Genomic DNA, 288,358 nt, shown 5'->3' on the forward strand with positions numbered 1-288,358 from the left:
TCTCTGGTGAAGGTAGTGGTAGTAGAGTGAATAATCAGAGTTTATATCTAGAATAAAAGACATTTCGCTCTAATGCCTGAATTTCAAATCATCCCAAATAATTCTTGCGTTTGGTAGTATATGCACATTGAGCGGCAGCGCTTCTTGATGCTTGCTTCTTGCTGACATCATTCTTATGCTGCATAATTCACCTGTTTAAATTCCCTATTCCTCCCGTTCAAGCAAATTTACATTCATCATAACAAACCTTGTAGATGAGTTCCAGAAACTTGCTGATGAGATTAGAGGTCGGCATGCACCCCAGGCTTAGATATGCATTCAAGAGCCTCATACCTTGCAAATGTTAAAAATACTCCTGCTAAGCAAGTTCTTGGTGTCATACAAGGTTATTTGGGAATACGAATTTGCCTAAATTGGGAAAACAGTCATTCTAAAACATGTCAAGCGATATCGCTGACAATACACACACATTCCAACTGAAGTAAATACAAATAAAAATAACACCAAATGTAGAATCATTGGCATGATGCCATTCTTTCAGTGGAGTAATATTGTCCTGCGTTGTAAAACTGGAATCCTTTATAATCCAGGCTACTAAATACCTCATGAGGGTTGTGACGTGAAATACGCATGTATTTATTCCTCGTTTTTTTTTTTTAATTTAAGACCCGATAATGCATAAACAGCAGTAAAAGAACTGAGATCACAGTACTTAATATTTTATATTGCGCCAAAAGTCTGTTTCTCTGCCGATCGCAGCACTTGACACTAACAATTTTGTGACAGAAAATGTGAGACAGAAGGCACATAACACTTAGGGTGGTGCTATTCACTTTGATTGTTTGGGAACGAAACCCGTACTGTACATGTTACGGCCCTACGTGTCGTTACCTTTGAACAACAAAAATGTAGGTGGTTTGCGTTTTGCAAAACTGCATGCAGGTTTTTACTGTGTGCAATAAAATTAGAAACCTTCACAGCTGATGCTAAATGCATTCTCCACAGCTTTAGGTTATACAGGTGCTCGACTTTACACAGAACACACTCTTTTACCTCGTCACTGCCCACACTCTTAGGCAAAGTTACACCCTTTGGAGTGCCCCTTCTGCCACAAAGCGATAATCGTCATCTGCCTTGATGCGTTTCCTTTAACGCTGCGAGCCCTGTACTTTCCAGTAACGAACGGCATGCGCGTTATTCAGCATGATAGCATTCCCGACAGGAAAGTAGCGGGCGTGGCGTTTTCAAGAAAGGAAATGCATCAAGGCAGATAACGATTGTTGTTGTGTCGCAGAAGGGGCCCTCCAAAGGGTGTAACTTGCCTAAGAGTGCAGGTGGTGATTCAGATTCTTCAAAGGTGTTTCATTCTATGGGATGGCAGATCGCGATTCCCTTATTTGCAGAATATTGCATTCCAATGCCGTCATATGAGATAAATCCATTAGTAAACTAGTATCGCTAGTAAACTCGCAGCAGCTTCTAGTGCTTGTGGAAAAACAATTGTAACTGCCATATTATATGTAACTGCTAGTGCAGAGGCATCGGCAGCAGCAATGGGTAGGGTACACTTGTTTCTTCTATTCTAGAGTATGCATCCTGCACCAGAAAATAGTTTTTTTCGTCTTCCTCTTCTACCAATTTGGAATGTGAAATGGGGTGCAATTTGTAGGGAATACTCTTGCATAAACTTCATGAGCATTTCTTCCTGTCTGTGCCACAGATCATTGTTGCTACTACTGTAAAAGCAGGGTGCCTGTTTACAGCACCCGTAGGGAACAATCTGTGAATCTTTAACAAAGAGTAAGGATAATGAGTAATCGAATAATTTTTGTAATATTCAAGAAATTTAGTGCTCTGCTTTACACTGTGGTGTTTTTCAAACTCTAAAGATTGCACAAGGTTTGACTGCAGGATGTCATTTTGTGTGAAAGAGTGCACTTGTGCGCATAGCACCTCATCGGCAACATTCTGCTGCACAGAATGTCATTAGCTTTCGTATGCATTGGTCACTATCTCACAAACCGGCTGCTCCTTTGTTAGTTGGAATGTAGCAATAATGTAAAGCACATTTGATGTCATAACAAAAAGAATTGTGCCCTCTTATCCCCTAATTCTCCTCACTTGATGCCTAGTGTTATAATAGCATGGTTGACAACATGAAAGTCAGTGTGGTGTATAATTATGTCTATTTCATTTCATTTATTGAAGCCTTAAAGGCCCGGAGGCATTACATAAGACGGGGGCAAACAAAGTATGAGGAACTCGTCACGCTAAAGAGGGAAAAGAGGAAGAAAAGATAGACGAAGAATAGAAAAGGAAATAACGCTCAGGAGGGAACCGAGCAAGCAGTAGTATCATCAAAATCACTGTAAAGAAACCGTAATATACAACAAAATATATAGTACGTAAATACTATTATTAGGTGGTTTGGGGGGTGTACAATCTCTTAAGAAACTTTTCCAGACGACTTGAATCAGTATTGTGGAATGCTGTTTTTTTTTTCACTCACTGTTACCAAGTTTCACCTTGGCTATGGCAACAAGTATAATGTAGATCGCTAGCGCTCCTGCCAACACACATAATGTGTGTGTTGTGCTGAAAATCTGTGTTGAAAAAAAGACCAGCTAATGGTTGCCAGGAGCTAAGGTCCATTTAGATCATTAAGTTTTGAGCTTACACCAGTGGAAATTACTGGTGATGAAAGCACAACCAGGAAAACTGTCCATATTTTCGTTTATTGTAATAATGCTGAAGCTTTCAACCGCATTTGAACTGACTTGTTTAAAAAATGACCCATTTCCTTGTTCAAGTAAGACAAAGGTTCCACAGGAAGACAGAAACTCGAAGCCATCAACAGCAGCATGAACATAAACAGCGCTCGGCGTTTTGCAATCTTGCACCTGGTTATCATATTGTCCATCCCATTTTTTTATACAGGCTGTTCTTTGCTGTTTTATGGTCATGCCCAGTTTCTCTTTAATGTCCCTATTTTTTATTATTTCTTTCATATATCTTTTCTTCATCGGCTTTCAACAAAATATATATCCATAATGTGCCTTCATTTACCATTTACAGTGATCTTAACCAGATGCATCTTGATACAAAATTTATTTTCCTTAGTTCTTCGTTTCCCTTTTCCAAAAGTGCAAGCTGTTTATCTTGATATCTATTTTCTCTTCTCGGAAGATTAGGTCTACTGAATTAATGACTGCTTACATGTGTACATCGTTTTCTGTTTTGGTCACCCCTACTCGTAGCAAGTACTGACAGCAGTGCTCATACCCACTCCATCACAATCGCCACTGTTAAGAACACCCTTCCTTCCTTTATTTTAACACTTTGGCTTGTCTTCACCTGTTATATACACCAATTTATTCTCCCCCAATGAGGCTAGGGGCCAGTGAGCTATGCACAATCCAAAACAACACACCCAAGGAAAACATTTGCTACCCTAGTGACAAGCACCTATGTCGAAATGTTGGCTACAGCACCATCCCTTGTTCCAACAATGTTGGTCTATTTACATGTTTTTCTAACACAGAAGTTACTGCTTTGTCGTGTTCTGTGATTATACTTTTTTGCCGCTTTCTTTAGGATGGATATTCACGAATACTATTTGTTTCTTCTAACAGCAGCAAGTTTATCCTTGCAAACATTTGGGGAAAGAACGACTTTCAACAGAAATAAGTGCAAGACGAGTGATTGAAGAAAATAAAGTTGCTTCTGTTATCTAAGAACTTGAGGACTGAAATGTTGTACATTTTTGTATATATGCTATGCAGTGCATTCATATCACAAAGTGCAAAGTGTTTTATCTCTGCAGCCATGTCAGTATGTTTGACAAGACAATTTTCTCAATGGTGACCTACTGCTTTGGCTATGAGCTGCCTTCATTACATTTGCATTAAAGGAGATGTACTATCGTGCACAAAAGTACCCTGGAAGTGCGAGCGTTGACCAAATTGCAGTTCTGTTCAAGACCACTGAAAACAGTGGCTCACGTATACACATTCGGAACGCAGATGGTAGCATGGCTGATCCCACCAAATAGTACACCATAAATTTCGGTCGACTCTCCCACGTCCTAGGCAATTTTGTCCTCGATGGCACTTTCTCCGAACAATAGATACGCTATGCAAGAGGAAATACGCGAAGCACCTGTACTTTAACGGATATAGTACAGATTTAGCATACGGAGTCTTTCGTTTTCTGAATACGGCAAGCACCTGTATTTTAACGGTTATAGAACAAATTCAGCATACATTGTGTTCCGTTTTCTGAATACGAGAAGCACCGTGCTTTAACGGTTATAGTAACGATTCAGAATACAGAGTCTTCCGTTTTCTAGATACAGAAGCACTCGTATCTTGTATTACGGTCTCTCTTTTACAGTTGTCCGTTCTACGGAAATGCCCGTTCTTAATTTACGGAAGAGTGTTCTGTCACAAATTACCAGCAAATTTTCTGTAAAGTAAGGCAAATGTTTTTTACAGTGTGTATTTGCGTATAATAAAACTTCTTGCGGGGCCTCGTAACGTTTTCGAGCACTTTCGCCACGTTTACCACCTCATTCTGCCAACTTTTCCTTGCTGAGGGTCCGTTTTAGCGTCATTCTTAAGCTTCCGTTGCATGCCGCCGCGATTTTCGACCAGCCACCGCGAGCTAAGTAAGGGAAAGCTGACGAATCGCAAGACGCCGGCACCACCTTCTTCATCCGGTGATCAATTTTCAGTGCACAGGCTCGGCCCCATCAAATCCCTCTCCACTTAAGCGTTCTCCCCGCCTCTTGTCAGCCAATTAGATACGACAACCGCTCAGTGTAGACAATGTCAATCGTTTTTCAAGCAAACAAAAGTGACCTCCTATGAACGAGGTGAGTGTTTGATTGGTGTGTTTGGACAACCCCGTGAGTGAGCGCCCGGTGTTTGCGTCGGTGGTGACTCAAAGTTGACGTCAGGAGATTGGAATAGAAACATATTGGAATAGCTTTACATTATAGGGCCCTAGGAGCGGATTGTTAGGCGGCATTCTGACGCTGCTGCCGTGCTCACTGCCGAGCGACGCGTTGAAGGCCAGCTTTATACCAGGCACAAGTGTTGACGCTAGTGGCGCAGTCAGGACTTCCGGGGGGAGGGCTGAGGCAGTTCCAGCGCCACCAGCGATGATTTCCAAGGCCAATAAGTTGATGGTCGATTGACGAGTTGCACCGTCAGTATCGAGAAGCCATATCTGCTGTGCATCTGTGGTCGATGGGGCTTCCGTTGGTGCCGTTGGTTCAAGCAGCAGAATCAGGAGCGTCTGGATACAAAATAGGAGCGGATTATTAAGCGGCATTCTGACGCTGCTTCCGTGGCCAATCTGCTGCCGTGCCCACAGTTCAGTGGTGCTTCTCTTAACAGATTTGACATGCGAAAATCTTCCATTGCACCTTGGAACATAGCTGGACATGGTAAAGATAGGTGTACATTTTCTTACTTTATGGATCACGCCAAAATGCGCAGTGCACTGCAAGATGGGAAGAAGTGACTTACGAACTATTTAGCGCTTTTGTGCGAATAATATTAGACAAATAATAACTCGTTCTATGTAGCTAATTTTGTATTCGTTATATTGGCGCCTTACTATATCAGACAGAGATATAACGCAATCAGTATGTAGGGTGCCCTAGCCAACGTTATTCAAGCTGTTAAATGAAAAAAAACGTTCAGCAATCATGGTGCAAGCTAGGCATTTAGGCACTTACGGCCTTTGTTCATTAGACCTCCTACATCAGACACCAAAGGTCTTGAAACTGTATATTTTTACCGCGATATCTCAATATTTTCTTTGATTCAACAGCTTGAATAAAATGGTGAACACTAAGGTTTGTAATATTTGGAGTCACTTTCAAAGCACGTTTGAAATATGTATGTTTTTATTATGTGGTTAAGACTAACCCTGCTGACCAGGTTTCGCACCTACAACTGCTTTGTGCGCATTGTTTAATTTCGATGATTCTTCTTTTTTTTGCATTACACATAGGTTCTACATTGAAAGATAGCGGCGGGACCGCGTTTTAAAATCTTTCTTTGTTTACACATTATTATGAGGCCTAAAGAATATTGATTTTTCAACATGTAATTTTTGCTTAACTGATGGAAGATACGAAGTGTTGCAGAGTTTCAACGTTCACGTGACATCCTCATGTGCAGTGTGGACTTTCTGGAAATATTCGCAAACAAATAATTTATGCGCGCTTGAGCGTCCCGTAGACATCCTAAGATAATCCGCCGGCTATTTTGAATGTCCCATCCGCGACACTAATGGTTCAATTTTAAGGTGTGATTCATCGCTTTGGCTAGCAAAAGTGGTTCTTCGTAAGGGATAATAAAATGCACATGAGAAAAGTATAAAAAATTACGAGGAAGGCAGCATCAGCCACTACATCGCATAGATATATGCGCACTACATATATCATAGATAGCACCACTTGCACCTGAGGGGTTACATAGCTGAGTGGGGATAGAGCTTCTGCAACACTTAAGAATTAAAAAAGTCGCAGCATTGCCCGAAAGGCGAAGCACTCAGCGACAGCAAATATTAAGCAACCAAGTCAAATCGGGTACGCGGTTCGTCAATTTATTTGGTGTATACTTTTCACTTAATATTCTCTCGCGAATTAACGTAACACGCAGGGTGTCAAGGGCACATAAGCCAAAAGAAAAAATACCTAAATCGATAACCGTGAAAGTTTACTGTTACAGCACTGAGGAGATCTGGAGCGCTGGCAAAGGGGAACGAACGCTTCCTATCATTTCAACGCGTTTCCAAAACTTTAGGTTACGCGACCTCCAAATGTAAGGTAACGGGAAGACAGCACACAGAAGGGCACCAGCCATGTGGCTCACCCACATTACCGCCGAGATCGGGCGCGTAAGCACTGCATACCCTAAGCCGCCCGGACAGTCATTGCAGCCGCGGCTGGACTAAACGAGGACACACGCCCTCACGTGACCCCTCGCCCCTTGTGGATGCTAGATTACGTTTTGGTGTGCTCGCGTCCCCTCTCCCTTAAGCACGCGCATAATAACGATCCCTCCAACTTTGGGTCGCGAGAGGACGACATGCATCAAGGTCCCATTCTCTGCTCAGCCACGCACGCTGTCGCTCGCAGGCACAACCCACGGCCAGCTGGGCGCGATGGGGTTTTAACGCAGTGTGGCGTTATACAGAATATATTGGTCTCGGCGTCAGTGAACGCTCAATTAAAGTGCCGTTACGAGTGAGATACAATAAAAATACAAACTAGAAAATGCAATCACTATATGTTCTGCTACAAGTAAAGAATGAACAGATAACAGAAATGCCAAATGTTTTATTCAAGGTGCCTTCGAACAGCGACGAGTCTTGTTATCAGTGAGAGCGAGTAGCTTGCATTTTGCGTTTAGGTGGTGCACATTGGCGTGTGTAGATAGGAAACTCTCTTACACAATATTTTTTATATGCCAACTGGCACGCGGGCACACTTTGTTGAACGTGATGCTCCCAAACTAGCATCTCGCACTCAGGCTTACCTAAAAGGTAAAAGAAGATATTTAGGAGAGCAATACGAATAGTCGGAAAAACAGAAACGAAACATTACAATAGAGTGTGTAAAAGTATCATACCGGAAGTGTCCTGGAAAATTTATTCGTTCCAGCCATATGTAAGCAGCTTCTTCATTTGACAACTTATTCGTCAGACCAAAATGTAGCCGAATACATGGCTCTACTCATGGCTCATACAGCATATCAAGAGCCAGTTCGTAATCTAATAAACACTCTAACAATTGGTGATTATGTAAGACGAACGAGTTAACGGCATTTGTACTATGAATAAAAATAACTATTTCGTAATATGTCAGAAGAAACGTACCTCGAATAATAGGAGAGGACCTACGCTAACCTTACGCTGTCTATCTAAACTTTCACAATCTGATACAATTTGAAATGAAACATCTGGCCATTTCCATTTGATCTGCTGTTTCCGAAGAACATATTCGAAACATTGCAGCTCTAACTGGAACAGACAATTCAACGTGTTGGTAAAGGTTCATTTCTTCGAAACGACGCCACACAAGAACGCGAACACGGAACGACACTAAGAACCCATATGTTAGCGTCCTTGCTGTCATTCCGTTTTTTGTGTTTTGTGGTGGCGTTTCGAAGAAATGCAGATATAGCCAACGTTACACATATTTCATGTGAAATATTTCAGTGCTGGTTACATGCGTTCAGTAGAATGTGTTATCGAAAACGCACATCTATGCAAAAACGCTAACGCTGAAAGCACGCTCGAGCCGTGTAGGTGTCGTACACAGCTTGAAACAGGTAAGTTTAGTAAGAATAATTCATTTGAGTTAGAATTCATCGCCTAAATTTTTATTGTTGTCGGCTTCAACTTTTTTAGTGTAGAAGGAAAGGAAGCTGCAGGAACTTCATCCTCTTAGAGATCCAAATAAATTGACGCCCTCACCGTGGACATTAAGGGGTCTAATAAGCAGGTAAAATATTTTTATGGAGTTATCCTGCGATCTTTTTGCGCGGAGCGTTGTCCCAAACGTGTAGCGCAGGAAATTACGGACCTCCACAGGTTTTTCTGCGCCACTTGCCTTGTAGCAGGTTGTAAATACAAATAGAATGGCTTTAGGACCATTACCACACGCATAATATTACGCAGCAGCTTGAGTAGGAATGTGCAAGTTCTAATGCATTGAATCAGTGACATTTATTTTATGCTTGAAGAAGAACATCTTTTGCCGTATGAACAGAGTACAGTTAGATATACATAGTAGCGGCCATAACTAGTTGTGCGGGTCACGCTTTGCTCGACTAAGCCATTAAATTACTATAACAAGCGCAGCTTCACAAATACCCGTTTTAATAAAACAATATTTACTCAAGACATTTACATTTTTTTGCTAGCCGAGTACAATACGCCGTTTTCCGAAGTCATAACCGCATATACTATAGATTCTGAGGTACTTCATTATTACGGAAGATTCCGCACCATGACGACAAAGAAGTCGTGGCTCTTATGGTGATATGTACAGTTGGGGAAGATGACATGCGAATAATTTGCGTACACAAATTTCCCCCTCTATGCGGAAGCAGCCAGCCTTGCCAAAGAAGTGTGCTATGAAATGCGCTGTACATAGGAATTCTAACGAGGCACGCACACAATCTCTGTCCCGCGATAGTGACAGTAAGAGGGATCATGGTTGAAGAAAATGGCTGCGAAATTGCCGCACAAACTGGAGTCCAGGTGACCAGAGTAATACTTCATAGCCAGGCAAGAAAATCACACTGCGGTGAGTGGGGTCATAGCGGTGCTTGCGAGCGTCTTGGGAGATGTCGGTGTTAATTCGGGTGAGATGGCGGCACTGGGCGAGGCGGGAAAGAAATTGTTCGAAAAAAAAAGCACTGCTGATCAGACAGCAGCTGAGAAGAAAGATGCATCAAGGCCGAAAGTTGGTGAGATCCCGTTGAAAAGCAAGAATGGGGAAAAGCTGGCGGTACGTTGAGGTGCAGTATTGTAAGCGAAACTCACAAACGGATTCATTGCATCCCAATTTTCGTGGGCCGGGCGGTTGTACATTGATATCATGTCGGGGAATGTGCGATGCGAATGCTCAGGCAAGCCAATAGCCTGTGGATGGTAGCTATGATTTGTCTTAGGAAGAGTGCTGGTAGTTCGTAGAACTTCGGGAAAAATGCAACAGCGGAAGGTCTTGCCGCGGTCGCTAAGAAAACGCGTGGTGCTCTATGGCGTGAAAAGATGCCTCGAAGGAAAACTCCGCAACTTCAGAAGCTGTACCAGAATGCAGAGAAGCTGCCTCAGCATAGTAAGTGAGGTGATCAACAGCTATCACAAACCAGTATTGTTGGTGATCAGCGGAATATACGCCTACAAGTCTATTGCAACGAGCTCAAAGGAAAAGGCAGGACAAGGGAGGGGATACAAGGGCCCAGCTGGATTAGGTGTTGGGCGCTTGTGGCGTTGACAAGGTACGCAAGAGGTGATATATTGGAAATGGCGCAGGAGAGCCCAGACAAAGAGAACGGGTTTCGGATCCTGTCATCCGCGTTGTGATATCCAAGATAACCTGCCATTCGGTCGTCAAGAAAAGCTTGTAGAATATCGCTTTGCAGAGAACGGGAACTGACGGGAAACCATTTGCTACCATCGGGGTGATAAATGTACCACCTCGCTGTTATGATAATGATGATAAATGTACTGCCTCGCTGTGCAACTTGAATTGGTCATTTTGTCGACACATACGGGAGTCTGCTGGCGAGGATAGTCTGACAGTAGGGTCTGCATGCTCGTGCGCAATAAGGACGTGATGGCTATTAGTTCCTGGCCTGTCCAGCGTTGCTATTTGTAAAGAAGATGAAGATGGCTCGCGCGGCAGGCTTTCGTCGGGCAGCTCGGACGGCCTCTGACTGGAAACATGCAAGCGAAAAATGTGAATTTCCTACTCTTTGACGCTGCTCCCCGCAGCGTTTAGCGCCTTTTGCTTTATTCTGCTGCGTTGCGTTCTTTGACGAATTCCTGTCTCCACCACGCCGAATTTCTTAGCACGCTTTCTGGTGCTGATTTCTGACCCTTCCGCTCGCGTATTGAGTTGACCAGTACTCATATCAACGGTCACGATTGCAATCTCAACCACACAGTCTGGATGATGTGCTGGTAAATCATTCCTATCATAGATACCTCGATTGGCGGAGTACTTCAAACATTTCGGGACAATGGAGATTTTTTTTTAATTTGCACAACGTTCCTCGCATACCTAGGATCTGTCGACAACTGCAGTGCCCTGCCTACATTGGGCTCTAGTGCACTTTCCCCACAGACTGAACTCCGCCCTGGTACTCTTGTTTAATGAGCTGGGCTCAACTAGGACTTCTGCAAGAGCTAGCTTCGCTACGTACTCCCTTGATAACTGTACAAAATCGTTCACAGCTGTCCTCGCCACTTCCTTAGCATTCTATAGACACATTACTTCGCCGCCCTCAATAAGATTCTCATAACCGGGATCTGCCATCAGCTACACACGTACAGTTACGCTCATAAATATAGGCCTCCCTTTCTATCACCGGTAATGCTGATTTCCTTGAAACCCTTGTTCCAATCTTTGAATGTTCTGATACCGGTTTACTTTTGTCCTCCCTAATTTTGTTTTGTTCCTGCCTTTCGAGTTCTTCATGCTCCTCCTTTTTTGTTGATTTAGAATTGAGGTGCGGAAGTACTTAAAGTGTCCCTGAGCACTGTTGCCTTCTAAGGGTGAGCTAGAAATTTCGGCTTCTAAACTGTTATCATCTACTCTTCGTCAAGCTCTTCAAACGATCGCAACAAGCTAGCCTTCGTCAAATTCATTAGGTCCATGCTCGCTACTTTAGGCTTTGGCTCAGCTGTTCCCACAGAAATTGCTGCAAAACCCTACATATTCCAACGTAAGAACTACCAGCTGTTCAATTCTCTTTTCACAAGAGAATTTGAGGCCTTGCAAAAACATAGCAGGAGCCAAACGTTTATCCACAGAAGTAGCACCAAGTCTCCAAGTTTTTCTGCACCATATCGAAGGAATTGCAAGAATATGTAAGTCCTGAGTCGGCTTCTAATTGATTGAAATTCCGGTATGTCTCTAAGCCTTAATTCCAACCACACAAGTATGAGGTCTGGCTTAGGTAGCTGGTTCAGTTCTATGCTGAAAGGTGCTTTCTGCTGAGACTGGCAACAACCATAGTGCCACAATAGACAGCTGTGTGCGCTCTATTGGTTTTAGTTACGTCTAGGCTAAAAAGTTGATATGACTCCCAAGCGCAATAAACGGGCACGCACCGTGTACTGTGCAATCATGATGCACTGCGTTCATGAAGCTGTTCGCGAACCAGTTGTTGGCGATTGGCGTTGCCTACAAGCTCCATTTGACGCCGTCAGCCAATCGCTTGCGAACCACTTGCCGCCGACTGGCGTAGCTACAAGTTACATCCTACCGCTGTAAAGTGTTGCGCCTTGGGGTCGCATGTAGGCCAGCAGTCCTCCAGGCATAGGGATGAGAGCACCGGGGACATGGAGTGATATGTTTATTTACACATTGAAAAAACTAGTCACATTCTAGTCAAAGCTCTCTCAGTCCCAATCAAGATATTCTTTTTAAGCGGTTCTTCAGCCAGTCAGAGGTGTCGTAATGTTAGCAGAACTCCTTTGATGTGCAGCCTTCCAAGCAAGGACCAGACAGTCACGAAGCACAGGCTCACACCCCTTCTGCGGAAGTCGTCGACCTGGTTCCCTGCTCTCCTAGGCGATAACCTTGTCAAGGTAAGAAAACTGGTCTTCGCGCTCGTTACCGCTTCAACGGAGTGTGGCTGTTGTTATCTTTGCTATGTGGGTTTCCTCATTTGTTCTTCACTATGGTGGTGGGCCCCGTCGCCAGGTATATGGGCGCTGATGAAACGGGCTACCTCGGGAATGCTCATCGCTCGTTTTCAGAGGTAAAGAGGCCTACCAGCGCGGCAGCAACACTTCCACGATGCTCGAGCCGAATCGGTCGATGGTGCAGTTCGTGGTGAGCGAAGGCAGGGAACCAAGCCTTGCGTCACATGACAGGAACTATCAGCTTTCATATGTGGAAATTTATTGGACATCACGAAAGCGGCCGTTCTTGTGGCTGGAGCAGCGATTACGTTAATTCGTTGAGAGAACAAGGGCGCTATAACGTAAAGCTAATCCAAACTTTTCTATTCCAATTCTGAAATCAGCCCTCCGCAATTGGTCACAAACTTTTTTGGACCACCAACACTTCACCTTTCTGTCACGCGGCGTCACCAAAACCGCGATACCTCTCCATATGATATGACGTGTAAACACTTATTACGCATGATTGCACCGAACAAAAGAAAAATAGTTATTTTTGATTCGACGTTTTTTCGCCGTTAGACCTCGACTATTGGTCAAGAGTTTTAGGGCTGCACCCACTTCATCTGCCTGTCACGCGACTTCAGAAAACCGCGAAAACTCACCACGTCAACGTGACGTGTATGCGTTAAAGATGCATTTATATGCCGAACAAAAGGGAATATTTCTCTGAATAGCCGCACGCTGCCCTGTTCTGAAAGGAATAAAAGATGGCTACCGCCGATCGCTCAGGCACTGGCTACTCGCCCCTGCCGGAGAGCATGGGTTTATTTACGTGTAATAAAACATTCTGCGTGGCCGTGTAACGTTTTCGAGAACTTACGGCACGTTTACGACCTCATTCTGCCAACTCTTCTTTGCTGAGGATCCGTTTTAGCGTCATTCTTAAGCTTCCGTTTCATGCCGCCGCGATTGTCGACGAGCCACCGCAAGCTGAGCAAAAGAAAGCGAACCAATCGCAGACGCAGGCACCACCCTCTTCATCCGGTTATCGATATTTAGTGCAGTGGCTCGGCCCCATCGAATCCCTCTCCCCTTGAGCATGCTCCTCGCCTCTTGTGAGCCAATTAGATAAGTCAAATCACTCAGTGCAGGCAGTGTTATTCGTTTTTCAAGCAAACAAAAGTGACCTCCTATGAATGAGGGAAGCATTTGATTGGTTTGTTCAGACAATCCTGCGAGTGACTGCCCGATGCTAGCGTCGGCGGTTACGCAGATTTGGCGTGCGATCCTGTACGCGTTCCAAAATAGAACGGAGGCGGTCCGTTCCACCGAGCCGCACACGGTTGGTCAGTTTGAATGGTGACGAATGCCATGACGTCAATTGTGAAGTGATATCTGCTGTCAGTCACTCCGTGTCGTCTGCTATCGGACAAACGCAACGGAACGGACCGCCGATTTCGCGACGGAAAGAACGGACCGCCTCCGTTCGATTTTGGAACGCGTACAAGATCGCACCCTTGACGTCAGGAGATTGGAATAAAAACATATTGGAATAGTTTTACGTTATACGGCCTCATATGATGAGCAGGGCTATATCATGTCTACTCCCGAAGTAGTTCGCAAAGAAAGGTTTGCTTAAAAATTACGACACCTCTTTGTTGATTTTCACAGTTGTTGTCACTATGGTAGATTATATGTGATGGGCAATAACCGAGATTCTTGAGGGGAGTGTGAATCACTACGGTGTCTTTCACAACACAGCCTTGCTTATGCCTACGTTCCACTGTGAAGTTCCGGTTCCATTGTCGGCCGTTCTCTTAAACCCTATCATCAGTGTAATTTTCATGTTTCCGACTATATCGAAGTCGAAGGATGTCGTCAGTCAGTGCTTTCCAGGCGTGTTCATGATGCATGTAACCGGTTGTTTTACAGAAGGTATCGACGAAGAAACTCCAGAAAGAACAGATAGGAAATAAGAAAGTTATGCTCGATAAAAACAAAGATGGCAAGACGGCTGGCAAGAAACTCCTAAAATAATTTCTCAGTGGTTGTAGCGGCTAGTATATACAGCGGATACGAATGTTCAGTGTTGCCTTACAGTGGCTTTTTATCAAGACTGTCTCATCGTGCGGTAAAGGCAAGAAAGTAGTCGTCACAACATTTCCACAGTAACCTATCTGGACCTGGTACATCGCACAATAAAAGGAGCAAATCAAGAAATTAGCCATTCGGGGCGTAAATCTAACAAGGAACGACAGCTGGCACAAGTGCGAAAAATATTGTTTTGCAGTACAAAAGGAAAATTGTGCCCGATACGCCAAGGCCCATCTTAACAACTAAGTCTCTCGACGGGAAGTACATGCAAGAAAATATTGAAATTTAGTAAGCATCATAGGCTTACTCACCTTGAAGGTAAAAACTAAATACGGCACACCGTTCCACAGGAGACGAGAACCGCAAGGTGTAATCATATGGGTGTCTTCCTAAGAAAAGCGCAAAAAATATTTGTGCTCATGAAAGCCATTATGGAAGGCTCTGTCTCTATATTGTGAACAGAGTTGGGTATCAGAATTTAAGTTTGATTTTTTCTAAGAATAGAATTGAAGGTGGACATGAATGCAGCATGTCAGGAGGAGCCTTACCTTTGAGGCGTGAGGAAAGCATTAAAGCCAGGCTTATAAAGCTCTTGCCAACACAATGAATACATTTCACAAGGATACTAGCAGTAATATGTTGAGGTGGTGTTGATCAAAGGTAAAGCAGCACATTCTCATTCGATGGTAGCAAGTTGAAGGCTTTGCTTTGGCCACTAAAATGTTAAAACTTAGAATAATTCCTAACGCTGGCAAAAGATTTGCCGATGGCCATTGGAGCCTTTGCATTTGAGTCAACTCATGACAATATATGCCAATATGCATCGCAATATACAGTCTTCCCGGCAACGCCCATTTATGCGGCTGTTTTGCGCCCATTTTGTGTTGACCGAGATAAGGAGTTCACCGTCCTTGTACACTGAGGTAGCACGGCCTTCTGTATTATCGGAAGACAGCGACAGGTATGAATGCGTACAGGGAGGATTTGGGCAAACTGCTCACTGGGCTCGAGTGTGGAGTTAGTTCCGGTTGCAGTATGAAGTGCGCTGAAGTACGAAGTATGAAAATCGCGATTATTGCGTTTACATTTTTAAGTTACTTCCCCGAAATTATGGGGGCTATTTGTATATTTATGCATGCTACTACGTTACCATTTGTAGAATACTACGCACGCTCTCCGCACGCCAACTACCAAAGTTCTTGTATATATTGTTACGGGGATGTTGGAAGTAGATAAAAACTATATTTGCAATATATATATATATATGTATATATATATATATATATATATATATATATATATATATATATATATATATATATATATATATATATATATATATCTTCCAACATCCCCGTAACAATATATACAAGAACTTTGGTAGTTGGCGTGCGGAGAGCGTGCGTAGTATTCTACAAATGGTAACGTAGTAGCATGCATAAATATACAAATAGCCCCCATAATTTGGGGGAAGTAACTTCAAAATGTAAACGAAATAATCACGATTTTCATACTTCGTATATATATATATATATATATATATATATATATATATATATATATATATATATATATATATATATGCAGGATGAGTCAGAATAGCTAAGATGGCTGGCCATCAAAAACATACAGCAGCCAGCGTCTCTGATCTTCTTCCGCTCTCTTCACTCATCCTTCCATGACACGAACCGGGTGGCGAATCACCGTCTCGGCGCACGGTAGGCGAAGAATTGCGAGCGAAGTATGGCTTCTGCCATAAAATGTGCACGACGTCGACAGGCGTCTGACTTGAGGATGCATCAAAATGTACCGGCGAAATCTCGTAATGGACGTCGTTAACTGTGCGTATGACTTCATGAGGGCCTGTGTAGCGAGAGAGAAGCTCCTGGGAAGGGCCAATCCGAAGATATGGTGACCACAGGAGCACCCAAGCACCTGGTGCGAACTTAACATACGATGGCAGTGGTTGTTACGCTCTTTCTGTATATGCTGTGTGGATGACAAACGAGAGTGGGCGACTTGACGTGCCATGCGAGCGCGATCGATGACCTCACGAGCGTACTCAGTTGCAACACGTGGCACAGAAGGGAGGATGGTGTCAAAGTGCAATGTGGGGTCGCGGCCATACAAGAGATAAAAGGATGATTATCCTGCGGTGTCATGTCGGTACTTGTTATACGCAAGCGTCACGTAAGCCGCCGTGGTGTCCCAGCCGCGGTGATCTTTGCAGATGTACTTCGACAGCATCTCTCTGAGTGTTCGGTTGAGACGTTCCGTAAAACCGTTAGTTTGTGGACGGTAGGCGGTGGACAGCTTGTCCTCAGGGGCAAAAGACCGGAGGAGGTCGTCCACAACACGAGACAATAACGAGTGGCTGCAATCTGTAAGTAACTGTCGAGGTGCACCGTGCTGGAGAATGACGTCGTGAAGGAGAAATTTGGCGACGTCTGTTGCACAACTACTCGGCAACACCTTCGTTATCACGTGGCATGTCACGTAATCAGTAGCGACGGCGATCTACTTATTCCGCCTAGTCGTCCTCGCAAAAGGACCAAGCAGGTCAACGCCTATACGACAGAACGGTTAAGAGGGAACTTCACTTGGATGGAATCATCCGACAGGTGGCAGCGGAGGTTTCTTCCGGCGCTGACACAATTCGCAAGTTGCGACATAAAGACGTACGGAGCGGTAGAGATGTGGCCAGAAGAACCGGCGTCGTACGCGGTCGTATGTACAGCAAAACACCAAGGTGCCCCGCCATCGGTGCATAGGGAAGTTATTCGAGAACGACGGGTCGCAAATGACGAGGAAGGACAAGCAGTAACTTAGGGCCATCAGGGTTGATATTACGGTGGTAAAGGATGCGGTCAGGCAGCACGAACATGCGGCATGTGCCGTCGGTGCTGCCAGATTGCACTCCAGCGATGATGGACTGTAAGGATGCGTAGCTTCGTTGTTCAGCGTTCATGTCGGTCACGCAGGTCTATCACGTCACAGGTCCACGATGCATCACGAAGTCACCGGATCATGCGGAACATGATCGGGAAGATCCACGGGGGGACGCGAGAGGCAGTCAGCGTCCTTGTGGAGGCGTTCAGTCTTGTAATGGACACTAAATGAAAATTCCTGGAGCCGCAAAGCCCAGCAACCAAGCCGTTCAGTCGGGTCCCGTAGGGAAGACAGCCAGCAAGTGCGTGGTGGTCTGTGACGACCGAAAACGTGCAGCCGTAGAAATATAGCCGGAACTTGGCGATAGCCCATACTAAAGCCAAGCACTCCTCCTTGGTGATCGAATAATTTCTATTTCTCTCGACAGGTGACAGCAGGCGGCTGGTGTAAGCTATCATGCACTCGGTACCATTCTGTTGTTGGGCGAGAACAGTGCCGATGTCGTAGCCGCTTGCGTCAGTGTGGAGTTTGGTTGGCGCAGACGTATTAAAGTGGGCAGCTATGGAAGGGGTAGTCAGAAACCCGATGAGAACGGTGAACGCCTGAGCCTGCTCCGGGTCCTATGAGAATGGCTAGTTCTTCTTTAGAAGATCTGTCAAAGGCCGAGCATTGTCGGCGAAGTTTTTGAGGAAACGGCGAAAGTAAGAAGACAGGCCGATGAAGCAGCGCACGTCAGAGGCAGAACGTGGCACAGGGAAACTGCGTACGGCGCGACCATTTTGCGGACCGGTTTGGACGCCGGATGCGCCAACGAGGTGTCCCAACACGCTGATCTTAAGGCGCCCGAATTGACACTCCGTGGAGTTAAGTTGAAAGCCGGCTTTTCCGCAGACCGCAAGAAGAGGAGCGAGTCGGGTAAGGTGACTGCCGAACGTTGGGAAAAAACAATAACGTCGACAAGGTAACCATCACATGTGCAAACATGTGACGGTAATCCATCACATGTGCAAACGTCGCAGGAGCATTCCATAGGCCAAAGGGCATGACTTTGAACTGATGTAAGACATCCGGCGTTATGAAAGCCATCTTCTCGCGGTCCATTTCATCAACTGAAATCTGCCTCTAGCCGGATCGAAGATTGATGGACGAGAAGTATTTAGCTCCGTACAAGCATTCCAAGGTGTCGTCGATGCGTGGTAGTGGGTAGACGTCCTTTGGCGAGTTCTTGCTTAAGTAGCGTTAATCGTGCAAAAACAACATATTTCTATCACAAGGACGACATCATCGAGCTGATGGCTCAATGACACCTTCGCGGAGCATTTTGTCCACTTGTAATTGCATGACTCAACGTTCAGCATGCGATACACCATAGGTACTCCGAGAATTGGATTAGTATCTGCAGTGTTTATACGGTGGTGAAAAACAGATGTTCGGCCTAAAGGCCTGTCACCGAATTCAAAGATGTCACTGTACGATTCAAGCGGAAGTCTTATGTCCGTGGCCTGTGCAGAGGTGAGGTCAGGTGCAATCATTTTCGTGAAGTCATTGTGATGTGTGTCGTGCGCGACATGGTGCGGTGGTCAGAACGGACAGAAGCAGACGACAAGGAGTACGCGCGCCGTGGCGAATTCCGTGCTGGAGAGAAAACGACAACGCCGCAGAACATCCGGTAGGTGAACTCGTGGTGCGACAAGAAAAAACAAGAAGAAAATGCCGACCAATTCGGAGAAACCACCAAGCATCCAACAGCCAATCAGAAAAGGACTAATCTGCCAGAGCGAAAGGAAAAGCTTGGCGCGCTGGCAGAAGGGGGGAGACGCCGGGAGAGTTCCGGGAAGCGACGCCAGGAGAAGGTCGGCCACCGGACCGGGAGTCGAAGCCAGGCCGTCGGGTTCCGGACCCGAGCCACTAGGACTTCACCCGACCGGGGCCTCCTGCCAACCCGTTCCTGTGCGTCGCCATTCTACGAGAGCGCGCCGCCAGCTGCCCAAGGCCGGTGAGCTTCTGTGTCCGTGGGCAGGACGAGAACAGTCGGGCTACGGGCCCGAGTTCTACGCCCAGCTGCCCGGCCAGAACGCCCCGCTATCTACTCGTGCAGCCTACTGCCCGAGGCCGGCGTTCGAGATTCTGTGCCCGTGGGCAGGACGAGAGCAGTCGCTATGGGCTCGAGCTCTACTCCCATCTGCCCGGTCAGAACGCCACCGCCGTCTGCTCGTGCCGCCAAGCCGCCTGCCTTCTATCTCCAAGCCAGAGCAAGGGCGCTCCGGTCGCCCGGTCAACCATCCTACACCCCAACCTTTGGTGAGACCGGCGCCACTCCTTTCCTCAACTTGTCGCCGCGTCTCCACGTCGAGACTGTTATGCGTCCCTTGCGCCGTGGCAAGCCCGGACACGCGTATTGTTAACGTCATACTAGCCCCAAGTGTATTCCCTACCGTAATGTCTTTTTGAGTATTTATTTTATGCTTTCTATTTATTTCTATCTCTATTTAGTTTTAATAAAAGTTTGTGTGTGTGTTTTTGAAACCAATGACTTCGTCCCCAATTGTGCATCGCAAATTGACGTCCGCGTCAGGACAAAGCCATTTGTTTGGATTGTTTTTATCCTAACGGCTAGGAACAATATCTAGTACTCGAGACCTCTTAGCTTTAGCTGAACGTATGGGCCTGGAAGGAGCGGAGTTAAAGGCACGGTTAGACGAGCAGGAAGCGCGGACGCGAAAAGAGCGGGCAGCGGAATGCGAGCCTAGAAAGGAGCAGCTTGCGTTTGAGCAGAGGAATTTACAGTTACGTCTTAAAGTCGTGGAAGCTGACGGCAATCGTGGCGAGACAAGCCAACGGCAGCAAGAATTGGAGGAGAGAACGCTTCAGTTGCGCCTTCAAATGGCGGCAGCGGATGCTGCAATAACAGCAGACCGAGGGCCTGGATGGAGTGCACCATTCAGCGTGAATCCTCACAGTTTGGTACCGGGATCCATTGGAAGCCTGGACGCCTTGGATGCCTATTTAAAAAGGTTCGAAAGTGTCACCACCGGACAAGAATGGCCTCGAGACAAATCAGCCACAGCCCTAAGTTTACGCTTGAGCGGAGATGCTCTGAAGGTTTTTCGACGTCTGTCTCCTTAAGACTCCATCGACTACGATAAAGCCAAGTTGGCGTTCCTCCGGCGTTTTCGTTTTACGGCGGAAGGCTGCCGGGAGAAGCTCCGACAGAGCAAAGCCCAAGATGGCGAAACTGGAAAGCAATACGCAACTAGACTACTGAGTTTCTTTGGTCGATTGGTGGAAATGTCCAAAACCGAAAAGGAGTATTTACCACTTCGAAACCTAGTGGTGGCGGAGCAGTTTCTGAACAACGGTCATCATCGGTTAGCACTCTTCCTGCACGAGAAATGGTACCGCCAGCTAGATGACATGGCCGAAGCTTCCGATTTTTTCTTAGAGGCTCAGAGACAGCCTTATTTGTTAGTGTTCCGGCACAAATTGGAAGGCAATAACCCTACGGAGAAAAACGGACGCTCATCCGACAGAGTTCCAATGCGATGCTTCGTATGTGGAAAACTGGGTCACGGGGCATCGGACTGCCGATCTAAGCTGAGGCAACCGTACTGTGGATATTGCGGTAAGCCCGGGCATGATGTCAAAGCCTGCCCCAAGAAAAACGGTCCACGAAAGAAGACGCCTTGCCTATTGTCGCCAGAAGAGCAGGTGGAAGATGCGAACACACCAGTTGGTAAACATGAGATGGCTAGCGCGGTGAAGACCCGCACAGAGGCTGTAGCACGCAAGATACTAGTGCTAAAGGGCATAATCTTTGGACAGACCGCGTCAGCCTTGCGAGATACGAGAAGCAATACGCTGGTCGTGCGTCGTTCCCTCGTACCAGACAAGGCTCTGACAGGTACCACCGCTAAACTTGTCCTGGCGGATGGCAGCATCATTGAAGTTCCCTAGGCTAAGGTGGGAGTTCATTAAACTTATTTTTCTGGTACGTCGATTGTCAATTGTATGACAGCTCCATTATATGACGTTATTACCGGAAATATACCAGGATTACGATAATCTCTTGATCCAGACAAAACCTGGAGAGAAAGGCTGAAGAAGAAGCCCAAAGGAGTTGAAAGTTAAATTTGAACCTTATGAACTCATGAACTCACACTATATCCAGATTAGCGGAACTTCTATGGGTACTAGGGCAGATTCATACCATCCTAATATAGTGATGGACATATTAGTAGATAGGTGTTTAAGAATTCAGCTTTAAGCCCATCCTCTTATAAGCGTTTCATGGACAACTTCATGCATTCGCCATATTGCAAGCCAAATAATGAAAGTTACATTAACAAATTTATCGATGCTTATACGTTCATTACCTATTCTCATCATTGCTCTTTGGCAACTAATAACTTCCTTGACTTTACTTTCACAGCCTGTCAAAGACGGCTATCCAGTTAGCATTGCCACAAACCAATGGCGAGGCACCAACTCCGAGATTTTCATAGCACTTGTGTCCAACATTGCAAGACGGGAATACCTTATAGCGAGTGGCATCAGTTTAATAGAATATGCTCCAACCGTGATGAGCTCCTTTCAAACTCGCAAGGACTGATGGATTCTCTCATTCAACGCAATTTACCACCGGGAATGCATGATGATGCCATAAAGCGCGCAAGGCAACTAAACCGGGTCGGCCTGTTCAGGGCCAATCCCATGTCTCCCAACACGTCCCTGACTAATCTCGTTTTCACTTAGTCTGCATCCACACCAAAAGCAGCTGGTATATCGAAACAACACCACAACATTCTAACAAGGAAGGCCTATAAATATGTTTTTGCAGAACCACTGAGGCCCGTCTACAGACGGTCAAGAAACCTCCGCGATGTCTCTTAATCTTCAAAGCTCGTGGTGTGTAAGCACAATATCCGCGTTCATTTGGAGAAATAGGCGTGGAAGGTGTGCGCACACATGGTAACGACAAAAATTGTGAATAGCTCATCCACTGGTTTTCATGTAAACATACGGGGCAACTTTAGCTGTGACAGTCCCAACGTAGTATGCATGCTTGAATGCGATACATATAACACCCAATGTATTGGCCGAAGAGAAACATCACTTATAAAGCTATTTAATAGCCATAACTCTAATGCCAAAGAAATTCCGAAATTGCCCCTATCAAAACATCTCACGTCGCCTGGTCCCTCCTTTGACAAAATCAGGGCAACGGTTCAGGAATCCAGTTTTGCTCGCACTATCAGCGGTGAATTCGCGATTCTTTTCTTATGACAAGTTTGACACTCTAAGGTCGGGCATAAACGAAGACACAGGTGCGCTGAGTAGTCTGCCCGCCACTGCTTAACGTGATTTTATTGCATCTCATCCACTGTCTTTCTGATGTCGTTACACCAGGCATCGTACCCATTTTTGAATATTTCTGTTTTTCTGTTGGTGCCAGTCCTACGTCTTAGCTCATTCGTAGTTTTTTGCCATGTGCGCATAATGTCGTTGCATTGGGTAACTCACATTCTGCCTAACTTATATCACAACTCCGCTTTACACAGATTGGGGATATTATAGTGATTCAAGGTGGACGACGTGTGCATTGTTGTGCTGGTATTGTGCATAATTGCCACTTGGGCATCTTCTATGTTTAACCGTGTCAATTTACTGCCGAATAAGCCACCGCATCTGTAGAGACAATTTTAAAAATATTTCAGAAGGCTGCCGATGCCTCGTTACATGACACTTACGAATGTTGGCCCACCAGCCGAAAAGTTTGGCAGTAAAAAGAAACATGTTTCGACGTACGTCCTATTTATCCTTGTCTGATATATATATTCAATGCGGAGGACAACCCTCTATACTGTTCGAAACCTCCTCTACAATACACATAAATATATTGTAGAAGAGGATTGGAATGGTATAGTGGCTTGTCCTCTCGATCCTTTTCTAGTGGGTTGGTCCCAAGCGGCGGTGACGAATAAAGGCCTTTGCAAGTGGTGGAGGGAGCTTTGGCCTACAACATTCATCCCGGAACTTCGATCACATGTCTTACGCTCAACCCTGCCTGAAGACGCTATCCCGATTGTCAGCGCCGCAAATCTTCGCCCGCCTCTTGCCAGATACTTTGCAACCTTTACCTTGCCCTTGCCGGCCTTTTGGGCGCGTCGGCATCGACTTGTACGGGCCCCTTCCCCTGACATCGGCTGGAAACCTCTGGGCCATTGCGGTAATCGACCTCCTCATGTGATACGCCGAAACTGCTGCCCTCCTCCCAGCTACAGCACGCGTTGCTGCCTCATTCCTGCTTCGTCAATTCATCCTGCATCATGGGTCACCTCAGGAACTGCTCAGTGATCACGAGCCTGTCTTCCTGTTCAATGTAGTTGAAACCATTCTTAAAGACTGCTACGTTGTTCATCGTACAACTACGGCGTACCATCCTCAAACCAATGGCATTGTGGAACGCTCCAAGCGTAAGCTCCGCGATATCCTTGCCATGTACATCGCCTCCAACCAAACTTATTGGGACGTCATTCTGCCCTTCATGACTTACGCGTACAACACCGCTACTCAAAGCACCACCGGCTTTTCAACCTTTTTCTTACTGTATGGTCGGCGCCCGTCGCACACCATCGACACAATTTTACCATACCGGCCAGATACATCTGAACATGCTCCCTTTTCTAGCAGGGCAAGGCATGCTGAAGAGTGCCACAATCTCGCTAGAGCTTTTACCTCCAATGACCAAGAGCACCAGAAAAGCACCGCACCACTAACCACCGTGAGTGATGCGGTGGCACCACTCATGGTGACCCACCTTTCTTCCTGGAGCGCTTGTGCGGCTCCCTGTTCCTTCCGCTGCACGTTGTATCTCTTCAAAACTACTACTCAAATATGGAGGGCCCTACCGCGTTGTCATCCGCGCACATCCACAGTCAACTACGTGTTCGAACCCATGGAGCCGTTTACGGACATGAGCCATCTCCGACGATGCATTGTCAACGTCGACTGCCTGAAGACCTGCTATGACCCACTCATAGTGAAAAGCTGGTAGTTTGCCTGGTGGCTCCTTTTTTGTTCCCAGGGGTAATTGTAGCGCAAGATTGGAATGGTAGAGTCAGTTGTCCTCTCCAGCGCTTTCTAGTGAGTGGTTCTGTTCGGCGCTCTTGCGCGGGAGACGCTGGTAACTAATGGACGCCTTTACACAGACACATACACAATATACATGTACACACACACACACACACACACACACACACACACATATATATATATATATATATAAAAGGAAAAGTGAATGTCTCGCCGGCTGCCACCGGTGACACCATACTTCTCCGTCCATTTTCCTTTTTTTTTCCTTTTCTCTATTGTTCCTAGACGTACATTGCAACCTCAGCTAATTTTCCCGACGCTTCCCTTCGTACGATTGTCTGTGAGCTTTATATTGCCGTGATGTGCATATGGTCATAAAAGAGAATGCCGCGTTTAGACGAAAAAACGAGTGGGAAACAAAAAAAAACTATGATGACTTCACAACACAATTTCGATAAGAGTACTGTAAAAATAATGTATATTACTTAAATAATAGGTCACTCGACAGAATGCTTTTAAAATGTGGCGTAATAATGTTGATATGGGCTTTACGGTGTCATTTTTAAAAGTGAGAATGCGCTTCGAACCATGTAACGTGTAACCTACAAACATAGCTTACCTTTTTTCATCTTTATCCGGAGTACAGGTTCCCTAGATTGGTTTTCTATTGCTTCTGCGTCAAACAGCTGGCTAACCCTGAAAATAGCGTTTCCATAAAATAACATCCAGCAATGATGCCATGATAAAATTGATTATATTTAGGGTGACCAGCCTACCATGTGTCATACGCCATAAGAAATAACTGGGCTATGTACGCGTCACCCAGAAGTATTCGTAACTGAGAAATACGAATGTCAAGAAAATTTTACAGTGATCAATTTTTCTTAATTAAAAGGCGACTACCTTCTCCACACGAGGGTAGGCAGGCATACCTCATCAATTTCTCGTGCCAGAGTAACTCCTTTTATATTGCTCAATTATTCTTCACTTCAATCACGTGGTTTGTGATATCAGTACTGCATGAATGAAGTAGAAAACTAACCTCTGAGGTCCTATCAGTGCAGAGAACAGAAAATAGAGTCATCGAAGCTTAAGTGCAGTTTTCTAAAAAAAGTATGAAAAGCAAGCACAAGAAATTTTCTCCGAAAACGTTTTTTACGTTCCAGTAAAAGAATTTCCTGAACAGAGTGCTGCGTGCTTACCTAAAGATATTTGAATCTCTTCCTACATTTATTAACTCACTAGTTTATAGCGCTGCACGTCCCAGCCTGCGTAAACTTATAATGGTTTAAAAATTCGTCTTTTCTTCAGTAAAGCATACTCAAAATTAAATAATTTGATTTATGATCAATTTAAAACTATCCACCGTGAATATTTCCAGTATTAAGATTCCGTATGTTATGCGCAAGATAGTGTGAAGAGACTGCCAATATAATATTCAGTTGACTACGCATATATGTTTAAGCACATCTTCTAGCGTGAACCGAACATAAAGAGAGCCATTCCAACAAGAACCGGAAAAATGCTTTAGAAGAAAATCAACTGAACCAACAGAATGCACGAAAACCACGAAGTGTAGCTGCATGGTTTCCGACTAAAGTGCCTGCGTCGCTTTCTACTAAAACATTGTTTGAAATTTAGTTGTTCCTTTCGAGGGATGAAAATGATGTTTCATCAAGTACAGAAAAGATTCCTCATAAATTTTCCTAGACTGCGTATCTCTGTGCAAGCCGCCATTAGTGCAACCACACGGTGGTGGCATCAAGTGAAAGCGGTAAAACATAGTTCCATGCAACTATGTTTGATCAATTATATAACTGTGCATGACGTTGTTTTCTTCACATAGAACAAATGTGCGTTCTTTTTAGCTTCCGTCACCGTGCTTCCAAGCCTGAGGTTGTCGTATTCCGTCATCAAATATACAGACACTGCATCATATACTTGATGCTTCATGGACCCCGCACCAAGCAGTAAAATAATTAGCACTATGTGATTTCCGTTCCGAATCTGTGGACGCTGAGCGCTAGTGAAGCAATGAAAGTTTCAGAAATATGTTTGCAGTCGTATGGCATTGAAATGTGCATTTCTCTCGCTAAGATAAGTAGAGTTTAACAGCATGAACCTGAAGGCCAGAAAATATTTATTTGTACCAAAAACTGTATATTAACTGTACACAGGCCCGACTAACGCAGACGATACATAGGCGGGTGCGCCAGAGTTTCTGGCCCCCTAAAAGCTTTACCACTTATGTGGGGCGTGTACAGGCACATGCGGCATTACCCTGCCAGCAAAGACACGTGCCAGTCACTTTTCATCAATTTCAGGTTTCAAAAGCGACGTTCTTGGGTATATTAAATATTTAATAGCGGGAGAAGATTTATTATTACAGGCATAAAGCGCATGTAAAGCTTGGATAAGCCTTTGGCATGCACATACCTATACATTTACGAAGCCCCACTACGACGCTTACGGAACGGTAAAAATTTGCTTTGAGTGTCTGTTGTCACCCTCTTCTTGGAGCAGAGAGCGGCACTCCGATCATTGCCTCATTGGAAGTGCGCCAATAGGAAGCCATTGCTGCCCTGATAGTGCGCGATCAGCTGTCGGAAATGTAACTGGGTGTTCGCTAACAGACTGAGCTCCATTCACGCTGCAAAATGTGCAACGTCATACCGAAGATGAGCAACGTAGTTAGCTGCAAAAAAAGTGACTGGCATAAGGATTTAAATGAACGTGTGTGGCCACTGCTGCATAACCCTTGTGAAAATGGATTTAGAGTTCCTTTGGAACACCTAATGAGTTCATATGGAGTCAAAAGGGACTCTATAGGAACTCGCGATCTATAGAGTCGTCTGCATAGAATGTCTATGAGAAGTCTATAGAAACCTGTCTATAGAAATAGGTCATTTCACCCACAATAGATGTGCAATAGAGGGTGTATTGACGTCCTATGTACTGAATCCTATAAAGTAATTTTTATAGAATGTCTTTAAAACTTCTAACGCGACCTGTCTATAGAATGGCTCTCCATTCGCTCTCTATAAATGCTCTATAGAGAGTGTATTGATATCATATGTACTAAATTCTATAAAATAATGTGTATAGAAAGTTTTTAACACTTCTAATGCGGCTTCTCTATAAACTGACTCTCCATTCACCCTCTATAAGCTGTCTACAGAAGGTTTATCGTCACCAATTGTAAAATATTCTATAAAATAATGTCTGTAGAAAGTTTTCAACACTTCTAATGCGGCTTGTCTATAGACTGACTCTCTATTCACCCTCCATAAATGTTCTATAGAGGTGGTATTGACATCTTATGTACCAAATTCAATAGAAAAATGTTTATAGAACCTGTTCAGAACTTCTAATATGGCCTGTCTATAGTATAGCTCTACGTCCACCTTCCATAAAAGTTCCCTAGAGGTTGTATTGACATCTTATGTACCAAATTCTGTAGAAAATGTTTATAGAACGTTTTCTGAATTTCTAATGCGGCCTGTCTCTAGACTGGCTCACCATTCCTGTTCTAAAGTTGTGCCATCATATGACATACGTACTGAGTTCTATAAAGGAATGTTTATAGGACATCAAAAAGGTAAAGTGCGGTCTGTTTAAGCACGGCTCTATATTTTTTTCACTCTATGAACAGTACCGAGTGCATCGCCGGATTATGGGTCCAGTGCGGCGAGCTGCATGCAGTGGCGTAGCCCGAAATTTCGTTCGGGGGGGGGGGGGGGGGGGGCTCACATTGCAACTCGGCCTCCTCCTAAAAGGAATCACTAGGTCGGATGCTCCTAACTACATACATGTAGAAGGAGAATTAGTTTTTCTCGGCAACCACTGCACCAAATTTGATGACGTTTGTTGCATTTAAAGAAAACTTAAATTCTATTGACTGTTTCTTTCGAATTTTCGATTTAGGTCGCCAATATTTTATTCAAAAGTGGCAAAAATCGAAAATTATCCGAAAACAAAACATTGAAGTTTACAACTCTGTATATCAGCAATGAAAATTGTTACCACAATTCTGTGAATTGCACATAATAGTACATATACAGTAGACAAAATTGATATGTTACTCATGAGTCTGAAAAAATTAAGTATTATGAAAATACCACTCTTGCAGAACCCTTGTACAAAACATAACCTATTCACGTAATATACACATAGACACAACGAATTCATCCGTTTCGAATGGCGTAATGGATGTCGTTTACAGAACCGCGATATCTGTTCTTGATGCAGAGCTATTAATTTGTAAACTTCGTTCTTCTATTTTTTTTTCGAAGTTTCTAATTTTTCGAAACATTTTAAACAATGTTCCGGCCCTAAATCGAAATTCCACTTCCAACAGACGCTTGAATTTTACTTACTCCCTCAAATGCAACAAATTTTATTAAAAGTGATTCAGGAGTTATCTCAGAAGAGCGTTTCTGCGTTTCACATGCATCTGAATAGGCCGTGTCGGAGTTGGGCCCAAGCTAAAGCTTCCTCTTAAACAATTTACCAAGGGATCAAGTACATGAATAATAAATGCATTGCCATTGCCAAAGATGCTGAAAACAAATTCTTGAACAGTACGCACTGTCAATGCTAGTAAAATATGTATTTTTTTTTCATAATATATTATACTCCTATGTGCCAAAAATTGTGCCCAACGTAACTGATGCCAATGGTTCCATGTTTTTTGTCTATTTAATAAGTAAAGAAAATATCACACGAACTTTAGAACTACGTCAGTTCTAAACCAGCAAAGCAGTGCATGCCGCTGACATGAAAAATGTAAAGGCCATGAAATGAACAAGTTGAGGATAAATATGGTAATGAAACTTTGTCATTCAAGATCCTAGTTTACATTCTTAAACATATGAAACGGCCAGTGGAAAATCTCAATGACGCTGTCATTTGTTCCAATGTATTACGCAGGAGCAGCTGTCACCGGTCGTGTATCGCGAGTAATAGCGCCGAAATTATAGTCGTAGCAGAGAGCACGTATGTATAAAAAGCAAGAGTTCTGCACAATATACGAGGGTAAGTTAAATGAAAGTGAGCCAATGGGAATATATGACAAACGGGGTAGTTTATTTAAAGGTAGCCTCCATAGTAGCGTAATTCCCGTCTCAAAAAGCTCCTTGGGTTGCTGCTTCATAACGTCTGCAACTGACTTTCACGTCATCGTTCGAAACAAATCTGGTTCCCTTGAGCTATTTTTTCGGTTGCCCCAAAATGTGGAAGTCGCAAGGCGACAGATCTGAGCTGTATGGCGGATATTGCAGCGTTTCCCACTTGTACTTCGCAAGTTTTATATTAACATCTTGTTCCATTGTCGTGGAACAAGATGATCCCATCTGTCAATCTTTCAAGTAGTTTGTTCTTGATTGCGACACGCAGCCGATCCGGCGTTTCACAATATCGGAAGCAATTGATAGTCTCTCAAGATTTAGCAAATTATATCAGTTATGGCCCCTGACGATCGAAAAATAAAAGTCAGCAACACCTTTCCGGCGGAAATGATGGCTTTTGCTTTCTTTGGGGGTATTGAGTTTGAATGTTCCCATTGTAAGCTTTGCCATCGTGTTTCAGGCTCGTAGTAGTGGCACCATGGTTCGTCTACGATCACACTTGCAGACAGGAAATCATCACCTTTATTGCGATACTGGATGAGATGAGTAAAGACAGCGCCGAACTTCTCCGTGTTCTGGCGGTGGTTGAAAATCTTGGGCATTCATTGCGCACACAAAGCCGATAAACGAGATGTTCATGAAATATGGCGCGAACGGTGACGGTGAACCGAACTGTGACTGATGTTCACACTCTCTGCCAGTTCATCGATGCTTATCATCCGTTCTTGTGTCATCACTCATCAACCTTTGAAATTTTGTTAGGGGTGATTGCACGATGGCTTTGGCCCGGTATGGGATCGTCTTTGCAACTTTCACATCCTTCTGTGAACCGTTTGTTCTAACGCTTCACAGTGGCCAATGAAATGCAATGTTAAATGTACAGGGCAGTCATACAGTGACTAATTTCTTTTTGCGAAACACCTACAGCTGTCAGAAACCTCACGGCACCATGCTGCTCGACTTCTGGAGCGTCCATTACGTCACGCAACTATGTTCAACCCAATGTATGCGCGCATTAAAGAACATTTATCCTCACACCTGCGTGCCACTTTTGTAAATGAGAGACGCCTGCGTGCTACGCGCAGGCCTTGCAGATAATGAACATAACCATAATTGCGCTGGCTGGGTAGGTTCACTTTCACTTGACTCGCCCTCGTACATTACAAATGCGAAGATACAATAGAATATACAAATGCGAAGATACAGCTTGATAAAGGGCAAAAAATTGCCACTGGAAACAAAGTTCGCTGCACGTATACACAAAACCTCGCAACAAGATATCTAAACATACGTATAAGTCTGTAATAAATCTACGTATCTAAGAAAAAGTCACGGTATATAATGGGTCAAACAAGACAAATGAACATGTAGCGCAATCAGAGATTCACAGAATCCTAGATCCCGCCCCAATTCCATCCACTCCCACCGATGTACCGCACGCGACGGAAGGCGGCGCGCTTGCTCCCCGCTTTTCTCCTTTGTGCACACAAGACGGAGCGAATATCGTCGGCTCACGCATTCCCTCCCCCCCCCACACACACACAATTTCACTCGCACATACAGCATCCGGCGTGCGATCACGATATGATCGCTTATGGATTTTATGCCGAACATGAGGGTGACGGCGACGGCGGGAATGCACCTAGAGTCTCCATATAATTGATCGCAACAATATAATAAGAGTATCCGGCAGCTGAAGCGTCCATGGCCCATTACTTTCCGCAAAAGAAGTAACAAAATAGAACTTTCACCTTGCGACGATTCGCTGCGCCACAACGTTTTTTTTTTCCTTTTGTGGGGCGGGGGAACCGCAATGAGTTAGTGAGTGAGTGAGTGAGTGAGTGAGTGAGTGAGTGAGTGAGTGAGTGAGTGAGTGAGTGAGTGAGTGAGTGAGTGAAGATACCTTGTTAAGGATGCCTGCAGAATGGTTAGCCTTCCCCTGTTAGGGAGGCGTCACCGTGACGCGGCCGTGACGTCTTCGTGGCATGTGGCACCTCTACTTCGGCCGCGGCTGCACTACTTCCTTTGGTCGACGGCGCCAGCCCCTCTTTTGGGGTGGCAGCCTCCCTCCGGTTTCGCTCGGTCGTTGCCTTTCGAGGGCCGACGAGATCTGTTGGACAGCCTGGGCTTGGACATCCTGATTATAGCACCTTGTTGCGGCATCGAGCCGCGGCGGGATCGTTGCTATTGCTGCAGCTTCGTGCGGAGTTTTAGCACAGTCTCAAAGGATGTCAGCTGCAGTGGCTCTTTCCTTTGGGCACACACAACAAAGGTCACTTATATAAACACTTCGACACACTTGCCTCATCAGCACCGGGGTGAATAACGACCCTGTTTGAAGTTGTCGATATCGAACCCCTTCCTTACGGGTGAAACCCGGATGTGGTGGCGGCATAGTCCTTCGCTCTGATCTGTACCACTTCACAACCTCGTTGTATGAAGGTAAAAAAAATGCAAAAGAAAGTATGTTGGTCGCAATCGAATACCTACTTTGGGCAACTAATGTGGCTATTATAGGAATATCGAAGAAAACACGGGACGCTTGGTCCACCAAGAACCATGCGCATACTGCTGGGTATCCTACACCGGCGAATCGAGACTTTCTGGAGAAGTTGTGCTCAAGCGAACGCGGTGCAATCCGTCGAGTCCCTACAGTAATGGCGGCGAGTGACCATTGTTTCTTTTTCTCGTCTGCTAGCTAGAAAGCGTCCAAAACTCTGCCAGGCGAAAATGCACTCGGCCAAAGAAAACCGAAAGCGTACCGCAGTGCGCAGCGCGGTGGTCGGGGCAACAAGAGAAAAACGCATGCGCTCTGGCGGCCTCTCGCAGCCCCCGGGTAGGGGAGCGACAAAAAAAATTGAAGAGGCTCAATGTGTCCTCGCGATTAAAAGTCAAAGTAGAAAAAATAAATAAGAACGTAGCAAGCTGGGTGATCTCCTTTGCACATAGGACAATGTGGTGAAGAGGTACAGTTGTCAGATTGGTGATCACTGGAGGTCCATTTAGCACAGGTTGTTTGGCCTCGGCATGCATGTGAAGCATGTCCGAACCTTTGGCACTTGAAACATCGTCTGGGGTTCAGGACATATAGTCTGACATTCACTTTAACATAACCAGTATCGAACGAAATAGGCATTACTCTTGTTTCGAAGGTGAGTACAACATGTTTGGTGGGGATCTCGTGGTCGTTTGTGCCGATTACTATTCTTTGGACTTTAGTACCATATTGTTCCTGGAAACCTTCCAGCAGTTGCTCATCACTCAAGCCAATAAAGTCTTCTTCAGATATTACACCCCTGCTCGTATTAAGTGTTCTGTGGGCTGAAACTATCACCGTGGCGTCGATAGTACTGGTAAGTTCAGAGAGCTTCTGTGCTTGTTGTTAATCATTTAGTTCTAGGATGAGGTCCCTCCTTGACATTTGGAGGCTTTGTATGTCGGCCCTATTTTGTCTTTCAGGCATTTGACAACCAGGAATGGAGAGAGCTTTCTTACTGGCTTGTTGCTTTAGCTGTGGACTACATAGTACTTGGGGAAAGATGGAGCGTTGCTCCGAAAGGAGAATTGGAACGGTGCTTCGGTGCGGTATCTTTTCAGACGCCGATCATAGACAACAGAGGCTTGCGCTGCCATAAGAAAATGTGTATGTTCTGCAACAGCGCCGACCGCCCACCACGGAGCCCAACGGGGGACGTGGCAGAGCTTGTATACAATCCAGCACGACGCCAGCCGTACGCCGTCACTATAACGAAATATGGTGTACCCAAGGTAGGATAGCCACACAAGGTTAACCCTTGCCGCCACGGAGAAAGGAAGTGCATAGAAGGGAGAAGAAGGCAGGAAAGGCCACAAAGTGAGAGAAAAGGACGAAGATTCGAGGAGGGAGAGACAGCAAGAGGCAACTGCCGATTTCCCCCAGGTGGGTCAGTCCGGGGGTGCCGTCTACGCGAAGCAGAGGCCAAAGAAGTGCGTTGCCTCCACCGGGTTGCCTTAAAGATCCGAACACTCGGCATCGACTCAGCCCCTTGGATCCCCCTGTCCTCGGACACGGCTAAGCCGTTCACGGCCACACGCGGGGGGTCCAACCCTCATGTGCTCTTGTGCGTGGTGTCCCAAAACACCAAACGCCTGCTGACGCAGACGCCCCTGGGGAGCACAAGGAAGAAGTGGATGGCGACCAAAGAAGTGGCCGAAAGGTGAGAAACCTGTGATATTATGACGTCACGAATTGTACTCAAGTGTCACGTAGGGCAAAGTGCTGTCCCAATCGCGATGGTCTGCTGAAACGTACGTAGACCACATCTTTGTAAGGGTGCGATTTAGTCGTTCCGCCAGTCCATTCGTTTGTGGGCCATATGCTGTTGCGAGCTTGTTTGGTGGAGCAGGAACGAAGTATGTCTTCGACAACTTGGGTAAAGAAGTAGCAGCCACGATCTGTCAGTGGCTACCTTGGCGCACCATGTGGAAGAATCACGTCTTAAAGTAAAAAGTCTGCTGCATCTGTAGCGCAGCAGGAGGGCAGTGCACGTGTCTGTGTCACACAGTTTGTGGCAACGGCTATGCGCTTTTTCATATTATGGATGTGGGGAAATGCCAAGAAGGACCATGCCGACACGGAAGAAAGCTCCATGGGATTATAGATTGAAGGTCGCCAACAAGTTGCGCACATGGCCTCTTTTGACGCTGGCAGGTGTCGCGAGCCGTAACCTAGCGTCGCACACAGCTATAAAGGCTTGGGCTGAAGAATGGACGTCGAACTCTGTCGTATCTGCGGGACGTGCCAAGGTGTCCGGCATGGGTGCGTCGTGGTGCTCCGCAAGAACAATAGAATGGAGGTGATGAGGGCTCTCATCAGAGCTGATGTTGCATCGATATACAATGTCGTCGTGGAGCACAAACATTGTTTTCGAGCAACCTGATTGCCCTGATGCCAACGATTCAATGATTGACCGGAGAGAGTCGTCATTTTGCTGCTCAGTAACGATGTCGTGACAGTCAGACATGACCAGAAGGCAAGTGTCGGCAACATGTTCGTTGTTGTCGGGAGGATCACCGGGATGACAAGACAAGCAGCAGGCGCCGAGATGTAAGCGGTGGGACTTGGACACCACTACGAAGGAACATTCCTGAAGTATGAGTGCCCAGCGACCAATGCGGCCAGTCGGTTGTTTTAGCAACGGTAGCGGCTCGAGACTTGGTGGTCCGTGATGACAGAAAATGGACTGCAAAGCAAGTAAGGGCGAAATTTAGCCACTGCCCACACCAAAGCGACGCACTCGCGCTCAGTGATAGAAAAAACGCGCTCTGAAGGGGACAAGAGGGGAGTGGCGTAGGAAGTGGCGCATTTGATTCCATTTTGCTGTTGGGCGAGGACAGAACCTATGCCATGGCCACTGGCGTCTGCGCGAACTTGAGTTGGTGCAGATGGACCAAAGTGGCCTAATATCGAGGCGTTGTTAACAAGCGTACGAAGGCGTCCATCGCATCGACTTGTTCGCGGTACCAAAAGAAAGGCCGTTTCCTTCATGAGAAGGTAAGTAAGTGGGTGGGCTACATCCGCAAGATTTTTCACAAACAGACAGAGCATAAGAGCATAAGCCCACGAAGCGGCCCACATGTTTTGCTGAGCAGGGCAGGCGAAAGTTTTTGACAGTGTGAATCTTATCAGGATCAAGATGTATAGAGGCAGCAATGACAAAATGGCCAAGAACTTTGACTTCGCGGTGTCCGAAATGACACTTAGAAGAGTTAAGGAACTGAAGGCTAGCCTCCCAAAAACTTCAGAAATAGAGGCCAAGCAATTGAGGTGACTGTCAGGCGTAGGGGAAGATACAATGACATCGCCCACATAACATTACCATGCGAACAACTTCATCAAGTCCATCATTCTTTCGAAAGTTGCTTGGGCATTAAAAAGTCCGAAAGGCATAACCTTGAAATGGTAAGCGCCGTGCGGTGTAACAGTTGCGGTCTTCTGACGGTAGAGTTCATCAACCGAAATCGGCACATAACCAAATTGTATGTCGCTGGAAGCGAAGTATGTGGATCCGTGAAGGCAGCTCAGAGCGTCAAAAATGCACGGAAGTGGCCACACATCATTTTACGTGACCTGGATCAGTTGAAAGTAGTCGACACAACATCGCCAGCTGCCATCTTTCTTTTTGACCAATACAACCTGCGATGCCCAATCACTGAAGGAGGGTTAAATTAAACTTTTGGTTAGCATCTTATTTACCTCAGCTTCCATAACTTGGTGTTTTGCGCGAGACACGCACTAAGGTCGTGGGCAGTTAGGAGTAGCATCACCGGTGTCAATCTTATGAGGTCACAGCGGAAGACTGTCCCAGCGGCCGTTCCTCAGTCAAAGAAATCACGGTAAGACACCAGGATGAGACAAAGATCCTCAGCCTGTTCCGGAAGCTGGCCTTGAGCGATTATCCTAGAAAATATACTGGGATTCGACGTTGCGGAACTGATCGAACAGCAGGTGGCTGCAGACGAACATGGAATACCTAATAAGGAAATGACGGAATCTTTAATGGAGAAGCGTTGCCGAGCGACATGCATTTCGGCAAAACTTCCGCACCTAAGCCGAAATTGAAAACAGGAAAAAATACGACGTTATTGGCGATAGTCACAGTGGTATGAGGAACGGCAACACGTTTGTAGCAGGAGAACATTGACATTAGGAATCAGCAAATAGTCACCATCACCAACAGATGGGAATCACGTCAAAGGCATATACATCGAAGTTCGAGGCGGCAACCATACGAAGTCTACAGAACATAAACGAGGTTCAGTTCATTGTAGAGCACAACACTCAATATGCAGCTCGAGTTGGAGGAGGCCAGCAGTGCAGTCAATCAGACCGATAAGTTGTCCAATAAAAAGTTGAGGTTGAGGATCCAATCATGGGAACAGCGTTCCAGAAAAGGAAATAATACGGAAGTGTTGAAACCAGCTACAGTTATTAAGGCAGTGCACATGTCAAGGATAATGGGTGTTGCTCCATCAGTGACCCAAATAGCACGAGATGCGGCAGGTGTAAGGACTTTCTCCAAGCGGCGACGAAGACGGTTGCTCATCACCAGACTTGGGCTCCAATATCAACAAGCGCTGGGGCAAATATACCATCAACTTCCGCATCGACTATATTGCGTCTGGTCGGCAGCGTGAGAGTCTTTGGTGGAGTCGCTGACAATGCAGCGTTCCTCGGAAAGCTTCATCTTTTAGTTTTCCGAAGGTATGAGCCTAGGTCGGAATGACGGCGACAGGCGATAGGACTGGGGTTGCCTGGACCGCGGGGGATGACTTTTCAGCGAACGGGACCGGTGACTGCTCCGTGACGGAGATCTACGGCGCGATGCGGTCGTACCTTCCCTGGAGTGCAGGTTCGGCTTGGCTTACGGCTGGATATAGAGAATACCACTGTCTGGGCGAGGGCTGCTCGAGAAGGCATCGAAGACCAGTGGTCGCAACAGTATCGGGTGACATGACCAATGCGGCGACAACTGAAGCCAATAGGTCCGTCCAAAGGTGTTCGCCTCTCTGCTATGTTGCGAGAACTTCGAGGAGTCCGTTGGTTTTGTGTAAGCACGAGCCAAGGACGTTAGGTTTGCCGGGAACTGGCCACAGCGCTAACTGACTGCAAGCCGACATTGGCGAGATCTTGGTGCACAATAGCCTGAAGAAAGGGAGCCATAGGAGCGCATGTATCGTTGACAGGTGGGTACAGAGCCGCCGGACACGTGGCTTCTAGCTCACGTTGCGTGACCTTCGTCAGCTGCTCTAAAGGCAGCTGCTACCGTGACGGAGAGTCCTCTCGATCTTCACAAGACGATGTTGCAGCCGTATTGGGGAAATTGCACGAATGACTGATGAATACGATGGCTCGTCACCTGGTCAAAACACTGGCATCCCATGGTAATGTCATTAACCGAAGTACAGTTCTTAGAAACGAGTGAATTGAAGGCGTCAAAGGCGTTACTTATTAACACATACCCGGCTTCTTTAGACTCAGGCATTTCAGCGTCAGCCTTGCGGCAGTGTGTCAGCATGCCTTGTATATAGGTGACGTAGCCTTCTGTGGATGTCTGAACTCGTAATGCCAGTTCTTTTTCGGCGACAACCTTCTAGCCGACTGGTCTCCCGAAGAGATGTCGCAGCTTCTCCTTGCAGGTACCCCAGTCACTGATTTCTTCTTCGTGATTTTGAAACCACACTCGAGCAGTTGTCGGCATATAAACAAAGAATGTTCGTCTACATCACTGTAGGATCCCATTTAGCATGGCTGCTCGACCACTCACCCATCTTCAGTCAGTCGTCGACGTCGGGGTCATCGGTGGCGCAGACGGTTCCGGAACCTCATCGGTGCCGCAGACGGTTCCGGGACCTCATCGGTGCCGCAGACGGTTCCGGGACCGCACGAGAGTCGATACATGACGACGTCGACGCATTCGTTGCCGAACTAGGCAGCATATATATATATATATATATATATATATATATATATATATATATATATATATATATATAGGGGTTTTCTTCAAAGTTCAGCACGCAGGACCCGACGTAGCATACGCAGGAAAGAGACGACTAACTTTTTGGAAGACTTCTTTTACTTAACGTTTTCGGCTGGTGGACCAGCCTTCGTCAGAGTACAGTAGACTGTAGACTGTAGTAGACTGTAGTAGACTGTACTCTGACGAAGGCTGGTCCACCAGCCGAAAACGTTAAGTAAAAGAAGTCTTCCAAAAAGTTCGTCGTCTCTTTCCTGCGTATATATATATATATATTAGTCATATAATGAGAAGCCAACAAACACTGACACCAAGTGCAACATAGGGGAAATTGCATGTGCTTAATAAATGAAATAAAGTAATGATTGATTAATGGAAATTAAAGTGGATGAAAAAACAACTCCCACTCCCAGGGTTCTACTAGTACACATAAATACCCAAGAAAGTGGATGGGGAAACGCCGCCGCGGTAGCTCAATTGGTAGAGCATCGCACGCGACATGCGAAGGTTGTGGGTTCGGTTCCCACCTGCGGCAAGTTGTTTTTTCATCCACTTTAATTTCCATTATACAATCATTACTTTATTTCATTTATTAAGCACATGCAATTTCCCCTATGTTGCACTTGGTGTCAGTGTTTGTTGGCTTCTCATTATATGACTAATAAATATCGGGTCCCTCGGTTAACCCCCTTTCTTCTCGTCTATTACATAACGAGGGTCTCGAATCCGGCAACATTGATGCCTTCAGGTAGCATATGTGGGTTTATTGACCAGTTGCCTTCACCCGAAAAGATCACGTTCTCGTGACGCCTGCGGCAAAAAAGACGTTCCACGTCCGCCGCCAAGGTCTGTGAGTGGGGGCGCTGGCTAACACTCCCAGGGTTCTACTAGTACACATAAATACCCAAGAAAGTGGATGGGGAAACGCCGCCGCGGTAGCTCAATTGGTAGAGCATCGCACGCGACATGCGAAGGTTGTGGGTTCGGTTCCCACCTGCGGCAAGTTGTTTTTTCATCCACTTTAATTTCCATTAATCAATCATTACTTTATTTCATTTATTAAGCACATGCAATTTCCCCTATGTTGCACTTGGTGTCAGTGTTTGTTGGCTTCTCATTATATGACTAATAAATATCGGGTCCCTCGGTTAACCCCCTTTCTTCTCGTCTATTACATAACGAGGGTCTCGAATCCGGCAACATTGATGCCTTCAGGTAGCATATGTGGGTTTATTGACCAGTTGCCTTCACCCGAAAAGATCACGTTCTCGTGACGCCTGCGGCAAAAAAGACGTTCCAGGTCCGCCGCCAAGGTCTGTGAGTGGGGGCGCTGGCTAACACTCCCAGGGGTCTACTAGTACACATAAATACCCAAGAAAGTGGATGGGGAAACGCCGCCGCGGTAGCTCAATTGGTAGAGCATCGTACGCGACATGCGGAGGTTGTGGGTTCAGTTCCCACCTGCGGCAAGTTGTTTTTTCATCCACTTTAATTTCCATTATTCAATCATTACTTTATTTCATTTATTAAGCACATGCAATTTCCCCTATGTTGCACTTGGTGTCAGTGTTTGTTGGCTTCTCATTATATGACTAATAAATATCGGGTCCCTCGGTTAACCCCCTTTTTCTCGTCTATTACATAACGAGGGTCTCGAATCCGGCAACATTGATGCCTTCAGGTAGCATATGTGGGTTTATTGACCAGTTGCCTTCACCCGAAAAGATCACGTTCTCGTGACGCCTGCGGCAAAAAAGACGTTCCACGTCCGCCGCCAAGGTCTGTGAGTGGGGGCGCTGGCTAACACTCCCAGGGTTCTACTAGTACACATAAATACCCAAGAAAGTGGATGGGGAAACGCCGCCGAGGTAGCTCAATTGGTAGAGCATCGCACGCGACATGCGAAGGTTGTGGGTTCGGTTCCCACCTGCGGCAAGTTGTTTTTTCATCCACTTAAATTCCATTAATCAATCATTGCTTTATTTCATTTATTAAGCACATGCAATTTCCCCTATGTTGCACTTGGTGTCAGTGTTTGTTGGCTTCTCATTATATGACTAATAAATATCGGGTCCCTCGGTTAACCCCCTTTCTTCTCGTCTATATATATATATATATATATATATATATATTATAGGCTTTTACGCAACGGAACCTCGAGCTGATTATGAGGCACGCAGTACTGGAGGACTCCGGAATAAATTTTACTACCTGGGGTCCCTTAACTTGTACCTTAATTTAGGTACACGCGTGTTTTTGGATTTCGACCCTATTGAGATGGGGCCGCCGTGGCCGGGATGCGTATTTTGCTTTCCGCGAATGATTCCACACGCGAGAGCGAAAAAAAGGACGCCGAGGAGGACGGCGCAACTCCCGCCGGGCGCCCTTGCGCCCTATTGGCTCTCGCCATGAGGTCATGTGTTGCCTGCCCGGCTCTTCCCATGACTGCCGGCAACCCCCTACTGAGCCTACGCAGTTCGTTCTTTATTATACGCTGGCGCGCGCACGTGGTTCTCGCCGACGTGGTCCCGACTGGCATGGCGGGCACCAAAACGTTCACGTGCGAGCTGGACGCCAGTTCGAACTGCCCAGCGAGTGTTGTATGGCTCCGTGTTGACCTCTGCACTGCCGAGGACGCGTACGAGTGGATCGCCAGCTACAGTCGGACTACCAATACGACATGGATTGTCGACTGGGAAGTCCGAAATCCAAAGAGGCAAGTTTGCAGGGGAAGCCCTTGGTTATTGTCTGTTTCTTCTACAGGTGGTGCAGAGGCAAATATGCTGCATGAAAGTGATCGTGGCGCCAATTAGGTACGAGGAACGACGTCGACGAAAAGTGCGTGCTATCCTGACGGTAATAAATTTGTGCTGGCCGCAAGATAGAACAAATCTCAAATTTCAGAAGGTACTATGTGCTGCGCGCTTTGCTTTGCAATAAAGAGCTCGTTCATGTTGCTGCCACACAGCCTTTGCAGCCAGTGCAGCTATTATAATATATTGCTCGTCGCTTCGAAAGATAATAACTAGAAGCGAATGCTTTCGCGCGGCTGGCGACATTGGGCAGCCATCACACTAGCACGCAAGCTCGACGTCGTTCCCGCCGTTTCGAATAAAGAACCAACAACCCGTTACGCAGGCTACCGCGCTTTTCAACCACATCGGCTTATTTTCGTACAGGGTGTATTTCGCTAGGAGGACAAACACGCTGCATGCGCCTTGATCATGTCGTAAGGCGCGACGCTGTGCTTGTGATTGAATGGTGCCGTTATCGTGCACTGCAACCGTAGGTGTGGCGTGGAAATGGTATCGGTGCTACTGAAGTTCGCTCACAGACTGCCCATTACTAGTACGAATAGCATATTTGAAACGTTGTTCTTTAACTGAAACCAAGAGCCCTGTGTTCACAGTAAATTTCTCGTGATACTGTGCGACTATTCTTTATGTTTGGAAAGTGGTGGCTGAAGTAGCCCGTGTCCATCGAACATAGCTTACTGTAGAAGATTGTATTGTTCCTAGCTTCTGCTATTTGTGGCACTGCCGCGCACTTGACTCGGCCAGGAGCTTGACGAGTGGCGGAACACGGCACTTTTCGTACCTCGTCTATTTTGAGCCTAAAGAAGTAGGGAACATAAAATTAATGTATTAATTATCAGGAGCATGCCGTGCTAAATATTGTAAAGTCCCACCTGCTGCGCAAGCGACTTGTTGCTGCTTTCATTTTCTGATCAACTCTGAATTTTGAGAGCTTTAGGTCTATATAAGCGTCATGTCTAAGCGTAAATTGTATGATGCCCTTACTCATATCGAAGGCATCAGGCTGTTGTCTTGTGTGCATGCAAGTATTCATAAACCATTGCAGTACTGGCACAAGCAAGAATGCTGCTGGTTACCTATGTGTATAATTTATTTATTTTATTTTCAATACTGCCAGTCCCATCAGGGACTATAGCAGGTGGACATACAGAAATGAAAGACATGGTAATAAACATGCACATACAAATTGCGTGTTGATAAGCCAAACAAGGAACGTAAAGAAACAGGGTAAGAATACATAAAAAAAAATAGATATCACATTTCTAGGAGACCTGCGCAGCAATACAGAAACAATGAGTACAGATCTAAGCGAGGCATTTAACTGCAAAATTCAGAACCGTGCCGAGCTACCTAACGAGGCAGACATATATTTGAAAAAGAATGCAGCACTTTACAAAACCAGAAAAGTCCTCGATGACTAAACTACTGTTCTCTGTTTCTTTAAAGGATGGTGTTTCACAAGAAATGGAGATGCCAGCACAGTAACCTCAACAAGACCGCTGGCCTGAAGTCCACGAACTGTTCAGCATTTGTCGACATCAAGATCAAGGCTGTGACAAAGCAAACACAAAGAAACGATTCATTTCTGAAGAGGGAGCATCCTTTGTGCGCCATCGTTAAGCTAAAGGAGGACCACAACCATGAGCTGAGCTGTGCTGATGGACTGCGCCTTCTACGAAGCTCTGCTGACACACGGGCCACTTTCCACAGCTATTTTAAAGATGGCCTTGCACCTGCAGAGTCTCTTCAGCTTCACCAGCAGAAACTTGCTGTCGAAGATGATGGTGTCCAGCAACTGGCAAATGGTGCACTCAATCCATCTGCTAACACTGTGTACCACTGGTTTAGGATGTGGCGCAAAGATAACTATGGTGATGAACTGGATCCACTCAGCAAGCTGGAGGAAAAGGCGCCATTGTATCATCAAAATGGTGCATTGATGCTGCTTGTAAAATGTGCTTTTCTTTTAAGTGTCTAGAATTCCTGATAAGGCTGTAGCAAAAATAGTTGTCATCACTTGCTGTTCTAGTCATCCTGTGTGTGACACCTAACCGAGATGCAAAGCCGAATCAACCTTGTGGGTTAACTTTTGATAATTGCCAAACGAGAGCTTAGTTTAAAAAAAAAAGCCATTATAAGTTCCCAATAATCCCATTTTGCTTCCTGCAGCAGGCTGAAGACATTGAGATAAGGCCTTTCCATTAAGATTTCCTTCTTTATCATTTTGTTGCTCTTTGGGTTCAGAAAGAAGTGCAGTGCAATTTTCAGTTCACTGAATATGAAAAGAAAGCTTCTGGTTCTTCTATCCTACAAAGGAATTTTTTGAACGTTTGGTGCCTGTGCGATGGCTTTACTGAATTTTGTACACAAGGCCTGAAGTGACCATGTGTATGCATGATCTTGGTGCAGCTGCATCACCTGTCTAGCGTCAATGCTCGAAACATAAGTGCTAATGTGTGAACAGTTTAATTAGTGGCTAGCTTACTAGTGCTTGAGAGAAAGTGAAAAAGAAAGCCCTACTGTCAATGACTCAAGAGTCCCAAATTCATCATCACAACTTAACAAATGATGTACAAATTGTAGTGAGCTATTGAAAAGCACTTGACATGCAGCTATAAAAACACATTTTTAGGAGAAAGATAAGTGCATGATCAAATTGAATTTGGTGGTACTTAGTTTGTATTACATTTTTGTTACTGAATTTATGTACAAGAGATGCTATCTATTTTCCACCAGTAACTTCCAGGGCAATTTACAGTTGAATAGCTGACAGAAAAGACATGTATGGTGAAGTTTAGCATACCACTCTGTATATATAAATGGCAGTATTCGAATGCAATACAAAACAATTGTTCATATGTAACATATTCTGGAGTGAAATTTTTATTGTTATCTATAATTAAAGCTGACAGCAACCTTTCATATTGATATAGGGATATATATGAGTATTTTGTGGCTCAAGCAGACCTTTGCAAAGGACAGCAGGCACAACGATCGAAGCCCTATTACTATTGAACATGCAAGTGAAAAAGGCGAGTTAAAACTTGTGCATCATGCTTCAGGTGCATTTTAATTTGCCTAGGTGGTATTATTCGAACCTTTACAACTCCTGTTGTGCATTTCATGTAAGGTCTGGCATGCTTGTTCAGCTGCGCTGACAAGAAGCTCATATGCCAGAAGAAGCATGCCAGACTTTACGTCAAATTCATGATTGGCACAACATGTGAAATACTGCTGTTCAGTGGAAATATAATGTAGAACAAACTGTATCCTTAGTCAACGACAGCATGGGAGCATGAGCTATCGTTAAACGACGGAAGTAGTGTGCACTTTCCTGCACAGTGTATTGCATGCCCATATGAGCCACTTCGTGAGATTAAGGTACTTGGCAGAAGTAGTGCCACGTTCACATGGGAGTTGGAGGCATTTTATATCAAGAGGCACGCACTGCATTATCGGCACTTCTGTTTATCTGTTTGGGAATGACAAGCAGCTGTTTGACATGTTTCTAGACTTCTTGAAGTAACCATTGCACACATGCTCATTTGGTGTACTTTTTTACACTGCTCTCAATAAAGCAGTTGAAGTTTGGTGCACCACTCAGTTTCTTTCCACTACTTTCAGAGTTTCTCTGCTTGCACTAATATGCATTTCTTAGCTTGAAGGGTAAAATTGTACTGCCATACTATCGTGCTGAAAGTGGCTTTGGTTCCGTCAGGCTAAAAGATGCTGATAAGGCAATGCAATGTTTTAGAAGTGACAAAATAAATGTTCAAACACTGCTCTTTTTAACTTCTTATCTGTGACCTCTTGCAGGGGTCAATGTTAGCACGACCAAGTCAAAGGATGGCAACTGCTGGGCAGTGTTGGTTGTTACAAGGATCATGCAGCGGACACAAGGCTTGGAAGCTGCAAGCGAGATCATCTTTTTGGACTCAACAGCTTCCTGTGACGAGTCACAGGCTACCGTTACAGTAGTGCTCACAGCTACTCCAGTCGGTGCTATACCGATCGCTGTGCTTATGCACAATTCCCAGACAACGGAAAGCTACAAGACAGCATTTGGCCTCTTGAAACAGAAATATCCATTCTGTTTTGGTGGCTTACATGTAAGTAAGCTATACTTTTAAAGTACAACTGGGCTGATGTAAAAGTCTGAATTACTAAAATGATTAGAGTGGGTTGTAAATGAAAAGAAAATACATCAAATTTCTTCTGAGCACGACATCTGACATTGTGCAATAATCAGGTTCTGTAATATGCTTGCAAAAGAGCACCTGTAATTCGCACTCGTTATTCAATGGCAGAAGTTTAATTGAAGTATGTCTTTTGATACAGTTAAGTCAGATAATTTCAGAACTGACAAAACTAAATAATAGTGAAGCATGTATACATAATAGTAAAGCAAAATAGAGGGGTTTACAATCATACCTGCCAATCAGTCTGTGAGGCGCTGAGACTAACAGCCTTTGTACACACCACTGGTGCAGTGAAATTTGCTTGGAGGGGGTACATCCTAATCCAAGGTCAAATCGGTTTTTTTATCTGTCAACCAAAAATGAATCACATTTACAAAATAACCTTGATAGTATAAAGGAGTTTACTGCTTTTCAATTAGAAAAAAAAGTGCCAACATGTTCAATTATATCTTCCAGACCCCACAGTCATTCATGACTGACAATTCATCGGCAGAAAAAGCAGCTCTGAAAGCAACATGGTCTGAAGCAACTCAACTTCTCTGCCATTTCCACGTGGCCCAGGCGGAATGGCGGTGGCTGCATGCATCAAGCAGCAGCATCACTCGTGACGAGAGACGGGAACTGATGACAGCATTCCAGAAGGTGCGTAAAAGTGATGCGCAATGCTATGATGTGGATTATCTCAACTTTGCTTGCGACACTGCTTCAGTGGCTACCATACTGCACAAAAGGTTGTGTATTTGAACCCAAAATTGCAGCCCCTTGATAGGAGCAAAATGTAAAAACACTCCTGCAAGTGATAACCTTTTAGCACTCATTACAAGGCTCTAGGTGGTCAAAAGTTATCCGGGATTTTCCACTATGTTGTCCGTCATTGCACCCCTGTACAGCTTTCGCATATCATATGGAGTAACAACTACCCAGAACGTGTCATGACATGTAGGTGGAAATGAAAAGACCATTATTTATAGTGATAGAATCAGGCATGATGTTTGCGATTGAATTAGGCATAATTTTACAGTGGCATGAACTTGCTTTGTGCCAGATTGCTCTCACTTGTTCCACTGCTGAGGTGCAGGTTCAGGCGGAAATAGGGTGAGAAGCATACATCACTTCCACTCGCTGTTGGAAGGCGACTATAGTAGCCATGTAGACAGACAGAGCTGAAGTCTGTTTGTGTGACATGTGAGCACAGAATTGTCGTATGATCCACCGCGGAGCACTCTTGCTCTCCGCTGGCAGAATCGGGGTGGTGAAATCCGAGCACTCACTCCAGGATTGCAGTGGCTGCTCCAGATCGACCGGTGAAAAACTCGACACTGGTCACACTGTTATGAAGCAAGAACCTACAACTTCCAATGACCAAAATATTAGCAGGCACATAACGGGACAGCCAGCATTAAACCATATTTGGCTTTACCTACTTCAATAAAGCAGTGTTAAGCAATCTAATTGGAGAATGGCCTTGAAGCAGAAATGACTTCAAAGAATTACCACTATAACGCTCCCTTTGATGAACTGTAAAGCTGAAAGTGTAAGGGCTCGAGTGCCAAGTTGTGCATTGCATGTAGAAGAGTAGCCAAATTTAATTGAATAAAAATATTTTGTTCAAGCACAACTGCACTGATGTGCAGCACCATGGATGTTAAAGTAAGTTATCGCAACAGGCAGAGCAGTTCATGTGAATGCCAGTGTAGTGATTTGCTGTGCCATCAGCTTCTGTGTTTTTCGACTACATGAATGGCCCGAGACCCAGAAGAATTTCATTTAGTTTACAGCACACGCCCAAAATAGAATTTTCATTTCGAGTGCCTATATTGTTCAATGCGGGTGCTTGTAAAAAGCTTGCACAAGAAGCCAGCATGTTACTTATAGAAACTGCTGACATCAGGACGACTGTAATAGCAACACGAACAAAAGGGAAATGGGTTTAAGTCAGCCTCCTAAATTGATTATTTATGTATATATGCAAAGTTGAGTGGCGATTCTTCTTGTGTTAAAAATGTCATACAGCTGCTTTTTTTATGGAACCGTATATAGCGTTGAGTGTTAAAAGTGTGAACTTCATTTGTGATAATTCAAGGAAGGCATTTTCAGAGTGCAAATGTGAAACATTCTGATGACTATTTTTGTCGCTGTAAAATTATCTAATTCAGTAACCTATCTCCCTGTGCCTTCTGTAAGCTTGAATGTTATCTAACAGGTTACAGCGCCAGCAAAACATTTTGAGCCTGCTTATGTAAATCAGCCATTTATGGTGTTCACTGCTTCCACCCGTTCTACACCATTCAGGCATAAGAAATTCCATGCTCATGTTCTTGATTATCGATGAATGCTCAAAAACATTGTCGCATTGGTGACAGTAGAGCCTGATGCCAAAGTTGATGAAGTTGCTGCTCTGTTGTTCGTCTATAACATCTGTTGGCATACGACATTTTTAGCACGAGAACAATTGACACTCAACTTATATATATAATCAATTTTGTTGTGATTACTTTTGCATCGCTCTTGCAACAATATGAAGTGCCACATTATTCACAAAAATATTATTTTAATAGCAGAAGTTGTGTTCAGAATGCACTTGTTTCGTAATTAATTTATATTTAATTTAGCATGCCTGGTTACATGCTCACCTATTCAGACTTACGGTACACCGCGGACGCCTGAATTTTGTGTTACATATGGGAAGTGCTCTGAAACAAGTAATTGGCAATAAGCTGTGAACTTTACCAAAGCCCTATGTGTGCTTATTCTCACTATATTGTGTCTAGTCATGTGAGATAAACAACTGAAATGTGGCTTTAAGCATACCAGCCATTTATTCTGTCCCCTGCAGGTGATGTATGCGTCTTCAGCGGAAGAGCTAGCTGCTGCCACTGAAGAGTTGCTCCGGAAGCCTCACCGTGCATATGTGACACGAGTACGTGCATTCCTTGAACGGAAGGAAGAGTGGGTGCTCTTTTTTCGGTTGAGCCTTATGACGAGAGGCCACAACACAAACAATTATGCTGAAGCGACTATTCGTGTACTGAAGGATGTGGTGCTTGGCAGGCAAAAGGCATATAATGTAGTTGCCCTTGTGGACCTTGTGGCAACAGTCTGGGAGGACTACTTTTCGAGAAGACTGCTTAATCATGCATACAACCGTGTGCCAGCTCACCAAATCTTCTATAGCAAGCTTGTGCACAGGATGCCTGAAAGTGTTGCACAGTCGGTGTGTGCTCTTGGTGATAGCCTGTACCAGGTGCCCAGTGGGCAGGAAGATGGTAAGATTTATCACGTTTGGCAAGACGTCGGCACTTGCACTTGTAGAAATGGCCAACAAGGGGCATTCTGCAAGCATCAAGCATTGGTTCATAGCATCTATGGGGGAGGATTTCCAAATGCCCCAATACTGAAACCCGATGACCGGCATAAGTTAGGTATCCTTGCCCTGGGTGACAAGTGCCCTGACAAAAGTTTCTTTGGAAGCTTCCGTGAGGTGCTGCCAGAGCTCCCGTCCACCAGCACTGCTCAGGAAGTACGCAGCCAACATGCACCTGAGCCTCAGGATGAGCCAATAGAGCTTGACCAACATCACTTGGAGTGCTCCAATTCCAACGAACGTCGCCAGGTGTGTGTCGCACTGTCTTATAGGGGCTTTCATAGAAGCTTTAAGTGTGGGCCAATGTGAATGCTGTCTCCTAAATTCTCATGTCATTGTTTGTACAAAAAGCTTCTCCAGGTATTTAACTAGGAAACTGCTTGCTTTTAAGGTATGTTGTATGAACTTTGCATTCAGAAATTTGCCAAAGTTTAATCCCCACATTCCCACAAGTATTGCAATCTAGGTAGTTGGTATGATTGCACAGCTTTCGTTAGTACAGGAATACTCTCAAACGTGTGTTGCCTGCAATTTTTCTTGTCTTGCTGCTTCTGCATGCATAATATAACTAAAATTAGGTCGTTGATATTACCAGGCAAGAGTGAATCTGGTTCAACTTCTGGTTATGAAGCAGTAAGTTAAGTTGCTTTAACATTGATTTACCATGCCATCACTTATTTTTTTTATAATAATAATAATGATCTTTATTACATCCAGTCGTGTCATGGTTACAAATCCAGCCCGCATAAGCAACATTACTTGTGTGCGAGGCTAAGTAGTCGGCTGGTAGTACTGATATGTGTACAAATAAATAAGAAAGAAACAAATATAGGAAGAAATAGCATTGCAAAAAGATGATATTGCAAACAAAAGATAATGTTGCATCAACAGGAAAAAAGACATTGACATTAAAGATGACTTCACAATCGGGTTCGCATGCTTCAAATCACGAAGAAAAGTTTAAAAATTACGGGCATTACGTATCACACATGACCTTAAATGTTCCTGCGATATCATTCTCGTTCAATTTATTGAAATTAGCCGGCACGTAGAAAGCGCGAGTCCTCTTGCCGTAGTTTGTGTACACACGAGGTACCACATATTTTTCTGTCTGACGTGAGCTGCGAGATTTTCTGTTCGTTTTTGAATTTAGTAGAAAAACAACTCTTACACATGGCGTCGAACAAAACTTGTTGCTCGACAAACAACATGTCTGACTGGTACATGCTAGGCAAGACGTCTTCCCCATGGCCAAGTGTGCTATACGAGAGGCTGTAGGCAATTCTACTAGAAGAAGCAAAGCCATAAATTCTTATTTCGTACCTTATGATCGATTCACCAAGTGCTTTATAAACCATTTTACGAACATTTACATCGCAGAAAGATTTTGGGGCATGCAACTGAGCGCACACAGCACGTAAGCGCCTTTCGAGCTCTTCAATGCGGACATTCCATGACAACGTGTCGTCAATGTGTAGCCCGAGGTATTTTGTGTTATTTACCAGTGTTACCGGAGGACATGAGCATGCAAGTCAGTCGCTGATGGGGAGATAAACGGGGGAAATATCTGTGACCGCTTTATATGGGCTGTGAAAACATATCAGATTGGTCTTCGATTTATTAATAAACATTTTGTTTTTAATGAACCAATCAAGTAGTTTACAGACATCATACTGTAATACTCTAGTGGCTTCGTTCAAAAGTTTGTTCGATACAACTAAAGCAGTGTCATCAGCATAAAAATAAATTGATTTTAGTGGTACGCAAGCAAGATCATTCATGTAAATGTTAAACAAAAGCGGTCCCGATATGGACCCTTGCGGTACCCCTGATTTAACACACAACAAAGAACTATAGGACTCCGCCACACGGACACACTGCTGTCTGCCTGTTAAATAATTTTTTTAAAATGAGTAATACGGGCCTCTCAAACCACATCTGCTTAGTTTTGATAGTAACCGTTCATGCTCTAATGTGTCAACAAAAAGAGTCAAAACAACATTATTTTTATCGATTTTGTTATAGATATAGTCATTAAAATCTTCCAACAGGCCCACAGTACTCTGCCCCGAGCGAAGGCCAATTTGTGCTGGGTTAATAAGGCAAAACTTTTCACAGAATGAGGCCATATTAACATAAGACTATCTTTTCCGATATGCTTGCCAAAGACGAAAGAATTAAAATTGGTCGGTAATTCTCATAAAGTTTTCGAGATCCTTTCTTATAAAGAGGTCTCGCAATGCTAACTTTCATGTTTTCATGTATCTGACCGGTTTTTAATGTTTCATTTAAGATGTAAAGAAGTATTGATTTGAGCACATCAAAATTCGCAGCTTATCCTAATTTTATAAAAACCTGGAGATATTGTTAAGCTCATGGATCGTATTATATCCCACAATTCTGCTTCATCAACAGTAGGCAGAAAAGCAGTATGAATGTTAGAGAACGTAACATTGTTTTGGAGATTTGCTGGTATGCACCCATTTGTGATGATGTTTACTGACTTGATAAAGTGTTTGTTAATATAATTCGCTATCTGGACAGCAGGTCACTCGAGAAAGGTGTCCGCAAGAGTATTATCAATATACTCTTTCTTTCAGGTCTCCCTATTAGAAGGTTAACCAAGTTCCATGTTTCACCGGTATTACGACTGCAGGCTGCAAACTTGCCTGTGTGGTAGCGCTTCTTAGCTAGTCCAATTTTTGCGTTTACTTTGTTTCTCATCTGCCTAAATTCTTCTCTTGCAAGAGCGTCGCCGGGTTTATCTTGGCATTTTCTGAGGAGTTTGCTTTTAATGCTGCAAAGCTCCATTATTTCGTTATCAATCCACAAGCTCTTTTTTATTTCTTTTCTTAAGCTTTATTTTCTTTTCGGAGCAAAGGTACATCTCTGTAACGGCCTCTACAAATAGTTCGTAAGCCTTTAGGTGGCTGTGCCGCCTTAGGGAGTCCCAGTTAAATGTTCTCACACGTTTATCTACGTCATTAGAATTCAAAACATATTTCTCGACAATCTTTGTTTCGGTTAAAGCAACAGCATCTCCTGAAACTGCTTTAGCAATAAAGTAGTGGTCCGATTTTTTTCCCTTAATAACACAGCCAAATGAACTATGTTTGCACATTTTTGTGCTGATATGGTCTATACACGATCTTTTTAAACGTTGAAAAGCTCAGTATTCTGTCAGTGATAATAATTTCAGCAGTGCTGTTAATGAGCTGCAGTACATTATTTTTCTGCAAAGCCAAGTATTTTCGTATTATTCCTCTGGACCCTATGTTGGTGAACTGCAGCAGTTTTAGTTAGCCTCATCGCATTACATACAGTACTACTTGTGATTTTTTTCATCCTAGAGAAGCCTGCTAAACTTGGTGTCAGCATATACTAGTGCAGCAAGAATTGAAAGAGTGGGAAAATATATTTGAATTGTTCCGCATGATTGTCATGAACAGTTGGTTATAAATGTCAGGGGTGTTAGTAATGAGGATGACTGTGTAGTCCTGGGGACATGAAGTATGTGCAGTGAAACGCACGCCAGAGTACGAGTGGCTTGTCCTGTGGTGAAGTGCTCTAATTCTTCCTACTAGCAGGTCATGATGGGCTCAGTGCTCACACTGTGTGAGTGTGTGTAGAATCTTTACAGCTTGCGCGTGAGTTCAGACTTAACTTTAAATATCTGGTCACCATACATCAACTCAGCAGCAAGCATAGGGAAGATTCTACATGGGGGAGGCTTATGTAGCATAAATGAGGATGGAAAGGGTATTATAATTTAGCAAACAGTGGGACAGTGTATTTAATTTTTGTGTTTTGTTTTATTTATTTTTTTGCCCAGGATGCTGCCGAGGTGCTCAAACAAATCCAGGAGGAGGAGTGGCGCTACTACTCCTTGGCTGCTGACAACACCTATTATCTCACTGTACTTGAACAGGTGCTGGCAGAAATGAAGAAAGTGCACAAGGAGCCCCAAGTGATTGCCTCTTATCTTGCCCAGAAGGCTGCTTTTACAAGTGCTAGAAGGCGTGGCCGCACCATCAAAGTTCAGCCGACTGGAATAGCTAGACGTCGGCCTGGTGTGGGTAGAGGCTCTGGCAGACTGCGAGAGGGTCGCCCCTCCAAACATCAAAAGGCCAAGCGTGCACATGCACTGCACTTAAGCGTGAAGTGTGGTGTGCCCCATGCGAAGTCCCATGGAACTAGGCACTGAGCACAAGAGTAGGCAGCATTCATGAATGTTTGAAGAGGCAGCGCCCAGGGCCTGTGGAGGGCATACAAACTACTCTTGCTGTGCTGCAGCCATACCAAGTGTTAGTCGTGCAACAGCACATTGCATAGTCGTTTAACTTGAATTGTCACTTCGGTTAAGGATACTGAGCCGTGTTTCACGAATAGTAAAGTGCATGGAATTAGCTAAGCATTACCAGAAAATGATAATAGCATTGGTGGGTCATGCCATTATGCACTGTCTTTTGGGGATGCTTCGAATAATCAAACCCTCTAGGATGTGGCAGTGCTTGCTTGTGATTTTCACTCCGAACAAGTCATATCGTTTGCCCTAGCCCTCCCAATTGAATAGCCTTATCAAATGCCTCAACTACATTGTTAATTGTTCTTTGCCTTTAGTGTCCCTTTAAGGATTCCATTATCCTGCTTGAACATCTTAAGTAAAGCTCAGATAAAACATGGATGGCAGAAAGAATGAGGACATACATACAGAGTGCTGCGCGGTGTAGAAGAAATGTACTGAACTAGCGCCTGTTGAACGGTTAGTGCTAGTCGTAAGCAGTTGACCAACTTGTCCTTCTTGACAGTGCTTTCTGGCAGACAGGCCACTTTGTGCCGACCATGAAGTTTCACTTTTATTTGGCAAAACTGGTTCTGCTTTGATAGCCATGAAATATCCCAAGGTGCTGTCAAAAGAATTTGTGCTTCTGCTTCCTGTTTTGGCTTGTGGAGGAGGTATGCAGCATCTTTCAAAAATGGGACGTAGTTCAAAGTCAAATGTGTGGAACGAGTCACGATTTATCGTCGCTGCTCTGTCTGCCTCCATGGCAACCCTTGCATTGCCTATCACAGACCCTCGTCCTGACCTCATTCCTTTGAATTTCACTTGGGTAAGGATTATGAGGGGAGTTCACCAGAGAACCAACCAGCGTTATAAGTGACGAATACTGTTTAAAATGGTGTTACGCTGGCTGGTCACCGATATCCATGGGGCCTAAAGGAGGTTACATTTGAAAAGGGGCACACACTGGCCTGATGCGTGCTTACTCTCAGATGTCTGTTTACTATGTCAAAGGAATTGTTGGTTTTTGATGAAAGGTTACCATCGGTCACTTTCATGTCACTTGAAGCAATAAACTAGGGCGGAGGAGGAGGTGCACATTTTGTATTTTTAGGGGCGCTCTTGCTTGGTAGAGCGGATGAAGCCTCCTGCTATTGTTAATGACCTGAGAAGTGTCTATGAGAGCAATAAATAAATGAAAAATGTCGTGGCAGTGTTGCTTCAGTACTTCTAACATTTTCCTGTGATGCCCTGAAATCGAGCATCATGAAATGCCCCAACGAAAGAACTTTTTCAGCTGACCTGCCTTCTGATTTACAGAGGCCGCACTCCCTCGTGCGCAGCGTCTACAATCAGTTAGGGTCTGGTGTTGTCTGACAATTTGCATTTATAGAAAATTTTGGCAATAAATAAATAAGATACCCCGAAAATTTTTTTTGCAACTTAAACAATTATGTGCTTTGGTATTTCAAATGCATAGCATGAGCGAGATGCTCTGCTGTTTATGTTGGTTTTGTACACTAAATGCAAACTACCTGGAAAGGAGCAGAAGCTTTTTTTTTATGAAATTACTACTGCAAAACACCTCAAGCAACAGAACAGAAAGGACTAGCCACTGTTAGTTTCTTGAGCACCATTCTTTTTTCCCACCATTTTCAATAAGATTAATAGATTCGTCAAAGTGGAATCAATGGTCCAAAATGTACACATCTCGTGAATAGTGCTGTGTGTGGCTACTGGTTGTATAAATTATGTACAATAGGTGAATGTTGAAATTTCTGTTGGAACAGATTTCCAACAATGGGGGATTGTTTAAACTTTCATGAAGAACAGGACGAGAGGTTGTTCAGGAAGAGAATAGCGTTGATACACACCTTTCCTTCATGTAGGAGACCAGTCTTGCATGAAAATAAATGGCTTGTGTGCGCTATAATTTGTCAGCATGACTTTGCTCCCTAACTTGTGGTAATGCCCCAAATATTCATTTTGAAAGACAATACGTGTTAGTGGCAGTCCATACTTCATATGTTGAAGTGCGCTTTATCAGTGGCAAATGCCTGTAAAAATGGGTGTACTATTTGTACGGATCTACTTTATAAATTTTACTGCATTCACAACAGCTGGTCCACTGCAGAAGCCAATATTTTTTCATAGGTATCCTTGTGAACAGCCATCTGGTTGTTGCCCGCAGTATAGCCTTGACAGCCAGCCTTCCTGACCAGTGAACTTGAGATTTTAGATTACTGAATGCTATATCTGCCATCTGTGACTGGTTTCCTATTCAGCATAGCTGCTATGGCAGAGAAGCTCATACTTCCGACTAGATTTGCCTCAAACTCTGTGCTCCAATGTAGGCCTACTGTATGTACCTTGTCGTTAAGAAATAATTTGCTCTGCTTCCCTGCCATTCCTTGGCAGCTGTCGATGCAAACTGCTACTGATAGCTTGGTAAGTTTGGTTTGTGCTACAGAAACCACACAACAATAAGCATGGCAAACTCATACCTGGCTGAGATTTAGAGAGACTGTCCATACGAAGTATATCTGCTATATACGACTTCAATAGACAACAGCCATGTCAGATAAGTGCTTTATTTGGGGTGTTCTAAATTCACTATGTACAATTGAAGAGGAGAAACACATGCTTGTACTTCAAATACATATGATTCGCCATTGCAAATTTTTTTTGGCTTTGGATTGAAATATAATTGATGTTCCTGTTTGCCTTACCATATCACAAATTTTGCTTTACGCTGGCTATATCACTACATGAAAAATAATGCGATTGTATGCAGGGCAGAGCAATAAAGCCTTTAGAGAGTTAGGGGCAATTTCTTGTGCAATGTACTGGATGGCTAAAACCAAAGTCAAACCAGTGCAATCAAAATGAAGGAGCTATTTTTGTATAACGGAGCAATACAATACTTCAGATGTTCTCTTATGAAGGGGCTACACAATATTTGCTACGCCATACGTCACATTGTCTGACATTATCAGCGATGGTGAGTTGCTCAGTAGTTAAAATCCTGAAAACCTTACGGCAATAAATTCACAGCTGGCACTCGGAGCTGCGCGAAGGGCAGCGTTGAAGTACCTGAAAACCGGCGCATTACATTCGCGGCTAACACTCGGACTGGCGCGAAGGACACGTTTGAATAGTTGCATTCATCACACGCTAGAGGTAGTGAAAAGAGCTTCCGTAAATGAAAATTTATGCTGCTGCTATCGCGACTTCTTGCCTGAAAGGCGCCATCGAAAGAAACCCGAGTAAGGAATTAAAACATTCACTTTCATTCAGCCTATTCTTCCCAGTCGACAATCCATGTCGTATTGGTAGTGTGACTGTAGCTGGAGATGCACTCGTACGCGTCTTCGGCCGTGCAGAGGTCAACACGGAGGCACTTGACGCTCGCTGGGCAGTTCGAACTGGCGTCTAGCTCGCACGAGGATGTCCAGGAGCCCGCCATGCCACTCGGAACCGCGTTGGTTATAGAGACGAATAGATTTCTAATGCTTTTGCCACTGAAAACACAAACAACGTGGAAGGCACTCCGTTCAGCCAGTCTGATCCACTAGCAGCGCGTAAGAACAGGTGGCGCCGAAACAGGGCACCCAGCATCCGCACTGGCACTCTCAAGCAAAACGCGCGCGCGTGAAGCCGTCGGCGAAAGCCGCGTGCGCGCGTCAGCTGTTTTGTAGGGGGTTGCCGGCAGTCATGGGAAGAGCCTAGCAGGCAACACATGACCTCATGGCGAGAGCCAAGCGTGCGCAAGGGCGCCCGGCGGGAGTTGCGCCGTCCTCCTCGCCGTCCTTTTTTTCGCTCTCGCGTGTGGAATCATTCGCGGAAAGCAAAATACGCGGCCGGGATCCTTCTCTAATATTATTCTGAAAGAATATACGGAACACTAACCACTTTCCAGTAAAACGAAGAGACATAAAGCATAATTTATTATACGCAGTAGCTGAACTATAAAATAGCACATACCAATTAGATCCGACTTCGTAGTGCTGTGCATAGAGGTAGTGACCTAGTTCAGTTCTCCTTATTTCAGCATATATACACTTATTTCTCTGTGTCGTCGTTCCCACATGAAAACTTCGATAGCGGGTCCATATCTTCCCGTACGTATTCAGAAACTAGATGAAAACATATCGATACTGGTTTAATATAACACATTTGGCTAAATGGGTCAGCGGAATTAAAACATAGAAGGTATTACCGACCGCGACACAGACGTAAAGATGGGGGGGCATCAGACAACGCTTAGCATCACCAAACGTTCATTTCGGAGATTGCAACGAAAACACCAGCTATTTACAAAAAGCAAAACAAGAAAGAAATAAAGAAGGGAATCGCAAGAACGCAATAATCGACTATCAAATTAGCTTTAGTGGCATGTAGTGTAAAATGATGTGGACTGTAATTTTACCTCAGCCCATATTAATTAACACATCTGTGGAACAAAAATAATGTTAGGCTATAGCGAGAGATTTGATTTAAAATATGGTGAAGCCTTCGGGTTGAAATATCTACTTCGGAATGAAGATACAGTTTTTGAATTGCCTGCTTGAGACTAACAACCTTGGGCCCATCGGCTTACCATATTTTCGGGCATTGTATATAGGGAGCCTCTCGACTGTAGCAGCTTTAATGCCTTCATGTAGCATTCAACCTGCCTATTCCTAAAGACCACCGTAGACCTTATACCGTAACTATATACTAGGATATGCAAGGGGGGACAAGGAGGTGCTTCATGAGCTGTCACAGCTAAGAATGGTTCTGAAGAACGCTTCATTGGTTACATCTTTCGCACAGAAGCTAATAGTCAAGAATGGGCAAACGGGAACAGCCATAGTAGTAGCTCAGTTGCTACTTTATCCACTTGTATTTACATTTGAAGCTTAAATGACACTTGTATTTATCCACTTGTATTTACATTTGAAGCTTAATTTACACGTTTAAGAGAAAACAGTAAAGCACACTCGTGTTTTTATTGATTAGTTGTTGGTTCTGTAGGAACCGTCCATTCACTTCATTGTCGCTGCCATAGGGGTCATTGCCCCCTGCTGCTTCTTGGAATTGAGGTGCCTGTCCGACTGGGGCGCCACTACGACACCCTGGAAACCTGCTTTTACCCTTGAATACAATCAGTGCATTCTACGTTCTAAACCTGTCAAGGCGTGTATTCCTTGCCTCCGATAAGTCGAGCTCCCATCGAGTGGTGACCCAGGGCATTCGCGTTTTTTTTTCGAATGGTAGCCATGGATCACGCTACTCCTACTCATGCTGGCAGAGATGACGCCAAGACTACGTCTACTGTCATCGCTTCAGAGCTCCAGCTTCCCAGATTTTGTCGCCCAGATTCTAAGTTTGGCTTATGGAAGTAGAGGCCCGTTTTCAGTCCGCCGCATCACTTCACAGAGGGTAAAGTTCCTGCACGTTGTCACCGCATTGACATCCGACATCGCCCATTCCATAGACGCTAGCAGGTAGGCCTTTGGCCATAGCATACGACGACCTGAAATGCACGGTCCTGCAGCACATCGAGCCATCTCGACACAGAAGGCTCCAACAGCTTTTCTGTGAGGAACTGGGCACAATTCCTACACCGGTCGTGTTCTTTATTGGAGAGCACTCCGTAAACGAGACCATGCTTCCAATCTTGCGCGAGCTGTTCTTGCAACGCCTCGCATAGTGCGTAGGCATGGTACTTGCAGGTTCCGACGAGATGAGCGCCGATTGGCTAGCTGCACTCTCTGAATGTATTTGCGACTGCTCGTCTTCGGCGCAGCTATTATTCCTGCGAGAATCTCAAAGTCAAGAGGCGGACTCTCGCAACTAGACAAAACAGTCAACCACCTTACCCGTACACTGGACAAGCTGACAACGGGTGGCAACAGTAGTGATCAGCTTCGGCGCCGCCATTGGCCTTCGCAGTCTCGCAGCGCATCAAGAAACTCGCCGTGGCAGATGTGCTAGTGCCATCGTCGCTTTCGCGAACAAGCAAGTCGTTGCACCCAGCCTTGCTCGCGGACGGGAAACTAACCGCTCTTTCGCTATTGGCGGCATGTGACATTGGCGCTCGCGAAAGCCGACTATTCTTCGTAGTCGAGCACATGACTGGCACCCGCGTCCTCCTCGACACCGGAGCCGAGCTGTCTATAGTTCCCACCACGGGCAGAGGTCGCCCACACGGTAAGTCTGCACCCACACTCGGCGCAGTGAAAAACACTGTCATAGTGTCTCATGGGCTCTAGTCAATAGCACTAGACATCGGACTCTCGCGTGGCACAGATGGGTAATGGGCACGCCGACGTCAGCTTTGCCATACTGGGAGCGGACTTCCTCAATCATTTTAACGTAGATGTGAGTTCTCACAAGCGGCGCCTAAAGGATAATGCCACATCCTTGGACGCGCTTGGGCTTCAGTCCAACCTCACTTCATCTGGTATCCATAGGTTTTGGCCGGTCTCAACGTACGACAAGATACTTGCTTACTACCAGCAACTCACGAAGCCCCATACGATGCTCTGCCCGTGAAACACAAGGTGGCGCATTAGGTCACCATCACCAGCACACCTGCCGACGCCCGACCACGGAGGCACGCTGGACAGAGATTGGAAATCGCTCACCGTTAGTTCGAACGCATGCTTCAGCTCGGCGTTGTTTGTCATTCCTCCAGCAATTCGTCCTCATCTCTTAATCTGGTTCCGCAGAACGACAGTGGTGACTGGCGGCTTTGTGGTGACTTCCGTGCTTTGAATGCCTCCACTACTCCAGATCAATATCCCCTGCTCCACATACGTGACTTCGGCGCTCGTCTCACAGGAACCAAAATATAGAGCAAGATCTATTTGATGATCGCGTACCACCAAATTCCTGTCGAAACCAGCGAGACACCGAAGACAGCAATCACCACTCCATTTGGCCTATTTGAGTGTGTCTGTATGCCTTGCGGTTTGAAGAATGCGGTGCCAACTTTTCAAAAGTGCATAGACGAAGTTACGCACGTACTCCCGTCTGTCTACCTTGACGACATTTTCGACAGACGAAGAACACAGAACGCACCTTCGCCTTCTATTTGAGCGACTGGATGAAAACCGGCTGGTCCTGAAGCAGTAGCAATGTATTTTCGGGGTTGAAGCCCTGAATTTTCTGGACCATCGCATTTCTCTCCCAGGCGTAAAACCACTGGAATAATGGGTACAGGCTATTGAGGACTTCCCCCTTTCAACCTACTTCCGAATGTATTGCAAGTTGCTGGGGCTCATACATCTTCACAGGCGCTTAATACCATCATGTGCGCAAGTTCTTCAGGCGCTTACCAACCTGCTGCGTCGCGACTCTAACGAACTCCTACCTTCCAATAATCCACCGAGCACGAACACTTCATCCTGGAAGCCAAGGTTGGTGGCTGCGGTATTGCCGATTCATCCCTTGCCCTACGCACCAACTTGCCTTATGGCAGACGCGTCGACCCCGGCAGTGGGTGCAATATTGCAGCAGCACAATGACACTGACTGGAGGCCGCTGGGCTACTTCTCGAAGCACCTCGACCCTAAAAAAGCTCGCTACAGCCCCTTTGCGAGGGAGACGTTGGCCATCTATTGCACTGTCAAGCACTTCAGTTTATTTTTTCTCGAAGGCTGTAGCTTTTACATTCTCAAGGACGACAAGCCGTCAACCTTCGTTTTCGAGAACAGCATTTCATTCCACTCAGAACGTGAGCTCTGGCAACTTTCCTTTGTGTCAAAATTTCCTAGCAACGACTGCCTTATCCCTGGGAGCGAAAAGGAGGCAGCTAATACACTGTGGCGGATCGCCACTGTGCCTGCTGGTTCTGAGGATTTCCATGATCTAGCCTTCGCCCAGCCAAACTCCGAGCTGCGCCATCAGAGGTAAGAGGGCTTGTCGCTGTACCTACCAGAGCTACCGCTTCCATACAATACATTGGTAGGCGCGACACATTGCAGGCAGCTCCTCACCTGTTCGGGCCCAATCAGTTTCGGCGGCTAATATTAGATTCACTGTACCGGCTAAGCCATCCCGGTCAGAGCGACACAGAGGCCTATTACAGACCGCTTCGTCTCACTAGGGATCACGAAAAATGCTAGAAGTAGGAAAAAAAGCTTCCAAGCCTGTCAAGCCATAAGAGTGTCCTGACGCACCCGTTCTGTGGTGCAGTACTTTTGGAGACGTTTCCATCATCTCCATTCAGACTTGGTGGGACCCCTTCCACCCTGACAAGCTTGTGTGTGTCTGTCGACCGGTACTCAAGGTGACCTCACGTGACACCTCTACATCACGGCCGAAACGGTGGCGAAAGCGTTTGTTGCTACGTAAGTGCCCCTTTACGGCTGCCCTTCGCGCATAGCCACTCAGTGATGCCGGCATTTCGAAAGCTTGTTTTTTCTGCGCTGGGAGAATTCTCGGCACGCTCCTTCCTAACACCACGGCTTACCACCCACACAGCAACAGCATAGTCGAGCGTCTCCACCGACAAATGAAGGCCTCAGTGACCGTTACTTTCGACAGAGAGCACAGGGTGGAAAAGCTACCCCTAGTTCTACTTTGGCTCCGAACAATAATCAAGGATGACCTAGGAGTCAGTGCAGCCACGATGCTCTATGGGCAAGCAATCCTCGTTCCAGTCCAGCAAGACCTCCGTTCCAGCAAGACCTGTTTAACCCTCGCAAAGTGCTGCGTGGCATGCGGGCACGTAGCGCATAGAGAGGCTACATTCCTGGATCGAATTGCTTTGCCCTGCACTCTCCCCCCCCCCCCTTATCACCCACGGGCAGCCTTTGTTTACTTTCCTGATGATGGACACAACCGCGCACGTCTTTCTGCGATGCCACCCTATTAAGCCACCATTCGCTCCTTCCTATGAAGGCAAAACCCTTTTTGTACTTTCGCGTTCAGAAGAAACCTTGCAGATTGATGTCCGTGGCAAAGAAGCGACAGTGTCGCGTGACCGCGTGAAACCAGTCTATCTTGAGCATTACTTATTCATTCTTTCCGCCATTCACACCCGAACGTCCGGCATTTTATTGGGAGAGCCCTTGTAGCGACCATCCGTCACCTCGTTGTCGCTGCGGTCGGGGGTCCTTGCACCTTGCTCTTTTTTGGAAGCGAGGTGGCTGCCCGACTGGGGCGCCACCTCGCTTCTCGTACTGCTTCTCGTCAAGTCTGCTTTTACTCTTGAGTGAAGCCAGTTGACTTTGTGTTGTCAAGCTGTAAAGATGTATATATGTTGCCTCAGCTAAACCGAGGTTCCAACGCATTCATATGAGTGTCACGAGCAAAAAATTGGGCTCCTTGGTCACATGTGTGGTCTACAATCGCATAATGTGTCTTGCAACCTAGTCGTGCGCTTACGTTGTACACACATACACACACACACGCAAACATAAATGTATCTGGCTCAACCCACTTGTTATATGAAAAAAATATCAATGAATTCTTGGATCTTACATGACTCAACAATAATTTCATGATGAGGGACGCCGTAGCGGAGATCCAGTATTTTTTATCGCCGGGGCTTCTTTAACGCGTGGCTAATGCACGGTACACCAGCATTAGCATCAGACCAGTCAACTCGAACTCAGCCGAGAAACACTATACTCACAGGGCTAAGAGGGGTGGTTTGGGCTTCCTTATGAACATGAACTGTGTTAGAAAACGTCCGTAGCTGTACATTTTCGCTCATTAGAATTCTCACTTGGTAAGCCATACAGAAATCGTAATACGGGCTCTGATTACCTTTACAGCCACCGCGAGCAAGTACGCAGCAGAGTTCGCTAAATATATAAATGCCTGAGTTTTGGGAGCAAAGAGCACAATATGCTTAAGAGGTTCGCCGTAGTGGGGGGATGTAAAATAATTTCGTCCAGCTCGGTTACTTTAACCTGCACTCAATACATGATGCACCGACATTTTTCTCATTCCACCCCCATTGAAATACGGACACCGCGGACAGAATTGTATCCCGTGCACTCGGACACACACACACACACACACACACACACACACACACACACACACACACACACACGCACACACACACACACACACACACACACACACACACACACACACACACACACACACACACACACACACACACACACACCAAGGTCACTAAGCAGCCACAGTGGATCACAGTGCTCATCTTCACCGTACTGAACGTTACGTGAGCAAGTCGCGACAGTGGTCAAGCGCACTTTTTCAATTCACTTGGGGCTGATGACCCTGCAACTTGAACTAGACTAAGGCAAAACAACCTCCATGTGCTTCAGTGAACTTCATTTAACACGCAGCAAATTGAAAGATGGATACAAGCCACCGTTCGGCCGGCCGTCTGGCTCTGCGGGGGTGTGTTGCTTGGCAGAAGTTCGTTCAGACAGCCACACTTGCTGTGGAAAAACCAAGACATGCACTACGCCAAGACTATTCAAAAAAGAATGTGGCGGCCTCAAACCGCTACAATCACAATAGATGGGCGTTCTTGCAAGGGTATGGAACACGTGCAGCTTCTGAGCGTAGCACAGGCTAGGCACACGGCGGTAGTACACAGGCGGTAGCACGCGTCTGCCTCCCAAAGCAGTGGCGGATGTTTCGCCATTTCACCAAAGCTGTGGTGGGACAATGGGCGCCCAGAGACCATCGCAAATCACAACTGAGAGCAGAACCCCGATAGATAAAATTAGAGCCCATATGAATAACCGAAGGCCTAGTTGCCCGACATCTCTGCCCATTATAAAACTCCGGCGCGTTTTCAGCGGCACCTGGATTCTAGCCTAGTTCTTCCCGCATACGAGACGGGTGCTCTACGATTCCAGCACCGCTTCAGACAGGAATGAAATCTAAAATTCAACTATGAAATAACATTGACGCGCCGTGGGGACGTAGTACTTTTTGGCCCGCACTATTTAGCCTGATGTTGCGGGATCGAATCCCGCCCGCTGCGGCCACACACACTGATGAATTTTCAAGCAGCGTACGCCATCAGACTGCAGTTAAGTTTGGTTGCCGAAGAAAGGACACGCCCCGGCGTTGATTGCTATCTAATAGTACTATACGCAACACGATAGACCCATACGGTTGCGACGGAGTTGACGTACAGATGCTCTTGTCGCTGTAGTCGCTGCACTCGACTGTGAGGTGCAGGCAGCGCGCACAAAACCACAATAAGTAAAGAAGAAAATTAACCAGAAGAACGTAGAGATAGCATGACACAGAAGACTAGACGTTTGGCTTCATTTAACAAGTATCATTGATGGTGCTTAATGTTCGTCTCGTCCACCTAGCTTTACCATATCTTGCCGCTCGTAGAGGTTTAGTACCTCTGGTGCCGCGCTGCTGAACACGAACTATCCGTTTCTATCCATGGTCGCCGTACCAATATTCAGGCAAAATAATATATAATCGAATGCGGTACAATGCACTTTGTTCGTTAATGAACCAATGTGGCGCCCTTCAAAGGCGTGTCCCGTAATCCAAAGAGATGTTTCAGGACATGAATGCAATATTCGAATGAAATTTTTCATTCACTTTCCTCTCAGCTTTAGGTCGAGATAGTGTATCTTTCTGGAAATAAACTCTACTGCTAATAAAAATTTGACGATTACCGTGAGCCAACTAGCTACACCTTGATAGAGGATTATTATGATAGCGAGATTTGGTGAAGCGTGATATCTTAATGAATTCCATCGGAAGCAAAGCGCTGTACGTGCGCAATACAATAGTAGAGGGGCTGGGGAGTGTAAAGACACAATTATTCTACGATTTCAATTGACTGGCAGAACTGCTTACTTGTAATGAACATTTGCTGTGAAAGAGTACGCATAAAAAACAAGTCGACAGTTAGGCCAACTGAGAAATAGTATTGACGTAATAAACCACTGGACTATTTATCGTGACCCAGAAAAACCACTACTCCCTGATTGCGCAAGAGAAACAGAAAGTGAAGAATACATGAAACCATTAAAAGGCTCAAACGTATTTGCCTACATAATATGCTTACGTTGTTAAGGTCTTGAAGAGTAGCGCCGTTAGCCACAAGAGCCAAACTTATCAAGCCCACAAGCTTCACAATACACATTGCCATTGAGCATATAACCTGGAACTTCCACAGAAACCTTTAAAGTGTGCCTGTATTTTTCTGTGAACATCGTGTGTTTCCTGAAATTTTTAAACAACACTTAACTTGTCCTATAATATATGCGATTTATTATTTGAAGGTGCCATTCTTGCTCTAAAAATAAATCGCATAAAGCATTCGTTTCCAACTTCTGATCTACGTCAGAAAGCACGAAATGCATACAGGTGCGCATATGCAAGGTCAAAGCTATAGAACTGAGATATCGGAGAGAGAACTTGTAGCCGTGGAAAAACACTTCCATGAAAAATACCAGCTGTATATCCAAGAATTGCACAGCTTGTTTCTTATGAAACGGTGCCGCTATATTTAGAGAGAGTCATGATTCAAACTTCAGAGAACAGTGGTCCCTGTTGTACAACGTCTCTCTCTTACCGTATCATTCGTTCGTTTCCTCGGAAAGCCCTGCATATACCAACTGATGTTTTTTATATTCATCTCAATATTATTGCGGTTAAGGAATAGCACCGTTTTCAACGTGTGCTCACCCCTACAACACTGCGACCTGTGGAGTGCTGCGCATATTTTCTTGCTTCGCTGAGAAGCTCTAAACCTAAGAAACACTAACACCCTTAACTCCGAGTAGCGGGTAGAATAAGGCATTCATGCAAGTCGTATAGGGTAATGTTTGGTTAACAGAAGCGCGAATGAAACATCAAACATCTGGTTGAACAACTGGCGCGTTTGTTCTGAAGTTTAGCGTGGATAAGGTAGTTTGCTTATTTATTTATTTATTTCTCTATTTTTACATTTTTTATTTATTTAGTGGTTAATTATTTATTGTAGTTTACGTGTCTAGCAATGAGTAAATTTAATAAGGTAACGTGTAGTAACATAAGTACCGGGACTGCGATCTCGGGTAACATATGGATACAAGACACCGTGCAAGTAAATACACAGGCGATGTGAATGCAAAAGTATTTACATGGTCTATCACGTAGAAATGGAACAAACACAAAAAAGGATCCCCCGGAGAGATTATGGTCCAGAAACAATAAAATGACAAACCAGTGACACATCATTGTATAATGGTTAACGGTACGACGTGTGTATTTTGCCACTCAAACCATTGTCGTTAGATAAGGAAGCAACCGGTTACATCAAATCACTCACCGTGGTAACACCGCTAGACGAAGAATAAATACAGGCACTCATATTCGCAAGAACGGGTGCTATAGTAGTTCTATTGAGAAGATGTTGTCACATCCATTCGGGTGACTCAAGTCATAGCAGATGTGACGTAAGCCACTTTACAAGCACTGATGGAGAAAATACAACTGGACGGAAAGGCCTTACAGGGCGGAAAAAAATGGTAGAACTCAGCCTCGACTACCAATCTATGTAGCAAGAAGTGCCAGAGAAAAGCAGACTTCATACATGCGCCAAACGCAAAAACAAACAACAACGTTATAGCTCTGCCACCACTTTTACACAATGTGAGCGCACTGTTCTTTCACTGTGAAAAAGTAGGTTAGGAGTAGAAAAAGAAAACAAATTGTAAATGAAAACACTGTTGGAATAGCAAGAAAAGGAAAACTATAAAAAAGAAGCCAAACAATAAACAAAAGATGGTGTTATAATAACTGACCTCAACTAACAAAAGCAACGGACACTAAGAAAAAAAGAATAGAAAGCTGTGTGTTAGCAGCGTGACAACTGCAGCCACAAAAGTTGGGGAAAAGTACAAAGACTTGAACTCTAAAACGAAATGCAGGCGCAGGAAACCACTGCAGGTTGTCCCGAACATGAAGAAAAAATATTCAAGCGTCAAAAAAGTACCTGGCGCACGCCAAGTTACGGCTGCTTGCAAGCTGGGATGAATATGTTCATATTCACTAACCAAAAGACAGGAGAATGCGCCAATAGGCCAGCGAAAAGTGCAATGATGATTATGACGATGATGATGATGATGATGATGCCTTATTTAATGGCGCAAGCCGACTGTGGGTGATATGCCACCCAGCGAGTGGTGATATGATGAAAAAAATAAAACATTGGAAAAGGAAGGGTTAAGCGAATATGAGAGAGGGACCGATAGTAAATAACTGAAATAGGGAATAGTGAGGTATTCAGCGTAGCACAGATAGGGAAAGTAATATCCACTTATTGTTAAGTAAACCTAAAGTGAAGGGTAGACATAAATAATGAATAATTTCAATCCAATGACAGTGCTACGTGTTATTCCAAGATTATGGTGTCGACATTGCGATTTAGTGGAACGCACACATAAGCAGCCACTGCCTGAGATGGTGTTGACGACGTGCCTTGCGCGATGTTGTATGGCTACCATGTTGATTAGTGCTTGCTACCCTTGAAACTGCACACTATCAATAGTATCCATACTCTGCTTACACCTAATATTATTTGGTGGAGGTGCAGGGTACTTCTAATGAAGACGGCGCTTCGCAGCGGATGCCTCCTCGAATCGACCGCCATGCCGCCAGCTGAGGATACGTGGTCGTCAGCTACCCCTGCGACTACGACCACTGCCCAGTTTATGGTGCCTACTTAAGAGAAATAAATGAGCACGTGCAATCGTCTCCTAGACACGCCTCTGTGCGCATGTTCGCTCATAAAGATAGTACCTTATATCGGCGTAACTTGTACTCTAACGGCCCTGATTTTTAGCTCGTTATACCATAACACCTGCGCTCCACAGTTCTTTGTCACTTTCATGACGCCCCAACTGCTAGCCACCTTTGTGTTAGTCCCCCAAATGACCGTGTGCGCCGTCGCTTTTGTTGGCCTGGCGTAGCCTGCTCAATGTGGCGTTACGTCGGTACGTGCGAGCACTGCCAATGCCGAGAGGAACCGTCTACGCATCCTGTTTGGAATCTTCAGCTCATCGACGTCGCACATGAGTTCTTCCGTGTCGATTCGAAAATTCTCGGACCTTTTCCTATATCCGCTGCAGGAAACAAATGGGCTGTCATCGATGTTCTACAGCCGTAACGGACTTTCTCCTCGCTGACGTAATTTGCCTACACGGAGCCCCACGCCACATGCTGACTGACCAAGACCAAACTTTCCTGTCTGAGGTCATCGACGATATCCTGCACAGTACATGTACGTGTAGGCTTACTGCCGTGATTGGGACTTGCACATCCAAACGTGGCCTTCGCATGTAATGCATCCCGCCATGACACTGCTTGATATTATGCCTTTTATCTTTTGTCCTGACGCGAACCAACTTTACCGTTGGACACATTGCTGATTTCCCCTGCACCTTCGACTAGTTAATATGCAGGCGACGCCATTACCTGGGCTGATTCCGCAGGGCAGATAGCCCGTAGTAGACTTGCTGCTTCCCAAGGAAATCAGAAGCAGCTTTACAACCTAAGACCGATTGTTTTGCACCGTGTGCCCTCGTGCTACTTGGTCCCCCTCCCGATATGTGCGCCTTTCTGAGAAGGTCCTTCCTCGCCACACTGGCCCACAGGGTGGGTCCTTGGACAAGTGACTGATATCACACACCGTATTGCCACTTGGTGTTTTGAGCCAGCAAACGGTCAGCATTGCGAGTAAAAGATCCCGCGCCAGCTGGAGAAAGGACCCTTCGTGTTTGGCATTTTTCGTGTCTGGCTGCTGCTACTGTTGCTTACGCTTGCCTTAGCGCGGGACAAACTGGTGGAGTTGCGGGGTAATATAATCTATGCACCAAACCCCTCCAAGCAGCAGGAGCTCCAGCCCCGTACCGGTGGTTACGCGTGTACAAGGCGTCAGCAGAGAGATCCGTGGACAAGCCCCGGAGTTTGGACTCCTCCCAGAGAAAATGGCAGCTCCAAACGCCCCAACCGGTATGAAAGGCACAGCGCCGATTCATTGTATGCTACTCAATCCGCGAACGCCGAATCCTTTCCACAGCGCCATACATGAGGCTGTTTAAGAACGTGTTGCCGCGTTCAACAAGTGGGATGACGCAGACAAAATGAAAAACGTATATTTTTCCGCCTTAACGATGGCGCACGTGTTTGGTATGAGAACCGTGCAGATGCCCTAACTTAATGGGCAGAATTCGAATTCCGGATTTCTGAGACGTATGCGAGCCCTATTCGCCGAGCGCGAGCTAAGCGTGATCTCCAGTCCCGTATACAAATGCCGAAGGAAGGTGTCGCAGTGCATGTCGAGGACATGCCGTGTCTCTTTGGACGAACCAACCCCAGCATGTAGGCACAAAACAAGGTGCGGTACCTGATGCGCGGAGCGAGAGACCAGCTGTTCGGTGGTCTCGTGCGCAGTCGTCTCAAGACTGGGTGAGAATTTCTTTCCGAGGCCGTCTCCATGGAACAGACTCTTCGGCAGCGGGCACCATCATACGAACGCCACTTGAACGCTGCCTCCCCTACGGACTACTTCAGAGCTCTTTGGGGCCACGTTGATTTATTTCGAGAGCGCATTTGTACCGTAATCCGCGAAGAACTCCAGAAACTCTCGGTGCCCTGACAGCCGACGCAAAGCTCCTTGTCCAGCGTTCTCCGTGACGAAGTCCAGCATGAGCTAAGGGAGCCACCCTTCAACAGAGAAGCTCAACCGCGAAGCACTGACGGCCCCCGTATGCCATATTCGCAAGCTTTGAGGCAACCTACCTCAGCTCCCTCTCCACTTCGCACAGCGTGCCAGGCCATGCTACAGCCCGTCCAAGCGGCCTCGTACTACCAGGCCCACCGACAGACCCCAAGAAAATGATACGTGTGGCGGGCGCCCGATTGCCGTCGCATTTGCTTTCACTGTGGCGAAGCTGGACATGTCTACCGACAGTGCGCCTATCGAGAGCTCTGACTGTGCGTATTCTTAGCAAACTCGCCTAGACCTCGGCTCGGCCAGCGTCCTCCTGAAATTGAAGGATACGTTGCCCAGCAGCGCGGATCCCCATCAGTTCGACACCAGTCTCGCTCCCCTTCGCTGCGGCGGTTTTCTCCGCCTCGCCGTACGTATTCGAGCGTGGTGTAAGGTCGGTCGCCCAGCCCTTCGCAGGGAGAGCTAAACACAGCGGCCTTCGGGGGCGAGACCGCTCAGTCTGGACGTCCTCAAGAATACCTACTGACGCGTACGTGGACCGACGGTACATCGATGACGACAGTACCTGCTGATTACGGAGGAAGAATTTCCTTGGACATTCCTGCGCTGCTCGACGGTCATGCATTGACTGCTTTAGTGGACACTGGATGGGATTATTCTATAATGAGGGAAAAAAGTGCCACCCTTCTGAAGAAAGTGAAGAACGCCTTGGAATCAAACTCCAGTTCGCAAAGATAGGAGGCACATCGCCACACCACTTCGCATGTGCACGGCAAGAATACAGATTCGCGGCTCTACGTTTCCTGCCATCATGAGGATTCTCCCTCAGTGTTCTCTAGACCTAATCATCGGCATAGACTTTCTCAGGGAGCACCAAGCTATCATCTACATTCGACAACGCCTCATCACTTTCTCGACAAAGAGCGCCGCAGGTACGACCAACTCTATCCACCCTCCAGTATCTCTTCGTGTCATCGACGACGCTGTCACGTTATGGCCGCGTGCAAGTGTCGTGGTTGAAGTGGCACATGACACTCTTACATGCGGTCCGTCGGGTTTCTGGACTGACGAAGGGCGTATGGTCTGCGATGAGGCCTGTCCGCGGACACCAAGGTGGCGAATGTTCATGGCGCAGAAAGCAGAGAAGAGGTCGATGTTCTCAAATTCCTGGCGAACAACGGCTTGCATCAATAAAAGAGCCGGCGTTGAGCTGTCAGATACCATGGGTCACAGAAGCGGTCGCAGAAAGCAATCGCTCTCTCCTGCTTTCTCAAGGTGCTTGCGTAGAAAGAAGCCTTACTGATCTCCATGATGGTCACTGTGAGGCTGTTGTCCCGAACTTCAGCTACGAACACCGGCACCTTTTCCCCGGTACTGCCAACGCCTACGCCAACCCAATCGCCGATGTCACTGAGTGTTTTATTTCCGAGGCAATCGGCACTGCTGGAGCACCTCTACGCCGCTTTGACATGAGGCCAACGCTTCCTGAAGAACACAAACAACCTCTGCACGAGTTGTTGCTCGAGTTGCAATCTTGCTTTGCACGGCCGTCGAAGATACGTAAAACATCGATCACAAAACACCATGTCATCACCTATGACGACGTGCCCCCCATACGGCAACAGCCTTATTGTGTTTCCCCCAACGAAAGACGTGCGATTCAAACGCAGGTGAAGGAAATGCTTCAAGACGGCGTAATACAGCCTTCATGCAGTGCTTGGTCATCGCCAGTCGTTCTTGTTAACCGAAGAGATGGCACGCTTCCGTTTTATGTTGACTACCGGAAGATAAGCAACGTCACAAACAAAGACGTGTACCCGTTGCATCACGTTTACGATTCTCTGGAGAGGCTGAGGCGCACGAAGTATTTCTCCTCTATCGATCTTAAATGTGGCCGCTGGTAAATTGAAGTAGATGAGCGGTACGGCGAGAAAACTGGTTTTGCGACTTCGGACGGCCTTTACGATTTCAGAGTACTCCCTTGCGGCCTCTGTTCCGATCCAGCCACATTCGAGCGAATGATGGATACCGTTTTCGCTGACCTCAATTGGAAAAGCTGCCTCGTTTGGCACCAATTTATGTTATGAGCCCCAGTTGGGCGTAAATGCCGTGGCCGCAGCCATGACCCGACCCCACCAGTTCTTCCAGAACTAGGTCAGAGGTGGTCGGGTCGCTTAAGTCGAGGTACTAGGGTTTTCAATGACCGCATTGGGCAGTCGTAGAAGTCGCGCTTTGGAGGGAGTCAAAGGCAGAGATGACAGACCAGAGCGCTGAATAGCAACTGTACAGTTTTTACATGTGGTGGCCAACTACATGGTTGGGCTCACGAGGATCTGGACAGGAATTTAGGGCGCAGGCTCCTTTCCCAATGATAATACTGCTAAAGGAAGCCGAATGCTTGGGTACAGTTGTGCCCGTTCGACAACCGGTGGGTGCCCGGCGGCACAGGGAATCCAACCCACAACCTTCCGCCGCCAAAGCGCTCGCTCTACAACTAAGCCACGGTTAATTTATCGGAATGCACAATTGACGACTTTCAAGTGTTTGTATCAAATTGAACCGCCATTTTTAACCTGCTCACCTGTCGAGCTCCTATAGTTCTGTGTAATTTAGTGTGTACAATTTCATATCAATACCTGCGCCGTTATTTTTGTTGTTTTTATCTTCGCATTTACTCTACGAACAGTGTACCGATGTGGAGGTCGTGCGACCCACACTTGTTCTCGGGGGGGGGGGGGGCACAGACAAGCTCGCAAAGAGAGGGGATCATGCCCTATTGTCCTATTTGCTCGATCCACGTCTTGTTAGGCTGGCTCTTTTTTTATTCTGTCATGTATTCTCTTGTCTGATTCCCGTCTTGCTAAGCTGATTCTTTCTTTCTCTTATGCATTTTTGCCCTTTTACCGCTGCTGCCTAATACCTTCTGTGAAGGCTGGCAGTAATTGCGAAATAAATAATAATATGCGCGAATAATCTAGTCCAGAAGAAAATGACATGCATCCACTTGAGCTGTCAAGGTAAGACAATTATTTCCAGAGCAAACATGTACAGGGTTCTCTGACGTCGGTGTGACCACGCTTGTGGATAGGAAACAAGTCAAACTGTTGACGTGTGTCTTCTTATTATTACATATTGAAAATGCCTGTATGGCTACTTTTGAGCGATCGTGTCGGTTGCCTGTGCCTTCGTCCCGTTTAAAAAATAACAGATTTCTTTCATCACTGACCTATGTACAAAAGAGAACAATTTCACACATTGTAGAAATTTACACATTTTACACAAAAACACAAATTACAGAATTTACACAATTTGCACATTCGCACAATAGAAGCACATTGTAGAATTACTTGTAAGATACACGCAGGCGCGAGGGCCGATTTTGGCGCCACTACAGTACTTACGTGTATTGTAATGTAGGCGACAGTGACGACGCAGTATTTCATCGATTCGGAAAGTGTATTTTACAGTATTTGTGAACGCTGTGATAGTTAGCTCGAAACATGATTAATTCTTGTTTGCCCTCACGAAAAAGAAGCAATTGCGTGATGTAATAAAATATCCTCTACTAGGAAAAAAAAGGTGGCTTTCTGGAAGGTTTTTTTTTGTTTGCTAGATTGGTGCTGTCTTAAGAATGTCGCCAAATACTCTTATTTTTATCTGGAAAACTGGCACGCGCAAATAATTTGTTCTCGCGCTTTAAGTAGCGCTCCACTTTTGAATGCATTAAGCATTATTTGCACTATTATGTCGTCGAAGTGATGATTCGTTGCGATATTGCCTATAGTGTTAACACCACTCACCTGACGAGACCATTTGTAGCCTCCCACTTACCTAACATAAACAGCTCGCAATAACGATATATTTCCTACTGATCAAGATACGAATACGATACGAAGTAACCCAAATACACGCATCGTTCATACGCATGTTTTTCATGTAATATCGGTCGCTAATAATTCACTGTTATTTGTAGCCCCAATGTCCCAGGAGTATCATCAGACACTTCGATAAAGCATGAATAAATTAAAAAATCTGAGAACGCCTAATCATTGCATCTTATGACTTGTCAAGGCGAAAGCATTAATTTCCAGTTCAACGTCGTTGAACGGCCCTTCAAGATATGAAATCCTCGCGGGTAAGCGACTGCGTTGAGACGCTCGGCCAAAGCTTCCGAGATAGCACAAGGCCGGTGGACTTTGATTCGAGATATAAGGCTACCTTGGCCGACTGCCGTGGAAAGAAATGGGAAAGCTCCCGAGTAAGCCAATGTAATGTTGACGTCATCGCTTTGGTCACGCACGACTTGACAATGGGAATTTTGGTCCAAGTAGCATGGTGTCATAAAGCAGAGTGCACTCACCTGCTTTCTAGGAAGCGCTTGTTTAGCCTAGTTGGTAAGACACTTGACTTCTGAGCTATGTTGATTCGAAACTCACAACGGCCAACGTGTTTTGTTTCTATATAGTTTATTTGGCGTTTCTGTACATTAATTTCTCTATAGCGATTGCCGATGTGAAGAACGCAGAGGAGAGCAAGGAATGCGCGGATAACAGAGGCTTCCCAGAGCAAAGGTGACATTGACGTGGCATGGCGGGTGTGCTTTCTCCCCTCACGAAGCACCTGGCGCGCCAGCACGGCAGCAGACGTTCCCATGTGCACGCTCTGCTCCGTCGATGCGTGCACCTGACGTGGCGTCCCTGCCTATGGGAATTAACGTGCCACTTAGCTGCTACAGACGCAGGATTTTTCGCTTAATCAGCCATTTTGGTGCTTTTCCATCAAAGACACACCAACAGACATCTCTCTCAGTAGCAAATGCGAGAAGCAATTGGGGAACAAGTGGCAATGTTTATTGGCAATGCAGTTGTGCAATTCAATTTCTGAATTGGTGGTTAAATAATATCGTTTTCAAATTACGTACTACATTGTGGAGTATAAGTAGGGTATACTTTCTTACCACAACGGCTTTCGTATGCCTTTCTACAAAAGGGCGCCGTTGCTCTGACATGATCCTGCCAGGTTCGTACTTCACAATGAACTTTGCCTAAAAAGAAACAGATTGAAAAAAAAAGAAACGTACATTTAGGGCATTTGGGTGAAGCCCACAGTTACTAGATGTCACCCCAAAATAATCCAGCAAGTAAATATACTATCATATCAATTCATCACAGCGCACTGGTACATAGAAAACAGTACCAATCTCTCTAGAATGTGAAGTTGTTTCGAGAAGTAGGTGACTACGACTTGTCGTTGTTCGCTAAATGCACAACTCAAAGAGATCTTAAAATGAACGTCGTTTGGCTTACTTTCATTGTACTTATATTATGGTCAGTTTCCGCAATCTGTATTGTTTGTAATATTCCACGGATGTTTTGTGGCCATAGGATAGAAATGCGTGTAAATCAAGTGAAACAGCTTTTTCCATCACTGCAGGAAATAAAGGTGATTAAAGTCTTTCGAGGTTTGGTCACTGCACACAAGCATGGCTAGCATGTTTACTATAGCGCTTGCAATTTTTTGCAATGATACACGGCGCACCCATTGTCTTAAAGAGCCTGTCTACCAGTCCGCTTGTTCAGCAATTTCAGAGAAATCCTTACCTCGGGAACTCATAGACTAGCGAAAGATTCTTGGAAACCTTACACTACGTGGGATTCAAAAGAGTTCAGAGGACCTTGCCGGTGAATTTTGCCGGTAGCTACGGACCTAGGATAGATTTTTCCTGAGTTTATTAAGAGCTTCCAGACGGCTCAACGTGTCCCTATATAGAAAGTTGTCAACTAAGTGAAGGGTTTTTCAAACGGCAAATAAAGAACCCGTAGTCATAAAGAAGTAAATGGGAGAGGCATAGATGGCGATTTGGATGCAAAAGTTGGAAACGAAAAACACCATAGATATTTGCAAATACGGCAACAAAAAAAATCTATCGCGAGGGGAAATCCGCACGACGCCGCCAAGGGCTGCCCGCAGTTCTTCATTCATCCAACGGACGATGAAATGCATAAATTCGCTATGTATTACCCGTGATATTCGAACAGAGCTGAGCCACTGTCCACTGTTTAGGCCATGTGTGAGAAATACATCGCCATAGATATATGTAACGGTGCAATGTAGCATATCAATGCGAATTTTGCTATGAAAGCTCCAGTGACTGACATCTATGTACGTCAGTGCGGCCACGTCCTTTTTCATCGCGAAGCATAGCTCACCGTGAACTGTGTACCTCATCTTTACTCGCTTGGCGGGGCATTTTCTGAGAACGGTATTGCTGACTCTGTATTTCCACGGAATCCGTGAGCTCTTCGCTGTGGGGCTGGTTAATACGCATTGCAGGTGCCACATGTAAGAGGCTTGTGTCCAGCATGCGACGTCTTCCTTCACCGGCCAGTTGACTGCACCACAAAAGGCTCGAGCATTTTTCTTAATTTTTGTTTTAAATTTCCACTTGCTACTGTTGCGTTAGTTTGAGTAATATCTTACAGATAGGACCACCACCGCCATGGTCAGTGCCATTAGTAAGCCGTGTTCTTTTTAACCATTGGTTACAAAACATCAGAAGTAAGCAAATCACGTGGCGCTTTAAAAAAGAGTTATATCTCCCCGAATACGTGCGTCTTTGCAGTGAAGCGCATACCAATGCGGGTTCTTATATAAAGTCCTTCTTCTGATTTCTCGTATGAGTTTACCGTTTGGTGAAAACAGAACATGTAGGTCAGAAGAAAATCGGTTCACATTGAGCGCATGTGCAATTATTAGGTAGGCATGACTAATTTGTCAAGTGAATGCAGTGAAAATCTAAGCTTGTTGCACTTAGCCTTTTAGCTCCTGTAGACACGGTTAAATACCTATGAATGCCAAAACTTCGCTCTTTCGCGTTCGTTCCAATGTACAGCGGAAGTGTCCAAAGGTACTTGCTCGGAAGCCCTGTACTGACTGAAACCTCCCGCTAGAACATATGTAGTCCATCTAATGGTCAGCTGAATTCGAATCTAGTTTAGGTAGGTACGTTGATGTGGAGTGTCGATTAGGACTGCTGCTTTATTATGTATGACGAACATATAACTGAAAAAAAAAGCAGTCAGCCGCAGCGGTAACTGCATGATTCCCGGCGAGTTTACATTCTAGCTTGTTTTAACTGAGCAACAAAAATCACGAAAACATAAAATAACTAAGCATCAAGTGTTACTGAAATATGAGCTGTAGGCATCTACTAGAAGTTGGTTGCCCGCTCGCGATGTTGCAATGCGCATAGGCGCCAACGAGAACGAATAATATCACATGAAGCGCTCATTGACATATATTCCGGATGCATTTGTTGACATTCACTCTTTTGCTTTGATATCTGATATATATTATCCGACAAATGTTTCAAGCTCCATAATATTGTGTGCGACAAGAATTATTGTTATAATAATAGCGAGAAAAAATATTGAATTCAATAAATCTTGTACGCCTATAGGTACAAATAATGGTAACTAAAAGTCGGTTGCCATCACAAATACCACATTTGCATACGGCAGGTGGATATCAACATGAAAATGAGCTTACCAGCCAGCACGAGGAGAAATACAGCGCAGTGCTCCTTTGGTGTCCAGAAATATAAAGTATAATCAAACCCTCGTTGTGCTAAAAAAAATGAAATAGTGTGCAGGTTCACATAGTAGTATGCTGCATGTGCGTTCACAGCAGAGCGTTATCTTGATATATTATTCGCAATGGCCATTCTACGCATTTTAACGCGATAGCGTTAAGGAGCTCGTGTCGTAGAAAAGCCGGTGTCGTCGGCATCGGCGTCCGCGGCGTCGGCCGTGAGCGATAAATCACGGCAGGCACTTCATAAATAAAAAGCAACTTCCAAGATGGGCTAGGTGGGAGTCGAACCAGGGTCTCCAGAGTGTGAGACGGAGACGCTACCACTAGGCCACGAGTTTTTTTTTTTTTTGTTTATTGCCAACTTGGCACAATACAGTGACAAACACCATCATAACATCACATTAAAAATGCTAGCTTGTGTCTGGCTAGCATAAGTGGGTGAAAAACGCTTTACGGTCAGGAGTTCGTCCAGATAAACACACCAATCTGGCTTTTCATCCTTCTGTTTGTACACATCTCGTAAATCACTCAGCCACGAGTTCGATGCTTCCAAGCTCCGTCTCACACTCAGCCACGAGTTCGATGCTTCCAAGAGGTACAAACGCGCCTCAAGTGAATGCGGTGTTCCCTTTGAAACGAGCCGTGGAAAGTTATACTGCGGTGTATATCGGTAATTATGAACATGTAACTTACAGAAGTCGCAATTACACGAGTAGCGAAGTGCGTTTCGCTGCATTTCTTCTGCGCTTTCCGCACACGCAGAGCCATCTTGCGGGAAACACAGAAGACCCCCTCCTCTCCATGTACAGCGCTGCCCCGACAGATGGCGCGCCACGCGCGCATTGGAGCTGTCGCGGCTCGGAATCTCTCCCCTGACAACACTTCGCCTTGCTCCCTCTGCAGAATCAAGCGTCCTTCCTTTCTTTAGATCACTATCTGTCTATCTCTCTGCCCGTGCCGATCACGACGTTTGGCTAGCGTGCATCATTTCCCCCTCCGGGATACCGAGTTCTTTGGTTCGCTCCGCTTGCTCATGCGCACGTTTCGTTGCTGCGCCGAACGCTGCGTTGCTCGACCATATGGCTCGACGCTCACCGCGTCCGATGCGGGGCGCCTCGTAAGTGATGGCTGCCCTGTAGCCCATTCTCTTACACCCCTTGGCGGGTCAACGGGAACGCTGTCGCGTTCCACTCTTGAAGGCGAAGATTAAGCGTCCTCCAATTTTTTTCTTTACGTCACAACGGTAGCGAGAAAATATTCAAATAGCTGCGTTTACACAATTTCATTTCATACAAGTAACTATAAAATTCGTTACACCTTTGGACAGTGGACGCGACAACCTCCCTCACGGCGACGGCGAGTGGCTGTACTACGCGCGTGTGGCGTAAGCCCCGGGGATAGGTGAAATATAACGGGGTTGTGACAGCTTTTGCCTGAAAAGCGGTATCTGAAAAGCTCCCTGTGAGATGGCGAGCAACCTCGAATATTGGTGTTACTAGAAACGTAGGCCAATACTGCGGCAATGGAAGGAACTCGGTCCATTGTCTGTAGTCCGTCGTGTCAGGACAACACGGCAGACACCACAAGTACTGGGCAATACATTCTGGACGCCAGACATTTCGCGAGGGACTTGCAAAGCAGCGAACCTTAATCAACCTCCATGTTCGAAAGCTCGCGGTGAACAATACACTTTATTATAAGGATCCCTAGACGGACTCGAGTAAATGTTATACAATGCGATAGGAGTAATTGCTTCGTGATCACAGTATACAAGTCATCTTAGATTATTTGCAGAAGGCGATGGGCTGCTTCATCGCGCGGATGTCGCGAGTGGACGGTACAACCGAGACGAGTAGCCAGATATGCATTGATGGCGGCAGCACATGGCCTTTATAATCTCTGGCCATCTTTAATAATGGTATCGACTATATGTAGTTTCCTGGCAATCTCCCACTCTCAACTAGTGTGGTAAAGCGAAGAAATACAGGCACAATTAGCAAACCTGATTATCGCTCAGCCTGGATGTTGTCAGTGGCGTAGCAACAGGGGGGGCCGGGGGGCCGTGGGCCCCGGGTGCAAGGGGCCAGCGGGAGGGGGGGGGGGTGTCATACGCCTGAAGACACCCCTTTTTCGCCGGTTTGACTGGGCGCAAATGGCAAAGAATGCTCCGGTATCCAGTAGCTCGAGCTCATGTACCCGATGCGTTGCGCCGCAGAAGTGTCGGCTGCAGCTCTATCAACACCCCATGAAATAATTGCACGAATGTGCGGGCTAAAAAAATTTAATTCCCAAAATGGTCGCTAAACTATTCGCCTTAGCGGAATTTTTCATGTGGAGTGTGCCGTGCGTTCATGCTGGGAGCAGGAGTCGCTAAACAAACGCTCTTGGGTCCCTCTTCCGTTCAGAACGCGCAGCGAAGACGAACAAAGCACTAAGAGGGTGTTCAACGAGCGCGCCCGGCGCTCTCGTTTACAGTGAAGCGTTCATTGAGAGCGACGTTGCATAAGTGCGGCCGTCAAAAGTCGCGAATGGGATTCTCTGGATCGTCTTCAGATTGGGTGCGGCCGAAGAGTTTGGCGGCGTATGACTCGACAGGCTGTATATAGTCGCGGGCGCCAAGATGTTCAGCTCGCTTTTACTTCCCCTCTCCCGCTCGCTCCGAGAAGCCGCTGCGAAACCTGGTTATGTTTCACACTTTCCTTCTTACCCTCGAAAGTTTCAGAAAACTGTTGTTATTGTGTGACTTCATGTCATAAGTACAGTGTCTGTGTCAGCTGCACAGAATTTTTTAAAAAAACGTGAATTTTGTAAAGATATTTCCGGATATTCTATGAAGTTATGTGACTGTGATTACTAGGAACTCGGTAGCGTGAAAAATATGGCAGGTAAGTAATAACCATATCCTTAATAATCCCCTAATTAGTACTTATGGAGGAAGCACTTCAATTCCAGAATTGAGGATTCAAATTCATATTACCTCAACAAAAACTTCTTAAACAAAATCGTTTTGGGTGCTACAACCTACAGTACTTTGGCACTGCGGCCGGCGCCCAGTATGGCAGTAGCGAAAGAAATATGAAATAGTGGACCAGTGAGGTTGATCCCTCAACCCTCTCCATTGCGAGTGCAGACCAACAGGTTTCGCAGGCACGGGCTTCATCGAGGTTCTTTTTTTTTTATGGTGATGCCAAGAATCGACGCGAAGCGTGCTCTATTCTGTTCCCACTCTTTTGGTGGTACCGCAGCTAGTATAATCACGTTCGTCCGTATAGCAGCAAATAAAAACAAGGCTTTATTGATCACAATAAAGAGAAGTCGTAATTGTCATAACATTGGCACCCGGCAGCAGGGAGGCAGGTGGCGTTTTCCGTTTTTCTAATATGGTGGGGAGATCAGCGTCACTGAAACACAATTTAATTTTCGTTTTCGTTCAGGGCTGCCCACAGCCAAAATACTGCGAGCCATAGTACCTACGACGATTTTTGTGAAGTTGTTGTTGGGCAAGATATGAATGTCGGCCTTCAATTTCGCAAATATAATGTTGCCGCTAAAATTGGTAATTAAAACTTTATAAAAAATGTTTTACTTGTGACGCGAGCCGTATTTTCCACGAAGCCGCATTTGTTTTGGTTGCCAAGCCTTACAGTCTGACAGAAGATGTGCACATGCGCTTATCACTAGTTATCAGTGCAGCACACTGTGTTATTTGGCGTAGAAAAAAACAGCCTGTGTCGGCCTCGAGTTCCACCACTGGAAAAGCTGGCGCCACCGTCGGCGTGACGTGTTATTAGGGATCATGTGGACATAGCGGCCGCGTCGGTTGCTTCGGGAGCGCCGAAGAGAGCTGAAAAGGAAAGTGTAAGTTCCCTCGTACGCTGCGGTCCTCATTTATTGGCGGGATTTTCCCGCTTCGAGTATCTCCTTTACAACGATTGAAAGCACTAGAATAGGTAGTGGCTACCTTTGAAGGTGCTACTACCTTCAAAGGTAGCCACTACTGCTCGGTGCCGCAGTGCCGGAGGTACGCAACGGAGCCCGGTGTCAGCCTTATTCTCACGTAGCTGCAGGACAAAAAGCTGCGTGAAGCTTCGCTCGCGTAACATAAAACCGGCAAACAGTCATCGGCTACAACTCGGGTATGCAGCAAGCCCAGACGCGAGGAAGATTTCTGCTTCGGCGCCGGGTCTGCAATGTTCGAAAAACGAGCACTGAGATGCTCGTCCGAGTCCGCTGCCCGACTAATGTCATGACAGTTTGGTCTATGAACTTGTCGATGCTATAGATACTGGCAACTTCACTGGAGTGGAAAGGTAGCGGTAAGAAGCACATCAAAAAAAAGCATGGCATATGGTCATGTTTGTGTTATGAATTATTGCACTGGATTACGAAAAAAAAAAGCAGCGGGAAATCGCACGCTGAGAACACCGATAAACATATAGTGCGACGCAACTCGAGAAATAATATTGAAACGTCCCAAGAATTTAGAAAAAAAAAGAAGATTGAATCGTCGCGACATCCGGCACGAAAAAACTGTAAAGGCTGTAAAAAACTCCTCTCGTTTCGAAAGTACTTACAGAAATTTTTGGGAGAGCACACGGGTGGTGTTTTCAGTGAGCGCTGACAGCAAAACCTATGAGGAGCGTGCCGCGTGATCCCTCATACTACGCCGGCGAGGCGCTTCCGAGAGATGGCGACTCCGTAACTCCTCGCCGCCAATACCTGCTGCATTCGCGACCTCTGGGAAAGAAAGCGAAGGAGAGGGGGACCTGGGGGACGTGCGCGGTGTCCTAGGCGGCTGTACTGGTGCTGAAACCCGGAAATTGTCGATATCCTCGCCTTCCTCGACTACACCCGGGGGGGGGGGGGGAGGGGAGGATGACAGAAGCCCTATGGGCCCCGGGTGCCAGACGACCTAGCTACGCCACTGGATGTTGTGCTTGATTTGTCGTGCAAGTAATGTCTCCGTCGCCACTTCTACACGTCGAATAGTTCTACGACCTCCCTGCGAAGATCAGGATTTGGTTCCCACCTGTGACACGCTGTATTTCAGTTACCTTTATATCAATTTTCTTTAGGATTTCTATATGTCAAATAAAAAACTATTTTAAGCTCATGCATTTAATGGTTTGAATTTGTCATGGCGTCATGTGTTTGGTTCGGTTTGGCAGCCACCTGTAGCATTGACCCGCCACGGTTGCTTAGCGGCTATGGTTTTGCGCTACTAAGCACAAGGTCGTGGGGTCAAATCATGGCCGCGGCGGCTTAATTTCCATAAGGTCGAAATACCAAACTACGGCGTGTCTCATAATCAAATCAGGGTTTCTGCGCGTAAAGCCATCTAAAACGATACACCCGTGGCAGATTGTCTTCTAATTACCCGTTAGCTTCAAATACATGTCCAGTTACTAAGGTTATGCTTTCTTTCGTTGCATTACCTGCGGTATCATATGGTTAAATAATAGCATGTGATTATATATATATATATATATATATATATATATATATATATATATATATATATGCCTATATGTACTCCCTACACGTTTTTTGTTCCGTAAAGTTTATTAATAGCCTTCTAATCACGCCATGGCAGTCGTACCTGACAACTATCAAACGGCTGTACGGCACGACAACCGGTGGTATTTCTTCTCTCGAGGGAGCCCCGCCTTCTGGCGGATATCAAATGTCACAGGCGCAAGCGCTTCTACGTAAAACGTACTGCTCGCAACGTCCCTTGTTATGTCACGCGACCTAGGTAAACCTTCTAATGCAGAAACCGCACTACGGTCACTTGGAGGGGGCCCCGCAGCAGAATAAAGAATGTAAAGAAATAAACTTGGATGGGCTCGGGACAAAAAAAAAGCACTGACACACTCCCTCTGCCTTAGTATGGGAAAAGAGAAAAAGAAGGGAAAGAAAGTCACCTGCGGACGCAAGTTGGGGTATAGCGACTGTCAACGTTGGCAGGAAAGCTCACCTCAGGTCGACAAGTCAATCTGACAGTTCGAGTTCTCCTTTAGGAATGCACCAAAATAACCATTTTTTTGGTGGTAGGATGCTCCAATAACGGTGAACTACAATTTCTTGTGTAAAACCATAGTGCGCACGTGGCCTGTTTATGAGCCCTTTAAAAACCGCAGTGTTCCTCTGGATAGTTTAAATTTACGTTACACTTAGTGCCTATAGCACAAAACCATCTGGTAGCGGTCAGGTAAGATGCCGTATTGCTAAGGGAGTCAGTTCTGCGATAAACTAGAATCATTTAAACAATTTTCTATACAGTAATCAGACCTCACACGTTTGATAGTTCTACAGACATATAAAGTACGAGTTAAAATAGACTCATTTATTTACAGTTATCCATCTTGATCACTTCTTTCTCTTCCTCCTCTCCTACTGTTCTTGTCTCTTCTGTCTTCTTCTTCGCCGGAGCATCACATCCTCCCGGACTTCGGTATTCATCCCTCCTGGGATGATAGTGTATGACCTTTCCTACTGTTGCTATTTCATTTTTTCCTTCCGGTCCCAAATAGTGTAGCGATTTCAAGATTCCTTGTTGCTTGATGGTCTTTATCACTGTGTAGGGCCCAGAAAATTTGGACCTCGGTCCATCTAAACTCCTCCGGACTAAAACTGTATCTCCAGGCTCTATTACAGGCATCTTCGAGCTATGCCGCAGATCGAAGTGTCTCTTCATTGTTGATCTGTAGCGTGCAAGCTCCTCTTCCGTCTTGCGCCTTTCTTGCAGATCTACTTTACCAACAATTCCAAGGTCGTAGTCTGCCGGTAGCCAAGTTGCTTCGCCTGATGCAGCAAAGTTAGGCGTGCATCCTAATCCCATGGTATGAGAATGATTGTGGTGCCTGACTGCTGCTTCCAAGGCACACTTCCATCCTCCATGGAAATCATGGTAAATTGCGATGAATGTTTTCAAATCACGAATGAGCCTCTCAGCTAGGCCGTTTCATTCTGAATGGTAGGGTGTGGCAAATCTCAGGGCAATTCCTCTATCACGGGCCCATTCTTGAAGCTTCTTACTGCGGAAAGCTGGCCCGTTGTCGGAGACCACTACCTTGGTGTTCTTGAATATATTCCCCTCCAGTAACGTCAAAACAGAATTGCGTCTTCCTTTCCTGGCTTTGCAGCTGTCATGTGTGTGCATTCATCTATTGCGACAAGGAATGCTTGAGTCTTACTGACTCCCTCTCGTCGCTTTTTTATTTCAGCAAAATTTAGATGAATTACTTCAAATGATACTTGGGAATGATTAGCGATGACCATTTGATTCCCTCTTGGACGATACTTGGCCTTGTTAATTTGGCACTGGTGACATGTTTGCACGTAGTTGATATCTTCCTTCATATTTTTCCAGATGACTCGACTTTTTATCTTCCAATAAGTTTTATAGGATCCATCATGCCCTCCCGACTCTGGGCTGTCATGGTAGAGCTTCAAAACCTTTTTCACCAAAGTTCCTGGCACACAAAATTTGCCATTATTGCAAGTCAGGTCTTCGGTGCCTTCCCACAAGCTGTAAACGTGTTCATGATCAGATGTTCTCACTTCTGTGATGTGAAGCCTGGAAAGAGCATCTACGTCAGGAAGCTTATCACCAGGTCGATGGCTTACATCGAAAGTGAACTGTTGTATTCCACCGATCCAACGCGCCACTCTGCCCTTGGGCTGGGTTAATCGCAAGAGGTAGGTTAACGCTCGGTTTTCAGTGAAAAGCCGGAAATGACGACCCTCTATGTGGCTTCTGATATACCGGAGTGCCATCACAACAGCCACAGCCTCTTTTTTTGTGGTCGTATAATGTTCTTGAGCTTTTGAGAACGTAGAAGAATAATAGCCAATCACCTTGAGCTGGCATCCTTGCTGTTCCTTTGCGTCTCGTTGATATAGAACGGCCCCTGTACCATACTGTGAAGCGTCCGTGCACAGCTCGAAAGGCTTGTTGAAGTCAAGTAGCACAAGCACAGGATCCGACGATATAGCTTCAACAAGGTACTCGTACGCTTTCTCGCACTCTTCACTCCAGATAAATGGCATATCCTTTGCGTCAGCATGATGAGGCATCGTGTCTTTGCAGCGTAATCCTTAATGAACGCACGAAAATGACCGGCGAGTCCGAGGAAAACACGGAGTGAGTGTAGGTAATACGGCTTGACGAGCTTCTTCATCTTTTGTATAGACTCCTCTCTAGTTGTTTTAGTTTTGCCGTCAAAAACTCTTCCTAGAAAGACAACATTTGTCTGAAAAAATTCACTCTTGTTCTTGTTAATCTTTAACTTTGACTTGCTGAGGGCTTCTAACACGCACGAAAGGTGTTTTTCATGTTCTTCTCTTGTACGTGAGTATATGATGATGTCGTCAATGTATACGTTACATAACTTTCCCAGGAACTCATCAAGCATGCCATTCATCATTTTCTGAAACCAAGCCCCAGAATTCTTCCAACCGAATGGTAAGCGGTTGTACTCGTACACATCGAAAGCTGTTACAAAAGCAGTGTACTGCTTGTAATCTTCTTGTAGTGGCACCTGCCAGTATCCTTTACAGATGTCGATCCGAGAGAAAACATTTGATCCACCAGTTTCATTGATGATCTCGTCTATTCGGGGCATGGGAAAAGGAAACAAATTAGTCTGGCCGTTTATCTGCCGGCAATCTGTGCAAAGGCGAAATGAGCCATTGTCTTTCGGTACTATGGTGACTGGTGACGCGAAAGTGGTTGTTGATGGCCTTATAATACCGGCATTTAGCATTTTCTGCAGTTCGGCCTTTAGCCAGGTCTTTTTCTCGTGGGAGAGACTGTACGGCTTTTTACGCACTACTGTGACGTCGTGAAGCTTAAACGGTACCTCGAAGACATCTGCTGCTGGCGGGTACGTCTCAACACAAATAAGTTCGGGAAAATTTGTCAGTATCTCATCAGCATTTGTAACTCTTCGATGTGAATTTTCAATTCCACACAAGTTAAGCCTAAATGATCCGTCAATAGTCACTTCATCTCTCCAAGAAATATTCATCTTCAAACGCTTCATATCAGGTCTAGATAAAATAAACAGGAAATCAACACCCTGCATGGCAAGGGCATCTACTTTCAGGTGATGTTCACCAAATTCAACTTCTACTTCTGCCCAGTGTTGCAACCTTCTAGTTTTTCCATTATAGCTTTGAACACTAACTATTCTTCCTTCATACACCTTGCTCGGTTGGACGATTTCCTGATTTACCAGGCTTACGGATGCTCCAGTATCAACCAGGGAGTCCAGACTTTTTCCATTTACCATCATTTAAACAAATACGAGATTTGACTTCAGAAGGTATACATTTTCCATCGTGTCACATTGGTCGGACTCGGTATTGAAATATTCTACCGTTTCGCCATGTGCGTCAATGCTCAGTGGTAGAGTACCATGCCTTTTGATGGGACCGTCAATCAGAAAATCACTGGACACACACTTAAGGCAAGCAAGTAAGTCATCCGTGGACGTTGGACGGTGTACAAAAACCTCTCTTTGCGATTCGTTAGTCATGCCTTGAACTATCAGGGGAAGGATTGCAGAGTCCGGTAGATTAGGGTCGGCAATGTAGAGTAAACGTCTCTTCTCGAAAAAATAATCCATGATTGTCCCTTCTGTGTGTCTGAAAGCTATCGCGTCGTCCCATCTGTTAACCGGATTTCGCTTCTGCCATGAATCACGGCATTGACTTACGATTCGCATGTCCCACCATTTTCTGGCATTGCCGGATAAAAAACGGCGCATGTTACACACTTTGTCGTCCAATGACGTCCAGTGGTTTTGCGCACATGCATATTCATAAAATCTGAGCCACAAGTTGGCGGCATTGGATACCTCATCGAAACTATTGGGCTTGAACTCTTCTTGATGTGGTTTCTGTGCTCTTAGTGAGTCGTGAACTGCTTCGAAAATCAGTCGCTGTTGCTCATACTGCGTGGTCTGCTGCTGAAACAGCGCTTGCAACAAGGCGTTATGCGTGTGCTCAGTCTCGTTCTTGGAATCTATCCTTGAATGTCCCGGAAACATAACCTCAAATTCAGACATAGAAGCATCGGTTCTTACCACACCTTTCTCAACGAGGGCCGCTTCGTTCAGTTGACTCTTCTCAGCGATGATGCGAAGCAGCTCCGATGAAGTCGCTGATTCCTGAAGAAGCACTGGATCTTCGCCGTCAAGCTGGTAGGTCTTCACGGTCGTCTGCCCATCTGTTCTTGCCAACGTCACTACAAGCCACATGGTCGGCTGCGCCAAATATGAAGTACGAGTTAAAATACACTCATTTATCACTTCATCTTGATCACTTCTTTCTCTTCCTCCTCTCCTACTGTTCTTGTCTCTTCTGTCTTCTTCTTCTTCGCCGGAACATCACAAGACACAATACTCTTGTGTCTTTTTGTGTTGCACAACTTTCTCGTAGCGAAGTCCTCTTTATGTTGCTTGATTTGCATAGCATAAAAAACCGGCAAACAAAGTCACCAAGGACAACACGGGGGAAATTACTAACATTGACTAATTGAGGTAAAGAAATAAAAAATAATAGAATTCATTGTCGACGAAAAAACAACTTCATGTAGCTGGGAAACGAGCCAACGTCTTCGCATCACGCGTGCGGTGCTGTACCTATCGAGCTACCGCGGCGCCGTTCTCCCATCTGCTTCCTGGGATATTTACGTGTTACTACTAGAACTAACCCTTCGAGTGTAAGCGAGCGCCACGACTCACAAACCTTGGCCGCGGATGAACATCCTTTCTGCCGCAGGCGTTACTAGTACGTGATAATTTTTTGGGAGGGTGGGGTGAAGGCAACTGGTCAATAAACCCTAGGTTTAGTTACCAGTTATTTCCACATTATTTCCATATGCTCTGTCGCCTTCAGCACGCAGTCCTAAAATAACACGTTTTAGTGCACATATACCTAGACTGCAGATGCGTGACATGATTGACATCCAATTGGCCTATATATAAGCAGCACTGGCCATAATAACCAAACATTTGTACTCAAGGGCATGAAGTCAGCTTGCAAAAACGCACACTGTAGGGCATCACAAAAGAATTGTGGGTACTGCCAAATTCTGCTTAACTTACCGCTGCAACATTTCTAGGCAGAAATATATTTTTATCGTGAGTAATAAACTAAACTACATATCATTGTACTCCGACATTGCGCAATTTGTCAGAACATATTTGAGGAGTCTAAGGCGAACCCAGGACCCCCCGTCACAGAACAGCGCTTGAGAAACCGCGAGTGAAGTGTCACAGCACACAATGGAATAGGAGACATATATGATTTCTTAGAGCTCTTATAGTTAGTTTTCGTGTAGACCCTTAAAACACGTTTCCTTGGACCTTTACTGTGGTAAACATATTCAACTTACCGATTTCTGGGCTCACCCGCATAACAGGCTCATGTTTTGAAGAAATTAATCTTGCGTAATATCGCTCACTTTTCCTAGAAGAAAAAGAAATGTTATGCAAGAACAAATGTAGTAAATTTATCTCAACATCAAATTTCAAATACATTTCAGTCAGTTTTATTATTTTGCCACGTTTTTCTTTTATATTAGTATAGCCCGCTAGTATATGTTCATCTGTTTTCGTACTTAAATTAGTTATGTGAACTGTCGTTATGATTATATGCATGAACTTGTCTTTCGTTAGCAGAAAGGCAGTCGTTATTTAGGTAGCGAATCATTACAATCGATGGCCCTTTATGACGAAAATAATACATAAACGCAGTCAATCATTAACTAGTGTGGTTCAGATGATGTCAGCTCAGAATGTTCAGAAAGCGAGCCATTGTAATAAAGTAATACTCTTACGCAACACAAATATCATAAATATGGACCCCAATAATATTATAATTCTATTTACTAATACTTTTTTAACAGTTTGTCATATTTTTTTTAAAAGAGACGGTGTTCGTGCAGATGTGTTTTCAAACCAGTAAGAAATTACTTCAACATTTATTAGCTTTTTCTGAATACCTGCTAAGTGCAAAGTAAGCAATAATTATGCGCAGATTCTCGTAAACTAAGCTCCTGATTTATTCGTATACGTAGCCTGGAATTACTGTTTTCACGCATCTTAACTTTTCAAATTAAGCATAAGCGCAGTGACCCTTACGCTAAGCTTTTGATGCCTGTGCCCGCTCTGTTTTCTGTACATCGGTCGGCTTGTTTATTGCCCAGTTAAGTCAGCTGCTTGCAAAGACTGCAGAAAAAAATGGCTGTGGCTTAGGTAAGGTTAAGCCCAGGATGCGAAGCATACTAGCCTTTATTTTTGTTGTTGAACCACTGTTTAGCCTGGTGAACTGCTGTTGCTTGGCTATATTTTGTTCGGCTAGACGAAGAAACAACTCATGCGTTACTCTGCTTCGCCTTCAAGAGTGGAACGCGACAGCGTTCCCGTCGACCCGCCAAGGGGTGTAAGACAATGAGCTACGGCGCTGCGACTACGCGCCCCGCATTGGACGCGGTGAGCGTCGAGCAACGCAGCGTTCGGCGCGGCAACGAAATGTGCGCCTGAGCAAGCGACGCACGCCTGAGCCTTAGAAACAGCTCGTTTCTAAGGCAACACCGCATTCACTAGAGGCGCTTTTGTACCGCTTTGAAGCATCTTACTCGTGGCTCAGTGGTAGCGTCTCCGTCTCACACTCCGGAGACCCTGGTTCGATTCCCACCCAGCCCATCTTGCAAGAGTTGAGCCAAAGCCACTTCTCCTCTGTCGTGACGTCACGGTGTCACGTGGTATTGAAGGCGACACCGCCGCGCCTGAGGAGCTGGGTTGAGCTCTAGTAATATGCTTCGCATAAAATCAATTCAACCGAACCGGGAGACGCGTTATGAAAACTAGGCTCGTTTCGGAGACGATGTAACCGCAATCTGGGGCAATAAAGAAGACGCTACTATATGTCACATTTAAAACATGACCTCTGAGAGATGTCTCCTGATTACAAATAGCTTCCGTAGTACGCAGTAAGCAATAGCTTGGTCTACAAGAGCTGTTTCTATTACCTCGACGAAGCAATAACTGGTGCGTGTATTTGGACACCGCCTATTCTAAACTGCAGCGGTGGTGGAATGGGTGTAAGTAAAGCTAGGCTGATCCCGGATATGGTGCTACCAAAAGCAGACTGATCCCATAGATATTGCAATAGTTAATATGGTCAATCCCGGAGATGGTTTCATCAAAGCAGCGCTGAACATGGCGACACTGTAGTAGTCGACTGTGAAATGACAAAACGATGCAGTAGTCAACTGGATGACGAGGACATAGTCCAAACAAAACTGCAGAGATCACAGAGACGGTGTAGGTGTAATAAGGCAGTGAACAAATCCCTGTCGAGCGTGTTTCCAATAAGAAATTGTACAATGATTCATCAAGTTGCTTGAGTACAATGCGTTTCACCGCTTCACAACGAAGATCCATCATCCTGCTGGATAGCCTATATTATCAGTATTTCAAGGCTGACGTCAACTAGGAGTAGATTTCTGTTCCTGTAAACAATACAGTTACGCTAAAATATATGCTTTGGAAAATGTGCTTGTTTTAAAAAAACGACATCAACAGAAACTTGCACTTTGTTTTTTAACAAAAACAATGGCAAAAGCAGCTGTTCCTTCAGGAAGTCTAATGAAGCTGAGGCCTGCGAGAAGCGCTGGTGTGCTATATTTAAACATGGTTACTTTTCTTTGCCTAAATCAAGTACACCTAATTATAGGCAGCTTAACGATAAGGTCCTCCTGTATGAATGACCAAGTTTTTGAGCTCTCCGTGCGTTCGTTTAGAAACTGATGTTTCTTCGCAAGAAAGCGGCTCCTCTGCAGGAGCATCGCTTCGAACAATTAAACCTACATCTTTCTTCCTTCCTGTAGGCTGCACTGAGTACTGTTATGCTTTCTATTTAAACCAAAAAGAACAATAGAAAAATATGAATAATGAACACTCCTATCGAATGTCAAGAAAACGCAAAAGGGATACGAGTCGCATTTATATTTTTGAAAATTCGCCCACCAAATGCATAGATGACTTTAAAATTCGCAGTTCCGCCGGAAAGATGAAGCACTGATTGTGAATGCGAGGAGGTATAGATAGCTATACGAAGTAAGGATAGTAGTTTTAGCGGGTGTATAAACTTGTAAACATTAGCTTACTAAGTAAATTACCAATGATAGAATGCTTCAGCGTGTCTCAACTAGGACGTAGAAAGAAACAGACACACCGAGACAGCACTGTCCTTGTGTGTCTGCTTCTTTTTAAGTCCTTGTTCAGTTGCGTTTACACATTCTGTTATGGAGTCAAACAAAACAGCCCGTCAGCGTGTTTTAACTGAATTAACCAGCACGGTGTCACACACACAGGTGAACATGAACACATCACTCGATGAAAACGGAAACTATCTGTGAAAACGCTGTCGTTAGTAATCGCGGCCAAAGCAGCGAGCCAATTAATGTCTGCGCATCTGTCCCTTCAACGCGTACGAATCTCGAAAGCACAGCGCATACGAAGCTACCGGCACTACGCGCACTCTGCAAACATCACAGATCGGTTTGAAGATGAAGCCGGCGCGGGCGCGCACTTTAGCCACATCGAAGACCGCTTTCAACAGACAAGAGCACCTGCAACGCGTCCCCAAGGCGTCTGCCAAAGGCGTCTACTACGGCGTGCGCGATTCGCGTGGCCAACGCCGTTGCAGACGCCGCAGCTGTGTCCACTCTGTATAGAGGGGCGGGCGAGGAGGTCATCGAGGCACCGTAGAAGCCGCCGGAGAAGAAGGCCCCTCCCCGCTTTCCTCACCCCCCTACCTCGCGCGCCATAAGAGAGTGCATGCATCGGGTCTGCGTTCCTTGCTCGCGCGCGCATTATTAAACCGCGTTCGCCGGCTCACCCTAGCAAGCGTTCACACATACGGAACCTCACAGCGACGGTGACGGCAGAAATCCGTCTGGAGTGTCTACATAATTTCTATCGCAATAAATGATCGGTTGCCGCACACACACACACACAAAAAAAAAGACGGCGAAGTCATAGCTACATATACTCGGTCACTTTGCCATACAGACGATTACAGGTCTTCATCGAGCAATAAGAAATCATCTGTTGGAGAAATGAGTGCGTGAAGCATGACAGCTGATCCCAGTTTGGCCTAGGAATCTAGGCTAATATGAACTGTGGCATATGCCTGAAATCAGCAATTGACCAAATGGGTACCAAAAAACTCGAAAATTGCAATGCTCCCGCCTGAATAACAGGTGACATTTTTGTGAACACGTACACTCGAAAAATCAAAAGGATAGCCAACAAAAAAATTTAATGTTATGGGCAAAAGAACATCGCTGTCACTTTGGCAAATCCACAGCGCTTAGTGAATCATGCACTGTAAATACATGCAGCATACGTCGGTGGTCGTGTATCACGATATACTGAGTGCGTGGTTTCTTTAGAATAAAGAAATAATAAACTTCCGCTGACATCCCCGTTGGTACACCGCACGCGTGGCACGCGTGCGGTGTACGTGGCACGCGCATCGGAAGTTGCTGCAACCGTTTTGTAAGGATCTACTATGTGTGCTTCTTGCGTGCGGCAGATACTCCAAAGCCCTTCACCTCATTGAAGAAACAATCAGGCATAAACAAATTGTCTTTATTATATTTGAAACGTTCGATGACAGAGAAGGTCAAGCGCCGCATCTCATTGGTAGTATTTTATCTGCTGCGCTTGCTTATCATATGGTAGTGGGTGAGTCCTTCCTCAATATAAGGCAGACTGCTATGATCAACCTGTCGGGTGTGAGAGGCATTCGAACGGGTGCTCCCATTTCAACATAGCTGCCCTCTTCTCAGAAACGGCGTCAACGCTTTTATTTCCCGAGCTGACAAAAAAGGATGGACCAAGGAAAGAAAACCCGAAGCGCAGCGTCGACGGTAAAACCTACTTCCACAGTCTCCCCCGGGAAGACGTCCACAACCACAACACCGTAAGGGCGGCGACCCCTTTTTTCCCAGCCTGACACAAAGGGACAGACGAAGGAAAGAAAACCTGAAGGGCACGGTCAACGGCAGTACCTATTTTCACAGGTTACCCAAAAAGACGTCGAGAGCTTAAGGACCACCAGGGCTTATTTAGGGCCATCATGGCCCCCGTGTTAAAGAGAACCGCTCGAGACTTAGATGACAATCACATCCATGTACCAAGGTAATGAATACAATCTTTTCTCATTTTTCTCATTGTCACGATGCCGGGTTTCGTCATTTCCTGGGTCTTGCGGTGAATACCCACCTCACGCGATCGAGATCGTATCAACACCGCGGCTCACATTGTCAAGGATGACGCAAGGTATTTTTGTAACCAAGAATAATTCCAACTCAATAGTTTAACTGACAATCCCATTCGCGAACCTATTTAGTAGGAATTATTCTTATCGCTTAGAATTACTGCAACCGTATATTATATAAGTGAGTGTAAATTAATGCTGTTATATTTAATTTTTGTTACCCTTATTATTGAAGCTACGCAACCATAAATATTCCTAATTAGGCTTAATTATTGGTAATTACCGTTAAAACTCCTAATGTGTCTTAATCAATCTATTGAACATTTGGCCTAATAATTTCACCCTAATTAATTTATATAATTTAACAAACTGAATAACTTCTTGCATTCCTAATGGTTACGCATTGTTATTAATTAATAGGTTATCCAGTCACTATTTAATTCCCTTGTTTGCTTATTTACCCTTCATTTGTCTTTGGGGTAAATAAGCTTATCGTATTAAACCTTAAAACATTTTCATCCCCTTAATCACTTTGCATGCTTCATCAGTACTCACTATGTATAGTAATAATCGTAAATATCTGCAGCCATACATATGGTATGGTATGGTAAAACTTTATTGAAGTTCTGCAGATCATGAGTCATCACCAAACGCGCCAATTCCACGAAGAATTGAAAAGCCAAGCCCCTCAGCCGCATCGTGGGCCTCTTGGACAATCCAGAATTGGTCAGCCAGAAGAGGGCTGTGGAGAACCGCTTCCCATCTGGCCGAGCTGTTATCGATGATAGAGCGTGACCGGACACACCCCCAGAGCATGTGTGCTAACGTAGCTATTTCTCCCCAATCGTGGCAAGTACCAACGGTGTAACTATACGGATAGATTTAATGTAAGAGCGACGGATTGGTATACACATCCGCTCCTAGTAGGCGGAGCGTTGGTGCTTGATCAAAAACTTTATTTATCCCTCTTGAGCTCTATTGACCCGCGGGTGAGGAAAGAAGTAGATTCTACGGCTGAGATAGTAGTGTTTGGTAATCTCGTAGTAGGTGGAGGGCGTGTTCCTGTTCTCTGGGTAGCGCTTTGGGCGAGTTCGCGCGTAGCCCGAGCCGACTTGTTGAGGTTGGGAGGAGCACTCTCTATCTGACCCTGATGTGCGGGAAACCAATAAATGAAGTGGTGCGTGATTACTTTGCCCCCAAGAAGTCTCAGGGCCTGTTTGGAAACGGTGACTTTGGAGATACTCTGTCTGCAGACCGAGAGCTATCCAGCAGGACTAATGCAATAGCCATTTGTTCAGCAATTTCCGAGTCCCTGGTCCGAACAGAGACAGCATTGCCCACAATCCACAATGACGTTGGTGAACGCCCGACGTTCCTTACAAGAAGCGGCACCCACAAAGCTGTTCTACCGCTGATCACTGTGTATTTGCCTAACGAGGTTGGCCGCCCTGCCCCTCCTTCTACCGCGATTATGATCGGGGTGCATGTTCCTAGCTATTCGCACGACCGCAATGTTCTTACGAATCGACGGAGGAATGTCAGAGAACTCCTCCGCTACTCTGTCGGGGTGATGTGAGGGTTACCGCGTGATGAATCTCCCTTCTCCTTCTCCTCTCTAGTGTCCGTGTCTGCACGCATTACCCTTTCTTGCACTATGAATTTCCCTGCCTTCGCTGTAGTGAGGCGAGTTAGCTGTGCGCGCTCGCGGGCCTCTGCAATCTCTTCCAGAATATTGTGAATGCCAAGCTGCATTAAGTGCTCTGTACATGTGTATACGGGTAACCCGAGAACCCGCTTAGTAATCTTCCTAAGCTATGCAATCAATTTATCATGCTATGTCCGTTTCCATCGATGCATAGCTGCCACGAATGTAAAGTGGCAGAGAACGAAAGCATGCATTAGTCGAATGAGGCTATCCTCCTTGAGTCCATGATGCCGATTTCATGCCCTGCGAACTAAACGAGCGGCACTTTTAGTTTTTCCAATTTGCTTGGCTACAGGCTTGCCATTTGTATCACCTGACTCAACGATCATGCACAGGATGTCGATTGAATCGACACTGGGTATGCGGCAACCGTTTCTAGTATATAAGTTGATGTCGCTGTCTTGTAACGGTATCCACCCATTGGGCCTTGGATCACGTTTCTTGGGACTATGCAGCAGGAGCTCCAACTTCAAGGGGGAGTATCTGAGACCGGTGGGTTCGGGATAGGTGTCGATAGTGTCTGTGGCCTAATTTAAGGCTCCCGCAACCTGGTCATCATTGCCTCCTGTGCACCATCATTTCCGTACTATCCTGCGTGACTAGGCCTGTTCTGAATCCTCTCATACTATGGGTTTAAATATCGTTATTCTCCAAGACCCGGGAGAGTCGACTGACGACCGCGGGCTCCATTACCCTATTTGAAGTAGTAGCTTAGCGCGAATAAAACCCAATGAAGACAGACAAGGTCAAGCGCTACTCACAACTGTTTAAGGGAAAGAAGGATAGTCCATGCGTGTACGTATATATATATATATATATATATATATATATATATATATATATATATATATATATATATATTCGCGCGTTACGCATGCGCCTACCAAACAAAAGAGTAGCCGGTCCATGCTCATCACATGCGGTTGCGCAAGAAGTTAAATTCGGCATCCATTTATGTGATATACGGCACACTCCCACATCTATCTCTATTCTTCTTGATAAAGAAGGCCTCAAGAGTGAGCCTGGAAGAGCCGTTGCCGCTCCTGCCAAGAATAGTTGTCGCAGAAAATCGAGAGTCGCAACCACACGCAGTAACATAAACCATCAAATGTGCGCCCTTATCCTCTTCTTTCTTTAGTTTTTTGGCATGTTCCCTTAAACGGTCATTCACACAACACTCAGTTTGATCAATGTAGAACTGCCCACAAGGGTGCAAGGGAATTGCATAAACAACCCCTCGGGAGCACTCAACGAAGGGCTTCTCGTGCCTTGTGCGGCAGCCCCGCCTCCTCTTACAGCAAACTCGAGAACACTGCTTCGAAAGCTTGTTGGGCACAGAGAAAACCAGAGGAATACCATGACGGTTAGCAACCTTTTTAAGGTTGTGTGACACCTTGTGTAGGTAGGGGAATAACCTCTGGTCTTACCTTCAGTCGCTTGACCTCTGTTCTCGCCCTTCGTGCTCTAAGCTTTACTTTTTGCAGAAGAGACTCTATTAAAGCGTTGACGACCGTCAAAGGGAAACCAGGAGCCCTATGCCATAAAACTATTCCAATATGTTTTTGTTCCAACCTCCTGACGTGGAATTTGCGTAGCCACTGACGCAAGCACCGGGCGGTCACCCCCAGGGTTGTCTGAACAGACCAATCAAACGCTCTCCGCGTTCATAGGAGGTAACTTTTGTTTGCTTGAAAAACGAATAACATTGCCTAGACTGAGCGGCTTGTCGTGCCTAATTGGCTGTCAAGAGGCGAGAATAATACTCAAGTGGAGAGGGATTTGATGGGGCAGAGCCAGTGCACTGAAAAGTGATAACTACATGAAGAGGGTGGTGCCGGCGTCTGCGATTGGTCCGCTTACCTTACTTAGCTTGCGGTGGCTGGTCGAAAATCGCGGCGGCATGAAACGGAAGCTTAAGGATGACCCTAAAACGGATCCTCAGCAGAGAAGAGTTGGCCGAATGGAATCGTAAACGTGCCGAAAGTGCTCGGAAAGCGTTACGCGGCCACGCAAGAAGTTTTATTATACGCAAATAAACCGATGCTCTCCGGCAGGTGCAAGTAGCCATCGCCTGAGCTATCGGCGGCAGCCATCTTTTGTTCCTTTCGGAACGTGGCATCCTGCGGCTATTCAGAAGAAAATTCAGTTTTGTTCGGCATATTAATGCATCTTTAATGCGTACACGTCACTTTGACGCGGTGAGTTTTCGCGGTTTTTTGACGTCGCGTGACAGGCAGGTGAAGTGGGGGTGGTCCAAAAAAGTTTTGATCAATCATGGAGGGCTGACAGCAGAAACGATATAGAAAAGTTTGGAATAGTTTTACGTTATAGCGCCCCAGCTGACAAAAGGCGTCCAACTTGGTTCGTAAAACTAGACCAAATGTGGTGTACGCACAATTTCCGCAAAGCCGATTTCAAGCAGAGATTACCAACTGCTTGCTTCACCACTTTAGAGTGTGCGGAATCGTACGGCAACAATTGCTTCATGGCTCGCGGTTGATAGGACCAGCAGACGTGGCCAACTTCAAAAGACAGCTTTAAATCTAGGAACTGCAGGCCTGTGTCGTCGGGAAGTTCATGGGTAAAAACGAGCCCTTGGCCTTAGTTGTTAAAAGCTTATAAAATAAATGCAGGGGATGTAAATTCACCCTTATTGTGTAAAAAGCACTAAAAAGTCATCAACATACCAAAAACTTTTGAAACCTGCCCCCCCCCCCCCTTAATAACCTGCTTTAAAGACCTATCAACAAAAAACAAAAAAATGTCGCACAAAACAGGAGCAACACAAGACCCAATACACTCTCCCGGGCGTTGCAGATATGGCTGCGCGTTGTGAAGAATAAAAGTCACACTTAAATAAAACTCGAGCAATGTTAAAAAGCTGTCCACTGAAAGGCCCGCTGAGTTCTGGAAGTCGACCACGTCGTTGTATTCAATACCTTCCCTTAAGAAAACCAGAGGCTTGTCCTGAGGATTTGAGTAGAATAGATCTTCTACGGCAACGGAAAAACCATACTTAAAGCCGTCATTACACTTAACAAATTGTGCGACCTTCGAAGAACTTTTAACACGGAAAGGGTCATCCACTTGTAGCGTCTTAAGCTTATTCAAAAGAAAAAGGCTCATGCAATGCTGCCACGCCCTGCGCTCGCTAACGATAGTTCTGAAAGGAATGTCGGGCTTGTGCGTTCTCGCGCTAAAGAACAGAGTCAAACAGCTTTCTTTGCTATTCTTGATACCTTTATCAAGTGGGGTCAAGTTCAAACTTTTGCAGAACTCGATGAATTTTGACTTGACTCTAACTGCACTCTTACTAATAGGAACGAAATTCTTATGCACCACTGCCTGCGCTTTTTCGTCAAACCGACCTTTTGGCAACACAACAAACCCAGCTTCCTTATCTGACTGCAACAGCATAAGCTCATTTTGTTTGAAATACTTTACGACATATTTAAGCTCTCTTTAGCACGAACGTCTGAAGCCCTGCTTGAACACCTTCAGATGCAGTAAAGTCCCTCCTTCAGGCACTGGTCATGGTCCTCTTGGCTACACTTTGCAGAAAAGTCTTGGTTGAGACCTACCAGGTCGTGGGGCTGGACGGAAGGTGGAACGGCATACTTCGGACCTTCTTGCAGTAGCCTAGAAACGCCCTCGGGGAGCGATACTTCGTCTAAAACGACCACCGCTTTTCCCTGTGCACGAATGGTGGTCGATGACCTCAGAAGGAAGCTCAGCATGGTCTTCCACCTTGTCTCCGTGATCTGAGCCGCAAGTTTTCTAAACTCACGCAACTTACTGCTTGCTAGCCATTCCGGATCCGCACACCACAGTATTCTTACCCGCACGCGATGTAAGCGAGATTTGCCTAAAGTTGTCAACGCTAGGGGTTTTGCCAGGCCTTGGGATGAGTACTGCGAGAGCAGTCTACCAGGGCACTGGGACCGTTCCATTCCTGCAAATTGCATTAGTTTCCCTTTAAGGTATGCAATTGATTGATCATCCAGATTTAGGAACGTCTCATTGGAGATGCCATCCGGCACTCGTGTGGATCTGCCATTGAGTTCGTGTAGAGCCCTACGAATCTCTTCAACACAAAACTCCGGATTCAGGGAGGAATTCGCGAGGCCCGAGTAATCAAGATATACAGGATACCGCACTGACCCGACTGGGAGATATTTGTCAGCAAGCATACAGATTCACTCATCCACGGAGGTCATTCGTGTGGCCTCGTGTATGGTTCTGGCAGTGACATGCCTTCGATTAGATTTAGAATTAGTCTCATTAATCAGATGCTTAAGCAAGTTCCAAGTTCTACCATTGCGACCTCGGTATCTATAGAATTACAAACGTAGTCCATGTGCTGTTTAGAAAGGGTTATGCTATGGTTCTAAATGTGTTCAATAATCTCAGCTATCTTTTTTCGTAGCCAACGATTAAGTCACTCACTTGTTCATCTGTTGATAATGAACTGTTCGGCCTCTAACAGATGAGCTAACCTGCTGTCCGTATTCTCAACAGAAAGGTCGCTGCATACTTTAGACATTGCACGCCGAACGTCCTCTTGGACCTGACCCATCTAGTGCTCTATGGTACGTCGGCAATCTGAGGAAGGCCTCTACTCGCGAAGCTTGCGCAATTTATCCCAGTCCGTGTGCGAGAATTCGCACTGGCTTTTGCCCTAGCCATACGTAGACATAAGGCATTTTCATATACAGCTCCGTAGGGCACTTACATCCTGTCACACATTGCAGACAAGCTTATATACTTTCGAGAGACGTAGCCATAGAATTCGCATGCATTCAGATTGTGAAGAAGGCTTCCGTCCGGACGCCAAAAATTTTTGTCTTTTAATAAGTTCTACTTGATTGGTGTACGTCTTCGACGTGTCCCATGCCAACCAGACGGGCTTCCGTCCAGCTCTCGATTACATTATAACTAGCAGCTATGCACAGTAGGCTCAATCAGGAGGACTTTTCAAGCACCTATAATTTCAACCTATCAGTCTTATATTGCTTACAGTAATGTTTCTTATTCGAGGGAGCTTACTCTATTATGACTGTTTCTAGCTACATCAGTGCGTCTTTACAAAGCGAAATTAATCAATTCAATAACTCCTAATTTGCAGGATGATGGACCTTATAGGTTGGAGCACACAGTGAAATCTTGAAAGTAGGACCTATTTAAGAACCTCCAGGCGCAATCTAGATAGCTGACTGGCACCCCGTATCAGCCAGCGACTATCAAGGCATGCTGTTCATTTGCAGCACCAAGTTCGCCCCATAAGCATGTAGAATGTGCTATGCGTCCTAAGTTTATAAGCCGATAGGCGCAAGTAGCTTTAACGTGAAAACTACTTTCCCCACCTCATTCAAGCGCAACTGCTTCTAATATAATATCCTTGCTAGTAGCTATACCACGGTCGTTGGATCTTATTGTAGTCTGAGAAAGGCATTCACAATTACTTTGTTTAGGGCAAAACAACGCACACAATGAAGACGACAGGAAAAAGCACTACTCTCAACTGACTTCATCTTGCGTTACTCTTTTATAGACAGCAGAATCTAGAGGAACATGCGGAGTGAGCACCATGTACAGGAATCACCGACATCTTATCGCAAGAGCGCACTCATGCGCACTCAGACGATAGCACAAGTAGCACCTTGTCCTGTCGTCTCTCTTGTGTCCGTCGTTTTGCGCTAAACAAAGTAAATATGGATGCGCACCAACTAGCCGGCCAACGCATTGTGCTGAGATAGGCAACCTAACAATTATGTCAAAATTTGCCTTTGGGTAGACAGCAATAATTTGTGTTAGGCTTTCATCTCAGTAAATTTGAGCCTATGTCCGGTAGTTTTGAGGGAGCTTGATGGAGTATACAAAAGTAGCTTACTATCACCTTCAATACAGAGCCATATTTTGCGTGCTCACAAACTTTCATTTGTGATTGTTTAAACACTGGGGAAAGGCAGCCCAATTAGTGTCATTCAAATACTCTAAGCAACATTCTAAGAATGTTGAATATTGTTATTCAGATTATACTTGTGATCTGTGTTTACCCTCTAGTGAAGTGATTAGCGTATACCACGAGAGGTTGAATATGCGAAGCACCTCTTATGTGCTGACGCAGTGCTCGAAAACTTGAATATGCTTACCAAACACCATCTACTTCATAGTGCACATCGGCAATATAGTATCCACGTTTTGTCATCCGCATCTCAGAGTATATGCATGTTTGGTTATGGCCCCGGGCGCTTGGATAGTAGCTTCTGTAGACAGTCCAAATTCTCTCACGCGTATTCACTGCCTGGATAGGGAAAAAATTATATTGAGCAGAGTGACTAGTTGGGCTTCTTAGTGGAAAATAGTGGAACGCTACAGCGCGGGACCCGACGAAGACAAAGGAGGCACACAAAGTACACCGACACGGCGCTGACTTTCAGCAAAAATGTTTATTTTGCCGGTGCGCAGCTACATATAAAGCGAACGCTTGGCAAAATAAAAAAACAAGATCCCACATCTCCACAGAACCTGGCCGTACCGGTTTCGGACCCAAACATTTGAATCAAGGTAGGTCAGCTCTTTTTGACACGACGTTTTAGAAAGACACTGACACGCTTATTTCCCGCACATAAAATTGCGGCAACCATGATAATTTCTCCAATAAGGCTTGATTCGCTCCAAGATACAGTTTTGCTTTTATCGAAGACAGGTCTGGACCCACAGCCAGGACAGCGCACGCTTACATGAACTTGAATAGTATTGTTAACGTTATTGTGGCGTTACCGAAGCCCATAAATGTGATTTGTTAAGGAAACGGTGCAAAGGCGAAAAAACATGTTAGATAAACCGCACATAAATATGGAGCAGTAAACATATGAGTAGTTAGACCTTCATCGTGTCGGCAACATAACATTGAACCATATATTATTTTGAGGGTATGTTAGGAAGCACACGAGTTCAAACACAATTTTTGTTGCATTCTCCCTCTGAAAATAATTAGCCATCAGTGTTCCATGTGTAGCCTGAGATCACACACCTTTTATGCAATCCTTGAGGAAGAAAACTGGTACTTTATTTTCCCGAGCGGGCAAAAGTTTATTATGCTCTATTGTGCTAAGTAACAACTGTTCACTTGCGCATGTTCAGCCGCAAAAGGTAATAGGCACACGTTAGGTCTTTGAAATCACTTCCACGTGTGTAGCATGGTTTTTTATCAGTTTGTCTGAATTTTTTTGTATGGCGCGCGCGGTGGTTATTCAGTCACGAGTTCTTTAGTTTGGCATATCACCTTGTACACTTGTTAACACTTTTCAGGGCTAAATTCTTGAGCTATTTCTCCAAGAACAGGGGGCCCTAGTTGCCACGTAGCCTTACAGAAGATGGAGGTGAACAAAAAGGGCAGTGAGTCACTCAATCGCAGGTTGCTTGTAGTTAGCGGTGCAATTATCTAAGCGGGCTCCTGCCTACATAATTTGGCGTTCTGCTTGATATCCTGCTCCGCCCTGCTGTGAAAATGGGGTTGTCATTGACGACTAGATGAATCTGTTTGATTATGTGAGCTCTAACTACACGAGGGACCCTACATCCATGCTCGGCAATGTTGCATTGTATCTCGATGCCACGACACCGGTTGAAAGGTGCTGCAGAGAAAGCGTTGAGTCTCCTTGCTTAAGCCATTGGGGCTATGAGTCGCTGAAGCCTCTCCCCTTAGTATATAGAAGGAATATTTATCCGTCACCTCACTGTAAGCCATACAGATTGCGGGCGCAAACATACAAAGTGAAGAAACAATAAAATAAATTTCGTTTTCGAGAAAGCGACCAAAGCTCTGCTAACAGACATTTTTCCTAGCCTAGCCATTTGGAAACCTCGAGAATTTCTTGTGACAGATGGTCCCTGTGACGTTTTACAACGTCACCCGCCGTGGTTGCTCATAGGCTATGGTGTTCGGCTGCTGGGCACGGAGGTCGCCGGATCCAATGCCAGCCATGGCGGCTGCATTTCGATGGGGGCGAAATTCGAAAACACTCGTGTACTTCGATTTAGGTGCACGTTAAAGAACCCCAGGTGGTCGAAATTTTTGGAGTCCTCCGCAACGGCGTGCCTCATAATCAGGAAGTGCTTTTAGCACGTGAGATCCCACATCTTTTTTGCAATGTCAAGACGCTGAAACCCAGGTACGCAACCGCATTATCGGCAGTGAACCAAGGTAACCAGATGACACCGAGGATACACTGTAGGTGTGCTCCCTTAGCTGATTATTCCGACAACGGCAGGTTTGCCCAGTATACCGCTTGCCGCAAGACAGGGGTAGGTAGTGCCGCATACCTTAAGGTGAGGGGACGAAATGATTGCGGTGTTTCGTCGTGCAAGTTGGACTTTCTTCAGAACTTTGGTAATGTGTGTGTTTTCAGGTCTGCAATCGCTTTCTTTAGGAAAGAAATTGAATTTCTTGTTTCTTCACTTCGCACGTTTGTGCCCGTAATCTGTACGGCTTACAGTGACGGCGTCTGATAGGCTATTCCTTTTATAATTTTGTTATCGTCATTTCTTTTGTTTGTTATAGACTGGTCAAGTATAAATTGCGCGGTTTTGACAAACAAACCTTGTTCTGTTTGAAATATTTACGCATGTGATACCAACTCGCCCAAGCATCTGCTTTATCGAAGCTCTCAGCTGCCCTTTCTTGATACTTCGGAATTGAGAACACCCGACAGTCAGCCCATATATATCTAATTTCACATGATCACACGCGTTTCGGGCTACAGCAGTCGCCGTTTGAGCCCTCCACCCTTGCCAGCCTTGTAGATCGTCCTGCACCCTGCTAGTTCACAAACTTCATCCACTCTGTACGCTTACTGCTGTTCAGTATCCGACGACCCTCTTATAACTGAGGCCAGTAGCCTTGTCAGCCGCTTCACTGGCTCCCCATAATCTCAACGATGCCAATCTCAATTTCCTCTGCCTAATCATTCTTGAACCTTGACATGCTCTCGACGCTCGCAACCAAAACTAGATAGTGCAGCTTATGATGTGAAGAGGCAGCGTAGTCGTCACCCACACACTTCTAGTGACGCTTCCCGCACGTCGTCTATGTTACTCTCACCTCTGATCCCCTATGAAGCACACTAATTTGTTATGAGTGCAACCTTATGCTGTTCTCTGAAGAAGATCCTATCACCACCATGACGCTGATCATAGGTGTTGTCGATGGCAGCAGCGTTGACGTAGTCAAGGGTGTCAACAGTAGCACCAGCGCCACAACCACTCGTAGACTATGTAGGTCCTCTGAATTTAAAATATATTGTTACTTAGGAATATTTAAGCATGTTTTACACAACTTGAGACAGCAAGAAGCGTCACAACAACGATGGATCTCTTCGACACACCTTATCCACTTTCTGTCCTGAAAAACTAAAAGTGCGTGCTTCGTATTTGCAATATTCTATATTATAGGTGCTTCATAACATATTTTTCATTAATTTTTACAGTTAAGTTAGAATTAAGAGCGATCTTTCAATTTCTGATTAACCGCCCTCCATCAGTTCAGACGATATAGCGTATTTCATTCGTGTTTGTCACTTTGTTGTTAATTGAGCATACTAGACTTATTATTTCAATTTTCATTTCGATTACGACTAATTGTTCTGTGTGAATTTCTCGCTACTAACCAGTGGCAATCTGCGTAAACTTATTTAAAATTATGAATTATTTCAGATAAAAGAAATATTTGTGATGCCAAGAAATACCAGTTGGTCTCGCCAGGAGAATGGCATTCCTTGGCAAAACATGTAGATCATTTGGCTTAGTTTCATTACACGAAACGCACAAGAAGCAGCCGCAACATGTATAGATATTTGGAAATGAATATTCGCTGTAACAAAGTGTGCTCACGATTCGTGCATTTGTCTTCTGAGTGAGTGAGTGAGTTAGAACTTTATTAAGCTCCTGAGGGGAAATCAACCCGGCGGCTCCACCCAGGTCAGGGCCGGTAGAAAGAGTCCTTCGGCGACGGCCCGGGCCCTCTGGGCAGCCTTGACCTGAGCGATTAGCTCTATGCTTCTGAGCGCTGACTCCCAGGAAGACTGCTCGGGAAAGTCCATGTTCGCATTGGCAGGGCCCAGCCAGAGCATATGTTCGAAGTTCTTGTATTCGGGGCCGCGGTGTGGGCATTCAGTAGGAAGATCAGGGTTGATCCTGCTTAGTGTTGTTGGTGTGATGTATGTCCTAGTCTGCAACTGTCTGTAAGTGATGGCCTGTGCTTTTTTGAGCTTTGGGTGAGGACGAGAAAAAATTCTTCCTGATAACCTATGATTTGAAGTGATTTCGTGGTATGATACGAGCGGGTCTTTGTTGTCTAGGTCCCTCCGGGCTGGGTTGAAGAGAAAGGGCGGATAGCAGACGCGGATTGTGAGCTCTCGCGCCAGTTGGTGTGCCCGCTCGTTCGGATTACAGTCAGGAGGTCCGGAAATGTTGCCCATGTGGGCTGGGAACCGTGTGATGTGTGGGGACGTGACGTTGTCTCCTCCAGTTTCTTGGAAGGAGATGGTGTTGATAATCGCCCGTTCTTTGCCCGCAGGGCAGTACGCATCAGCAGGCACATGCTGTATTGCGATACCAAGGGCCCGATCCCAAGAGATCTGGACCCTTGTGCCCTTACCGGAACGTGGCCGTGTCGGGAGGAAAGGGGATCCTGGGAGCTGAGCTGATACAGAGTGTCTGGAGCGTTAGAGCTCCTTGGCGGAGGCAACACCACGCTTTGTCTACCGTTTCCCCTAGACGGCATTCCTGGACTAGCCCTCACGGAAATAAAATCGGCAGTCACCTTTTCCTGTCCTCTTCTTCGTCATTCTATTTCATTGCTCTATTCTTTCATACCTGTCCTGCATTCTTTTACGTTATTATTACTTAAAGATTTTCACGGGACTTCAATTCCCTGTCACGTCTCCTTGCTGGGCTCAGCGGCGGGCGGCTAGAATCGCTGCCAAAATTATTTACGGTTTTATAGCGTCTTCCTGCTTCCGCAGGCTACCTTATTTTCCCCTTTGAAAAAAAAACACGCGCCGTAGAAATCTTCCATCTTTTTGTTCAACGCAAACAGAACAATACGCGATACCGTGTCATGCATACTGAGAACCCTTGAAATATTGTCAGAACCATTTCAGTATTCATTACACCTAAATGCCTCGCGCAAACACTCGTTGTAAGCAACAAAGGGACAAAAATTGCTTGCGGCGACCTCCTGCTTCAGGCACGCGACAAGCTACACCATGAAAATATTTTATATCTGGTGGCAATCGGTGATGGTGAAGTCACAGTAAGACCGTATAGATCGCTGAATACATGTGGAAGAGTGATATCAGGAGACGAAGTCTTGAACTTCACATATGAAGAACTCCTAGAGAGCTTGAGGGACCGGAACGTCATGCAGGTACAAATAATAAAAATAAACAGGAGAAAATAAAGTTCCAAGAAAACATACTGAACACAGCGAATTCACCGAGATAATTGTGGCTGGGTAAAGAGGCGAGGTAAATGTAAAGGTGAGGCGAGGCGGGTAAAGAGGTATGTAAAGAGGCAAGTAAAGGCGTACATCCGAAAACCAGTCAGACATTTCAAATGCCAGAGGTACAGGCACGGTTCGCAATGCTGCCGAGGCTGACAAACCTGTGCTAAGTGCGCCAAAACGGCAAGTTGGGCCAGTTGGTTGGGATTCATAGTAAGGTTCATTACAGCTTAACACAAGACAAGGACAAAAGAAGGTATAAAACTTGGTGATGCTGAGCGCCATGTCGTCGTTTTCTACCTTCTTTTGTCCTTTAATTGCGTTGCTCTGTAAAGAACCTTACTGTGCTAAGTGCGGTGACCACGATCATCTTTCCGGTAACTCTAACGGTGTACTCCGTTGCTTGAACTGCGACTACAAACACGCTGCGTATTCGCGCTCTTGTCTGACATGGGAAAAGGAACAGGAGATCGTCACAAGGAATGTAGAAGATTTCCTGCCGATAAAAGGCGCAAGCGCATTTAATTTCTTCACACCGCGCAGTAGGCTGATGTGCCACGTAATTTTAGGAGAGCATTGCTGCAGCAGACTGCGGCATCGGCTCCGCCCACGAAGGTCACCCCTTTATTTGCGGGCCGGGCCTATACGTGGCTGTGCCCTTGGATGTCGCCTCGCCATTTCTGAAGCAGGGCCGAATCACATCTGGAGTGCTTGTCTCCAGGGTCTCGTCTCTCGAGACTAGGCTTTAAAACTCAAGAAATAACTCGCAAGAGCTATTGCCTAACGCCGCGCAAGAGGCAATGGACATAGCTCCCAGCAAGTCGGTGAAACCAGAACCTAAGAAGTAGCGGGATTTACTCGACAGCTCCAAGAACGAACCACGCATCACGGCGCCCGAGAATGGACCTTTCAGCTAACTGAAACAAAACCTTTCCTGAACATAAAACATAACGCTTATTTCAAATGGATAGAAACATTCTACAGTGGAATGTGAGAGACTTTAGTCCACATTTTTGATGAAAAAAAGACAACTCTCACACAACTGTAATCCAATGCTGCTGTGTGTTAAGGAAGCACATTGGCAACCGAAACAGACAAATTTCTGCGGCTATATATAATTTGTCGTAAACACCATGACGATGCTAACACATCATCCAGCAGTATAGCCATAGTCGTCGACGAGGGTGTTGCTTGCAAATACTAGCCTATTCGGACGTCCCTCGAGGCAGACGCAGAGTGGTCAATTCGTTATAATAAATTGGTTGGAGTGTAATCCAGATACATGCTTCCAAACTATCACCGGAGCAAGACAAAATGATGTGGCCTTACTTTACGGCTTCCTAAATCGTTGCTTGTCGTCAATGACTGTAACGCTCATACTTGGTGACAGCTTGATACATGTATAAAGATCCCTGTGCTATTACAAATCATTCCTTAAATACAAGCAAGTAGCAGATCTTTAGTCACTGAACCGTAAGTGTAGACCGAAGCAAACGTACAAGTGCCATTTTATTATTGCCGAGCTGAGAGCTGCCTTTAGCGTATCTATGAGCTCTACACTGGGAACTGAGAGAATCAAGGATTATCTTACTAAAAACCTATACACTGACACACAGATGGCATTTCTGGCACTTTTAAACTGTACTTGGGCTGCCGAAGACTTTCCATGTTGATGGAAAAGCGCTATCGTAGACGCAGTGGAACAACAATGTAAAGACCTATACGACGTATCAAGTTTCCGTCCAATGGTACTCACAGGTTGCTTACGCAAATTTATTCAAAACGTGATAAATGGGCGTAAGTTACATTTTCCCAAATTGAAAAAAACTACCTTACCTTTATTGCGGTATAAGAGCGGGTCAGTTGAAAACCGACTATCTCATGCGTATGGAGGCAAACATTCGCGACGCCTTTATTCATAAGCGGTTCTTCCTTTCCGTGTTATATATGAAGAAACCATATCACACAACTTGGAATTGCATTCAAGAGTTCTCGTATTGGATAATTCAATGACTTCAAGAAGGCGCAAGACGCCTGCTTTCTTCGTTCAATGCACAATTTGTGACTTTTGAGTGAATATAGAAATATGATTTCGTATTTTGAAATTTTATTAGGTGGTTTGGAATAATTTGGGCATGATGCCAGAAGCACAAGTGAAAATTTCTTATGGCGTTAAGTGATAGTATGAAGGATCCTGCGCGTTGTCTGCAAGAGCACGTCTATGCAAGGAAGAAAGTCTTAATTGTCCCAGCAAGGGTAGGTAAAAATGAAAAGCATTACTAACGTTGGCAATATATGAAGAAACAAACTTTGGCCACAGCTGTTGCTTTGTCGACATTCCCAGTTGCAGCTGAGAGTGCCCGCATTCAAAACGGGGGGGGGGGGGGGATCGCATACTTTTCTCCTCCTGCTTTGGCAGGGGGGCGCATGTGACCCCGCCCCCCGCCCCTGACCGCCCCCGCTATAAACGCGTAAAAGCCACTTCCTAAATTCTACATTGACGCGCCAAAGTCGCGCGGAGGCATTTCTTATGCAGCAGTCGGACCATCATTTTCGGAATACGACGTCCTGCACCCGCATGCATGTAACTTCACAGCAAGGCTTATGCAGTATTATCGGCGGTTGAGCACATAAACAAGTTGAAACTACAAAAAGCAATCATATTTACACACACGCTGGATGTCGTAAAAACATTTAGTGTTTCTTCAAAATCATATAAGAATAGCGTAATTGAAGTTTCTTCGCTCCTGTGTGCAACCGGCTCATTAGACCAACAGGTCATAATCTAAGGCAATATGCTCGTAGATCAAATCACAAGATCAGATAATAGCGACGAAACCAGCAACTTGTCTTTGATATGTCCACCAGTGACATCAAACCGTTCTTGCGCAAAAAACTCAGAAGTTAATGGCAAAAATTGCGGCATTGTCAAAGACCAAGTAAACTCCATTTATTTAGACAGTGTTTAAAAAACTGAATAGGAACAACAGCAATACGGCGAACGGAGGTCGTCGTCATCGTCTCCTATGTTCCGATACTCGTACGCAGGTGCAGGCAACAAAATTGAAATATATTTCAAAGTTTCAGGTACAGTTGTGCATGAATGGAGCTTCATGGTGCCATTTTACTAGTTAGAGAATGTGAAACGCTACAAATAGTGCAAAATTAATGGCGTCATCCTAATTGAAGCAGTGTGTCAAACATCTAGATAAAAATGTAACTGTGAATGAACCTGCTTACCTCCTTGAGATCTTTAAGGGTGGCACCATTCAAAGCAAGAGGCAGGTAAAAGAGGACAGCGATTCTCACAGCAGACATGACCCAACGGGAAGTATTGCTGAAATGGGCCGCAAATGTCTATGACATTTGTATAGGTGTTGTTGTTTGGGAATTTCCTACTTGTACGATTGGTAGCCTCGCTTCACGAAAACCGGAGCACGTGGTATAATAAACTACACCTTTTAAGGAAGAAAGTAATCAATGAAAGAAGATTCGCAAATTGATGTGCATGTATAACCTGCCTGAAAAGACGTGTGTTTTTTTTTCAAGGCCCATAAGAGAGAGTGTGGCCTGTATTAAGTTCCTATCACCACCAAGTTTTCTGCGTCATGAGTAGCTTCGGGAATATAGAATACGTTATGAGGCTCCTCAGCATTCTTCTCTCTGTGTCCGAAACACCTGTTTTCGTCGCAAAAGTATTGCGCTTTTTTTTCAATGGCAAATGCTTTGCTAGTATCTCATGCAGTGTCGTCTTTGCTCCTACGTGTATTATGTTGCGCCAAAATGACCAAGGAAGAGACAATGGCGAACGCTACTTTGCGAGCTCACTTGGTGAGGTTGCTTTAGCAATGAAGCGATTAAAGGCCAAAACCATGCGTTCTTTGCAAGAGGTTTTGCAAACACGCGAAACAGGCCTGGAGAGCAATAAATAAAAAATAAACATTATGCTTTGTGCTCTAGGTCTCTAATATATGCACGACAAATGTGTGAACAAGAAAACATTCTGTAATATTAGGCAATAATGTAGCAGCCATGTGCAGCCTTGATGAATCACAATCCAATTTTCAATGAAGCTGTTATTTTTTTTTGCGACGTTGCAATAATACTTTCAATTACTTGTAATAAATCCGATGTTTTACAATATGGCCTGGATATGATTGGTCCGTTGGACACCTTTGCTCCTTAAATCGCTATAGAAAAATCCTAAGGAATTTTAAGGATGCAGGCAGTCATCTATGCACAGTTTACTACGATAAAACCTTGACCTCAGTGAACTCCACAGGAGCCCACTATTTTCGCTAAACTAGATTTCAGTTGCGTTCATATTGCTCTCTTGGCAGCAGGAGGAATACTACGTTGTTCGTAAAAGCCTTTATTCAGTTCACCGAGGACACCCGAGAAACAAAATACGAATCTTGAATGACCCATGATAATAGAAAAAGAAACAATGGTCCAGTAAAAATGTGCAAATCTTGTATTAAAGCAAGAAGCACCAACAATTTGTAACTTTCTGAACAGAGCATTACCCCTCTTTCAGAAAATACATTTGTCGTTAAATATCCCGTTATGTCTTTCGTGTCTAAAAGAACATGAGCGTTCTCTAATTAAAAAAAAAACTATTCGCACTTGTCGAACCACTGTAATCTATGTCACTGTTATGCGGTATTTTTTGACACTAACATTTTCTTTTCAGATAAAAACGAGCTAACACGTGAAATCACAGAAGCGTTTCATATCAAAAAGTGTGCTGATAAATGCATAAGCCAACCATCAGTTGCAGTCACTGAAAATGAAGTAGCTTTTTTAAATACTGGTTGAACATTTTTAATCTGTCATTAATCTGCTTCTGTTTTTCTCACCAATCTTGGTGCACATGCTCAGCGCTGATAGCTGGGGTATATGTGTTCTGTATCTTTCCGAAAATAAAACAAATGTGAGTAAGCGCTCGTGTGTCCCCCTTCACTATGTCCTTATCAATTGTGCGCGCTAAATATTTCACAATGAATTCTTACCAACTCACCCAACTATCGTTCTGCTGCAGGTTACGCATACTTCAACTGGTGAATATTTGCTCCGGCAGGCTTCGGTGTGTATGAGCGCTTGAATGGTCGACTTGTCTTTGCTACCTGGATTACATTATTTCAGACATTACCCGCAGCGCATCTGGTGGTATTATTGCGGGTGCACAAATATTCATAACATAAATCCGCAGTCTTTTGGCCAACTAAATGTGGTGGTAACTTCGGAAATCATTGTAAAAAAAACATTATAAAGGTCAGTCCTCGGGGTGTATGCCAAAACTTTAAATTTGTCATCCAAACCGAAGGACTGATAATTCGCTGATATAGATAAATTGAACCATTAGGTACCGTTTGTTTGTTGTAAATGGAATAAAACAATTTATTCTAAGAATACGTTTTCGCTCATTTAAAGATCGGTGCTTAAGGTATATCTTCATGTCTCAAGAACTTTCAAATCAATCATACTTCACTTGAGCAATTGGGGCTGCAATAGACTGAATACGCTCAAGTGCATCAATATGTATCTTGTGAAACGGCTCCCACACAGGACAGGCATGTTCCAGTAAAGGTCTGACATAGGCATGATACGCGGACTGTTAGTTTATTTAGTCAGATACTTAAGGTTTCGTTGAAAAAAACTAAGCGCCTTTCCTGCCCGGCTAACAACGCTGTTAATTTAGTCACACCATGCCCGTTCTTCGGAAAACGTAACGCTCCAATACCTGTATTTTTCCTCATTCCTAATAAGTTCATTGTTTCAAACGTGCTGATTCAAGAGTCAATTGACCCTTTTGGCGAAGATGACGTGAACATACATGTTGCTGTGTAGTACCAAGCATCTCATTATTTTACGCCATACCTCTACTTGATACGATCTTCCTGAAGCTGTGTGGGATCCGCTTCGTCAGTCAAATTAGTATACCAAACACAATCATATGCAAACTTTCTAATGTTACTCTTGAGAGCATGCGAATTACTATTGACAAACACAAGGTAGAGAAGTGGACTAAAAACAGTACCACGGGGTACTCCTGCAGAGATAGAAACTGAGCTTGAATATGATCGACGTAAAACCAATTTCTGTTTCCTTGATGGTAAATTATTCCTAAACAATCTGGAAATGGCTTTGTGAATGTTTAAAAGCTGGAACTTTTGTATTAGAGCTGAAAGCGATAGCACATCAAACACTTTTTTAAAAATAAAAGCCATCTTCAGTAATCTTGTGCTCTGTTGTCCAAAGGAGATGCTGTACAGGTCGTGATGAAATTCAATTACAGTGAAAGTTCGTTAATTCGGACTTCAATAATTCGAATTTATGGATAATTCGAACTGTACGATTTGGTCCGGACAAGCTCCACAGAAGTCTATGTATAAAAAAGTCCGTTAATTCGAACGCGAGAAGGTTCCCTCACGGATAATTCGAACTACGCTCGCCTGGCACATGGCCAGAGAAACGCGCCTACTGCCTACACACAAGGCTGTATTGCCTCCGAAACGGAGAGAACGGCGAGAGAAGGCAAAATCGGAAAAAAATCTAATCGACGCGGAGTCAGCCAGAAGGCAGCGGCGGCTGCCGCCTCTCCGTTCTACGTAACCTCCGAGACTTCTTGCCCGTTGCGAATCTCGGAGGCTTTCCAAATCTTGTACAGCTGCTAATGTTGTGCGGAGATGGCACGGCAAGCTCCAAAACACAGCGAATAAAGTACGTCGCAGCTGCGCTTGCAATCAAGAACCAACGGATCAGGGCCTTCGCCACCTTCACATCTTCATCGTCTTTGTCTCAGCAGTCTTCAGCGGTTGTGCACCTCTGTTTTCAGCTTAGGAGGTATCGGCCGTCGCGATTCATTGTGATGGTGTTAAGCCTTGGTTAACGTTCGTTTCAGTGGACATCGGTGGTGTGGCACAGTCGGACCCAGAGCTTCGACTTGAAGATGGCGTGTGCCCGCGGCACACGCCATCACTTTCTGACACGCCAAATTTCTGACATGCCCTACTGCTTCCAAATCGCAGTGTACTGTTGCCCTCCTTCACATTCGTTAGTTCAAACTTTCGTTAATTCGAACTGAAGCGACTTCCCCTTACGGTTCGAATTAACGAGCTTTTACTGTATTTGCTTTGTACATGAAAATACTCTTCAAAACCACCATGTCGTCAAAAATTAAAAAAAATCAAACTGAAGTCAGGTGATTCATTAAGGCGGAACATAGAACATGAACAAGTACTTTGCAACAAATTGGTGTCTGGGAAATAGCTTGGAAACGTGGGCTTGTTGGTGATTCATTTGAAAAAGTGTCGCTCTCTCGTGTCCTTGTCTTTTCTGTTCTGTGCCCTTTTCCAGGGAAATAGTCCTATAATGGGCACTTCTGATATAGAGAAACATTTAAAAACAGGTACAACGCTAACAACCTTCCAGTCATCCGGAAGCGTGCGCTGATCTAGCGATTTTTTTCTATATAGCATAAAGGTAATTTACGTATGCCTCATAACAGTGTTTTAAAACCCTTGGATAGTTACAATTTCATCCTGTTGCATCATTTTCCACATATTCTAACAGTTCATATATGTTAATAAAAGAAAGGTAAAGCTGTTTCATGGGCAAACACTGCTTCATTCTACACTCAAACGTATCCTCAGTATAAGGGTGAAAAACCGATTTGAAGGAGTCGGTGAAAATTGCGGCCTCAATGCGATCCTCAGTGACTATCAAAACCATCAAGACGTAGATTCGGCAGACTAACTTTCTCGCTACCACATCGTTTTATATACATTAAGAACCTCTATTTATGAGGAAAGGCAGTAGCCAAGCCCTCAAAATACTTTTCTGCTGCTTCTGTCATTTTCATATTATAAAGTGCCGTCAAGGCATTCATCTGTCGAACTTATTCGATTTGTTTTCGCACTGTCGGGAGGAAGCCCTCTTATCTTTTTGATCAGCTTAATAAGATGTACACCAATGCAAGGCTTCTCCCTATTGTTTAACTCATTGCTTGAGACGCTCAGAACATTATTTTGAGTGACAAAAGTAATGCGCTCTTTAAAAAATAACAATATCTTATCGACGTTTGCCGTCTGCACTACATTAAAACGGCAGAGATTGATTTTCAATTAGCGTTGACATTTAATTGTATTTCGTTTTACTGTAAAAGAAGATTATCCTGAACTCGCGTGTTTTAATAGCAGGTCTAGTTAGCGAGGACAGCGTTGTGGTCACTAATGCCAGTAATAACATCCGGTTCGCTAATAACATCAGGGGTATTACCAAACAACAATTCCAGAATGTTTTTACCTCTCATGTGCTTTCAAACGTACTGCGTGGGGACGAGCATGTCAGTGAACGTTTTCAACTCACAATATGCAACCGCAGTAAATTTTAAAACAAGGGCGCTGTTAGTAACACTTACGAACAGGCAAATTGAAGTTACCTGCAAGAACGACAGAATCTTTAGAAAAACTGCAGACAATTTTTCGCATCTGACGCATAACGCTTGACTAAAAAACAGGAGGACAATAACATCCACCAAAAGCAAAACTAGAATGGTCACTCTGCGACACTACTATGCGACACCAAACCGAATCAGTTTTATTCTTATCAATAAATAAATTTTTCCGACACAACAGAATTCCTCACAACAATGAAAACACCACCGCCTTGTTTCGATCTGCCTCTCCTATATTCCTGAAGATTGCACGGGAACATCTCCAAGTTCAAAATTGTTTCATCAAGCCAAGATTCTGACCCCATGACTCTGTCAGCCTTCATTGATTTGAAAAGGCCTTCCAGATCATCATCTTTAGTCTTCTCCATATGTCAGTTCATAATCGGCAAAAGAACATCGTGGACATAGTGAATTCTTTTTCCTCTTTCTCTTTTTGGGCGTGTCACATGCGCCTTACTTTCACGACATCCTGCGCATAAGTATCGCAAGTATGAGTTTTACCATAAATGTGAACCTTAATAAAAGAAAGCTTCACTACGTGACCATCCTATTTTTTTTGTTTTTGAATATTTCCATAAATGCTCTCTTTTTCCCGCACCGCCTGAAAACAGTCACCACTAAGTGATAAACCGGAATCTTTAACTTGTACGGATTCCTGAAAAGCTCCGCTTTACCTTGGTAGTTCAAGACCATAAAACGGCCTGCTTGTTCATGCCTCGCTTCTTCTTTACAATGCGTTGAATTCTTTTATCACGCCTAAATGTGATGCCCATTTCAGATGTAAAAACATCCTCTAGAACATGTTTACGGAGTGATGTTGTCATCTCAATGTTATTTTCCCAAAGCCCATGGATGATCAAGTTATTACGGCTGCTTCGATCTGTTTTTAAGATTATCTATCTTTGCTTACATTCGTACCATGCTTATCGATATATGTTACACATATGTTTTATGTTACACTGCTTTCTCAAGACGTTGAATTTGTACATCTCTTCAAGGAAGATGCCTTACCTCATATTTTATTGAATCCAACCTCTGAACGGTATAAGCAGTGTAGCTGTCGAACTTCTTTCCAACATTTCCCATGAGCTCAAGTAATTGTTTCCGAGCTTGAAGCAGCCCTCTCATATCATATAGTGTTTTTATATCATACAGGTGTCATATAGAGTTCTAACCTAAGTTTGGGACACACCTTGAGTAACTCTCAGACATCCTTGGTATATGTTAGAGGCTGGTCGGCAGCGCAACTTCAAAAAATACAATTTTGTCATTCCTCAGATAACTGTACTTGGACATCTGGTTGACGCTCGTGGAATCTGACCAGACCCGGAAAAAAATTCTTGCCTCAATATCTTTCCTGCGCCGCACTCTGCAAAAAATTTCCGCAGCTTCGTATGACTTTGTCCTTACTTGCGCCGCTATGTTAAAGATTTTGTCACCATAGCACGCGCCTTTTTCATGTGGCTCCTCCCACGTTGTCGGCTTTTCTCGTCTGACCACCTCATCACCCGCGGCAACGCCTAATATTCGCGTGGCAGCTAGAGCTCGGCTGAAATAAAGCAGTTCCTTATAATATATAGTCTGTCACTTCCATTTCACACCTCGAAGAGGCAGGACGCGTGTCAAGTGAGCTCCCAAAGAACACTTTGTAATGTGGCGAACGCGGTTAAAACCACGCATCTGGCGCCTCAAAGTGGTGCGACGTAATCCTATGGCATTTCTTTGGATTTACCGCTAAATCGTCACTTTCGCATTTTCATGTCCCTACATGCGTTTTTTACTGCAAAAGCACCCATTGTGACCGACCTTAGGCCTAATAATACGAATCGCGTACCTTGGCTAGTATGTCGCGGTAACTGAGTCTATTCTCACCGCGTCCGCGTGCCCACGATAATGTGTATGTTTAACACGGACTGTACTCGGTGATGCTTACCTTTTGTAAGTGATTTCTGCATTATTCTTGTGCCCAAGGGGCTTTTACTTAGAACATCTAATCCTGCCTATAATAATGTAGTGGTTCATTACAAACAGCATGTGCCTAAAGTGATTACTTTATTAAAGGAGAGCTTATGTATGAAGTCCAAATACATAGCCCCTTTAGTGAGGGCGCACATAAGTATCACAAGAAAGTGTTATTTTCTATCCAAATGTACAAACGACATCGAAGATAACCATGATTAACAAAATTTTTTTTGCGGAACGTTTTTTAGCAATAGGAGTGAAACCTGAAATACAAGACTGGAAAGGGCCTCACTCCAGGCAACCTATAACTTTGTTTCAAAGTTGCACAGACAACTCAGGCATATGTGAACTGCAAGTGTACATATCATTTCTTTTACAGATTAAATCACCTGGGTGACAACATTGCAACCGGATAGTTTGCATTGGTTTGCAAAAAAAGTAAGTAGCGTGCTTCACTTCTGCTATCTTCTCCTGTGTTTCTATTCAAAGCCAACGAATTATGGTTGCTGCTTGAAACTCAGCGCTCACCGAAGACATTGAATTAGAACCTTTTTACTGAATACCTACACTCAGCAACAAAAATAGTTTTGTTTAAGCAAAAGTTAACACTGTTTCATCAGTGTCTATAGGTGCAGTAAATATATTTCGGGTGTTCCCATATCCCTTTATTCAAATATAGGCCATGGTAAATCCCACAGCAGTGTTTTAAATAAATATGTGAAGAAAGACCATATCCCACTGACAAAATTTGTTGTCAGATCCAGTGAAAAAGCAACTCCGTGAGGTCCATCTCGCGGTCGAAGCAACTGCTGTCATCGCCACTTCAGAGACAGAGAAAATAAATGCTTAAATCACGGTTCTAAGCTTATTTGAGGAAGCTGCATGAAGAGTAACTTTGCAAGTTTTGCGCCATGCTCCATATTAAGCTAACTCCCTCAAGCAATAGTGGACTCGTTAACTTTTATTAGTGACCGGAGCTTGCACAAGGTGACGTCACCTCCTTACACTCGCGCACTTTCCTAAATGCATCGAGTCCTTTGCTTGACCTCTGAGGCTTCATGCAGTAAGGGATGCTTTTCGCTGCTGCTCAACCAGACAATAGGTCACTGTATATTCGAGCCCTACCTTCATGGAGACAATGGGCTTTATTCTTGGTGGAAATTTACGCACGGGTTGGCTAAACTGCGTCATCCGGCCTAGCTGTTGCCAGGCTGCCAGCTGCACTTACGTTCACGTGAATGCATGCTCCACGCTGTGGCATGCGCTCCAATAAATGCGGTTTCTAGAATATTCAAGTGCTAGGGCGGCTAGTCAGTGAAGCCACAAAAGCTAAAGCACATGGAAATTTTTCTAGGAACGGCAACATGCTGTGCAATTTGCAATGCTATAGTCATCAAGGCTTGTTCATTTTATGGAAAAATAATGTGTAACTGTAACAAAAACACACGTGGCATATATAAGCCAGACGAACACACGCAACTTAAATTCTTGTCATTTATTTTAAAGAGAAAGAAAGTACTTCTACGGATACTTTGCGCTAAACACCTTTGGAACTTTTCATAACCTCATGTCTATTCTTATTGCATTTTGATTAGTTTCATAACATTGGAACCCCACATAACATATTTCACCTCCATCCCATACCCCTGCATGTCCTGAGGCATTTTCCCTTGCCTTTAAGAAATAAAAGTGGCTGATGAGGCCGCGTCGGCCGCGGGGCGTTCTGGCCTGCCGCGCCACGCTATAGTGTCCATCCGTTGCATCACACGCCAGTTTCACAAACAGATGGAGGGCGATTGGTATCGACATTGGAGATCAGACATGTCATATACGAGAGCTTTTTATAGGTCCCCACAATCTCAGCAATCCCGGCCTTCTTTCCTCCGATCAAACCGTTAGTACGGATTATTACGGGACTCGGTAGATTCCCTTATTACCTACAATGCTTTGGTGTAGCCCCTAACAAGCCATGCCGGTGTGGCATGGAGTGCACCTCTTTCCATCATTGTCTTACGGGAGGCTCCCTGACGGCTGGCGTTGTGTATTGTTGGCGCCTCGGATCACACTCTGGCGATGAGCACATATCCGCGTATTCTTGAAAACCGGAGGAATTGGGCCATTCTAACACTCATGGAACGCCTAATTGGCGCAGTGAAAATGGACTGGCCAGGGGGCGTTCCCCGGCTTGACATCTCGTAATCGCGGCCGCTCGCCTCTGTATCAGTGTTCACTCATCCCTCTTCTTCTTTGCTCATTTTGGTTAATACTGCATCTGCCTGTTGCTCTTGGGCAACTCACGCAGTGACAGCCATGATTTGGCAAGTCACTTGTGCATGCGCGCAATATGCACTGCTATTTTGCCTCAATGCGAGACGTCTCAACTTCATTCAAGCCGAGCGTGCACCCGCTTGAAAGTCACACAGGTTTGACTCAGAGTCGTGGCTGACTCTGCTATACCCCCGCGACTGGGACAACCCCCAGAAATAACCTGACTGGGGACCGTGGCTGGCCCCCCGAATCCAGCTTTTGGGAGGCAGCGCTGTAACGGAAGCGAAGGAAGGTTCAGTCTTCTCCTCTTCACGAGCTGGCTGGGGAGACCGTGGCTGAACCTGCGCTCCAGCAACTTGGAGAGCCAAAACCAGGGAAAAAACGTCATCTGTGCAGTGCAGCGGCGCGTCAGTGTATATTTTACTTGATAACATATCAAAGCGGATGCGCGGGGGACCACAATCATACGACCTCACAGGCTGATGATGCTGATACTGAGAGGACTTGTAAGCCCAGCCGATGCGTTCCACTGCAGGAGCATGTGCTTGCCAATCTTGCTCTGCATCTATAAGGGAACTGTGGGGCTGGGGTGCCGTCCCCTCGGAGGTTTAGCACCGCTAAGTATATGTATGCTGTGGGCTTGCCTGCTAATAGCGCGTGGGCGTGTTACGGCTTGAACCGGGGGCTTTGAGCTCGTTACACACAAGCCGCGCCCACCGTCCGGTGCGCGGCGCTGGTGTCCGCACGATGGCCGTGATATGATCCCGTGCCCTGGGACGCAGTTCCCTGCACACTCCTTCCCGACGGAGGCATCCCCCTCGCCTGACTCGGCTCATGGTAGTGCCCTCGGTGGTTCAATTCCCATCTTACTAACTTTACATATACTATTTTTCTTTTCGCTCTTTTCTTCTCGCTCTTTAAAAGTTTTCTTTCTTATCTTATAATCTTCCTTTTGTAAAAATCCCGTTCCAACATTGCGAGGGATGGCTGGCGTTGCTAGTGTTGGTGCGTGCTGTCAATTCGCTGAACCTCTCATACGTTTTCTTGTCGCATGCTGCCGCCAATACCACTCTCGCTCCATCTTTTTGAGTGTTTGTTCCCTTCGTTCCTTTGGTGATTTTCCAGCGTAAAACACCTGCTCTATCTCTATCAGGGTAGGTCCTTCCCTTTACTTTGGCAATGACAGTCCGATTGGTACAGAATTTAAGATCTGGCTGGCCATTGTTGCGTGTTATTAATTCTTTGACTGAAGCATGCTTCAGATATCTTCCCTGCACATGGCTCCTTCGGAACGCGGGATACCACGGATCATCACATAGTCATACTACCACCTTTCTTCTTGGGACACTCGGACCACGGTTCATCACGGCACGTTTCACACGCATCTCTGGATTCTCACCTCTATAAACGCTCTGCGTGAGAACCTTCCGCACTCGCTAATCAGACCTTAGGACACTTGGAGTTAGCGTGCGCATATCACATTTTTCCAAATGGTCTTTCTTTTAAAATAAGCGCTTTGGGTTACTTTTCTAGCCCCTTCATTTGATGTCAGTTGGCTTTACACCCGTTATTGCATACAAGTAGGAATGGCTTACCCACGTTTATTTACTTTCTTGTATGACACGTGGGGACCAGAGACAAAACGGGAACAAACTCCGTGGTCTGAAGATGATTAGTGGGCCGGAGGTGATGATTTGATGACACACGCCATGTTGTACCGGTTCCCTCCAGTCCGCCAGGTGCTTCGATGTGGGAAAATCGCTCAGTAGCTCGGTGAACAGTTCATCCAATATGGCAGGAATAAGTGCGGTCGGCGATGTGGTTGTTCCTGGGACGTCAGGAGCGGACAGCTGGGTAACGGAGTAGGTGAAACGGCGTCCGTCGACAAAGAGTCCATAGCCATGGAAGAAGTCTGTTCCACTGACTGCATGATGAACGTGCGCAACCACGAAAATCCAGCGGAACGCTCGCTGAAGGCCAAGGTTTAGCATGATGAACCATGACTAAAAAACTGAATCCTGGAGCCCTATACAAATTGCAAAAACGACACAGGTGTGGCTTTTGGGTCGGAGCGTTGGAATAATGCTTACGCCTGCTCCTGTGTAGACTAATAACTGCTGTCCCATATCACTGTCGGTCACGTAGAAAAGCCGGCTTCTGCTATTGGGTCGCACCACTGGTCGCCGTTGAAGGTGGGCCGTCCTGTTTCCCTGCCAAGTGCAGGAACGCCGGCAGTGATGGGCGTCGTTTCCAAAATGGCGCTGGTAGTAGCAAACCCTAGGTTTGTAGGTGTAGTTTCATAGTGGGCGCTTGTGCGTCTTGATTTGCTGGAACTACGGCCACGTAGGTGGCAAAACATCGCGCGGCAATGTTCCGTGGCACAGGTGACGTGTTCCAAGGGCTCACACAAGCATTCGAGCTGAGATTTCGCTATTGAAGAGCAGGGAAGGCTGTGCAGGGCAGTTGTCACGCGGAGACGATGTCGTGGAGGCGATGCTTTGGGTGGCTACTTCCATGCCTTGGTCAGCTAGTGCGGCAAGTCTGCTCAGATTCATGGCAGAAGCTGTCGCTGGGATGATCTGCACGTTAGCCAAGAGTCGTTGTAAGTACAATTCGCGCAACAGCGTGTCGTCGATGGATCTCGCATTGTCTAAAAGCAGATGACCCATTCGACGAAGGAACTGACTAGGGCATCTGTCCCCGAGTTATTCAGTGGGCAAAAGCAGTTGGATGCGAGAACGCTGTGAAGTTGTTGTGTGCTGTATCAGGGCTGCCTTGAGATCGTCATTTGTGGTAGTAGACAGTAGGGTGTTACAAATCTGCTACTTCTTCAGTGGCGCCAGGTGAGAGCGCTTCGACGAAGTAATGAAACTTTGACGCTTGAGAGCGCATATCAGCCACTTGGAATTGCGATTCCACCAGAACAATTCTAACCGAAGGACGCGGGTCCAAGTATTGTGGTAGGGTGATGGCGATGGGCCGTACAGGGGAGCTGACCACGTTCCCCAGATGCAGTGGCGTAGCCAGAAATTTCGTTCGGGGGGGGGGGGGGATCACATTGCAGCTCGGTCTCTCCTTAAGAGGAAGCTTTAGCTCGCGTGCTCGTATCTAAATACATGTAGAAGGAGCATTCGTTTTTCTCGGCAACCAATGCACCCAATTTGACAAGGTTTGTTGGATTGAAAAGAAAAACTTAAATTCTAGTGACTGTTGGTTTGGAATTTTTCATTTAGGTTGTCCATGTTTTATTAAAAATTCACCAAAATCGTAAATTTTCAGAAATCTAAACTATCAAGTTGAAAACTATGTAACTCAGCAATGAAAAATGATATCACAATTCTGCGAATTGCACCTAATAGAACATCTTCAGCGAACAAAATTTCTATGTTACACGTGAATCTCCAGAAAAATAGCATTATGGAAATACGGCTTTCGCTGAATCCTTGTACAATATACGTAACCAATTCACCTAAGATACGGATTGACAAACCAAATTTGTCCGCTTTGACTGTTATAATAGATGCCGTTTACTGAACAGCGACATGTGTGCTTGACTCAGAGCTATTAGTTTGTAACCCGCCGCGGTTGCTCAGTGGCTATGGTGTTAGGCTGCTGAGCACGAGGTCGCGGGATCGAATCCCGGCCACGGCGGCCGCATTTCGATGGAGGCGAAATGCGAAAACACCCGTGTACTTAGATTTAGGTGCACGTTAAAGAACCCCAGGTGGTCAAAATTTCCGGAGTCCCCCACTACGGCGTGCCTCATAATCAGAAAGTGGTTTTGGCACGTAAAACCCCATATATTATTATTAGTTTGTAATCGTCGTGCTTCTATTTTTTTTTAGCTTTCGAGTTTTTCAAAATATTTAAACAATGTTCAGGTTCTAAATTGAAATTCCGCTTCCAACAGACACTAGCATTTAACTTTCTCTATCAAATGCAACGAATTTCATTAAAAGCGATCCGGGGGTTATCACAGAAAAGCGTTTCTGAGTTTTAAATGTATTTGAATAGGCCGCGTCGGAGTTTGGCGCGAGCTAAAGCTTCCTCTCGAACAATTTGTCTGGGGATCAAACACATGAATAATAACTCCATTGTCATTGCTAAAGATGCTGCAAATCAATTCTTGAACGCTACGCACTGTCAAAACAAGTAAGATATGTAGTTTTTCATAAAAGAATATACTTGTATGGGATAAAAACTGTGCCCAAAATAACCGATATCAATGCTTCCATGTTTTTTCTCTATTTAATAAGTAAATAAAATGTCACACAAACTTTAGAACTACATCAGTTCCAAACCAGCAAGGCAGTGCATGCCGCTGATACGAAAAGTGTAAAGGCCATGAAATTAACAAGCTGAGGACAAATATTGTAATGAAACTTTGTCATTCCAGAACCTTGTTTAGATACTTGTACATATGCGACGGCCAGTGAAAAATCTCAATGACGCTGTCATTTATTCCAATGTATTACGCAGGAGCAGCTGTCACCGGTCGTGTATCGCGAGTAATTGTACCGAAATTATAGCCGCAACAGAGAGCACGTATAAAGAGCAGGAGTTCTGCAAAATCAACGAGGGCGAGTCAAATGAAAGTCAACCAATGCGAATATATGACAAACTGTGTACCTTATTTAAAAGTAGCCGCCATGATCATTCAGACATTTGTGCCGTTGTCTAGTGAGTCGCGTGATTCCCGCCTCATTAAATACCTTGGTTTGCTGCTTCGAAATGTCTGCAACTGACTTTTTCATGTCATCGTCCGACACGAATCTGGTTCGCTTGAACTGTTTTTTTTTGTTTTTTCAAGTGCTCCAAAAAGCGGAAGTCGCAAGGCGACAGGTCTGGGCTGTATGGCGGATATTGCAGCGTTTCCCACTTGAACATTGCCAGTTTTGTATTAACCACATCAGCCACGTGAGGACGGCATTGTCGTGGAACAAGATGATCCCATTCGTCAATTTTCCACGTACTTTGTTCTTGATTGTGACACGCAGCCGATCTGGCGTTTTGCAATAACGAAACAAACTGATAGTCTCTCCAAATTTAGCGAATTTTATCAGTAATGGCCCCTGGCGATCGAAAAAAAAAAGTCAACAACACCTTTCCGGCGGAAATGACGGCTTTTCCTTTATTCGGGGTGGTGAATTCGAATGTTTCCACTGTAAGCTTTGCTATGGTGTTTCAGGCTCGTAGAAGTGGCACCATGGTTCGTCCCCGATCACAATTGGAGATAAGAAGTCGTCACCCTTATTGTGATGCCGGATCAGATGAGTCAAGGCAACGCTCAACTTCTCCGTCTTCTGGCGGTAGTTCAAAATCTTCGGCCACCATTGCGCACTCAAGAGCGGATAACCGAGATGTTCATGAATTATGGCGTGAACCGAACCGTGTCTGATGTTCACACGCTCTGCTACTTGATCGATGCTTATCCTCCGTTCTTGTCTCATCAGCTCATCGACCTTTGCAATTTTGTTAGGGGCGATCGCACGATGGCTTTGGCCCGGCGTTGAATCGCCTTTGCAACTTTCACGTCATTATTTGAACCGTTTGCTCGAACGTTTCACAATGGCCAATGAAATGCAATGTTCAACGTACACGACAGCCATACCGCGACTAGTTTCTTTTTGGGAAATACCTTCAGCTGTCAAAAACATCAGGGCACTACGCTGCTCAGCTTCTAGAGCGTCCATTATGTCGCGCAACCGTGTTCAACCCAGTGTATGAGAGCTATAAACAACCTTTATACTCACACCTGCGTGTCACTTTTGTAATAGAGAGATGCCTATGTGTCACGTGCATGCCTCGCAGATAATGGGCCGAACAATTATTGCGCGGGGTGGGTTGCCTCACTTTCGTTTTACTCGCCTTCGTACATTAGAAATGCGAAGATACAATGGAATATACAAATGCGAAGATACAGCTTGATAAAAGGCAGAAAAGTGTCACTGGAAACAAAGTTCACTGCACGTATACACAAAACCCCACAACAAGATATTGAAATATACATATAAGTCTCCTATAAATCTACGTATGTAAAAAAAGTAACTGTATACAATGCATCAAACAAGGCAAATAAACATGTTGCACAATTACAGATTCCCAGAATCCTAGATCCCACCCCCATTCCATCCACTCCCCCCGATGTATCGCGCGCGACGGGAGGCGGCGCACTTGCTCCCCGCTTTTCTCTTTTGCGCACAGAAGACTGAGCCACCATCGTCGTCTCACCCATTCCAGCCCCCCATCCCCCTCCCTACGTTTTCACTCGCACATACAGCATGCGGTGCGCGGTCACGATGTTATCGCCCTTGGACTTTATACGAAACATGAGGGCGACGGCGGCGGCAGGAATGCGCCTCGAGTGTCCATGTAATTGCTAACGCAATACTATATCATAAGACTATCCGGAAACTGAAGTGTCCTGTGGCCCATTACTGTCCGCAAAATAAGAAGTAACAAAATCGAACTTTCCCCATACGAAAATTCGTAGCGCCACAGCAGTGTCTTTTTTTTTTCCTTTGTGGGGCCGGGGCACCGAAATGAAAAAGCGCAAGGTATGTTGGCCACAATAGAATGCCTACTTTGGGCACCTAATGTAGGTACCAAAAGAATATCGAAGAAATCGAAGAATATCGAAGAAATCGAGAACCATACGCATACTGCTCGGTATCCTACACTGGCGAGACAAGACTTTCCGGAGAGGTTGCGCTCAAGCGAACGCGGTGCAATTCGTCGAGTCCCCACAGTGATGGCGGCGCGCGACAATAGTTTCTTTTTCTCGTCTGCTAGCCAGAAAGTGCCCAAAACTCTGCCAGACGAAAATCCACTCGGCCAGAGAAAAGCGAACGCGCACTGAAGTGCGCCGCGCGGTGGTCGGAGCAACACGAGAAAAACGCATGCGCTCTGGCTGCCTCTGGCAGCCCGTGGGTAGGGTAGCAAGGACAAAAAAAAATTGAAGAGGCTCAATGTGTCCTCGCGAATAAAAGTCGAAGTAGAAAAAATAAATAAGAACGTAGTTACCTTGGCTGACTTTAGTGTCTTGACACGGATGCTTTGGCGTAGGTGAAAAAAAATGTTGATATTTTTTATGTGTAATGACGGCACAAATTAACCACCAGAACGCTTCATCTGATCGGACCTCGGTGCTGGCTTTGTCAACTTGTCTGATAGTGTGTTGGGTTGGCTTATCTCGTTGTATGGTCCGATGTAAGACTTTAGAAAAGTCAATGCACCTTTGGCGTCCAATATTTGTAGTTACATCAAACCCACAAAGTTCCGCAATTGAAAATCTAAAGCGCAACTTTGGAAATGTCAATGCACCTTTTACATCAAAAGTTTATGAAAACTCTATACCCATAAATTTCGGAATTGACATCCATGCGCTGCATAGATTCCGCGGCCTCCGCAAGATGCCGTGGCGAGCCCGTTCGCCATCTAAGAGCCCTTGAAACTTTGCGCTCGGATGGGGCTGCTTGCGTTATGTGACTACCGGTGCATGGGCGCTGCGCGAAATCCAGCCCGAGTGCCCAAGGTTCATGCTGAAATGTCTTTGCGAGCGTGAAAAAGACATTCTAGAGAAAATGCAGAATGATTTCTGGCACCGGGGATTGCTTGGGTGGGTGGTGCATCGACAGCACGAAAAAATTTCGCGGGGGGCTGAAACCCCATGAGCCCCCCCCCCCCCCCCCCCTGGCTACGCCCCTGCCCAGATGGCTTCTGGCTCTGTGCACTCGGAGCGCTAATCTGGCCAATGGCCGTCTCTATGGCAGGATCGCATGGCATTATCACGTCTGAGGTCACCAAACTGTGGCGACGAGCGACCGCATAGACCGGTGGATCCTCGGCCTTCCGAGAGACCGAGCAAATCGCCACAGTGGATCTATTAGCGTAGCATTATTTTTTAATATCTTCGAACGCTAGTCCGTGCCTGTGCGTGCCAGAAGCAGCTGCTTCTTGTCGAGGCAAGTGTCTGCCTAGTTCCGATGCCACATCGATGCTGCTGGTCCTACACCTCAAATGTTGTCGTCGAACTGCACAGTGGCCGGGCCTGCTCGCGCCGTTAAGTCGCAGAACAGACGCTGACCCTACAACCCCGCGTTATCCCACAAAATTGCTTTCTTCCCCTTCTCCGGTAAAACGTCGCTTTCAGTCGGCCGTAGAACAGTTTGGAATGAACGTTTTCATGTAAGCGAAGGTACCAGAGGTTTACCAACGAAAGGAAAAATGGCAGTGGAGAAGGTGCGAACGTCATGCTTGGAACTCAGGAGAAAGCAGTGCTAGTGTTTGCAGTAAAAGGGTGGCAAAATGTAGTCACCGGCTGCGTATTGTCATCCTTGCTGGAAGTACAACAGGAATACAGGCAAAAGCGACTGCAAGCAGGGAAAGGTTTACCTTGTAGCCAGTTTGCTGCATGCCTCGATGGGGCGGTAGAACGTGAGGCCTACGGAGCGAGGGCGAAGTGCCGTGGTGCGGAGCGGCGTAATAGGGAAGACGACTTCCTTTGGCAGGAACCATACAAAGACAGCTTACTTTATGCAACAGACAGAACGGAGGGGGACATGGCAGGGTACACTGCATTAGTGATCATACACTTTGAAATCGAAACTGAAAATATAAAAGATGGCCACATTTCAATGGGGCAAAAAAGCAGCAATGCACCTGTCTCGTGCATTGGGGTCCCGCTAAAAATCCTCCAGTGGTCAAAATTAATCCGTCGTCCTTCACTATTCCGTGCCTAATAATCAAATCGGGGTTTCGGCGTGTAAAACCCTAGAATTGAATTCGCACATAACAATAATTTATTGCTCCATGCCTGTCAACGCGACTCGCATAAGCTGTACAAGCGTACGTAATGATTCGAACACAGGTATTAATATATTGTAAATGCAAGCTGTATCTTAAGACCTCACAGCTAAGTCCAATTTGTTCTCCACTTATTTGTACTGTTATACTTTTATACTAATCATTATAATACAATATGTGTGTAGACAATACAGGGATATAATGTTTATTGAATCACATGCTTTCCCGCTCTGTCACTGTCTCGGCACAGCAGCCATAGAGAGCCAGTGAAGCTGATCTGTCTGCAGTTAAATGGACAAAGGAGGTGTGAACATTTTACATATTCTGAATTTTGCGAAAACAACGACCAAGAAGCAGCTTTTATGTCGCATGAAATGTCCACTGATACTTAGGTACACCAAACAGTTTAGAGCCTTTCCACTACGTGAAGATGGAAAACCAGCAAAGCTGTTTGGCTCATAACACAGAGGTTACCCAGAATATTGAACAAAGCTGCGACCATATTTATTGTCCTAATCTGTAATCATCGTGGTGATAAGTACGCACAGATATTCGCGTATCACTTCTGTTAACAAACGTTATTATTAAATGTGTCCAACACATAAGACAATAAATGGTTCATACCCCTTAAGCAATGACTCATACCGCGGCAAACATTGCATCCCCATTACGACGACAGAATTGAAATTCGGAGGTGGAATAAGCCACAATGAAACCAGCTGTGTAATAATACGACGACGACGAACGCGCGAGGAATGGCACTAGCGTGTTGGTGCGGTTGGCGTCGATTATTCTTGAACCATGCTTTTTCGATATAGTAATGCAAAATACTTTTTCGAAAACATCTGCTCTTACCCTGGTGCCTGGGACCTCTTCGGGTCCCGCGTGTGACAAGGGTAGTTCAAGGGGGCGATACATGTCCCCGAGCCCACAGGGGCATGCGCTATTGAGCTTGGACCTTGCTTCAGTATCAGCAGGATCGGTCCACATGATGATTTTTTTTATCAACATATCGGACGCATTTTTTAAAGATCCTAGCCATAAAAACTTCGAGGTAAAACATTCCGGCAGAACCAATCTATCTCACTTTGCATTTACACAATTAGCATTCGAGCAATGCAACGAATTCTTCCCGTCTTTGCAGCTCAACGCTCTCCATTTAATACTCGCACTGGCCCCATTCTGTTCACTTAAGGTTTTCACACTCAGTGGCTTTTCATGTTAACTTTTACACTTCTTGCCTCTTGCTCCGCTATCCGGGCACTTACGAAATGGCACATAGAAATTATTGCGTGCTGGCAAAGAATATCGCATGCATGGTGGCACATGCCCAATGGCCCAAGATGTCATTTCCCACGTAGCCTACACAAGCTTACTGGCTGAAGTTGTCTAGTCAGGCACAAACTCTGTGGCCAAAGATGGCGTCAGGGAGTTAGATTTGTACTGAAAAGCTAGAGAACTTCCCAAAGGATGCTAATCACATGCTAGGGGAATCTAACGTGTAGCAAGCTGGCAGCGCTTTACATGTCCCAGCTTTATAAAGTCGTGTTACTGATAATGAACGTCACTGGCTGCCGGCACACTAACGCACGCGTGTAATCAGTGAAACACACGGTGTCAGAAGGGCCGGGCCCATGTTGACGCCCACGACGAGCACCATGACAGAGCTTGCACCATTGGAACCGCTACAGCTTGTTGACAATGTTCTTGACAACTAACTTAAGTTCAAGCAGAAATAGTTTTGCCTTTCCGCCACCGAGCCAAAGGAATGACAGAATCCATGCCGGAAGGGGCAGAAACCAGTTATCTGGAAGAGGCCACCAATGTGTTCAATACCATGCGCATGAAAAGAAAAGGACAAAGTCTCTCACTAGAAGCTGGTGGAAGCTTTCGAAGCCTATTGCCTGCCACAAAGTAACGAGATATATGAGACGCACGTGTTTCCCAGCAGAGTGCAAGCGGATAGTGATCCATTAAGCAGTTCTACAGGAACCTGCAGTTGAAGGTTAGGAGCTGTACTTTTGGGAGACTGCGAAACTCGATGTTGCAAGACGAAATAGTTTTTGGAACTGCATGCAAGAAGTGGGAGAATAGCTGCTAGCCAAGAAAGACATTGCTCATCGGGCACTGAATGCCTAAAATAGGCAGTGGAATAAAGTTCGCTTGAGAACCTGTATAAACTGTCAGCTTTACGTCCAGGCCAAGGATGCGAGCAATGACAAGCCAGTCTCGCTTTGACTTATCGATGCTATTGCCGCCGGCGACAAAAATTTCTAGCATTTAGAGAACGCTATTGCTGTCCTGCGTTACGTCGCGTCACTGCGCTACGTCGTGAAGCCTTGGTGGTTTCGTTCTGAAACACACAACGAAATGGATTGACATGAAGCGACTCAACGTAGTACAGCGACAGCGTTTTCTAGATGCTCGAAATTTTGTGATCGGAGGCAATAGAATCGATAAGCCATAGCGGGACTAGCTTGTCATTTGTCATATCCTTGGCCTGGACGTAAAGCTGATAGCTGATACAAGTGCTCAAGCGAACTTGATTCCACTGGATATTTTAGGCATTCAGTGTCCGACACCATTCTCTACCGACAACGGTCATTCTTCACAGCTGCAGAGGAAATGAAATTAAGCACATGGGAGAGGTGCGTCTCTCTGTTCAGCTAGGATTGCGTAGTCACCCGGTCAATTTCTTTGTCGTGCAAGAAAGGAAGACAGGCCATACTGGGGTTTGAAGCAAGTCAGCCGTCAGGCTTGGTTATCTTTAACAAAGTTTACCAAGTGAAAAGTGAAAGTGAACTGTCTAAGCGCACACAGCTTGAGTCTAAAAAGTTCTTTCAGGGCTATTGACAAGCTGCAAGGGGAGTGCGGAACTACCTAGAAGGAAGAAGCCCGTGCTGCTACAGAGCGGGCGAGGCGTGTTCTCGCACTACGGAGGGAACATCGCACCACCAATACGCTCCCACACATCCATATGCGCCCATTTTTATTAGAATAACATTACTTCCTATGCCACATATTTGAGAGCATGTGCTAATTCACCAGCATAAGGCTGGTGCTAACAGAATTATTAAAATGTTAATTATATCTCGGGCATAAAACGCAGAAATAGGAAACTAAATACGCTTATTGAGAACTATGGAAGCTGCCAGGTAGAAGGACTCATTAGATCTACGAAATGTCGCGCTTTAGGTTAACGTCCTGCTTAAAATTACGTACATTGTATAACATTATTTATTGTGCTTTTTTATTTTATTCTCTTCGTTTCCACAAAAAGGGACAAATTATGTTTTTTTGTGGCCCCACATTTGCGAATTGTGCATTGAACCGCGTGACACATTTGTTCATTTCGGGTATCTATAATACGCATTCGTAATTATCATAATTCACTTTTCCTCTTTCTTTCTATTGTACCATCACATTCGTGCATTTTATATCTGCTACATACGCATTTTGTGTCATTTGTATTCTATAAGGGAATTATGTTTTTCACTCATCTTATTGCGACTAAGAGGACTCTACTAAATAATGACACGTGGATTGGTTCATCTTTTTTCATGTGAGTGCTTTCCGCCATCTGACGAATGTTATCGCTCAGCGCGGGAAGCGCCTGCATGTATCGGACGTTTCTGGAATGTTATCGATGATTCTATCCACTGTCGGTTGTCACCGAACCTTGTGTAATTTGATTGTATATATGCGCGATGCGATTGCTGTAGAACTTTCTGGAAGACAGGTGGGCACCGGCGATTACTTTAGAATGTTTGACGGCTCGTGTTTAGAAGCCGATGCATTTGACCGGCAGATCAAATTTTCGACGATCGCGGACTGTGTTCGCCGCTGGCGGCGTTCTCTAATTGTAGCCTGTTCTTGAGGGCACAAGTTCCCCAAGTAAAACGCTAGTTTTGTCGTTCCCTGTTTTGCTGCTTTCTTTGCCGTCAATACTACGTGACAATAGGTAAGACCTCACCTTACGCTGTTGCACGGTCTGTTAAAAAGACCAGCGGACCACCTCAAGCCATAAATACAATTTTTGTTTGCCGTGTGTGGGAATATATTGAATTCATATCGAAGACCTACCCCAGCAAGCTTACTAAGCATGAAGCCTTTTCTCTGTAAAGCAATTATGCTACGCCGTCATTCTCAGGCGCTGCATGAACCTTGTTTGAACAGCCGAACGAACTCCACACAAACACGAACTTCATGTGTATCCGTGAACGTCAATCGCCGGGCCCTTGCATGACCAACTCCCTCGTTCACCGGTTAGTGCAACTAACAAGAGCACAAGGCCGGTAGGACGAATATCCTTTGCACATCCCTACGATCAGAAGATGCGTTACGAGCACGTCTGAAGGAAACAGCTTAAGCGATGTGGGAAGAAACCTCCTTAGAAACAACAATATGTCAATATGCATCGCAAACGCAATCATTTTCTCCTGCCTCCCACAGCCCTAACCAGATGGAAGCAATTGGTGCCAAGGCAAGCGCCGCGGTTGACATTCGCGCTAAGAGGATCTGATAAATAGAAAACATCAGTATACATAAGGTTACTTGTTTTAAACCGACCTCCTGTGATATTCAATGAAATGGCAGCGTTCTTTCATGAGTGGCAACTTCATCATATCCACAATAAAGTTAACTTTACTTGTTCACCTAAATGGCGTCTGCATTGTAGGTATTTTAAAGCGCTATAAGCCGAACCACAATTTGACAGACATTCACATGCTTACTCACGCACAATACTAGCTGGTTAACGATGAAGACACAAACCACGAAACTGTAAAACCAATACACTTTTTATTATCATCTTACATAATGCGACATCACATTCATCAGATATTAAGGTCAACGTAACAGCTCTGTATCGAAGAAACCGTAACTGCGTTTCTTTTTCTTCAAGGTGGTCCACAACGATGCGTGTAAACAGGGTATTGCGCTTGGCAATGACGCTTGTATGCTAGCTGACATTGAGGCACGTGTTTCCGAACGTGGTCACCCCAGACCCACATCTCGCACTGTGGCTGGCCTAGAAGACAACAATAGGCATTTTTAATGCGTCTAAAGCAGCCGTGGCCACGAACATTTCGTAAGCTTGTCAAACGCAAAGTGACATGAGTGCAGCAATCTCAAGAACGCGTAGTTGTTGTGTCACGCAGCTGCGCCTCAGTTATGTAACTCACGCTATGTACGGGTAGTCTGGCCACTAGGCCATGGCATGATGAAACACAAAAACAAATTTTAGAGACTAACATAACGCAGAGCGTTTTTTAAACGTTATCTAGTTGCAGAAAATGTCACGCAACATTTGGCAAGAAAATGTAAAGTTAAACTTAAACTTTTATTTGTATGTGTAAGCCACGTTCGCGTGATCAGAGAGAAGCTTACAATACGGCCACCTTATGTTTAATTACTTTTCGAACCTAATGACGGTGCCATGTTCGCAACATGCCGAAGAGAGGGGTGGGCCGAAAGATGGTGGCTCGTGGTATGTCTCCGCCGAACCAACACACAAGGTGCGAGCCAGACTTGCTTAATGAGGGAATGGGAATGCGATGACAAAGTTGAATTGGAACTTGTCAGTGACGATCTTGGCGAGCATTTCCTCTAAGATTTTACAGCAATAAACGCACACGAACTCTCCAGAAAAACAAAATTATAGCACGTAGCACTATTAAGCCAGCAAATAATGTTGAACAAAGAAGACAATGTACCTTGTGTGCTTCATGCGTACTTCATTAGAGAACGCCTAATTTAATTCACAAGATTACTTCTAGTTGATCAACTTGGTTCTTATTTTCTTATAAAAAATCTAGCACTCAGGCATTCCTGCCCAACTTCCTAAAAAAGTACCTGCAGGCTGTTGCTTTCTGCTGAAATTCGGTTGACATCACTTTATAACAATTACTGTAGCGCACCATCTACAGTATTTTGTAGGTGATATACCTGCTCCGTATGTGATCAGTTAAGCAGTAAGCAGTTTGTTTAATGTAAGTCGGTTCACCATCAATCAAACCCATCTTCTGCGCCATTTTGCTGCAACACTGAAGGCTATAATTTGTTGTTTCTCACAACCTTGTTTCATTTTGCTATTTGTCAAAAACACGAGCTACATGTTGGAAAGATAGAAGTAGGAAACATGCCACAAGCTCACCATGCCTGGACGCTCTCTTGGAGTGTTCGCCATGGTTTTAATTCCGAACGCGATCAATCCCACGAAGCACTTGAAACTATACTTTTAAATTAGAAGTCTGACTGCTCGCACGCCGTTTATGCCTCACTAGATGCGCTGGTCATGTTGCGAAACAGAAAAATCCGACAGAATCCAACTCTTGATGAATTTTGATGCTAATGCAATGAGCTGAGCGGCTGCTTAGCTTACACCGTATTGCCACACCGTAAACGCGCCTTTTATGCGCCTCGCACGCAGCCACGCTACTCTCTTGTACTTCCATCTGGACACGCAACGCCATCTAGAGGTTCCTCCGTGAAGCCCGCTCGTTGATTTCCGAATGCATAACTCTCCAGTCGGTATACTTGGAAAGCTTGTGTGACGCGGCTGCCATTCTTCCAAATGTAGGACAAATTTGAATGGGCTTCCTTCTCATAAGGGCTCTAAGAACTAAGTGACGCCTGCAGTTTTAAGCTGCACTACCCTTAAAATTGGCCGATGGTTTTGGTTAGACAGAGATCGAGAAGCTGGGGGACCATGGTTAATTAATCCTAAAGTATTCAAACGTTCGAGCAGAGTTTAGGTAAAGAGGATAATGAACCTGTACTGGCTCACTCACGTACGAAGTCCTTTCGCTGAGCTATACCTCTGCATTCTTCACCTTGTAAATAAACGCGATTCATCTTCCCAATAGTCGTGGAGGTGCAGGGTATGCTAGCTACTGCCTAGTGCTACCTGTGGGCCATCGTCGTCCAACGACGGAAGACCACCACTACAAGCTTGGTCGCAGCCGTCGACTTGCGAGCATGGCAACACTACCTCAAGAAGTGAGCTCGAACGGAAAGACCCAACAACCATCCCCGAGGGCGCCTCCTTGCCACTACAGGGAGTCGAGAACCTTCACGGAAAAACCCGGCGAAAACGCGGGTGAGTGGCTCAGCTAATATTTGCGGGTGAGCCGTTCCAGCGGTTGGAATGCCACTAGCCAGTTGTCTAATGTGGGTATGTTCCTCGATTTCTTATACTGCGTCGGTATGGTTTGAGAACCTTGACAACGCTTTGACAACCTGGGAACTACTTTTGGAGCAATTAAAAATTTTTTGGAGACTCAGCAACAAAGAAGAAGCGTGCGAAGCTGATTTTGTCGCACAGGGCTCAAGCTACCGTGGAGACTTGCGTAATAACGCTAGGAGAATTCCAGAATTTTTGTTTGCTGGCGTTCTCCTAGCATAACCATGTGCCATCTAGCCCATCAAGTTACTCTCATGAGACTTGCAGAACGTGCACTGAAGAAATACAGATGTTGTGCAAGTCGGTGTACGCCCACATGGCGGAAGAAGACAAGGTAGGCCATATTATCAAAGGTATTAACGAGGGTATTTAGCTCTTTTCATCGGCACGGAGTGTCTGGAATTATTGCCTGACGGGATTGTTCCCTGTCCAACCTTCAAGGCCCTTAAAAGACGTCGCATCCGTTCGAAGTTGGGAAGTTTGGCCAACCTCACGACGGTCGCTACCGTCGACATATGGCATGATTCACTGCCTGCTGATCTTTTCTCCACCATTCGTCTCATTATACGCAAGGAACTGCGTCGGCATGCTTCTCTACCTGTGCAAACTAGAGACACTCGGTGTCATATAGCATTCACAGCTATCACTGCTGCAAGTTTTCACGAGCAATGCTACTCAAACCGCGGGCCACAACTGTGGGATCCACTACCAATGCCTCTAACGCCGAGCCACCTTACACACTCCGTGGCAGTTACAGCTACAACAAATGACCATTTCCTTTCGTTCAAGAATAGGAAGAGTCTGCCGAGTACACTCACAATACCGCAACCTTTCGCATGCCACGTGAACGTCCCGTCTGCTACGAATGCAGTGTTTGTGGACACATCGCCCATTTCCGCCCTACACTACGTAGCCCAGGTATGACATTTCCCGAGCAACCTGCGGCGTTCTGATGCAGATACCAACGGCCATATTACACCTACTGGCCTTCAAGTCCAACTGCCCAGCAGCCCGTGTACCGGCAGAACGGCCGTACAAATTCATTCGCCTCTGTACGAAGCGTGACATGTCCTACTACGTACCAGTGTCTGTCACCATCGCCACGGTCCCGGCCGCCGCTTTCATCTCCGCCGCCGGAAGCTACCCTGATCGGCCGACGGAAGTGAGGTCACTGGCCGTACGGCATGGCACACGAGCCTCCAGCAGGTTCTATGTTTTAAAAGAAGGTTCATGTGCTTGTTGACGATGTTGCCAGAATGACTTTGATAGACTCTGGAGCAACTGGTTTTATGGTGAGTTTAGTTTTCAAGGAACGACATGGCAGTAAAGCTATGTTTTATTGGGGCAAACCTACTACCTTTTGTGCAATAGCAGCGCCTCATCCTATCCAGTCGATGTATGCATCGTGTCTGTTTGTGTCACTGGCAAGGCCTTCGAGGCAGAATTTGCAGTACCTGCTAATTCCACGCACGCGTTATCCTTGTCATCGACTTTTAGCAAGAGTGCCGTGGGATTGTGGACTGCGGGACAGGCGAAGTTCTGTCGGCTTTCTGTCGCAGTGATCACCTGGTTGTAGTAAAAGATTCAGTTCTTCTGGCTTGGTCTACGTCCAGCGTGCTTGTTTGTGTTTCGATAACTGACATGAGTATAGAGGTTCTTTTCACATTGTTACTCAGCTGTTGCCCTTGGCTAGTGTGAAAAAAGCATGTTTCTGCCTCCCTGCCTTGTATCGCGTACTGGCGGAAAAACACAGCTATGGGGGGTGAACTGTACAGTCGAACCTGTTATGCTCCCGGGGGGTATGCGCCTTGGCATATTTTAAAAGGAATGTGGCATCTGCATGGCAGCTCTAAGCGACTGCGCTAAGTCTGACCCTGCCGTTGTCTGTATTACAAAATGGGAGTAGTTAAAAACTGATCAACAAGTCTCTTTCTTCCCAGAAGCGCGGAGGCTTAGCTACATTGCCGCCCAGACAAGTAAAGCATGTGACTTTGCATAGAAGGCGCACATGACTGAGGTCCCGAGCTCTTCAGAAGCCTTACTAAGTATCCGCGTCGTAGCACAAAGTTATTTCAGAGCAAGTCAGCAAGATGCTAATGACCGGCGTTGTTCAAGAATCGTCGAATCCCTGGGTTTGCGCCTGCTATCTTGGTTGTGAAATAAGCCCGGATCATGGAGCTTCCATGTTGACTATGGACGTCTCAACTCGGTAACAAAGAAGGACGTCTACCCACTTCCTCGCATCGATGACGTTATCGATTGCTTACATTCGGCGTCTTATATTTCCTCGGTAGATTTGCGATACGGGTATTGGCTAATTCCTTTAGATTCGACTGAAAAAGAAAGACAGCTTCTGCAACGACAGACGGTGTGATTTAATTTTATTTATGCCGTTCGGGCTGTGCAATGCCTCCGCAACATTTGAAACACATACGGACACAATTTTGCGGGGCCTCAAATGGCACATTTGTTCATGTACCTTGGCCGATGTGGTCATTTTTGGCTGAACATTCCAGGAACGTAAACGTCGCCTTGATCTTGCCCTAAACTGTCTATAGAAAGCTGCACTGACGCTGAACTCCAAAAACTGTAGTTTTGGAGTACGTGAAACACTAGTTATGGAACACCTTGTGGACAAAAATCGCGTTGGACCAGATCTGCAGAAAGCCGCCGCTGTCAGCAGCATCAAGCATCCTCAATCTCTTCAGGGCCTACGAAATTTTCTGGGCCTGTACTCACACTTCCTGCGCTTTATTCCAAATTTTTCTGATAGGGTACACCCATGACTGACTTGATGCAAAAAGATGTGCCTTTGCACTAGACACCGGGTTGTGGCTATGCATTTGTGCAGCTAAAGTTCGTGCTGACAACATGGCCGGTGCTGACCCACCTTGGTCCTTCTGCGCCTACAGAAATTCATATCGATGCCAACGGAATCAGCGTTGGTGCACTGCTCATCCAGCGCCATGACAATGCTGAACACGTAGTTGCTAATACAAGCCGTTTATTGAGCAACGCTTGAGAATGCAACTACACAGTGCCAGTACAGGATCGCCTGGCAGTCGTTTTCGCTGTTGACAAGTTTCGCCCCTACGCCTAAGGCCGTCGTTTCTCGTTAATCACCGACCATCATTCTCTTTGTTGGTTGGTGGGCCTACGTGACCCCTCTGGCCGACTTGCGCAAGGTACTTGAGAGTTTTATTTGTACTACGCTACGAAAGCGATAACCGCTACGCAGATGCTGACAGCCTATCGCGCTAACCTCTCGCTAAACTGAGTGCGACGCTGAAAATTCGATCAGTATATGGACGGTATCGAAGATCATTTCCCTGATCTTGCGACATTCCGGGAAGCAGAACATTGCGACGGTGGCTTAGATAATCTGTTCGCCTCTGCCAATGAGCATGAACAATGAACACCTTACCTATTTACGTCGACTCCAAGCACGAAACCTTTTATCACTTGGGCTTACAACATCGCGAAGGTCGAGACCACCGGTTAGCCTCAATTTTATTTTCTTTATACTAGCGCTCCTCACAGCTGTCTCGACGCGATTTTTCCTTTTACGCTAGACGTGGAAATTTCGGTTGAAGAGACATAGTGACGAGCGGAAAAAGCCCGTCACATCACAGCTTCAAAGATCCGTTACGACGTTTGCCATCAGTACGTGTCTTATATTAAAGGTGACATTGTGTGGTAGTGGACACCGGTGCACAAACGTGGTCTGCCGGAAGTTCTTCGCCCGATACTCCGGTCCATTCGACATTTTCGACCATCTCAGTGACGTTACGTATTTAATCTCCCGCGTCAAAAGCAATGGTCGCCGCTTTAGAAAGACACAGTTGGCGCATATCGCCCTCAAACAATGCCGATTGACTGTAGACATCGTCTGCGAACGGGAAAGTGAAACGTGCGAGCGGAATTTGGATGAAGAGGAGAACGAAGCAGTCCGGGTGGCGTGCGGCACTGTGAACTGCTTTTGCTAAGTGGCCCCTTTGAACACTTCATTTCGTTAATAAATGCGATCCATCGTCACACTATTATTTGCAATTATAAACCCTTCAATCGTAATACAAACAAATTTTATAATGATTCTTTCATACATATAAAATGTTTCACTCTCCTCCTCATTTATACAAAAAGAACGTGGAACAAAAGCTTACAGAAATTCTTACTGCATTAGAAATTGAAATTATGCTGACTGCGATTGGGTTTTAGCAACGCTTAACTAGTGATAGGCCTCACGATTTAGATTTATTAGCGCAAAATACTTGGAGTACTGTCTCTGGCAACAGCTACTAAGCTAAAACGCTCGCTTCATAGCTGCGTATTTTGCCATGTGACAGTGCACACGATGCAGCCAATATGCAAGACATTGAGTCGGGCCTCACTCCTGGGTGTTACGATCCTGGTCCTGGGTTCGTGTTTAGTACTTGGCTGTCAAACCGAGGTTCGCTTTCTTGCTCTTACGGAGCGCCAAAAACTTGGTATCTGCATTACGGTATACCGCAGCTTCGTATTAGGCTGAGTGAGCGGGGCCACGCCCTCGTCCTTCTCTATCGCCGAGAGTTTCTTGTTGCAGAGGAGATGAGGTCGGGGGTGGAGGGCAACTAATTGGCTTATTTGACATAATGACAACTCACTAATGGCTCCATAGATATGGGGACACATTTAATGTGCTGCCAATTTGACTGTTACAGTCATTTAGATGTTTCGCATGCACTTCAGTAGGAAGACTAAGAGCTAACGCTTTAATTTAGTGCCGTGACCTTACTTCTTGACGGCCTTGATGTGGTTTTGCACCATGTCCTCATGTTGGCTTTTGCGGACGATATTTTTCAGGCATGCGCTATATGCAAAGCACGAAGGCAGCTGCAAGGACACAAGGAGGTCAAAGAGCCAGCCCAGCGCGACTCCATGTGATGTAAAGTAGCACACTCCAAAGAATCAAATTACACTGCCATGCAATTTGGGCGAGAAAACAAGGTGGGTATATTGGGTGCACCATTTGATTAAACGTCACCAAAACATTCAAAACACAGTATGTCACACCAAGATGGAAGTTATCACATGCTCTAGGCAGTAATTTTGACATGATATATTTGTGATGTCTCTGATAGGAAAGTCAAGATCGAGTATGCTCTCTGGAGACAAGCACATAGGAGCAAGTGCCATTGAAAAGTTAGAAATGTTTTTAAAAACAAGCTGATTAGCATTGTGAGAAGTGACTATTTTTTATCTTGCCTCTAAACAGATATATCAATGTGATAAAAAATAGTGGTAAAATGAATCGCATATTTGCTTTGTGACATAATGCATACTTGCAATGAGCACGGTGCCTGTGTTCGCTATAAATAGCAACAGCTCATGCTTGGTTAGGTGCTAAGATAATTTAACAGCACGCGAATGCAAGGGTGCAAATACAAACCACTGTCATTCTGTATTTTATACACTGATATGGAGCAGGCAGATTTTCATGTATTCTCTTTTATCTATTTTTTACACCTAATTTTATAACTATGGCTTCCTCTTAGGTTCCAGAAAGGGGAAGCATTGGGGGCAGAGTATCCCATGTGTCTCCCATGAGTATCCCTGCCGGTACTTATGCTTATGTCGCCTTTGATGCATCATATTCATCACATCTTATGTTTAGTTCACATCTGAAGCCACTCTATACTTTAGTTAGGTTGCATATTCAACAAGCCACAATAATTGATCGTGTAATTATGCAAGCTTCTCCTCAGAAGTAAAGCATTATTATCGTAATGGGAATGAAAAGCTACCACATATTACAAGAAATTTGATGCGCAAAATATTATTGCCAATGCTCCTTGCAGTTTTATACTCATTTCGGAAATTTGATTTCACACTAGATAATACAGTAAATTTAATTTTATTTATATGGGAGAAAGTGTACCGGATCAATCTCGACAGTGCCAGCAAGCTTCTTTTGTGAGGAGGCCAACCGAATAGGAAATATGATATGCCTCCATACAACTTTGGGGCAGGCCTGATATTGCTGCAGAACCACGACAAGACACAATTAGAAATAATGGAGTCCAGCCAATGCATTAATAACTTTATGTGAAACACAAGCAAAGCTAGCTAGACGTGCGGCCTCACGTGAGAATATACGATAGATTTCTTAATGCACCATACTCTAAGCCGGGAGCATCCATACGCTGTGCAGGACGTTATCAAATGAGCTTCTGTCTTAGAATATGGCTCACAAAGTTTCTTGCACAATTTATCTACAGTACCAGCGCCATGCTTAGCAGCTCATCTGGAAATCTCTGCCATATAAGTGCATGCGTTTTGTGCCAGAAATGCGTTTGCTGGCCAGTAATGTGGCGCATATTTATCTTCCATCGTAGTGTCAACACTTTGTGAGTTTGCACACGTTTGTTATATGTTTAACTTTCCATGGTACATGTTATTTTCGAGAAAGTGGACCCAATTGCAATTAAAGGATATTTATACACTGTAATACTGACGAAACTTTAGATAATATACGTATGTTTTATCACAAGATGTGTCGTAAAGTTCATAGGCATCATTGTAATCTGATTTGATGTGTTTGTCAGTATGTTTGTCAAAGTATTGTTCAGTTTGTTTTGTGACTGATCAGGGAAGATTTTGGACATTTTAAGAGAGAAAAATGTTTCATTTAAGTTACTAGGCGACTGCTGATTCCATCCAATTGACCAAACATAATCGCAGGAGATGCTTATGAACGAATCAAATATTCCCCGCATGTAAGTATTGTGAATGCCTTCTCACGCGACCATGGCTCTACATAGTGCTTTCACACTATTCGGAAGAGTACTAGCACTTTGTTTGGGAGAGTAGAAACAATCGGCTTGGAGGAGTAGAAGTACTTGGTTTTGAGGAGTAGAAGCATTCGGTCTCAGGGAGTATATGGGACAAGCAAGAGAGTACCCGGAACTCTCTTTGGTTTTAGAGTGTACACGTAGCAGCCAGGTAGGTCATGGCTCAAACCAACTGGAACAGGTACATGTGCAGTTGGGTAGAATTCCGCACAAATGTGACCTGACGGGAAGAAGAATTCTGCACGAACTTGTCCCAGCGTCGGGTGGTGTTCCGCAGGAACACGTCATGGCGTTGGTTAATACTCCGCAGTTAAACGTTGGATTGGTGATGGCTTGCTGCGACTGAGATTCGTTGGGACAGACAAAAAACAGGTGTTCAAGTGTCTTTCTTCTGAAGGCTGTCGGTCGTGCATATGACGTTCTCGCGACCAGGATGGTGAAGGTTCAAGAATGCGCTCGCCAAACGCACACTCGTAACTAGCGCCTACGCCTTTAAATTTCGCTTGCTCATATTTAACCATTCGACGCACAGTCGAGGGGATGGCATTGCAGGCGGCCAAGTCCATGCTTGCAAATGTGGCGACGTATTCAAAGGCACCAGAACTTGGGGTAGATATATATAGTCTTCGGAGCCTTGAACGCGCAACGTTGGAGCCGTAGTTCGAAAAGGCTGTTCAGGTTTTGTTATTAGAAAACGTCGGCGATGCCTTTAAACAAATATCCTTCTTTGCCTTTGTTCCGTAATTCACAATTACGCAAAGCTTCCCTCAATATTGCATGAATATGCGTTGCACTCGTTTCGCCAGGTAACTGGTCTCTGCGCAAGAACGTATGTGTCCGTTTTCTAATAGGAATTCGTATCCAAAGCGGGCTTTCAAATTACTGGACACAGTTTTCTCAACTGGGCAGCATGCCTTCGTGATTCTAAAGCCAACCTATCCCGCTTTTGCATTCCGGTACCACAACGCGCAGGTACTTCAGCCACGCGAGTGCGCATCTACATTGTTTTGGTAGAAATAGAACTGCTTACACGAATCAGTTTTTCGCCATTTCTTTCAGTTTCTTTTTATAAACAAAGCACATTCTCGGTTATTAGCTCTGTCATTCTCTTTCTTACGCTGGTGCTATATTGTTGCGTACGGCCCAGGTATTGCCATCATCGTCGTCATCGCACTTATCTTTAGAAGTTGTGCACCTCCCACAAATTACACAGCTGCATTTTATGCTGGTACAGTGAATGCGAGAGTGTTCCTGGAGCTAGCTGCCGACATGGGTATTGTGCTCACATATCTAATCTAACTATGGCAGAGAGCATACGTTGCTCTTGACTACTACAAGAGCGCTTGTCATCCTTGGTTTTGCCAGATTTGTAGTGATCCAATCAAGGGCTAATTAGTTACAGAGCTCCATATTAGAGCTCAAGAAAATGTCTCGTGATGATGTGGGATTGCGTCTCTTAGCCTTTGTGGTGTGGATTTGAAAACTTGTTTGTTAGAAGTCGCGTGCGAAAAAAAGAATATACATTTGCTACCATGAATCATAGCACTGAAAACTGCTGTTGTCTTGTTTGTTCCATTATTTATGGAATATAGTAGGTTTCCTTCATAGGATATGTATTTCTTGTCCATGTGGATGTCAAATAAGATTGTTTTGAAATTCAGAACATTTACGTGTATATTTATCGTGTTTCTTTGTAAATCACATGCCACAACGTTTTCATTAGTTTCCTCGATTCTAAGATAAGTTGATTGCCTGGAAACACCGGAAGCATATATCACCGTGATAATGGTCTGAAGGCCCGTTATTTTGCACTATGGGTGCAAACATACTTTGTATATAGAGAACTAGAGTGGTAACCGCCTTTCACTTTGACATTCGTTAACACAGACGTAACATTTCGGCCGGCATTACAAGTAAATTGGGAAACTGAAAGTGATGCGTTTACAATATTTCTTGTTACTTACTTGCAGTAGAAAATTTTAGCAAAAGTTTGGGAGTACACAATAAACAATTCCAAAAGTCAGGTGTTCACATACACATCGCAAGACAGGAATAAATGGCATAGCCGTAGAAAGTTACTTCTTCTACACTTGTGTTTCGTAGAATATTTTTACTCTTAACTCCACTGCAAAACGTCAGTACTCAAACAGCCACGTTATTTTGTGAGGTTTTATAAAACCGCATTTGAGACGGTCTGCTTATCATTGCCTATAATCTATAGGTGGAAAGTAGGCAATCAAATAAAAGGCATATCACGTTAGGCGATTTCTTACCTTCGAATGTTCTGTTGAACACAAAACAGTGCTCTATGTGATTCCAAAAAACTAGGGTGTGATCAATGCCGCAACCTCCTAAAGAAAACCATTAGAGTGTTAGTGAGCATGATAGGACATAAAGTCGATGTTAAGTCACATTTTTTTCATTCATCATTTCATTTATTCATTGTACTTCTGAATTTCCATCAGAAATACCTGGAAGGAACATGACCAAAGAGCTTTTACAGCAGCTTTACGGTCTCCATGTACCAAGACAGAGGCACGCAGAACTGATAACATAGTCCAGAGCGACATGATGAGGACGACGATGAACTTTTATAGGCAGCACTCTGTGTGTGCCAAATCCTTCTTAGCTCTCGCCCCGTTAGTCTACATTGTTTTATCGCGAATCCCAACCAACTAGCCCACCAATGTGTTCTAGCAAGGACACAGTCCTGAAAGGATTTACCTTATGGACGTAAATTAACAAACCCTAATACACATTAGGAAAGTAAACACAGCAATAGGATTATGATTATTGTGAAGCAAGATATGTCTACGTCTGATTCTGTCGAGTTGTTTTATAGTCGACTAGTTCGATTTTCAGTACAGTTGCTGCCACAGCCTTTGTTAGAGGAGAAAACCCACTAATTGGTCTTCTAGTGTAAGCCTACTAGCCAATGTACCCAAGGATGCAACTTTCCACAGTCTGTATCACGCATACAACATTTTACGATTGACAGTGGTGTGTAGCTTCAAATTGAAAGTTTGATAGAAAATTATATATACTTTAGTAACCCTAAATGTCTGCCATGTTGGTTCACAAGGAATGTCCCTCAAAAGCATTGCTTTCTAAACGTTCTTTGTAATTATTATGTCCTGCCTCACACAAAAAGTATAGCTTACATGGGATAAAATAAGGGATGTATGCCAAACGCTTCAGCTTTGTAGGGAATAACTGACTCTACTTGCAATCCAGGCCATACATGACATCATTGATGCAGCCTGATTATTACCAGGCATCACACAAGTATACAAACACAACAATGCCTTGATTGACATGAAACATATAAAGGGAGTCAGAAAAGCTACAACTATTTGCGAAAGGCTACATAAGCTTCACAAAAACTTATGTTTTCATGTTCACGTACATTGCGTGCAAGGACTCAGCTGTGACCCTTTCAACGCAGTGACAAATAGAAGAGCAAACAACACGAGGGAAGCGCACCCGCCAACAGGTGTTGTGCCACACTTGTTTGTCCCTTGCTTACCCCAAATGAGTTTTCTCAGACGCGAAAGACGTGATCTAATTGCCCCGTGTACCCGCCAACTCACAAGTGTGCGGAAATTTTGCCTTGTGAAAGATATAAGTTGCGATAGTGCCTACCTCGGCCGTCACCTGCAATTGGAATGGCTTCGTCAATGACAACAACGCCGGCTCAAGCCATACAGCCCTGGCACTAAATACGGATGTGTATTAACTGCTGTTGACTTGCCCAGTTACAAGGCATATCAAGGCCAAGCTCGGATAAGGCCCAAGCTCGGATAGTCTGGCCTCCGCAGCTACCGACCTACTGACTACAGCAAATAAATTTGGGTCTAATAACATAGCCTTGGTGGATTTCTTGCATGATGCTCGACTGCATTCGCACAGAAAATTTTTTTCTTGTTTCTCACTATATCACCGTACTGCTCTTCCCTCAGCAAAACTGCCTTCCGATAGATAAAACGACAGCTATTTATGCGGAATTTGATAGAAGGCGTTTAACTTGGGAATTATATAAAGAATTTCGATTGAGCACGACATGTGTTATTGTAGTGCCTGATATTAACTCAATAAATTTTTATCTACACGGAGGGAAACATTGTTACTGACCTGTCCTTTAAATAGCTGAAAGAGAACCGCCTTTTTCTAGCAAGCGTAGTTTTTTGTATACTGGGGAGAATTGTTTATTGACTGCGGAGAGTATCGACACTGTGCATATAAAAAGTTTAGGGAGAGGTGCTCTGCTGGCTACACGATAAGATTGGGCTTTCGCGGGCGGAGTATTATGGCATGATAGGTTACGTCAACACTTAGAATGGAAGATAAACAGCAACTGAAATGTAGAATATTGAAAGCTTAACAGCTAACTATAAAGCGGACGTATGCGTGAACACTTATTGAAAAGCAATCTTACGGATCCCCTAATATTCCTTGCCGATTACGCCCCACGTTTCCAGCTGATGGTCCGAAAAGAACGGTGCATGTATAATGGCCTGAAATTTGTCAATCCGTCTTCCGCTCCACACGCGCTCCGCCTGCGTGCAGGCCGGTACGGGCGGCATCATGGCAGACTGGGTCGCAAAATTTAGTGTACGCTGAATCCGCTCGAGTGGAGCGCGCATGCACTCCCATTGGAGGACACCGTCTGTTGGCAGATGGAAGCCATTCGGCGAAGGGAAGGTGTTCGAGACTGGCAACAGAATATGCCACCAGCATATTTTTATCGATGTGAGTTTAATTTTCAGCATCTCAGTGAAAACACAGCTCTTAGGCTGTCACATTCTGTACTGCCGCAGCATGTATTGCATTTGTGTGGCCACACACGTTCGAAACACAGCACAATCATTTTACCTGTGCCACATTTGAAATATGCATTGTAATCAGAGCCTAACATGTGACCAATTCTCGGATGATCTTTTACAATAGGCGGTTAATTGGCTGGTTTAGGCAAACCTCCCGAATCATCCAACGTAGTGCTTACGCGAAAGTGAAAGTATCGCCGAAAGTGATCCTTCTCAAAAGTCCCACATATGGCAATCGATACTCATTTTTGCTCAGCACGATGGTAGCGCTTACTAATGCGCACATGCTAATGTGTTAAAAACACAGCTGCGTAGGTTGACAAGCCATCCCTCTTAATAGCTGAAGACACGCGGGAAGCTTCGAGTATGGGTTACTTATTTACTTGCATTTGAAAGTGAAGGGTTTTTTTTTTACTTTACCGTCTTTAGGAGTGTGCTCAAAATGCTTTGCTCAAAATCGTCGAAGAATATAAGCAGCCAGAAAGGGTGGCAATGGTAGAACGACAGCGTGATAACAATTGAACGACCACGACGTCATGACAACGACTCTGTGACAACGACGCAATGACCATAATGGAGTGATAACGAAGCACTGATGACAATAGAATGACGACAACAGCATGACAACAACGATGTACTAGGATTGGAGCTACCATCCACGACACGTGCCTAACTGGCGCTGCAGCTCGATTCGATTAGTACTATATCACTTGCTTGCGTGGACTATGTCTGATACAAACCAATAGTTTAAGATTGTAACCTGGAGTGAGCAGGCATGACAATGATACGACGACGATACTGTGATGGTGGCATGAATTTGAGTGCGACCAGCATACTCGACAAGAGCTTCTCGGCAAGACAGCAGCCAGTAGCCGCAGCAGCAGCGGTGAAGTTGCATAAGAGGCAAAGAAAGTAGGCTCCAAACTCATTGCTTCGCCGCTGAAGCGCATTGTTTATCTGTCGAAGACGACAGACGTCCTAATAAATATGATAAGGTGGTGATAATACACATAAAACTCTGAACACTAAAGTTATTCATTGTGGCTGCAAGTTATCTCTGTGGGCTTGCATTTCTTGTTTTTTTTTCGTGACCACCACTTCTAATGATCTTATATCAAATAAAAACGTTAGGGTAATTTTCCTAGTTTTATTCTGCCTGCTGGCCAACCTCCCTTGTTATCCGGCTGCCCGCCTACCGGCCAGCTTGCCTGAACACGCCTAACCTATTTGGCGGGAAGCTGCGTGACTCGGCTATCTATAGTCTAATTGGTGGATCATCAGGCTGCTACGCTTAGGGAAACGGGTTCGGAACCAACCATCATACCAATTGGGTTCACTACATAAGGGATACTGGGTATGTAGTACTCTTTAATGGAGCTTTTTCACTCTAACCTGAGTCACTGGGTGCATGGAGCTTCCATAGGTAGGCCAACGCACCGATGTCTCGACTCACTTGGCCTCATATACTCAGGCCGGCACCCGAAACTCGTCAAAGTGAGCCCAACTCAGTGAATTTTTTATGACCTTCAGTCCGAGTGACGCCAACTGTGTAGTATGCTGGTGAGTATGAGTTCGAAGGGGTCCGACTGAATAGAAATTGGACAAAACTGAGGTCGAGTGAGGCGTCAGCAAAAAAGTATTTTATAAGGAATGCTGAATGGCTTCTGTTTATTTCGCTCACTTGAACAACCGCTAAAGTTGCAGCGACAGCATCACCGCAAAGCGATGTCCATCGACCATATTCTTAAAAAAATGATCGACAATGGTAATACAGGGCCTTCGTTTGCATTGTCGTTCCGGCTTAGTGCCGCGATTCAAACCACCACCTACCGAGCGCGTGTCACCAGTTTTACACATGTCCTGATACCAGCTCCGGCAACGCAATTTGACGCCGCCAAGCACAGACCCATGCCGACACACTTCGTGCTACTAAGAGCCTTCGAAGGAAACTTTTCAGGGTTAGTGAGGAATGACGCTTCGCAGTTGAGGAAAAATTTTAGATTTGATCTACTAGCCTCTTCGGTAGCTTAGATATGAGAGCGACTGCCCCTTTAAGGTTTAGGTCACAGTTTGGAAACTTGCAGCAGGACGAAGTTTTGAGCAGTGAAGAAGCCTTGGTTCTGAGAAACTCGTTTCTTTTGTAGAACTGTGCTACGTTTTCGTGAATGCCAAGTTATGTTGTTTATAAGCTTTCTCTAAACTTAAGCACTTCCGAAGAAACTATTTGACTTTGACTTTATTGAAATTTAGACAATATACAGTTGTCCGGGTGAAGAGGGCTAAAGGTGACACATGTGGTCACCTGACTAGGCCCTAGATACCCTGAATTCACGCAGGCACAGTTTCGACATGGTAAGTTACGAAGTACATTTTTTTTACAGGATGACTATAACAATTCACATACAGCAATATACATACGCTGTACATTCAAATCAATCCAATTAAGAATGTATAACTACAAACATCTTCACTTGACCAAAAAAACACAAAGCAAGGAATCCTAACTGGATCTCCTATGCGACAATACAAAAAATGTTCACATGACAAATATGTTCACTCGACAAAAAAAAAACGAAAGGAAAAAAATTATAACCGGTTTATTCACGATTTCAGGAAAATCTCTTTGCCTGGTTTCGGAAGGTAAGCAAAGAGGAACAGTTTTCCATCAAAGTCAATCACAGCAGGATAAAGGTTTAACAGATTAGGAATTTGCCAATTTAACAGTTGTGTCCCGTAATTCGTCCTGCATTTAAACTTCATGAAGTGGGTTCTCCTAAACTCATAAGGGGATTCATGTTTGCTATACATCAAAGAGAAGAGTTGTGGATCAATTTTGAAATCTGAATATGCAAGCTCTGATAATCGCAGTTCATATAGTGATTCAATGTCCAGGATGCGATTCCGCGAAAGATATGCAGATGTTGATTCACGTTGTGGTAAATTTTCAATAAAGCGCATACTTTTTTTCTGTAAATGATGGAGTCTTCCCATGTTAGACCTAGTAGTGGTGCCCCAAACAAGCAGGCAGTAATGCAGTCGCGAATAAACAGAATTGAAATACAGTTGACGTCGTATATAACGAGGCAACAATAAGCGAAACTTATTGAGCATACCAATACAATGTGCAATATTGCGCTTTGTATTGTGAATATGGCAAGACTAACGAAGGTTTTCATGAGACTGAACACCTAAAAATTTAATTTGTGTTACCTTCTGGAAAGAAGACGATGTTTTCGAACGCACATGTGCGAGCGCGTCGGCTCCCGTTTCTACAAACCTTTTGGACCAGATTTCTTGCCTCAACCCACAGGAATTGTGCATAAATCGACGCAGTTTACTCCACGGAACAGGCGGCTACCGAAATCTTACCTGTGGGTGGATTTTTCGGACTTTTCCGAGACTTTTCCACCGCCCGCCACGTTGGCGCGCAGCTACGCCTAACGAGCCAAACCATACGGGGCGGTCGGGCAGGCGTCGAGCCTAGGCCCAACGCGTCGTCGAGCTAGAAAATGGCCTCGAACCCCAATACCTCGGTTGTAGAAGGCATGGAAATCAATCCGGAGGAAGCGGAGTGCTCAGGCTGGATCGAAGTCGTGAGCAAGAAGAAGAAACTTGCCGAGCGGTGTGATCCTAACGCACCCACGTCAGCGAAAGGAAGCGGTAATGGCGGCGCCCGCAATGCCGCACCGCAGAAGGTATTGAGACGAGTTGTGGAAGCTTCCAGAATCGCAAACCTTCCTAGGAATCACTTTAAGACCGTTGTAAGGCCTCGTGGAGGGCTGGATGTTAAGAAGATGGACCTTATTATTTTCAAGCGTGCGCTCGCCAAGGCGGCTTCTCTAACAGCGGAGCAGGTGTTCGACGACACGTTGTGCCCGAACCCCTTCCAGAACATTCTCGTGGTTGCCACGCCGTTCGAGGCGAACGCGCGCGCCTACGCCAAGGTTCAGCAGATTTGTATGGCAAGTGTCGTCATAGAAGTGGCGGCCTACGTGGCTGCGTCGGACGACACATGTAAAGGAGTGATCCGCGGAATCAACGTGGACATCAGTGACGCAGAACTGACGGAGATGATCGTCAACCGGAGAAACCCCGGCGCTCTGGGGGTTCGAAGAATCAAGAAGACAACAACAGTGATCGTGTTGTTCGACGGACACAAGGTCCCCCTAAACGTCGTATGTGATGGTGTTCGCTACCTTTGTTCCTTGTATCGAAGACAAGTAGACGTTTGTTATGCGTGTGGAGAACTGGGCCACAGGTCCGACGTTTGCCCGAAGGGCGAAGACCAGAAAAAATGCCGCGGATGTGGCATGCTCACACCATCAGAGGATCAATAATGTGATCCCAAGTGCGCCATCTGTGGTGGGGCACACCAAACGGCAGACCGCAAGTGCAAACAGCGCTTCCAGGTGCCATACATCGTGCGCCAAAGACGGCGGCGCCGCAGGCGCGCACAGCATGCGCAGCGGGCGGCAGGACCACGTGGCTTCGACACAGCTAGCGGCGGAGAAGCAATGGCGGGAGAGAAACCCTTCTACTCCCCCCACCGCAACATATCGGCATCGAGAGGACGCTCCCGCTCCCGATCCAGAGGGCGATCCAGCAGATCGCGCTCTCGCTCCAGAGGGCGCGACAAAAGCAGCAGGCGCTCCCTTTCGATAGGACGATCGGGTTCCAGGGTCCGAATCCAGGAACCAATGTCCTGGGCAGACAAGGCCAGGATGAGCATCTCAAGTGGCAAAAAGGTAACACAGGGCATCTCGCCGGAGCATAAAAGAGAGCAATCTCAGATTTTAATGCTTAAGAAGGAAAATGCAGAGCTAAAAGAGGCACTACGAACGCTGAGGGCTGAGTTCGAGCTCTTCCGTAACTCGCGTGAACCCCGCGAAGTAGCCTTACCCATCCCAGTTCAAGCAGAAGGGTCGAATAAGCGCAAAGCTATTTCCCTCCCGCGACCACGGAAAGAGAGCCAATGCAAACTGACGGGTCCCCCGCTCAGGACCCTAAGCCAGAACCAAACATACTCGCGTCTTTGAAGGTAATTGAGGAATCGCTCATGCAGATGAGAGAGGCCTTAGCTATTCAATCTAGCACTGTCGAGCATATGGACAGTAACATCTCCCACCTAACACGTAGAGTTGGCATCCTCGAGTCTAAAATGAAAATGATAGACGCTAGCAAAATCAAAAGCATCTCCACTGGCACCACTGCAAAAGCTAAGAAAGTACAGCAGGATCCCGATAACACGAGTCCCCTGCAGGCTCTGCTAGCTCAATAGAAATCAAAATGGCGGGACAAATCGGAAACCTAATTATCTGGCAGTGGAATTGCGCCAGCTTCTTAAGGCGCAAGGCTGCTCTATTGCAGCTCATGAAAGCACAAGCGATAATGCCGCACGTCCTGCTCTTGCAAGAAACACTTAGTGAGAAGGTAAATTTATCGGTCTACAGTTCGGTTAGTCAAAAAGGAGAAAATGGCAGAGGTATCGCCACATTCGTCAGGAAAGACACCTCTTTTCAGGAGCACGAAGTCAAAATTTGTAACTCTGATAAGAAATCCGGTCTCGAGGCACAGTTAATTGAAATCATCCCCCACGGAAAAATTCGACGAAACATTTTCATTCTCAACCTGTACAGCTCTCCTTCCGCTCATAAGCATAATCTCCGCTCACTACTAAATAGGGTCGCAACCACTGCGAAATCGCAGCCCTTAATAGTCGCAGGAGATTTCAGCGCTCCCCACCCGGCTTGAGGTTATGTAACACGAACAAAGAAAGGGGCCAACCTAGTTGCAGCGAGTACAGACCTAAACCTGACACTGGTCTCGGACCCACGTTTCCCCACGAGGCTGGGAAACTCGGTCGCCAGAGACACGACCCCTGATCTCAGCTTCACTAGAAATGCTGTGGCCACGTGGTCCAACTTACAGGAGAACTTGGGGAGCGATCACTACATAATAGAACTCAGGATGGAAATAATAGCAGCTCCTCCCAAAACCTATAAATACACAGACTGGGACCTCTTTAGGAAAATAAGAGGTGAAAATGAGGCAGTATACGACACGTTCAGTGAACTGCTTCTACAGATACAAATGGATGTCGAGAAGGCCACCAAGGAAATAGTTACGGATTTTGATGCCCCAGGGATGGACGCAAGGTTAGCGCATCTCCTGGAAGCCAAGCGCTCTCTCCTCGAAAGATGGAAGACACAAAGACTCAATCGCAGGCTACGGCAAAAGATCGCGGAGCTGAATAAACTCATTGAGGGGCATTGATCAGAACTTAATAAACAGCAATGGAGAGACGCCTGCTCGGCAGCGGATGGAAAAATGCGCAAAGGAGGCAAATGGACCCTCTTCAAACATCTCTTAGACGATGGACAATCCAAATGTAATCAGAGACTACTCATAGACCGATTAATTACTAAGGAAAAAATGGAAGGCATCTCAGAGGCCTCCATATTTCGGAAATTAGCGAACAAATACCTTCCCATTGGCCAAAGCCCAGGTTCTCCCCTCCCTCAGCATGAGGGCGCGCCTGACCCAGAGCTGGACGTCCCCTTCTCGGAAGCTGAGATCAGGGAAGTGCTGCACAATTTAAACGGAAGGTCTGCCCCAGGCCCCGACGGAGTTACAAACCGGCTCTTAAGAAATTTGGACGACAAAGCAATTCAAGCTTTAGTGAAGGAGATAAATGAGGTATGGGAGGAAGGCGTTGTACCGGAGAGTTGGAAGAAGGCCACAGTGGTCTTAATCCCCAAGCCAGGTAAATCACCCAGCTTGGAGAACCTCCGTCCTATCTCCCTTACTTCTTGCATTAGCAAAGTAGCGGAACATGCAGTGCATAACAGGATATCGAGACATATTGAGCGCAACGAACTATTCCCGTACAATATGGTTGGTTTCAGGCCCTTGCTTTCAACGCAGGATGTCATGCTCCTGCTCAAAACACAGATAATCGACTCTCAAAGCAAAGATGTAAAAGGCGTCCTCGCACTGGATCTATCCAAGGCATTCGATACAATTGCACATGACTATATTCTTCAGGAGATATCGGCCTTGAACTTAGGAGTTAAATTCTTCTCCTTCGTTGCATCCTTCCTCGAGAGCAGGACGGCGGCCATAAAGTTGAGGCAATCAGTCTCGGAATACTTCACACTCGGAAACAGGGGTACTCCCCAAGGGGCAGTTACTCACCCCTTCTGTTTAATATAGCAATGCGCAAGTTGTCGGAAAGCCTTGCAGCAATTCCTTACGTAGGTCATGCATTATATGCTGACGATATTACAATCTGGTGTCCTGGAGGATCGGAGGCTACGGTCGAACAAGCTCTACAGGAGGCTTTGGATGTTACAGTCTTTCTTGAAAGGTACGGGACTGGCACTCTCGCCTGGAAAGTCGGAACTCCTGCTGTACAGACAGGCTAGACGAGGTGCTAGGGGACTCACCCCACTCGATCAGGTGCCAATTAGCGTTCGTAACAGAGATGGGCACACCATCCCGAGAGTAGACTCTATCAAAATACTAGGGCTTTCAATAAACTCAAAGGGATACAACGCTAAGACTATAGCCCAACTCACCACGAAAACTGAAAACATTATTAGATTAAACATGAGAGTGTCCAACAAGAAAGGTGGCATAGGCGAGGATATACTCCTTAGGGCTCACCATGCTTTCCTCATCAGCCATGTCATTTACATAGTCGCAGCCCTCAATTGGACGAAAACAGAAATGGATAAATTAGACACGCTTATGCGCAAAAGTATCAAAAAGGTGATCGGCGTGCCAATCACGGCTAGCACAGAGAAACTCATGACATTGGGAGTACACAACACAACTTCGGAATTAATAGAAGCACAAAGATCAGCACAAATTATTAGATTATCAAACTCCAAAGCAGGCCGAAGACTTCTGGATGCGGCAGGCCTCCGTCCTAGCTTCAATCAGGAAAATATCACGCAACTTGATGTTCAGACAAGGAACTCCTTTATTGTAGACCCTTTTCCAAGAAATGTCCACCCCCAACACAATAAAGGTCGAAGGTTAGCGAGGGCTAGAACTTTCTTAAAGAACATATCCGGAACGGATACCTTTGTTGACGCGGCGTGACACGCCAGTGCCAACAAGTTCTCCGTAGCCATAGTCAATGACAGGGGAGAACTCCTCTCGGCAGCCTCGCTGAAAACCTCCTCGGTCGATGTGGCGGAACAGGCTGCCATAGCTCTCGGATTACTGGACTCAAAACACACTACGGTGTACACGGACTCCCGAGCAGCCGTTAGAGCGTTCGCATCGGGATTGGTAGCCAAAGAAGCAGCCAGGATTCTAAATGGCAAACACCCCTCTGACGTTGTTCACCACATAGTCTGGTTCCCAGCTCACATGGGAACCAGACTATGCCGGGTCACCTGAACCCCAATGAGATAGCCCACGACCGTGCGCGAGGTTTCGTATGCCGCGACGGGATGGTGTCTCGCGTGAGTTCGGGAGAGCTCGTCCACAGTGATCCACTGGTTACCTTTCATGAAATCACCTCTCATTACAGAGGGAATAGGCAGAGTTTTCCTTTCCCCCATCATAAGCTTAACAGGCCACAAGCTAGCACGCTTCGCATGCTCCAGACGGGGTCCTACCCCTCTAGGGGCTTTTTGAACAAGCTCCACCCGGACATCGATCCACTCTGCCCAGATTGCGGCACTGAATTTAGCTCATTAAATCACATGCTCTGGCAGTGCCCTGTGTTACAGGATTTTAATACAGAAGAAGACTGGACGAAGGCCATCACAGACCCGAGACAAGATGTCCAGCTCCTGGCTGTCCAGAGGGCCCGTAAACGAGCGGAGAGGCATGGCCTCTCTGTTCCGACATGGGACTAGCCAGCGGCTGGGTAGGGACCTGCAGGCCCCCGCTTAGCTCCTCAGGACCCAAATAAAGTCGTTTGCCGCTGCTGCTGCTGCTGCTGCTGTGTTACCTTCTTTAGCGGTCGCGACTCCAATTACACATCATTATTAATATAAACAGGTCTGTTAGCAGGGGTAAAAAGAATGTACTTAGTTTTGTCACCATTTATTGAGAGTTCATTTCTAACAAGCCAGTCAGATAGATTCTTAAGCCATAAGTTTACACGTGGAATTAAGGAACCTAAATTGTCACCAGAAAAAAATACACTTGTGTCATTAGCGTAAACGATAATAGAAGGGGTTTGTGGGGTAGATCCCATGTCATTGATGCATAAAAGAAACACAGTAGGACCTAGGATTGACCCCTGAGGAACCCGAAATTTTAGGAGCTCAAAATTAAACGTGACATTATTAATAACAAGGTACTGGGAACGCCCGGAAAGGTAGTTCTGCAATAATTTAACTGAAGTGCCTCGTATTCCCTAATATGGTAGTTTGCAAAGAAGTATATTATGTTTAATAGAATGAAACGCTTCGCTAAAGTCTAGAAAAACACCTAATGTGTACAATTCATTTTGTATATTGGTAATGAGTTTATCCCTAATACTGAGCAATGCAGATTCAGTTGATTTCTTCCTCTGAAATCCGTACTGGCTAGGAGAGATTAACTTCTGTTTGCTAAGATAGGTAGTAATCCATGTATTAATCACTTTTTTTGCTATGTTGGAAAACAACAGTCGAACTGATATAGGTCTATAATGACTAATTATATATGCAGCACCGCGTTTAAACAAAACAGCAACTCTTGCCATCTTCATGTTTTCGGGAAAAATACCTGTTCTCAAGATTAGATTTGTTATATGACAAAGTAGATTAACTATTAGGTTGGCAATTGCTTTAATTGGTGCTACCTTAGTACCATCAAAACTGCAAGAACAGGTATTTTTGAAACCTAATATAATATCATTATTCTCTGCTGGAGTAGCTGGATATAAGAAAAGGTTGTGCTCAAGATTATACTCGATGTATTTTCCTATAATAATGGGCGTTCCTGCAGGAGAATCTCCAAATGCCAAAAAATGTCTGTTGAACTCATTGGCAAGAGCCTTACCACTCCGAACCATTCCTCTAATTGTAATTTGCGTAGGTATATTTTTCTTCTCATTTCTGTAGAAGATCTTTGACTGTGCGCCACGTTTTTGAGGGTCAAAGGAGATATCTCAAAATTTAGGAGCGTAGTATTGAATTCTAGATTTCTTTATGTGTGCATCTAATTGATTTCTAACATTTTCATACTCTTTCATAACTGTCAAGTCTTTAGATTTTGTAAACTTGGAGAAAAGCCTATTTAGTGCCTTGATTCGCCTGAGACGGCCACGTTTAATCCAAGGCTTCCTTCCTTTCTGTACTTTGTCATTGTTACAATTCGGAAAGTGCATTCTTACGACTGTGTTATTTTGTGAAAGAACTTGTCATGTAAAATATTAGGATCTTCATCACGCCTCAATTGGCTCCAGTCGACAGAGAAGACGATTTGACGAAAATATTCAATTTTGCTTGGGTTTATAACGCGGTAACTATTTGGTGGGTAAGTATGTTCGAATATTTGTTTAGTTGACTTTTCCATAAAGCAGAAGGTTGACAGGTGATCACTGATGTCACGCAGGAGTACTCCTGCCATGGTAGCACGAATATCACCGTTTGTTAGGCATAGATCAATAAGTGTTTCGCTGGAGCCTGTAATACCAGCAGGCGTTGTGATTATATTGGAAAAGCCGTCGGCCAACATCATATCAAGAAATTCATTGGCAGAATTTGGCTGTTGTAGTAGGTTAATATTAAAATCACCCATTATTACCACAGGTCTACTTTGTAAGGAGAGGTCACCCAATACTATTTTTAAGAAGTTGAAGAACTCTTGAAGAGACGCAGACGGTGTCCGATAAATTACGCAAAAGATGAATGCATTTGTCTGAATAAAAATTGATTCATAGGAGGGGCTCAAAACTGTGCACTGTGGAATTATTTCATAAGAAAAACTGTTTTGAATGTGCAAAGCTACACCACCCCCTTTTTATGGTTTTCCTAAACAGTGCTTTACGCTTATAACCAGGACAGCGAACAGCATCATTCGATTCAGTATACCAGGTTTCAGTGAAAGACAGCGCATCAAATTCATGGTTCTATGACGACAAAAAAATATCAATTACTTGTTCTTTGTTTCACTGACACTGAACATTTGCAATGCTCAGTGTCTGAGTGCTTCAATATTTTGCTGAACTCATACTTGCTCGGTGACCTGCTTGTCCTGGTAAGGCGCTGATCTAGCGCTCGAATCCAGGACACGGACATATTTTTTCTCAACTGCGATGTTTTCCTTCTGAGAAACCCACTGTGGTTTTCTGTGTAGCTTCGGGCTATATTTTTATTGATGGCAATCTCTCTACTAGGCTGAGGTGTCCTCAGCCTAGTAGGGCCCAGCTAGCGACAGTCAATGTTATGGCTGCCGAAAGCGCAAGCGCTCGTCCCTCTAAGAAAAGTGCGTTCCCGCTGCCACACGCATGCACGCATACACAAGCGCACAAATAAGAATTTCCACGTTTTGAAGAATCTCTAGCACATTTATTTTTGAAGCGAAATGTTTGCGGCACTGCCAAGATAGTATGTCCCAGATATTTGTTTAAAAAGACTCAGAAACACAGCACATACAGGTATTTCTTGAATGTTTGAAACTATCGTGCATGTCTTTTTCTAAATGTTTATTGTATGGTGTCCCCTGGATGGCTATAATTAATTTCGTGTGCACATTGTCCAACAATTGACGTATTCGTATGTTTGAAACTCTTGTGCATACGTTTTTCTAATTGTTTATTGTTTAGTGGATACATAATTGTTGTCTTATGAAAATCTTATAATTGATGTGTTCAATTCATGAGAAAGCGTGAGTTTGTCAAAGTATCTCGGCCAAGCAGACCTGTTTGAGTCTAATTCTGGCTATCGAGTCCGCGGCAATAAAGAGCGGCAGAACCAAATTTCGGAGAGGCTGACTTCGAGCGAAGCTGGCTATGTATCATGAGTCAGACTCATAGTCAGGTCGTCTGTCTGAATATTTTGAGTCTGAGCGGGAGTAAAGTTGGCTAAATAAAATTCCTGTGAGCTCTTGGGCATCAGTGAGTGCAACTCAGTTGAATATTTGTTAGTCTGAGCATGGAGTGAACCCGGATGAGTAGAATTTGAGTTAATTTCAGTCAGGGGAGCCCGGTCCCAAAGAAGGTTCTTGAGTCTGAATTCAAGTGAGTCTGGCTGAGTAAAATTATGGTGAGTAAGTGTCTGAGTGAGGCTTATGCTAAAATAAGAATTTGTTAGTTTGATTGAGCTTCAATTAAAAATCGAACCTGCAGCCGCTTTTCATCGCCAACATCATAAGACAAAAAACATATCATCCAAAATTACACACCTACTATAATAAATGGGTAATCGTAATAGCGTAGCCATCTGCCTTCAAAGGGACAACGCGCCAGAAAGTTTTTATTCATAACTTTCTTTTCAGTTTTGAAATTCAGAAGGGTGTATTGCGGGGTATGTGAGCGTTACGTGGAGGCCCTATATGACAGCTTACCAATGCATATTAAGACACTTTTGATAACACGAAAAGCTGTTCGAGGAGAAGGCGCACGAGATGTTGTTGTTTGCGGCTGGGAGACTCTACTGTAATATTGCAAATACTATCTCGAATATGTGTTGGAAACGCCGGCTACGACAGGTGGTGAGAATATGGTTGTGGGGGCGCGTTGCTCGGTTCAACAAATTCTTCTGTCCATTTGTTCATAATGACATTCTTATTACCTTCCCATATACCCTTAAGTAAAAAAAGAAACGAATGTTGAATGCTCACTGCGATTACTTCTGTGTTCTTGGCCTTTCCTGTAGCAACGCAGATAATAACATAAAACGACGAGAACGCTGATTTATTCCAAATAAATTGACCACCCGGTGTGTATGGGTCTTATGCGGCAAAAATATTGGTCCATCGACTGTGTATTACATTGCATTAGAGAGTCAGTGACTACCACGTGGTGGGTGCGAATTTTGTTCTTAGAATCGCGTTGTGTGAGAAGTGCTTTAGATTATGGAATTTTCAGGATCACATAGCACTCGTAGTTTGTCATAGCAGCGGGATCATAGGTTCGTTGTTTTGATTCTAATATTTATATATTTTCCATGCGTGGTCATTAGGCTGCGAATCCTGTTTTCCTCTTTCTACGTATAGCGCCGTGATCATTATATATTTTTCTGCCGCGGTGTTTATTATTGCAGCGAAAGTTGTAATGGCAGTTTCGTGAACGACAACGGCACTAGCACATTTACTGCTGGAACCCTGAGAGAATACTGGTCACAGGTCATTGTGATCTACCGACAACTCTGTAAAGGCTGTCAGCTCAGGTTCGACGACTTGGCGGCTATTAGAGGATCATGCTGAGTTAATACAGTGCGATTAGTATTCATGAAGTCACCAGCCCTTCTTGTCCAATGTCGGATTCTAGGCAAATCCTGGTAATCCCACCTGGAACCCCGATGATGCGCTGTACATGAAGCCCGTTTCCAGTTGTGACCGTAAGTTTGCCCAACACTCGTCTTGCCTAGAAAGCGGAGCTTGCTAAGTCCGAGTGCTGTCGGCGGCTTCCGAAAGTGTTGCTGTGCAACAGGCCTGCCTCTATAGCGAACGGCGATCTCAACCGGAAGGGGTGTATCTGAACGACACTCCTTGATGGGGAGGGGGGGGGGGGGTCATGGTTCACGCAGCTACATCATTTACTGCTATGTTACTAAGCTTTAAGCTAAACTTTTTTCGCGTTAGTAACCCTTACGAATGTGATCTTTCCCAGTACCATGCATTGAACATATGAGCACTAAAATGCACTTTTCTACATTACCTGGTCTCTGGCTCAATCGCATTATTGCTTCGCCGCCTCTGCCTTGAAATAATCTTGCATAGATCTTCTGGCTTCTCCTGAAATATATATGCATATGAGGATGACACACACTTTTCATTTTCATGCACTCCAAAGCAAATTTCGTTAAGGACACAAAATATTTTTAAACAATCAGTCTTGTGTTTCACAAAACACGGCCTTTAGCACGAAGATATTTTGAAGACTGCCAGTAAAGATGAGGGTGGCGACTGTATCTGCAGTTAACGTACTCTTTCGGGCCCAACGGCAAAATACGACATGTAGGATATGTTAGCTAAAAGAAAAATTCGCAGGTGATTGCGATAGTCCCTGATGTGAAATTTGAGCGCAGCGCTATACGCGTTTTCATTTCGCGATATATTCGCTGGCACTGACAATCTGTCTCCTGGGGCACGTTGCAAACACAGTTCAAGTGCTACGTGATGGCCTAGCTAATCTGGAGATTGCGAGGGCAAGCGCGTGCATAACGCGGGGCCGTAATTTACAGCAGTCGCCGCATACACATCCCAGACGACGCGCGCTACTCTGACGCCAACTCGTAGAGACTGTCGCCACTCTACGCTTTCCTTCTTACGCTTTCATCATACCCTCCTCCACCCCTTCCTCATCACGTCTTTCATCCCCAGCTGAACTCCGCGTTCTCTCTTTCATCCTTCGCGGCGCTCGTTCCATCGGTTATGCCGACGCCTATGCTCGCCGTAGGAACGGGCACTTAAGAGCTGCGCTCTGAAAAAAAAAAGAGGTGAAAGAAACGCTCGGAGCCAGGATAATGGATGCATAGCAATGCGACGTGACGAACAGAGTTCTTAGTTGGAGGCAGCAGGAAGCAACCCAGTGGGCGCTAAATCTGACATCTTTGCTCGTAGAGCAAAGTCAACATATCTACGCCCATAGGTGTCCACCATTCCTGTTAATGGTCAGAAATGTATCAGATAGTTGCAACTCTTTCCCCAAAACAGATGAAATATAGCGTTACTGATACAATTCATGCCTACTTTCTTAATATTGAAAACCTCAAACAACTGTCGTGCGAATGGGTCACTACTTCAGACCAATTTCTTGACTTCCAGAAACGTTTGTTCACACTTGCACGAAATGTAATGCGCCGGTAGCATGGTCAGCCCCCACCTGGCTTAGCAATTGGCTTGGTGCACCGGAACAGCGGCATCGTAGCAAAACTAAGGGCTTGCACGTTGAAGAGCTTATCATTCCGTTTTTCACAGCTCCAATGCTTTCTTATCGAAGTTTCACGGTTCGTTCATGTTCTTGCAAGTTCATTTTTTTTTCTCATAACAGTGCTCCCGCATTTAGGCGAGTGCAGTCCATGAAGTGCTACTGCGAGTCATGCTCAGTGCCTTGAGTCCAGGCTCTGAGCATGCTCTCAAAAGTCGTTATTCACGTATTGAGAAAAAAAATACCGCGACGTCGAAAGCTTTTGCATGCGATGAAAAACCGTTATATACTGTTACAGATAACTTATAGTGGCACCACCATCGAGTGACACTCTTGTTTCTTGCGCAGTACTTCCAGCTCAGCTCTTTTTACCCCCGGGAAGGAAATCCCAAATAAATCAGGAACAGATAAAAAGAATAGTACAGTGCAAACTTCATGGGTTTCATTAAAGATATCGAATCAGAGCATACGCTGAGTTACAAGTTGAAATAGTGAGGTGCCTGGAATAATAAGAATTAATAAGAAATCCCTGAGCCGAGAGGGGACGAAATTCAAAATAAATCACAATAAACAGAATGAAGTATTAAAGTAAAAATTCATGGGTTTCATTACAGGCGTGATATTACAGCATAAACTTAGCTACAACTTAGTCACTGATGTGCCTGTTACAATTAGAAATACTTAGAAATCACTGAGATGACTGCAGGGAAAGCTCAGTATCGTTCAGAAAAAAATAGAAAAACTAGTATACTACAAAATCTATTGGTTTATTATAGGTATGGTATCAGAGCACAAGTTTAGTGACAAGTTGAGTTACTGAAGTTTCTTAGGAAATAAAAATATGAGAAATCACTGAGATTACCGGGGAGCATAGCAGAACATATCCCCTGGGTGCGGGGGGTCAGAGCTGCGCGCCTATTGGCTCTCGCCGCAGGCCACTTCCGCTAGCATGGCAGCAACCAGGGCCGCGGCCTGCGACGTTGCCTCCGAGATTTACGTTTGTTTACGCTCTGACGCTGGGCTGCCGCCGCGGTGAACGCGATGCAGCAGCGGGCAATGACGCCCATTTTGTGATAGGAGCACGCATCACTTGCATTGTGGTGAATCCCAGGCACATGAAGCAACTTGAACTGCTACAAAAAAAGAACCCTGTGCAACGTTGTGCAAGGGTTGTGCGCAGGCCTTTGACAACGCTACGCCACGCTGCCGAGAGCCGGGTTGTTTCGTTTTGAACGACGCTGAAAAAGCATTCATGCGGAAAGTGGACACGTGCAGCAGCGACAAGAAAGATGACTGCGGCATGATTATGGAGCCATGTGTCGAGACCACAACAATAACGACAACACGGAAAGCTTTTGTTGCAATTCGAACTGAATATTTCCGAGAACACGTGTACGATCAGGCAAGATTTAACGCCGCAAACGTTGCACGGATAGCGCGCTTGTCCAAAATATTTCGACGCCAAACAGAGTGACTGAGTGCACACCACGTGGAATAAAAAGCGCGCATATATTTGCAGATGTGCATCCATAAGCCTTCAAAGCCTGCTTCAAACCATAAGCACTTTCCTGCTGTCGCGCGTGCGGCTTAGGTCTGAGGCCCCATTATTCGTAGAGTATGATTTTTTGAAGCTTGAAGGAAAAGCGCGCGGCCAACACGTAATTTTCTCGTGTCTTATTTGAATAAAGCGTATACCAAGTAGGAAACTCTACTAAAACACCGAACTTCTTGCCATTCTTCAGTTATGAAAGAAAATGGAAAAACGGCAATTTCTTATAGCTTCAAAGCATGTGTAATGCGGCGAAGCATTCAGTGTATAGCAGTGAAGCGCGTGAGAATTCGCGTGTGTACGCAATGCAATCAACGCGTTTGCATAAACTGTAAGCCTTACTTGGCCACGCTTCTAGATTTTATTATCTCAGGTGCTCACCTGAGATAATATACTGCAAGATACAGTGTGCTGCAGTGAATTTAAGGGAGAATTTGCGCACGTGGTAAGTGTAAGCCACATGTTATAAAAACAGGAAAGCTCACTTGGCCACTGTTGTCTTTATTATCATCTCTGGAGCGCACATGAGGCCACCGTCTGCCAGTATTATTTTTCTTCTCGCTTGGTATACAAGTGCACCGCAGTACATACAAGTATTGCGGTGATATTCTTAAAGCATGTTCACCATCATGAAACGCGTATGCTGACGCTAGACTTCACCGATGTCTGTATGAAATTTATTCTTTCACAGCTTCTTTCTGAACCAACACGTGTCTCGCTTGACTGTGCAAACATCTTAGATTTCATAGTAATTAATCATCCCGACAGCTTATCATCAATAACTTTCCTTACTTCTATCAGCGACCACAAAGTTCTTCCCGCTACCTTTTTCTTTGGAGTCCCACTACGTGCAACATATCGCAAAACTATCCGCTTAAACGATAAAGGATACCTAAAGGAAGCCATCAACGACGAACTAACAACCTTTCTACCAAACTTTCAATCTTGATTTTACGAACAATCCACTCACGCTAATTGGACGGTGTTTAAATGTAAATTATTGAACTAACAGACAAACATATACCGAAAATTACGTTGCGTGCAAATCGTTAGAAACCATGGTTCACTAACCATGCAAAGCGACTAGAAAATAAGAAAAAATAAAGACTTGATTGAGCTGCCAAGCAAAGTACGAATGCTAACACATGGGAAAAGTATTATTATGCCAAAAAATGTAGTTGTCTGCTGTTCGCAGCGCCAAGCTTACTTGTTTTAACGTCGACTTACCGAAAATACTCAGAGAAAACCCCAAGAAATTATGGGAAGTAATAGACCCCACTCAAGCTTGCGCCACAACTCTTGCCGACGATTCGGGTGATATTATGACTGATACCGGCTGTGCCATTGCGTTCAACAATGCCTTCGCCTCAGCTTTTACTAAATACACTAGTTCTCCTCTACCATTAATGTCTAGTAACACTGTATCTTTAACGTCGGCCATTAAGTTCTGCGTAGATGGTATCTCCAATGTAATCGATAACCTCAAACTGTCGTCCTCCAACAGTATGGAAGGTATTAAATTGAAATGGATAAAAAATACTAAATATCTCTCAGCTGAATTTTTGTGTCTCTTATTTGCTCAGTCACTTTCGGCAGGCTGCATCCCTTATGACTGGAATGCAGGAAAGGTAATTTCTATATACGACGGAGGCCACAGGAATAACACACTAAATTATCGGCCCATCTCCTTATCGAGTCTTCCATGTAAAATAAGGGAGCACGTCATTTACTCACTCTTAATGGGCCATTTAGACGCCAGCCATTATTTCTCATGCTGCACAGCATGCATTTCCTAAGGGGTCTTATTTCGAGGCCCAACTCGCTCTTCTCCTTAACGACCTTCATGCGCATCTTGACTGTATTCAACAAACTGACGCTATCTTCCTCGACCAGGAAAAAGCTTTTGACCAAGTCTCTCATCGTCACTTATTATATCAAATTTATTTCTTCAATATAAACATGGATGTATTAAAATGGCTAAAAATATTCCTTACTAAGCGCGAGCAATTCGTTACTATCAACGGCTAGCCCTCTGTCTCCCGTCCTGTATTTTCAGATGTCCCTCGGGAGTCTGTTCTTGGTTCACTTCTCCTCTTCATTTGCATCAATGAGTTACCCCTTCATGTAACTTGCAAATTCGTATGTTCGCTGATGACTGTATGATTTATCATACCATTAACAATGACACTGATGGAGATACTTTGGAACAAAATTTTAATCATGTGCAGTCTTCGTGTGCCCGTTGGCTAATGAATCTTAATCCCAAAAATATAAACATATGTAATTTAGCCGTAGTCATAAACTGTTCTTCTTATCTTACACAATAGGCAACAATCCTATTGAAATAGTAAAATTATTCAAGTACTTAGGCCTCTTAATTTCCTGTGATCTTAACTGGTGCACGCATGTCAACAGCATAGCATCAACGGCGAAAAAACACTCCGCTTTATGAGGCGCCGCTTGCGTTATGCGCCTCAGTATGTCAGACTTGTGGCGTACAAATCCCTTATCAGGCCTAAAGTCCAATAGGCGTCCCCAATCTGGAACCCATGTAAGAAACATCTCGTTAATGCACTTTAGTGCTTCCAAAATCGTGCAGCAAGATACATTCATTCACTCTATTCATATTGTCACGAAAATAACGAAGATGGGCTTGACGAAAGAGAACAGCCTTCTTTTAATGATGCCTGACAGCCAAAAAAACCCCGCGGCATAACTGCGCCATTCGTCGTCTTCACTATGGCAATCGGTACTCGTAGCTGGCAGCTTACTTCGCGTCATTAGTATCCGTGTCTGTCCGTTCTCCACGAGGCTTACCCGGACGTGTATCGCGACGACGCCTGCCCCTCCTGCGGGCAGACCTCCACTCTAGCGCACATGCTGTGGGAGTGCGGGTCGACATACCCCAAGTTCATCAAGGAGGAGTGGGACTCGCTTCTGCGTAGCCCCGCTCTAGAAAAGCAAATCCTGGCTGTCCGGCGTGCCCGCGACCGGGCCGGTGGGCTAGACCTGCCGGTCCCGACGTGGGACTAGCCGGGTGCGCGACGAGTTCGCGTCCTCGCTGGACCTACAATAAAAGTTTCTTCACTCACTCACTCAGTCCCCACGTGAAAAGCAACCGTCCCGGTCGCTTATCGGAGGGTGACAGAGGGCGCCGGAGAAAGTCCATGAGATGGACACGTCTTCGCGGGCGTAGTACGGTTTGATTCGTACGACGTGGACAATCTCGGCTCGTGGCCATCGTCGGCTCGAGCTCATAGTAGTACTCTGACGGACTACCTCGTAGTTCACGTCGCTGAGTCACCTGAGAAGCCTGTACAGGCCAAAGCATCTACTCAGTAATTTTTCCGATATCCCCTGATGATGGGTGGGTGTCCAGGCCGAACCATAGTCGCCGCGTTTGTACTTGATGTTCCTTCGGCCACTGTTTTATAGGCATGCGTTAGTACTCTGCTTGAGGTGGATGGGGTTGCGAGCAAGCTGTCGAGCTTCTTCAGCATTCTGGACCATGTCGTGAGCATTGTTGCTTCTTTTTTTGTTGTCGACCGGGAGCACGGTATCTAAAGGTGTTGTTACGCAGCGCCATAAACCAGTTCCAATTGTGTGAAACGGGTAGTTCGTCTAGATGAATTTAAATTTAAATTTTCTGTCATTATGTTGACTGAAACTTGGTACCGCGATGACACCGATATTGTGCATATTGATGGGTATAATGTGGCCTATATAAATAGAGAAACTAGAGGCGGCGGTGTATGCATATATGTGGAAACAAGTATTGGCTATCAGTATATTGATGAATGGTCTCGATGCTGTGAAGACATTGAAATTCTGTGTTTAAAATTCGAAAACACTCTATTTACTGTAGTGTATAGACCTCCTCACGGCAATATTAACAAGTTTCTTCAATATTTAGATGAATTCTTTTGGTTTGTTAATGAAAATAATTATACATTAGTACTCGGAGGTGACCTCAACATTGACATGCTCACAAAGACTAGCAAACAAACTGACCTGTCAAATCTACTTCTTTCGCATGGCCTTTCAAACGTTATAACTACCCCAACTCGCATTACAGCTGCTACAGCCACCTTGATAGATCTATTTATAACAAATTCTGCTAACCTACTACATCATGGTCTGATAAGTATCGCTATCAGTGATCATTTGCCAATTTGCCTAATTACTACGGTTGAAATTAAACAGAGGCACCCGGTGAAATCAGACATTTATTTCCAAGACATTAATTCACAATCTCTTTCTTGCTTTCGTGACGAAATAAGCTCGTTGAGCTGGGATGACATACTCTCCTCTTCATCACCTGATAGCGCCTATGACCGCTTCATTAAGATCGTGTGCACAGTATACCAAAAACACTTTCCTTACAGGCACGTAAAAAAGCCTAAACACGCTCGCAAGCCATGGATCTCCTCGAAGCTAATCAAAATGATAAATGAAAAGAATAGGCTGTACCATGCGTTTTTGAATAGCCGTGACCCAGATGATTTAAAGCAGTTCAAGAAATATCGAAATAACCCGACTAAGCTGCAAAAACAAGCTAAATGCGACTATTACTACTCCATGTTCGATGGTATTGTTGATGCAAAACAGACTTGGAATAAGCTGAATTCTGTTATATCATCAAGGCGACCCGCCAGCACTATTAAAGAGCTCAAGGTTGGTAATGAGGTTCTTAAAGATGAAGCACTCGCCAATAAATTTAATGACTACTTTGCCTCTCTAGTTGAAAGCACTTATGATCAAGATGCCTTGATGTATTTGCCCAGTCCCCTTACACATTCTTTGTATATTGATGAGACTGATGACACTGAGGTTTTAAATGTGTTCAAAAATTTTAGGCGATCTAAAAGTGAGGATGTGCATGGATTAAAAATACAACCAATACTTTTCGTTATTGACCTGCTCACCCCTTGCCTCACTCACATTTACAACATCTCCCTAACCTCTGGCATTTTTCCTCAACAGATGAAAATCGCAAGGGTAGCTGTGGTTTACAAAGGCGGAGAAAGGGAAAACTTAAGTAACTATAGACCAATCTCAATTCTTCCACTGTTTTCAAAAGGTTTAGAAAAAATTATTCTCCTTAGGATGACTGCCTTTTTTAACAAATATTCTGTTTTAACACCATGTCAATATGGCTTCAGGTCAGGCTGCTCGACTGAAACTGCTCTTCTTAAACAAAAGGAACTAATTTTGAAAAATATAGAGGCGAGGAAACTAACATTGGGAGTATTTTTAGATTTCTCAAAAGCTTTTGACAGAATTAACCATGGAACACTATTACAAAAATTGAATTGTTATGGTACACGCGGAATAGTTTTAGATTTAATTAGAAGTTACATAACCAATAGAAAGCAATGCGTATCAATAAATAGAAAATTATCTTCGTTTAAACTTATTAAGCAAGGCGTGCCTCAAGGTAGCATATTGGGACCACTTTTATTTATCATTTACATAAATGACATTGTTAATATTGATGTTTCGATTACCTATATTATTTACGCAGATGACACGTTTATTCTTCTCAGGAACTAAGGAGGATCAACTCATCAATTTTGCTAATGAAATACTTGACAAGATATGTAACTGGTCTGTAAAAAATTCTCTCCAGTTAAACTGCTCCAAGACAAAAGCGGTCCTCTTTAGAGCGAAGTCTACGCCTTGTGATCTCACCCAATGCCTCACACTCAATGACACAAAAATAGAACTTTCCGCTACAGCAAAAACATTGGGTGTTATCTTCCATGAATTGATGCTATGGGACCACCACACCGATTACTTACGAAATAAACTTAGTAAGGCGTTAGGTATGTTGCGCAGATGTCAGAGGCTACTACCAATACCACAGAAACTTATGGTTTATACAGCACTATTTGCTTCTCACCTGCGCTATTGTAACCTGGTCTGGTCAAATAGTACTAAGAAATCATTAGGAAATTTAGTTTCAGTTCAAAAGAATGCCTTACGTGCTATTTCAGACTTACCTTACAATGGACATACGCGTGACATATTCCGGAAGTTCAAGATTTTACGTGTAGACCGCCTTTATGAGTATCAACTTATGTGTTCTTTTAAACGTGACATAATCAAGGGTACTAATCATATCATAAACATCGCGAACTTGCAGCGTAATCCTTCTTTTCGCCTAAATCGATATACGGAACACTGGGAAGACCCGCGCCCTCGGACTAACTATGGCCTTCAAGCACTCTCCTACTGTCTTCCCTCTACACTTAACAAATATAGTCTAAATGATGTAAACATACGCCTAACATCCAAGAGCACATTACTGCAAAAATTTCTGTGAATAATTAACTTTTTGGTTTGTCGGTTGAAAAGTATTTCCTTGCTATTTCGAAGTTGTCATTTCTGTTTTTCATGCATACATGTATGCGTATATGCATGTGTGTATGTATTATATATATGTATAAATGTGTGTATATATATGCGTCTGTGAATATCTATATATTGACCTTGCCACAAGAATGTACTATGAATATCTTGCCATGTTGCTGCCTGTTGTTCATGGGGAGGTAGGACTAGTCAAGCTGCCGTTATGCAGCTTTTATCCTGCCATCCCTACCACGTTGTATATATCAGTGTACTTATGTGGTAAAAATAAACTTCTTCTTCTTCTTAATATTACCTAGGGTAAAATTCGCTCCCATAACTTGCGCTCTACGTCAGCGTACATTGAGATCATATCGGCGATAAGTCTATTGAAACGCTCCGTAAGTCCATTAGGTTGTGGCTGAGTGGGTGTAATTTTCCGATGATTGGGGTGAGTCAGTGTGACGATCTCCTGTATTATGTGAGCAGCAAATTCAGTCCCTCGATCGGTTATTAAGAGGGAAGGGGCGCCGTGACGTAATACGATGTCATGAACAAAGAACATGGCAACTTCTGCAGATGTTCCGCGGGGTATAGATTTTGTTTCTGCGTACTGGTTTAGGTAGTGCGTTGCGACGACTATTCATTTGTTGCCTGCAGACGACAGAGAATGAACCGAGAAGATCCATTACAACCTGTTGAAACGACCCTGGAGGAGGGTCCAGGGGTTGCAGAATACCAGCAGGTTTCAAACGTGGCACCTTGCAACCGGCAGCTCCTCACGTAGCGCTGAACGGACGATAACAGCAGTGGCCAGTAAAAGCTCTGCCGTATGCGCGCTAACGCCCTGGCGAAGCCAAAGCTTTCGGCACATGGGTCGTCATGACACGCTCGCAACATTTCTTCACGCAGTGAAAGTGGGACGAGGAGAAGGAACGTTTCTTGGCTGTTTACGAAGTTCTTTTTGTACAGAACGTTGTTACGGAGGTAGTAAGAAGTCAGCCTTCGTGAAATCGGTCGTGGGCAAACAACGTCGGCTCCCTGGAGGTATTGGACGAGGCGAAGCGATGTACTGTCTGCATGTTGGATGTCAGCCATCTCGACAGTGCCTACTACACAAAGAAACAGGAAGTCTTGCTGTAAGTCACTTGGCTTCAAATGTATAGGTGCACGTGAGAGTCAGTCGGCGTCGCGGTGCTTCTGTTCGGATCGATAAACCAGTGTGACGTCGTACTCCTGAAGGTCGAGGCTCCAACGAGCGAGTGGGCCTCAGTGGTCCGTAAGACTTGCAAACCAGCACAGTGAGAGGTGATCACTTACTACTCAAAAATGTCGGCCGTACAAGTATGGTCGGAACTTGCCGATGGCCCAAATGACGGCGAGACACTCCTTTTCAGTCATGGAATAGTTGACCTTCGCCTTTCTAAGACTACGGCTCACGTAGGCAACTACTCGATCGGCGCCGTCTTGCCTATGGGCGAGTATGGCACCGAGCCCCACGTTGCTGGCATTTGTGTGGATCTCTGTGTCAGCCTTGTCGTCGAAATGCGTGAGCATGGGGGCTGTTTGCAGTCGCTTCCGCAATTCTGTGAATGCTGCTTGATGCTCGTCCGTCCACTCGAAGGGCACATCTTGGTGTGGTAGTCTCCTTAGTGGTTCAGCGATCCTTGAAAAATTCTTGGACAAAACGAAGGTAGTAAGCGCAGATTACTAATAAGCGTTGAACTGCTTTCTGGTCAGTTGGACGCGGAAACTGTGCGATGGCAGCTAGCTTCTCGGGGTCGGCGGAAAACCGCGGGGCTTACTACGTGCCCGAGAAACTTGAGTTCCTGAAAGCCAAAATGACATTTCTCAAACTTGATAGTCCGATTTACTTTGCTGATGGCGATGAGTACGTGCTTGAGTCGTTCTAGATGTTCATCAAACGTCCTAGAAAACTCCACAGGGTCGTCTAAGTAGATTAAGCATGTTTGCCATTTCAGTCCAGAGAGAGCAGTGTCCATCATCCGCTGAAATGTGGCAGATGTGGAACACAGGTCGAATGGGAGGACTTTCAATTCATATAATCCATCTGGCGTCAAAAATGCTGTTTTTTTATGGTAGCGCTCTTCTACGGCAATCTGCCAGTACCCTGACTTAAGACCCGAAGAGGTGAAAATTTGGCGTGGCGTAGAAGTTCCAGAGCGTCATCGATCCGGGGCAGGGCATAAACGTCGCGTTTGGTGACATGGATAGGACGTCGTTAGTCTACACAGAAGCGTACTGTATTGTCATTTTTTTAACCAGCACGACGGGGGACGCCCATGGACTTGTGAACGGCTGAATCATGTCGTCATTGATCATCTCTTGAAATAGGCACTTTATCATATCCCTTTCCATAATCGAAACGCGATACGGATGTTTACCAATGGCAGGTGCGGACTCGTCCGTAGCAAACCAAGTTTCGCAACGGAGCTGCGCCGCATTTTAGACTCGGCAGAGAAGCACGTAAAGAAGTCTTTGACGAGGTCGAGTAGTTGCTGTTTCTGTCCTTCCGATAAGCTGGAGTTAATCTGAATGCGATCACTCAGGTTGACCACTTCCGATGAATTAGACGAAGCAGTTCTCAGTGGAGCAACATCCGTCAGGGCAGCAATTTCATGGAGGAAAGCGACAGCTGTGCCTTGCGGTAACTGCTGATTTTCGTTGCTGAAGTTGGTCAGCAGGACTAATGAGTGTCCGTTCTGATGCTGGAAGAGGCCCCGTTTAATGTAGATGTTCCGCTCAAGCATTAACGGAATGTTTGCCTCGGCGATGCCCTGATAACCGTCTAATGCGTCGCACGTTACCAGGGTCAGTAGGCAGCCTCTTGGCGGTACTGTTATGCTGTCATCGACGATGCGCAAGGCGTTTTTGGTGTGGTTCTCGTTGCCAGCTTCACTTCCTGTGGCTTTCACCATAGAGAACGTAACAATAAATCTTTCCAGGACGATGACGTTTCCATTCGTCTGTAGAAAGTCGCCGTGGAATATCAAGTCCCTCGAGAAACTGGAAAGAATAATGAAGACCCCGAAGTACGTAAATCCGCGAATTTTTACTACAGCGCGGCATCTGCCCACAGGAATTAGCATATGACCTCCAGCAGTACGGATCGGCGGCCCAGTCCACTGTGTTAAAACTTTCTCTAACTTTGACGCAAGCTTTCATAACCGAGCTGTCAGCACCAGTGTCAAATAAAGAGGTGACTTTTTCGCCGTCTACGGTAACCAGTATATCCGACGTTACAAGTTGTCGCTGATTACCAGAATGAGCCTGAACGTCGTTTCGTTGTCGTCATTGCAGTCCGGATGGAGAATATTCAATGCGATCGGTGTCAGCGGCCTCACCTCCGGAGGTCTCTGGACTTAGTTTTCCGGGTTTGTAAAACTAGGTGAACGACGCCTACGAGCGTCTCGAGGAAACACGGCACTGCCCGATTCGTATCGAGCGGGCGATGAAGAACGGGGGTCGTGCCTTCGCTGGTCGAATGAATTGCCACGACGAGCAATTAATTTCTCTGTCTCCATACGGCGCTGACCTGGTCTATAGGAGATCCTGCAGACGTGGCCAGCCTCTCCGCAATGAAAGCACAGGGGCCTGAGGTCAGGATACCGTCAGGCGTCGCTTTTCCGCGGCCTCGGCTCCTGGATGGACGGTGGACTGCGACGCCTGAATGCTGCTTCCGTTTGTTCCATGGGGCGCAGGACGTTTGAGGGGCCGTACAGTGATAGTCGTCGAACGGCCTCCGCTTAAGTCATTCGGAATGGCTCCTGCCGTTGTGGTACCTCATAGCGTTCAGGAGCTTGAATGACTTATCCCGTCGCGCACCATCTCTGCCACAGAAATTCGTGCTCTCGGGGCGTCGGTTACCTGCACTTTCTGTAGCTCTTCTCGTACCACAGCCCTGGTCATTTCGCGCACGTCCTCGAGGTGGTTTCCAGAAGTCACGGTATGGGGGCTGTCCAAAAGTTCCATCAGGTTGCGGTCGTATGGTCTGGCATGCGGTCGAAGGGCCTTTTCCATTGCTGTCGCTTCAGCGAGGAAGTTCGCAAGTGTAGTGGGTGGATTTAGAATAAGCGCAGGAAAAATATCTTCCTTCACACCTCGCATCAGAAATCGGACCTTCTTGTCTTCAGCCATTGAGGTGCCCGCATGTCTAAAAAGCCAAACCTGTCTTCAGTATACGGGGTGACGCTCTCGTTCGGGGCTTGGAATCTGGCCTGTACTGCCAACTCAGCTCTTTCATCTCCGTGCTGTAATACCTGGCGCTCAGCTGTCGTCGAAATTTGGCCCACGAAGACAATGCTGTTTAATCGTTATGAAACCACATCCTCGCAGAGTTTTGGAGCGCGAAGTACACGTTGAGCTGCTTGCGGTGTTCGTACCATCTGTTGCATTCGGCGACCCGCACCAAATGGTCTAGCCAATCTTCTACCTCTTCAGTAGCATCTCCGTGAAAAACAATCGGCGCCTGCGGCTGGTTGATGAACTGCGCTGGCACAACAGCGGCAGCAGAGAAGGCGGTGGGCTCGGATTGATAGTTCTGATGCTCCCAGGCAAAAGACCTTGCTCAGGTTGGAGCCCTTGCAGACGGTGGCTGGTACGTGCGTGCACAGGGGTAATCCCTCCCGGGCTACTCACAGGAGACGTGTCAGGGGTACACTGCGTCTCCGGCAATGGTAGCACGCACACTGCACCTCCACCAGTAAAACTTCACGAAGATAACTAAGGCGGCCTCGCCGAAACAGAACAGCCTTCTTTAAAGATGGCTGACACCCAAAAAATACCAGGACACAACTGCACCCTTCGTTGTCTTCTCTCTGGCGATCGGTACCTGTATTGGGCAGCCGACCTCTGCCGATTGGCGCTCGTAGTGGGCAGCTTACATCGCGTCAGTATGACGCAAGCACATCATCCTTAAGAGAGAAATCTTAGTTGCAGTCGCTCTCGCACCGCCGTAACATAGCCAGCGTCGATCTTTTTCATAACTTTTCCTAGAGTTCACTTTATCGTGTGCCATACATCATTCTACATGCAAGAATATCACAACACACTCGTCATGCGCTCCAAGTTGTGAAACGACCCTCACCCCCCCATCCCTGGACTACATTTTCTGCTTCATTTTTCTCTCGAACAGCAACTGATGGGAATGGCCCCACTATGTTGTAGCTACAAATAATCACCACGTGTTCATTGCTTATGTTGCTTCAAGTTTGTCAAATTGATTACCCTATCTTGTACAAATTCATCATCTACAGTGCCTTTTCGATTGTATCCAATGTATCTACCTTTTCTCAAATGTTCCCCTAGTTATTGAAGGGAATTCTCCATTGCCGATGTTTCTCCTCTTCGGCCAAAACAATTACAATTTTTTTCTTCTAATAAACATTGGTTGCGGGTATGTATTTGTTTATACATGGCATGCACCACTTTTCAAATATCCCCTTTGTTATCACGTTTAATTGTCCTTGCATGATGTACCCCTCTCCTTATGTAACACCCCTCATAAAAGGGCTTTTAAGGAAATAAACTAACGTGACCTGACTTGATTTCCTCTACTCGTTTGGAGTAATTTTCACTGATACTGAATTGTACTCCCTTGAGTTTCAGAGTTTTTCAAGATTTTGTTGTGATCCCTGAAGTCTCCCACTTTCAACATGACCGGATCGCTCCTATCAGGCATTTTGTTACCCAGTCTGTGTATTCTCTCAATTGAGTTCCACTTTTCATTAAATAATTTGCAAAGATTTCTTCATTGAATTTTCTTTATTCTCAGAATCTTTTTTTCTCTATTTTATGTATGATGAGATTGTTCCGTCTAGAAGGGTTCACTAATTCCTCGATGTGTTTTGCAAGAGCAGGTAATTCATAGTCATGCTTACGAAAATTCAATTCTATCGTTCCAAGCCGGTTCGGAGTTTTACCTATCCCCTTAGTTTGTTTCTCAATAGTCTGTAGTCTAACTTTTGTCTAAGCAATACAGGTATCCGAAGATGTCTGCCTTCTTTAGTTTTCCCTTACCTTTGCTAATACTTCAATCTTATTGCTCAATATTTTGTCCAGATTTAATTCAGTATCAGGCCCAATGTTTTGCTCAACGTGGCCCGACAATTTGAGCAACATACGTGCAACTAAATTTCAGTATTTCACGCTACTGCGGACAATATGTGGAATAGACAGCAGTTTCAAGCACATATAATTGCTCCGCGTGCCATATTTTATCTCACCGACGTGTACAGACAGAGAAACTTAAGATGACAAAGTCACGATGATGCAGCCGTGTCCACTGAAGCTCTACTTGAAGCTCCTTGCCTTTTTATGATCCTGCCAACTTACTAGCGGGGCTGCCTGGGACGTCATTGTGTTCCAGGTGAGTGCCAGTCGACCAGTTTCACGTGGCACAGCATTGTTGTCACCCGCTTCAATTTATCTGCGCTGGGATGGCTATCCCTCAAAGATAGTTGTGCACTGTAGAACCTGGCACAATAGTTCGGTGTTCCAGAGAGGACAAGGACCACTGGTCAGTCCACGAAAATCCATCTGCCAAAACCTGTACAAACAGATGAACGTAAGGAGACAAAGTCACAGCGATGGTGCCGTGTCCACTCAAGCTTGAAGTGAATGTTCTTGCTTTTATATGATCCGGCCAACTTTCCAACGGCGCTGCCTGGGACGTCATCGCGCTCCAAGTGGGGGCGCAGTTCACCATCTCCACGTGGCACACTATTGGGGTCACTGGCTCCAATCTTCCTGGCGAGTATCGCTGTCCCTTGAAGATAGTTGCGCACTGCCCAGCCTGACGCAATCGTTCCATTTTCCAGAGAGGGCAAGGGCCGCTTCTTGGTTCGTGGAAATCTATTCTGCGAAAACCTGAAAAAAACTGTACAAAAAGGAGAACATAAGGCTGCATATTCACGGCGATGTTGCCGTGTCTACTGAAGCTTGAAATGAAGGGGATGGCTGTCCTTCGAAGGTAGTTACGCACTGCCATCCTCGCACAATATTTTCGTGTTCTATAGTTGGAAATGGCTACTGCTCGGTCCGTGAGAATGCATTCTGCCGAAACCTGTTCAAGCAAAGTAACTTAAGGCGGCATAGTCATGACGATGCTGCCGTGTCCACTGGTCCACCATATTAAACACAAATCTCACTGAAAAACGTGGTAAAAGCATTATATTTGTTTCACTTGTGCATGCTGGCATAAGATGCCTAAGGGTCTTGCTTGAAAACCTAAACTTTCAGTGTACATCTACTGCTTGTGAGGCGAAAGGTACCCCAAGAATGTCATGTAAGGGACAGCATTATTCAAGCTGATTTTGTGAGACGTACTTGTTTCTGTACGTTTTGTTTTGTTATCCAGGCTTCACGACTCCCATGTTTCTCCTCACAATCATGTAACATTGCAGACAAACAAAGACGACATCTTGTGTATTGTCTATTCACTCGTGTACATAATTATTTCGCAAATCTTTTATTGAACACTGAGCGCCTTTCTATCTAAATTCTTTGAAAATGGGGAGCGTAGACTTGTCCCACTCGTTAGGTCGCGTGCGTTGCAAAGCGTCAATAACAAAAGGCCTTCTGGCTCGACTAGAAGCGCTTGAGAGCATGATACAGTTTGTGGCTTTTGTGTGATAACTTCTCTTGGTGATGAGATAAGGTCTAGAGTTTATGTAGGCTTTATATAGCCAATGTGCAGACTGAGTTTAGAGCCCAAGCTTTATTATATAGTTACGAATATAATCACTAAATGCTGACGCTCCAAAGCTTTATATCAATGTATAAAGGTGCGAGGCAATTGCGCATCGTCTCGTTTGAGCTGAATGGCGAGAAGGCTTCAAATAGAAACAAAATTAAACTGTTTCGGGAGTCTGCCAGCCAGTAACATTTAACACGTGAGAGCTAATTGGCAAGTTTAGCAAACTACCAATAACGCTACCACATAAATAATATACCCTAGCTGCATATGAGGTCGGGACTCGGCAAAGTCCAAGAAGCATGGTGAAATTTTTAATGGATGGTAATGGTACACGCAATTCTGTTATTGGATTCTTGCCGTCTAGGCAGGGTTTGCGGGCTGGGATCAAGTACCAACTATTACTGATTAGGTAAAACTTTCTTCATCTATTTGGATGTATTGTGTGTAATGTGTGGGAACTGTGGATTTCCCATAAGGTGTTGCAATGTCGGTTATTAAGCTGCAGACATATACGAAATAATAGCGTCTGCTGATATACCCGACGGGCACTGTAGCCTGCACACTATGTAAGTCTAGTTCAAATGCCAATACTGAACTTCACAAAGGAATTACTCATTGGCTGTAGAAATTATTGCTTGGGAAACGGTAGCTTTCAAATATGAACACATGTGAACTACTCTAATTTTATTTCTTGAAAATAAAAATTTTGCACATTACTGGTGCATTGCTTAAAGACATCATAAGATACCTACCACTTCCAGTCAACCTCGTAATGCTGGGCGAATAAATAAGATCGGTGTCCCTGGCAGCGTATTTCATTATACAGGCATAAGTGTTGGTGGCCCAAAGTTCGTCTGTCGTAACTCCGATAACGGACCCAAACTTTCTCAAAAGTATGAAGAGCCTAAACAAACGGAATTATTGCAGGAGCATCAGTAATATAAATGTGCATTAGATATTCAAAGCACAAGCCCTTTCTATACAGCTTGCTAATATTGAAAAATGGGTACAGACAACTGCAGCAGGATCGCACTTGCAGAGAGAGTACTGGCCATGAGCATAATGTGCACGGGTAGCCAAACCACATACCGTCTAAAGGCTCAACCACCCAGTTAACTTTCATCCTGCTTCATTCACATTATTATCCTTGCCGAAATGTTGAAACTGGCCATTGGTAGAACCCAGAAACAAAAACTGCACCGATTGCAGACAGCACAAATCAATGGTTCGTTTACATCCTTCTGCATAAATCTATACGTATTAAGCAGAGATGTGCACTCTCTTTTAGGCACTAAACGAAAAGGCACTTTAGTGTCCATAGAGTATTCCTGTGTCGCTGATCAGGCGTACGGGTGACGGCATGAGACGCTGGCTGAAATATCGCAGAAAACAAAGCCGGCAGATCCAACGCCCTGTGTAATCCATGTCATGTGAATCAGTGTGTGGGGAGCCTACCAAATTAAAGAAACGACCATCAGAGCACCAAGACGCAGGCCGCTATTTCATGACGTACATGATAGCAATGTCACGACATTCATGCCAGCACGTATCATTGTTTTTTCGTCATACACTCTTTTCATGCTGTGCCGATTTTGGTACATACCAGGTTAAGGAAACGACATTGAGAGCACCAAGACGTAGGCAGCTGTTTTATCACCTACATAATAAGAAAATCATACCATTCATAGAATGACCAATCACTTATGTTTGTCATACACTCTTATCATACTATGCCAATTTTGGTACATACTAAGTTAACAGACCAACCATGAGAGCACCAAGATGCAAGCTGCTAGGTATACGCTGTCAAAGTGGAAAGTGTTCGCCTAAAGATATCTCTTCTCAGACTATCTTCTCAGAATATATCATGCGCTTCCGCATTATAATTGTAGAAAGTACAGTCAAAATTGACGCTTATGTGTTTTGCAAGTGATGGAATGTTTTAAGACGTTCGCTTGTTTGGCTAGTTGTCAGTGAGCTTCCACCAGTGAGAGAAGAGAGTTAAGTCATGGTGGCGGAGATACATGGTCGAACACAGCGACTGCGTCTACAGATTCGTGGACATTGTCGTGCGTTCCCAATTGGGGATGCATGCACGGTACGTGCGCGGAGAGATAGAAGGTCACCGTCATTTTGTTGAGAAACCGACGAAGCAAAGTTGATGCACCATCACCGATACGCTCAACTACGTTGCGGCAGAACAGATCCATTACGGCCGCAATCTCAAGAGACGCGAAATATCGTTGGTGCTCGCAATAGCAAGCACATGCGCTAAGCTCGGACCACATATGAAAAATAAACATTATCTTTAATCATTATTAGTAACCATCCTTTGAACTTTCATTTTATGCAAAGGACACTGTATTCTAGAGCTATTCCATTGTGTTTCTATTCTGCTTCCTTTGTAGGTCACAAAACCGCGAGAACGTCCTGCCGTATATGATGTGTGCGTACTGATTTACACGATCTTGGAGAACAAGAGATGCATAAATCTGTAATAATGCGCCTAGTTTTTCATTAGACATCAAATGATGGTCAAAGATTTTGCAGGGAGCACCCTATTGTCTATTTTGTCACAAAACCTCACAATACAGCGAAACCTTACCACGCCAAAGAGACATGTAAGCTTTAAAGAGCCATTGATATGAAGAAGAAAACTGGGGTGGAGTTCACTAAGCGCGTAACCAACAAACTTTGGCGAATGAAAAAATGTTGCGAGAAAAGTGTATTCACAATGCTAAAGCTGTTGCATCAGCAAGCTTGCGAAACCGGCGGCAGCAAAGACGAGCGCCGTAGTCAGAAAAAGGTCGGTATGTAATGGTTGCACACGCGATACTAAGAGTAGGTAGATTCAGAAAACGTAAACAACCATCGGAACTGCCACAGCAAAAATACACTTGAACGATAATGAGGTAGCAGTCTTAAGAACCAGTCTATTTCTATTAAGAACCAGAATATGTCTATTTTAAGCACTCCAGCTGACGCGGTAAGTGCTAGAACGCGCTGTTGGGGCTTACTCGCCAGAGGCCCCTATTGATATTAGAGGATGGCGGGGAGTTCTTTGATTTGTCAGCTTAAAGTGCGAAGTTCATTGAGAAGTTTTACTGCCTAATTGTATTTGAGCGTGCGCTGGTGCGCAAGGCAGTAAAATTAATGCTGTGCTGTGAACCGCTGCTTACTGTCTCACGAGCCGCTACGTTTTAGGCGCGCAATAACCTAACTTGTCTTATTGGTCAGGACACTCTATCTGGTGATAGCATTTATAGGTGGTGTCCAACTCTGACAACCACCAAGATTGTCGTTGATGTATTTTAAGCACTTCTACCATTTCTTTTCTACTTTGAGCTTTCCCTCGCTCAAAGGGGCGCGGACAATTATTTTTCCCGACGCTTCTGAGGCTACAATTCTGCACGTCAGATAAAGCAACATCAAAAAAACGCGTATATATTTGCAGTTATCAAAACCTGTTGCAGTTGCGCAGTTTTCGGTCGTCTTCTATGGTCTTAGCCTCAGTCTTCCATTATATAGCTCATAACTTCAAGCCCGCACTAAGTCAAAGCGACGTAGTATGTATACCCACAGCTTGGCGCATTCTGCTGCCTACGATAGGAGTGAATGTATGCGTGCAATAGACGGCAATCCAGTCTATGATATGAAGTAGGACTTCAACACGACGACATATAAGAGCAAGAAATGTCGAGTAAAATCACATACCACCATTGATGCGAAAATTACGTATCTTCTATCTCATGTATCATGGATCATGATGGTGCAATAATGTATGATCATGTATCATTTATGTACACTCGTAAGGTCTGTCATTGTCACGAGACCACCAATTTGAACCGATTTATTCGCAAGCCAGCTACAATGTTAAACCGTTATGTGATTTGTGTACGGTGATGTGCATTATTCTGACGCGCACTTGAACATAGGCTCTTATGGGGCTCGTAAACTTATGGAAACGTTGGCGCTGAATGCTGTGTTGATGTCGACTGATTAGCCTTGACTTCTATAAGGCGCCACTTGTGCTATGATAGACAACATGGCTAGGGGATGCAAGCCACGATGTCACCAGACCGTGAACTGTTACCGGTCTCTGAAATTGAAATGTAGGGGCCGTTTTGCATTTAGTCTCTGTTGGAATACGGCCGCCTGAACCTGTAGATATGCTATGATAGACAACATGGCTAGGGGATGCAAGCCACGATGTCACCAGACCGTGAACTATTACCGGTCTCTGAAATTGAAATGTAGGGGCCTTTTTGCATTTAGTCTCTGTTGGAATACGGCCGCCTGAACCTGTAGAACGAATTCTTGACCTTGTGCGGGGCACCATTGTGTTCTATCAGCTCAGAGGAAGCCAAGAAGTGATGAGCGTGGATAAGATGTCACAATGTGGTAGGTAGCGAAACTTGCATGTGCAGGTCTTAGGCAGCAAAGTTTTGTAGTATATGTACGTATACTTGTACAGAGAATGTTTTTATGAACGTCAGTTTTTAAAAGCACTCTCGTTGTTTATCTGTGTGCTTTACTCCATCCTTGTCTTAAAAACTCACTCCAATAAAGTATATTATTCGAACTCGCCCAAGAAGCCACACTCCTAAATTCTATTCGCTTTGAAAGCACACAAAAATAAATTCCGCTACACAAGCAGAGCATTTGATTAGGTTTTCTAGACAACGTTGCGGGTCACAGGCCAATGTCGGCGTCTGCAGTTACGTAAGTTCGACGGCAGCAGTATAGGCCCCTGGCAGGCTGACAGAGGCAGACACACTCAGAACGGCTGAAGTAGGCGAATGATACTATTCACATTACAAAAAGTGCTTGTCATTCGTTAGGGCTTTTTTTGGCTGAACCTGATGCTTTATTGCTGCACGCAGCAATGCACGAACAGACAAATGAAACTTCATGCATCGTCCAGCATTCATAAGGTAGCTCATGCACTTATCATGAAAAATATACGTTTCTTTGTATCTACATGTGTAGGTATGGTTGTATCTAACCGTTTCCCACCTACCTGGTTAACAGAGTAGTCTGTAGGCAAATACTGAGGGCATCACACTGCTCGGCTCAGGTAACAGGGTTGGTAGCTAACCATCAGACAAATTTAGGGGCGCTATAACGCAGAACTATTCCAAACTTTTCAATTTCTATTCAGCAATCAGCCCTCCGCTATTGGTGAAAGACTTTTGAACCACCCCCACTTCGCCTGTCTCTCCCGCGACGTCACGAAAACCGCGATAGCTCCCCATCTGATATGGCACGTGCACACTTATTATGCATCAGTGGACCGAACAAAAAGAATTGTTATTTCTGATTAGATGTCTTTTAGTGATTAACCTTCGGCTATTTGTCAAAAGTTTGCGGGCTCACCCCATTTCCGTTGTCTGTCACGGGATGTCACAAACCGCGAAAACTCACCACGTCGCAGTGACGTGCAGGTGTTAAAGATGCAATAATATGCCGAACAGACTTAATTTTTTCGGAATTGCCGCAGGCTGCCCATTACGAAAGGGATAAAAGATGGCTGCCGCAGATCACTCAGGCACTGGCTGCTCACACCTGCCGGAAAGCGTGAGTTTATTTGCGTACAATAAACCTTTCTGCGTGGATTTCAAGAAAATTCGGCACGTTTACGACCTCGCTCTACCAACTCTACTTTGCTGAGGATTCGTTTTACCGGCATTCTTAGCCTTCCATCGCATGCCACTGCGATTTTCGACCAGCCACCTCTAGGAAAGTAAGGGAAAGTGGACCAATCGCAGACGCCAGCCCCACCCTCTTCATCCAGTTATCGATTTTCAAGGCACTGGCTCCGCCCCATCGATTCCCTCTCCACTTGAGCGTGTTCCTCGCCTGTTGTCAGCCAATTAGATAAGGCAAGCCGCTCACTGTAGGCAATGCTATTCGTTTTTAAAGCAAGCAAAAATGACCTCCTATAAACGAGGGCAAGGTTTGATTGGACTGTTCAGAAAACGCTGCTGGTCACCGCCCGATGCTTGCGTCGGCGGTTATACAAATTTGATGTCAGGAGATTGCAATAAAAATATATTGGAGCAGTTTTAGGCTATATGACCGTAGGTTACTGCGTATGTGGCAACGTGTGAAAACGGGCCGCTCTTCAGTGAACCTGTCTGATGCCGACATGGGTCACTATAGATGCGAGACTGGATAGATCCCGCTATTCGAAGGAACTCTTCCGTGCCGAATTGAAGCACAGTGCAAGTGCTAGCCGATCTGTGCTGGTCACAATTATTCTCTTTGATACCAAATTGGGCCGATGGGTATGCACGAATAGGTGTCTGCATCTCTTCAATTAACGTATTTGATGCCAACTTGGTTAACTAGGCATGTGCCACTGTATATGGACTGCTTTACCATGAAGAAAAAGACGCTTTATATGCACACTACGCTGGGTGGCATTTAGCCCACATCACAAGAGTTCTCAAGCGCCATACATTAGCAGCATACGCCAGAAATACAAAACATACGTGTCGCTTTAAAGGAAGGCCTTTAGCGCCAGCGCTTTAGTAATCTGCGCGGAGAATGCACTGGCTGTGCGCGGCTCTTTAATGAGCCTCTCGCCGACCTGGGTCACTATGTATCTGCCACTGAGCGTGCAACAAGCGACGAAGGAACCATTGCCAGCGTTCGCAGCTACTGACGCTCTAGCCTTCTTTTTTCGGAGGCCACCAGCGGTCTTTCCGCCAGTGCCACTTGAAGGCGCAGCGAGTTCTGAAATTAGAGCGAGAGAAACCCTGTTGCCGCATCGCATGTTTCCCAGCATTCGCACACATCGGTGCGCCACATATTGCAAATGCCACCCCAGGATTCGTCGGTTCCTAGCGAAGTGCGCAATAGGAGTACCTTTGCGACACACGCCTCCTGTATAACTCATTTTGACAGAGCAATACATTGTTTCGTTTTAATGATTCAATGCTAACACATTACCATTGAGAGTAATCTGGAGATGGGCCCTGCTGAATTTCGTCGGTAATAAAGGATGGTTTCTTCTCAGCTTCTCTCACTTTAGAAGAACTGGCTGCTTCCTGCTCGAGTCCTGTGAATTAAGCAATTCGGTTCACTGGGTAATATCCTGATCACACACGTTGGACCACTGCATACCTGTAACTGGGCATGCACACTTAAATATGTGAGTATTTGTGGGAGAGCCCCAACAGCTGCTATAAGCCGCTGTGCAACTGCCTGATTACAGACGCATAAAAAGGGGCGACAGCTGACGATGTCCGGAGCAGAAAAGTGAAAAATCCAGCTACAGAGAAGTAGCGAAGCCGGCCTAAAGAGTAGCCCAGTGTTCAAAAAGGTATGAGAACAAAATGGGATCAATGCGTGCATTTTGTAAAAAGCATTAAGCTACATAGAGGAACAGGGTAATGAATTGAAGTTTAAGAAACATCAAATAAAACTGCTCAGAAGCGATTGCTACATATGAATTGGTTGCGTCGATTCTTTTTCTTTTCTGGTATCTGTTCTAGCAATCCCCTCTGAAGTGTAAGGCATAAGGGCCATTGCTGATATATCTCACACGATGAAGCATCGTTGAAGGTTCCTATCTGTCGTGGAACCTTTAGGTTGTAGAAAAGTGCTGATGAAGGATCGACATTTGAGCGATTTGGTACTGGTTGAACATCTTGAAGCGGCAGTGCAATATGACAACAGAGTGACGAACACACAGCGCTGTCTTGTGCGTTCCTGCCTTTTGTCTTCGTCATATTGCGTTGCCCCTTCGAGAAAGTACTGGTACAGTCGCGAAGACTGGCGAGTTCACCGCAAAAAGGTAGTGAATTCTGTTCAAGATGAGCGACACAGTATGCCACTTCTTGTACACCGTTCACGCGCTTAGTGATTCTAAAAAACACATGTGTTAGGCCATGGCACTGTAGGCTTTTTTGTTCTCTCAGCAGATCGACCCACCTGCGCTAGTGGGACGTACAAGCCACGTAGGAAATTTTTCAAACCTTGATAAACAAAAAGTAACTAGAAGACCACTAATATCATTGTAGACAACAGCTAGAAGGGGCTCATTCAGACATATATATTTTGTGCGTCTAGCAATATTAGGCCTAAGGTGAGATGTCTATTAGAAGACGTCATCTGTAATACTGCCTAAACACGCCTCACCAAAGATAAGTCCGCTGTCATGCGGGGCGCCAGGACGGCTGAAATTTCACGGTAAAAAATTCGGCCTTCTTATGCCAGCCGAGTTAAGGTTCGGCTATAAGGAAAATGGAAGCGTTCAAGTGCGGATGAAAATTTATCAGGTGCAACCAGCCTTTTCCAGAAGCGCATCATACGTTCTGTTGTTTCATTCGACATGCGGTTCGATTGGTGAAGACTGACCTTCGTAGTCACAAACCGTCCACGACTCCCCCCTCCACTCAAAACGCGCCTTGAGTGAAGGAAATCTCGAGCTTTTTACTCGCGAATATCAAGGTAGCCCCGCAGCTACATTGAATCGCTCATTGAGTGAAGTTAGCGGGTAAACATGGCTACCTTATGATCTGTCCCTCACCTCGTCGGCTTTTTGCGGTGGACGCCAGTTGCATCCGTAATTTTTCTTGTGGTAACGATGCTGCACATTTTCAAACGCATCGTTTTATAGACCGGTGCAATCGTATGGAGCATTCTGGCAGCGGAATTATTTTACTGCGTCGGTCGGGACAGATCGGTCGTCCTGTCAAGAAGACTGCCTGCTAGTGTAGTGACCTGTGGTCTCACTCCATGCATGAATCAGTTGATGACCTGCATGCGAGTATTCGGCGAGTGCTCCAAACTACTATTCATTGAAGCACGGCTTGATTAATAACTTCGGCTGACTTCAAACCTAAGAAAAGAAAACAACTACGAAGACTCTTGCCATTAGTCTGTGTATTGCCTCTCCCTCCGTCCACGCCGTTGGCACTCTTTACTGACTTCACTAATTCATGGACGGCGAAGCACACCACAGCAAGTCGAGCTTGCCTACAAACGAGCAGGTACGCTTACTTTTGTTTTTGTAGGTTTACTTCATTTCATGAAGCTAATTTCGCTAGGGAAAAAGTGTGCTTTAATTTTGAATGAAAGGTGCATACTTGGTCGAGTTTAAAGTTACAAACAATTATTACGTGACTATTGCTTCAAAATGAGCGTAGGGTATGTGATTGAAGTTTCAGGGTTGACGTTGTAGGCCCAACCACCATCTACCATTTGCGAAAGCGTTCATTCATCACCGGCGTTGGGGACCGACCGTTTGCGTAAGGCACGGACTCTCAGCACGAGCGGCATTCGTGTACAAAAGCGCTGAAGAGGACAACACGCTATATCGTTCAGATGCTTCTCTACAAGCCTAATTAACATGTTATGCCTATAAACATCCCAGCCCATTGAGGAAGTGACCAACCAATAAATGGCATTCAGAATGGTACTTGCATGTATACCCATGTGAATTGAATGTCTTATCTGAATTCAGAACCTAGAGTAACAACACAACAGTCTGATTTTCGCATATCACAATTCTTTATAGGGAATGCTTAGTAGTGCAGTTACAGCTCCTAATACAGATATTTCTAGCAAGCAGCAGCAGATATATCCCGCATATTTTATTGCAAACGGTCCACCTATTAGGTGGTTCATTATGCAAGTTTTAGATTGCTGTGTGTTGATCTGGCGGCGCAAGCGCTAGAGCACCCGAAGAATGTTTCTTGTCAAATACAAATAAAAGCAATCTAAGCTCATTATTTGAATACGTCAATTCTGGAAAACAAAAGTCTTGAACTAATGTATATAGTATAGAAAGTAAACTAAAGAAAACGAATACAGTACCTAAGGTAGTTTTCATGGGCCAACATTATTGTATATTTATTACCAACCGCTTCTCATATACTGCAGCCAGGCTGCCAATGCAAGCACGCGGAGCAATTGCCTTTCTAAGTGCGCTGTGCGGGCTGCGTTTGCATTGGTGCGCAAGTGACAAGAGCTCCCGTTAATGTGTGTTGATACACCACAATAGTTGTCGCACTATTCTGGCTAAGACGTCTACCTCAATTTTGACATTCTTCCAACTCAAACATCACCACTAAAAGAATTTTACTGCATGTATCGGCCTGCATAGGCACCTTGAAACTGAGTTCATTATACTTTTCATCAAGGTTTCTTTACTGCGGTCATGTTTAAAAAATCAGAATGTACCCCTTTTGGGCTACCCTAGTACAACTTTTTTCTAAAACATTAAAAAAACATTCTTATAGAACATTACCATTATGCCCGTGCTTTGTGCTTTCATAAGATAGTCATATAAAACATTAACATAATGACCGTTTTTTGTGCTTAGAGAAGATTGCCAATACAGCGTGAAATCCGGTCCTAGAAGCAGTAGAACTAGTATTGTTGACAAATATATTCTCGATCAAAACATCCTCCGTGCTGTAGACAGCAGCTTATCGGATGTAGGCACCCGACGGAATTCAGTGGGGAATCCTTGTAGAATATCTGCTGTTTCTGGTCTGGTTCTAGCGCCAGCTTAAGATGAGTTATGAGAGCCAGAATAATGAATTTTTTCCATAGGATAAGGATGAAAGTTGGCATCCGTGGGGCTTGCAGAAGGTAAGCAACAGACAGAAGAAAAAAAAACCAGTCTAGCACCATGTCTTAAGGGTCCCACAATAGGCCAAATGGTGATGCAGACTGTCACAGTAACGATGCTGAAAAACACAATGTAGATTACTACCATTCTATCAGAAAAGCTGAGATCAACCATCAAAATTATGGCATATTTCTTAGTGCGCACTTACTCATGCTAAGGTAGCTTGAACATACCGCTAAATACTAGGGTGCTAACTACAAATGCTGCAAATTTCGGCATCACAAATTCTTGGAAGTTTAAAGCTCACATTGCAATGAAAACACATCATGAGCAATGGATGACTTCACACATCATAATCATGAACATATGCTCCTTAAGACCTGTGGAAGAGGAAAATAATATCAGTTTGATTTTCATATCACATAATTGTTTCATGTTTGGGGTTCTAAATAACATGGTGTTCATTTCGCTGTATTATCAAGGTGGGGACAAGTAACATCATTATTGGTGCACAGTTTCTGAAAATGAGCAGAGAATAATCACCCGGTAGGTTAGTCAAGTACTTCAGAACCTAGGTTCTTTGAGGGAACCCTGCTGGTGCAATTCGAACAGGTAGGGACCGTAGCTATCGATGCTTTCAGTTCTGCCACAAGCCAACAATATTTGGACACATCGGACACGATTTAACTGCAGAGCCGAGGCAACTTCCCGAAAATCGCATCAACATAATATGTTCGCATGCAAAATTGCCTGACTCACCCATATTTCATGTCCTGTTGTTCCCTTCAGCAAACTTTCAGCGACACTTGGCCTTGAGCGCGAACAAAGCTAGCCATCCTCTGTTCCACCTGCTGCTTACTTCAAAGTCAATGCGGCTCGGTCGCGATACACACACGGACGAAATCGCCCATAACAACCACGATTATCAAAAGCAACATGAACTACCAGTGGAGCACATGAAAACAAAGAGCAGCAGGCTAGCGTCGGCGAAACTGTTCTTGTTTCGCCGCCGACGCCGAGCCATGCGCCATGCTCTCAGCTGGAGTGCAATTGTTGGCAGACCTCAGACACAACTCCCGCTTTATCTATCAGTCGAACGCTCACAGTGACCGCGTTGCCGAGCTAAAGTGCCCGTTGCGCTCTCTAGCCGTTTGATTAGCAAGACAAATTAACTGAAACACGCATTTGTCTTAAAGAATTGACATTTTACTAAGCACGTTTAAGAATAGCCTCCATACCAAACGCTATTTCTTGGTTGGTGCACTTCAGTCGAGTTGAGACCGCAATTTAAAGGCGATCTTCGGCGGTGAAAACAAGGAGTACTGCTCTTGAAACGAAACGGCGCCTTGAGTGAAGGACGGCCCATCGCCTCGTCTTGACTTACTAGAAGAGAAACGTTACCTGGAGGCGTGTTTAGAAATTTGGCCGTCAATGTGTAAACACGCAGAAGCTACACGAAGTGCTGAGCTGTGCAGACAACCTTAGTCAAACGTTCTTTTCATGTGTGAAAAGAAAGGCTGATTTTTATACAGAGGACGTATTCGTCTTTTTGTGGTTAGCATCAAACGTGCCATTAGCATCATCATCTCCAGCGTCATCGAATTCCTATGTCCACTGCCTGGTCAAACGCGTTCTCCATTTACCCCTGTCTCGTGCTATATACCCGATGCATTACATGGCTGGCACAACGCCATTATTTTCTCTTAATGTCACATAAAGTATCGGCTATACCCTGTTGGTCTCTAATGAACACTGCGCTCATTCTGGCTTTTAAATTTACGCCTGGAATTTTTCATTCTATCGCACTTTGCGCAATCTGGAGCCTGTTCTCCAGCTTCTTTGTTAGCTTCCATGTTTCTGCCCCGTATGTTAGCATTGGTAAATGAAATAATAGTACACTTTCGTTTTCAACGAAGTGATGCGCTCTCATTCAGGATTAGGAAATGTCTGACCTATGCACTGAAACCAGCCTTTATTTTTGTGTAAGTTTCCTTTTCATATTCAGGGTCACCTGTGAGTCATCATCATCAGCCAATTTTAAGTCCAGTAGAGGACGAAGGCCTCTCCCTGCGATCTGCAATTAGCCCTGTCCTCCGCCAACCAATTCCAACTAGCGCCCGCGAATTTCCTAATTTCATCGCTCCACCTAGTCTTCTATCGTCTTCGATTGCGTTTTCTTTCTCTTGGTATCCATTTTGTAACCCTAATGGTCCAATGGCTGTCTAACCTGCGCATTACATGACCTGCCCAATTGACCTAAATAAACGTACTCCTGTAAAGAATCTACATAAATTGGCGTACTGGGGGACAAGCATATTTGCATTGGAATGTCATTGTATATGGCAGGTGAACATACCTAGCGAATAGTTAGTAAATTTACATTTCCTCCTTTTACTTTGTAGCAATCATTCGTCTAGGAGGCAATTCTAGAGGCATGTGAGAAGCCACCTGAGCCAATTTGATCACTAAGTTTAAAGCACATGGTTTATACTGACTTTTCGGACGTTATACCATACTTCCACGAAATACCTATACATGTGAATATAAAGAAACGCTTACACTCATAAGGTCGTGGAGAGTGATGCCGTCAATTGCTTGTGCCATAGTAATCAGGAAGACAAGTCTTGAAAAGTACATCGTCCGTTATTAGCCAGTGCAAAGCTCAGGAAAATGGAGGTCGTGGCTATAAATTTTGCTGGGCTAAGTTTCATATCAATGGTCGTTGCTCCGATGGTATCACAATGCTCTTGCCTACAATAGGTGCTGCTCTTCCCACCTGGATCGAAAAAAAACATCTGTGCGCAGTAGCAGTGGTTCCACTTCGCTTCGTAAACAATAAAAACGCTTCAACTACATCGGACAGGCTTTCCTCTATGAATAATAGCATTCGTAACAATAAGATGCAGTATTCATATAGAATGTGTGGTGCCTCCTGCTTCAACTCAACACAGCACAGACTTTTCTTATTTAATAAATTTCGCACTTACAGAACAAATATGTTATTGGTAATTTATTTTGGATTTCCACCTATCACCTAGCAGCGAAATCATTCTATGCGGACCTGTGCACTACCTGGACCAGCCATGCCACTTTCATTCGAAGTAGTAAGAAACAGGATACGGACGCTCCATGTTTAAACAGCGATGAAATTAAAAGGGCCTTGCATGACATCAACCGGGGGAATGAGGTAGGAGAAGATGGAATAGCAGGAAGTTTAATAAATGATAAAGGAAATGTCATGCTCGAAAAGCTTGCCGCAGTTTATACGAAATGCTTCGTGACCTAAAGGGCTTCAGATAATTGGAAAAATTCCAATATTATACCGATCCACAAAACGGAGACGTTAAAGAATTGAGAAAATCTATAGCCCCATTACCATACGTTCAGATTGTACAAAACATTCACCCAGATAATTTCTAATAGAATGACGGCAACACTACAGTGAACCAAGAGATCAGGCCGACTTCAGGAAGAGAGACTATAATGGATCACATCCATGTCATCAATCAGGTAGTTTACAAATCTTGTGAGTACAATCAGGCTCTCCATATAGCTTCCATATATTATGAAAAGGCATATCATTTGGTACATAGACTAGCTGTCATAGACAAGGACACAGAAGGAACGAATAGACGTGGACTCCGCCGCAGTGTCAAGTCATCTTTTATTGAAATATTCGCGGTTTTTTTTGTCGTCACATCTCGTCCATTTTATGTACCTGAAGGTCCTCTCCTAAAGGGGACTTCTTGTCAAGGTCACTAACCATGTACTTACATATTGCACTCCAGCTTCACTTATCTCAAGTGCCTCAAGAATGTCCATAGTTAGCCTATCGTCATTCTTTTTCAGACCTTGCACATCATGCAATTTGGGGTGAACATGCACACTTGGCTATCTTTTTTTTTTCATTTCGCAACGTTTGTAGTACAAGGCAAGATGTGGCGCCAAAATAAAAAGCGCGGGAATTTCATTAAAGAAATCGGTTGACAGTGCAGCTCCGTCCAAGCCTATTCGTTATTTTTGTGTCCGTGTTCCACAAATTTTGCTGCTACAGTCAACGAGGAATGAACCAGCTCGCTCAGTTAAATCCCTTTTGTCATAGAAGCATTATGATCAAGGAGTACAGCAGGCATACGCGAATATCTTGGGAAATATATGCAAATATTCTGCACCAATCTGGGCTCTCCACAAAAAAAAATGCACGATACTTTTAAAAAAAATGGTAAGGCAAGGAGTCACAATCTCGCCAATGCAAATTGCTGCATGCTTGGAAGAAGTATTCAAGGTATTAAACTGGGATGCTTAGTAAAGAAAATCACCGGTGAATACCTCAGCAGCTTTCGGTTTGCAGATGACATTTATCTGTTTAGCTACAGTGGGCGTGAATCGCAACAAATGCTTGAGGACCTTAACAGAGAGTTTGTAAGGAAGGGGTTAAATAACTTATATCCAGACACATAAAATGTTCAGTAGCCTGTTATGGGAACAAGAGTTCAATATTGTTGGTCAGCCTCTAGAGTATGTGAAGGCGTGCACTTACCTAGGCCAATTACTAACAGGGAATTATGATCATGAGAAGTAAATTTACAGAACAATAAAGATGCATTGGAGGGCCTACGGCAGGCTTTGCGAGATCCTGACTGAAAGCTTAGCACTATCATCGAAAAGAAAGGAAATGCGTTCTACCACTTCTAAAATACAGGGCGAAAATTTGAAGATTGACAAGGAAGGTCGAGAACAAGCTAATGACCGCGCAAAGAGGGATGGAGCGAAGAAGAAGCAGTTCGGCGGGTACCGTGGACACACATACCTAAAAGCACATTCCTGCTTTTGCAGCATATTTCAACGTGACTAACCAGTTCATCCACTAAGAGCGCCGTATCACCTATCTGCTACAGGCTGCTCCTATCCTAGTCGCCCAAGAATAACCCACCACACGGACAGCTCTACTACGCATCGGGGCTCCAGAACACCGACTGCGCTACGGCAGATCCCTCCTGCCACCGTAAAAAGCAGGACGCACCAAAGGCTCGTTCAGATCGGCGGCGGTGCATTGTGGGCATACGTACCTAAAAGCACATTCCTTCTTTTGCAGGTGAGCACATTTGTTGCAACCAAATTTTTTATCTCCTTGCCGTTTGCACCACTGCCGAACGCCGCCCCTTTTTTTGCACCCTTTCTTGGTTCTGTTTTGAGCTGCTTATCTGATGTCGAAAGATGCCAAGGACTTGTGCAAGCAGCTTGATTCATTCCGAAGAGAGATGCGCCTTGATATTTATGCGCTCGCTTAAGAAAAGCGTCAAATTTTGCTCAGACACTTGTGATAACGTGATAGAAATTCAGAAAGACATGAAAGACCTCAAGGATTACATGAAAAAGCTCATTCTTAAAAACAGAGGGCTGGAAGAAAAAAACTGGGCATTACAAGCGCAAGTGTGACGAGCTGTGAAGCGCAAGTGTGACGGTCAAACAATTTAGAAATTAAAGGACTGGCTGCAAACTAACACGAAGTTGCTGAAGTTAACACCACAGTCAAAAAATCGGGTGATGTACTTGCAGGTCCAGAAATTGACATCTGCCACAAAATGGAAATGCGTCCATTGGCCATCAGAAAGTAGCAGGTTGGAAGTTAGTGTGGACAAGCAATAGCAATATCCTTGCAAGGCAAAGCGAATCGTCAACGTTTATACGCACAACTTCAGTGAATGAGTCAGATCTGATGACGCTTGGTAGTTATCAAGATCAATGGTGACAACCATTCGAAACTTCAAAAAGCACAAACATGGCTGACCGAGTCATTCCTGCAGACCTAAAAATTCACCTTGGAGCTCGATATGTCTCCAACGCACCCTTGAAATGTTTTATAATAATGCCCGATCTCTTTGCAATAATTGTGATTATTTTTCTACCCTCCTGGAAAGTTTTCGTTTCGACACTGATATGCTCATGATATCTGAGACTTAGTATGTGAACGACTGCGGTTCGCGCTGCCCTCAAGTGAGAGATTTTTGTCTTCAAAATTGTCAAAAGGGATGGAAAGGTGTTGGCGTGTCCTTGCTCGTCAACCAATGCATGAACTATGAATTTCTGCATGATATAAGCTTCATTACTGATTGTTGTAAAGTCTTGACAGTTCTCTGCAATAGTACTGCTTTTTCAGATTTTTACCGTCCTCCTAAGAGTGATGAGAATAGTTTTCTGGAGTCCTTGGCTGCCTTATTTCAGTTCATTAATGACAAGAAGTATAATATTGTATGAAGCGGTGACTTTAACATTGATACGCTGCGTCATAATGCTACTAAGAATAATTTTGAAATTGTTCTTGCCTCAAATGGCTCCTCAAATGTAATAAGAGAGCCGACTCGCATTACTGCCACCACGGCAACGTTACGTGATCTTTTTATTAGTATTTTTGATGTAGCACACATTAAAAGAAGTGTGATCTGCTGTGTCATCAGTGACTCTATGGAAATTTATATGTGTATAGAAAAGCATCATGCGAAGAGATCGCCTGATCAGGGTTATTATCGTCAAGTAATCACGGAGAATAGACTTGAGAATTTCCGAAGAGCAGTAGAAAATGACTCATGGGTCAACATATGTTGCATCATGTGTCCTTCCTTAATTTGCATAATGTGACACTTCCTTAGACAAGTTTACGGCCCTGTATAAGAATAACTTTCGCTTTACGAAGGTAAGAAAACGTTAATTAGAAAAACATGGATTTCAGTTTTATTGCTGCACCGTATTGAGGAAAAAGCAAGCTTTACTGGACATTTATTAAAACGACAGAGCCTGATCACTGGATAGAGCAAAAAGCTTATGGCAACAAACTAAATAGTGATATCCGAACTGATAAGGACAGATACTACACTGACATTTTTGAGAGTAGTAGTGTCTGTAATAATATCATGTGGAAACGCCTGTTCAACATCGTTAACCTTTCTAGCGCGTCGAAAGCTCCTGATAATTTAACAATTAGTAGTGGGGAATTATGTAAGTCAGACTTAGCTAATGCATTTTGTGACTCATTCCTTGGTAACTCGCCGTCACCATATAACCAGAAAGCGACTGAATATCTTGATCGGAACAACTCCCACAGTGCATTCCTCGCTCCAGTTCACAAAGCAGAAATTCAATCTGTTTTATGGGGTTACACAATAGTACCTCGAGTGATGCGAATGAACTTCATATCGCACCTGTTAAGTGCGTTGTAGATGCAATTTCATCTCCATTGACTGACATCTTTAACCTCTGCCACAAAAGTGATATTCTGCCCCCACAAATGCAACTAACTAGAGCAATACCAGTGTTTAAAAAAGGTGATCGCCATAATATCGCCAACTTTAGGCCAATATATATTCTACCAGGTTTCTTTTTTCAATGGACTTGAGCAACTATTCATTAAGCGCCTACAACCATATTGCGATCACCATAGTATTATCACCCGTTCTCAACACGGCTTTCAAAAAGGATTTTCTACTGAAACTGCATTAGTAACCCATAAAGAACTTATTTTACAAAACTTTGAAACAAAAAGGATTGTACTTGGTGTCTTCACAAATTTTGAAAAGGTTTTTGACAGCATTAGCTATAACACCTTCCTCGCAAAAATTCAGATATATGGTATCAGAGGTCACTTTCTGGAGCTAATTCACTCTTATTTATCACACAGATATCCGTATGTCGATATCAATGGCAGTTACTGCGCAGGACAGAAATTAAGGGTGGCATCCCACAAGGAAGTATTTTGGGTCCAGTTCTATTTCATTCGTACATTAATCATACCATTAATATTAATCAGAATGCGTACGTTATAATATACGTGGAAGACACGAGCATTTTCTTTAGCGGGGAAAACCCAGATGACCTCAGTACCCATGCAAATTAAACTCTTTCGGCCCTTGTCCACTAGGTAAAATGTAACGCATTACAAATAAACACTTCAAAAACGAAAGCAATATTCTTTCGGCTGATAGGAAAGTTACTAAGCTTCTCCACAAAACTATGCTATGCATCGAGTACAATAGAGATCGTTAAGTGTTTTAAATCTTGACGAATCTGGTTTACGGAAATACTGCTATGTGATACCGATGTAGATTATGCATGTCTTAAGGTTGCTCGTGTGGTCGGCATATTCTCTCGACATCGTCATTTTTCCCGCCTAAAATTAAACTGCTTGTGTTTCAAACCATTTTCATGTCGCATCTCCATTACTTTAAGGTAGTGGGGGAAACTGCTCCGTCTACCTACCTTCAAAAACGGGGAGGGGGCATCACAGCGTGTGTATAAATGACAAGATTGAGACAGAGAGGAAAGGCGACGCTAGAAACTCGTTTTCACCCCACCGCGTCGAATGTACATTAGCCTCTTCGCAGCTGTAATTATCCGCGACTCTCCTCAGAAGCGTTGCAGAAACTGCTGCGCTTCCCTTTCTACTGAGGTGCGAATCCAGAGGTGACGCAGATAGAACAGTAGAACAGTAGAATCCAGGTGACGCAGATAGAACAGATAGAAAAGCGGGCGGGGGGGGGGAGCTGACGTGAGAAGGCAAGGAAAACCTACTACTATAGGACGGTGGTTGCGGGGAAACTGTGTAAGCTTACTTCAAGGTACAGTGCAATGCGTTGCTGCTATTTCCGAAAAATAAACACCGTGAAAATATGTCAAGCGGACAAAATACGCGGGGCGTACAAAAGCGGAGCCGCATTAATGATAACGCTCCGCAGGATCCAGGTGACACGACGGAAGCGGTAGACCGTCCAATCAACACTTCTGTGGCCGCCGCGTTAGCTTTGCGGCTATGACACTGCTAGAGGTCGTAGATTTGATCCCAACCACGGCAGGCGAATTCCAAGGGGGCGAAAACGCAAAACAACACATGCACTTAGATTTCGCGGCACGTTAAAGAACATGACGGTGTCAAAAACTACGGCGTGCCTCATAATCCGATCGTTGTTTTGGCGCGTAGAGCCCCTTTATACAATTCAAGTATAATACTTCTGCCACAATGTGATATGCCATGTGAGGCAATAATTATGCTCAACCCTTTCAGAGGTTATAAAATATGGTGGACAACAGCGCCTCAAGCAAACACCTCTTCCTGTGTGTTCTTTGTACTACGCATACAAACGGCAGTGGTGCCCGCAAGGTAACGTGTAACATCAATCTCACCACTCTCCTCTTAGACTGAGCATTGAAGATATTAAGTTTTAGCCGTCAAGATCACCGCTAATTATTGTCAGTCAAAGCATCCAGCACGGAATGCTTTGCTTACATTGCTTTTCGCAGTGCGTGGAATTTGCATAATTTTTTACCTCTGTTTCGTCAAACTTCTTTTGCTGACTACAAAAACTCCAGACACTGTTGCCAGAAGGAAATGTATTTAGAATTACAGCATCATTGCTAATATTTCTCCTGGTTTCTTTCTTGCTGCCGGCAAAGATGATGATGCTCTTGTCTTCTCAGTCAATAGAATAGCGAGCATTGCTAGAGTAAATTTAGACAAATAGAAACCATTAGGGTGTCATATCAAGAGTACTCAAAAAGAAAGATGAATTATGCATCTTTTATTACAGATTGGACAATGAGAAGGAGAAAACAGGAAACAACAATGACAACGTATTTTCCAATGACAATCGAGATGAGCTCTGCAATAAAATTAGGGCAACCCAGATTGGTGAACCAGACCTCTTGAAAGTACATCTCTTGAAATGACAGAAAATTCTGACGAAAAGTACACCTAGCAATAAAACAACAGCATTGTAATGCATACTCACTCCAGGTGATGCATACTCCAGCTCTCTATCATTGGAGGAGATGTCACCAGTCTTTTGAATTTTCAATTATCACTGAACGAAATGCCGCTAGGTTTAGTTTTGAATGCTTGTATTCATCGCGAATGATCGCGTCTAGATCTGCGTCAAGAATATTATTGCGCTGCGCGTTCTCTGGGAGTAACAGCAAAGCCCTTCCTTGTTTCCTGATCAAGCCATGCTATATACTTCGTAAGTAAAAACACCTGCATCAGAAGCAATATTTTCCACTAAAATGCTAATTTTGCTACGAGAAGCTTATGCGGGCTTGCTGAAAGTTTTGTTTGGCTCTTCGCTGCAAACCTTTTTGTTTCTGGAGGCTCCCAGATATAGAATATAGATTTCTTGAACTGCATCAGCATTTGTTCCCATAAATACCCAGCTTCCTTTGAAATGTGCACTATCGCAGCGTTTTGAAGAATCAAGCGCTACTCACAAATCTTTTACAATGTATGTACACTGTGACAAGATTGTCTGACACTAAAAATCTAGAAAATGTAACTGGTACAGTTTACTTGGGCCATGATGAATTAAACACTTACGCAAACACGACGAAGAGCTGTGGAAAAGCTATAAGCAAAAATCATACACAATAAATTTCTCACCACCGAATCCAAAGCCGAAAATGGGGTGATGCTAATGCGTCTCTACTGTCATGCTACAACCCCGTTAGTCTGCATATTACATGCAGTTCTTCGCATAACAAATTGCATTTGTAAATCGTTTCAATGGCAGAGGAGCGCAACGTCATACCATTGAGAAAACTGTCCCTCTTTGATTCAATGAATAAGATGACATGACCTCTACGTGAGAACACCACATATTCGCTACGCGTCAGAAGCATTGCTTGGCCTTCAGTGCAATTACATTTAGCGTATTTTGTAAGCGCTAACATTGCAATGTAGGTGCCTAGAACAAAAAACACATTTTCTTCAAAACAGTGCAGCTCGGCGTCTAGTTTCATCTACTCAATGCAGCGAAATACTTTTTCGATGCTTCCTTTCTTCGGCGCAAATTGAAAGAAATCTGGCGTCTCGACAGCTGGTTAGAGAGGCAACTAACTTGCAGAGAAGAGGCTTACAGCACCTCTGAAAAGGAATGCGCCTTCGTCGTGTGGGCCTTGCAGAAATTGGCCTGCTACGTTGCCGGTTCCAAGTTTGTGGTGGAGACCGACCACTGCCCACTGACTTGGTTAAATAATATGCCGTCTAAAAGCGGCCGGTTGTTAAGATGGAGTATGACGCTGGACGATGACGATGGAGTTGAACGCGAACGCAGACGCATTGAGCCGTGCGTTCTAAACAGTGCTGCCTTCGAACTCCTCGTGACTTGCATTTCGTTACTTCACGAAACGCTAATGGTATTGTTATTAGCTGGAGTCAAAATTTAGACACCTCCTTTGCAGCCTCGGCTTAGAGTTTTCTGACCAAGTGATCTCACTAAAACCAAAAATTTTGTTTTGCATCGTAATCATTACGTGTCATGTAGTGACACACTGTGCCGCGCTTGAGAGTTCTGTATACCACATGTATCTCTTGTCGAAGAGGGAACTAAATTGGGACAGAGACAAAGCTAGAACCATTTCGATACGATTGACTCTGGTATTCTGACGGGTGACAAAACGGCACTTGCTCGTGTTGGGGGTTGCCTGTTGTCGGTTGGTTCTCGGATGCTGCAGAACTAACCCTGACCGGTGCCGAGAAGAAAGCCTCTCGGAGCTGCCAACTAAAGCTGGTCGAGACACTTGGGCGACAAGCCGGTGAACGAGTGACCCTGGCCTGGCGAGTGGGGCCTGTTCATGGGAAGGAGCCTGGAGCCACCTATTCCCCGGAACACGGAAGGGAACCTGGGTGGGCCTGGACAACAAGCGCGCCCGGCATCCGAGCCACGAGGGAGCAGCTCGTGTTCCTGGCGCATGGTATGGCGGCGGGGGTGCTTTTGTGCTAGAGCTCCCAACAAAGGTTCGCTTTGCCGGCATGCGGCTGAAGCTGGGCGCCGAACGAATTCGCCGGGCCCGACGGCGGGTCGTGTTCGGGTTACATCCGGTGGCGCCGCCGGAGCGGCGCCGTTGAACCACTTCACCGGGATCGCCTGATGCAGGTGCCTCTCGTCCATTCGTCGAGATTCGCACAGCAACCCACGGTAGGTCCTGATTGGAAGTTCGAGCCGATGGCAACTGCATCGACTCCTGTGGTAATAAAAGCCCGAACCACGGGACGACGACGAGGACAGCAAGCAGAGGCGTGCTCCCGTTTCTCACCGCACGCTTTCGTGCGAGTCCACTATGCCCCGGCCTCTGAGCCGTTCATGTAACGCCCTTGTACATACTGCATACAAATGTTTCGATTAATCACCGTCGCCTTGGACCCTCCTTCGCAACAGTGGCGGCAGCTTTGAGACGTATCCGTCACAACACCGGTGAGCAGTGCAGTGCAACTGATTGTTCGTCCAAGTTGCGGAGGAGCTCATTGGAGATGCCATCCGGGCCCGGTGCAGAGCGACCGTTGAGCGTTTGGAGCACCTCCCAGATCTCGGATTCTGTGTAGGGGGCACCGCTCCCCCCCCCCCCCGGTACCCAGGATAATCCCCGTCTGCGGAGGTGCCCAACGGGAGATACTTTTCGGCCAACTCTTGAAGGAGGACGTGCTCAGATACACCCGCCGCCTCTTGATGATATACTATGCGATCGATGGCTAGTCTCTGATTGTTTTTGCTTTGCGAATCATCGAGTAAGCGTTTGAGCAGGCTGAATTTGCCGCCCGTTCTCATCTGCCCATCAACCGAGGAGCACACTTCATTGTATTGTTGTTTGGACAGTTCGATGGAATGAGTTTCTATTGTACGGTTGAGCTCCGCAATTTTCTTGCGAAGACGGCGGTGGAGTCTGTGCGTTCTCCAGCGTCGCAGGATGGAGTTTTTGGCTTCTAGGAGGTGCGCAAGGCGCGCGTCCATCCGATCTACTTTTAGGTCGGTCTCAACCACCTTGGTCGCCGCTTGTACGTCCTTCTGTAGTCTTGTGAACGGGCTATCGAGATTATCGTAGTCGGTCTGGTCCACCTTCCGCATTTTCCGGAAGGCATCCCAGTCTATCACTTTATTTCCCTGGTAGGGGCTGTGCTGATTGTTAGGGTAATCTCCACAATGAAGTGGTCGCTACCCAGGTTCTATTGCGAATTTTGCCATCCTGCTCCGGGGGCGTTCCTGACGAACGCCAGGTCCGGAGTGGTGTCTCGGACTATCGACGTGACGGTTTGCGTCGGGTATTGAGGATCCGTAATCAATTTCAGTGAGCAGTCAGCAACTGTCTGGACAATGAGCTTGCCCTTGGTGGATTGGCGGTGAGCCCCAGGCAGTGTGGGGTGCATTGAAGTCACCCGCTATCACTATGGGGGTTCCCTTGCTCACGGCCACCGCCTTTGTCATGATTGTGGCGAATGCCTGCCGTTGATCAGACGGCGAGCTGTATATGTTCAAAAGGACGACACTGCTCTTAAGCCAATTGTTAGGGATAATTTCGACTTTCGACATTTCGATTGTGACTTCCGCCCTAGTTTTGCCAATTGATAATTTGTGTACTTGAAAGGAGCACTTCCGTGCGACCAAGGCTGCTGAACCCCGCTTTCCTTCCTCCCGTATCGATGCAAGCCGGTATGCCGGGAAGGTGGGTGCGTCATCGATAGTTTCCTGTAACCACCTGTGCCGAAATGAATTCCTGCAGCGGAGCTTTGCGCCGTTGGAAACTGGCACAGTTCCACAGCCACACGACCAATGTATTGGGATTGACCGCCTTGGTGATTGCATTGGATTGGCCATTCCACAGTCTTGTTGACGGGGACGGTGCTTGCGGGTAAAGGTGCCCACGGGGCTCCCTCGAAGGCTGTCTAGCTGTAGCGAACGCCGCCTGTGCACTTTCCAGGGACGTCATCCTTTTGAGGAGAACAGTCACGCTTTCAGCGAGCTGCTCAATTGCCCGCTGCATGCTTTCTAAGTCTTTGTCATTGGACTCAGTCTCCACAGAGTCAACGTCCCCCTCTGGCGGCGCGGCCCGAGCGCGCCTGTGGCTCCCCTGAGGGGGCACCTGTTGCTTCTCGACTTGCGAGGGGTACGACTGACGGATCGACTCAAAGTCGGCCCTCACCTGCTGCATTTCTGCTTTGAGTCGAGCGCTCTCTTGCATGAGTTGAGCGACTCTGGGATCTATTTTATGCTCCGGCAATGCTACCTGCGTTACCTTTGAAGCCGGCGTCGTCTGCTTTGGCTTCACACGATCGGCCCAGGTTGGCATTTCCTGGATCCGAACCCGGCAGGTAGAGCGCCCTCGGGAACGAGAGCGCCCTCTGGAGAGGCTGCGTTGTCGACCAGAGGGCTTGATGGAGCGCTCCCTCCTGGGGGCTCTTGCCGAGCTGGAGCCACGTGGTCGGTTCTCCTTGGCCAGCTGTTGCTGCTGGTGCTTGTTCTTGGCGCGCCTACGGCGCCGTCGGCGTCTGCGTACGACGTATGGGACTTGAAAGCACTGCTTACACGTTTTGTCAGCCGTAAGAAGCGGGCCTCCGCAAAGGGCGCACTTCGGCGAACACTGGTGGTCATCGGGCGGGAAGGTTAGTCCGCAGCCCCAGCTATTCTCATTGGTGGGGTTGGGACAGACGCGCGCACGATGCCACACGCTGCCACACGCGTAACACACCTGAGTTTGGCGTTTTGGCGGCGAGCAGTTACGGAGTCGCCATCTATCGGAAGCGCCTCGCTGGCGTAGTATGAGGGATCACGTGGCGCGCTCCTCATAGGTTTTGCTGTCAGCGCTCACTGAAAACACCACACGCGAGCTCTCCCGGACATTTCTGTAAGTACTTTCGAAGCAAGAGAAGTTTCTTACAGTCTAAATAATATTCTTGGGCAAACTGAAAGCACGCAATCGTTTACAGCCGCTATCTCGATACGTACAGTGAACGCCACTGCGCGCGGTCGCCGCGATGGAGTCTCCCGAACCGGCTTCTTGCGTGAAAGGTAGGTAAACGCTGAGAGCAAACCATGTGAAATATGTTCTTATAGTGTTTGTATAACTAAATGGAGCGTAACAGAACGAAGCCTCAATGCAGCGATCGCGCAGATTCGCAGCGACCGACTGCGCGTCTGCATGCTTGTCCGCCCACTGTTTCGCTTTCTCCGCGCGCGCGTTTTCGTACCCTGCCATGAGCTTTAGGCCGCAGAAAATGAGCATTTGACAGTATACAAGCAACCATTGTTGCGTGGGCGCTACCAGAGCTGTTCAAAAATAATTTCATTGTAGAGACTTCGACGCCTACGGGGACTGTGATGTGCCGTCGCGACGATTCAATCTTTTTTTTTCTTCCAAATTCTTTGACCTTTCGATACTATTTCTCGAGTTGCGTCGCACTGTATGTTTATCGGCGTTCTCAGCGTGCAATTTCCCGCTTCTCCTTTCTTGTAATCCAGTGCATTAATTCATAGCATAAACATGACCATATGCCATGCTTTCTTTAAATGTGCTTCTTACCGCTGCCTTTCCACTCCACTGAACTTGGCAGTATCTATAGTATCGACAAGTTCATAGACCAAACCGTCATGACATTAGTCGGGCAGCGGACTCGGGCGTGCGTCTCAGTGCGTGTTTTCAGAACGTCGCAGACCGGGCGCCGTAGCAGAAATCTTCCTCGCGTCTGTGCTTGCTGCATACCCGAGTTATAGCCGATGACTATTTGCCGGTTTTATGTTTCGCAAGCCAAGCTTCAAGCAGCTTCTTGTCCTGCGGCTACGTGTGAATAAGGCTGACACCGGCCTCCGTTACGTGCGTCCGGTCCTGCGGCACCGAGCAGCAGCAGCCTACCATGTCGCGCGCCTTCAAAGGCAGCCACTACCTATTGTAGTGCTTTCAAGCGTTGTAAAGGAGACACTCGAAGCGGGTACATTTCGCCACTAAATGAAAACCGCAGCGTACGAGGGAATTTAAACTCGTTTTCAGCTCGCTTCGGCGCGCCCGAAGCAGCCGACGTGGACGCTATGCCCACGTGATCCCTCCTAGCACGTCACGCCGACGGTGGCGCCAGCTTTTCCAGTGGTGGAGCTCGAGGCCATTATAGAGCGTGCAGCGCAGAAGGCTGACGCCGCACATGACATAGACACTTTCATGACGGCGAAGAGGACGACCACTGTGGTGGTGTTCTTAATTCGTTTGACTTCCAGAGCCTTCGGGTTACGATGGTTGACGATCATGCACTGGAGTTGGGCCTCACTGATGTCGGCGTCGACACCTCGTATGACCCCTTTGCAGGTGTTGTCTGGGGCCGCGATGTATGTGACCACTTTGTATAGTCCTTCGCTTATGCGGATTTGCTGGATCCCTGCATCAGCGGTGGCGTTCTTCTTCTCCGGGGTGGAGACGACGACAACATTCTGAGTGAAATTACGGCAGATTACGTCGCCCTCACTTTCTGGGGGTCTAGAGCAGCCGCCATGGCCCAGGCTTGAGCCAGCTTGATTTGGCTTATCTTCTTGACTTCCAGCCCACCCCTTGGACGGACAATAATTCGCATGTGCTCCCTAGGTAGTTTGGGGAGCCTCAACGAGGCTGCGAGGCGTTGCAGCACGCCTTGCGGGGCAGCCATGTGACAGCCACCCTTCGAGCCCACGTTGGGTTTCTTGCTCGTTACAACTGGCGTTTCTTGCCTAGCTTTCTTGTTCTTGCCCAACGCTGTTGTCCAGCCTGGGCTGTTGGCTTCTTCGGAGGAGATTTGCACTCCTACCACCATTTCTACTTCGGGCATAATGCCCCTCTTCGTCGGGTTAGGGATAAGACTACCCGCGCCTAGCATGACCGCGGCGTGGTCGACACAAAAAGTTCCACAACTTCCGCGCGAGGGCCACTCACCGTCCTCACAAGTCCTCACAAGAAACCATGTCGAATGGCGTGCATTTCAGCGATAGGTGACACAAAAAGCAGACCGAAAATATTTACGAAAGCGGGAGCCGATGTTTCCACGTCCGCACTAGTCGGCACTGCCGAGAAGGAGAATAGATTTTCCGGTAGGCAAGCGTCTTGCATTCCCAAATTTTAAACTTTCTCCATGTACGTATGGCCTTGCTGAGCCGCACATATGAACTGATGACTCTGGTTCTAAGGAAACTGTGTGCTTGGTATCCACTAGAACAGTCGGAATATTGTCACCCAGCTATTACAACTAAAGCAGTTTACCACCGAGAGATTGGCAAAAAAACGTCTGTCTTTAGCGATGGCTGGTCCTCGGAGAGCACGCGCGCAACCACGAACTTCGTCATTCTCGCCTTAAGGGTCCCGTGTCATCACGTGCAAACTTATTTCGCGTCATTGCTCCCCTCTCAAAAGCGACCGGCCCGGTCGCTTCAAGGGCAGCGGGCGCGCACTATGGACAAGAGTGCCAAGATGAAAAGACAAAGAAAACCATACAGGAATGTACACAATGCTGAAGCGGTTTGTGAGAGTTGCTTATCCCTCACGTGCGTAGTACGGCTTCATCCGTACTACGTGGACGACTTCAGCACGGGGACGGCGTCGGTTCGAACCAGGATCAGAGCTTTGAGGCACCACCTTACAGTTCACCTCACTGAAGCGGCGCACAACTTCATAGGGGCCGAAATAGCGGCGCAACAATTTCTCTGAGAGCCCACGGTGTCGGATAGATGTCCACACCCACACGCGGTCGCCTGGTAAGTACTGGACATTCCATCGGGTCCGGTTGTAACGGTAGGCATCGGTATTCTGCTGGGTGCGGATGCGATTCCGAGCAAGCTGGCGAGCTACCTCGGATTTGTCGACGAAATCTTCAGTGGTGTCATTCCTTGTGGTTCCGTGTTCTACCGGAAGCATGGCGTCTATGGGAGTTGTAACGCGACGTCCGTAAACAAGCTCGAATGGTGTAAACTCGGTGGTCTCCTGCACAGCGGTATTGTAAGCAAACGTGATGTATGGCAAAATTTCATCCCATGTTTTGCGTTCCACATCAATGTACATGGAGAGACTGTCGGCTAATGTTCTACTTAGGCGTTCTGTTAAGCCGTTAGTTTGGGGATGATAGTCTATGGTCTTTCGGTAGTCGGTGTGCGTCAGTGTGATGAGTTGTTGCAATAACTCCGCTGTAAACGCTGCACCGCGCTCAGTAATGAGTACAGCGGGTGCACCATGGCGAAACACGATGTTGTGAATGAAGAAGCTGGCGACTTCAGCAGCAGTTCCCCGCGGCACAGCTTTAGTCTCCGCATAGCCAGTTAAATAGTCAGTTGCCACGATTATCCACTTATTTTGCAAGGATAACGTGGCCAACGGCCCAAGAAGGTCCATTCCCACTTGCTGCAACGGCGCCAGAGGCGGATGCAAAGGTTGAAGGAAGTCGGCGGGCTTGACGGGTGGAACTTTATGCCTCTGACAGTCACGGCACGTTCGCACATAGCGCTGATCCAACGAAAATAGGTGTGGCCAATAGTATTTTTGCCGTATGCGCGCTAATGTCCTCGCGAAGCCTAAGTGGCCGGCACAGGGATCGTCGTGACACGCCTGCAAAACTTCTTCGTGCAGTACCGTCGGAACGAGGAGAAGGTACGTTTCCTGGCTGTTCTCAAATTTTTTCTTGTACAGGACATCGTTTCGCAGGCAGTACGACGTCAATCCTCGTGAAAGTGGGCGTGGGACAACAACGTCTGCTTCCTCGAGATATCGAATGACTGGAAGCAGCTCAGAGTCTGCACTTTGAAAGTCAGCCATTCGCACCACGTCGAGGACACCAAAAAACGGCAAATCTAGCTTTAAGTCGGAGGATGTCGAGGGAATAGGAGAACGTGACAAGCAGTCAGCGTCGCTATGCTTATGGCCGGATCTGTAGACAACAGTTATGTCGTATTCCTGGAGGCGGAGGCTCCAACGAGTGAGGTGACCTGACGTGTCTCGTAGATTGGCAAGCCAGCAGAGTGAGTGGTGATCGGTGACCGCTCGAAATGGCCGACCGTATAAGTAGGGTCGCAACTTGCTGACGGCCCACACGACTGGTAAGCATTCTTTTTCGGTCGTTGAATAATTAGCTTCTGCTTTTGTCAGACTACGGCTCGCGTACGCAATTACAAGTTCTGCGCCATCTTGCCATTGAACGAGAATGGCCCTACATTGCTGGCATCGGTGTGTATTTCAGTTGCCGCGGTGTCATCAAAATGCGCCAGCACTGGAGCGGATTGAAGGCGTTTACGCAATTCGGTGAAGGGCTGGTCTTGGTCTTCCGTGCACGCAAAGGGCACATCCTGTCGCGTCAGTCTCGTGAGCGGTTCAGCAATTCTTGAGAAGCCTTCAACAAAATGACGGTACTAAGCGCAGAGGCTCAGGAACCGCTGAACAGCCCTTTTGTCTTTAGGAAGAGGAAACTCGGCTACGGCAGCGAGTTTTTTTGGGTCTGGTCGTACTCCTTGGGAGCTGACCGCGTGGCCTAGAAACTTGAGTTCCTGGAAGCCAAAGTAACATTTTTCAGGCTTGATGGTGAGGTTGGCCTTGCGTATTGCGGTAAGGACACTTCGTAGCGACACTTCGTAGAATTCTGTCAGTAGGCCCAGCAGCTGATCCTTCTGTACATCTGCTAAGTCAGCATTAATGTGGATGCGGGTATTCAGGCTGGTGTGAGTTGTTGCATCCGGTGAAGTCACTTGTAACGTGCCGATATCGGAGAAGTCAGCAATGTCGGTCAGGAATGCCACAGCTGTACCTTGAGGGACGTGCTGATACTCATGGCTGAAGTTTGTCGACAAAACTTGCGAGCACTTATGCTGTATTCAAACAAGGCCCCGGGCGATGCAAATGTGTCTTTCGAGCAGCAGCGGGATATTTGCCTCGGCAATACCTACATAGCCGTCGAATGCGTCGCAGGTGACGAGGGTCAATACGCCGCTCCTTGGCGGCACAGTGATGTTCTCTTCAACAATCTTCAAGGCGTTGACATACGTGTCATCACTACTGCTCCCTGCGAAAGCCTGCGCCGTCGAAAACGTTACCCGCGACTTTTGTAAGTTAATCACAACTCCATTAGCCTGCAGAAACCCCATTCCCTGAATTAGGTCCCTCGAACAGCTTGGGAGGATAACGAAATCTCCGAGGTACGTAAACCCACGAATGCTCACTCGCGCTGTGCATCTTGCCACCGGGGTTAGCAGATGGCCTCCTGCAGTTCGAATCTGCGACCCAGTCCACTCGGTAGAAACTTTCTTCAGCTTGCAGGCAAGGTCCATGCTCATAACTGAGGTGCCCGCTCCAGTGTCGATTAACGCCGTTATTTCTTCGTAGTCTATGATGACGGGAATGTTCGACGTTACTACCTCTCGTAAGGTGTTCGACTCCGTCTGTACGTCTGCGTCGTTCTGTTTTCGTCGTTGTCGTTGTAGTGGAGGATATTGCGTACGGTTGTCGTCAGCAGCCTCACCTCTGGAGGTCGCTGAACTCAGTTTTCCCGACCCGCCGGGCTAGGCGAGCGGCGTCTCTGAGCACCGCGAGTAAAGGCTTGGCTTGATAATTGTGATATGTTACGAGCAGGAGACGACGAACGGGGCTCCTGCCTTCGCTGATCAACACTGCGACGATTTGCGACGAAACTCTATTTCCGGCGGCCGCTCACCAGGTCGTGGACGAGGTGCGTTCGGCGAGAATTCACGGAGCCCCACATGACGATAAGACACATTCTGTAGATGTGTCCGGCTTCGCCAGAATGAAAACAAAGGGGCTTGTAGTCTGTGGGGCGCCAGACGTCGCTCTTCCTAGTCCTTGCTTCGGTGATGTGCGGTGGGCTGCGAGGCGGCCTGAAGCTTACGCCCATTTGTTGAGTGGGGTGTACAATGCTGCACGCACTTGAGGGGGGCGGACGGCGTACTGCTTCAGCGTAACTGATTTCGGTGTGCGGTCCCTGGTGTGGCGCCTCGTACTGTCCAGGAACATGGACAGCCTGTCGGACCTCGGCGCGCACCATTTCCGCAATGGAAAGTTGTCCCACAGGGGCAGTGGTCGTCTGCATCTTCTGCAGTTCATCCTTGATGACAGCCCTGATGAATTCTCGCAAGGGGCCAACGTCGTTACCGAGGGTAACGGCAGAGACCTCCCTTGAAATCATGGCGTCGCGGTTGTTTTGCCTGGCCCACTGTTGAAAAGCCTTTTCCATAGTAGTGGCTTAGTAGTAGTAGTAGTGGCTGGTGTCATCACGTGCAAACTTATTTCGCGTCAATATATGCAGGGTGCATGCCTAAGAGTTTTAAGCCATTCGTTTGGTGAAGTCCTTATTTCTGGTTAGTGCCTTGAGCATCAAGACATTTATAATTGCGTGTGATATATAGGTTTATAACCTACATATGCCAATATACGTGGACAATGCTTTCTCACCGGCAAAGTTTATTATATTGAAATAGAGGAAACCCAGAGTGACCTGGACGACACGTTTGTCCTAGTTACCGTAGGTAAATTTTTTTATGGCTAGGCTAAATATATAGACACTATTGGGTATGGAGTGGGGGAAGTAAGCCAAGACTTTCCAGTTTCTCGTTTACGAGAATTGTAGATGGTTGCTAGGGTGAGATCAATGTTCTCTTTACGCTCAAATTCCTGTTCCTATCCGTTTCTTGCTATCGGCACTGTCATGTAGCCGCCAAATATTGATATCGAAGCGAGCAATGCTCACTCGTGCGTCATTTTCCCGTCGACGTGTTCTTTACGTATTTGGCCTCTCTAGTTGAAATGAATAGTCTTTTACACTTCTGCTACACATTTTTCTCAGCTCGGTAGGAAAGTTCAGGCGTTATCTCGGCGGCCTTCTCGAGATCAATTCTCGATATCGTGAGATGAAGGCCCAGCCTATGCTCACGCACAGGCAACTCTCAGTAGCAATGCAACAGAATGGAGCCACCTTCTATCCCCGCTTAAGCAAAAAACGTGAAAACACACCGCACGATGGCGGATCCACCGTTCCGCGGTAGAAAAAGAAAACGTCATATTTCGAGTCGTATCGCCGCAAAGCACATTTATTTTTCATCGCCCTGGAATACCCCGGATAATCTCAAGGTCAACAAATGGCGATAGAGGGGAAATGAGTCGTCAGTGGCGTTCCTGCTAAAACAAGTATTGTACCTTTCCTCCGAAGAAATGTCGCCGTGAGCACACTATCTCTCGCTAGAGGCGCGGAAATAGGCGCAATTTTAACCCACAATATTTAGCCCAGATTCAGCAAGGCAGTATTTTTTTTTACTTTAGAAAGAATACAAAATTTATCTTCCTAATTATATATGCTATTCTTGAATACGATCTCTATTTTGAGTGGTCATAATTGCGAAATGAAATTCCACCCCATATATTACCCACGTGGCCTATGCCCTTACCTTTAAATGCACTAACTCTTTGCCGCGTGGAGTCCTAGTTCTCGGCTTCGTTCGCTTCTTGGCCCATCAGATAAAATGAGTCTTTTGCTTTGTGATTATTTACCTTACTTCGCTTGGTACGAAATAAGACTTTCTAGACCCTAGAGTTGCAAATATTCAGCCAAGCCGGACGTGGTCTCCATCGTACGCGGACGCGCACTGCAACTGCTTCGACTCTGCGGAAGGGCATGAGTCTTCGTTTAGACGGTGCCGGCTGCTTAGTGGTTAGGCAGAATCTGGCGTACGAAAGAGCTTGGGAAATGTGATTGCATAGTTAACGCCCTATGCCAGAGCGCGTGTGAGGAAAATATGGCATTTGCAGGGGCAATCGCTGCAGATTAATTCACCTGCAGGCATAGTCGTAAGCAAAACTCCTAGGTCCCCTAGAAATGCCCTACTGAGTACAGCCACGAGCATTTGCCACCTGAACTGTGAAGCTTCAATACATGTTGTTTGATTATTTAGTGTTCAGAACATTTATTTGGTATTAACTGGAAAGCTTTGTTCGCGAGTTGTGCAAACCTATGCTTATCTGATGTGAGCAATGTACAATTAAATTAGAACACAGATTGGCAAATCAGACATAAGAATATCAGCCGTGTTTCTTAGTCCAACAAGCTGTTCAAGCTGGCGACACAACTAGGTGAAATTATGCGCTATTTAACTTTTGAGGCTACTGTCGGGGGGACGAATCATCCTACGCAAGGGTAGCATGGATTTTGGTGCCTAGTATAACTATCAAGCGTTAGTGCAAATTGCTGTGATTAACAAGCTACTGCTCAAGACTACTCGCCTTTGATTTTATAAATGTGTAATTTAGTTTGATGGATGGTGCATAGTATGCTTTCATATGGCATGTGATAGCAATGTCCTGCCGTGTATCCTGTGCAACCTAATTATTAAAACAAATCATTTCTCAAGGCAGATGACTCAACAGAATTACTGTTATTAGCCTGAAGAGATTTCAGCCAACAAGGCCATAACTGTGTTGAACTACAACTCTACATCCTACAGTCAATTTCGCGTCCCGCGTGAGACACAAAATGCGGATAATCATACCTCATTCGTGAGTTCAAGACATTGCAACCAATGGGCAAAAACGTTTCGAAGGGCGCCTTAGAATATATTCGCTATGCTAAATTTCAAGCTATAGGCAACAGAACTTATTTTTATTTGGTTGCTTAATGTATTATTTTTTTCTTTCTTGTCTTTCCTCCTTTTTTCTTTTAGTTATATATTTATATAATTGTGTAAGTTTTATCCACGAGAACCATTTTCTGCCGCGTCTTTTATACTCTCTTTCAGAGAGACGGTAACTCTCTGATCTCCAGTGGACCACATAATTATTCCCCCACCCTGTCATCCTGCGCCATTCCACAAAAAAAAGCATACGGCTCGCTGAAATACGGTGCTATCTCACATTCATCCACCGACTTTGAATAGCACAACTTTCTTCTCATTTCTACACAATCGCCACTAGCCCAACCTCGGTCATTGCCTCGCCCGCCCGCATTAGCCCCTCTCCCCTTTAGAAGAGCCCTTTCTGCACTTGTGCATGTATATACTGCGCACATGTATATATTGTGCCAAGCAAAGCATATGTCGCCTTTAAAAAGACACGGCCACTTGTCTAAACATTGGCGCCCACTTTCTCGTTTTCCTCATCGTGCTAAATTGCACAGTGAGTTTTAAGTTATGTACTGTAGACAAGGAAATTTAGCAGCATTGCTAGTTCTCCTCTAATGTAGGAACAAGCTGAGGCACAAAATGCAATATTCTTCGTGACATGTGCGAACACGTGTGGTAAAGCCTCACACCCAATTTTCGCCTGCGAGACCTCACTGTATTGCACTAATCAGATTATGTTCATATTTTAAACTTCGCCCACTAAATTGCACAGTGAGTTTTAAGTTATGTACTGTAGACAAGGAAATTTAGCAGCATTGCTAGTTCTCCTCTAATGTAGGAACAAGCTGAGGCACAAAATGCAATATTCTTCGTGACATGTGCGAACACGTGTGGTAAAGCCTCACACCCAATTTTCGCCTGCGAGACCTCACTGTATTGCACTAATCAGATTATGTTCATATTTTAAACTTCGCCCACTTTACGCGTTTAGAAAAGCTGGTGCTGATGATGTAGATTGGCAAGAGGCAGTGCAGCAGAATGCCAGACAAACTACAGATGTAAGCATAGCTGCCTTCGAACTAAACCTTGGTTCGCTGCATGCATAAAAAAAACTTGCCACATGCAGGATATAGAAGCAACCAAAAAACTAAACTGAAATGGTAAAATTTCTAAACAGTATTCATGAGTAAGTCATGATGATAATAACATTTATAAAAAAAACATTTACATTTAAGTAACTTTCTGTAATATGAAGATGCTGAGGGAATTATACAGGCATGATACCTACTGGGCAAAATTTATACCTTCATAAAAAGGATGCTACATGTTACTCAAGGAAGCGTTTTGCTTGCTAACGTTTGGATTATGTGTCATAGTTCCTTTTAAAACGCATAGTGTCTTGAATAGATGGGCCACAATACGAACACAGGGCTCTGTAAAAAAATGTTGCAGAAAGAAAGGTGCAGGTATTCAACGGGAGGCTTCCTTATCGCTCGTACCATGGCAGCAACTTCTTTCCAATAGAAGTACGTCAACCAACAACACTCGACACGGATGTGTCCGTTGCGGATAAGGCACTATCGCCTTAGCTTACCTAAAGCTCCTAAAGCTTACCTAAAGTCAAAATGGCACAATCATTTTGGTGGGTGGGTCAAGAATGGACATGTTCCATTGTCACATGCACAGTGTCGAAGTAGTCTGTTCCCAAACCTACCCAGTGTTCCATACCGAGTGACGCAAATTGTCTGCTAGGCCAGAAGGTAGCCAACAGGAAGTTGTCTATAGAGGCACAGACGCAGTGGCCCATTTTACATAAACGCAAAGGCTTGCTTCGTGGCCCAAGCTCGTAGACTACTTGTGTTACTGGATATTTGAAAATGTATTCGCAGCATATTGCAAACTGGGTAAAATTCCTGAAGAATTGACATCGCATCAACGATAATTCTCATTGTAACCCAATAGCCTGACGCTTCTAGAAAGCTATTCGCTTTAACAAAACATGCGTGCTTCAAAGCATATATTAGTTGTAATTGGGACATGCACGTAGCGTTCCTTCTTTCATTACCTGATTTCGTAAAGAACAAAGCCGTTGACCACCACATGATGAGTGGTGCCAGATCCCTCGGCTGTAGTCGCTGCAATGGGAGAGGACAGCGGGTATAGAGGAGGGCGGTCCTTCCTGAACGCTCCACAACATTTGTGTCTAAACCATCAGGTGTCCCAAAGATCTAGTGCTACAGCGCGTGTCAGCAGACCCGACTGTTTACCTACACGCACACTAAAGCATCCCTACAACAAATCCGAGTTGTAGTGTTCCTTTGGCGAACTTTGCCTGCATTCACAATCACCGCAACCGCCTTGGATCTTCAATAACAATACTGTTGCAAGTATCATATGTAGAACGCGTAAGTTTGTATTACATTTGCATGGGAAATGTTTAAGTTTGACATTCCCACTGCAGGCATACGCTCGCTGGAAGTCCGCTGCGCGAGAGCACGCGCCCGTCGAATCCGCGCCTCTGCATCAGAGAGAATGACCGATCAACAACGACTAACCAGAAAAAAGCGCCCGAAAGAGCAGAAGTAAACTAGTCGCTTAAAGTTTGGCATGCACAAGGGTGCGCAGTACTTTGGAACTGACCTTGAAGCTCGTAATCAGATCATAAATAATAGAGCGCTGGACGCGGCTTACAAAACGTTGTTACAATTGGCAGTGACAAGAGGCTGTAACAGAGATGTAGAACGAACTCCTACGATATGGTAAGCCACACCTAACCACCATTCTCACCATGCCACCTATTCTGAACCACTTTAGCCCACCTTATTCTGCAGAGCTCCGTAGCAATGCCAGAAGTCACGGAATCGGAGCCCTCTCAACGCAACGCCAACTCAAAATGCCACTCATATTTGTATGACACGCACTTATCTGTAATCATTGACTATCATACGCTCTGCTGGCTTTTGTCACTGAACGAGCCTACCGGCTGGCTTGGTCGCTGTGCTCTGCGTCTACAAGACTTTTCCTATACAGTAGTGCGCAAGTAGGGCCGCCTACATCGGGCCGCCTACATCGTAAAAATTGGGCAGCCTCCACGGTGTGTAACCACCCGCCATATATAGCGCGATAACCACCCACCCGCCTGTGCTTTCTCCGTATCACAAGTGCTCCACGTCACCGACGAGCAACGCCGTCATCCCACCTTGCACGCCATCATTGATCGCTTGGAATCTTCAGTTTCCAATTCGTCTCTTGTCTTTTATATCCCTTGGGATGGTATATCATACCACCACAACGTTCGCTCCAACAGTCCCGCGCTACTTCTCTTCAATCCTAAGCACATCCAGTCAGCTGTTCTCTCTGAACTTCACGACTTACCAACCCGCAGTCACCTCGGCGCGTCACGTACTTAGGACCGAATTCGCGGACGCTTCTTTTGGCCACGCCTTTCTCGCTCCGTCCGGAAGTATGCTGTGGCGTTTGGGAAATGCCACAGTCCAGAAAAACCATTGACGCTCCCTGCAGTGTGCCTTCAACCATTCGACGTCCAGTCGGATCCGTTCTTTCGCTTTGGCTTGGACTTACTTGGCGCTTTCGCTTTATCAACGTCTAGCAACAAGTGGGTCGCTGTGGCGAAAGCGTACACCATGCGCTTCGCAATCAACAGAGCGCTTCAGACAAGCCGCGCCACAGATGTCGGCGATTTTTTATAAACCACGTGACTTTACAAAATGGAGCTTCACGCCAACTGCTTGCTGACCGTAGCCGGACATTCCTTTCAAAAGGCATGGACAGTCGTCCATGCCTGCAATCCTGCTCAACCAGGCACAAGCTTACTACGTTTTACCGTCCGAAAACTAATAGTCTCGTGTAGTGCTTGACAGAGATGCTTTCAAATCATGTCTCGTCCGACCATACTGATTAGGAACTTGCTGTACCTTATGTCACAGTTGCGTATATTTCTTCGCGCCATGACACTGCCGGCTATTCTTCGTTCTTTCTGTTCCTCGGCCGAGAACCAACATTGTCACAGGACACATCCCTTCGATCTGCCGCAGTATAGGCCAACAAATACGTACTTGGCGTCATCATCAGGGCAGCCCGAGTACGCGAAATTGCCCTCGCTCGCCTCCTAACCCTTCCAGAGAGGCGAAGGCGTTTGTACGATCGACAACACAAAGACCTGCACTTTTCACCTGGATTTCTGGTACGGCTGTGGTCCCCACCCTGTCAGGCTGGGCTGTCAGAAAAGTTCCTGTCTTGGTACACAGGCCCATACGGAGGGCTGCGTGCCGTGACTCCAGTTACATATGCAACTGCCCCAGTCAGCGCAAGTGCCTTATCTGCCCCAAATTTGACTAACATTGTGCTTGACACCAATATGCTAACTATGCTAACTGACACCTACTAACACCAATATTTAGGCTCACCTGGTTGGTGTTTCTGCTGCCAGGGATAATTATATAAGCCACTACATGCTTGTTTCCTTTGCACAATGCACGCGAGTGCCTCGACAACTAAGACGAACTGCTCCTGGGTCTATAGTTCTCGGCTAAACTGGTCTGCGCTACAGTTGTATGTAAATATATTTTGTACATAGTCTTCAATGTTCAATCCCTCGTTCGAATAATAGTAATAAGGATGGTTGAGTTACTGTAGGAAACACTCTATTTTAAACTAAACATTGTATATTAATTGTAAGAAGTCCAATCCAAACATTCACAACGCCCTTCTTGTAAGTAATACATACTTGTGGGGCCTGGCGACGCTAGTAGTAGTACACCGTGTGTTTTCGACTGATGGACAAATTCTTTGAGCCCGTTGGAACCGGCTGATGCTCAAAAACGTTGTATTACTGCTGTTTTTCCACCTGAATGCATCATTGCGATATGCATTCTCAAACATTAACAAATACTATTCGATACAAATTCTGTGCAACCTAAGCGAAATCATTTTGCACAGCCGTTCTATGCGTTTTGCAAGACAAAATTTTTAGTCCGTCTAGAATTTCCCCACCCCTCTTAGAAAGTGGGTTTTTATTATATCTTCAATCCGAAGGGCTGGAAGTGTTTATGTTTCAAGCTGTCATGCAAGAAATTTCAGGGGAACTTCACTTTGTTTCATTATTCTGAAGCAACTCTTTTCCGAAATATTTACCATCAAATTTCACACTCATTCCGTTAATTTTACATTTAGTGGCATAAATCTCGATACAACGTCATGACCCCATTGCGATGCCGCTTTCTTCGTGTGAATACAGCTTCCAAGCTCGGCTGAGCTGATAATAGCTGTCATCATGCTATCGGCTCACCTAAAAGAAGAAAACAGCTAAGTTGTTTTCGGTTTGCCTCACGTAGGCCTTCCCACAAGACTTGGGCTTTCGACGAAATCTGCACCCCTGAATGTGAGATTAATGTACGTAGCATCCATTTGCAAAAAAGCACCGCAGGAGAAGCAAGCAAAACTGATGTTGGCTTCAAATACCGTTGTATTTACGCTTTAAACATAAATATATAGAACAGTTGAAGCGCAAGAAAGGTAATTGGCAAGTTTTTTTTAATAAGGCTATATATAAAATGAAATTGTATCCGCGAACGCTAATAAATTGTATGTGGAAGCATTCGTGTACACATGACTTGGCATTTTTATTAGAATTGCAATTAATGTTACAATAAACACATTCGATATATAATTGTCCATCTAGAGTCGAAAGAAAAGGGTTTTGAATCTTTGTAACTGCGCTTTAAAAAATCGGTGGCACTTTAGGAGTGAAAATTATATATATATATATATATATATATATATATATATATATATATATATATATATATATATATATGATCTAAGTTAATTTACGTTGTGTTGTGCCCCGGAGATGGCTTGGCGATTTTTGAAGTCGCCTCCCGTGTCGAATTCTTGGTTCGTCGAGAAATGGGGGTTTTCGTCACCTCGTGGTAGCCACGTTGTGCTCGTACTATGGCACAACACAACGTAAATTAACTTAGTTCATATATATATATATATATATATATATATATATATATATATATATATATATATATGTGGTGACCACGAGGCTACCACGAGGTGACGAAAACACCCATTTCTCGACGAACCAAGAACTCGACGAATCAAGAATACTATGCGGCGAGGTCATCACCCTGCCCCGCCCGGTTCCTGCCGACGAGGGGTCGCCGAAGGGATTTAAGGGCGAACCGGCTCATTGTGAAAAGTCGCTTGCAGCCGCCCAGTCGGTCTGATGTGCTCCTACTGCTAACTGTACGCCATCATTCACTATCTGTAAATGTTGTATAAAGCTTTTCGTTTCCTCTTCGTCTATGGAACGAGTTTGTCTGTCGTCCTCCACCACGAAGTCACAACAGTTGGGAAACTCGCTCATCAATTATCTCACTCAGACTCCAACTGACCTGTGAGTCTTCGTCTGAGTAAGCAAGAACGAATAGAAGTCTGGTTAGTCTGATTCCGAGTTAGCACCGCAGCGCCTGTGCGCGTAGAACTTGGGTGGAGTCTCATGTCAAGTGAGTCATGAACCAAATAAATATTACAGCGAAGCTGTCCGTGTTCCGTCACGTGGACAGAAAACTCAGGTAGGCCGATCCCGGTGGCACTGCATGGCCAGGAGCAGTGGCTCATACGCGCATAAGGCAGCGACGTGAAGCGAACACACAGCACAGCTTCCGTTTCAATACGAAACGCACAAACAAAAAGAGGCAGTGATACCACATGTATAATGATGAAGCACCCGCACTTCCGTGTTCAACAACGTACCTCGCCACCAATTCCTCGCAGGTGGTCGTTGTGCCTAAACACTCACGACAGTAATTACCAAATATGTTTTATTGCCCCGAGCGATACCCTTTCAATGGGTCGACGGTGACAACGTTAAAGGGATAGGCTCCGCCGTCGCGGTACTGCTTAACTAGTTCTCTAAATTTTGCAGTGATTGGGGACAATAATGATGCGAGCAAATTATTCGTGTCATTTTTCGTGAAAAGGCCCGGCAAATTATCAGGTTTGTCTAGCTCTATTGAAGTCTAGCGTTCTGCTCAGTTTTTCTTGTTTTTTGGTCGCTACATTAAGAGCTCTATCGCTGCATTGCACACTTATCAATTGATGTTATAACCACGGTTGTAATGATACCAACGTCCATCGCTTTCCTACCTTTTTTTTTTTCCAGCGACACATTAAACATCTCTAGACCTAGCGCGCCGCATCATGGCCGAAAAAGAAGAGAGTTCGCGCTTGCTATAGGCCCCGTGATTCGCGCCCACAGGGAGAAATAAGTTTCCTCGTCTTCTACCAGGAGGCACCACGACCCAGTTTCGCGATCAGCGCGCATATTTTTGGAGGAGGTAATAGGTGTCGTGAGGCAGCTCTTTTTTATACCATTAGTTGGTAGAGGCCCCATGCGTAATGCGTGACACGCAGGTTTGCCTTGTTGCCTTGTTGCCACGCGTCATAATGAAGGAAAGAAAGAATGTATATAGAAGTGCAAAGTCCAGTATTATGGGATCTATGGATGTGGAAAGTGAATGTGAAGCTTTGCAGGTATTGTTACAAAAAGCGCTGTATATTCCTAGGAAAAATTGGAAAGGAGCGACGCACAAACGCTTTTTAGAGCGCAACTCTTTGGCGTCCGTTCCTGGGTTTCGCGTCGTCGTCGTCGTCGGCGTTGTCGTCGTTGTCGTCGGCCTCGTAACCAGCTCGCCGACGAATCTGCTGCTCCGCCGCCGCGCATGCGCGCTGTCGGCTCTCCGGGCGAGGGAGGATGATGGAAGGGAGGAGGAGAGACTGTGGAGGAGGGCTGGCTACACAAATGGCTCTTTGGCGTCCGTTCCTGGGTTTCGCGTCGTCGTCGGCGTCGTCGTCGGCGTTGTCGTCGGCCTCGTAACCAGCTCGCCGACGAATCTGCTCCGCCGCCGCGCATGCGCGCTGTCGGCTCTCCGGGCGAGGGAGGATGATGGAAGGGAGGAGGAGAGACTGTGGAGGAGGGCTGGCTACACAAATGGCTCTTTGGCGTCCGTTCCTGGGTTCCGCGTCGTCGTCGGCGTTATCGTCGGCCTCGTAACCAGCTCCGCCCCCCTTTCATCCCCCAGCGCTAGCAGCGACCGACTGATACCGCTTTCGTGAGTCCGCTACCGCACTCACGAAAGACGTCGTGCACTTCCTGCAACTCGCATTAACCGTCCATCGATCCACACCGATGTTAGTAGTGGGGGACTTTAATGTTGACATAAAGACAAACAGCAATTTCCTAACACTTATGCGGGAGAACATCCCGTTCCTCTCGCTCGTAACGCGTCCCACGGCTGTGACAACCTCGCGAGGCACTTGTATAGATCTCGTCTTTGAGAATCAAGCATTGGTGTACCAAGTCGAACATATATCAGTCTATTTCTCCGACCACAAAGCTTCCTTCATGACTGTCAAGAACTGTTAGTGGAGTCTTTGTTAAAGGAATACGTGTGAAAAATAAAAAAAAATTCTGTGATAGCGCATACATGTGTTGCTCGATTTCTTTGCCTCAATCTATCGAAAAGGTGAAACAGCTTATTTGCTGCGCACAAATTTCGCATTAGGAAGTAACGTAATCGTCGGTAATTTTTTTTCATCATACGTATTGACAGCGCGGACAATATTATAAGCTTAATCTAGGCAGCAATTAGAACGGGAACGATAAAATGTTAGGTATGCTTCTGTATTAAACAATATAGTGTGTGTACTATCGTGTTTAATGAGAGCTCTGAGTCCCGTCATTCGAAGTATCCATGAATCTAATGGCTTCAATATTCCGATGGTATAAATAACTGCGAAGTAATTAATTTCGTCCAGTTTCTCTATGAGATCGAAACTTGTGCCGTAAGACGTTGCAATATAGAATGTAACATTTTATTCCAAGGCTATTCCTTTCGTGCTTCGTCTGTGAACAGTTCTCAGTCAACTTTAACGCAGAAATCGGCGAGCCTTGAGCGATGGCTGATGCGAAACAATGAAACAGTGTGAAAGCATTCGTGTCACTAAACGGACACAAGATGCCGAAGAGCACAGATGTTAAACGTCAATACAAGAATTTCATACGTGAACTGACTCTTTCCATCTTACCGCGCGGAGAGGAGCACATGAAGTCGGAATTGATAAGGATGTTAATAGAGAAATGGTGGTGGCCGTACTTGTTGAAATAGTATGATTTTGAAAGTCATGGAACACCTTCTTTAAAGATTTAGACGCCCGCTGTATGTATATAAGGAAATTCACTAATATTTTTTATAGATAGCAGCAGCATAAAAGAGAGTAGCAGCTTCTAGCCCTTTATCGGCAAAACATACAAATACTCGAAAAAAAATTATATTCTATATAACTGAGTAGAGAACATTGAAAATGAGCACAATCCACTCAGAGAAAAAATATTTTGGGTATTCGTTTTTACCAATAAACGGCAAACACCAGCCACAAAATTGGTACTGGGTTCCACTTCAAGGCACCTAAGGCTTTATTTCACATTTTTTTTTTACAGAGAGCTCTCATCATATGCGTCCCGTAGGTGTAAATTTTATTTGCTTTACACTACATGTGCGGCACCAGGGCAGCCAGAGGTTTTGCATCGGTGCGTCTCCTGTAGCGGTGCTGTCAAACGAAAGCGACTCCCGAGCCAAACTTCTTGCTCGTTATCTGTTCTTGGTCTAAACAACGCGGCAACAACAAGGAAATGACACTTGCCGCCGGTCATTTAGCAATGGTCATTAATAATTATCCAAAACTTCTAAGTTACGAAACTAGGCAAGTAGTATTTGCTGTAGTAATAAACTTTATCAAATGAAGGCAGGAGACATCTTTAGCACCAGAAAATCTGCAGGCAAGTTTTTTTCCTTGTATGCTGCCTGTTCGCAAGACACGTCAATAAAGAGTTAACAATAAGGCAGAGAAAACGTCAAACTGCTGGATAAGAGATGATGACTTTCTGCTATATCCTAAGCAAGTATTGTTCAGGAAGTTATACAAAATATATCCAATGTCACTTTTCAGTGACAATAGAAATACACGCGGCACAGGATCTTCGTCCAAATACAGGGAACGGAAGCATCTTTATATCACATGCCTAATAAAAGACAGCGCAGCCTTTTCTTGCGCCTTGTAATCTTTGCCTCTTCTTGCTGAACTTCATGCACACGTATAACACGCAGAAAAATACAGAAAATGCTTCCGGCCCGATATCAAATTTGAACGTGGCAGCTGTTTTTTCGTTGAAGAACTTTTTTCTTAGAACAGTGCGCCCCTTTCGTCACTTACCATCCATCGCCGTCACCGACAGCCTGTTCGATCGATCTCTGTGCGCGGAGCAGCCTTTTGCTAGTTCGTTCAACTTATATTTGAGGGCCGTAAAAGCGCGGCGCGTTAGCTGACAGTGACGTGGTATTCTTTTTTCAATTTCGCACACATTAAATAAAGGCTAAAAAAATTTACCAGGACTTTTATCTTAGTAGAGATGAAATAATTCGATGTTTCTGAACAAGCGCTACAGCTTTTACATTCAAGATGTTTCGCTAGAGTTACTAGTTAGAAAATTAATTAAGGAAGCTTTGTAAATTACACTGCTTGGCGGATTGTAAAAAAAAAATATGACGTGCCTTCATATGGCTCAGAACAAAACTGCGCCAATACGACACACGTAGCGCCTATGCTTGTTTTTTTTATTTTTAATACTTCATCATCATCAGCAGCAGCAGCAGCCTAGTGACGCCCACTGCAGGGCAAAGGCCTCTCCCATACTTCTCCAACTACCCCGGTCATGTACTAATTGTGGCCATGTTGTCCCTGCAAACGTCTTAATGTCATTCGCCCACCTAACTTTCTGCCGCCCCCTGCTACGCTTCCCTTCCCTTGGAATCCAGTCCGTAACCCTTAATAACCATCGGTTATCTTCCCTCCTCATTACATGTCCTGCCCATGCCCATTTCCTTTTCTTGATTTCAACTAAGATGTCATTTACTCGCGTTTGTTGCCTCACCCAATCTGCTCTTTTCTTATCCCTTAACGTTACACCGATCATTATTCTTTCCATAGCTCGATGCGTCGTCCTCAATTTCAACGGAACCCTTTTCGTAAGCCTCCAGGTTTCTGCTCCATATGTGAGTACTGGTAACACACAGCTGTTATAGACTTTCCTTTTGAGGGATAGTGGCAACCTGCTGTTCATGATTTGAGAATGCCTGCCAAACGCACCCCAGCCCATTCTTATTCTTCTGGTTATTTCAGTCTCATGATCCGGATCCGTGGTCACTACCTGCCCTAAGTAGATGTATTCCCTTACCACTTCCAGTGCCTCGCTACCTATCGTAAACTGCTGTTCTCTTCCGAGACTGTTAAACATTTCTTTAGTTTTCTGCAGATTAATTTTTAGACCCACCCTTCTGCTTTGCTTCTCCAGGTCATTGAGCATGCATTGCAATTGGTCTCCTGGGTTACTAAGCAAGGCAATATCATCAGCGAATCGCAATTTGCTAAGGTATTCTCCATCAACTTTTACCCCTATTCTTCCCACTCCAGGTCTCTGAATACCTCCTGTAAACATGCGGTGAATAGCATTGGAGAGATCGTATCTCCCTGTCTGACGCCTTTCTTTATTGGGATTTTGTTGCTTTCTTTGTGGAGGACTACGGTGGCTGTCGAGCCGCTATAGATACCTTCCAGTATTTTTACATATGGCTCATCTACACCCTGATTCCGCAATGCCTCCATGACTGCTGAGGTTTTGACTGAATCAAACGCTTTCTCGTAATCAATGAAAGCTATATATAAGGGTTGGTTATATTGTGCACATTTTTCTATCACCCGATTGATAGTGTGGATATGGTCTATTGTTGAGTAGCATTTACGGAATCCTGCCTGGTCCTTTGGTTGACAGAAGTCTAAGGTGTTCCTGATTCTATTTTCGATTACCTTAGTAAATGCTTTGTAAGCAACGGACAGTAAGCTGATCGGTCTATAATTTTTCAAGTCTTTGGCGTCCCCTTTCTTATGGATTAGGATTATGTTAGCGTTCTTCCAAGATTCCGGTACGCTCGAGGTTATGAGGCATTGCGTATACAGGGTGGCCAGTTTCTCTAGAACAATCTGACCACCATCCTTCAACAAATCTGCTGTTACCTGATCCTCCCCAGCTGCCTTCCCCCTTTGCATAGCTCCTAAGGCTTTCTTTACTTCTTCTGGCGTTACCTGCGGGATTTCAAATTCCTCTAGGCTATTCTCTCTTCCACGATCGTCGTGGGTGCCACTAGTACTATATAGATCTCTGTAGAACTCCTCGTCCACTTGAACTATCTCATCCATATTAGTAACTATATTGCCGGCTTTGTCTCTGAACGCACACATCTGATTCTTGCCTATTCCTAGTTTCTTCTTCACTGTTTTTAGGCTTCCTCCGTTCCTGAGAGCCTGTTCAATTCTATCCATATTATAGTTCCTGATGTCCGCTGTCTTACGCTTGTTGATTAACTTAGAAAGTTCTGCCAGTGCTATTCTAGCTGTAGGGTTAGAGGCTTTTATACATTGGCATTTCTTGATCAGATCTTCTGTCTCCTGCGGTAGCTTACAGGTTTCCTGTCTAACGGCGTTACCACCGACTTCTATTGCGCACTGCTTAATGATGCCCATGAGATTGTCGTTCATTGCTTCAACACTAAGGTCCTCTTCCTGAGTTAAAGCCGAATACCTGTTCTGTAGCTTGATCTGGAATTCCTCTAGTTTCCCTCTTACAGCTAACTCATTGATTGGCTTCTTGTGTACCAGTTTCTTCAGTTCCCTCCTCAAGTCTAGGCTAATTCGAGTTCTTACCATCCTATGGTCACTGCAGCGTACCTTGCCGAGCACGTCTACAACTTGTATGATGCCAGGGTTCGCGCAGAGTATGAAGTCGATTTCATTTCTAGTCTCACCATTCGGGCTCCTCCACGTCCACTTTCGACTAACCCGCTTGCGGAAAAAGGTATTCATTATCCGCATATTATTCTGTTCTGCAAACTCTGCTAATAACTCTCCTCTGCTATTCCTAGAGCCTATGCCACATTCCCCCGCTGACTTGTCTCCAGCCTGCTTCTTGCCTACCCTGGCATTGAAGTCGCCCATCAGTATAGTGTATTTTGTTTTGACTTTACCCATCGCCGATTCCACGTCTTCATAAAAGCTTTCGACTTCCTGGTCATCATGACAGCATGTAGGGGCATACACTTGTATCACCTTCAATTTGTACCTCTTATTAAGTTTCACAACAAGACCTGCCACCCACTCGTTAATGCTATAGAATTTATGTATGTTAGCAGCTATTTCTTTATTAATCAGGAATCCGACTCCTAGTTCTCGTCTCTCTGCTAAGCCCCGGTAGCACAGTACGTGCCCGCTTTTTAGCACTTATATGCTTCTTTTGTCCTCCTAACCTCACTGAGCCCTATTATATCCCATTTACTACCCTCTAATTCCTCCAATAACACTGCTAGACTCGCCTCACTAGATAACGTTCTAACGTTAAACGTTGCCAGGTACAGATTCCAATGGCGGCCTGTCCGGAGCCAGGTATTCTTAGCACCCTCTGCAGCGTCACAGACCTGACCGCCGCCGTGGTCAGTTGCTTCGCGGCTGCTGGGGACTGAGGGCCGGGGCTGGATTGTTGTATTCATATGGGAGGTTGTGGCCAAGTACTGCACCAGGGTGGCCAATCTTGCTCTGGTGAGAGAGTGCGTTACCGGTTCTGGTCGCCGGTATCAGGCCGCACTCCAGGCCTGTTTGTGCAATTTTCTCAACACACGGTTTTTTTTTTCTACTTCCCGGTGGAGAATTGCGCGGCACCGGGATTTGAACCACGGTCCTCTTGCACGGGAGACGGATACTCTACCGTCCCCGCAGTAGTTAAATTAAAAAATTAAATTATTGGGTTTTACGTGACAAATCCACTTTCTGATTATGAGGCACGCCGTAGTGGGGGACTCCGGAAATTTCGACCACCTGGGGTTCTTTAACGTGCACCTAATTCTAAGTACACGGGTGTTTTCGCATTTCGCCCCATCGAAATGCGGCCGCCGTGGCCGGGATCCGATCCCGCGCCCTCGTGCTCAGCAGTCTAACACCATAGCCACTGAGCAACCACGGCGGGTCCCGCACGAGTTGTACGCCTCATTGAACCTACAGTGGTGCCCTATTTGATGAGTCAAGATTGACCAATCTGAGCTCCGTTATACCGCACGGATGGCACTCGGCTAGAGAACCTGGTATTTATGGCTTGCACATGTGTCGCCATACCTAATTGAGGATGTATATATACATATAATTAAGGAGGGTTCCCGTACAGTCATAAAATAAAGGGAAAGACATTAAAAAGAAAGAAAAAAAGAAAAAAAGGGGAAAAAAGGAACATGACATGTGATTTGAACTCATGACCCTTGGATGTTGCCCGGAAAGATAGCTCAGTCGGTTGGGTCGTCAGGCCCCAGGTTACTTTCAAGCGCCATAGCTCCTGCTCCGAGCCTCATACTTACTTGGAAAGGGACTGGTGTTGTCCGGAAGGCATAATTTCTTGGGAAAATGTGGGGGGGGGGGAAGATAAGGGGGGAAATATGCACTCACCGAGAGGGCATCGTCAGCACGAGACCACCACCAGGCACCTTACTGAGATGTGGGGAGCTTCGCGGCCGGAACGAAGCCTCCCTTCTCCGCTGGCCAAGAGGGGAAAACGCGCTTTCCGATCGCTCAAGGTTGCGCGGACATAGTAGTATAGATTCCAGAAGAGGGTTATAGCGCCGAAAAAACACAACACACAGGAAGCGAGACGGGACACGCGCAATGTCCGTCTCGCTTGCTGTGTGTTGTGTTTTTTCGGCGCTATAACCCTCTTCTGGAAACATGCACCAACTAGCCCCCCAACAAGTATTACATAGTAGTATAGCTCTAGCGTCTAGGAAAAGCTTAAACAGGGGCGAGGGCGGCACGCATAGCGTGGGAAGCTAGCCGCCAGAATAGCTATCTCAAGGACTGCTGCTGACGAGGGCGAAATACCTTCGTAATTATAATAACCCTAATAGTACTACTTTCGAAAGAACAAAAAAGAAAAGAAAGGAAACGGCCAAGAAGGCTATACTACGAGAGCTATGACTGATAATTTTCTATATATATATGTATTCATCTCACCTATGGGATCGCATGCGCGCGTTGTTGCTTTGTCTTGGCCCAAGTTAACTGAAACACTTTGTATTAGGGAGGCAGGCTTGAGCTTCATTTGGATTTCTGTGTTCACATTTCAGCACATGCTTTATAGTTTTACTAGTGCCTTAGGGACCAGGAATAGTCTGGTTTATGTAATTTTGTCCGCAGATACTGGTAGCACGGACGATAAATAATTTGCAAGCGCTGAAGTTGATAATGACACATTTATTCCGCGAGGCGACATATATTTTTGGCAGCAAGCTTTAGTTTAACAGATTAACCTTTAGATGCGGTTTTCTTATTCACCATGGTGAGTTGTCCGTTTAATGGCTGGCAAGAAAGTTAAAAGCAAGTGCGAATAGTGGTCGTGGCAGATTTGATGTATTCAACCTGGCCACAGCGCTGCTTGTTTGGTTTCTGGCTCTGTGCACACAGATAAATTTCATTACGACTGGTTTTATGCGTTTACACTAATAGTCATGCGTTTACACTAATATGATTTACATTGTTAGAATAAAAGTCGGTAAACTTGGGATACGTATTCGAAGAAGCGCAACTTGGTCTGATTGGTTGTAATTCACTTCTCAAGTTTCATCGGCATCTGATTGCTATGGGCAATAGTTTTCTGCTGCGTTCCCAAGTCGCGACCCTGCCACGAACACTGGGTACTGCGTCATTCAGACGTAGACTACCTTATCCCGCGTATCAGTTAGCTGCAAAGAGAGGTTCACCCCGACTCCCAAACTGAACTTTCATTCGTTCGGTATGCTCAAGACACACTGACCAGGCAACTTAACAGTTTTAGCCTCGTTCTACCAGTGTACAATATTCGTATTTAGCTTCTCAATACACGGTACCTACTAGTGCCTATAAATTGTGGGATGCTATGAGATGTACGAAAACACCTGTCGCAGTGCGAGGTTGCTTATATGCAGCTTGAAAATAGTCATGTATCTTACCTGCAGCAGTAGAACAACGGCGTGAAAAATTGCTTTCGCCTCTTGGGGGTGCGCCACGCACAAACCCTACCCTTTCTTACCTTCCAGCTTGCTTGAAAGGCTCTTTGTCTTTAAGAAAATCACTGATGCAGCCCGCTAGGCAGCCCGGGCGCTGTACGCGCAAAACGCAAGTATTTGCAGGATTTATTCGCTGAAATCCTTGAGAGCAATCAAACATAAGGCAAAGGGCAGCAAGGAACCCTTCGTCTTCGGCGAAACGCCTAAATTCTATGCCAAAAAGAAAACAAAGCTTGAGCACAGAACCATGCAAAAGAGTCGCCGTAAACCAGCGTGTAATAGCCATCTTTGTTTATTCGAACAGTGTTGCCACACAAGGAGTAGGTTCTGAAGTTGCCAATAGCAGCAGTTGTGAGGCCCTCGGAGGAAGTCCTGTTCAATTTCAGCTTCGAACTGCATTTATGTGTATATTTTACGCACTTCTGTTGGATACTTCGCGTTCTTATATGAAGTCCAGCTGCAAATTTACTCGCACAGTGAGTCAAAAGCAGTGCCCTGTAGCTGTATTTATACGACAGAGCAGCACTCGCCGGCTACACCATTTGATTCGGCTTCGTGTAGGATGCACTGCGACACAAGCTCATGGCCACAATTTTGTACCGATGCCTTTCGCTGCATTCAATGCCCCTGTCATCTACCGTCCACGAGTGGTCGTCGCCATAATAAACTAGGGGGAGTGAAACTTTGTTTGTAGGTGTGTCTGTGTGAAATGTTCTAATTATAACTGGTATGGGCTGCGCTTTCTAACAAAGGAAGACAGTGAGGCACACAGAAAAGCTAACGGCAACGCTCCCGTTTGTTTTTCTGTGTGCCTCACGGTGTCCGTGTCTAACAATGTGCAACCAATATCAGTGTGCAATTCGACCTCGCCCAAGAAACAGCACTCTATAATTACGACCCTCATCTTAAGTTATGTAGGAAGGTGACTTAATATTTCGGTGGTCAGGACCGCCTTGTAGCAGCTTGCGAAATAAATATATTTCATCCGACGTTTTTCTCTTATTTTGTGGTTTCTGACAAAAAGAAATAACAACAATGGTCACGACATCGCTGCCGCACTTTAGTGCCACCGGCAATATCTCGGCGGTGATTATCGCGACAATGGCACGGAAATTCCCTTTACATATCCACGTGCGTGATCGTCCGACAGTCTTAATAGAGGACATAGCTCAAACCTCACTTCGCTTTTCGATTTCTGATAGGTGCGAGGCTCTCGGGCATTTTCCTGAATTCGAGCGCCGCACTTACTCCAAATGCAAGAGACCACTTATGAAGGAGTTCTAAAGAAGAAGTTTGCATGTAAATGCGTATTGGGGGAACGCTTGGGTTATAAACGAGTTCATTGACCTCTTGTCCACACTGCCGTTTTTATTTCTCTCGCTGTTTCAGTTTTGTTGAGAGTCACGAATATTGGGCGGGTGTCGTCGATATTGAATACCGATTGCGCGCGTGTCGACCTGTTCTTCCTTTCGTCTTTTAAGCAGGCGAAATGCGTTTCTTCAGGGCAATCACAACGCGTCCAGATATCTAACTACGTTGCTTAAATTTTTCTGGCTCTAAACACGTATAAAGAGTGACTCTGGTGGTGCCTTGATACATTCATGGGGGTTGACGTTCCAAGCAACTTCGTGCTCTAGGTGACTCTGCCATGGAACGTTCCTAATTAGTTTTGCTCACCTAGGCGTTATTACACTTGGCTACCATGACAATTCAGTCACCGTGGTGGGCAAATAAACACGCGGCCTCATGGCGCGTGACACACATGCCACTCAAGCGTGTAAATTATTTTACACTGAATTTCGCATTTTCACATTACGGCCGGGCCACTACAGAAGCCATTCAGAACCGGTTCTTTTCTTGGGGGAAATCGATGTTCTAGCTTTCAGCGCTGTAGTCTTGCTACGTGGCCTGAAGCACGAGGTGGCGCCGAAGATTTCGCACGATGAGCCGTCATGACGCGGATTAGCAAGAACGCCTAATGTACGCGCCGGGCACAAGTTCGCATGATGATTCCTTATTCACTTGTAGCAGGGGGAGAATGAGTGCGTATGGTCGCACATATTATTTTCGCTTAAACAACTTAACCAATGATGGTGATGTCTTGGGATGAAACTAGTGGAGATGGAGCCAATGGCGATGGAACCAATGGTGATGTCTTGGGATAAACATGATGCATGCTGCGTTCGATATGCGTGCGTGACGTTTCGCAGAAGACCTTTCCTTCTCACTTCCGCATTATCCCGCGCTGCCAGGTGAACTTCGAGGCTCGTAGCTATCCGCTCACATCATTTACATTAATGCGAAAGCACAAGACGCATTGTTACGGGTCCACAAATGAACAAGCTAGAAATGCCGGTTTGTTTGTGCCTGCCCGATTTTCTATGTTTAGCTGCAGTTTGCAGGAAACTGTACTTTTGCTCCCAGTCTCCCTTTTTCTTAATTACCATCTGTGCGAAATACGCTTAACTGATGCTGGTGAGTCCGCAGTGCAGGATATTTCTGGGATCGAGCAGCGATGACCTGAGCACACTAAGCCTAATTATGACACGCATCCGGGACGTCATTCATCACAGTTTGTCTTTTAAGACTACTGCAACAAGCCGAACAAGAGACGTGTTTGGGCATAGAACATAATTGTTGTTTGCACAGTATGTACGCAGCCTCTTACAACTTTTCCTCGGAGACGTGGTAAACTAACAAGGTGTTGTACGAGAGACTTTGAGTTGGGATGAAGACTGCAAACTTGAGGTATAAGCAACCTTCAAAAATAAAACAAATTAAACCCGAGATTACCCTTATAGCAAAAATACAGGCCTTCACAATGAAATGTACAACGGCGTAGTTCAACGGTCGCTAAAAATTAAGCAACATTGAGCTATATGCTTTGGGAAAAACACAGTAAAAGGTTAACGTTCACTCCTTTGCCTTGAATTCTATTCAAGAAATGTGCCCGTGCGTTTCAGTGCTGCACGGCGAGTTGCTTTTTATTTGTCCTGCTTTCTCCGAAAGCGCAGGCTGTTCATCACAGATTTTACGAGTTGTCGTTCCTTTTTTCCCTAAGGTAGCCATGAACTCCAATTGTCAATGCGGATGGGGTTACAAAGAAAGGAAGTGAGAGTACCAAAACCAAACGAGTTTTGGTAAAGGAACAATGTCAGTCAAAGAAGCTTGTGTGGATCCGCTAGATTTTTCTAAACGCCATATGCTCTTGGAGCTTCCTTCACCTAACAGATGAACTCCACTGCAATTTCCCGAATTGTGATGCTAAATATTCACAAAATATGAAAACAATTACTTCATTTCCTTACACCTGTATACGTTGCCCCTAAATATATTGAGCTCACACAGTGCTTCAAGAGATGAAAATAGCATTTTTTTTTTCAGTTATCAAGATGCAAATGTAAAAGCTACAGACTGCTTCCGTAAGATAGGCATGAAAGTGTATTTATGTGATGCTTAATAAGGGAAGTGTGATCCTGTTGTCGATTGTCAAGGTCGAAGATGTCGCGGTAGGTGACCAAAAGGCGGCACAGAACTGAAGCTTGTTCGGGCGATAGGTCCGCAGAAATCGTGGGAGTAAATCTGGCGTCGAAGCAGACTGCATTTTGTGGACATGCGGAAGAATCGGAGCAGATGTCTAATGAAAAGGTCGTGACACGCTCGCCTGCTATACGACGCAGCATGGCAAACGATAAGCCTTGGGGCCGAATTCGCCTTGTCAGGTGAAAGTTATTTACGGTAAAGCAGGTACAGTTATCAGCAGCGGTTACGATGGAGTGGGGCACAGTGATATTGCGCATCAAAAGCACATCAGGAATAGGTGCGACGACGCAATCAGCATCGGACACAGACAAAGATGATCGCAAATTGACGAAAGTCAGGGCTTTAAGCGGCAGGAGTGCGAAGACGGTCGCACTCAAGTTGTTCGAGTATTTGGCACGGACATGCGGGACAAAAGGAAATTAGGTGCACAGGGTACCGACAGAACAGTGGATCAGAGCAGAATTCGCCGTAAGAAAGTCTTGCCCAGGTTGAGTGCATGGGGGAATTGGTCTGCACTCTAGAAAGGACTAGAATATGGTGACAGTCTTTGCTTATACGGGCAGTACAGATTCCAGTGACGGCGACAGTGCTGCCATTGGCGACGCGTACGTTTCATGAAGTAGCAGGTGTGAGAACCTTCTTAAGTCGACGACGTAGGTCAGCACTCATTATCTGTGCCAGGCCTCCAGTATCAATTTACACCGTCAAAGGGACACCGTCGACGTGAACATCAAGTAACTTTTGGTTTGTTGGGATCGTCAATGGAGCCATTTGACACGATGAAAATAATGCAGCGCCACCGCAGAAGCTGAACGGTCTAGTTTTCTGCTTGTGAAGGTCCATAAATGGTCGGCGATGAATAGCGACGTGTCTGGGGTGACGGCGACCGACGGCACTGAGGTGACGGCGAGCGAGCTGGACGAGTGTATCTACAATATGACAAAACATGTGGTGGGAAAATGTAAAATGACAGCAGCGTAATACATGGCGGTAGAACTCATCTCCTGATGACTGTCATGACTGTCGTCGGCAATACGAATAGCAACCGGGCAATGTAACGACAGACCGCACTCCTGAAGTCCCATTCATTTAACACTTGCAGTGGTAATCCTGAGACTTCCGTTGTTACGGCTAGATGCCCTTAACTGCGATAGAGTCCTACTTTCGTACAAAATTCGCTTGCCAAGGTCGCGCAAGAGCAGGACTGCGTGACGGCGACTGTATAACGCCGACACAAAGACGATGAAATCACAGACAAGAAATGAAACGACAAAGACGTATAATGACGTCGGCATGACGATTGTATGGCAATCACGAAGTGACGAGAGCAGCTCGAGGAAACAGGGTGGACGATGATAGTATGGCGTAAATGGCGTCAAGATGAATGTGTTACGAAACCTGAATGACAACGATGCCATGACGTTGACGCCATGACGAGAGTAGCATGACGATGCTGAACTGACGATGGTGGCACGAGAACGACGGCATTACAAAGAGGGCATGATAAATGAGGCCATGATAGCGACTGTCTGATGATGACGCCATCCCAAGGGTGGCGTATTCATGGTTTATTTACGGCAATACTGGATCTCAGAAGGCCTGACGACGACACTGTGACGACAGTCAGATTACAAAGCTGAAATGACGTTGGACAACATTGTCGGCATCACTATAGCGGTCTGAAAGTGAATACATGATGACTGACGAAGATGATGTTACAACAGAGAACCGTATTCGCTTCGATTGCTAGGCGCGGCAAAAAGCAATCTGTGTGCTCCCAATTCCCTGCTTGCTTGAGCAAGGAGGTGAGTCCCAGCTTGGTAATTTCAGGACACTTAAACAGATGCGTGGTTGCCTAAGGACAGGCCATAAGTGCAAACAAAGAAGCGCAGGTAAGAATATCACGTGAGTAAGCAGTTCTCGCGATTTGAATATCCATTTGAGGCGTCAAACACGACCTTGGCGCCTGTACGCTACATAGTTTGTTTTTCTATTCCTTCCGTAGGGGCAAAAAATACGACGTGGTTCAATATCGCAAAGTACTAGGGCGTGTCAAAATGTCGACACTTATCATTGAATATAATGCCACGTCCATCGCGTGACTGCAGGCTGTTAGCGCCTTGCCGGCTATATCAAGAAATAAATCAAGGTCTACCAGTTTGCATATATGTTTAGTAATGTATTTTTCCTTTGCTTAAAAGGAAATTACGCGAACAGCACCTACCACTACACTACATGAGTGCAGATTAAGCCACCCAGCCGCTTTTAAGGAATAGTGCACCCTTACCATGGGCTCAGCAATTCAAGTCTTCATCTGCCGCAATGTAAAATCTGCGCTAATATTGTAAAAAATGGTGCAACACGATCACCGAATAATGTTTGCAAGAAAAGAAAATGAACTAACAAAAGAAAAGACACTTCGTATTATACAGTACTCGAAGCCATTATAGATTTGCCGGAAATTCTGGCTTTGAATGTAACCGTAGCCCCTATTGTTTTCTTTCGCCACTTTATGGGAACTGTGAATGCTCTATTAGGTGTCAACCAATATTATTACTCGTTGCTGTTTAGATAGTTATTGCCAGGTGTATTTTCAATCGAAAAAGGTTATACACATGATAAATCATTTCTGATTAACATTTTTACCTTGGTTCTACGTTAAGTCACTGTAGGACAGCGTTGTAGTAATTTTATTATATACAGTAAATAAAGCTGATAGGTGCTTTCCACTTTATGTATTTTGTATACGTATTTAATTTGACATTGAATAGCTTGCTGTCATTGAGTTAATAAAGCATACCGAATTGGAAAGACGCATTTCGAATCGGCACAGCGCTATTAGGCGCGAAAGAAGGAGATGCATTGCGGATTCCCTTGGTACATTTTTTAACGGCTCAAAAACATATTGACGGAAATTGTAAAAATACCTCTCTTTTATTTCACGTGTTCTTTTTGCGATAACTGTTATTATTCACTGTATAATAACTGAGAGACCGAAAAGCTGGCTCAGAGACATATCTATCTTCAGCTACACAATTTAACAGAGACCACGGAAGAGGCACAAGAAGTATGTGCGTTTCCACTGCATCTTCCTGTCTTTTCCGCTTATGTCCGAGTTGTTTCGCGCTCGCCAATAAAGTAAGTTTCTAATTTTTTTGTCAAAACAACCTTCATAAACCAGCGAACGGCCTCTCTACCGTTGTTCATTTTACCAAGGAACGACGTCGTTCGCGGGAATAACAACGCTAATCGCATTGGCTGAAGCTACAGGACGCTGCGGTACTTTTACTAAAGTACTGTACAAATTACTTCATCTCCAATATTTGCACAACACTAGAGACACTCGAGAAAATATAGTGGGCGGAAGTTACACTTGCGAGTGAAAAACGTGTGATGAAAAGCCATTTATTCTATAACCATTCCGTTACCTTATCGCAAACTATGCCCTCTCAATCTATGTGTAATTTGTGAATTCTCGAAGGCGGTAGCCATTTTGCAGATCCATAAATCTCACTAGCGGGGGGTTATGTATGATGCGGCCCTCATACAACTTTCTTAAAAACAATCCTTGTTTCCGGGTATGTTTGAACGAAGCAAAAGTTCTAATTAGTGCTTTAATTTTAACTTGATGCATGAGCGTTTTAATAAAGTGAAGTGTATACTACTCTAAGGGCATTATTGACTGGCGCAACAATTTGCAGAGCGGGTAGGCGCATGAGTGAAGGCGTCACTTCTGTGATGCTTCCCCACCGTAGCACTAAAATAAATTCCAAAGATGAACAAACGAATACTTATTTATTGATGGGGTCTCCACGTTGCTTGAAGGAGAAAATGAAAACGTCTAGAATAGTCATCCATAACCTCAGGAGGCTTCATCAAAGGGCTCACGCTTGGCCGTATAAAGGGCTCTAATGACCGCCAAATCAACGCCAGCTGTGTAAGTGTGACCGCCCAATGTACAAGAAGGCGACCAAAAATAGAGTCGATATAACTATTTCTTATTGCAACAAAACTGAGAATGTTTTGCGTTTATAATTCCTCATAAATAATTCTTAATGTAGGTAGCATATTGCAAACCGCACTGCTAAGCTTGCTCACTTAAGGCAGGTGTCGATAACATCGAACGTGAAGCTACAGGTTGCTTTCCTCTCGGAGTTGTGAAGCATAATTATTTACAAATACTGAAAAATACTGCAGGATTGTCTTTCAGCCAATAGTATGGCTGTCGATGAGATGGGCTCCACTTTTTGAGCAGGCAGAGCGGATGTAAATGTAACCACCCATTCTCCTGCCAGAAACCCCCCATTAATCCTCATTACTGGTTCATCAGCGAGGTAGCATGTTCTGTCCAGTACACAGAATGCCACTAGCACTTGAAGTATAAAGAAATTGTTTCCCTGTCGGAGGCTAAGTTAATTCCACCCGTGTTATGTCTCGCGGAAGCGAGTTGCGACGATTTACCAATTATGACGCACATTCCTTCCCGCCAGAGCTGCAGTACGCTGCTAATCGATTCAATGACAGCAGGCTCGTACACAACGCGAGGGAGTCTCCAAGTGTGTTCGGGTCAGTAAGCAATCCCGGCGCATATTTTTCAAGAAAGATTAGCTAAATCGAGAGGGCAAATACATGAGCAACCAACGCATGCCGCATGCTTTTTTTTATAGTTTCCTTTGACTTAGTCTGTCGCTTCGCAGTTTGATCACAACCTTTAGAAAAAAGATGTTCAGAAACAGACCGACATAGAGCTCGCTTGGAACACCGGATATCTAGTGAATTAGAAGTCATAGAACCAAGTGAGTCCAAAACAATTCAGTAGGAAAGAAGCTCCAGAAGCATTCTGGCACTCTGCAATGTGTTGACAAGTACGCAGAGTTCGAAAAATAAACAGTATGCCCAATGACAGCACCTTAGTGCCCATCCTTTCGCTGAATCTCTCAATCCGAGCGTGAACTATATTTTCTGTTTATTGTTTGTTCTTTCAATCCCCTGTTCATCTTTCCCATGAAGGGCAGTTGGCCAAACGGGAGTCGAATAGCGACCTTATCTTTACTCATTTCTTCTGTCTCTTTAGAGGTTTCCATACATGTGTGGGAGACGGCGCGACGAGGTTGCTGCCGTAGCCGCGGTGTATTAGGGCTGAACAGTCATGGTGCCGCGGGATCTCTGGTGTGATCGATACCCCGGCCGTTCATGTCGAGCGCCATCCTGTTCTATCCTCGCCCTACAAGCATGTGGCTTCTTCACCGGCTCTGGAGGTGGTAGTTGCGCCGCTTCAGGGCTTCCCTCTTAGTGGGAAGAGCGATCGAAATATGTGCTAAAGAGGCGCGCATATAGAACCAAGAGAGAATGTAAGCCTATGCTCATTCTTTACAAAGTTGTTCCTCGGAATTTTGGGAACAGCAGCCCACCAACAAATGTAATGAAAAAAAATCGGCAGGGCATATATTTTATGTTAGCTCTTCTCAGACTGAAATATTAAAAGAGCGAAACAGTAACATGAAATCGAGCCACGCAACATGCCGCGTTTCTGCCAGAAAATATTGCCTTCTAGCATAGCGTTCACCGCCAGTGTTTCCCGGTAAACGTTACTGTTACATAAGCTGCAGCTGTCGGGAAGCATGAAAAGGTGTCATGGGTATTTGATTGCTATCGTGGTCCACTCTCAAAGGCGAAGCTTAAGCGTCCTCCAATTTTTTTCTTGCTCGGTCATGTTGAATCCTTCTCCGCTGACACAGCGGTTTCGTGAGGCGGATATTGCCCGCTCCCATGTATCAACGCTAAACCAGGTGCCTACCTGCGGCTTAAAAACATTAAATTTAAACTGCAACTTTTATAATTCTCTAGCCTCAATGTAATCTGCGCCATCGCCAAAGGAAACATGTATGGAAGCGTTTTGACGGGAATGCTTGCATTTGTGTACGTCTTTGAGTGTTTCAATCGCTTCAAGACATGCGCTACCTCGAAAGAATAAAAGCGCACGCAGCCTGAAGCCACGCCAACCAAGTTAACAGACGTAGCCACTCTTCGCTCGTGTGTCAGCTCGCACACCTGAGACAAGCGCGAAAGACCGGAAAGCAGACGTCAAAAAGCATGTCTCAGTTGGGGTCTCTTCAATCAATCGAAAGCTACTGCTAGACATGGCAACAGTTACAGACAAACTGGATATATGTAAACTGAAGGAACGTATATGGTACGTTTCTACCAGTTTAAAAAAATAAACAGCGTGCAAGTTTGACGACGCGGACAACTGACGCGGGGAGTGCAGGCGCGAAGCCGCATTAAAGCACCGCAGTGGCAAGGTGACACTATGCAAGCGGCCACCCAGTGCATGCACACTTCTGCAACCATAGCAGTAGCTTAGTGGCTGGCATTGATGAGTCACAATAGCATTCCGCTGATCAACTCGAGCACATAGGTTCGACCGCGATCGCTAGGCAGCGTTCCGCCAGAGTTGAAATGCAAGAACAGTCAGGTAGGTGGATTTACGGGCACTTTCGAGAACCCCAGCTGGCAAAAATTATTCTGTAGCAATCCAAAGTCCCCCACTACAACGTGCCTCAAAATCAGACTGTGGTTTTGGCACGTAGATTCTAGAGATTTAATTAAATTTCCGCACCTCTGCCGCTTTGTGATGCATCGTGTTAAGCAGTGATAGTGCTAAGTATCTCGTAGGCTACAAACAGTGGCGCACAACAAAGCAAGAAGCACACACGGCTCGCCCTGTGTTCTGTATACTGCGTAGAAAAACACAAACTATGTGCGTAAGACGATGTTTCCTGCGTCGAACCCAAACTAAATCGTTCCCCAGCCCACATTGGCTAGCCATAATTACCAACGGGCAATGGAACCCAATATGTCAAAATTGCACAAATCAAACATTGGCTACCCAAAATCATATTCTTTGGGGGTGCGAGGGCTTACCCCCACCCAGGTCGCTCCTGCCAGCTCCCTCACAACAGACGTGGGAAGAGCTGCTCAGAACGCCGGACGTAAAAGTACAAAAAGCCCTCGTTGCCTGGGCCGAAAGGGTCGCTCCTCGTGAGGGGCCATCCTGGGACTCGGGCCTGCCAGAACATAACTGAGCAGAATCTCAATAAAGTTGTTACCACCACCTAACATTACATCACCACTCTCTTATTTCATGAACCGCTGAATAACTAAGGCATTTGCAGCCACTATCGCCGCCACTTATAGAGAAAGCTTCACTTACATTTATGACTAGAGTGGATCGGATCCGCATAATTATCTTTTCTTTTTCTTTCTTTTTTCTTGCACATGCGCTGATACATATGCAGCCGCATGCAAAGAAACGAAATTCAGTTTATAATGTAGCGACTTGCTTATCTGTCTCCCTTTGTCCCGCGTTCTTAGTTCAGCTATTCAGTTATTAATATTAACGTTATTAGCTGCGAACCAAATATACAAGTAGCATACTACTTTGGCGGTAACCGAAGTCTGTCGAGAACCTCTCAATAAAACATTCTTATGAAAAAACTTGCGACATTCCGCGTTTGCTTTAATTCAGCAATAAGCAGTGCTCAGATACGGCACACAAAAGCATGGCGCATAAACCTCGAGCCTTTCACTTCTTTCTGTTACTTTTCTTACTTTATTTGAAGATGACCTAATATGTCTGTTGTCATCGTGATGCTGTTATCTTACTACAAGCGCACGCAAGCCCTTGTTTGCAAAGAGAATAAAGGGCGTATATGACATGTGCCCAATGTCCAATGCCCAATGCAGGGCCCTTAAGGGATAATAAATGATGATGATGATGATGATGATGTTACAGCGGAATCAACAGCAAAAGCTTCCTACGCATCATTACCAATCCGATTGATTAGGGTGAATTGACGTGGCTCTAATCTCGCGGCATTCTCGTACTAAAGGGCAGAGTATATATCGCCTTCTCCCCAGAATTCACTACACTTTTTCTGTGTTTAATGTTCAAAGTGTTATGTTAAGCAGCGTTCGTGAGTGGTGTCTACCGCTGAAGAAAAGTGCTACGTAGTCAGCTGTGCACCCTCAATCCCAGCTTTAGTTTTTTTTTCTCAGAATATGACATTCAAGTATGACCCGGCGCAAAGCTCATCCGGTTGTATAGAGTGCAATATAACAGCAAGGTTACCTCAGTAAGTCTCATGCGCAATCGCCATAAAAGCATTTGTGCATAGCGATGTTATTTTATTATATTTACCATTTAAAATTATTGTTAGTGAACATCTCACGTGGTTTGTTATGGCTGACCAACCTCATGATGCAATGATTACAAACGTTCAAGATTACAGTTATGGTGTCGGTAGCAGACGATCAGCATCTTTGGCATATGCTCTGCTCTGGTGCATTTTTAAGCCAACAGTTTGCTTTGATTTGATGAAACTTCCGGTGGTCTCCGATAGTGCATATTTCATGAAATATTTTACTGGTTCCGCTAGGATGGAATCTTCATGTGGGTTTTCTTTGAACTATGCACATTTATATCAATGTTTAAAGATGAATTCAGTTGGTTAGACGTTCGCGACACAGAAGTGTCAGGGACTTCACACATCTATTTAATCTGTTTTGCGTTGTAGCAGAATTTATTGCTTTAAAATCAGAAAATAAAGAACTACACTTTTGCGGATAACTTGGAAATAACAAAACTGCAGTAACAGTCGCATATCTATTGTTCTGACCACCGTAATTTATAGTTCCCTAGGAGCGCCTGTCACTGAGAAAAAAACCATCACATGTTACAATACTTGTTCAGTAGCAACGCAGTGCAACCGTCAGTGTTCTATGTCAAAGCCAAGCTTCCAAAAATGTCATACAGATGCCTGCAGAGTATCGTTGCGAGTGATCCCAAAGCAATACGCTTTCAAACTGTGTTCTCAGAAGGTAAGCCGTAAAATCCCATTTGTAAGCAGCGACCACCACATTTTAGGTCGACAAACCATGGCGAAACAGAAGGCATTACTGAAGCCCTTGAGCTCAACGAAGAAAATACTTCAAAGTGAATAACAGGAAAAGCTCACCACAGCCGCAAGCAATAAGCTTAGTTTTATTTACTCACCCTTCGTTGCAGCCAGATTCCAATGTGCATTCGTAAAGCGAGAGCATTTGCTCCATTTACACACGGAAAATCACTGCGTACGTTTTCGTAAGGGAAATGATTCACTGCCAAAGTGTCTTATATTCGGTGCCACCCTGAATACGTAGTTCACCGGTACCATTAAAATGGAAGTTGAAAGGAACAAACATTTCATTCAAGGTTCTTGGAAAGGTATGCCCGTAATCGTGGCCTTCTGTGATTGGTGTTTGCAAATATTGCAGGTACAGTTTAATGTTGTTTGCTACTATTTCATGGACAGGTCATATTTATTATTTCGTCGCACTTGCCCCTTCGTCTGGGGAGTGGAGATGCGTGTTTCGATTTTTCTTGTTGTTTCAGTATAGCTCCAGAAATCTGCTTTTGGATTTATAGATCAGGACGCGGTAGAAGAGCAAGACCCTCTTACAATAGCGGAGAAGTGGGTGAGCTCTAGGTCAGTGGTGCTGGCCACCGCATAGGACGGAGGCAAAGAAAGCTAGGAGGCGAACAAGGACGGTGAAGATTGACCTGAATGTAGCGTTTCCGGCAAGGAAATAGCGCAGTGAAATTCGTCGTACATTTCAGATGATTGTGGCATCCAAAAGGCACACTAAGTTAAGTGTGCAGCCCCCAAAATTTGTTGCAATTTATGCCATGTCAAAATAGTGTCATTTATTGACTACCGTTTCCTTTTGGCTATCGTTGTGTCGGACAAATCATTCGCTGTCTTAATACCGGACTAAGACACAAAAAGTATGTTCGCCGAAGGTCTTTTCCTATTCACACATAAGTCTGTTCATTTAATGATCATGGCTTTAAATTAATTCTTGAATAAGCAGTTGATAATCTCGATTCAAGGGTTATTATAACATGTCGCCGGAGCCATAGAGGTCTTTCAAATAAAAACTAAGTGCTCAACCTGCGTCAGTGAGACATCACTACCTTTGCTTAGCCATGAATTGCATTTGTTAGATATGGGTTGATGGTCCGTAGGTTTTAAGATTGTGATAGTCCGATAGATGTTGCTTTCTCCACTTGGAATCTGCAATGCTTTTGTCAGCCTCCTTCTTCTGCGTCCAAGACACGCGATATTGATGTAAGCCATTCCTCCTTTATCCCTCTATGCCAGGGCAATTTCAATGTGTCTTATGGTATGCGCTAAGTGGGGTCGCAAGAAATATGCTTGTTGAAAAGAAAAGTGCTTGTTGTTACGTATACTTTCTCTCGGTCCATTTCCGCTAGCCCAAGCCGCAAACTGTCTGAGTGCTCTCGACTTTTTTGTTCAACAATTGTCATTCAGTATAAAAAGGTCTAAGGGTGACCAATAGCATTTAAATGGCTCCAGTTAATGAACGCTGAAACAATCAATAATTCTTGATGTATGAGGAACGACTGAGATGTATGGCTGAGATCTGTTATCACGGAGTCATGAAGTATCATTACCGATATCACGCGTGCTTACGCAGTTGCGTAATGTTTGTTCCGACAACATCCATTTTTACTTCCTGCGCGGTATTCATAACGTGCGTTACCTTGAATCAGTGCCCACCTGCTGCCAAGTAAGCCCGAGCGTTCTGTAACGAACAATTTTCGTTTGAAAAAATGGCAATGTGTTACGCAGCAGGATGACAAAAAGTGTAGCAATGTCCGCAATACGCATGTCAAACTCCACAGTGGGCCTTGCTTGTAAATGGGAAGCGGTGTAATATTCTATAATAAAGGAGAGTAGACGTTCGATTGAACACCAGCATGACGGGCGCTTCGTATTCAGGAATGTCAGAAACATTAGAATAATCTTTTTTTTCGTTTTACTTGCCAATGCAACGATATAATGATGAAGCAGGTTGTATACTATAGCGGGAGACTTCGGATAAGTTTTGGCTAGCTGGAGTTGTTAAGCGTGCACCTCGTTTTAATTACCCGATCGTTTCTTTTGAATTTGGTCCCCATCGAAGTGCGGGTGCCGCATCCGCGATCGAACGTGTGATCTAGAGTTCAAAAATTCACTCGATGACGCCGGAAATGACATAAGAAATGTGCACGACAAAGACATGGAATGAGCCATGTTCATCATCATCGTCATCAGCCCGTTTTATGTCCACTGCCGGACAAAGGCAGTGGACCCCTGCGATATCCAATTACCCCTGTCCTGCGCCAACGAATTCCAACTAGTGCCCGCGAATTTCCTAATTTTGTCGCTCCACCTAGTTTTCTGTCGTCCTCGATTGCGTTTCCCTTCTCTTGGTACACATTCTGTAAGGCTAATGGCCCAACGGTTATCTAAACTACGCATTACATGGCCTGCCCAGCTCCCTTTTTTTCTCTTGATGTCAATTAGAATATCGTCTATACCTGTTTGCTTTCTGATCGAAACCACTCTCTCTCTGTCTCTTAACGTTATGCCCAGCAATCTTCCTTTCATGGCTCTTTGCGCTGTTCTTAACTTGTTATCAAGCTTCTTTGTCAGTCTCCAAGTTTCTGCCCTATATGTGAGCACTGGTAAAATACACCAATTGTACACCTTCCTCTTCAATGATAATGGCAAGCTTTGAGTCGGGAGCTGGCTGTGCCTGTCGTATGCGATCCAAGCCATGCTTATTCTTCTCTGAATTTCCTTCTCATGATCAGGGTTCCCTTTGATTAATTGACCTCGGTAAACGTACTCCTTCACAGACCCTAGAAGCCAACTGGCGATCCTGAATTCTTGTTCCTATTCCCGGCTATTTATCATTATCCTTGTCTGCTGCATATTGATATTCAATCCCACTCTTACACTCTCTATGTTAAGGTCCTCAATCATTTGTTGTAACTCGTCTGCATTGCTGCTGAATAGAACACTGTCATCGGAAAACCGAAGGTTGTTGAGATATTCGCCATCGATCTTTATCCCTAAGCCTTCCCAGTTTAATGACTTGAATATTTCTTCCAAGCACGCAGTGAATAGCATTGGAGAGACTGTGTCCCTGTCTGACCCCTGTCTTTATAGGTATCTTCCTGCTTTTTTCGTGTACAATTAAGGTAGCTGTAGAACCAGTTAGCCAAGTTATATACACTGATGATGGAGACTCTTAACTCTTAAAATAATAGTGCCATTCACTACTTACTTTGAAATCAACATTACTTGCAATATGTTGCCGAAGACCTGGCGAAATACTGAATAAATAATAAGCTGCTTGAGAGGACGTTGTCACCCCACAGACAGGAAAGCAAAACGGCTGTGAAGGGTACAACGAACGAGCCTCTGCAGTTTGCACTGCGATGTGTCCTAATTGAGCACGCATACAGATCTACATATGACGATAAATTTCACTATCTTTACATACACGATATGTGCAACTACCACTTCTATTTAACAACACATCTAATACAAATACCGAATCAGCATAAAATATATATAGTGAGAATGAATATAAGAAAACTGACAGCAATAGTGTCCTTCCAAATACTACACATCGTAGTCCTTTTATTGAAGTACGGGTAATTATAAAAAATGCAGTTCCCTACTAATTACATTTCGTCATGTAGGTATCAAGAACTGTCGCTAACAACGTAATCAGAACACCATTTTGCTTGACATAAATTCATCACTACAAATTTTACAAATTCATTGACCGAAAAAAAGGTTATCTTAAGGTGCACAATTTCATCATCGCCGCTGGCACCGCCTTCGCCGTCATGCTGCACATGATTTCAAATTGAATGCATGACCCGCGCGTGAGTGGTTACAAGGTTCCCAGAGACGCTCGATGCGTTTGACTGGATAACAGGGGCGAAACCAAAAGGTCGCGATTTGTTGAGAGTGGTGGTGTTCCTGCAAACAGTGCCCGAGCTATGTCGGAGCTCGTGCAGTGTTCTAGCTTCCCTAGTTGCCGCGAGCTTCATCCATGCCCATATGAGCGTTTCCGCCGTCCAGATGCGTGCCTACCACAGCGTAGTGCGTGCAGTGGTCTAAGCGATAAAACGCAGTACACGTCGCCTTAAACCTGTCTAATTCTTTCTTCGGGCGTTGAGAAAAGGCGATGGCGTTCTCTACGGTTCGAATGAAGATAAACCTCATTGCTCTCCTTTCATGCGTCATGGAAGGGCGATGTCATGAAGGGCGAGCGTTGTGCGGTGTAGCCTTCAGCGCGACGCTAAACCTTGCTACCACTGTTCATGCTTCGCCTTCGAGTTAAACTGGCAAATTATGATGCGGTTGAAGTTTGTTTGGACATCGGGGGGCAATGTCTTTTCACGCAGAAAGGAGGGCTCGCATGTGCTGAAAATAAGAAACGCTAACGACCTCGATAAGATGACTGCAGAAGCAGGAGGAACTATTGGAGAATAAACGCGGTATCTGAATACGCCCAAATTGACAGACGCTCGCAAATTTCATGAACGCTGATAGAGCAACGCCTAGCGATGATTATCATGTTAGCCATCCCTTGAATAGTCTATTTCGGGATGCGCGCAGGCGCATCAAGGCCTTTCATCTAAACACACGCAGCATACGCAACAAGACAGATATGATGCTTGATATCCTTGGCTTCATTTTATTTAGTTTTGGCTTACTATTGATTTCTGAAACATGGCTATCTGTAGGTTAAGATCCGCCATACATTGAAAGCTATATTTACAATGGCCTAGTGCGTCCTTTAGGAAGAGGAGGTGGTGTGGCTATTTACGTTAAGCACTCATTACAACATGAAGTGATCTCCCAATTCTCCATTATTAACGAGGTTGTAGAGTGCCTTATAATTAGCCTAGAGAAAGTATTCGCTGTGCTTGTTTATCGACCACCTGCTGGGACTATATCTGGACTTGCCAAGTTCATGGAAGACGTGCTGGACAATTTGGGTCACGCTAGCTTTCCATTTGTGGTAATGGACGACGTGAATATTGATATGTTATCTCAGGATACATCGTCAGGTCAGTTAACAGCACTAGCGAAATCGTTTGCTTGCAAAAACGTATTTTCTGAGGCAGCCCATCTCACTGCAGAGACTGCGACTTTGCTTGATATCTGTTTGACGAAGATACACTCGCCTCATTGCGTTGCTGGAGTGTTGGTTGTAGAAGTAAGCGACCATACGCCTATCTTTTGTACCCTTCTTCTTCCAATGATAGCCGCGAAGCTAATGAAAAAGTGCGGTCATGCCAGATCAACGCTAAGACACTAGAAATATTTCGCCATCATGTTATTCAAACCGAGTGGAATCACGTGTTCCGGGAAAAGGATCCTGGTTTGGCATACAACGTATTCATGTCTTAACTGATGAAACGTTATAATTTTCCTTTCCCGGTATCTGTAAGATGCGTAAAACTGCAGAAAATTAGAAATGTCTGGATAACTAATGCCTTACTTAAAAAAATAAAAAAAGAAGAATAGCATGTACCATGAATTTGTAAAGACACGCGACATAATTTTATTTATCGAGGTTAAAAAGTACGGAAACCCGCTAAATGGTTAACTAAGGCGTGCAAAGTTGAGATATTATGAGAATTTGTTTTGTAAAATGAGTAATGATGCCAGGAGAATTAGGAACGAGGTTAGAAATTTTTTCGGTCGAATAAAACATAACCACGTCCCTAGCATTTTAGCTAACTCTAGCTACCTTGGCTACAGAGAAGTTGCAACTGAAATGAACGATTACTTCGGTACTAGTTGTGGTTACGATGCGATATGTGATGACGATGATGCAAGATTATCGATAAATGACCGTGGTTTACCTAACTCCATAGTTTTGCATTCTCTGTCATGTCGTAAGACTGAAGAATTAATAACCAAGATTAAGAACAACTGTGTGGCAGGACATGATGACATCAAACCTATGCCAATAAAATACGTTGCTGATGTGATATCGCCCGCGCTCTCATACAGGTTTAGCTTAACTTTCTCTACTGGGGTTCTTCCTGATTAGCTGAAAATAGCTCGTGTGTGTCCGGTTTTCAAAGGTGGTAATGACAAAGAAATTGAAAATTATCGACCAATATCGGTACTTCCTATACTGTCGAAGTTGTTTGAAAGTGCTATTATTATCAGTTTACAAAATGTTTTTAATAAGTATAATATCATAATTGAGGCCCAGTTTGGCTTTCAAGAAAACAAGTCCACCGAGCTTGCTTTACTCGATATTAAAAGTGAGATACTAAATAATTTTGAGGGAAAGCTTTACACGCTGGGACTGTTTGCAGATTTCCGTAAAGCATTCGATATCGTGTGTCATGGCGTTCTTCTACAAAAACCTAATAATTGTGGCGTCCCTGGTATTGCCAATAGGTTAATACAAGATTACTTGGCAGACCGTTACCAATATGTAATATTAATCAGGAGACATCCTCGCGTGCTAAGATCAACAAAGGTGTCCCAAAAGGATCTATACTCGGTCCACAGTTATTTATAATTTACGTAAATTACCTGTGTCGCATTTCGGATTCTCCTAAAATAATTATGTACGCCGATGACACTAACATTTTTTTTACTGGTGCTTGAATTTCTAACCTTGAAGGAAATGTAAACACCTATCTAAGTAAGCTGAATTGTTGGTATAAAATCAAAGAAGTTACGGCTAAACGCGAGCAAAACTAAATACATATTGTTTGCATCTATCAATGAGCCACAGAATATAAGCTTAAATGTTTCCTTTGAGGGCCAGCCGCTTCAGCAAGTTAAGGTTCGAAAATTTCTGGGCGTATGGTTCCAGGAGAGCTGCATCGGAATGAACACATAAATAAATTAGCATTAAAATAAGTAGAAGTGTTGGATGTATGTATAGATTAAGTCGATTATTACCACTTTGGCTCAACAAAGCCCTATAATTAACGCAATGCTATTCCAGGCTTAGTGACTGCGTGTTCATCTGGGGCACAACGAGAGCACAGAATTATACCACATTACTCACATTACAAAAAAGATACTACGAATATTTGAGGGATATTATGGTCACCCGCAAGGTCTCAACACGCGTCCGCTAGTTACAAAACATTTCATATGGCAAGCTGACCAAATCTACTACCTGAAGCTTTTCTTGCATGTAAAAAATAATAAGCTATACCCCGCGTGCAGTTCTAGATGTGTTCAATAGCACCTCCGTACACAAAGTATAAGAATACCAAAAATTAGAACTACCTATGGTCGGCAGCATACTATGCACCAAATACCCAGTCTGCTTGATAAAGTTGGCAACATTTTTGACATAAAAAGAAATTTCCAAAAATAGGTTAAAACAAATTATTCTAGAAAACTGCATTGTATAAATTTAAGTAGTGTTTAAGTGTTGATTATAACTTCCATGTGTATTGACTTTTTTTATCTTACTTAATTGCACTGTGTGTTTTATTACTTGGCACACATTGTTTCTTTTGTTGCGGCTTGTCACTATACGTATGTCGAGCTGCTTGTTTTCCTTACTGTGTGATATTTCTGTTTTTTATGTATCTATAGAGACAATTTAGATTGTTCAATGATTGTGTTATGTTAATTATTGCATATTGTTGCTCTTTCTATACTTGTATTATGACTGCGTGCTGAACTGTATTTTGGAGCAAAAGCCTGTGTCAGGCCTTTTGCTTTTGCTTCAATTTCTGTTGATGTACAGAAAGAAAGAAACCAATAAACAATTTTCATATGTTTTCAACTGAGAGAAAATGGTATATGTACGCCACGTTGTATCGCTCTGAATCGCGGAGGTACGTGCCATGTGATATACAGACTGCGCCACAACGCAACTTACACAATTTTTCCGATATGCAATATTGACTCGCGCACACGTTACCACGTGTAGGACTTCGATTTCCGAAAGCGCGGTATCTTCGAAGCACAAATCGTCACAACCATAATAAATAATTTTGTTACATCTTACTATGTATCAATGAAGAAGTCACATCGTCTCCATATATGTGTCCCACATTTCCGTACCTCATCTGTATAAAAATAACTTCGAAAGAAGTGAGTTTTTTTTTCAGCATGTAAACAGCTATTCTTTCACTTTCTCTTTTGTACGATGGGTGTAATTATCTGAAGTATTGCATGTTCGGGTATAGCCACGTAGGTGATCAAAAATAATACGAAGTATATTTCTTGTCTTCCTATTCTTTGAATGTGAATACTTAAAGATTGGTATATGTGACTGATATATACCAATTATATTTACTGAAACAATAGTTAAAGGGACTGACACCAAATTTTCGTGTTACCAATTTATTTATTGCGATGTAAATGTAACCTGTCAGAGTGTATAATCATGAAATGGTGAAGCGGATAACGCCGTGTAACGTTTTTCATACGAATTTTGTTAGTTATTTGTTATAATTTTGGTAAATGTGAAGTTATTTCTGCAGTATTAGCTACGTGTTATCGGGACGTCAAGAGTCAACACTAAGCCGGGACGTTCCTTAGCGTGGACTTCCTTTGGTCGTAATCAGCATAGAATAGAACGCAAACGTCTAGCAAATTGCGAACTGCAATTTTAAGGAATAGGTATGTTCTACATAACAACTTTGTAGAGTCATCTGATGCACTGCATTAGGAGTAGCAAGATTTCACCGCGAGGCCATGCTACTTACTAGTTTTTCAGACTTTCTTAGCCAATTTAAAATTATAAGTACTACCTAAATCGCAAACAACCTGCAGAATTATATCGCTATGAATAATGGTAATTTCATTTCCACCACTATCCCACAACACACCCTGGTCAGTTGTCATTCCTTTCAAAACTCTTTTTTTAATATTTGCGTATCACGGTTCCATTCGCCGTGCTGATACTTCACGTGGTGTTGTTAACGAAAACCTATGAAGTAGTACTGCCACTGGTTGACAACCAGATGACAGAGTGTGAGTGCCGTGCTTGTAGGGTGGTACTGGGAGTTTACAGTGGGATGAGCAACTGAGACGTGCGAGGCAATGTGTGCTCCTTTAAGGCACGGGAGCCAGTCGGGAACCTTCTATAAGCGCAAAGATTGCGCCACATTTCGATTGGATGGTTGGCGCACGTAATATTCATTACATTCACCTGAAATGCACCTACACTAAATGAATACGACGTACGAAAGGCCTCGCCTAGCAGTGACTAGTCACATCATGCCGGCTCGCGGAAACGCCACAACGATATAGGCGAAGCAAAGTGCAACATCCAATGAAAGGCGTCGAGGTAGGCTGCGGGACGACGGTAGCAATGAATCCCGCTTCGGTTTCCTATTGTATGGTCAAACAGGAGAATGACAGCGAGTCAGTATATGAGCACATAACGGGAAGCAACATTTTACATGAAGCCTGATGTGGCATGCGGTGAAACCGCCTGCGGCGAGCGAAAAACATGCCTAGCCTCGATACTATTTGCCGGCTTTGAGACGTGGCCAAGTTGTCCGTACCGAACAATCTATTTGACTCCCCTGCATAGGACCCGCAGGGCTTCACCGCGTATACGCCAGCGCCGCTCGGTGAGGGGGAGAAACAGGGGTAGAGATTGGTGGCGATGGCTCTGCGTTTCTGGGGAGCCGAGCCTACCAGCCGTGGATAAAAACAAATGAAGTTGAAGTATTGGTGCCGTGCGAGCTACATGCTGGGTCAGCCACATCCGCCGGGAAATGCCTCACTCCAGTAACTTAGAGGTCTGCTCCCTTGGCCACATCCGCATTTTCTCGTTTGATCACCCGCTGCAAAGGGCAAGGCACCGATCATCATCACCGCCGTCTTTATTTTTTTATTTGACTTTCTCTATGCTGTCCTTCGCCATAACGTCATCGCCAACTTGCTCTGTTAGCAAAAAAGGGTTACACGAATCATTTTTCTGGACCAATTTGACTCATTACAGGCGAATGCTGCACTGATCGCAGCAAAGCTGCTCGTTCCATGAAATGCTTCTACTGTTCGAACGGCTCTTGCTCTAACAAAGCCGTTATTTAGGGCTCACTAGATCGGAATATTCAGTGGGTATACCGTAATCCAATGCACTGATCAATAAATATTTCTAGTTCAGGATCACTGCAGCTGTTAACTTTACGCTAAATTTTAGCGCATCTGATTGCAAAAAAGAAAAGCCCCGACAGGAAACTGTCATGCATACACCCCCTTATAACTCAAGCGTAAAATAGAAAAGCCAGTCCTTTAAATGTGGCCGTCTGAAATAGAATAGTATAAGGCAAAAGAAAATTTCACAGAATCGATCCTAAGTTAAAAATTTCACTCAATTCTGCTTTCTCGCTGCCTCTGAAAAAGAAAACGAAAGCTGCGCAAAATGGAAGAAGCGTAGACAAAACTTCAGTCGGCATCAGAACGGATGTCTTGCCTGGGAGTTCAGAAAAGTCCTTACCTCCTTCGTTCCCTTCCGTTTCGCTTCCAGCACGTATAGCCGCCAATGGTCATACATTTGCATGATTACTAAACCCGCACCCTAGAAATGTTCGCCGATAAAATTGACGAAGAAAAAAAGATGGTGAAATTTATGTGAAAGCCAGTATTTGAAGAGGGATCAAGGCGCTCGAAAACCATTTCTGTAAGAATAAAATTGGGTCTGCTTTCTTCTGGATCCGGCATGCTGAGCCAGTGAGAGGCCACAGTTAAGCACGATAGCGTAGGGAGACAATAACAAACAAAAATCCGTAAGGTATGCTCAAGTACTATGGCATCTTTTATTTTGCCTTGTGCAAATTTTTCGATTGAAGAGAAAGTAGTCAACTCCTCTGGGAGTACGCTTCTTTGAACCTGAACGTATATTCCTTCTTCGCTACCGTGCGTAGAATTCATGACAGAATGCACCAAACGCTCAAGAATTGGAGGCTTGCCATTGGCCGTTATTGTAACTGAAGCCTACTGCCTATCAAAAAGGGGTTGGGATGTGGGACCACTTTTGAAGGCGCTGTGAACTTTGTCATATGCGTGTGTTACTTGGAATTTTCTTCTTTCTCTTTCCTTTCTACCCCCTTTTCTTTCTATGTGCAGAATGAAAGTTACTGTTGCGTGTAGTATGATACCTAAAACATGCGTTCTGAGTTCACAAATAAGTGCTGTTCATAAAGTTCTAAAATAGGATCTACGAAAAATCTTCTCTTTATTGTCAAAAGAAAACAGGATGTTGTAACTTCGAACTCCTACGTGATCAATCCTTCATATGATTACATGTATTGATTCCTGAAGTTCAAAATCCCAAAGCAACTCTAAGGACATGAGTGACACGATAGGACAGAGCTCCAGATCAATTTTCAACGTCTCGACTACTGCAATGTGTAACTTACCATAGGCACTCGAGCGTTTTTGCAATTCGTTGCCATTTAAATGTGGCCGCCGTGATCGAGAATAGAAGCCGCGACCTCGTAACCAGAAACATAAAGCCCCAGCCACTGTGCCAAGAGGCCGATGTTTAATTTTATTGTTTGCAATAATTCACAATACCTTTGGTTATAGGGCAAGTAGTATAACAGCGGCCCAAGCACAGACGACCTACGCAATGAAATAAGAAGAAAGTATCGGAACCAATATGATGGGTTTTACAAAAATATTAATGTAATCTTTGAGGAAATCATGCTCAAAGGGACCATTCATTAAAAATACGTTCTTGCGCATCAAAAAGTCTCAGGCCTGCGTGGCACACGCAGCACAGTCAAAACATAACCTGGAGGAGCGGTTGCATAGCTGCACCACAGAAGCTCCATTTTCGGCAGCGTGCACTAACGGATCATCGCGGCGAAGGCTCTTGGTGTCGTTTTCACGAGAACACTCTGAACTGCCCGCCCTGCGTCGACGGGGAGCTGCGGATGGTGCTGACCTGTGCACAGCAGCCTGTTGAGCTCAACGTTGCCTAGTCGTGTAACTCAATACGATTAGCTTCCTCAACAGCGGTTCGTACGTTTCATGAAAGCTCCGTAAGGTGCATCGAAAAGTAAACACATTCACAGTGACAAGAATTTGATTGGATTGTCCTGAAGAACCTGACGGATAGGAGCCGAAGGCCCCCAATCAAGTTGGTGGCTCCTCCCACGACAGGAGAGCGAGGTCGTGACTCTCTGCGACGTCGCGGGCCCTCTAGACCGCCTGTGGTTGGCGCGTGAATTCCGAGCCCTTCAGCAAGGCGTCCCACTTGGGCTTATATTGAAGGTCAGACTGCGCTATACGGGCACAACCAGAGCATGTGGTCGAATGAGCAGCATGCGTGACCGCATTTGAAGCACGACCGCGGGAAGTTGGGGTCTATCCAACTAAGCGCTCTGGGGGTGAGGTAGAACCTAATCTGTAGGATCTTTAAATTAACGGCCTCAAGCCTGTCGAGTTTTGGGCTGGCGGGAGAGAATTTCCTCCTGGTGCGTCAGTAACGCGACATAATTTTGGGATGGGTGGGGAGAGCATCTTTGAACAGGCAATCCTGTGGGAGAGCCCGACCATTAGCTCAGGCGTGGTTCGGGAATCCACGCACCAGGCAGTTGGCCTGCCAATTAGGGTTGAAACCTGCTTGGTTGGTTATATTGTTCACGTGGGCCGAGAACTGCGCTATGCTACGACTTCCAGTTTCTTCGCCCGTAGTACTACAAAAGGATCTGTTGATAATACTGGCTGCGTGTTTAGAAACTAGAGCGGACGAGGAAGCCCTGACCGCCCTTTGCGAGTCGGAGAAAATGGTCGTCGGGCCTTTTGCGGCTTGAAGAGCCAAGTCTATCGCGATTTCCTCCGCCTCGTTCGCGTGTTTAGTGTAGATTGACGCTGCGCTGATAAGTGTTCCGCACGCGTCAACGACCGAGATTGCAAACCTGTTTTCGCTGCCATATTTGGCGGCGTCGGCAAAGAATGCATCTGCCCTGTAAGGATCGATTCGTTGAAGGATGGTTCTAGCCCGCGTTTTTCTGCGACCTTCGATATATAACAGGTGGATGTTCCTCAGTCCGGGCTCAATCTTTACACCTTCCCGGGCTAATTTAGACAGTGGATGTCTCTCGAATGGTGCCTGTATAAAGAGTATATCAGCTTCATCAAGATTCTTAATGCCCGGCTTTGTTGATGAAAGCCTGGAGATGTGTGCAATAAACTGTGCTTCGATTAATTCGTCTGTGGTATTGTGCATTCCGAGGTCGAGTAGTTTTACCATACTAGAGGACTGTGGAATACCCAGAATTCTTTTGACGCCGGGCCTGATGAGTGTGTCGAGATTGTTCTTTTCGATTTTGCTCCGTTTGAGGTACGGTGCCGTGTAAGTTATATGACTGATAAAAAAAAGCTAGGAAGACCCTGAGTAGATTGTCCTCCTTGAGTCCTCCCCTTTTGCTTGCGATTCTAGTTATGAGTCTTAGTATATTCTTTCGCCTGCACGCCCAGCTTGTGTAGAGCTCTGCATTACAGCCTTTGGCGTTTATTAAAGTCCTAAAATTTGGATGGAGTTCACCCTCGGAATGGGGTTCTCTTCTCGTGTCGGAATGTTTACTCGCAGCGTTTCCAGAGGCTCGAGGTTCCTAACGCCCTGCCTGGACTGTGTGTAGAGGAGGAGTTCAGATTTCATCCGTGAGTCCGCTTGGAGAGATTGCTCTAGATCGGGCAGAGATCCCCCGGGAGCCACATTGTTATATCGTCTACATAGTTTGCATGGCATATTTTTTGGAGTTCGGCCAGCCTTTCGGAGAGTTTACGCATGGCGATATTGAATAGTAGCAGAGATAGGAGTGAGCCCTGAGGGTTTCCGCAGTTACCCAGGTCGTAATGACCGCCCGAGATCGTGCCTAGTTGGAGGCACGCTTTCCTTTCCGATAGGAACGAGAGAGTGAAATTAACGAATTTCTGGCCCAGGTTCAGATAGGAAATTTTCTTCAAGACGTGTTCAAGAGCCACCTTTCTTAATGGCCTTAGTGAGGTCGAGTGCGATGATTCCTCGTACATCCCGGGTCTCGTTCTCGAATATGTATCTTTTCAAGAGGAGAATTGCGTCCTGTGTGTGGAGTCCCTTTCTAAAACGTATTAGATTATGCCTAAACAGTTCGTGGCTTTCCATGTGATAGACGATTCCATTATGTACGGCATGTTCGGCCACGTTGCAAATGTACCGATGTTAGAGAGATGGGACGCAGGTTATTTAAGTGTGGATGTTTCTCCAGTTTGGGAATAAGCACGACCTTGTCGGTGCACCATTTCGAAGGGACCTGCCCCGAGCTCCACACCTCGTTTATCTTTGCCGTTAGGATTCGATGGCTTTGTCGCCCAGGCTCCGTTGGAGTTTGTTGGTGACCCCGTGAGTTCGCGTTGCTGATCTTCCATTTAAGTTGAAGAGTACGTGTCCGATTTCCAAAATTGCGAAAGTTTCGTCTAATTCTGGCCTGTCTAGACTCGTGTAGCCCATTCTCGCGTTTATGCCTTGCGAACGCCCTTCCTTGACGGGAAGGTAAGTTCGCTCCAGGTCGTTGACAATTCGTTTGTGAGGCCTGAGATGACCTGCTTACGTATGAGCATATTATGGCGAGATTTAGTGCATTCCTGGACTGTTTGTTGTTGAGGAGGTTTTTAAGCAGATTCCACTTACTACCTCTTCTCATGCGACCGTCCGCTTCTTGCATGTCTCGTCACACTGTCACAGGGCCAGTTGTCTGGAATACCACTCTAGTTTCTTGTTTACTGACGTTGCTTTTCCTCATAGTCGTCAATGTAATTTCTACGTTTTCCAGCTCTCCGCAAGAACATGTTTAGCCTCCAGCGCTAACCGCGAGTCCATTTTGGGGACTTCAAGTTTTGTGCTGATTTCTTTGGTCGCATTTTTCACGGTCTCATTGGGATTGGCAATTAGATATTTGAAGGATTCGTTTGAGGGGGCCGTTTCGGCTCCAATTTTCCGGAAAAGATCTCAATCTATGTATTCGTATTTGAGAGGAGGTTTGGGTTTGACGTGCGCGTAGTAGTAGAGAACGTAGTAGTCACTCCCCGAGTCCTCCTGGTGATTATTCCATGTGCCCTCGTTGTTTCGGAAGAATGCGAGGTCTGGCGTTGGGTCTCGACTGGCGGAATTGCATCTCCGTGTTTCGCTTTTGTGCGCTACCCTGCGATACCCCGATAGGGTGATATCCTTCTGCTCGAGCGTCTCCTTAAGAAAGATGCCTTGGGGCTTGTGTGTGACCGATCTGACGAGCTGACCTAACGGAGCCTTGCGCTTCTGGGAGCTAGTGCAGTTCCGATGCCAAATTTTGACAGTATTATTATTTGTGATCGCCGTCTTGTTTATTGTAAAATTTTTAGAAACCCTTGGCGCCCACGTCGGGATTTGAACCGGTTGGGGGCGGTTCAGTATGTGTTGTTTGTCTACTTTTGTGCTGAACCCTCGGTCTTTCTAGTAGCGTTACTCTCTACTCTATGGAAGAGAGCAATTCCATAATCCAACTCGGGGTCTTTTACAATTTACCCTCGTTTTTGACGGGAGAAAACCGAGGCGGCGGACGGAGACTCGCTGACCTTGCTTATGTCACCCTCTTCTTCCTCATCCATGTCGCTAAAAGGTTCCGGGTAGAGCGCCTTGCGTTTCGACTGCCCGGCTAATGGTCCGGGGTTACTGTTACTGTCCTCGTGCTGGTTTATGAATTTTCCTTTCATGCTGTTAAAGGATTCCTTAAGCTCTGCGAGCTCACGTCTAAGTTGCGTATTTTCCGCTTCGGGCGCTTAGAATCCTATGCCATGGCTGTGCCACACCTTTCGTTTCTTTGCTTGCGTTCTTCTTCCCAGACAGCTGCGTCACTACATTGACCTTGTCGGCCCACGTGGCCCACTTGAGAGGATTGGGAGCGATACCGGGATCTCGATCTGGAGGAGCGTTCTCCTTGCGTCGGTTTGGATACTGTATTTGTCGAGTGTGAGCGCCCTCCGGATCGAGATCGGGTGCTGAGGATAGAGCCGCTCCACGCAGCTGGTGCAGCTGACGAGCTGTCGCCAATTGCGTCTGTGACATCACACTCTTCGTTCAATTGTGCCTTCCTTGCTCGTTGTCGACGCCTTCGGCGTAGGCGTCACACGATGTATGGGATTTCATATCGCTTTTTGCACGTTACGTCCCCGGTGACGTGGGGCCCGCCGCACGTCTAGCAATTGGGGGTGCATTGATGTTCTTCTTCGTGCTCCGCTTTTGCTTTTCCGCAAACGCGACATTTACTTCTTTCTTCCTAGCTGTTGATGCAAACGCCGACACGGTGACCTTCGTGGCAGCAAGCATAGCAAACTTCAATTTGGCGTCGATATAGAGAACATGGCAAAATGCCGTGCCGCAGATCCCGTGGTTGGGCACACCCCCGTATGCTTCCGAATAAAACAACTACGTACGAGTTCTTGATTCGTCTGGCTTCTAGTGCCGTGGGATTTGTTTCGCTCATAATCATTTCTCGAACCGTTCATTCGTCGTGAGAGGGATCGATATGTCTCTTTACGCATTTGTAAGTGCCTTGGGGGGCGGCGATGTAGGCTGAAACTTCGTAGGGGCCGTACTTGGCGTGGATTTTATTTAATCTCACATTGACCGGGCTAACGATAAGATGCTGTTGATGATGATGATTGTGTAATGATTGACTGACCTACCCTTTGGGATGGGGTGGTGACGAATAGTCACCTACCCTGACTGAGTTCATCAGGGGCGCTATAACGTAAATCGATTCCAATGTTTTCTATTCCAATTCTGCAGTCAGCACTCCGCGATGGGTCAAAAACCCTTTTGGACCACCCCTTCCTTCACCTGTCTGTCACGCAATGTCACGAAAACAGCGATAGCTCTCCATCCGATATGACGTGTACACACTGATTATGCATAACTTCCCCGAAGAAACGAAAAATAGTTATTTCTCATTCGACACCTTTTCGCCATTAGCCCTCAACTATTGGTCAAAAGTTTTCGGGCTGCGTCCACTTCACCTGCCTGTCACGCGACGTCACAAAACCGCAAAAACTCACAGCGTCAAAGTGACGTGTACGCGTTAACGATGCATTAATTTGCCGAACAAGACTGAATTTTCTTCTGAGTCACCACAGGCTGCCCCCTTTCCGAAAGGAATAAAAGATGAATGCCGCCGATCGCTGAGGCACTGGCTACTCGCACATGGGTTTATTTACGTGTAATAAAACTTTTTTACGTGGCCGTGTAACGTTTTTCAGAACATTTTGCACGTTTACGACGTTGTTCTGCCAACTCTTCTTTGCTGAGGATCAGTTTCAGCGTCATTCTTAAGTTTCCGTTGCATGCCGCCGCGAAAGTCGAGAAAGCTGAGAAAGATAAAACGAACCAAATTCAGACATCGGCACCACCTTCTTCATCCGGTTATCTATTTTAAGTGCACTGGCTCGTCCCCATAGAATCCCTCTACACTTTAGCGCGCTTCTCGCCTCTTGTGAGCCAATTAGATAACTCAAGCCGCTCAGTGTAGGCAATGTTATTCGTTTTTCAAGCAAACAAAACTGACCTCTTATGAACGAGGAGGGCGTTTGATTGGTTTGTTCAGACAACCCTGCGGGTGACTACCCGATGCTTGCGTCGGCGATTATGCAAATTTGACGTCAGGAGATTGGAATAAAAACATATTGGAATAGTTTTACGTTATATGGCCTCAAGTCCAGCTACATGCAGCATGCAACTGCTACATTCAATGCTGCTACATGTCGGGACTCCTGGGAAATATCATGCAACTGCAATGCAAAGTTTCCGCGTATCGCCTCTACACCACGCACATATCACATCGCGTGATAAATGGCATGATAGGATGGTAATGGTGATGAAGATATTTATTGACGTTCACATTGAAACTGGACGGTGACAGACACCGAGCCTGCTTGATTTATTCGGGTATGTTATACAATAATTTATTTCTAGCTTTTTCGTATACATTGCGGTAATATTTTTCTTGCTCAAGACTTCCCAATCTGCCTTGTACCATTACCTATGCATCTGCTACATGGCCTACCACCCGTTATAATAATATCCAATGGCAATGAAAATGGCGCTCGTATAGACGCTACGCGGCGCGTATCTCACATCGCAATACAGGGGGCACCATACAATGCTCTGATGATGCTAATGAGCATAATTTATTGACTTCGCCTCTGAAACGGGGCAGTGAGGTAGCCTCCTAGCCAGCTTCATTTAATGAAGTATACATGTTTACACATCGCTTCTGCAATTTCTTTCTGAAACATTATCTAGCTAGTGCCGCTACCTCTACAACTGGTACATGGTGTGCTTCCAGGTCCAACAATATTAAACTGCAACGCTAAGTGTCCATGTAGACGTTATGTGGTGCGCATGTTACACCGCGTGGCTCCTGGCGCTAGGACGCATATACCGGGCATGTTTCTGCTGCAAGCTAGCAAACGCTGGCGCGGATCAGTTGCAGAGTAGCCGACTCCCGTGAAGGGGTCCCACCTTCGAGCCCGGCGGGAACTGGGTAGCCTTCTTTTTTAAATTCCCGGCGGTAGCCTTGACGGACATCTGCGGTGGTTGCGGACAACATCGCCAGCCCAACCGGCTATTCCAATGAGCCCATACCAGCTTAGACTAACTCCAAACGTCCACATAATCATAGACCTCTTACATCCAGGACGAGCTGGCCCAGTGCCGTAACGCTGAAAGCGATATGGCTCAGTAAGACAAGGTTGGGTATGAGCTGAATTGGGATCGCGGACGATGCTTTGAACGTGCTCATATGCTACAAATTCATAGGACGCCTCAGCTTTGCCTTTAGGAGCGGAACGCAATAGCTTTCAAAGATTCTTGGCTATTTCTCGCGCTTCCTGGAAACTGCAGCTTATACAACCGTAATGCTTACCGGGAAGCGCTGACAGTCAACGCTATGCAGAAATGTGAGCGGTATCGTAGAAACATGGCCCCTTGCGAGGGTCGCGGTGGATGCCCTTTGGAACGGGGCGGCCGGCTGCGCCACCAAGCTCTTCCTATTTTATTGTCTAATGTCCTACCCATGTTAAAAAAGAAAAAAAAGGAAAGAAAGAAAAACCCGCGATGAACTTCCATCAACAAAGTTTCTGACCCCCATTGTGAACTTTGTTTTTGTAGGCCTCCGTTGTTTGTCATTTCCCAACTTTTTTTTCCCACCAATCTTCCAATCGCCTCTTACTAGTCTATATTGCGGACATTATTGCAGAAAGTAAACATTTGTTTACTTGGCAAAACCCTGCTTTCGCTGAACCCAAGGGCTTCAAGGAAGCCAGTGATTCCTAAATCGACTGCAGGACAGATATATTGACATTCTAATACAACATGCTCCATCTTTTCCCTAGCTTTACTGCAGCAGCATACGCTTCTTCTTCCTTCTTATATCTCTCTCTATAAGTGCGAGTTCTAAGGCATCCTGATCGCGCTTCGAAAAGTAACCAGCTTTCCTTAGAGTTCTAATTGATTGTTTATTTCCTGATTTTGTTTTTTCCTCTTAAGTAGTTACCCATGGCAGATTTCTTTTGCATTGCCGCTACGTTTGAGATTATCTCAGCCTCTCTTACTTTCCGCTTGAACTTTGTTGCTGTGTTGCTCCCCATACAGGTTGAATACTTCCTGCTAAGCTTCCTAATTCTTTTTCTAAACTGCGAACCAATGCTATTTCTGTACGACTACCTGAACACTCTCCGAACACATGTACTTTCTTTCACATTCCTCAGTAGTGCTTCATAATTAAATTTCCTGTGAGCTTTCCTCACTTCCAAACTTGTCCAGCCCATATCACCCTGCACAGCTTCATTAGTAGTCTTCCTGTGAGAACCCAATGCGAGGCGTCCCACTGACCTTTGGTTTCATCGAGTCCTGATCATACCCCTGATTTCAATCGAACCACATTTCCAAATGTAAGTGTTGGTACCATTACACCTTTTGACATAACCCAGAGCATCTCATACCTGTTGTATCGCCATAGCATTCGTTGTCTCATTATTGCCCCGTTTTTCTTTCCCTTTACTCTTATTATATTTTGCTCTGTCTCCATATATATATTGCCTTCGTTTATCTATATACCAAGGTGTATATATTATATCACCCAAGGTATTTCCTGGCCGTGTGTTGTAACTGTATGTTTGGTGTTTTCATTGAATACAGTAACACCTGATTTTTTAACGCTGAATTTCAGACCTAAGTTATCGCCTTCCTCTCCAAAGATATCAGCCAGACGCTGCATATCACTTTGCTGTTTCGCTAGCAATACAATGTCGTTCGCATAAAACAAGCCTTTAAGCTACTGCTCTACTACTGTACCCGCCTGTTTGTATGAGAAATTAAACCCAATATTACTTCTTTATAGCGTCTTTTCCATCATCATCATGCGCATAATAAAGAGCAGTGGGGGAAAGGCCACCCCTGCCTCCATGCCTTGTTGATATCAACTTTCTCATCGCTCCTCATCCCTTCTCATTCAACGCAAACATTATTCTCTCCGTAAATCTCTCTCAAATGTTGGAGACAATCATCACCTAAGCCTTCCCTTCCCAGAACATCCCACAATGCTGCAGTCTATGTTGTCATACGCGCCTACCTCCACCGATGCGGCGGAGGGAAGCGCCACTTGGAAGTGTTGCAAGAAATCGGGCGCGCCGCTCTACGGTCTCCCACATTTGTGCAAGTGTACGAACCAGCTGGCGCGTGTAAAGCTCGGAGGCCATGGCCGCTCTATGAATGGTAGAAAAGATGAAAAGGGGTTTTCGTTTGACTTTACGCGTAACCGAATGATGTTTTCTTGTATATTCATATTACAATCCGAAGCTGTGATGGATGTAATTTGGGGGTATATTGTACTTTACGATGCTTCTGGCGCATCTTACTTTGAGGAATTTAATTATTTCAGTGACGCATGTTCTGCATGTGTCCTTGCCACTTCACAGCTGTCTAATGCTCCTTGTCGATCCACTGGTCAGTGGTATCCTGTAAGCTACGAACATGCAGCCGAGTGGCGAACCGCAGCCGATCGGCCAATTTATTTTGTCGGCCAGTGTATCGGTCACCTTGCTTGCCATTGTAATATCCGTACTGACTCCTCCCATCTGCCACCATCAATCCCCACTTATCATCGGCATGTCAAGTCATATCATTCAGTAATCATTCAATAATCATATCATTCAATAATCAGTCAAGGTATTCAACGTACACGAGTTCAAAAAACCGCACAGCCACAGATATAATGAATCTGCAGATAAAACCGGTGAAATTCGTTATTGACCTGATCGCGCATTCCTTAACGCATATAATTAACAATTGTCCTTCATGTGCGGTATTTCCTAGCAAAATTCAATGCGCCAAACTTAAAGCTGTCTACAAAAAAAGTGATAGGAATGATCTTACGGACTAGCCTGCAATCTCCACTCTACCAGTCTATTCAGAAAGTCCTGAAAAAATAATTTTAACGTGCTTAATTTCATTTACTGATCGCTACAACATGCTAACTGACTCGCAGTAGGCTTCCGGAAAGATAAATCTAACAAGTTGGCATTGCTCATGCAAGAGGAGTAATACTTGAAGTGTTCGAAAGTCAAAGCGCGGGCCTTCGCATCTTTCTTGTTTTCACAAAGGCCATTCGATCATATTAATCACAACATTCTTTTGAAAATATTAGAGCACAATGGCATTCGAGAGAAAGCTGTGCCATTTATTTCATCGCACCTACAGCATCGGTCGCAGTTTTTCATGAATAATGGTCACTCTTCTTTAGTAAAACCAATAATTTAGGTGCTCCACAGGGAAGCATATTGTGTCTTTTCGGTTTCTTCTTTACATCAACGATATTGTTAACATTGATCTTACCACTAAGTATATAATATACGCTGACGATACTAGCCTATATTTTACAGGCTCGGATGTCGCATGCCTTGTCTTTTCGCGCAAATGAGGCACTTCATCGTATTGACTTGTGTGCTACAAACAATGAATTAAAGCTAAACATTAGTCAAACGAAGACAGTTGTGTAATACCCACGAAAGAAATTCTGCGAAATCCCCCGACTACTGCTGAACGATTTCAAAATAGAAGTTGATGAAAGTTTTTAAAAACGCTTGGCGCGATTTTCTCCAATAATAAAACCTGTGATGCTCACATCAATCACCTAACGAAAAAACTGTCCAATGTAATTGGTCTCCTGTCGACATTGATTCACGTTCCCTCTTTCTATTAACAATATATTGTACAATGCTGTATTTTCTCCTATGCTAAACTATGCTGCACTAGATTGGAGAACAACAATAAAGAGAATATCAAAGAGACTTCTTACGCTTCAGAAGCTTGCCGTATGACTTGTTTCTAAAGCTCCTTACTTAAGTCCCCCAGAGGACATGTTCAACAACCTCAAGGTTGTTAATGTACACTTTATGTATAATTTCAGATTACTTCGACAACGTAACTTTGAAACAAACAAGAAAAATTACCTTCTAAAATAACTGGCGGGGTTGCAAAAATGTTCCCCTGCATTCAACACGCGCTATCCAGAAACATGGAAAGTTGACAGATGCCGCACGACAAAGGTAAGCAAATACTAAAATACACATTACCAACCTTGTTAAATGAGTTGGCCAAAAATGGCACGGATATAGAATTGATTTCTTCAAATCAGCTACCCAATATGTATGTATAAATCTCCATTGTTTCATTTTTTCTCCATTGTTTTATTTTTTTAACACTACTTGTATTTTCTGTACTTTGTTTTCTTGTTTCTGATCCAGTGAATTTGCCAAGATGTTTTTTGTATATTTATGGATTCTCTTTATGCGCATTCTTGCCTGTTGCTTGCATTCTTTTTGTATTCTCCGAACTTTTTGCATTTTCTGCAAAATGATTTTCTCCTTTACTTGTAAGGAATTAATGCCACTGTATGCCATGTGATGGTGCACGGACCCAGTCAAGCCTTTTCGGGCTTTTTGTCCGTGCTACACACATCTGGCAGATGTTGACTAAAGCTGAATTCAATTTAATTGAATATTCTTCGCACTTTCGCGCGAAATGGCGCTACTCTTGCGCCACCACAGCAATGTAACCATATATATATATATATATATATATATATATATATATATATATATATATATATATATCATCAGCCTCGTTACGCCCACTGCAGGGCAAAGGCCTCTCCCATACTTCTCCAACTAGCCCGGTCATGTACTAATTGTGGCCATGTTGTCCCTGCAAACGTCTTAATGTCATCCGCCCACCTAACTTTCTGCCGCCCCCTGCTACGCTTCCCTTCCCTTGGAATCCAGTCCATAACCCTTAATGACCATCGGTTATCTTCCCTCCTCATTACACGTCCGGCCCATGCCCATGTCTTTTTCTTGATTTCAACTAAGCTGTCATTTACCCGCGTTTGTTGCCTCACCTAATCTGCTCTTTTCTTATCCCTTAACGTTACACCGATCATTCTTCTTTCCATAGCTCGTTGCGTCGTCCTCAATTTCAGCAGAACCCTTTTCGTAAGCCTCCAGGTTTCTGCCCCATATCTGAGTACTGCTAACACACAGCTGTTATACACTTTCCTTTTGAGGGATAGTGGCAACCTGCTGTTCATGATTTGAGAATGCCTGCCAAACGCACCCCAGCCCATTCTTATTCTTCTGGTTATTTCAGTCTCATGATCCGGATCCGTGGTCACTACCTGCCCTAAGTAGATGTATTCCCTTACCACTTCCAGTGCCTCGCTACCTATCGTAAATTGCCGTTCTCTTCCGAGACTGTTAAACATTACTTTAGTTTTCTGCAGATTAATTTTCAGACCCACCCTTCTGCTTTGCCTCTCCAGGTCAGTGAGCATGCATTGCAATTGGTCTCCTGAGTTTATAAGCAAGGCAAAATCATCAGCGAATCGCAAGTTGCTAAGGCATTCTCCATCAATTTTTATCCCCCATTCTTCCCACTCCAGGTCTCTGAATACCTCCTGTAAACATGCCGTGAATAGCATTGGAGAGATCCTATCTCCCTGTCTGACGCCTTTCTTTATTGGGATTTTGTTGCTTTCTTTGTGGAGGACTACGGTGGCTGTCGAGCCGCTATAGATATTTTCCAGTATATTTACATATGGCTCATCTACACCCTGATTCCGTAATGCCTCCATGACTGCTGAGGTTTCGACTGAATCAAACGCTTTCTCGTAATCAATGAAAGCTATATATAAGGGTTGGTTATATTCTGCACATTTTTCTATCACCTGATTGATAGTGTGAATATGGTCTATTGTTGAGTAGCCTTTACGGAATATTGCCTGGTCCTTTGGTTGACAGAAGTCTAAGGTGTTCCTGATTCTATTTGCGATTACCTTAGTAAATACTTTGTAGGCAACGGACAATAAGCTGATCGGTCTATAATTTTTCAAGTTTTTAGCGTCCCCTTTCTTATGGATTAGGATTATGTTAGCGTTCTTCCAAGATCCCGGTACGCTCGAGGTTATGAGGCATTGCGTATACAAGGTGGCTGGTTTCTCTAGAACAATCTGACCACCATCCTTCAACAAATCTGCTGTTACCTGATCATCCCCAGCTGCCTTCCCCCTTTGCATAGCTCCTATGGCTTTCATTACTTCTTCTGGCGTTACCTGCGGGATTTCGAATTCCTCTAGGCTATTCTCTCTTCCACGGTCGTCGTGGGTGCCGCTCGTACTATATTACTCTGTAGAACTCCTCAGCCACTTGAACTATCTCATCCATATTAATAAAGATATTGCCGGCTTTGTCTCTCAACGCACACATCTGATTCTTGCCTATTCCTAGTTTCTTCTTCACTGTTTTTAGGCTTCCTCCGTTCCTGAGAGCATGTTCAATTCTATCCATATTATAGTTCCTGATGTCCGCTGTCTTACGCTTGTTGATTAACTTAGAAAGTTCTGGCAGTTCTATTCCAGCTGTAGGGTTAGAGGCTTTCATACATTGGCGTTTCTTGATCAGATCTTTTGTCTCCTGCGATAGCTTACTGGTTTCCTGTCTAACGGCGTTACCACCGACTTCTATTGCGCACTCCTTAATGATGCCCATGAGATTGTCGTTCATTGTCGTTCAACACTAAGTTCCTCTTCCTGAGTTAAAGCCGAATACCTGTTCTGTAGCTTGATCCGGAATTCGTCTAGTTTCCCTCTTACCGCTAACTCATTGATTGGCTTCTTATGTACCAGTTTCTTCCGTTCCCTCCTCAAGTCTAGGCTAATTCGAGTTCTTACCATCCTATGGTCACTGCAGCGTACCTTGCCGAGCACGTCTACATCTTGTATGATGCCAGGGTTCGCGCAGAGTATGAAGTCGATTTCATTTCTAGTCTCACCATTCGGGCTCCTCCACGTCCACTTTCGACTAACCCGCTTGCGAAAAAAGGTATTCATTATCCGCATATTATTCTGTTCCGCAAACTCTACTAATAACTCTCCTCTGCTATTCCTAGAGCCTATGCCATATTCCCCCACTGACTTGTCTCCAGCCTGCTTCTTGCCTACCCTGGCATTGAAGTCACCCATCAGTATAGTGTATTTTGTTTTGACTTTACCCATCGCCGATTCGACGTCTTCATAAAAGCTTTCGACTTCCTGGTCATCATGACTGCATGTAGGGGCATAGACTTGTACCACCTTCAATTTGTACCTCTTATTAAGTTTCACAACAACACCTGCCACCCTCTCGTTAATGCTATAGAATTCCTGTATGTTACCAGCTATTTCCTTAGTAAACAGGAGTCTGACTCCTAGTTCTCGTCTCTCCGCTAAGCCCCGGTAGCACAGTACGTGCCCGCTTTTTAGTAATGTATAAGCTTCTTTTGTCCTCCTAACCTCACTGAGCCCTATTATATCCCATTTACCACCCTCTAATTCCTCCAATAACACTGCTAGACTCGCCTCACTAGATAACGTACTAACGTTAAACGTTGCCAGGTGCCGATTCCAATGGCGGCGTATATATATATATATATATATATATATATATATATATATATATATATATATATATATATATATATATATATATATATAGTGGACAAAGTGCATGCGTCTTTCGTGTAGCGCAGCACTCATAATGTACAACTAAACGAATGGAAAATGTTTGCTAACATAAAGAAACGAAGGTGAATCTTCCCTAATTCACTAGCAGGTAGCTTCGCGCTATGGTGACGCATGAAATAGCGTGCTGTGCTGAGAATCTTAGTCAAACAAGGGCCGTCACCGTCGTGTGCAGTTTTCCGAGGAAATGCATACTGCAGGACGGGGATACCTGCTTTACTGGTTCTTCTCGTGCCACATCAACCGAATGATGGCAACTGAAGCCATAATCGAAAAATTGGAGTTGGAGTTTATACGAAATATGCACCACTGCTAATGAAATCATCTCCAGCGCTTGTCGAATGGATCTGGCAGTGCTACAGTTGACTTGCCGAGGGAGCGCCGAGCCCCTCCTTAAATAATGGAGCGGGTCCCCCCAGGCATCCCATCCCCCCTCCTGACTTTAAGCACTGCGTTTATTGAAAATACACCTTGAATATGATTTTTACAGCGTATACTGCTGTGGACTCACCCGGATCGCGGTTTCGGTTGGCGATGTCCGTCGTCACCACCGCCGCGGCTGGCGTCCATCGCAGCTATCGCCAGGAATGACAAAAAAGTCAAGGGCACTCAGGTATCCCTACGTGAATGCATGAGAAAGCATTCCGACGTCTTTTCTATGACCACTCGTTTTACGAAACGTATTGGTATTGTGTTCGCCTTGCCTTGCATCATTTCTCGCATCGCGTCTCTCGGCCTCGTTGGCGTACTTGCGTGGAAATACGAAGGAGCCGGGCGCACCTACTGACTGGCAAGCCGATCTCGAAGGCTGGCCCATCGGAGTGCACGATAGAACTCACCGTAATCACAGCACCCACCACGGCCGTCAGCGCCTTCGTTGACATTATGAGCGGCATTATGAGTTGTATTTGGGACAGCTGTGGCAGAAGGTAACGACAAACGAGCGAGCAGTCGCGTGAGCGCGTCTCTGCGACCAGCAATTTTTTGTACGATCTCTTGCTCCACCGCCGGGTTTTCCACTTCATGATCCATACAATGCTTTAGAATAAAAAAAGAGTAATTATATGTATACAAGAATGATAGAATGAAATCATGTATAGCATGTCTGACAAAATCAAGCAGGCTAGGTGACTATTTGCCATTGTCCCGTTTTAAAGGGAAGGTGAAAGGTTTTCCAGAAAAAATGAGTGAACATGTGTACATAATGGTTTTCAACCCTCCGAATTCGAATATCGTATCGAAATTGAGCGAAAGAAAGCGCAAATATGTTTTATTTCGACGAAGAGTGCAGCAGCGGACACGCCCAGCTCGCGCGTCTCGTTTCCGCCTGTGATTGGTCGGGCGACCCGTGACGTCAACTTTAGCGACCGACCGCTGCCGCTCCACATGAAGCGCGGTGCCAGGTAGTTTGGTGCTGTAATGGAAAATTAAGAGGTAATGGAAAATTTAGAGAGACTGCGTTTTTCTGAAGAGTTCGGCGTTGCTCCCTACATGTACGAGCCGATTGCTAAGAGCCGGCCTCTCGAAGAAGCAAACGTTGCTGCTGCGAGCAGTGCTTTCGACAAGAACGAAAGCGAAGTCTTGGGATCTCGCGTGTTGGAAATGCTCTTTGGTGAGTATGTTTTTGCAAAGCGATCTAGTGATCTCGCCGATCTTTCGCCGATCTGGTGAGCTCGTTTCCGGTCAAACAACTGCAGTGTTGTGTTCCTGCATGCCTCATCGTGGAACGTAAGCGGGGATGCGATCGTCGGCATTTGTGCGCTGTCCAAAGCTGTCCGCAACCTACAAAGACGGTTAGTACGGATGCAGTAAGTGTAGTGACCTTCATCTGTGCGCGATCCGCACACTACTCGTAACCGAAGTCGTAAAGGCGGCGAATTCCGTCGGCTACGTGAGACGGTCGGTTTCTCGCTGTGCGCGAGAGACGGGGGCGGGAGCGTAGCGTCCTGGCGTGCGCCTTCTTTCCAGCACATGCAAACTCTACATTTGCACTGCGTTATGGTAGCTGCGTGCAGGCTGTTTTACAACACTCGTGCAAATAGAAAATTCGCGGCGCTTAGCGACGAAACCTGCGTCGAGGTCGGGAAATAAACATGCACCTTCCGTTCAGCGTGCTAACACGAAGGAGCTCGCAGTAAATCAAAATCCAGGTTTGGGCGAGTTCGTGTATTCATAAGGCCTTCCAACACCAGTTATCATCAGTCAGTGCGCACTCGTGCCGTCTTTGTTTTCGTTGCTCCGATCTTTTCGCGCTGCGTTTAGAAAGCCTGCTAGTGGAAAGTAGTCCTCTCTCATTCTGTGGCCATACACAGCAAGTGCGCAGGCCGAATTGCAGGGCTGGCCGTATACGTGCTTGATAATGTATCAAGCTAAGGTGCACTTGCTAATTTGATACTAGTTCTTTGCATGTGTTCATGAGTGCAAATGCTTCTTTGGTAGTCTTTGATGCCATTTTAAACACACTTCACTTTTAATAGGTGTTCGTGCCATCACTGTATTCCAATGAACAATGAAGAGGACTGCTGCTGCTGTCAAGAAATTAACGAAATCACTCAAAAGCAGAAGCATGCACAATGCATCACAAGGTCCCGAAAATTTAAAGACGTTTGTCTGAACAGGACTGTGCTTGAAGTGGCACTTGTGCAGCAAGGTACTACATTATCAGGAAAAGAACCCACAAACAGGTGAGATTTGATATAGATCAGATATGTGCTGCAATATAATTTACTTTCACTTACAGACAGTTGAGATATGCTGCATATCGGCAATTTGCATATCTAATGTGGAGAAGAATGGGAAGACACAAGAGACGCGTTCTGCCAAGTTGTGTCCCGTGTGCTATCCGGAAGAAATATCCATCTCATAATGGAGTGTACACGGGGTTCAAACATTTTTCAAGCTGTGTCGAAGTGAGTATTTAAACATGTTAGTATAGGAACTGAATTACTGCATGCACCGATCTTGACATTATGAACCAATATGAATTGCATCACTTACCAATTGACTTTACAACTTTCATGCATGTAGTAAAAGTTTTTGGCACAATAAAAAGTGAATTTCGAAGCACATATATATTTTATTCAGTGTCATTTTATCTGGTTGCCACACATGCAAAATAGAAAAACAGCCAACCCTAGCATACACATATTTATAAAGTTATTTACATGGATGTCGTGAAGCTGTCACAAAGGTAGTTTGTCATGCACTGTGTCATGAGTCTACAATGGCTTGTGTTAGGAGCAAACCGGCTTTTCATATTGTTGGCATTCTCATTACATTTTGCTACAAGACCATAATATCTAACTACTTGTTGGATCTTGTTCTCCGCCTGTTTACAAGCTCTTCCTTTGATGCTTTAGGAAAGCGGCTGCTGAGAGGTGGCGGATTCTTCGCATTTGTGGTCCTTCTCGTCCGTAACACTGTGACAGCGTACAGCATAACCACTTTCAGTAGTCTCTTCACATAGCCTGCATTAGGATTTCACAACACAATGTATGTGTGAAGAAATAAAGTGCAATATCATCAGCTTACCATGTGTGGGTTGCTCCTTTACAGGACAGGCAACCGCATTGCCTCCTGTGGCTTTCGGGTATTTCACAATCCACCTAGAAGTGCCATCCTGTGCGCATGCCTGCCTTCTCTCACTGTTCTCATTGTAGTGCATGGCTGCTAACCGAGTCCTGGAACAGTTGCATTTAATCATTTTGTCACTTCAGGCCAGTGAATCGTGAAACAATTTGATGCATCCAAGAGATGCAGGAGACAAAATACAGAGTAGAAACAGGGATTGGTAATTAAACAAACTACAGCCAGGCAAACAATCTGTGGACCACGGCTTGGACTCCAAAAGCAGCCAAGCAATGACAAATCTGCTATTAACGAATGCTTGATCACTGTAATGAACCATTGTGGCCTCAGTATAGTTTATATACTACATTTTTTATTTCATATGGTGTTCATATATTTATCTGGTATAAGCAGTTTCTTCACTGAAACACACTGCTCGCTTGATTTCGGTATCTCATCAAGACTCAACTGCAAAGCTGAAATATTTAGTTACCTTGCCACCATTCCTTCAAAGGAGTACTGGCACAACTTGGGCACAAAATGCAGCAGCACGCTATGGAAAGCTTCTAAATCATAGGTCTGGAACTTCGTTGCTAGTTGCTAGTTGTGGCAAATCTCTCAGGAGGGCCTTGGAAGTCGCTACTTCCTTAAGCTTCTGGAAAGTCTTCGACTCTGAATGAAAAGTGTGGAAGCACCAGTGCCAAGTGTGTACACCAGCCATATGTGTGGATAAGCAAACTGGCTGCTGCACGTGTTATTCCACTGAGGTAGTAACATTACATATTACAGCACCAAGCTAATATATTTTCTTGCTTCATAATATATGCCATTATTCCGACTGTGACAACAGAGGTGGCACTTTTTCAGCTGGCAACTTCCAAAATCAGAAAACAAAACTTGTGAATGCGATTAGAGCTACAGCGGCATCTATAGCAAGAAAGAATAGAAAGAAAGAATGGAAAGAAAGAAATACGGATTCAACAGCAAAAAGCTACACAATATTTCTGAAGTGGTCAGACATGATGTACTCGCATGACACTGCTTGGTACAGCTGATATGTTCTTCATTGATGTATGTTATATTTCCATCAAAAGGCAGAGTACCTGTGCTAAGCCAATTCCGCGGTTCAATATCTCCATGAAGACAGGATGGAAACAGTGCATCCTCATGGCTGTGAATGTCTCTGACATGATTTAGCAGTGATTTCCACTTCGGAACAATTAGCTCCTTGTGGCCGTCACTTGAGGCAGCCGACTAATAGAGGTGGTTCCCAACAGCTTGCGTCCACTCCTTGAGCTCTTTGGAGTCATTTCTCTTAGCCACAGCAAGTAACTTTTTGTGAACACCTGAAATTTAAAAAAAAATATATGCATGCCTATCTTGCAAGAATGCATAATGCAAGTAAAAATATTCTGGTCCAGTCAAGTACAGACTACATCATACCTTTAACGACATGCCAGACATCGAATTCATGCGTGATGTCGGACCTCTCCTTCCGAAGAAAACACTTTATCTGGGCATGCCGGTCGGTAACAATAGACGTCACATCATTGCGGTGATCCTGGAGGAAGCTGAGGCTACGTTTCAGGCCTTCCAGCTCCATATAGCAGCTTCCGCCTACTTCATTGGACTGCAAAACGTGACAATTCAGTATGTTTTACACATAACTATGGTATGTCCTCTATAAACAGAATGAAAGTGAAGTGATTATTTGCTGAGTAGACTTATCTTCTAGCACTGGTTGTTACAGATATAGCATGCTATAGAACACAGTTTAAACAAACCTGCACAAGTTCAAAATGCAGTATTTTGTTGCGCTGAAGATCCAGAAAGGAGTATGTTCCGAACATTGCGCTAAATCCAGGCGAATCGGCTCGCCCATTACCGGCAAGTCTCACTTTTTGCTCCCCTATATCCACAAGCAACAGTTGCTGTTCGTTTTTCCACACCGAATAAAAATTCCCACTAAATTAAGCACATGTCAATTGCTTTAAATATCTTTTAAGAAATATGCTTACCTTCCCAATGGCAGGCCAGAGGTGAGAACGCTGAATGTTGAAAAATGTCCTCTCTCCGAATACTTGTATTGTGAAACATAGTTCCAGCGCACATTTGAACAAGGACGAGGCGAGAAAGACAACACGAACGCCGGAGAACAAGGACGAGGCGAGAAAGACAACACGAACGCCGGTGAACAAGGACGAGGCGAGAAAGACAACTTGACTTGTACCCCAAGAAGCGAAAGCATCCGGAGGGTAGCAGTTGGGTTGCACCCAGAAAATAGTATGGCTGCAGAAAGCCGCAGGTTGAGCACAGCCAACTGCTGAATATAATTTTGATTTTGCCAAGAAATCGTGTGGCCCGACTTGCAGACTGTAGTCATCTGAAAAAGAGTTCCTTGGCACTGGACATGACATGTGCAAGGTGCAAAGCATTTGCGGCAGAAATTGAAAAGCATCCTAAGCTGTTTCTCCTGGACTAAAATAATTCTTTCATTATCAGGAGCGTCACTGCAGTCCTCACTGCAATTCCTTTCATCGGAGTCGATATTCCTGGAAAAAACAACAATCTTTCAGCTAAGGTGCGTAGCACAGACCAAGGGAGCTTGCAAAATAACTGCGTCTGTTGTGCGCACTGACCCAGTGCGATCGTAACAAGCCAAATTGAGAAAGCATTGCAATCTTTTACGCCATTGACATAACGTACCCCTCTTTCCAGTCACTCAAGGGGCAGTAGTCGTCATCACGGCTGAATGAGTCGCCATTGTCACAGAGTTCCTCGTTATCACTGTCCTCGGAGCTTGCTTCACACACTGTGGTGCCCAACTGTACCTGGGTGGCCACACTAACCATCGAGGCACCAACCTGAACACCTGGTAAAAAATTGAAGTACATGAACAGGAGTTATCAGGACTGAATGAGGTTAATTTCATTCAACTAATACTATGTCCACCGACTCAGCTTTAGTGAAGCTAAAACATTTGTAGTATTACAGAAATACGATTCCCTTATTACAGCCCATAAGTTATCCCACTAACTGAAAGAAAGCATGCAGCTGGTACACTGAAAAAGGCATGCCAAGTTTAATAGAGCATATATATACATACCTATAGAAACACCACAAGACTTTGTCTGTGCTTCCTTTGATTTGCATTTTCTTTTCATGTTCACTTGTGATGCCTTAGAGCAGTTTTCAGGATGAATAATGACTTGAAAGCACTTGTCGTCACCTTTATGGGAGATCAGTGCTGGTTCTTGGGCACCGTCTGCAAGTGGCAAGTTTCTTGTAGCGCAGTCATGATCTGTGATGTCAACTGCCATGAATTCTTGATCTTCACTGTCATGTGGTGTGCAGTCATCTGGTGTGCAGTCACCTGGTGCGCAGTCACTTGGTGCGCAGTCTTCAGTGCAAGCCGTGTTGCCTAACAGTTCATTGAGAACCTGCATATGTAAAAAAAGAAAACCATATGACGCTCTTGCTGCAAACAGGACAAAGGAAAGTGCACTTCAGTACGAGTAAAATTTTTCCATGTCTTGCAAAAATAATTTCAACGCTCGCTTTATGGAACAAATGAATTTTACAGCTGCGTTGCAAATCATACATGTCATCTCTAGGCGAAGAGGCACCATGTATATATGCGTTAGCTTCTCCATACTTATATTCATTTAGGTAGCTAGAATAGGCTTTAATGGTTGCCATATAGCTAAAGAGTCTGCTCCCAGACCTCCGTGACACCTCTCTTGAAGGTTATGAAACATTGGAAGGAAAGAGGCTACGTAGACTACCCTACTCCTCCGCGTTCATAAAGGAAGTGTCTCTTGCATTGTGGTTTTCCTCATCTTTATTTTGAAATGTGCCACTCGATGCTACAAGTTTTTTTATGTTTTATTTGCCGGGAGCCGGGAGCCTTCTCGAGGCAAACGCTTTCTTGGCGCTCCGAGGACGAAGAAAAAGGTGCCGCGCCAATTTTCTAACATATTTTGGCCACAGAGGACTACACATGAATCCTACAATGCTTGAACTTAAATAGGACCAAGCGAGCGCATCTACGTATCGCGTTTTCACACGTACGAGCTTTCCGAGTTGAATTACGTGCGGCGCGCAGTCTCCGGTTGCGAATTTCGCATAGCGTAGCCGCAGTCTCGATATGTGATATGATGGGAGAGCTGCGCACGAGCCTAACCTTGAAACGCTTTCTTTAGTACGGTGCCGTTTGCTACCGTTCTCGTACAAGCGCCGTTTAATTCAGGCGTAACGCCTCACTGTTACCAAGAACCGGTACACCAGCTCAAACTCCATTTATCTGAAAAGAGCATTGTAGCAATCACTAGCTTACACGTATTAAACTACACTAAACAATGGTTCGCGCAGTCAGGTTCTTACCTCAAGCTTCCTTCTTTTCGCGAAAGCTGGCCTTGACAGCGGTGACGAGCTCCTTGTGTACGCGAACACTGACGGCACTGCGCCGGGCTTTAGACGAGCTGACTTGACTGGCAAACCCAACGCACGTTTTAACGACAAATTCTCGTGATAATCGTCGTCACGGAAGTGGTTGGAGCACAGCAGTGTTGTTCTTGAGGGCTTGAAATTCTTTCGCTTTACAGCAGCCTCCCACTTCCTTAAAAGCTTCTTGTCTTGTGGGAAGCAATGGAAGACAACATCGTCGTGGCCGCTGGTGTTCGTGCAACCGTAGGCTGCACAGAAAGATGGCATGATCGGCCCACCACATCAGTTGATGCTGCGCACGTTGACCACCACTCTACATACACACAGACGCACCAACAAAGAAATGCAGGGTCGATCGAAGCAGATTACGATGGCACGCACGCAGAAACAAGCATGGTCAGGCACGGTCGCGCAGGCTGCGAAGGAGCAAAACACTAAAGTTGACGTCACAACACGGCGGTTTCCGGTCTCCGCTCGCATCGTCAGCGTCAGCAGCAGCGCGCGGCATTCGACGGGGGGGCGGAGCTACAGCGCAATTTCAACCGACGATTACGTCGCTCCTATTTGAAAAAAAAAACCCAAATTTGACCTACATGGTTTACAAGGTTCCCGCATCCGTATATGAGCGTCTTATTGAATTCGACAGACTCTTCAGCTTCCCTTTAAAGGGGATGCCACTAAATCATCGCCATCAGCCGCAGCAGTAGAGCCGCATCGTATCGTGCCACTTGTCATGCGACCAATGCCCATCAGTAGCGCAAATGTACCGCCATACCTCTCCTCCTCCTGCACCGGCGCTCCCTCTTTCTTCTGTCGACTGTGGCTCCCCCTACGCGGTGCTAAACTAGCAAACGCTCCCCCAGCCAAACGCTGTGGCTCGCCCCTCCAGGTCGTATTTAGATCGGAATTTTCTTTTGCGGGGTATTATGACTTGCTGCCGAGACATCTGTGGAGGAAGTCTAAATCTTGTCGCTCTTGGGTGGCTTTACTATTAGCCCTGAGACACTGAGTAATTGCACGCGCTACCCAGGCGCTGGTGGATTTACGGCCGTCGGCTGCGCGCTTCAACAGCTTCAGTATCTCGTCGGCCAGCGGCGAACGCGTATAGCGGGCCTTTAACATTGTGACTAGGCTGGGAATACCAATGAGTGACCAGCAGTATGTATGATGTGGCCTTACACCTTTTACTAACTAGTCAGCTACCGAACATCGGCGGAAGCGCTCCGTAGATAAAAAGGCACCAGTACCTTCGTTCGCTTGCAAGGCACCATGCACAGCACTAGACATTTTTCCCTTTTTTTGTGGACTTGAGAAGAGTTGCAGCAGACATCTCACAAGTGTGCATGTGCAAGGCTGCTACTGCGGATTATATTGTCACGTGGTAGTGACTGTGAAGAAAGCAGCCAAACTGAGAAAGACGAAACTAGCGTTTTATTGGGCGAACTTGTGCCCTCAAAAACACGCTACACTCAAAGAACGGCGACAGCGGCGAACACAGTCGGCGATCGTCAAAAATCTGACCAGCGGATCAAGCGCTTCGGCTTTTATACATCAGTCGTCGAATGTTCCAGAGTAATCGCTGAGACCCGCGTACCTTCTACAAAGTTCTACATTATTCGCGTTGCGCAAACATGCGATCAGATTACACAAGGTTCGGTCACAGATAGCGGATGAAAGCATCGATAACATTCCCGAAACTTCCGACACATGCAGGCGCGTCCTGTGGTTTACGATAATATTTGTTAGACGATGAAACGTGTAGCCCGATAAAAACAAACAAGTACACGTGTCAATATCGCCGGTTGCATGTGTTGCCCGTGGACGCAAGAAATACGGCGTGGCGTGTTTTATCAACTATATTATTAAGATGAACGCAGAGAAACAACGCTCAGTTAAGCTTCAAGTTTGTTCTGGCCACTGAGAAAGTCATGCGGAAATTACTTTACAATCGATGGTATGGCAGTGTGGATAGCGTTACCAGAAGTTTTTCGGAGGGACTGTTCGTTTTCCAATATTGGATGCTTGAATGAATGCACCCACAACACGAGATCTGTCACTTAAGTAAAGGAGCAAGCTATCTCAATAATGATCCCCGGTTATATCAAATTCAGAGCCAATATTTTTATTTCGTCCATTCGTAAGAGCGTTTAGTGGAAGACGATACATCACTGGGATGTCCGTATGTAATGCTCGCCACATCTACTACGCTATTTCTTCATTTCCGTCGGCTCGCACGCTGCATACTTCTAATATGTTCAACCAACAAGCCCAACTGGTTAGTCTGAACAAGTGCCCTTCAGAGGCAACCAATACCTTTCTTTGTCAGCATTTCATGAAGTAGAGGTTAATCCCCTGCCGCCTGCTAGCGTGACACCACAGGGAGATGATAGCGGTAAAAGGATTAACCACGAATTAACCGGATTTCCCGCGACGTCATTGGTCAAAGGATTTTCTTCAAGGGGCATTTGGCACTGTACCATTCATTTGTACCCGAATGCTGACTGCGCGATTACGTGACTAGAATACTATGCACAATTATCACGTGCAGCACTTTGTACTATTTTATGGATAGTTATCGGTCTCCCAGGATCCTTTGAGCGCGGACGATTGCTACAGGAGCTATGATACTTCCCGACCAACGAGTTCACTTTCTATTTAAGGAACAAAGTCACCCCAGTAAGTTTTTCCGCGAGTAGGCGCCCCTTTTGTCCTACCTATCGTCACCGCTTCGTAAGTCAAGCCGATGGGTTCAAAAAGCGCTTTTCGCGTGTATTCGGGTCAAACAAAGACAGCATCATGAAATATATAACCCAGAACATAAAAACAAGAGGCGCTTTTGAAGACGACACGATTGAAGTCGGGCACGAACATTGCAAATAAATGCAACGCGAGCTTGCGGCCTTTAGGAGAGCGAAATACTAACCGAGCCGCATGCAGCAAGAGGCAGGATATCAAATTATTGATCAGCTAAGAATCTGCTAAGATTGCTAAGTTTGCTGAATCTGCTAAGCTAAGAATGATGGGTGTAACGTTAAGGGATAAGAAAAGAGCAGATTGGGTGAGGCAACAAATGCGGGTAAATGACATCTTAGTTGAAATCAAGAAAAAAATGGCTGTGGCTTAGCTAAGGTTAAGCCCAGGATGCGAAGCATACTAGCCTTTATTTTAGTTGTTGAACCACTGTTTAGCCTGGTGAACTGCTGTTGCTTGGCTATATTTGGTTCGGCTAGACGAAGAAACAACTCATGCGTTACTCTGCTTCGCCTTCAAGAGTGGAACGCGATAGCGTTCCCTTCGACCCGCCAAGGGGTGTAAGACAATGGGCTACGGCGCAGCGACTACGCGCCCCGCATTGGACGCGGTGAGTGTCGAGCAACGCAGCGTTCGGCGCGGCAACGAAATGTGCGCCTGAGCAAGCGACGCAGGCCTGAGCCGAAGCAGCTCGTTTCTAAGGCAACACCGCATTCACTAGAGGCGCTTTTGTACCGCTTTGAAGCATCGTACTCGTGGCTCAGTGGTAGCGTCTCCGTCTCACACTCCGGAGACCCTGGTTCGATTCCCACCCAGCCCATCTTGCAAGAGTTGAGCCAAAGCCACCTAGAAAATCAGTCTCTGTAGCACGCCGCAACCTTCGCTTCTCATTCCAACGAGCAGCTCTGTCTCCAGGAGGCATCTCACCTCGTGAGTGTCTAGCAGAGGCAAGCGCAGCTGCTTATATACCGCCGCGACGGTGCCAGTTGGAGCCCCGTTTCTCCTCTGTCGTGACGTCACGGTGTCACGTGGTATTGAAGGCGACACCGCCGCGCCTGAGGAGCTGGGTTGAGCTCTCGTAATATGCTTCGCATAAAAGAAATGGGCATGGGCCGGACATGTAATGAGGAGGGAAGATAACCGATGGTCATTAGGGGTTACGGACTGAATTGCAAGGGAAGGGAAGCGTAGCAGGGGGCGGCCGGAAGTTAGGTAGGCGGATGACATTAGGACGTTTGCAGGGACAACATGGCCACAATTAGTACATGACCGGGGTAGTTGGAGAACTATGAGAGAGGCATTTGCCCTGCAGTGGGCGTAACCAGGCTGATGATGATGATGATGAAGAATCCATCGCTTGGCTAAAAGCCAGGACCACGGCGTTGGGTCAAAATCAGCCTGGCTGATTCTTTGAAGCCAGACCTTCCTCCGCACCATGTCTGGCTTCGCAGATGGAATCCGGAATAGTGGCTCAGCGTCAGTTTGACGTTTGCTGCACCTGAAGGCACAGCAACACGGCATCGCGAACACGGACCAGCACTACAAACGCGCAAAGGAGGCGCGAAACGTGCTGGTCGCACACACCGCTCCCCCTTATAAAAATTTCTAGCAACATTTATTTAGACCGTCTTAAGACTATGGTTACCAGAACCCACGAACAGTCAGTTTAAGTCCTACCAACTGTCTTTATACATCCTAACAACGCTCTAGTAACACCCTGGAAACAATCGGCCACCAACTACCAATACAAGCGTGTTCACAGGACGTCTTTACACTTCCTACCAACTTCATATGAACATTTGTATTTATACGCCCCAGTAACATTCTTTCAAAAGAAGAATGTTCATATATCTTTTGCCACCTTCCTATCAACTACCTCTTAACATTCTTCAAAATGAAGTTTGTAAACGTTCTGCCAACTTCCTACTAGTCCCCTACGGACAGGCTTTATTTAAACTCTATATTAACATTCTTTCAATTGAAGAATGCGTGTGAAGGTTCTGACAACTTCTTACCAATCACCTATTAACATGTCTCTTTGTGACGTTGCTGATTACGGCATGGCAGCTGTCGAATAATCTCTAGCAAGCATCGATGTTAATATAGTTGTTTATATTCAGAGCTGATGTCTCTGGGAATGTTCACTGGGTGAACGCTGCACAGAAACAAGATGTTCAGTGTTAACATCATGTTCAGGTTAGCACATTATATATAGGTAGAACAACTTTTTAAGAAGGTTCTCATGCAAGCTCACATGAATGCTAAAATTGTATCTGTCATCCCTGTATACTTGCAGAGCACATTTTGTAATGAATATCGTTTGCGGCATTGTGTTTACTATGAATCATTAAAATGAGGAAAGTGCACAAGGCCGTTTCCGCAAAAGAGGGAACAGCCTAAAGCAATTGTTACGGCCCCCAAAGATGTGCCCTGAATCATTTCTCTTGCCCAAAATGTTATCTTAACCAATTTTCTGCATTAATAATTTACTGACTCAAAATGTGAATTACGCGGTTTATTCAAGGTTAAATTTGCACCGCGCACAATAGACAAGGACGCAGAGAAGGTGGACACACGAGCGCTTGCTCAGAATTGTTTATTCCTGGAAAGAGACGGAACATAAAAGCGCCAGTCAGCTGCACCAAGAATGTGCGAAACGAGTCATGAATTTTTATATAAAAAGATTACAACGTTTGAAGCAGCATTCAAGAGTACAAATTCTTCGTCAGGGATAGCAATCAATGGCTGCCTCATGCATATTTAAGCAAGCCTTATTTTATGGAACACTTTTGTAATTTTACGTTGTCGTTTATTTTTATTCGAATACAAAATATCAGTGTAAAAAAATACCGGTTCACAATGACATAGGTTGCGGTGGTTAGGCAAGTACGAATGATTTGCTTTCACATTCTCATGTGTAATCAGTGCAGTCTATGCCATTGGGAACGGTTTACTGCTACCTATGTCATTGTGAACCGCTCAATATTTCACTACGTCTCATCCTGTACAGCCAAAATAGGAAAGAGCAAAGAAGGCTTTCATAGTGAGACAACATTTATTACACATTAGGTCATGGCAACCACTGTGAAAACGTAGTGCTTTCACGCTTCATGTTTATAGCAACTTCAAGGTAACCGCATGAAGTGGCGTAGTTCAAGTACGTAATAATATCTTTCTTAAAACATTTCACGTCGTTACAGTTCGCGCTATAACAACAACCTGCCATAATGTGACATTGGCACCTTAAATCAAAATAACATCAAAAGAATAGGTTTATGAAAAATGGTGGGAGAGAACATACTTTTTATTATAATTTGGAGACATACAAAACTTCGGCTGAGTGCTGTCTTCAGGAGCAGCTGTTCGATGCTTGTGCAATTTAAAACACGGACAGAACCAATAATAAATCTCTATCCCTGCACACGACATCGCATCGCAGATGGCAGAAAAGTTGCAAAAACGTTCATATCATGGAACGCAGAAAACACCGTGGGCTTCGCAAACACGGTGCCGGTTGGCTTGTATTGATGAATCACCCATAACATAGCTTAAGCATAAACATCAGCACAAATACCTAGATTGCTGCTATAATACACGACCAAACACCTGAATCGCTCCGACCGTACCACGCCAGCGTCACAAAGAAACTAATATTGATGGCGATAGTCTCTTTGTTTGCCTCGACTCGGACCACTGTCAAATTTGGGCGCATGCGCGAGAGAGGCATGTGACATTCTTTCCATCCACCCGCTTCGCCTTGAACACCACCGAACTAAAGCCCCTAGTAACGCCGAATCATGATCCCCCCTCTACCCCCCTACCTTGCGAGGGTTGAATGACATAGACATTCATCACCTGTTGGTGACAGGTGCGGCACGCCTTTGTGTGCGGCTCCCCTTCTGGGAACTACACTTAGAGAGACCAAAGCACATGTACCTTATGGCCGAGGTAAAAAAAAAAAAGCTGACAAGACAGCCGGGTCAATTTTCTTGGGGAGTTAAAGGCTATATAGTTTTATCTTTCACCACAATTATTGTTCTCACAACCTGCTGTTTTCTCCAGATGTAATAAAAATAGAAAAATAAGATAATAATACAAGATAATAACAAGAAATAAAACAAGAAATAAGCTAAATTATGTAGTTCTTCTATTTTGCACATAAACATACTTTAGCACTTGACCCCTTCAAAGACAAAAATTTGCCCCGTGGCGCCCAGCGCAAAATAATGCTAAAATGTATTGTAGTAGTACTTTTGTAGGTAAATAGATGTCCAAAGCGTGGCGGCTTTGACGCTACCGTTTTTAAAACGCCTGAAGCACGGCAAAATCATGGCCAATTATATCCTGGTTCTTCGTACCCGCAGTGTCATATTTACGAACGTCATAGGGGCCACGCAAAAGCTTGTCGTCTCAAAATTTTGTCGCCGCGTTATCAAGCGGAGACACCGAATATTAGGAGTGCATAATTAGGAGTGCGTGGTGGTGTAGAGGTAGAGCATCCGTCTCGCGTGCAAGAGGACAGTGGTTCGAATCCCGGTGCCGCACAATTTTCCACCCGATTAAAAAAATCGCGTGTTGACAAAATTGCATAGACAAGGCCTGGAATGCAGCCTGATCCCGGTGACCAGGACCGGTAACGCACTCTCTCACCAGAGCAGGATTGGCCACCCTCGTGCTGTACTTGGCCACAACCTCCTATTAGAACAATCAAACCTCGACCCTCAATTCCCAGCAGCCGCGAAGCAACTGACCACGGCGGTGGTCAGACCTGCGACGCTGCAGAGGGTGCTAAGAATCCCTGGATCCGGACAGGCCGCCATTGGAATGTGAAACTGGCAACGTTTAACGCTATAACGTTATCTACTCAGGCGAGTCTAGCTGTGCTATTGGAGGAATTAGACGGAAGCAAATGGGATATAGTAGGGCTCAGTGAGGATAGGAGGCCAAAGGAAGCATATACAGTGCTGAAAAGTGGGCACGTCCTGTGCTACCGGGGCTTAGCGGAGAGACGAGAACTAGGAGTCGGATTCCTGATTATTATGACTATAACTTGTAACATACAGGAACTCTATAGCATTAACGAGAGGGTGGCAGGTCTTATTGCGACACCTAATAAGAGGTACAGAATGAAGGTAGTACAGGTCCACGCCCCTACATCCAGTCATGATGACCAGGAAGTCGAAATCTTCTATGAAGACGTGGAATCGGCGGTAGGTAAAGTCAAAACAAAATACACTGTACTGATGGGCGACTTCAATGCCAAGGTAGGCAAGAAGCAGGCTGGAGACAAGTCAGTGGGGGAATATGGCATAGGCACTATGAATAGCTGGGGCGAGTTATTGGTAGACTTGGCGGAACAGAATAATGTGCGGATAGTCAATACCTTCTTCCGCAAGTGGGATAGCCGAAAGTGGACGTGGAGGAGCCCGAACGGCGAGACTAGAAAGTAAATGACTTTATACCCTGCGCTTACCCTGGCATCATACAAGATGTGTACGTGCTCGACAAAGTGCGCTGCAGTGACCATAGAATGGTAAGAACTCGAATTAGCTTAGACCTGAGGAGGGAACGGAAGAAACTGGTACATAAGAAGCCGATCAGTGAGTTAGCGGTAAGAGGGAAAATAGAGGAATTCCAGATCAAGCTACAGAACAGGACCTTAGTGTTGAAGCAATGAACGACAATGTTGTGGGCATCATTAAGCAGTGTGCAATAGAACTCGGTGGTAACTGCGTAAGACAGGATACCAGTAAGCTATCGCAGGAAACGAAATAACTGATTAAGAAATGCCAGTGTATGAAAGCCTCAAATCCTACAGCTAGAATAGAACTGGCAGAACATTCGAAGTTAATCAACAAGCGTAATACAGCTGACATAAGGAAGTATAATATGGATAGAATTGAACATGCTCTCAGGAACGGAGGAAGCCTAAAAGCTGTGAAGAAGAAACTAGGAATTCGCAAGAATCAGATGTATACAATAATAGACAAAGCCGGCAATATCATTACTAATAAGGATGAGATAGTTCAAGTGGCTGAGGAGTTCTATAGAGATTTATACAGAACCAGTGGCATCCACCACGAAAATGGAAGACAGAATAGTCTAGAGGAATTCGAAATCGCACAAGTAACGCCGGAAGAAGTAAAGAAAGCCTTGGGAGCTATGCAAAGGGGGAAGGCAGCTGGGGAAGACAAAGTAACAGCAGATTTGTTGAAGGAAGGTGGGCAGATTGTTCTAGAGAAACTGGCCATCCTGTAAACGCAATTCCTCATGACCTGGAGCGTACCGGAATCTTGGAAGAACGCTAACATAATCCTAATCCATAAGAAAGGGGACGCCAAAGACTTGAAAAACTATAGACCGATCAGCTTACTGTCCGTAGCCTACAAAGTATTTACTAAGGTAATCGCAAATAGAATCAGGAACATCTTAGATTTCTGTCAAGCAAAGGACCAGGCAGGATTCCGTAAAGGCTACTCCACAAAACACCATATTAACACTATTATTCAGGTGATAGAGAAAGGTGTGGAATATAACCAACCCCTATAAACAGCTTTCATTGATTACGAGAAAGCGTTTGATTCTGCCGAACGCTCAGCAGTCACGGAGGCATTACGGAATCAGGGTGTAGACGAGTCGTACGTAAAAATACTGAAAGATATCTATAGCGGCTCCACAGCCACCGTAGACCTCCATAAAGAAAGCAACAAAATCACAATAAAGAAAGGCGTCAGGCAGGGAGATACGATCTCTCCAATGCTATTCACAGTGTGTTTACAGCATGTATTCAGACACCTGGATGGTGAAGAATTGGGGATAACAGGTATTTGAGAGCACCTTAGCAACCTAAGATTCGCTGATGATGTTGCGTTGCTTAGTTACTCAGAGGACGAATTGCAATGCATGCTCACTGACCTCGAGAGGCAAAGCTGAAGAGTGGGTCTAAGAATTAATCTGCAGAAAACTAAAGTAATGTTTAACAGTCTCGGAAGAAAACAGCAATTTACAATAGGTAGCGAGGCACTGGAAGTGCCAAGGGAATACATCTACTTAGGGCAGGTAGTGACCGCGGATCCAGATCATGAAACGGAAATAATCAGAAGAATAAGAGCGGCCTGGAGGGCGTTTGAGAGGCATTCTGAGACCATGAACAGCAGGTTGCCATTATCCCTCAGAGAAAAGTGTATAAGAGCTGTGTCTTACCAGTACTGACCTACGGGGCAGAAACGTGGTGGCTTACGAAAAGGGTTCTACTTAAATTGAGGACGACGCAACGAGCAATGGAAAGAAGAATGAATGGTGTAACTTTAAGGAATAAGAAAAGAGTAGATTGGGTAGGGGAACAAACGCGAGTTAATAACATCTTAGTTGAAATCAAGAAATATAAATGGGCATGGGCAGGACATATAATGAGGAGGGAAGATAACCGATGGTCATTAAGGGTTACGGACTGGATTCCAAGGGAAGGGAAGCGTAGCAGGGGGCGGCAGGAAGTTAGGTGGGCGGATGGGATTAAGAAGTTTGCAGGGACGACATGGCCACAATTAGTTCATCATCGGGGTTGTTGGAGAAGTATGGGAGAGGCCTTTGCCCTGGAGCGGCCGTAACCGGGCTGTTGATGATGTTGATGGATTATGGGTTATACCTTTTCGATCTGCTCTCTTACACAGCAAGCAACCTTCGTCGTAAAGCCGATCAGTTGACATAGTTACTTTGATGCAGCGTCCTATCAGTTTTCTTTAATCTGCAGAAGCCCTCGGTAGGAGGCAGGGACCAAAGCGTGCGAATAGGGATGCGGACATTTCTACATATTTTTATAGAGTAAGGGTAATTTCATTCTTTTTTTCACAGAAAGGTGCCATTTGCAAGGAGTTCAGCTTTTCTTTCTATTCGACCTGCGCGATTACTCATGTCAACACCCGCTCTCACTTAGCAGCAGCTGTATTTTGCGGCCTTTTGGACATTTGAACGGCAACGTTCCAGCGCCGTGTTGCTCCGAGTTTCGGCTCCTCTTCGTTTGTTTAAGAAATATCGTGACGCAAGTCGGCTGACATGTTCAAGCTTAGGGCGTACTAATCATATCGCGCAGTGCACTGACCCGATTGCCTCGTTGCAAAACTAATTGGTGGCCTTGCAATAGAAGTGCGTGGTAAGGGTCGATTGACGCCCGAGCCGCACGCCACACCACCCACCTGCCCGCACACCAGCGGTCGGGTGAAAATTTGCAGATTTCGCATACTGGTACACATATTTCGGTTTGCTCTGCATGTGCGAGCCAGGTGTATACCAACATTTGTGGATCAGTGTGAAAAATGTGCAGTTTTCCACACGACCGCACGCGTGCGGCTAGTGGGCGGAGTCACGGCTCAAGAGTAAGTCGGCCTTTAATTTCCAAGCCCTAAGGCCGGCGTATAAAGCTGTGTAAGTGGTGTGCGACCTGCCCAGTACTCCACTATCACACCGGCCAGGCGGTGTAGAGCAAGCTAATTTTCTCAAAGTGTGCTGACGTCACCACACGCTCACGTAGTCTAGTACAACGTATGAAAAGATAGTTCTAAGAGTTTAGAAACATATTTCTTTAAACATTTTAGTAGCACTCATGTCAATAATTCGCCACCGACTTTGATTGGAACTGTTTTTAAAACGAAGGGCTTGATTCCTGAGTATATGTCATACATCGGCATTAATGTGTGTTACAAAAATTTATCAAAAGCTCCCAAGTTACTTCCTATTCCAAATATTTTTCGGCAAGCAGTACGAGCTGTTGACGCATTGAGGATAGATGTCCTTAAGAAAAACTTATTTTGATGATGTACAGGAACTTGTTCTTTACACAAAAGTAACGAGCCTTTTGACGGAGTACTAAAGTTGTTATATAGATATAAGCTAAAGAAGATATGTTAAAGGTGTACTTAAACTATTCTTTAGACAAAAGTAAGAAGGAAGTCCTTTAATGATGCATTTAAAATATTCCTTATACAAAAGTAAGAAGGAAGTCTTTTAATGGTGCATTTAAAATTTTCTTTATAGAAAAGTAAAAAGGAAGTATTTTGACAGTGTGTAAACAAATGTTACTAAAATGTGAATGCAAATAGTCTGTCAATAAACTAAATATAAAGTTGGTAGAGTTTCTAAATAACTTTAGTGGTCATTTTTATAAGGATCGCTACGTTTGACACCGCGATGGCGGCGGAAGGAAAAACAAGAAGAAAGAAAAAAAGCACGTGACTGCATGTGATGGCGTTCGGCCAACGGGAGAGCCGAGCGTCGAGGGACAGCGCAGCCAAGGAGGACAGCGGCAATCTTCAAAACATGGCGCAACTTTCAGCTTTATTTAGAGCTTTTTTCAATAGATATGAGGTGCGCGACGCGTAGCGTCTATACGTACAAACACTACATTGCAGTTGCGTTGTAATCCGCCAGGAGTCACAACATCCAGCAGTTGCATCGTATCGTGACAATTGTCAAGGGACGTGACATGTGGGTGGTGTAGCTTCGATAACCATTTACTCTTTGTACACGTTATGGCGCGTCTTTGCAAAGGTACGAACTGCTCCTGAAGAAGCGAATCATAGAGCTATGCGCGGAGCTGCAACCAATCAACGTCGAGTTCAGCAGACTACTGTAGGTATAGCAGCACAAGCTGCAGCTCACCGTCGACGTTCGACGGGCAGTTTAGTTCGTTCCGCAAAGAGACTTCGCGGCGAAGATCCCCTAGTGGTGCTGCCAGAAATGAAGCTCCTACGGAGCCGCTTCTCCTGCTTACGCTGTCCTGGGTGTGTCGCGTTGGCCTGAGACTTCTTTTCCTTTCAGTGCTCCTTCGAAACCGAACGGAATCTACTCCGTCGCTGGCCTTAACTTCAGGGTCTCACTTGTCCATCGGCCCATTTGGTTTCTTGACACTATTGCTCTTCAATACGAAACGAGTGCCTCAGTAAAAGCTTCGCTAAGTTCACTTAATACCAGCGTGAGCGCAGTTGCTGACAGCTTTGCGGAAAACTAATGCAATTCTTTCTCCTTCAGACTGTCAGTACTTTTGTTTCTCGCTATAATACGTTTGGTCGGCCTGTCTATTTCAGTATAATGTTCAAAAGTGGAATTCCATGTTTCAGTGAGACTCGCTTTATTAACCTAAGTTTCGCTTTTCCAGAAAGCACCAATCAAAGCTAAAGATTGAAGAGTTTGTGCTTGTACAGCGCTAAACATAGGGACTCATAAAGTATACGAAACGACTTAACACTAACAAATAATGATGCGGTAAGTGTCGCCGGTCGTGTCTTCTCTGTGCTTCCCCAGATTTTGCGAGGAAGTGTTCGTTGTATTTTAGGTTATGCCCGTAATTTATTTCTTTGTTTTGAATTTCATGGTATTGTATTATATAGATTAAACGGTTCCTGGTAGAAAGTGCTGCTCGAAGACTATAGAGACGGCAAGAAATGCGACAAAACTTCAGCTGCCGGACTCACACATACGCCATGTAGCAAGACAAATACATGTAGACAGAAACTGTACCTTACATGTACCTGTACCTACATGTACCTTACATTTTTGTTTTTCCAAATGCAAGTTCCAGTTAACCACAATTCAAACAGGACCGCCACTTTAACTTTCAATCTATATTTTTCTTAGTTTGTGACTTCAATACCCACGTCTACTACTAAGCTCACGTCTGCACGCACTGTCATTTTGATGTGTATTTCCAGACTATGTTGCTACAGTAACAATAATTTATTAGGAAACGATTTCAAATTTAGTATTGCAACATGTATATGGTTCATGAAAGCAAGAAGCCGAATTTGGTCGGATAAAAACGGCGTCGGACGCGCAGTTTCACGGGCCGTGGAACACTGGCGCCATTTTTTGCAGTGAGCAGGTCAACATAGCAAGACGTGGACCATATGTTTCGCGCGATGGCAGAATCGGCTCCTGCCGTGTAATTCGGTGCTCTCGCCAACAAAGAAACGAAAAAAAAAATGTAGTGTGGGACGCGCGCCCGGCAACCCCTGGATGTCGCTTTTAGCAGTGAGCTCCATAGGGGAAAAAAAATTATCTAGCGACTTGAACATCTCCGGCAAACAGATGCGGCCGCAGAAGGCAGACCGCGCGAAATTTCAACGAGCCGCCTTTCCTCTTTTCACGTATTGCGGCAGTTTTTCACAAGATACATCCCAGGCAATTTTTCATCTGTTTCTTGAACATTTTGACTTTTAAACCATCTAGCTCCCCAGCGCATTTATGTTGTCTGGTTCTTTTCTATATTCTTCTCCACTGATCTCGCAGCACTTATATTTAATAATTTATTTTTCTTAACAAATCATGTGTGCGTTCACGCACCACTCATTGTCCGTGAAC

The 288,358-nt window shown here is 45.2% G+C and overlaps 3 protein-coding genes, 1 long non-coding RNA gene and 1 pseudogene across 10 annotated transcripts; 1 reads left to right on the plus strand and 4 right to left on the minus strand.

The window, feature by feature from the left end:
- Positions 1-7,336: 7,336 nt before the first annotated feature.
- Positions 7,337-66,239, minus strand: LOC135916830 (uncharacterized). 4 transcript variants are annotated; one of them, XR_010569080.1, is made up of 5 exons: positions 66,036-66,239; positions 56,747-56,898; positions 25,076-25,152; positions 14,787-14,864; positions 7,337-7,553 (listed from the first exon to the last, which is right to left on the minus strand). It is a non-coding gene; the product is annotated as an uncharacterized lncRNA (long non-coding RNA). The 4 variants fall into 4 exon arrangements; XR_010569079.1 differs by lacking the exon at positions 66,036-66,239 and adding an exon at positions 64,788-64,920; XR_010569081.1 differs by lacking the exon at positions 56,747-56,898.
- LOC135916829 (uncharacterized) lies at positions 40,604-53,924 on the plus strand. Its single transcript, XM_065450262.2, has 6 exons — positions 40,604-40,817; positions 42,364-42,848; positions 44,734-45,026; positions 45,573-45,758; positions 47,953-48,729; positions 52,313-53,924. The coding sequence occupies exons 1-6, from the start codon at positions 40,639-40,641 to the stop codon at positions 52,682-52,684; spliced, it is 2,292 nt and encodes a 763-aa protein (XP_065306334.1). The 5' UTR covers positions 40,604-40,638; the 3' UTR covers positions 52,685-53,924.
- A 7,723-nt stretch (positions 66,240-73,962) lies between the features above and the next one.
- LOC135916861 (uncharacterized) lies at positions 73,963-190,884 on the minus strand. 4 transcript variants are annotated; one of them, XM_070521388.1, is made up of 12 exons: positions 190,677-190,797; positions 184,487-184,595; positions 178,285-178,436; positions 160,707-160,783; positions 144,326-144,403; positions 111,567-111,672; positions 109,787-109,883; positions 101,193-101,344; positions 88,438-88,511; positions 76,989-77,066; positions 74,398-74,484; positions 73,963-74,141 (listed from the first exon to the last, which is right to left on the minus strand). In XM_070521388.1, the coding sequence occupies exons 2-12, from the start codon at positions 184,487-184,489 to the stop codon at positions 74,050-74,052; spliced, it is 996 nt and encodes a 331-aa protein (XP_070377489.1). In that variant the 5' UTR covers positions 184,490-184,595; positions 190,677-190,797; the 3' UTR covers positions 73,963-74,049. The 4 variants fall into 4 exon arrangements, with proteins under 4 accessions (XP_070377489.1, XP_070377488.1, XP_070377490.1 ...); XM_070521387.1 differs by lacking the exon at positions 184,487-184,595 and having other exon boundaries at positions 190,677-190,884; XM_070521389.1 differs by lacking the exon at positions 178,285-178,436.
- Positions 190,885-269,298: 78,414 nt separating this feature from the next.
- Positions 269,299-272,596, minus strand: LOC135916837 (uncharacterized; annotated as a pseudogene).
- On the minus strand, positions 272,494-274,902 carry LOC139047877 (THAP domain-containing protein 1-like). The gene is made up of 3 exons (XM_070522029.1): positions 274,193-274,902; positions 272,916-273,249; positions 272,494-272,681 (listed from the first exon to the last, which is right to left on the minus strand). The coding sequence occupies exons 1-3, from the start codon at positions 274,520-274,522 to the stop codon at positions 272,494-272,496; spliced, it is 852 nt and encodes a 283-aa protein (XP_070378130.1). The 5' UTR covers positions 274,523-274,902.
- Between the last annotated feature and the right edge of the window lie 13,456 nt (positions 274,903-288,358).

This window comes from Dermacentor albipictus, chromosome 7 (genome assembly GCF_038994185.2).
Source record: "Dermacentor albipictus isolate Rhodes 1998 colony chromosome 7, USDA_Dalb.pri_finalv2, whole genome shotgun sequence".
Classification (NCBI taxonomy): domain Eukaryota; kingdom Metazoa; phylum Arthropoda; class Arachnida; order Ixodida; family Ixodidae; genus Dermacentor; species Dermacentor albipictus.

Excerpts from the sequence above, each read along its gene's own strand:
- LOC139047877 (XM_070522029.1), bottom strand. The coding sequence starts at position 274,522 with ATGCCATCTTTCTGTGCAGCCTACGGTTGCACGAACACCAGCGGCCAC. Across the intron at positions 273,250-274,192 it reads CGAAAAGAAGGAAGCTTGAG|GTTCTCAATGAACTGTTAGG; the intron begins GTAAGAACCTGA and ends TTACATATGCAG. Across the intron at positions 272,682-272,915 it reads GTCTTGTGGTGTTTCTATAG|GTGTTCAGGTTGGTGCCTCG; the intron begins GTATGTATATAT and ends ATTTTTTACCAG.
- LOC135916829 (XM_065450262.2), top strand. The coding sequence starts at position 40,639 with ATGGCGGGCACCAAAACGTTCACGTGCGAGCTGGACGCCAGTTCGAAC. Across the intron at positions 45,027-45,572 it reads TCTGTTTTGGTGGCTTACAT|ACCCCACAGTCATTCATGAC; the intron begins GTAAGTAAGCTA and ends TATATCTTCCAG. Across the intron at positions 48,730-52,312 it reads ATTCCAACGAACGTCGCCAG|GATGCTGCCGAGGTGCTCAA; the intron begins GTGTGTGTCGCA and ends TTTTTTGCCCAG.
- LOC135916861 (XM_070521387.1), bottom strand. The coding sequence starts at position 190,754 with ATGTACTTTTCAAGACTTGTCTTCCTGATTACTATGGCACAAGCAATT. Across the intron at positions 178,437-190,676 it reads CTCTCCACGACCTTATGAGT|GCTCTTCATACTTTTGAGAA; the intron begins GTAAGCGTTTCT and ends CCGTTTGTTTAG. Across the intron at positions 111,673-144,325 it reads GTTCAACAGAACATTCGAAG|GTAGCAAAGACAAGTCGACC; the intron begins GTAAGAAATCGC and ends AATGTAATCCAG.